Source organism: Amblyomma mixtum, chromosome 5 (assembly GCF_055824585.1).
Source record: "Amblyomma mixtum isolate Tamu chromosome 5, ASM5582458v1, whole genome shotgun sequence".
Lineage (NCBI taxonomy): Eukaryota > Metazoa > Arthropoda > Arachnida > Ixodida > Ixodidae > Amblyomma > Amblyomma mixtum.
The window spans coordinates 78,071,999-78,360,356 of record NC_143016.1 but is presented as its reverse complement, the minus strand read 5'-3'; the positions used below and the strand labels follow the sequence as shown (position 1 = coordinate 78,360,356).

General features: G+C 47.1%; 1 protein-coding gene across 2 annotated transcripts; it reads right to left on the bottom strand.

Moving 5' to 3' along the window:
- Nucleotides 1-60,610: 60,610 nt before the first annotated feature.
- On the bottom strand, nt 60,611-187,859 carry LOC149342737 (ADAMTS-like protein 5). Of its 2 annotated transcripts, none has more exons than XM_089545202.1 (14): nt 187,507-187,859; nt 105,532-105,603; nt 79,364-79,434; nt 78,580-78,716; nt 77,814-77,892; nt 74,705-74,822; nt 71,670-71,791; nt 70,587-70,698; nt 69,719-69,805; nt 69,380-69,582; nt 66,845-67,118; nt 65,378-65,416; nt 65,229-65,291; nt 60,611-62,192 (listed from the first exon to the last, which is right to left on the bottom strand). In XM_089545202.1, exons 3-14 carry the CDS (start codon nt 79,427-79,429, stop codon nt 61,870-61,872), a joined length of 1,623 nt encoding a protein of 540 aa, XP_089401328.1. In that variant the 5' UTR covers nt 79,430-79,434; nt 105,532-105,603; nt 187,507-187,859; the 3' UTR covers nt 60,611-61,869. The 2 variants fall into 2 exon arrangements, with proteins under 2 accessions (XP_089401328.1, XP_089401327.1); XM_089545201.1 differs by lacking the exon at nt 187,507-187,859 and adding an exon at nt 131,677-131,981.
- Nucleotides 187,860-288,358: the final 100,499 nt, after the last annotated feature.

The window sequence follows — 288,358 nt, the reverse complement described above, 5'->3', positions numbered from 1 at the left end:
TTCAACTCAACCGAGCATTACAGCAGTTCCGCATTCCGCGTATCGAGTATCGATGAGGACTTCGTGTCTGTAATTGAGCCCTACCTTGCGGTGCATCATTTAAACAATGCCATATATTGTTCTGTATGCTTGACTGCTTTGGTGATCTTGCGTGCCCTGTGTTCCACCACTGATGTTCTCAGGCAGCTATTAGCGTTTAGTTCTTTTTTTTATGGACCCTTTAATGTCGAGTAATATTTTAGAACACGTTAAATAGAGAAAGGTGATTTCAATTTGTCATGGGTGTTCGACCATGTGCCTTTTTATCCATCACACTGTTAGCTTCTCTACCTTACTCCGCGGTCATCAGAAAATATTCATATAATCAAAGGATCGATGGAATATCGTCTGGCGATGGGCGAGCATTTAACAAATGGTAAACGTACACTCGCCAAGACATGAGCAACTGAAAACAGAACGTTCCGAGGCCTGTTTTGGGCGCTCGTTCCCAATGAGCGCTGCACGGAACGACGGCGGCTTAGTATGCAGGCGAAATCGCACATTGAATGAGTGTAGATTTCTGGGAGGGTTTCCCGTGTTCTGTTAATAATGTTTATGGTTTATGGGGGTTTAATGCCCCCAAGCGACTCAGGCTATGAGGGACGCCGTAGTGAAGGGCTGCGGAAATTTCGACCACCTGGGGTTCTTTAAAGCGCACTGACATCGCACAGTATACACAGCCGTCTAGAAATTCGCCTCCATAGAAATTCGACCGCCACGGTCGGAATCGAACCCGCGTCTTTCGGGTCAGCAGCCGAGCGCCATAACAACTGAGCCACCATGGCTTTTTTTTCTTCTTTATTGCATGAATGAATACATCAGTAAAATATCGTAGTTGTCATGCCCCTTGGCAGCAAACCTTGTAATGAGCCACCGTGGCGGCTTTGTTAAGAATGTGCTTGGTGTTTTCTGTATGAAATGGTTGTAGGAGAAAGGTTGACGAAAAGTTTTCCTTAGGGGGGATGATAGATGCTTCGTCGCCATCAACCACCTCTCCTATTGAATCCATGTGCATAGACGAAGCGCTGTTTACCCGGAACACATTTGTTTATGCAGGTAACATTCTAGCCCTCGGTTTTCCTTTAGTACCTGGAATCTTACGCTCATTCAACTCTTTTTGTCCGCAACTTCCTCGTCTTCGCAGTTATCCGCAGTCGCATGTCTTTGGTATTCTCTCCCGAGAATGATCACCCTTCGGCGCCTAGCCGATCCACAGGGCGACTTTCGCCTCGTTCTGAACATTCCGCCGACAACACTGGCTGACAACACTGCCGCTATCGTCGGTGCGTCTACCCCACTAATCTCCCACTCCTGAATCTTCCCGCATTTGGCGCGCGCACCGTTTCATACTTTCAATTTACTTATCTCTGTAATTACATCGCCTCTCTCGCACTTAAACCAACCTACCCAAGCACACCGAAACCACCGAGGCCGGGCACAAGCCGAGGGCGCCCTCTATCATTTTTACATGCGCCCGCTACCGAGCGCGGTCAGGTAAGCGAACACGTCCTCCTCTCGCTATGCCTTTTTTTATACACCTTCTTTTCCTCGCACTTTCTTTCTCTGTTTTTCTTTTCATCCTACCGGGCCGCGCACGCACAGACTGGGTGCGGCGGTGGTGGACGCGCGCGGCCTGCAAAGCAAGCAGCCGGTGGGAGAAGCGAGAGAGATCGCGCGTGCTCGAGCTACAACAAAAGGAGGCAAAAAGAAACAAGGCGGCCGGGCGGTGGTTCGCTCCGTGCGCGAGGCAGGCCACGGTAGCAACGACATGGCGGCCCGTTTCCGATTTATTAAACATTTACTAGTTTACTGCGGCGCTGATGAGTAGTGGCTTCGGGCCGGCGGCTGTTACCCAGGCACGCTTGGCCACGCTCGAACGCCGGGGCCGACCCTAACTGCGCGGCCGCACACGCGGAAAAAGACGCGACACGACCGTGCCCTAGGAAGGCAGGGGAGAAAGGGGATAAAGAGGGAGCCAGTGGGGAGAGGAACATATGCACGGTGGGAATGAGTTAGGGAGGAGAGAGAAGCCGATAAGTGGTGCGCGTGCCTAGGGAGGAGGGAAGAAGGCGCGTGGCTAGGGAAGGTTGAGGAGCCTATGTAAAGCTATAGTCAGGGACAAAGGGAAGAAGGTAACAGGAAATAAAAGAACGCGAGATTTTGAAGACATCTACTACCAAAGGTAAACTGCGCCCTTAGCACCTTGGCGGGGGCTGGGCGGGCGGTCAAAGCCAGCTGTTGTTGTGATAGCGGAAGAAAGGTGGAATGAAAGTAGCTGTGCGGCCTGGAGTTCACCCCAATAACGGAAGCGCTGGCCCGTACGGGAGCATCTTATACATAGGAGCAACAAGCTGCCCCGCGGCCTGCGCTGAGCTGAATGCCCTTAGGCTGGAGATCGTTGCGTAGTTTGTGTTTTTTTTTTTCACCGCCTTTTGCATAGCTTTGCTCCTTTCTCGTTTTCTTTTTTCTTAATTTAGTGGAAGGGTGACTGGATGTGTCAGGGCTGCGTTAGTCTAGGGTTTAGGAAGGTTTGCCTTGATTGCGAGAATAACAACCCCTGAGTTAGTTTTCACTTCCTTGCCGTGATGTTAACTTAGGCTGGCTGTGCTTTTTGTGTGTTTAATGATCATTTCGCCTCCATCAAAATGCGACCTCAACGGCCGGAACCTACCTCGCGTCTTTCGGGTCAGTGGCCAACACTTTTAGCCCAGAACACAAGACAAATCTATTTTCAGTTGTTTTTTATGTGAACTGAGAGAGAACAGTTTCCTGGGGAGGGAAGGCAACCGAGTTCATTCATGTACTAGTGTGACGAGGTTGCTATGAATAAAAAAAAGAAGAGAAGTAAAAGTTGTTAATACACTGATTATTTGGGTTTTCATGAGGAGATAGTTGATGAAGTTTTGCATTGCTAGCATGCACATTTTCGCAGCCTTCACTATTCTATGCGAGGCAAATGTTTTCCTCGGACAAATTCTATTCTAATTGTCCCCTTTACTGTGTGCCGCGAGTGGAAGTTGCACGAAGTGAAGTCGATGCCGTAATAAAAAAAAATGAAGAAAAATAGAGTTCGAGCTTTTTCACCTTTTTCCTGAGTGAAAAATTGTAGAACTAAGCTTGCTGGCTTGGCGCATTAATCAACGAAAGCTGTTAGATAGATTTGGTTTATGCGTTTAGCCCTGCATTCTGCCGTGCAACCTACATCGTCAGCCGTAAGAAAAAGCCAAGCCGTGCTCATGCGGATCGGTGAGATCTGATGTCGCGCCCGTCGCCTTCCCCTCTCTCTTTCCTCTCGCACTTGCCCTCTTCCCCTCTCCTCTAACCTTGCAGAGGTGGATTTCTCTTTCTCCGCTTTGCCACCGGCCAACTGAATTTAATTGGTTGAAATTAAATTTCATTGATTATCTAAGTAAAATTGATTTGCTAAGTAATTAAGGTATTACGACTGACGCTATAGATTCCTCGGTAGAAGATGGGCTATATGGCCAGAACAAAGCTATAACAGTTTTCGCTGTAAAAAAAAAAAGAAGTGGCTGAACCTCCTCACCCCCCCCCCCCCCCCCCCACACACACACACACACATGCAATCAATACACATGCACTCTATAAAGAAACGAAGGAATACCCACCGGCCACTTGAACCGCTTTCGTACCTGTAACATATCGTGACCCCTTTATTCGGGTGAGAAAAAACGTCAGCTAATTCGGCAAAACCAAGCGTTGTGTGGACGCTGAGAAAAGTAAACTTAGGGCAATCTGAACAGTACCGTGTGACTGAACAGCTATCTATTAGAAACATGAACTAGCAGTTCGATCTTCACGTCTCGCAGAGAAGCCTAGGGTTACATTTTGTTGAATTTCTTCTCCCTCCCTTCCTGCTTGCCTCAGTGCTATCGGCCCTGGCCATCAACCCTGATGGTGACATGTGATTTGATTCAATTTGCGGCATCTGTAACTACGATTTGAATATGGTTGTAAGTCAGATTAAGCAGAGCATGCTCCGTTATCAGAATGCATAGTACAAGTAGCTATTCTTGTGTCACTTAGGTTGCAGTGAATTTTCGGAACGTTCCTACTTCTAATATTATTTCATTTTTTGCCTTTGTTCTCTGGTGGCCGTCTTTGGAAACACCAAAAAACCTTATGTGCCATTGCTTCTTGCTTCTTTCCAGACTTTCTTCTGCGCCGTCTGCGCCCATTCAGCAATCAATGTTTTCCTTCTGTGCGTTCGGACTATTCTTGACAGCGATCAATAAGGTTAGAGATTTTGGATCAAACGGTAAAACCGTTATATTTATTTTATGCCTTGCAGAGCATAGTATACTGTAAGGCCAGTTGATCAGACATTCTTAACAAAAACGCGGCGTAAAGATGGCACGAAGAAAGACGAGGACAGGATGATGGTGCTATAGTGCCTATTCTAGGCACTATAGTGGTGCTACACGGAGTATCACCGTCCTGTCTTCGTCTTTCTTCGTCCCTTCTTTACGCCGCGTTTTTGTTAAGAAGGCTTGCAGAATATCTTCGAGGTCGCGAAGGCAGTGTAGCCTGAAGAACGCGAGGTGCAAACATTCCTAAATTTTGCATAAAATGAGACGGATAACAAATCGTAATGTCGAAACCGTTACGTTATTCCAATAAGCTGGGTCAGTTGAGCTGCACGCTGCCGAAAAATGTGACTGCACAAATGCTCATATATGCTGATAAACGATTATGATAAGGTACGCAGTCAAAATGCATTCGCACCTAACTGAATCACCTTTTCTCTGAAGTGTCCCTTCGGTACAACGGAGTTTTTCTTTTCCTTCTTTTACTTTGTTTTTCGTCCCCAAAAGGAAGGAAGTGTTGGGAATCGGGGGCGGCAGGATTGGGGGCGGTGGCACGGGGACATCGCAGAGCATCAGATGTCGGAGTGAGAAATCAGGTAGCCCACAATGCGCCGACCACGCCCCGTCTGAGCAAAAAAAAAAAAAGGACGAAATTGGGTTATGGCGCGGCGGTCCAGCGCTCTCGGTTAGCCGCCACCCTCTTCCTTCCCCCTAGACCTTTCGGTACACCTACGCGGCCTTTCTCGCCACGGGAAATCGCGTTGATGCACCCACCGACGCGGTTTTTGCAAGCAGAGTAGCCTGGACGGGAATAGACGCAAATAAGGGTTCGACAGCATGACCTTACGTGTCGCTCTTGTTGGCCGTGGAATTCTCTGTCCATTCAACGATTGTTGAAGGCTTTGGTAGATTGCTAAACAAGACGCCCGAGTTTATGCTCAAATTGTTTAGTAACGTGCCTTTTGAAGAGGAAACATTATTTTCGTAACTACCCCGCTTCAACTCCCTGCTTGTCCTTTCGCTTCACACAAGAATAGGTTGAAGAGTCTACCAGCTACCAGCTTAAAGTACCCACATGTCACAGTATTGGTTCTGGCACTGTTAGCGCCCTTTGGTGGAACTTATTATGTTAAAACAGGACTATGTGGTAAATCGCCGGATAAGACATTTTGTGTCTGAATATGAGGTACCGTTTACGTACCCTCGGCTTAAATAAGAAGACTTTGTGCGTGACGAGATTTCCGGGTGCTTTGAGGAAATGGTAATCCGGGCCTCTACTGCTGCAATGCGCATTTCCCGTAGTGTTCATTTAGCCTACAAATGGGCGTGAATTGATCAGCCAACAAAAGCCAGAACGTGGTCGGTGTGTAAAGCCTATATTTTGACAAACGACCCCATAGCACGCATTACATGACGCGCACGGAAATTTCAGAGCGCCAATCCTCCTTCGTACTGCGGTAGCACCCAACTGTTAGCGCCAGTTTACGGTTAAGCATAATATTATTTAAGATATCTCATAACTAAATTTTCAGGCCTTCGTCTCCCGCCCTATGGGACTTCTAAACGAATAGGACCTTTTAAAAAAATCATTAATCTTGTTGTCTTTTGAGAAGACACAGCGCTCCATTTGATACTTCGAAGTCTACCATCACGGTGCAGCGATCAGCAAGTTCATGTGGATTCCTTCCGTGGGGAAGATTTGTGCCTAAATTAGGCGCAGTGAGTCAAATTCGAACTTAATATTTATCTGTTTACGAATTATGTGCGCCTCTCTATGCCGCGCTGATAGGGGCAAATCACGCCACGCTCGCTATCGACCAGCGAGCCGCTGCCTACGGACGCGTGGGGCCGGTAATGTGTTCAGTAGACTAGGACAAGTTACGCCCCGAAAGCCCCCGTGCCTCGGCGAATGCAAAATCTGGAACGGAAATTTGACCGTGCCAGGGCGTGTGCAGGGGACGGTACGTTGAGACTCGCTGCTAGGTGTTGTGCGCGGTGATTTTGACGTCACAGAAATGGATAGGCTTGGCTTAGTATGGCTGTTGCTAACATCAACAAGAAATAATATACATACGGTCTTGAACATTTTTTTAAATACGGACGAAAACGAGATATTGCGGATAGCAAAGGGGTGTAATGAACGCAAGACTAACTCTCCTACTCCACCTCCAAGAACCAGCGACGTGATTCGTAGGTCTCTCTCTGAAGGTTATCCTCGAAACTGTATGGAGGTCGTGGGTATGTCAATTAGGCAAAGAAGAACGATGGGTGCAAATTAAGTGATGACCCTAGCTTGACTCTTTCGTCTCATTGCAAGTGACTGAAAAAGCTCGTAGTTTCGTGGTACCAAAATTTCGCTACCTAAAAAGTTCTGTCAGTAAACGAACTGGTTGTAGGATAGGATTGGCCTTGTGGTAGATAAAAATCTCGGCTGCCACTGGCAGGACAGCAGTGGCCGGCTGACGCCGATGCATTAATTGTTCAACGACGTGGGCGCATTGTACCAACATACCAACACACATGGCCTAAAAACCGAAGTTCAGCATCAAGTACTGATGTAGCAAGGCTATAGGTGCCAAGCGAAATATAATTTTCAGCAAGTATTCTCCGAACACAAAAAAAAAAAAGAAAACGACTGTAGATTGAGCTTTGTTAATCAAAATGCTGACTATACTTCGTCTCACAAGATGTTTGCAGCACTATGGAAGGCAGAACCCTCTCGTCTAATCAGGGCTGCAGGAACACCAAAAATAGTCCCTCGAATATTTGAGCAGTGTAGTACTATTAATCAAGCAATAAGCACAGCAATTGAAAACATAGTTTGGACTGGTAGGTTTAGATGGTATAGAGTGCTTCAATCACTGGTGAAATTAACAGACAAAGCCCGTACGAAGACAGCTCTGCGGAGGCTGGCTGCGAAGTAGTGATGCGTCGCCATTTTCCGACATGGCGCCGGCTGAGTCGGTTGTGTCGCCAGTGTGCCCTACACCGACAGTGCGCTGTTTTTCCTAGCAGGCCATCGCAGTTGGTTTCTTGAAGTGCTTCGCGTCGAGAACGGGGGCAGTTCAAGTACGAATGCGCTCATCAAGAGGACGGCAAAACTCACTCAGGTGAGCGAGCGAACGCTTTACCAGTGGACAACGCAGACAGTGAAGGCGGGCCGAATGTTGTCCGCGAAGAAGCCGGCAGTGTTACAATGATGGACAACGCGCCATATCATTCTGTGAAGCAGGATAAAGTGCGGCGGATGACTAGCCTCAAAAAAGGACATACTGACTTGGCTGCCCGGAAAACGTGTCGCGTGGAGTAGCGACATGGTGAAGGCCGAGCTCGTGAAGCTTGTCAACAACGTGAACACAGGTGGGGACCGATACCGCGTGGACTGCATCGCCGAAGCTGCTGGCCGTCTCGTTGTGCGCTTGCCACCCTACCACTGCCAAATGAACCCGATAGAGCTTGTTCGGAGCGATGTCAAGGGCTTCGTCGCCAGTCAAAACAAGACGTTTAAGCTCTAAGGCGTGGAGCCTCTGGTTTGGCAAGGCATCATGCAAGTGACTGCTGATAAATGGAAGAATTAAGTGCAGCATGTTATTAGTGAGGAAGATTGTATGAGGAAACTGGACCATGTCATCGACGATGTTGTTGACCAAGGACCGCCTATTGTTGTCAACCTGGAGGACGATACAACCAGCAGAGCTGAATGGAGTTGTGATGAGGACGATGAGATGAGCCCCATTATTAATACCTGCTAACGTACGCGCGAAAATCGGAGTACTGTCGCAGCGTCTCTCATGAGATATCGCAGACGCCGTAGCGGACGGCTCCATATTAATTTTGACCGCTTGTACGTTGACTTCCGCGCTGCGCATGGGGTTGTTTTGCATTTCGCCAACATCGACATTCGGCTGCCCCGGCTTGCATTCGACCCAGCTTAAGAGTGTAGGGATCATGCTGGAATAAATAAATTCATATACACATGACAGGAACATCGAAAATAACTGTGACGTGACAACCGAGGAACTGATTGTCCCTTGTAGTTCGCGCTGTTTACATCATGAATATCTACCAACTCGCCCAACTGAACGTTTTGCTGATACAAACAGGTGGCGACAAAAAAGAAAAAGTGGGGCCAGTGCGTCTAGAACGGGCGTCTGCCTGTATAAAAACAAACAGATGAAAGAATAAAAAGACATCAAGCGCCACCTGCTAGAAGTAGAAAGAAGCTAACTACTAGTACGCCTTTCTTCATATGAATCGAGCCACCTGGACATCAGGTGGATCGAGCCACAGGCGAGTAGGAACACACTAATGTAGTGCGCGCCATCCTGATTGGACGAGAGAGCTCTACCTTTTGTAGTGCTGCAAACATCTTGTGAGACGGAGTATAGGTGCACTAGAACTCGGTTTTCGCTTTGGTTTTAGTTCGAAACCCGAGACGCGATGGCGTTAGTGCCCATATACATGATTTTAGTTTCGATACCTGGGCGCCGCCATGTTTGTTTTACTCGAGCGCCGCCTACCGCCGACGCCATCGTGGGCTGATAATTTGCAGCCCGCGGGCTGCAGCCGAAGCAGCGTGCGATCTCTGAAAGTGTCATTCGCCCGTTTTATTCCTGCCAAGCCTAGAAATTTTGGGTGGGCGTTCGCCTTGTGTCCATCCTCGTGTGTGCTATGCCATTAGCTCCTGCAATAACCAACTGGAAGCAAGCGACCATTCCTCGACGCAGCGAACGATCAACATCGGTGAGTGCCATGCTCGCAGTTCACACGTGTAGTTTTTGTCGCCGGTTGCCTGTAGGGCAAATGCGGCACGGTGTTGCGTGTAAGAAAAACGAAAGCAAAATGTGTTGAAACACAAGATCGCGGAGAGCAATGGATATCGAGTTTTTCGTGGAGCGCAGTTTTTCATGAACGCTTTCGCTGCCTGCTTGGACATGGCAAGTGTGACAGTTTAGATGCTGAGCTTGCGACAGAGTACCCCGTTTACAAACTGAAAATTTTGGAAACAGCGAGTACATGACCGAAATGAGTTCACTTCTGATGATTAGAATGTTTGCTTGCAGGAGATACGTGCGATGAAATTGAAATTCGGCCCCTCCTGCCGCTTGCGTACTACGAGCGATACAAGCCAGTTGACTGAAAGCAATTCGCATTCTCGCGTTCTCCGCTCCCGCCAGTACTCACTGGTGCACAAATACCAGAAAATGTGCAATTACACGATCTAATAGGTGGGTACGCTAATGGAACGCTATTACCACTTAGTGACAGGCAGAGTCGCCGCACCTGATTTGAGAATTCCAATCTCTATCGGGTAGGGGCACTGCTCAAGTCGCTGCGTTTGTTGTATCTCTGGCACGATTATGCATAGTGTGGCTTTTTTTTTTACAGTGCATTCGATGCGATTTCAGTCGAATAATTTATTCCAATGCATGGCAGAGTTTACCGTCCTGTGCATGCCGTGTATTTTTTCATCTTACGTTGCCATGGCTGCATTTTTCCTCACTTTGCAGTTGGGTAAAAGTTCACGTCGCCGCTTCTATTCATGTCATGCTGTGCAAATTAAATTAGTATTTTTGCACTAACGACATGTTTATTTTTTTTTCAGGTGGCGATCTCCACACCCTCCCGATATTGACGATCATGTGGGGCGGCGAAACGAAGTTGTGGCCAAATTTGTGAAGTCCTCACATAGTGTACTGCTGAATTAAAAGAGCTCTGCCAAGGCCGTTGAAATAATTGATCTCTTAAAATTATGCACAGAGTACAGTTTGGTAACCCAGGCGCTGCGCTTCGTTCCGCGCCCGATATTAGGCACAGGCAGTGGGTTTGTTTTTGTCTGCAATTCGTTCACAAAGTGCGCTAACGTTTAAGCTTTTTGTTGGCGCAAGTATTTTGTTCACCAACTACGTCCACTGCCCATGCAACTCGGGACTGGCGGAAAATCAGTGAAGAAATGGACACCGCAAACGTGCTGAGACCTTCGCATAACATGGTGCGCGTACATACTGGCGGCGTTTGTTTTTTTCTACTTTCGTCGACTATTTCCGCCACCGACAATAAAACAATGATGTCTAGAAGACTTTGGTGTTCCATACAACATTGCTGCTTTTGTTGTACAGACGCAAACACGCGCTTGACCGGTAGCTAAGCAGCCGCGGACGTTGCTCCGCGCGCCGGATTATCAGCCCAGGGGAGGACGGCAACAGTGGGGTGTCGCGCAGCGCACGTGTTTGAGAGTATTTCTCCCTCTCCTGCCCGCTCCTCGTAAAATGGTGTATATGCGGAATTTGTCATTCTCTACTTTACATACATAGATCGCAGTGGTTAATCGATACGCCACTGCCACTCCCCAACAACCTCTTGCGCGCAGTCATTAGATAAACTGCCTCCTGCTACGGTGGGTAGTTTGATCGCAATGCGGTGGGCAGGCTGTGATGACGTCACATGTTCGCGTGACCTAGGTGGCCCACGGGCACACAGGGGAACCTCACATAGAACGGCTAAACAGTAGTGGCACTAAAGAATTGCAATGCTTACAGTTCTTCAGTAAATCTTCCCCGAGAGATAGCGTAAACGTTGTCAGTTTTTTTAAATATGTGCACTCTTCACGCTCTCCTTAATCCTTTCGCACTACCGTCCAGGTGTTTACCCAGTGTAAGACTGCTCCACGCCTTGCATTATAACCATTTATAAACCCCGTGCTGACGTAGACATTCTGTGGTTTGGGCAGAGCTATTACGATTGCACATCGACCTAAGCTGTGAATCAAGTGAGGAGATTCAACAGCGCGGACAGGAGATGCGGCTGTTTCTGAATTTCCCTGCACTACGTGTCATGACGTGCACGTCGTCCTTTCTAATGCGTTAGCATTAGTACTGCCGTCTTCTCAAAAGTGACCTTGGTGGGATGTGTGGAGCCTCGGGATCAGTGCGGAGAGGAAGAAACAGTTAAAAAGCGGAATGGGGAGAAAAGGCTGTAGTAGGAAGCGCGCCGTGCAAAGGGGGAAACACGAAGGCCGATCGAGCCGGAGGGGAAGGAAGGGTCTGGGGAGGAGAAAACCGCAGCACCCAATCCGAGCCGGCGGGAGGGAGGAGAGTGGTAGAGGAGCAGTAGAGAGGAGGACAGTGACGATAAGGGAAGCGCAGGAGAGGGGGGGGGGGGGGTAACGTGAAAAGGCCTGAAGAGAGGACAATGACCTCGCCGCCAGGTGCATCGGTTCTGGGAAAGTCACCACCGACTCATAACTGGTTGCTTCACCGCAGGCATTACGCGTCGAGGCGACAAGTGTCGGATTCTGCCAGTCCAGCAGCAGCGTCGACTAGCAGCTTCCGCTGAGTTAACTGACAAATAGGTCGCACAATAGGATCCGTTAATGCTAGCGCAGAGCCCTGGGGAATAAATCGCATTTTCTCGCCCTTTTTTGTCCACACAATGTATGGCTTGAGTATGCTTTATAGCAGTGCATTGGGGGGCAGCATGCGTAGCGGCTGCTTCCCTTTGGGCTAATCAACCCATGATTTATGGCTCTCACCTCCCGGCTAAGTGGAGTGCCCAAGCGGCGTTTCGAAGCGTTTGGCGGCTTCTTACGACCACGCGTCTCACCCGATGACGGCGAAGGTTGCGTGAAGCTCGAAACACCGGGGTGCGTGGAATAGGTGGTCGCGTAATGACGGGTGAGCGCGCCCAACCGGAGACGTCGCAGAGAGCGCCTAGCCCATGCAGGAGGTGATCTCGTGATTGGTGTGAGCGGGCCGACGCGTAGTTTGTCTGGGGATTAGAAGTAGCAATTATCGCTGAAAAAGAGCATCGTACTGCACTGAAAATTAGACTGAATTTTCATTATGTTTTAATTATTATAAATTTTTTTTTTGCGCGGTATACATAATATTGCCTTCGAGAAAAAACAAAGCGTGCCGATTGGTATCGTGACTTCACTCAACCCGCGTAGGACGGCAAATAAGATGAAAGCTAAAAAAGGATGACGCTTAAATTTAATTCCTCACTTGCACTTCCTGAAGTTGTTCGCTGTTTCCTGGCTCTGTTCTTCCAGTGTATTAAATGCTCGGTGTGGTTTTCATAAACACCGGTGCGCAGGTAAACTCGCGGGACCACTTCTCCGCTGAAATTGTAGACCAAAAGCGTAAACGTAAGAATAATAATAAGAAAGAAAAAAGATGTTCACACTCCCTTTGATCTGGCCTCACGCCATGGAAGTCCGTACGTGCAGACGGCCCGTGTCGGCTGCGCGTTTTGCGGTCCGGCTCTCGCTTCGTTTCACTTTTTTTCCCCTTCGCTTCCTCGGGCTTGTCGCTGCTATCCGTGCGTGCTGAAAACCGCGCAGACCGCACGGGGCACCGGCGCCGAACGGAGCACTGCCAGCGGCAGGCGAGGAGGGGTGGGAGTGGGGAGGAGGGTCGTCGTCGTCGTCGGTCCCCCATTCGGAATTCCGTGACGGCTGCGTTCATAGCTGAGCGCCCCTGTAGGTGTTGCCCGGGCAACGTGCAATGTCCACTCGGACATGGCCGCCGTGCCTCTACCTGGCGCTACGGCAATGCAGCACTGCGCCAGCGGAAAACTTTGCAGTGTCTCAGCATCCTCCTTGCAATGTGCACCGAACTGCTGGAATGCATAGAGCGCATTAATGCGCTTTCTTTTAACGCGATAGAGTTAAAGGATCAGTTTGCAAGAAAATCCGGTGTCGGCATTGTCGTTGTCGGCGTAGTGAGCGTAAAATCTTGAGCCTGGCTCTGGCAGGTGGTCCCCATTGAGTATCCTAGGGGATGCAGGCGGTCCACCCTGGGTCACGTGACCATGCGGAGTCGTCACAGCCTGCTCAACCGGATAGTGAGCAAACTGCCCACCGTAGCAGATGGCAGTTAAATTAATGATTGGTTGCTCGGGAATAGCAACCTGGGTCGCACAAGTCCCACTGCTGGGAGCACCTGCCGTCGCTGGGCAGCGGCGCATCGTTTAACCGCTGCACCACTGCGTCAGGAGGGGTAAGAGGACTGGCAGGGATCTATGTAGGCAGAGTACAGAATGAGAATGACTTTCAAGGGTATGAACCTTAATGACATTAAGGGCATGAGACCTTAATGAAATGATGCTATCGCGTCATACCTTTAAAGGTACCCTGCGACGTACATAATGCATGGGTTTTTATTATTTGTATGCAGAGTAAGGGATATTGTGAGTCCTAAACGCGCAATGAGATCACCGAAATAATAATATTTGATATTTTAATCTTCGCTAGAAATGCTTGTTTCGAGCCGATGGTGTCGCAACGCGGCGGCCATTTGCGGCAGCGGAAATGAGGTGGCATCCAGATAGGGCGCTGCCTTCCTCATTGGTTGGGCGTCCAGTTTGCTTATTGTTCCTTTATACTTGCGAAATTGATCCAAAATATTATGTGTCTGAGTACTGAAAGCTTTTCGCATGCCACAAAAAACTGGAAAGAAGCAGGGAAAGCGAACGAAAACTAAGAAGAATTCAGCTAGGGGCGACACTTTCCATTCCGCTTCAAACCTTCGTGGCGGCCAGCGCTGTTCAAAAAACGTTGGCTCAGACCAGAAAGCGCGCGCGTCGAGACCGGCCGTGACCATACCAAGACGGCAGCGAAAAAAAGCCAGTCGACACACCTGGCCCGAAATTGTGAAGAGAAAGGCCGGACAGGAGACGGGAGTCGAGTTTGGGGGGGAGGGGGGCTACCGCTGACAGCCTTCCAGTCCGACTAAAAAAGAAACTTCGGGGAGCTTCCTTTGTCGTTAGTCGCCCCTGCGCTGACCACGGCGTCGCGTACACGGGGGGAAGACGCCGTCAAAATGCGCGGCTGTCTACAGCCCCGGCAAAACAACAACTGCATGCACGCTTCCGCTGCGTGTGCGCTAGGCGCGGTTCTGATTGGTAGCGCCCAATCTCGGTACTGGGTGAGTGAAATGGGTGAGTGAAATGCGTTTTCGTCTGAGCATTTCATTTCGAATTTTCAGAGTGGAATAACTTACGTTTGCATGCTCCGATTTCAATAATTCTTTTTGCTCTGGTCTCTGGAAAGCATGATGAATCTATTTAATGATATTAACAGGTACTGAAGAAATCATCGCGGTGCCCCTTTAAGGTGGAGGTTAAGTGTGCCGTCCAATTTATTGCTACGGTCTTAATAAGTATGTGCAATGGCTTGTAAGAGAGTAACAAGAAAAAAAAAGGGATCATAGTTGTCATTAGTCTGCAAGGAATGTGAAGCTATCTAAAGCAGCGATGCTCAGATAATAATGCACTGTCATTAGTTCCTTCGTGTTCTTGCAGTTGCCCTTTTACTCAGCATTAGAAACGCCCATCTTCAAAGGCAAACGACCTTGGCTGTCGCATACTTCGTATTTGCACCCTTTGCAGCACTGATTTGCGACCTACCTGCCATCTGTTACCTGCACAGTTACACTTTACCTTGACTTTGCTTCTATTCCCATCTTTTTGCACTCTGTTAATCTGCAGCGCTGCACAGGCTGTTAGAATAAAAAAGGCTCTGTGCAGTGTTGGGTTCCAGGAAACTTTCCTGCTTAGTACTCTGATAACTGAGAAGATAAACGGAATCTATGATAGTGAAGGCTAAAGTGGAGCGATTGTGATAATTTATCGGGATATGGTGCCTTTGCACTTGAGCAAGTGCATGTTTGAGTGAGAGATAGAAAACAGAACAGGGAAAAATAGAAGCAAAGAGACTTGAGCACAATAGGTGACCGTTTGGTGAATTTGTATTCCTGTTTTCTATTGTGTGTGTGCTTTGTCACGCAGCTGCAGTATCACTTCATAGGTAGACGGATGATAAAACTGCAAAACCGACAAGTATTCACTCTGCAGGTGATCTGCGGTACAAAAGGAACAGAATTTAAATAAATGTTGTACTTCCAGATTGTGTGCTTTTTCCCATGCGGACTGAGACTACTGCAATAGAAGCAGAAAATTAGCGCCTCCAGAGAGGGACGCTGGCTACTGCGAGCACGGTAGTAAGAGCTATTACAAAGGGGAATAGGTGAAGAGGGAGATAAACGTCTAGATTTTCCAGAAAAACAAATGTCTATTTACTCTGCTTTCGAAAATCCGCGCATGACGCACCGTGCGCATAGTGATAAAAACATTAGTTCAGTTTAGCCGCCGCGGTGGCTCAGTGGTTATGGTGCACGGCTGCTGACCCAAAAGACGCGGGTTCGATCCCGGCCGCGGCGGCTGGAATTTCTTTGGAGGAGAAATTCTAGAGGCCCGTGTACTGTGCGATGTCAGTGCACGTTAAAGAACCCCAGGTGGTCGAAATTTCCGGAGCCCTTCACTACGGCGTCTCTCATAGCCTGAGTCGCTTTGGGACGTTAAACCCCATAAACCAAACCAAGCCATTAGTTCAGTTTATGGAATCCAGGAGAAAGCTAGTGGATTTCAGCGAATGGAGCTTTACTTGTTTTTTCGCCATTGTACCGCATGCAAAGGTGGCGCATGGACACTACCTATGTTTTAACAATTCATCGTGAACCACAAAGTTATCTGCAAATTTCTGCTAACCTTACGGAACATGCTGGACTAAATCAAGCAGAAAACTGGATGAGCGTTTTACTCGATCTTTGACTACTTTATTCCTGGCTGCACTATTCCCTGCTTCGTTTCCTCGCTCTTCATGTGTCGGGTAGTGCAGTCACGCGTAAGTCCAGATAAATCTCTACGACTTTTACAATCTTTCGTCCGCACACGCGCACGAATGCATCCGCACAACTGCATGTTTCGCCTTGTTTTGAAGTTGAGAGCGTGGAGGAATCCCGTCTGGCCGGGGTGGTACATTTGAAAAGGAAAGAGACGCCGACCAGTAAAAAAGAACGTTGTTGCCGTTTCGGCATCCAGCACCGAAACCTTGTTCACAGTGTATACATCACCAAAAGTGGTTCGTTTAAATAGGTCTGAATAAGCACATCAGTGAGCGTTCATTGATCGGGTTTAGATTTCCGTCGTTTCGGTTCAGCGTTTGTGACCTGGTCTGTGTAATTAGGGATTCCAGATGTAGCCGTGGTGCTCTAAATTTTTCGGTAGCGATGATTCTTGCCTTGTCCCAGTCAATCTTGTTCGTTCACATTGTGTTCAGTCAGATTTACATATTCTCTTGTTCTTGGTGTGAAATTTATTAGAAGACTGTGCTGTCTCGCTTAGAAATGATACAGTATGCTGCTACCATATAGCCAGCACAAATATACAGAGAATAAATGTTGTTCTGTCGTTCGCTGTCTTGGCGACAATACTTCTTGTAGTCGCTGCAGCGCTATTACTTCTGTTAAAAGAGGGTATGCTATAATACTACCAAAAATACCTTGTCAGTACAATGGCGCGAACCTCGGTCGATGGGATATATTTCTGCCTCAAAATACTATAAAAAATTTAGTTGCTGAAAGAGTGCCTTTCATCTTTCACTGGTGTGTATTAGGGGACTCTGAGGTCAGTCTCTGAAGTGATGGCAAGTAACATCTGCAGTTAGCTGTTCTCATAGTGAGGTACCAGCGTCCGATATTGGCAAACAACTTCTATAGTTCAGTTTAGAAAGTGGGAACTGTTACGCTGAAGCAACGTGGTCAACCGACACGAATCTAGAAGTCTCTCAGCATCCGTGAATCTGGTGGCTCAGCATCCGTTGTAGCTTAGTTAAATGTCATGAAACCTAACTTTACTTTATTTAGGCTTAAATTTTGTGAACCTCCTTTTCAGCCATATCTGAAATGCCAGAGTAAGGAGAAAGCATTTCCAACGCCTTCAGCAAAGATTAAGGTACGACTCGCGTCTTTCACTCTTGCTTAAAAAGCAAATATGTGCACATCAAAACGCATGCAGTCTAAGTGTCAATTTCTTTTTGTTATGGTGCACACCATGCCGCACGCATTTCACTGCAAAGAAAACCAGCCTCTCTGTGTTTTATTCCACAAAATCCACTGTCATCATCCTTTATGCAGTCATTTCATTATCGCTCTGAGCTAGCATTCTTCATGCGTTGATTGCGCCCAAAAGGTTGGTTCTACCCCCTCTCGCACAAATACCTTCTATTTTTCCTTTATATACACAAAAAGAAAGAACATTTTTTGACATACTGTAAGACATATTTAAGACATTGTCATCGCCATCATCAGCATCATAATCAGCCTGACTGCATCTACTGTAAAACAAAGGCATCTCCCATCTCTACAATTTAGCTTGTCCTGTGCCAGCTCTAAATCAAGCTCTAGTATTCTTTACACCGCTCTGTGCTAAGGATTAAATACTATTAAAAATATACCCTATATCAATTTGTACAGGATATAACACTAAAGCCCAAATGACGCACAAACTATGGAAGTTAGAGGTTGCGCACGCAAATATCCAACTTACTGAATCAGTATGCTGTCATTTTTGAGTTACTATCGGCCAGCCCATCACAACACAGAATCCTGAAAACATTGAAACATATGTAAACATTATAGAGGAATAGATGGAGCACTTTCTTAAGTCATGTGGTCTTTTTTTTTACGTAAACAAATAATGCGTGAAATTCGCAATACTGTAATTAGAGATATTGCCCGTAATTTATAACTTTATGTATTTAATTTTTCTCTGCAATGTGCATAAGCATGCGTAGAATAATTATGGTTTTCTTGATTGATCGTGTTTTTGTGTGATATCTAACTCTGCTTTACATACACGTTTAGAATGCAATGAAATTGAAATTTGGTTGCTACGAAATTTTGTTTAATGTACTTTACTGGAAGTGTTCCGATTGAATTATATATGTACTTGCCACTGCTATAAAGAATCGGATCCCCTGTTGAGGTGAAAAACGTTTTTCGGCTTCTAATTCGTTGGAAATTTTGTAATTTCGTCCCCAATTAAGGGCAACTAGTACATATGCCTATTGACTGCAACCACCTTCCCCGCGGACATTGCTTCCACCTGTGACTGCGCACTTTTTCGCAAGCTTTTGTTCGGTTATTTTATTCTTGACAGCTGACTTCTAAGCTTTAAAAGTTGTTCTTTGCTCTTTTCATGTATAGTTCTAGTCGTTTTTATGCACTTTATTTCACATCATGTTCTTATTGTTTCGTAAGCACTTTTTTTCATGCACGGTCTTTGCCACGTCTATGTTTCTTCCACTCTCCTCTAAAGCCATGGTGCTTGAGGATACAATAAACAAATGAATAAATCAGTTCATCGTGTTCATTCGCTTCAAGTATGTTGTATATTTCATTATCGCTTGCCGCAATCACAAAGAAAATCTTAGGTGTAATAATTTGATTCAGCAGCCTCCGCATAAATGAATTTAGCTTTATTTTCAGGGCCAGAAGTAAGACTTACGGCACTACTCTGTGCATTATTATCTGAGGCGTTCTACCCACACACAAAACAAAAATAAAAACTTTCTTTTTGGTTTACAGGACAGATGCACTAAATTATGGCCAGGTTTTCTTTACACTTATTCGATTCATGTTTTATTCATTACAAGCGTCATCAAAGTACTCGTGTTTCTCTGCGTAGAAGCTCGTTTAGTCCCCCGTTTATATCTGCCAAACCAACTCGCCTTAACCTTCATGGTATAAAGGTTAAGTGCACGACGCCGCGAAAGCCCGGAAATAGCAATATGGCAATGACAAATTGATTAGACGCGACCAAGGAGAGGCCTTTCTTTTTGAATACGCAGCTTCGTCGTCAGTATAAGCTTCGAGCAAGGAAGCTGTGCGTACCATCAGTCCGCGAGGCAGCCCGTCCGTTGCTCCCAGCGATTCAAATTTTTAGACGAAACGTTTTCTAAAGACGCTTTCTAAGAGCCTGAGCAATGCGTTCCGCGAGTACCGGCTCAATGTTGACGGTTTCACTCCAGCTCCCCCGAATGGCTGGTACGCGTTCGTCGAGACAGAAAAGAGAAAAACAAAACAGAAAAAGGAGCGCCGGTTTTAAGGACGCTCTCTTCGTGTCGATGCGTCCCTTTCGTGGCGCGCTCCTCTCTTCTGGATTTCTCCTCCCTTTATCGCTCGCTTCCACGGCGTGCCAGCCCCGCCGGTGTGCAAATGGTAACTCGATTGTGGCGGCGAAGAGAGGAATACGTGATGGCGGGGTCCCCGCGCAAAACACCGTTGCCCGTGGGTCGTTACGTGTTTTCGTTCGCCTACACGTTTCGTTTATGACCGTCGGTTCTTTTCCGCGTTGTTCTTGCTTTTCGGCCCTCCCTCCCTCCATGCTTGCCTGAATGCCTCACCCCTTTCCCTCCTCCATTTCCACTTCGCCCATTTCGGGGCGCCCTCTCTTGCTTCCCCCTCGTTAGCTGGGCAGAGGCGATGAAGTTGTCGGGGCAACCCGCGCCCAGGTACGACAACACAGAGCGCTGCGCCGGGGTGTCGCCCGTCCGACTTCATCTCTCGGGGCCTCAAGAATGTCGATGCTGCCTCGCTAATGCCGATTGCTGTGTTCAATGGAAGGATGCCGCGCGTATTACCATGGGAAAAGAAATAGGGAAAGGTCCCTAGACGACAGCCCGCTGGAAGGACCAGTCTGGTTGTTGCTATTCTCTAGCTGACCTCGTTAAGCTTAGCTTGTTACTTCAAGGCCTGCAACTAAGACAACATGGGCCCATCTTCCGCAGTAGTTTGGTTGCGCAATTAGCTGCAAAATTTGGCGGACATTGAAGTTGTCGCACACAAACACAAAGACAAAAGGCTAAAACAATGAGGCGCTTCGAGCCTTGGTAATGGCAGTGAAATTATCGTGAAAAATCCGCGTGCACATACGAGCACGGACATTCCTTCGCTTGCAGTCGTGTTCCAACTGTGCATGCAAGAGGCAATTAGATTTTCATATCTTACCTTGATGCTTTCTAGCAGGGTCGCTTTTGTTTTGTCTTGACTGCCATGTTGCGAATATTCTTTATCGTGAGAGAACTTCCTATGGCTTTGAAAACCCGTTAATCAATGCGTGAGTCTGACTTGCGCTAGTAATTTCCTAGTAAAACTGGAGCAAAATTTCCTTCTAATGACAGTAGCGTTGCTTAATATGGCGTGATTCCCATAAAATTCGGCTGGGGCTGCGTAAACTAGCTAAAGAGACGTCCCTTAATTGCAGCTGCTTTTTATTGCGCTTCCCGGCATCAGTACGGTTGCCTTTTTAGTCCTGGCTGCATCCGTTGTATCCAGCTACATCATTAAAACCTGCAGAGCGGGCCTGCCTGCAGTTTCTTGCCGCAAGCAGAGGTGCTGAAGGCCATCGAAATCTAAGAAAGGCGCTCGAGATCCAAAAGCGCTAGGCAGGCGAAGCCAGATCAGAAATGCTCCCTCGCCTTGCGTTGATTCCATTTTAAGAAACCTTTTCGCCGGCAAGTATAGCGTTGATGTCTCAGTGGCGCGCCCAAATAGAATAATTCATGGCATGATATGAGCCCGTCTAACGCAATTCATCCTCCCTCCTCCTCGCCTTAAGCGTAGAACAAAGGTCGATGGATCATGTGTGGAGTAAGATATGCATGTCGTAGCGTAACAAAGAATGTTTATTTGGTACCCTTGCAAGTAGGCTTTTGTGCGTCGCATAATGAAATGGAAAGGCACGGAATAACTGCCTCTACCTGATCTTTTCATGACTGATCTGCTTGGTAACTTATAAATATTGAAAGGTAAGCGCTGATATTGGTGCTGGGTTAGATGGTGAAGTCTAGTTGTGTCGGCTAACCAGACTTGCTGATCAAGAAAGCGATAGCAGCGACATCAGTGATAACAAGACGAGGTATTTCACACCTACATACACTTTATACGCGACACTGCAGGTAAATAAAGGGATCGCGTACTCCTTCACGCCGTCCCTGCGTGACGCTGCAAAAAATAAAGTTTAAAAAGCTTGTACAAACGGCGCAATAAAATAAACATGCATGAATTTTGTAGCAACTGCAAACTGCTATTAGTGAAGTCATTTTAATGAATCCAGCAGTCACCGAATCCAAGCAAAACACAGGGGAATGTTTTTCTTCAATTTTTGATGTTAATCATTGGCAAATTAGTTGCGCAAGCGTTCTTTACACTCAAGATTATTGGTTACAAAGTAGAAGAAAAAACTATGTAGTGCTTAGGCGCTCATAGCCCGCACTACATGATCGATATGCTGATTTGGGCATGACGAGAAACTGGAGTCGCTTCATTAATATAAAAGAAATTCTGAGCTATAATGTGCACAAGAATATTAACATAACATGATCGTGACAAAGGCGGTACTCCTTAGATATGCCCTAGCGTACTTTCCAATGAACAGGACATAAATTTTGTTTGTTTTTCGTATTTATAAATTATGCTTGCTCGCTTGCTTTTTGCACGCTGCCAAGCCTTCTGTTACGCGCTTTCTGAATGTAGTTAGAGTTCCAGAAACTATTTAGCAAGGGCGCCTTAACTTTTCGTAGTGTTTATACGCGTATATCTTGTTTTTACAAACTTGTTGAACAATTCAATAAGATTCAGGAAAACTATTTCACTTATTATTTCTTGAAGCCAGCAATGTTTCCAACCGCGTACTCTTGTTTCTTATTATCTTTGCATCGTGGGCCTATATATGACAATAACATTAAAGCTACGTAAGTTCCAAGCAAAGGGAATATTGACCTAGCATGGTAATACGACTGCCATATGGTCGCGATTTTTTTCCTTCGAACTTGCTGTTTAAATACCATTCATTACCTAGTTGTATCGTCCTGCTAGCTGCTATGAAAGTGGGTTAATCGATCCCTTCGAGTTGCTCAAAACATCTTTTAACCGATCAACATGCTCGGGAAATCTCCCTTGTAAATCAAGAATTTAAGTTGAATAGTTGACTAACCGTCAGGAAGGGAGGCGACGTTGTTCTACAAAGTAGTCGCCTATCTCTTGTTTTCGATTTGAGCAGTGGTGTAAAAGGGAACTGGGCTGGAATGCACGATAAAGGAACTGCTGCAGTCGTATTTGGCAAGGTTAATGATGTAGAAGACATCAGATGCAAAACATAGATATGGTCGTTAAGTGAATGAACATCACCAACCTTTCCAGGCTGTAGGAGCTGAGGCTTGCGTTTATCATCTACCATAAGAGCTCGTTGTCGATGGCTACCAATGTCATGCTGCAGTCATGTAGAATCATTGCACTTCCACCATTCTTGTGTGCGGAACCAAGTAATCAGAATAATAATGATAAGTGTGGTATGCGATAGGTAAAACAAGTCCCTAAAAGCATGACCTTTGTAAATAACCGCCTCAATGCAATACAATCGGCACACTTAAGACAGTACATAAGAAGAAATACAAGCAGTCAAGGACACAGGAAAAAAAAAAGCAATTTCATTCTGGTCTTTCCGGAGAGATTTGCATTGGTGGAGCCCGCCATGACATAATGCTCAGTAATGGCAACTTCAGTACGCCAGTCTGGCTTTGTTGTGTGCTTAGCTTATGCGCTCAGCTGCAGTCGCCGCGTGGGTGCACAAAGGGACACAAAGGAGCTTTTCGCCCGTTTCTCCCGGTTCGCACCCCTTCGTGGAATATTCAGAGACTTGAGCAAGCCCCTTCTATTTCTGGAGGGAACGCAGAAGACAGCCCCACTTCACCTGCTTCTTGCCTTCTCAACCGTATGTGCAACGTCTTGTCATTGACAGTGAGTTGTATGTCGCAAGCCCATGAAGAAAAATAAGAGGATTAAAGCGTAGTCTACTCGACGCAGATGGATGCCGTTTATTGGCGTAGTCGTTTATTTGCTCGGATGCTTTGTGACATTCCACAAGAACCAAGGAACCATTCGGCGCGCTAAGGTGTTGAAATTATAGTAGCACAGACTTGACCATCTATATTTAAAGACAGAATAAGCACGTTTTTGATAATATTCAAATGCTCATTTTGTAAATGTTAGTTAAGTGCCGTTCATTCTGAGTGTAATTTAATTTCTTATTCCTGCTTCCTTGTTACTTTTTGCTCTTCTCATATATTGCACTTTAGTGCTTATATCCCAAACCTTGTATGTCCGGTTTACATTTTCATTCTTCTTGTTAGTCACATATGCATTCTGCGTTTAAACTCACGCAGTTGTTACCTTTTAAAGCAATAACTATGTAGACACTAATCGTTAACACTGCATTTAGTGCGCTTTTATTAACACTTTTCCTTTATGTTGTGTTTCTTTTGTCTTTTACTTACATTTTTGGGCAAAGTCTGCGTAGGCAGTCGCCTGAGGACGTCAGACCTTTGAAATCTCCTCCTTTATTAAAATGCAGATAAAGTGAAGTGATATGAACTCAACTGAAATCTTTGCGAAGAAAAAAAAAACTATAGTTCCTTGTCAGTTGCATGAAATGCTTTGGTCAGGAAGTGTTGTTTCCATATTAGACCATGTATGAGTAGTTTTCGTTGTTCCGCAGCTCTGGTACTGTGACAGGCACTAATTCGTCACCCTTTCAATTAAGAATTGCTTGCACACGTTCCGGAAACTCGGTGAAACAAACCTGCAGTTTTGTAGAGGAATAGGGAACGAGGGAGGAGGGGGCGTCGATACGACTTTAGGTTGTCGGTTGTCACGATGGCATACGAACTCAATTTCAGACTCACCGCTGTCTGTACTGCCGCTTTGCATTGCTCATCGGCCACTCTGCATATGTGCTAATCGAACTGCTGTGCACACAGTGTACTCGCGCAGGACCTAGAAAAAAAAAAGCGCGTTCTTGAATCCGATTTCAGCTTGGTTCCACCAGGGGACTGCTGCAGTAGTCCTTCCGGATACACGCCTTCATAGCTCCCGAAGCGCTGCACGCTTATGAAGACAAAACAGTGAATATAGACATACTCACTGTAAAGCTGTACACTCGCACAGAGTAAATTAGTAAGTTGTTCGTGCTTTTGTGTAAAATTAGGCCGAAATATACGTTTATTTCTCAATATTTGTCTTATTCAGTTGTTTTGAAGGGCTTCCGAGACAGGAGGCACATAACCGCTATCATGTCGACGTCATTCCGCTCGCCTAACCTTATTTCACAAACTGTATCACCATCCCACCCTCCACGACGACTTCTTTTTGCCACACCCTGCAGTCTTTCCTCGCCGCGACCACGATAACAAAATAAAACGCATCACATGCCGTTCATTGCTCAACGCGAAATCATTCATTCCTCGCACTATAATAGATTGGAATAACTTGCCATCACACATAGCTACTGAGGTTAACCTACAATCGTTTCAGCATTCCTTAAAGCAAACCATGGACTAACAGATTTGGTATTTTTGTTGTATTATGTGCATTTACTGAGTATTTTATTCTGCGTTGTTTGTTGTGTTATTTGTGTACATTACTAGCTTTAATTCATTACTACGTGTATTTTGTTTCAAGTGTCTGCCATATTTTTATGATTGTATCACCCCCCGCCCCCACTGTAATACCCTCGCACGAGGGCCCTTAGGGGTATTGTAAATAAATAGATAAATAAATTTATTCATTGCGGAGCGCTATCACTCGCCACTGTTCCGATGCCTTTCAACCTGGGAGAGCGCATTATGAAGAACGTCGCTCTGAGTCCGGTGAAGTTTTCTCACAGAAAGCGCTGTGTGGTATGTAAATAACATTCGATGCTTTTGGGAAGAAGCGAAAAAGGACATTCTTTCGTACCCCTCTTTTTCATTTTTGTTTCTGGCTTGCCCAGCCCTTGCATTCCAATTTTTTTTGTACCTGTAAAGCGTGCTTCACGGGCAGTGCACTTGTGTGTTAGGCGAAGCGTGTTGCTACAAACGAGAAAGGTTTCTTCTTTTTTTTTTTCATATTTCCACAAACAGGAAGACGACCGGCTCGTAAGTCGGTGGTTGCCCCTTTATGATGGAGAGCGGGGCTTGGGGTCATAGCATGGCTGGACATGAGGTATATGACAAGCATAAAATGTGTTCTGGTTGCCAGATCAGGACGCGGCTCACCGAAGGCAAAGCGCTTTATCGCCTTTGACCGCCCTTTACCGGCCATGGCCCCAGCAGGCAGCGTGAAAGGCTTCACGATGCGATGACCTTATGTCAGATAAACCACCCTTTTTGTGTAATGAATGTCCGGACAGGTGGGTAACAGGAACAAGGTAGTCACCCCTTTGTCCTAAGTTCATCGACACCTTCCTAAGCATTAACGAAGCAACGTTGTGCACTCACGCGTAACCGTAGCTTTGATATCTACTCTCCAGATGCATGGCACGCCTCGCAGATTTCAACAAGGAGATTTAGACGCTCAAAACAAGCTCCATTTAACTTAGGAAGCACCTGCATAACTTCGTTCTCCCTTTGCAGGAAAGCTCATTTGCTGTTTGAAACGTCATATATCCCCATCGCTTCCTTATAGTTAAAAAAAAAACACGTCATGGTAAAGACAAGATCAGTCTCTCCATGGAAGTTTTACGCATTCGTCTCATGTTCCAAAGTTCATCGATGCACATTTTTTAGGAGAAAGCTGCGTGTCCAGAGATACTATTGCTGTAATCCCATGTATACTTAATGCAGGAAGGGTGATGCTGAAGTAGATAAGGAACCTGCGTGAGTGCGGCCGGAACTAGATAACAGTATTAGGTGTCGCCTTTCTTTGTGCGTGTAAGTGCCCCTTGTGCGCCTCTATATGACATCGCCTTATTTGTAACCGGGCATTTGTAACAGCTCTGAATACAACGATCTGCGTTCCTATATTTAATTAACTAATTTTTCTTCTCGATAATTTTTGATCTCCTAAGTTTCATGTGATTCCCAGCTTTTAATTATGCAAATAAGCCTCTCGCTTAATTTGGAAACGGCTAGGTGCGCTCTTTCAGAATCATAGTGGCGTTGCTTTTTCTTCGTTTATCTTTAGCCCGCCTTCTCTCCACGTGTGATTCGCCACAGACATATTTCTTGAAGTGTTGCTATCTTAGACTAGTTTGGCTTACTGAAATGAGTGTTAGCTAAGCGTCACTAACGTAGCTATTAGCAGCGAATTTGTTAATTATCATTGTAGAGTACGTTATTAGGTGAACTGTAGGCGACAGGCATTACTGTCGGCGACAGGCATAAATATCTTTCACCAGTCTAGAACTCTGGCAGCTTAGCACTCATATTCCGCACAATGATGGCATCGACTGTGAGGATTGGGCTGAGGGAAGGGGGTGCTGTTCAGTGCCTCGTTTGGCCATGCCACCATCATGGTTGGCCTATAATAATGTGATTATGAGTGTCGTAGGGTGTGCCCTTCTGTGCAATTGGAACTGAGCTTATAAATGAGCCCATTATGCCCGAGGCATATCCACTACATGAAGCGGCAAGCGTGGAACCTTCGAGAGGTAAGAACGGGCGCGTAACAGAATGCTTTATCCCGAAGTGCGTTAGATGAGATAACACAGCCACAAACAACCACCTGACTCATATCGTTTGTTATTTAAGGGGCGCCCTTTTTTTTGGTGTCTTTTGTAGTCAACGTAGTAACAGAATGTTGGAGCAAAATGGCACAGACGCCGCTGGGAGAGTGAGACGCCGCTGGGATGAAGTTTCTGGTTTGGTACACTGTTGCGCTAGTTCTTACTTGAAAAAGCCATTTCAAACGCGGGGCTTGTATTTGGTCCGGACTTTTCAGAACAGCGAAAACCAGACGCTTTGTATCACTACCGTGCAATATTTAGCTGCAGACAAAACAGAGATTTCTTTTTTGAAAAGTCGTCGCCTTTCAAGAAGAGAACATTCGTGAGCTGAAAAGCAGTGGGGAGACAGCAACGATACGGAGGTTCATATTGTAAGACGACTCACTGGCGTTCTGAGACAAGTGATGCAGTGTAATGTTACTGTTACTTACGAAACGGTATATCGTCTGGAAAAGTGGGCCCGCTGAAAGGATATGAACCTGGTGCTATTTTTCTCGAAGATTCATTCGAGCTTTCGCCTATCCTGTACTTTTCACTCTTCTTTGATGGTTCTCCAATCTAAACAATTGCGTAGAAAAACTTGTCTGCCTTGAAAGTTGCCCTGGAAATCCAGTTGACCTGAATGTGGCCGCTGGAAAGCAAGCTCAGCAACGCCCTATGCTACGTCTCTTTCAATACGCAGACTAGATAAGTGGGTCAAGCGCCGGTTTTCTGTAAGCGAGCGCTAACGACTTTGGGCCGGCACAAGAGATCGCTTGCAAGGAAAGGCTCTGCTTCCAAGATTTCCTGCCTTTCCAGAGGAAAACTCTAGTTTCACGTTATTTCTTCCGTTTTCGTTGTGTCAGCAGTCGTTAGGCTTGCCATGAAAAATAAGGTTGCTGGTAGCCGGAAAATTTATAGGCAGAACGATGCTTCCTACGCCTTCTTCAATTAGAGCAAGAAGCAAAGAAACCGCGACGCCATGGTGTACTAGACCGCGGCCCCACGAGCATCGGTCGACGTTCGCGTTAGCGCACAGCTCGGGCTGAATGTGACCTTTCGAGTCATTTCGATCTGAGAGACGCCTCCACGCATTTCTTCGGATGAATGGCGTGCAATCGGAGCCTTCATAGCCTGCGATGACGTTTAGACACGCGGTTTTTCTTCCCGATTGTCGGAACGGCGCCTCTGTATCGTCGCCATTGCTGTATGTCCACACATTTCTGGGCGCCCATTGTCCATCATATACAGACACGCCGGCTGGTGTGCCTACCGGACACGCACAAAGGGGGAGGCCGCGTCTTGTCAACTTTGGAGCAGCGTTCGTTGGCGCCCGCCGCAGCAGCGGTTCTCGGAACAACGGTTATGCGTCGCGCGTCAGTTTCTCGCACTCTGCCTCTCGCTCTCTTCTCGACAGTGCAGGGGGTATGTGTGAGTGAGTGCGGTAGTGAAGCGAGGAGGGTAGGGAGGGGGAGAGAGACGGGTGCGTCCAGCCGGGGCGGGTTCCCAGCAGCGTGCATGCATGGGTAGGTCCGATCAATTACGGGAGTGCCATTAGGCGGACATGCGAAGAACCAAAGAGAAAAAAAAAACTGAAACTAAAACGAACGAGTGGACTGAGAATGAAAAAAAGAAAAAAACGAAAGAAGGAGAAAGAGATTTGCCCGTCCTCGTCGTCGTGTGTCTGTTTATTCTCATGCGCGCAGCCGCGGCAGCCACCACGCTCTTGGCTTTTATGTCCACGTTGTACTCGTCGCCGCTGCCACTGCCGCAGAGTCTGACTGCGGCTAGTCGCCGTGCTGCCGGCGAGGTGGCCTTGTTTCGGGAAACCAAGAGGGGGAGCGACGGACGGGCAGCCGGTGATAACGCAGGCAGATGCATGCAACCAAAGGGAGCGGCAGAAGAGGGGGTAGAAGCAAGATAAACAACAGAGTCCCCGCCGCAGAGAATATAGCGCGTCGAACGAAAAACTACAGGCAGAAAAAGTTGCCAATGGAGAAATAGAGAGGGGTAGAAAGAAAGATGAATAAGAAAAAGAGAAAGTGCATCTGTACGACACAACGTGTGCGCCATGAATAAGAGATGCGCACACGTTTTTGCGATTGCGATTAGCGGCATCTTTTGTCAGACGTGAGCTTTTATACGCGACGGTTTTCTTTCTCTGACCCGACTCGCGCTTCCCGCTGGGGTTCAAGCAGGCGAGAATGGAATGCTCGCGGGGAAAGCGGTGATACAAAATATGAAGAGGAGTAATCGGATAAAGGGGGTGTAGGGTCGTTATACACCGGTTACCTTTTTTTAACGCCGACGGCCAGCAGTAGCTTGATACCTTTGAGCCTGACGCCTCGCATTCGCGTCTTCGTGTTTATACGGGACGCATATTCAACGGCCGGTCGGAGTTGCCTTGTTTTCTTTGTTTTTTATGCTTTTGAGGCAGAACACACTTCAACCTCTCAGTTGTATGGGCTCTGAGAAGCGAAGGGATTTTGTTGGCACGCTGGATCACTTATTCTTTGATGGATCCTTTGTTGGCATATTCTAAGCCAAAACTTTATTTCTTTTAAAGTGCTGGGGCTGACAATGTTGAGAAGCTTCCAGGCGGTGAGGACACAAAATAAATTTGCAGAAACATATAAATGTAGAAATGTTCTCTAGACTGAGCTCTTTTTATTTTATTCATAATCTGGTGTCTGATGGGAAGTTAACTGTAACAAAAATGTTTTTATAGTGGGAAAAAGAGAGCGTTGTAGGGGGGACTTTCTTGACGCTGAAGTGCGTTGAATGAAATCAGTGGCGTTTTGACGGAGCGCATTTGCAGACGATGGAAAGTATATTTTCATCGATTCAGTAAAATAATTTTGAAGTTGTGGCGAAGAACGAAAAGGAATGGCGTACTCCTCTTAGACTCTAGAAGTCAGGGCGCGATGTTGGGCTCGTTTGTTGTTTAGAGAACATGACGTGCGCTGCACTAATAGGGAAGGCTGGCGAGACTGAAAAGGTGGATTGTCTGTATTTCTTTTTTTTCTGCGTCATCCTTGATTCATGAGCGCAGTTTGCGACCCCCTTTTTTTTTCACCAACATTTCCAGATTTCTTGAAAAATGGTCGCTATTTTTCACTATAATTGATATATGATGTGCTCCGGTGCGGTGCCGGGCCTGCTACATTCGCTTTTTTTCGTGCATTGTGCTTTTTTCTGATGCTTTTTGCCTTAGAATACGGGCTTCGCTCGACCGCGATACCTTTATTGCCGTGCCACTTCAGTACTCCGTTCTCCTCATTGTTTTGTTTCTGTGGTAGCGTTTCTACATTGCTTCGTGTATGGTGTACTAGTTCAAAGACACTAGGGTTGTTCCTGTTGACCAGAAACAGATTGATTGACAGGTCGATTGACTGGCGATTAAATAGGGCAAAGGAGGTTCATTCGACGACCTCCTTTTGTCTGTGCCGCGTCTACATCAATCGCGCTCTCTACGACTTCACAGTTCTTGCGCCGCACAGGTAAAAAGCCGCCTCGACGAGCGAGCGGTACTCAGAGCCGGCGCCAAATGGCCAGACGGCTGTCCCTTGACGGAAGAAATCGAAGCTGATCTCCGGCCCGAAGTCACGCACGTGGCGTGTTCGAAAGGCTGCCGCGGCCGTATGCCTTCTGTCACGAGATGCCGTCAGTCGATAATCAACGCTACAAAAAGGGGCTTGTGTCCAGAGGGGTCGGCTCAATGTGTGGGCATCCCAAACTTCGTACTTTCGCTGCTTCTTGTTCACTGCAGCTGCATGCTGCTTTTGTTCTGGTTGGAAGGTTACATTTCTTTTGTTTGCCCTACAATCGGCAAACGAGCGTTTGTGTCTCTTGCGGGTATGTGGCGCAGCCTAGGGAGGAGGTTTTTCACTATGCTTGGGCCGAGTAGAGATCGATGCCGAGAGATGGCAAAGAGCGAACCTTTGCTGCGTCTGTTGTGCTGGAGAAACGGTTACTGGCCACTAAAAGACATTAAACATCACTTCTGATCTGTAGCTGATATACTGATTCACTCCACTGATGTGCTAGGAAAAGAATCAGTCAGCAATTTTCTCTACTTGCTAATATTAAAAGTTGCAGCCAAGGCTCTTAATATATGCAAGGTAAGACGCTGTCGACACCTCGTGGAAACAGAGCAGCCAAGGCGCCATTAGACCGTGCGGTTCAGTCGGTAGATGGCGCCAAAGCACTGCACTTGTGCAGTGAAAGGCGGATGCCTCCAATTCAAAACGGTCAAGATGCTGCGAAGGCCCCGGCAGGGTCATTTACTTTACACCACACGTCTCCCTCACAGTCAGAGAGAAAGAGACGAACTGAATTCTCTAATTACACAGTCCTACAAAATTTCACTGAACCTCCTCCGTCGTTCGTACGGAGAATGAAAAGTTATTGCAGTTGGCGATTCATAATACCTAAGAGGAAATTATGGAAGCACACCTCACCGTACAATACGAAAGACTATCAGGCATTGAAAATGGCCCTTTCATCCCGAAAAAATCAGGAATGCAATATAAAGGAAACCGAACACACACCTTGCCATTCCTAATAAGGGAGTAATTACTCATTGACGTCACTAAGTAAATCAAGTCTGATGCAGCTCCAAACGGACACTTTCTTTAATCCGTACTATCAGCGTCAATTGAAACGCGAACAAGCCAATTGAAACGCGAACAACACAACTCGCAGATATTATACTAGGGAGGCAAAATACATGAGCAGTTGATTTTGCCATTGAAGCCGAAAAGACCGCTCTTCTGAAATGTTAATAGCCCATGACTGTATTTCACCTCCAGTCTCTAATATGCTTGATTTTTTGTGCTCGCGTTCCAGTTGTTTTGTTCGCATTTCATTTGACGCTGATAGTACATTTACTCCAAATGGTTCCCAGAGCGGTTCAGCCCGTCTTTCTTTCTGCGGACACCAAAGGCAGGCACACTACAGATCACTCATGTAATCAAGACAAGCCATCGAGGGTCTGCAGCTCTCTACCCAATCGCCGGGGAGGCTACGCTGCTCTGCTCGGACTCTGGGGTTCAACTTCGGGCCGAAGAGGTCGCCGAAAGACATTTTTGGTCGGCCACTTGGCGTCCCGCCTAGAAAAGGAACCCACCGCGCGGAGGGGAGCTCCACCAAAACCTGCGTCTAAAACCTCTTCTTCAATAAATTTTACCTCCTCCCCCTGCTCCTTGGGTGATAATAAAATCAAGATGGCGAACTAAAAGGCCTTGTCAACTGCGCATGTACTGAGTAGGCTAGAAACGTATATACCCATTGTTGAAAGAAAAAAAAAAACTTGCTGGAATTAAACTTCAGAACGCTCCTAAACTGTCCTTATGTTTTCGACAGGCCGTATTTCAATAAACGTACTATCCTTTATTTCAGGAAAATATGTAGGGATGCCCCGTTATTATACGCATTTCGGTCCCCGAGAAAAGTTGTTCATAAGATGAGTCGCCCGTACTAACAAGTTCTGAAGAGAAACAAATAACGTGGATATGAGATAGTCTTAGCAAATTACAGGGCATCATCGACGTCTTTGTTATCTGAAGAAAGTGCATTGTAGTTTGAGGCACCTCCCGGTCCATCAAATGAGTTATGGCGTCTCTTCTAGGACAGCTGTTGACACTTCATTAACCACTTCAGCATAGCAGTACCTAGTCGGCTGACAGCGGCTTAACGCAACAAATCAACGTAGCAGAAGCTGATGATAGAGTTTTCTTCACATCCGTTAGGGGAAAAGACCCTTGATCGAATACTTTGACAGTCTGGCACAAAACAGTAAAACAAAACAAGGCACTGGGATTTATGCACTTCCTTCGTCTGGCGTAGTGATTTCAAAGTATTGGAAAGGAAATATCTGGTTGATAGCCAAGGTTATATTATCATCGGCGTCCGAATTAGCGCGATAAAAAAATATTAACGGGCTCTGTAGCCTGTTCATTATCCTTGTTCATTGGTGGTTTATTGGTTCGTTATTGCTGTTCATAATCTGAGCCTCTAGTTTCCGTATTAAAGAGGCGTAAATACTTTGAGAAAGATCAGTGTGCAGCAAAACCACTCACAGTTCAAGTCCTTCATTTCACGAGGGTTGTACCAACGGTGCTTGATTTTCCGCAATAGCGAGAAAGATCAAGGCTTGGAGCCCCGAGTCTACACTATTGGCGAATCAGTGACGAGCCACTGTTTTATACTTATTCCAGCCGATCGGCCGCTTAATTCGGGGTGTGAGATTTCAATGATTGCAGAACACTGGAACACTACACTTAACATGTTACCGACTACATAGGCCTGCTGTTGCATTGCATACTAGGTTACAGTCGTGAGAAAAATAAGAAAGAGCAGAAAAAAAAACATGACGATAGATTTGCGTAGTTAGGCCGAATGCGAATTAGGTGCTCTAGCACTTCGGTTTTCACTTAATTTCCAGAGTTTGGATCCGTTGTTCACAGATGGAAGTTGTTCGGATAGGGATAGTGGACTAAAGGGAAGCTGAAATCGTTTTCAAACTGCATGAATTGCAGCCTTTGTTCCGTGGGCTGTGTGTGTGGCCTTTCTTCCGCGTGCTCGTCTTTTTGCACTTTAGTATTCATTATGAATCTGCACCAACATGCCAAACTTTCTGCCCTCCTTCATGAAATGCAGTGGTTGAAAAGAAGGGGCCCTGTAAACCGTGTGTTTAAATATTTTCTCGATTCTGTCGGTAAAAAGAGCCGAAATCGCTTGTTAAAAACCTGTCACCGACAGGCCCTCATCGCTTCCGGGAGCGCCGGGTCAGAGGACGTCAAAAGTGGAGAACTGCTGAAGTGACGTCATCCGCGGAGAGAGGGCCGGCATTCTTTGCTCGCTCGCTTCACTCCATCGAGTTGTTTAGTGAACTACAGATCAACGAAATCTTCTGCCGGTGCCATTTGTTTTCTTCAGTTAAGTCGTTTTGTGCGACAAACTGGGTGTATGCAGCAAACCTAAACTGCTTACACAGTATATGTTACAGCACCCATGTTTCTCTTTTGATTTATTTTCTGCATGCTCGCAAACGTTTTGCCTTCCCCAGTTGGTTCACATTCATGGCCAGTTAGAGCAACTTCCAGCACTGTTTTATAACCTAGTCACACGGACAGTTTAAGCACCATTATGCTCAATCGCGATTTGCCGTTGTCACACAGCGCACCAACGTTCTCGGTTACGGCAAAAAATGGCCCCTTGAGTGCAGTGAACGAAGTGACGCGGTGATCGGCAGAGCAGAGCTGTATGCGCAAATAACGTTATTTACAACGCAGTGGATGTACGGCGCCGTCCGGTGACAACATTGCCTCCAACGCCGTATAACGCCGCGACTCCCGCAAGCCGTCCGCGCCAAGCCTCCTCCTGTAAGGCGGATCTGAGGCACCAGCGTCAGAAAAGCACTCCAGAATTCGCTGTCATAAACAGTGGGCCCTGGGAGAAAGAAATGTCAAGAAATGATTCCTTTTCAAGGATTGCTGACCCGTACCGGGTTTCTGGTAGCAGTGACTGCAGCGGTAAAATTCTGTTCACAGCCGCATAGCAGCTGTCGCTGGCACGGCGGGCCCGGTCGCATGCACGCTGGTTTCTATGCTAACGCGTCGCTGAAATCGGTCTTATATCTTTCTTTTAGAGACAATGAGGTTATCTGTAAGGTGGTGCCATGAAAAGACCATTTAGTATAGTGGTTCACAACTCCAAAGCAACGTCCACTGTGGCTTTGATGCGAAACAAAGTAGGCCTAACGATGACCAGGGAGTTGTGCACTGCCAAAAGTCCCGTCGTCCGCCGCACTCGCAGGCAGCACTATTGCTGCCAGTTCGTGGAATTCGGCGCTGCGAGCGTTGCGAACTTGTCGCTTATAAATTCGTGATGCGTTAAGGTTCGGACCTTTTTCGACTTCACGACGCTAGAATGCGGAGCTTGAGCACCGTGGGATGGTGCTGCAGTACGCCGTTGCTGCGCCGTCCAACCGTGAACTCACTCCAGCTCACCAAGTTTAGCATTCTATTGCAGTTCTAAAAGGCTTTCGGGTGTAAGTAGGCACCTCAATGTAAATAAATAAACAAATAAATTTGTTTACCTCGCTCGATTCGTGTAAGCATCCGTGCCGGTGATTTGAATTAAATTGTGTATACATGCGTAACAAGAAGTTGGTGCTCCAGATTCTTTGCAGCAGGGAGTGCCCAATAGCGCCTTGATGCGATTTTCTTTTTGTTCTTCTGTCACATGCGCATGCATTTACGCAAAACATGCGTGCCAGTTGAGATCGCTTTCGCTGTCGACGCACTTCATAGCGTCGTTAGTTACACCATTATCTGTAGCGCTGATGGTTCGAACATGTATGGTATGAGTGTAAGCTGTTCGACACTGCTTGATTAATTGATATTTTTTTCTAAATTGAGTTGTCAAACCACCTGGAGCAATGCGCTACGCAGCAACACCGTCGGCGCCGGCCGTAGATCCCGCGGGAGACGTCACGAAGGTCCCGGCGAATCTACGAACGCACTACAGTGCGGGCAGTTGCCGCTAAAGGAGGGGTCGAAATGTTTTAGTGCTGCCGGGCACAGCAAGTCATTGGTGAAGAGGCGGAGAAGGAGCCGCTCATCCGCCTTCTTGAGGCCTTTACAGGGGCTAGGGTAAAGGCGATGACTATCATGATAACATTTTTTAATGCATAGACCGGATTAAAATTGGGTTCCTGATCGGGTGGGGAGGAGAAAACAGCCCCGTGAGAGAGCGCGCGAGAGGCTGCCTTTGTCGCCTCGTTTCCTGCCAAACCCTGATGAACAGGGACCCAAGCAAGGTAAAGGTGTGCGGGGTCCGTATCCCGTATGCAATTTTGATAGAGCCGATAGGCTAGGAAGGGAGTGCAGCCTTGTTCGACGTTCCAACAGGCCCCTCGCGAGTCGTTGATTATGTATTTTGAATCGGAATGTGAGGCCGCGAGGGCAATCGCGACTTCTTCTGCTTGTGTTGCACTGAGGGCTCTGAAGGCGAGGCCGTTAACTGTGTTGCTGTTGTGAACTACCGCGGCCGTGTACCATCCCAGCCACAAGGCATCCTTACTTCGTAGCCCCCCGCTTTTGTTGGAAACCCGGCGGACCATGCGGCCCACGTGGTCCCCAACCTTCCGGAGTTTGGTCAGGTTCGTGGATGTAGAGTACGAGTGCCCGTAGCTCATCACTTTCGCGTATGGGACCACTCTCAAGAGAAAGAGATATGTTGTGCACTTTTGTGAGCGGCGGAGGTGCACAAGTTCCGATTTTTGAGGGGAACATTAAAGACCGCAGCGGCGGGCGTAGCGGTCTACTATCGTCGCCGCTGTTTGCAGGCTGGTTTCAATGTCCCCTGTGCTGTCCTGCATGGCCCACAGAGTGATGTCATCGGCGTAGAAGGCGTGCTGCTCGCTGGCGACACCACTCAGCTGGGCAGGCAGGTGCATGACAGCTAGATTGAAGAGCAGCTAGGAAAGTACCGCGCCTTGGGGGGTTCCCCGTGTGCCGAGTAGGTTGGGACCGCGCTCTCTATCTTGGATGCGGATGTAAGATTGACGATCCATTAGAAATTGGCTTTGTATCGAAATGTCTTGAGGCCACAGTCGGTCTGGCTTAGGTTAGTGAGTATGATCTCCTGTGTTACATTGTCAAATGCCCCTTTAAGATTCAAGGCGAGTACTACCCGGTCGTTATGGGGGTATTCGAAGGGGTCAAGGACTTCTCGATTGAGTTGCAGGCGGACATCCTGTGCGGATCTGTGTGGGCGGAATCCGAACATGGTGCTCGCAAAGATGTGTTTGTGTTCAAGATATGCAGATAACCGATCCCGCACCATCGTCTTCATTAGTTTGTCCATACAAGAGGTGAGAGAGATGGGGCGGAGGTTATCTGTGTCAACTGGTTTGCCTGCTTTAGGAATAAAAGTGACCAGAGCCGTTTTTCAGTCGATTGGCAGGAATACATAGGAATTCATAGGAATACTCGAGCTGGAGGTCGAAATCCACTAAGTTGGCTGTGTAGTCCTTGTGAACAAGAAGCCAAGACGCGGGATTTTGTTGGAACGTCGGCAGCTCTGACCAGCTCGGATGAAACGAGTCAGAAGAACCTCATCGAAAGAGCCCGGACAGCAGCCTACGCCAATGGGGTTCCGGACTGAGAGCTCCAACTGGCGCTAAAATCTCCTAAACTATTTCATTAAAATATTTTCCCCACCACCACTGTCACTACCATCACATAGTTTAAAGCACGACTGAGGTGTCCACTGTTCCAAGAGGGCAGTTTATGTGCCTTTCCTTTGCTTTCCAAGCTCCCGCTCCATTGGTTTCGCAGCTTAAAGCGCGAGTAAGGTGTCCACTGCTGGTTACAATGGAGAACGGTGGTGGGGCTAATGAAAAACTTTTTTTAATACTCAAAGAGAGTTTGGAGCTGACGACGGCGATGGCAACGGCGATGGCGACACCGCAAAACGCAGAAATGGGCGCCAGAGAGCTGAACTATAAAACCAGTTTACCAATTTACCGCCACGTAGCTTAAAGCACGATTGGGGCGCCTTCCTTCTGCAAAGCAAGCTCCTGCTCCATTGGTTTCGCGGCTTAAAGCGCGACTAAGGTGTCCACTCTGGTCACAACGAACAACGGCAACGGCGACGCCGCTAAACGCAGAAACGGGCCCCAAAGAGCTGCGCTTTAAAATAAATGAAGCAGTAACTAACGATGTGCTCACACGTAGCGCAGATCGCCTACCTACTACTGCCTGCCGGCTCAGCTGGGTGGTGTCACCGGCATGCAGCACGCCGTGTACGCCGATTACATCACCCTGTGGGCAACGCAGGGGAGCACAGGGGACATTGAAACCGGCCTGCAAACAGCGGTGATGATAGTAGACACCTACGCCCGCCGCTGCGGTCTTCAATTTTACCCTCACAAATTGGAATTTGTGCACCTCCGCCGCTCCCTAAGAGCACAACTAAAATCTCTGTTCATCTAGAGAGTGGTCCGATACTCGTAATCTACATCCACAAACACAGCCGGCCAGACACTACATTGGCCCAACTCCGTAAGGTGGGGGATCAGGTGGGCCCCATGGTCCGCCAGTGTCCACCAAACACGGGGGGCTACGAAGTATGGATGCCCTGCGGCTGGCAAACGCCTTCATATTTTCTATTCAACTCCCTAACTTCACCTACGGAAACAAGAGGAGGATGCCCTTGAAGTAATCCTTCGCAAAATTATTAAGCGTGCCTTTGACCTCCTTATCACTACTTCAAACAGCCGCCTTATGACCCTTGGGGTGGTGAATACTTTCCGGGAGGTCTGAGAGACGCACCTTACAAACCAGTACAAGGACTTGTCGCAAAATGGAATCGAGTGGCCGCCTTCATGCTCGACTCCATATCCAACACACGACTCCCATGGAAGACAGGTTTCACATCCCAGAACTGTGGAGACGCGCCCTTGATGTGCGACGTCTTCCAGGCAACCTGCCACACAAAGACCAGAATGGTCAGCGCCTGGCACGAGCGGAAGCCCTAGCCCGACATTATGGCAACGAAACAGGTGTACACTGCGCGTGGACGCTTCCGGTCCTCACCACGGGGGATGATACACGGTCGCGGTGGATCACAACAGCAACACAGTTAACGGCCTCACCTTCAGAGCCAGCAGTGCAACACAAGCAGAAGAGGTCGCGATTGATATCGCGGCCTCACATTCCGACGTCCGGTCGCCGCCTCTTGGACCGGCTTCACATCAAACACGACTACCACATTGAGGAAAGGGAGAGAGTGCCAGAACCCTGGAGACGCGCCTTCCGGGTCCGACCCCTTCCCCGCAACATGTCCAGAGAAGACCATAGCGGTCGTCGCCAGGCGCGCGCGGAAGCGTTGGCGCGATACTATGGTAACCAAGAACATGTGTATTACGTAGACGTTGCCGGCCCACACCACGGGGGGTGGTACACGGCCGCAGTCGTACACAACACAAACACAGTTAACGGGCTCACTTTCAAAGCCTACAGCGCAACACACGCGGAGGAGATTGCCATTGTTCTGGCTCTCACGAAACCCAAGTCAAAACACATCATCACCGACTCGCGAGGGGCCTGTCGGAACTACGAGTTGGGCTGGGCTCCCCCGCTTGCCTGGCGCATACTGGAATATAGCTGTCGATCTGAAGATCCAACTCCACGCAACCTGATTTGGGCCCCCGGTCACCAGGGACTCCAGGGAAACGAACAGGCCGATCAGGCCGCCCGCGCACTCTCTCCCCGGGCTATCTCCCTGTCCTTGGAAGGGTACTCCCAATCAGACAATCTGGCCATTACATTCAAACAAATCACCGATTACTACAAGGAGGAGCACCGGCGCTACCCGGCCCCTTGTAAGGGTCTGGATCGCGCTGACGAGCGCCTCCTCATCAAAATTCTCACTAACACTGTACTGTGCCCGGCGGTGCTTAAACATTTCAATACATCCTTTGATGGCACGTGCCAGTTCTGTGGCGAGGTGTCTGACACCTTCCACATGGTTTGGGCGTGTCAATCTAACCCATCTATCCCCCCCCAACCCCAACCCCACCAGAGAGGACTGGGAGGCGGCCCTGCTCGGCTGTCAAGACCTGAAGAGCCAAAAGGCCTTGGTTCAACGGACGCGGGCGGCGTTGCTTGCCAATGGGGCCCCGGAATAGGGCTCCACCTAGTACTGTGAGGGGAAAGGGCCAATAGGGTCCTACCCCAATCACGTTTCTGTAAAAAATTTAATTGCTTATAAATGTTTTTCACCACCACCACCGATTCAAAATACATAATCACCGACTCTCGAGGGGCCTGTCGGAACGTCGAACAAGGCTGCACTCCTTTCCTAGCCTATCGAATATACCAAAATTGCATACGGGATACGGACCCTGCGCACCGTTACTTTATATGGGGCCCTGCTCATCAGGGGTTGGCAGGAAATGAGGCAGCAGACGCAGCCGCCCGCGTGCTGAGACGCTGGCCGCGAGAGAACGCGAAGGGACGCATGCCATATCGGCTCCGTCAAGTGTCGCTAATTCTTGGGGCGCATCAATTCGGCCTCTCAACATTTGAGCGAGCGGATTCCTAACATCACCAGGACTCTGGAGCCACCAAATTTCACCAGGTGGGCCCAATTTTCGCATTGCTAGGGGCGATTTCCACTTTGCCGCGAGGAGTGGACGCTGCGCCTAACGGCTGCGTCGCTCCCGCGGCGGTGACACCCTCGCTACATCTCAAGATGGCTTCTCAAGCCCCTCTAAGGGGCTACGACCCTTCCGAAATGGCCTGGACGACTGTTCCGGCTACCCAACCTGAAGCTCCTGCGGAACCTGCGCGCTTCGAGCACGAGGAGCTCTTCCAACTCGTCAACCGGCGCGGCAGAGCCGGCTCCAACAAGCAGGCTGCCACATCGCCGGACTCCCAAGCTACGCAGCAAGGCCTCACGCACGGGCCTGCCTCATCACTTAGAAAACAAGCTCAGTCGCGTCTGTGGAAGCCCCGTCCTATGCCACAGATGCATCCTGAAGATTACGTGGTCATCCTCAAGCCCAGGGTCACCGCCGACCTACGGAATACCTTCCGACGTGGTGAGTTGGGCAAAGCTCTAAACGCACACCTCGGCATCTCTGCTGCTGAGAACATTCTCAACATCGTCCCCGCCTGGGAGCAGAATCTTCTCGCTGTAGGAGTACGGAATCCGCACCTCGCCGATCGCCTGCTCGGCGAAATCGGCTTGACCACAAGCAAAGGCACCCTGCCCGTACACGGGCATTTGAAACAAACTGGAGACGTGTGCCGTGGCGTCATCGGAGGCATCGCCGACGACGAAACCAGCGCAACGCTCACCGCCCAAATTGTCTGGAGAGGCGGGCAGATTGCAAGCATTCGCCGCCTTGGAAAATCATCCATCGCGGTGATCACCTTTGTGGGAAAGGTGGTCCCGCGGTACGTCCACTACAACGGGGAACTTACCCCCGTCCGAGAATACAAGCGAACCGTGCCCGCCTGTGTAAAGTGTGGTACTGTGGGACACCGCACGGACACTTGCCCCACGCCGAATTCGTCTAAGTGTGGCCTTTTCGGCCAAAATGTGACTGTGACGCAGGATGGCCCTGCGCCACACGAGTGCAACCCGACATGTGCAATCTGTGGACTAGCCCACCCCACAGGCTCGAAAGATTGCACGGCAAAATTCCGTCGACTTCACCTTGCCGGTGTCAAGCCCTCTCGACATGGAGGATTCGAAAAGCCAGAGTCTGGAAACAGACAAGATCCCACCACCGGCGGAGCCAATGGCGGCGCGGTACATAGCAATAACGCCACTGGCTCGCGCGAGGAAAACGTCAACGCGGCTTCCTCATCTCCCGGACAGAAGACAACGGGAGAGAAGAAGAGAAAGAAGAAAAACAAGAAGAAAAAGCAGGCACCGCCACCGCCCCCTAGCAGAGACTACGCCAAGCACTTTCCCGGCCTCAAACCAAGTGGCGCTGCCGGAGCCCGGGCCCCGACGCAGCAACAACACACTCAGGTGAGCAGCTGGGCAGGGGTTGCTTCCTCTCCTCCCTCCCCTCCCTCCCCCTCGTCCACTTCCCCCTCCTCGGCTTACGGCGTAGATGTCGAAAGCCGCAGACAAAATGAGCAGCTTAGAGCACAGATCGCGCAACTGCTCGCCAAAATTCAAAATTTGGAAGAAAAGCTAGCTGCCGCGACGGGTATCCCGAGTCCCGACGCCATGGAGAGTGAGCCCGAACTGCCGCCCGCGTTCGCGTCGGCAATGGCCGCGATGGAGGCGCGTCTCACCTCCCAGCTTCAGAAAATGGTAGAAACGGCTATGAACTGCATGGAGTCCAAATGCTCGTCATCGGTCCCTGCAGCCATAAGCCGCTCCATGAAATCGAAAACCACCCGAACCAGTCGGCGGTTCGAGGGGATCCGAGCCTTCAATACGCACAAGAAAATTATCTGTAATCCCAGAGACGCGGCATCGCAGGACTCCAACCCCGCACCCCCACCCAGTGCTAGCTGTAGGCCAGAGTCCAATCAGCCCCCGTCTCTCACCTCCAATCCTAATGATGGCGGCACGGCCTAACAAGCGTTCCCCACCTCCGAAAACACACACGTTGGTAACCGTAACGCAATGGAATTGCAGAGGCTTCAAGTCTCGGCAGAAACGCGCGAACCTGCGCCTCTACCTAGAAACTTTCGAGGCTTTACCCGCCGTGGTCGCCCTCCAGGAGCCAGGAGCGGCGGCGAAATTGACAAACTACGTGACGTTCCAGCGAGACCCCTCGTCGTGTCTCCTCGTACACAAGTCGTACACAGCCACCGAAATCGACCTCGATCTCAACATACCGTACTCGTACGCCATGGTAAGGATCCTTCCCCTTCGCCGATCGGATCCTCCCCTGCACGTACTGTACTCAATGTATACTGCTCCCCGAAACTGAAGCGAGTGACCTTCGCAGACCTCTTTAGCCGTGCACTTAAAGAGGCGGGTCGCGACCCCCTGCTGATTGTGGGCGACTTCAACGCCCCTAGCCAGCTATGGGGCTATCGTAAGGAGGAAGTGCGCGGACTCATGCTAGCGGAGTTGGCGTCCACACTGGGCCTCACCCTCCACACCGACCCGGCATTTCCTACTCGCGTAGGCAACTCGGTGACCCGAGACACATGCCCGGACCTCACCTTCACTCGAAAGCACGAGCTGATGGGCGAGTTGGTTGTACATGATATGATTGAAACAGCGCAAGGCCGAAGGCCAAAAAAAAAGAGAGCAGAGGAAAGAAGGAAAAGGACAACACAGCGCTGAACTAGCAACTGACATTTATTTGGCACGCTGCGCGTATAAATACATTCAGGCACCAAAATAGAAAACCACGCATAGAGCAATTCATGCACCAGGATCCCTGCAAGCAAACACAAACTAAGAAGTGCGATTCAGGAAGCGAAGTTCTTTTTGTGATAAAGACACTGATGCAGCACTTACACATGTATCACCATACTTCTTGATATTCGAAGCCTCGATAATTTCCCGGCAAAGCTGGTCTTTGTTCCTAGCAACAACTCGGCAAAAATTAAACTGTGGGGTGCAATCACATTCACGGCAATGCGTGCTAAGGTTACGAGACTCTGTTATCTACATTGTTGCGGTGCTGCCTGAGCCTATCATTTAAGCACTGTCCAGTCTGGCCAATATAAAACCTATTACAAGTGAGAGGAATGGAATACACGACATTTTTTTGACACTTCACAAATTTGCATTCATGGTTTTTGGGGCAATCGGGGGAAGTTTTCCCTGGGTTGTTGACACGCGTACACAAGCTAGATAACTTAACGGGGGCCGAAAAAACAACATCCACTCCGACTCTTTTACCAACACTTTTCAAATTATGTGATATCTTGTGGATATAGGGAATGGCTGCTACTCGCTTACTTGTTTGACGTTCAGAACTGGCGGAGCATTTCAGTTTCTTCAACAAAACTTCGGCCACAGAAGAAAGCACGTGAAGCGGATAGCCACTAGCAGTAAGCCTCTCTACCTGGTTACTAAAGCTGCGTTCGGTTAGATGTAGACAGGATTTTGTAAGTGCACTCCTGAAGCTTGACATGACAATTCCTCTTTTAACAAGCTTCGAGTGCGCGGAACTGTAAGGTAGCAACGGTTTATTGGCCCTAGGCTCGAAGGACCAGCACACACTGCAAGGTGAAAACTTCAGGCTCAAGTCTAGAAATCTAACTGTGTCCTCTACAGGAACTTCATGAGTAACGTCCAAAGGGGCAAGAACAGCGGAAAATACACCACAAACTTTGGACACTTCCCTACTAAATTTAATTTTTGCCGAGTTGTTGCTAGGAACAAAGACCAGCTTTGCCGGGAAATTATCGAGGCTTCGAATATCAAGAAGTATGGTGATACATGTGTAAGTGCTGCATCAGTGTCTTTATCACAAAAAGAACTTCGCTTCCTGAATCGCACTTCTTAGTTTGTGTTTGCTTGCAGGGATCCTGGTGCATGAATTGCTCTATGCGTGGTTTTCTATTTTGGTGCCTGAATGTATTTATACGCGCAGCGTGCCAAATAAATGTCAGTTGCTAGTTCAGCGCTGTGTTGTCCTTTTCCTCCTTTCCTCTGCTCTCTTTTTTTTGGCCTTCGGCCTTGCGCTGTTTCAATCATATCACCTTCACTCGCAACATAAGACACGCAGACTGGATCAACACCGAGGATACCCTCGGCAGCGACCACTGCATCATCAACACCACTGTTTATACACGCCCCCTAAAGCGCCCTACCACACTAGCACGCATCCCCAATTGGACCACCTTTCGCCAAAATTTCCCGTCCGACAGCAACACGAACATCACAGAGCAGGGATACGCAAACTGGTCCCGGTCAGTCATATCGCACCTTCGCTCTCACGAGAAGCAGATACAGCTCACCGAGGTGGTCACGGACGTGGACAACCACCTCCTCCACCTCTGGGAAGCGCGCCGCGGCCTCACGCGCCGCTGGAAGCGCCAGAAACACAACAAGAAGCTCAAAGCGCGCATTGCGGACCTCACCCGGCAGGCAGCAGAGTACGCGGCCCAACTCGCTGACTCAAACTGGGTAGACCGCTGCAACACGGCGGCGAGGCAGATGTCGAGCCGCAACACGTGGCGGCTTCCGAGCCCTCATCAACCCAACACATACCCGTACAGAAACGCAGAAGCAACTACACAAAGCCATGCACTCATTCCAAGGAAATACAACGCAATTGGCACAGGCGCTCCGGGATCGCTACCTGTGCACAACTCAGGACGCCCGCAGATCGGCCTACTCCTACGCTGGCAGAGAAAACTCGGAGTTGGATAAGCCTTTCCAGCTCCACGATCTGCGGGCGGGCCTGGCCAAAATGAAGAGGGGCACCACGCCGGGCCGGGACAAGGTCACCGTCAAACTTTTGGCGAACCTTCCTGATTCAGCATACCAGTGCCTTCTAGAATACATCAATGCGATATGGACGGGGGAAACCCCGCTCCCCATTGACTGGAAAACGGCCCTTGTCACCTTCATCCCGAAGGCCGGAAAACCGATCGACACGGACAACCTACGCCCCATCTCTCTCATCTCGTGTGTGGGCAAATTGATGGAGACGATGGTGCGGGATCGGCTGTCCGAGTACCTCGAACAACACAACACCTTCGCGGACACTATGTTCGGATTTCGCACACATAGATCCGCAGAGGATGTCCTGCTCCAACTCGACCGCGAAATCTTGAACCCCATTACACACCCCCAAAACGACAAAATAGTCCTTGCGCTCGACCTGAAAGGAGCGTTCGATAACGTAACTCACGAGATCATACTCACACATTTGAGTCAAACTCACTGCGGCACCAATACCTTCAATTACGTTAAACAATTTCTCACGGGCAGACTATCCTACATCAGAATACAGGACGAAGAGCACGGACCTTTCCTGCTCGGCACGAGGGGGACTCCACAAGGCGCGGTGCTGTCCCCTCTGCTATTCAACATTGCCATGATGCGCCTACCCGCCCTACTGGGTGCGGTCGAAGGGGTCCAGCACGCGCTGTACGCCGACGACATCACCATCTGGGCTACGCAAGGGCGCCTGGGGGATATGGAGACCAGCCTGCAAACGGCCGCCAGCATAGTGGACCGCTATGCTCGAGACTGGTCTGCAATGCTCCCCGCAGAAATCGGAATTCGTGCATTTGCGTCCCTCGCGCACATGCTCGACCCACATCAGTCTCTCGTTGCAAAGCGGTCCCATTCGCGAATCCAAGGAAATCAGAGTCCTCGGACTTTTCATACACAACCAGCGACGCTGCGACACAACACTCGCCAAGCTCCGGCAGGTGGGGGACCAGGTGGGCCGCATGGTCCGCCGGGTTTCCAACAAGCGCGGTGGGTTACGATGCAAAGACGCCTTGCGGCTGGCGAACGCATTCGTGACCAGTCGAATCTTGTATTCGACTCCCTATCTCCACCTGAGGAAACAGGAGGAGGATGCCCTCGAGGTCATCCTCCGCAAAATCATGAAACGAGCGCTGGACCTCCCGGTCTCTACCTCTACCAGCCGCCTTTTGGCACTGGGGATGGTTAACACTTTTAGGGAGCTTCGGGAGGCCCACCTCAACAACCAATACACTCGTCTCAAAGACAGGATCGGGTCGCCGCCTTTTAGCCCGACTTCACATCCAGCACACTCAATTCACAGAGGAGAGATGCCGCCTTCCCGTACACTGGAGACGCGCCCTCCACGTGCGGCCTCTCCCCACCAATATGTCCAAAGAGGATCATAATGGCAGGCGCCTGGCGCTGGCGGAAGCCTTGGACCGCCATTTTCGGAGCAAACCAGGAGTCTTCTACGTGGACGCGTCCGGCCCGGACCCCAGGGGATGGTACACGGCCGCGGTTGTCCACGCGGGTAAAACAGTAGACGCCCTTACTTTCAACGCCCAGTCAGTAATGCACGCAGAAGAGGTTGCCATCGCTTTGGCAGCCTCTCACACCTCCTCCAAATACATAATCACCGACTCGCGAGGGGCTTGCCGTAACGTCACGCAAGGGTGGGTTACTCTCCTAGCTTATCGCATTTACCAAAATTGTAGCCGAGACTCGGATCCCGCGCACCGATCTCTCGTTTGGGCTCCAGGTCACCAAGGCGTCCACGGAAATGAGGCAGCCGACGCCGCCGCCCGCGCGCTCTCTCTCCGGGCATTTCCCACGGGACCCGACGCCGACCAGGACACTGATTTCAATCCGATTTATACTTTTAAAGAAATATGCGAGTATTACAAATCCATGCACCAAACTCTTCCCACCCCGTGCAAAGGGCTGGGGAAGGTCAACGAGCGGGTACTCCTGCGCCTGCTCACCAAAACGATGTTGTGCCCGGCAACTCTGCAACATTTCGATCCTCACTTCGACGGGCGGTGCTCACACTGTGGGGAGGTGTCTGACACTTACCACATGGTGTGGGCCTGCCAGCAGAACCCATCCCTACCCCCTATCCCAAACCCCACCCGAGAGGACTGGGAGGCGACCCTGTCCGGTTGCTGCACCCTCGAGGCCCAAAGGGCCTTAACGCAGCGCGCCCGGGCTGCGGCAAACGCCAATGGGGTACCTGTCTAGGCATCTCACCTAGTGGTTGTAAGGGTGTGACCCTTCAGGTCACGACCCCCAACACCTCTCCCTATGATTTAATAAATGTTTTCACCACCACCACAACCCCCCGTGTGCTTTCTCGCAGGGCTGTCTCTCCTGCCCACCCGGTCAGGAACCCGATTTTAATCCGGTCTATACCTTGAAAGATGTTACAACCTACTATCAAGATACCCATTTCCTTTATCCTCTCCCATGTAAGGACCTCAAGAAGGCGGACTAGCGGCTCCTTCTCCACCTTCTCACCAATACATTGCTCTGCCCGGCAGCACTAAAACATTTTGACCCTCTTTTAAGCTGCCCACACTTTACAGCGGTATCTTCGGACACACATGGTGTGTGCATGGTGTGTTCCGCGCATGGTGTGGGCCTGCCCTTCCAATCCGGATATCCCCCCCATCCCCAACCCAACGCGGGAGGACTTTGAGGCGACCCTGGTCGGCTGCTACGACTTACAGGCCCCAACAAGCCTTAGTAGGGTGTGCCCGGGCGGCGGCCACCGCTTCTAGGGTCCCTAACTAGGGACCTCCACCTAGTGCTTGCAAGGATCGGTGCCTTACGGGCTGATACAAGCGTATCTCCTGTCCCTTCGTAATAAATGTTTTCTCCACCACCACCACCAGATCGCCTTGAGGTCTACAACTAATGTGAGTGACACATGCTAGCTAAGGGCGACAACGCGATGACCACAAATTACATGATTCGGAGACCGCTAATTTTGTTCGCGAGTCTTCCGCGGGCTAGGAGCACAGGTAATTTGATGACGCGAAGTCTGGTGACGTGTGGTGATTCGCGGAGTTGACTGATTCGGACGGTCCAGTGGAACCACGTCATGCGGAGGAAAGACTGCGCTGCGCCTAGGGCACCAGAGAAGTTTTGCAACGGATTTAGCTCGTGGCTTTCGCATGTATGAGGCGCACTCAAAGTGATTTTGATGTTATAACGGAGCACAAGCTGCTTATAAATGTGAATGTTGTGGGCCTGCCCCTCCAACCCGGCTATTCCCCCCATCCCCAACCCAACCCGGGAGGACTGGGAGGCGACCCTGCTCGGCTGCCACGACTTACAGGCCCAACAAGCCTTAGTCGGGCGCGCCCGGGCGGCGGCCACCGCCACTGGGGTCCCATACTAGGGACCTCCACCTAGTGTTTGTAAGGATCGGTCCCTTACGGGCTGATCCAAGCATACCTCCTGTCCTTTCTTAATAAATGTTTTCACCACCACCACCACCACGCGGGTAGACCAACATATCTGCTGCAATGAATAGCTTCTGATTTCTCAGTGCAAGCGAAAAGGAGAACAAAGACGGAAAAGAGAAGATCACTTCGGTGACCCTGGGGCGTGCCCCGAATTCCTGTTGAAATGATATTTTTTTCTCTCTCTCTCTATTTCTCTCTCTCTCATTTTCAGCCAACAACAGCCGCTGAGCAGATCGATGGCATGTCGAACGAGGGCCAGCTGATCGTTCCAGCAGGCATGCCACGCGGATGCCGAATTGGGGAGAGTGGGGAGAGGGGAATTGCAGTCGTTCAGGAGCATAGGCAGTGCTCCGAATTAGCTCATACAGAAGGACCATTGAGGCGGAAGGGGTCTAAGCGGAGGTGATACATTGGTAGGGACGTGTAGGGGTGATGAGAGTTTGGATTTTACAAAGTTGTGTCGTCACCTATAATAGTAGGCCTGTGCGGCGCAAGACGGAAAATATCTTATAAACAATTGCTGAAGCCTGACCGAGCTTTTTGCTTCGTTGTGCTATCAAATATTGCAGCTTAATTGCTACTTTTTGTCGGTAGATTTTGCTTCATCTTTGACTGGGCACCTCGCATGGCTGAGTAGTCGGAAAATTATTAGAACGTATTTTCGGTCCGGAATAACAAATCGCTGTCGGTTTAACATTGCTAAGTTGTTGCAGGTAGCCACCCACGGACATTAAAGCGAAATTGAGGTGTCCACTAGCCCAGGGAGCCAGCTGTGCGCCTTTACTTTCGTCAAAATCAACGAACTGTACAACGTTGTATACTCCAATGAACGCCGGCGGCCGACTTGTTTTGTTTGGTTTTTGAGGAAAAGAAATGGCGCAGTATCGTCACGTCTTGGTGGACACCTGAACCGCGCCGTAAGGGGAGGGATAAAGGAGGGAATGAAAGACAAGAAGAAAGAGGAAATTGAATAATTTGAAAATTGGTTTTTGAGGAAAGGAAATGGCGCAATATCTTTCTCGCATCTCGGTAGACACCTGATCCGCGCTTTAAGAGAAGGGATAAAGGAGGGAATGAGAAAATATATATGTCACGTGGCTGCCACAGCACCACGCTCCTCCACTTGGTCAAATTGCGGTGCCGATGACCTTGGTTTGACTAGACGAGTAAAGCTTTCGCTTTAAAATTTCGCAATGTTTACGCTGCGCTGGCGAAATCGAGACCATCATCCGCAGCCAGCGCCTTAGGCTGTGCGTGATAAAAAAAAATTTGTCAGAGGCTTAGCTTGGTTAAGCCCGGTAAGTTGCGAAAGCAATAGCCCTGTCTGCGCCTGGTTTGGCTGGTGGTGTCTCTTGGTAGTGCTCTTAGTAAAGCTTATGTTTATGAAAGTTTTGCCCATTTGTTTTACATGGCATTATACTCACCACGCGAGGGCCCCCACGTGCTGGGAGATTTATGCGTGCCTCGGTCGCCAAAACGAGCGGCTGACGCTAACGGATGATTGTCTAGAAGCTGCCCTCTTCTTTCACTCCCACTTCCTCCCTTCCTGTACGGTGCTGTTCGGGGGTCCACCGAGATGACAGAGAATTTCCTTTCCTCACAAAGCGTTGCGTTCAAAGGGCAAGGCATCGCGCCGAACGGGTGGTGGCGTTCCTCCCTTCCTGTGGTTCGGGTGTCCACCGAGATGACAGAGAATTACTGCGCCATGCCTTGCCCTTTGAACGCACCGCTTTTTGAGGAAAAAAAATGGCGCAGTAATTATCTGTAATCTCGGTGGACACCCGAACCGACCGCTAAGCGCGCCGCGCGCGGCAGGAGCAGGAGTTAGGCCGCGCTTGGTAGCTGCGGCCTCGCTACGCGACGGAGCGAGTTGGGTCCCTGGTTTTTGCGGCAGATAGCATGACGTCACAGCAGGGGGTAGGGCCGGGAGGGGGCGCGACATGTAGGCTCCCTAGCAGGGGGTCATGCTAAAGGTCATTGGTAACTACCGGCCTCGCTACGCGACGGGCTGAAAGTGCAACTAGTATTGCTTTCACAATAATATTTTCGTGGCATATTTTACTACACAGTACTTGCACCACTGGCTGCCCACTGCGCAGTGAGCTCTCGCCGAGTTTCGTGACTTACGCCGCACAGCTTACTTTAACGAACGCACGTGGTATGTATAGTGTGATTGGGCCCCACAAGCAGCGCATGTAATAGGCCCAGTATTCCAAATGGATGGTTTCACTGTAGACCTTTGCGGTACCGGCTTTTGCCAATACGTTTCCGATATTGGGCTGATTACCTGTGCTGCTTGGCTACAGGTGTACAATTTTGCTAATTACACACTTTATTCAGAGTAACTCACTGCGTCGTTATGTCTACCGAGAATGAGTACCCGGGTTCGAACCCGACCGCGGTGGCCGCGTTTCGATGGAGGCGAAACGCAAGAGGCGCCCGTGTGCTGTGCGATGTCAGTGGACGTTAAAGATACCCAGGCGGTCGAAATTATTCCGGAGACCTCCACTACGGCACCTCTTTCTCCCTTTCTTCTTTCACTCCCACCTTCCTCCCTTCCCTTACGGCGCGGTTCAGGTGTCCGCCGTGATATGTGAGACAGATACTGTGCCATTTCCTTTCCTCAAAAACCAATTTACCAATTTATCGCTGCGAGTTTCTCTCCACATGCAGCGTCCGCGGCGCTTGAACATCAACTGCGACCGCTGTTGAATACGACGCGCCTCCGAAACAAAGACGCGTGTAATCCGCGCTCCGATACGCCCTGTCCTCTCGCCGTGAGCGACGCCAGCGCCACCCACAGGCTGCGTGTGAAGCGAATGGCCACTTTAAGGACGGGGAAGAAGCAGTTCGCGCTGTAAAATTTATTCTGAAAGACGGAAATTGTCATCACTGCTATCATCGCGAAAAAGGAAAGCCACAAAACACTAAACTAGGCCTCTTCCGGCCAGAGAGAGAGAGAGAAAACTTTATTTACAAAGGAATTCGGGGCACGCCCCAGGGTCCCCGCACGACCCCACTGCACTCAAGTGTTTATGTTCCTGAGGTCCATAACACTGGCAGCACGGCCGGTGGCGATGGTCTGCACGGCCGGGTCCTCCGAGTGCAGCAGGGTCTCCCAGTCCTCCCAGGTCTTGAGGTTCTCTAGGTCCCGCGGGGGAGGGTCCGCCGGGCAGAGGGAAAGGATGTGGAGGGAAGAAGCGAAGGGTTCTTGGCATAGGGCGCAAGCAGGAGTGGGGAAGGAGGGATGATAGTGGGTTAGGGTAAGGGGCGAGGGGAGAGTATGTGTTTGTAATCTGCGCCAGAGTGTTGCGTGTCTGTTATCTAGGGAGGGGTGGGGCGGGGGGTAGAGCTGGCGAGAGGCTCTGTATGCCTGGGTCAGCTCACTGAACGAGTGCATGCGATCCTTTGTGAATCCCCGATCCGAGGCCACCTGAGCCCGGTTTAAAGAACCTCGGGCTAAAAGGTTGGCGGCCTCGTTTCCGGGATTCCCGGAGTGCGCAGGCACCCATATCAGCTCCACTTGGCGGGGCGGGGGTGCATCGGGCGAGTCCAGTATGCCAAAAGCAGGGACATGAACTCGGCCTCGAGCAAAATTTAGAATCGCAGTTTTAGAGTCAGTTAAAATATACCGGGCTTCCGTGCGGGTTATATCAAGTGCAATGGCGGCTTCCTCTGCAGCCTCTGGGGACGTATCTGGAGGGAGAGGTAGTGTGAGGAGGGTGGATGAAGAGGAGTCCACCGCAGCTGCTGTCGCTTCATCACCCGTGCAGGCAGCGTCCACCCATACGGCGTCCGGCTGGGGGCCGTACGTTCGATGGAGTGCCTTCGCACGGGCTCTGCGGCGCTGCTCATGGTGGGACGGGTGCATATTCCTCGGGAGCGGCCTGATGAGAAGCTCTCGGTGAAGGGATCGTGGGATGGCGAGAAGGGTTGGGTCGTTGGCCGGTATTTTGATTCCCAGGGAGTCCAGGATATACCGACCTGTGGAAGTTTTTGTGAGCCTGATGTATTGGGCCGTTCGGTGGGCCTCCACCAGTTCCCCGATCGTGTTGTGGAGGCCCAGGCCTAGTAATCTGTCTGTGGGTGTGTTGAGGGGAAGATGAAGTGCTACCTTGAATGCCTTGCGAATCAAAGCATCCAAAGCGTTTATGTCATGTTTGGATAGTTGTAAGTATGGGGTAGTATACAGTACACGGCTGAGGACAAAGGCATGAATGAGGCGACATAGGTCGCGCTCCTTCATGCCTCTATGATGTCCCGAAACCCTGCGGATGAGGTGCGATATCGCGCCTGCAACCTGCTTGAGTTTCTTGAGGGTATGTTTTTGCCATCGTTCTGGATGTGCAAGCCCAATACACGGAGGGTGCCAACCTCAGGTACCGGGTAACCATTCAATTCAATGGCAATGGGGGAGCGGGGACAGCGGTGGTTCTTAGGCCGGATGAGGAGCAGTTCGGACTTCTCTGGGGAGCAAGACAGTCCGATGGTCCGTGCGTAATTTTGGGTGAGGGTGGCTGCTTCCTGTAAGGTGTTCTCTATGTCGCCGTCACTGCCGTGGGTGGTCCACAGGGTGATATCGTCGGCATAAAGGTGGGGAATGAGGTGGGGTATAGGTGGGGTGGGGAATAGTTGGGGAATAGTTGCCAATTTCCGGGCGAGGGGTATGAGGGTTATGTTAAAGAGAAAGGGGAAAGGACGGACCCTTGAGGGGTGCCGATACTCTGAAGTGTGTAGGAGGTGGAAGACAGAGGGCCGAAGTGTATCTCAGCCGTGCGGTCAGTCAGGAATGCTTGAATGTAGGCATACGTGCGCACACCCACATTCAATGGGGATAGAGCAGTCATGATCGCCTGATGTTCAATGCGATCAAAAGCTTTGGAGAGATCCAAAGCTAAGACTGCCTTGGTGTGACCTGGAAGAAGCGGGTCAAAAAGGTCGTGTGTGATTTGCAGCATGGCATCCTGTGCGGATAGATGAGGGCGGAATCCCACCATGCTATGCGGGTAGAGATTGTTGTCCGCCATGTGACTTGTGAGTCTCGCTAACACAACATGCTCGAGGAGCTTCCCGAGGCATGAGGTTAGCGAAATCGGGCGAAGGTTTTGAATAGTGAGTGGTTTGTTGGGTTTTGGTATAAATATTTCCTTCGCGTGGCGCCAGGACTGCGGGAGGTTACCCTCCCTCCAGCACTGGTTGAAGTATTTCGTAATGTGGGTGATCGATTGGTCATCCAGATTACGGAGCATGGAGTTTGTGATTTGGTCTGCACCAGGTGTGGAGTTGGCGCGGAGAGTCAGGAGGGCCGCTCTGACTTCCGTCTCCGTGATGTCGGTGTCGAGTGTTGGATTTGCTTGTCCTGTGTAGTGCGGTAGAGGTATGGGGCCGCCTGGAGATGTGTACATGGTTTGAAGTGTGTCTAGAAGGGTGTCGGGATCGTCAATGTGTTCATGTGTGAGGCGTGTCACGTGGTGCTGTGCTGCTGATTTGGTGCGTGTGGGGTCAATGAGGTGTCGGAGGAGTTGCCATGCACGTTTGCTGGACAGGTTTCCGGCGATGCCGTCACATATCTGTCCCCAGTTGGATCGACAGAGCTCCTCAGAGTGCTGTTGGATTTGTGTCTGCAGCGCGGCCAGCCGCTTTTTAAGCGTTCTGTTGTGTTTGTTGCCTTTCCAGCGTTCCAGGATGCTGTGATAAGCCTCCCAGAGGTGGGCTAGGCGTGTGTCAAGGGCCGGTGTTTCGGTTGTAGTTTCAATGTGTCGCGTGTTGTGGTGAACGTCATGCTTGAGTGATTGCACCCATGCATCGATGTCTGCGATGGGAGTGTCTGGGAGGGCGGTGCGTGCAGCGCGAAAGGCATCCCAGTTAATGAGTTCGTGTGTCATATTTGCGTGACGGGGTGGTTTGTATGGGACAGTGATTTGTATAATGTAATGATCACTGCCCAGTGTATGTTGTGTTCTGTTCCAGGTAACGCCGCGGATACAGCGGCTCAGCGTCAGGTCCGGACTGGTGTCCATGCTGACACTGTTGCCGATCCGCGTAGGCGTCTGAAACGTGTTGTGCACAGTGAGTTGGAGGTTCTGCAGGAGCAGCCAGAGCCTGCGACCTCGATGTGTCGTGGTTGTGTATCCCCAGTCAGTATGCTGACTGTTGAAGTCCCCACCGATGAGTAGGGGATGTTTCCCTGCTAGATGGTGTAGCTTTCGCAGAAGTGATTCTAGCGGGGCCATCGGCAGGGACGGGGGGTGGTATATGTTTGCTATAAATATAGAAGGAAGTGAATGTGTGTGATGTATACTTTCCGTGATCACGCAGGGCGTCTCAGACGTAATGTGATGAGTTTTGTAGGTGAGGCTGCGGTGGATGAGTGTGGACGCCCTGGGTGTGTTAGTGGTATCCGAGTGTGTAGATGTGTAGCTGGGGAGGGTTGCTCGGTGTGCAGTCTCCTGGAGAAGAAGTATGTGGGGCGTGGGTGTGATGGTGGGAAGGAGAAGTTGCAGAGGTGCGCGCTTTGCCCGGAAGCCGCGGCAGTTCCAAGTTATAATGGGGAGATAATTAGTGTTCCCCCCCGCCATATTGGATGGTGGGGGGATTGAGGAGGGTATTAAGACGGGTGTCAATTGGTATGTGTGGCTCAGGGAAGGTGTTTTGTGCTTGTGGAGGTAGGATGGGGGGAGTGGAGGGGGTTTGAAGTTGGGTGAAGCGATGGGTAAGATTATGCTCCAAGAGCTCCATCATCTTGGTAAGCATAGCGTCCATGCGCTGCTCAAGTTTTTCGGTGAGGGCGGCGGCAAGGTGATTGAATCTGGCCTCGAGGCGGGCGTCTAGCTCCTTTAGTTTATGGTCAAATTTTGCTCCGAGTGCTGCTAATTTAGCGTCTATTTCTGGGGGCACGGGAGGCGGTGTGGCGTCTGTGGTGCGCTGTTTCTTTGCAGGAGGGGTGCTCGAAGTGTCTGTGGATGATGAGCTCGAATTAATGACAGGGGGTGCGGGTTGAGGGGGCATGGAGGGGGCGGGGGTGCTTAGGAGAGAGGAAAGGCGGCTTACCTCGTCACTCAAGGCCTTGAGTTCCTGGTCTCTCGGGTCTGCCTGGGAGGACTGGGGTGGTGGGGGTTGACGGGTGGTTTTGCCGGAAACGCGGTCTGCCCAGGTGAGACGCGTGGCGTTCTTCCTGCCATTCTGCCGGCTTGTAGAAGGCGACCGGGAAGCCGTCGAGCTGCGTCTGCTGGCTGTACCTGGTTGATCGCAGCGGGAAAGCCGCGATGTACCCGGAGGAGAGAGAGCGTTCTTCGGGGACGCTAGTTTGCGGCCCCGTCCCTTGCAGTTCCCGGTGCCGGTCATATGAGGGCCTCCGCAGAGAATGCAGCTGGGGGTGCATGAGGGCACATCTTCCTTTGGGTGGGACTGCCCACAGCGGGGGCACTTATGGGATCTTGGGTGGACACACACGTCTGCCCGGTGACCAGGGATGCGGCAGTTAGTGCAGGCGTCTATATGCCCTCGATAGGGTGTGCACCTGTGGAGGGCTCCTCCATAAAGGATGGCGCGTGGGACAGGTCCAGCTCGGAAAGTGATTAAGATGGAACGCGTGGAGCCCATTCGGCGGACGTCCACGATGAGGGCGTCTGGGTTGCCGGTGATCAGGTCTTGCAGGAGCTCTGTCGGGGTCTCATTCCAATAAGCATTGGAGATGACTCCGCGTACCGCTCCATCCGGCGGGGCTATGTAAGCTGCGACGGCGAAGTCCTTGCCTTGGTTTTTGATGCTGGTTACGCTAACCAGGGCAAGCGCGTCAGCTTTTATGGGCGTGCTTACGGTGCACGTATTGTTTACGGGGTGTACCCTGATTTGGGTACGCGTTGGTTCGTGTAGCTGGGACGCCGCTTGAAGGATGGCTTCCCGTAGTTGTCGGGGTGGAAGCAGGTCCAGCTGCAGCCCGCCTCGTGATCTGAACACGACCTTGTAGTCTGCAGCAGGAAGCGGCGGCTGCTGCCGCGAACGCTGCGCAGCTGTGCGCGTTGCTTGTAGGTGCGCTGACTTAAGGCGCGCCGACTTGGGGGCACCGGTAGCAGAGGCTGCGGCCTCCTGGCTTCGGGATGGTGAAAGGACGTCCTTGGAGCGGGCAGGCACACTAAGAATGTGCGTCCAGTCCCTTGGGTCGTAGTCGTGGGGGTTAAGAACCTCTCCCTGCACCTGCACCTCCATGATGGTGTTGGTGGCGGAAGCGTCCGACGCAGTAGGCCTAGCTCCCAGCGGAGCGAGGCCTAGATCAGGCGAAGAGGTCACAAAGAAAGGGCCGTGGGTGCCCGAAAAATGGCTTAGGCGGGCCAAAAATTGATGGCGTGCGGCACTCACATTCGTAGATCAGTGGATGGTGAAATTTGGGCCGATGATGCTGGCGATTGGCGAATTCCGCTGTCTTTGTGCGGAGCCGATGTGGGGTGCGACTCCTTCCGGACAACCATCAGTTGTATACGCCAACTGTGCTCGTTATGAATACAACGTGATGAGAGCATCCGAACAAGTTAGTTTTATGTCTCGTGCAGGCTAATCAGGTCAGACCATGTTTTATTAGTTTTATCTTTGTTGTGCTGTGTATACAGCTATATAAGTACGTTGTTTTATTTCCTGGCTTACAGGACGCACTTTCAAGGAGAGAACACAGCGGCTGATTTACCAGAAGTTAGCAGAAGGGTTATGTTTGGAAAAACAGCGCGTACCCCGGACGAAAGCAGAGCCCGATTGTATCGAAGTGCAGTGCCGCGAAATTGAAATCGCAATCGGCATTTGGCAAAAAGCCTATGGTCCATAGAGTGCCGCATTACTCCGTTATCCAATCGCAGAACTAAACGAAACCAGGATTGCAATATTTCACTCTGATAAAAAGGGTCTGAGGCATCAAAATCATTGCTCATACAATTTCGTCTTATGGTTAGCGTTTATCTAGGTAGCAAAAAAAGAAAAAGCTTTAACCCTGTATTGTCCGGCTTTGCATACCTGATACATAGCGTAAAAATGTGAATAATTTTAGTTTCTGCCCGCGTATCTACTTGAACTGCTAACATATTTCAAGTAACGCACTAGCTAAAAACTACTATTGAAATAATTATTTCTTAATGAATCTGATTTTTTTTACATTTTTACCATCAAGAAGCCATTAACGATAAAGTCCTGGAAATTCATAACTTTTGTCTCACGTTTTCAATGCGTGAGAATTAATGGGTTAACAATGAGCTATTCCGTTGTCTCGGAGGAACCGCGTGTAGTGACCGTGAATGCGGTTGGATCCAAAGTGCAGAATTTTTCTCACCCGGCTGTAATCCTTGTTCCAAATGTAGACTAGGGTCGAAGATAAGGACCAATAACAGCTGCATCGCTTGTGCATAGTCATTTAGATATGTGATTGTAATTTACAGCCTTCGCTCGACAGACCTCATAATCACATCGTGGGCTTCGTAAAGGAAATGTGGGATTTGTAAATCAAGATAAGTTACCGCCTTTCTACTTTCTCCTCTGGAAGCCGGCATCGTCCGACTTAAGCCTATGACCGGCCTTTTTCCTTTTCGTTAGTACATCCAGTGCAGTGAGAAAGTGCTTAATTTAGAAGCGAGAAGATGGTGTACAGAGGCAGTTTATAAAACTGCCACGTGGTGGTTTTCATGTTCAGCAGCCTAAAGGCCCACTGTGCATGGAAAACTGCCCGCCTTGTGGCTTCTACTCGCCGTAAATCTACTCCCTGATGGCTAAGAGTAGTATTTTCATAATTCGGGTAACAATATGAGGTTGGCGGTCCAGGCTCGACGTCCAGTGACGTAATACTTACCAACAACGTTCACCAGTCCAGCCATTTTGCGCATGAACTTTCTGCGGCTGAAGTATGATCTCATAGTGAAATGCAGTCTCGCGTTAAACTTCTGCCTAATCACTGTGGCACACCATGTGACGTTTTGAAGAATCTGTGCAGCTTCAATAAAGCGCTCTCAATGGACAGCACGAGATTAGAGATTCGCTGGCGGGTGCTGATTCAGCGAACCAACAGGTGAAGGGCAGTGGGTGACCGAAAGTGGCTGCGTGATACAAGGCGTTCTGTGTTCCCTAGCGATGCCTGGACGAAGCGATGCCTGGACGAAGCGCGTGAGCTGCCGCAGAGTGAAGGCTTTAATGCCACCGCAGGCTTAGCCGTAGCACATCGGCTTACCTTTCGTGGACGCATAGGTCGTTAACTGCGTCCTAAGCTTAGCGGCCGCGGTTCGGGTTTCCCGTAGAGCTTTCCGTATTTTCTCGCACATTAGACGCGCCAGATAGGGAAAAATGTAATCTAAAGGTCTGCATGTGAGCCTTATGAGAATTTCGGGTAAAGGGTCGGATTCACAATAATGCGAGCAGTTTCTTTCGGATTGGCCGCAGTCTCCACTGCCTCCGACGCACATTTATGCCGATGGATCATAGAAGCGCGCATAGGTCAGTCCCTCTGGTCACGGTGCTGATATGCGACAGCGTAGATGACTCTTCAAAGTCCCGGTGACAGCAATGACTGAATGCGGTCCTGGATTGAGAATTGCAGCGATGAAATATATACTTTACCTGTGAATAAATAGTTTGCAAATTTACGTAGGAGATGTGCAGTTGCGTGCAAAAAATATTAGCACAGATCACTGGCTATCAGAAATGGTATATCTCACCACGCGGCGCTGCGGTTCGCAGACCTGCCTATCGGGCCGTTTCCATGTGTGCAGCCTAGGGGGGGGGGGGGGGGGGGGGGGGGGAGGGGACGGCATCAAGTAAGCTTTATCAAGCGTGCGCCGCCCGAGCGCCGAAGTGCCGACCCTACGTGACTGCGCATGTGGCATTTATTTTGGCTCAGTTATCATGGTAAACATGACTTCTTTTTACAACTTTTATTTCTGCGATGGTTTCTCAAAAGAAACTCGCGGGAACAAGAGATGATAGCGCTGCTTTTAGCCAGTAATTTTGCTGGTCCGTGACAGTGCGCTGAACCCCCATAATACTGTAGAATGGAAGCGGCCCGACACTCTCGTTATCAGCCTCTTCGCCACCCGCAGCGCCACGCGTTGCCATTCCGGCGCTCCGCTGTTCCGTCATGTGTGCTAATATTTTTTACTCGCGACTGTACAACTATGCAGTCAGCATACACTCCCTTTCATCGGGCAATTGTGCGGGTAATAAGAGGATTTCTTCCTTCTTGCAAGGATTCATATAAGGGTACGTACAGAAGTTATATGCGTGAATGTACAGTACGTCACGAACGGCGCTCGCGGCGAGTTGCACGTGGCGGCCCTCTTTCTCGCATCTCGCTGTCCGCCTCAGTTCACTCAGTGAACGGTGACTTTTGGGATCCGGCCCATGGTTACCCCACTGTTGTAAGTGTTGTTTACTTTTGCTGAACTTGGCGCATTTAGTCGCCGAAACCAAAACTCTGTGATAGTGGTTGCTGTCATCAGAACGCGGCAATCTATCAATACAGGCCAACTTCAGTTTGTTCTGTCTTGCTTTAAGGTCGGCAGAAACAGAATTTGCTACCTTCCATGTTGATAAGTTGAAAGTGGCAGTTCCTGCGGTACGTTGTGCACAGTACACCTTTTCTTCGGCCTTCTGTGCTTAGTTTCAAGTGCATATTGTGCATTTGGACCTCGTTATAAAAGTAAAATGGGCCCCGACGATTACTTCGCTATAGCCGTACATCCCTTACAGCCCGTGTCTAGTGAGCTTCAAAGGGAGTCCCCAGTCCTTAGTTATAACCATTATTTCGTCGCAAACAGTTTCGTTACAGCGACATTCTTCTGTGCATTTTTTTTAATGTGCCTTTGTTGTTCCTCGCAAGGTGAAGAATGTGGCTACTCGTGCGATTAGCATGCTTTAGCGCCTGCGCTAGCGGTACTGTCTGCCTCAGTCTTGCTCGCGCAGACGAGGACGTACGTCAGGGGATCAGAGTTTGGGTTTGCCGAACTCCGTCAAGTTGGTTGAAATTTACCTCAGTACCGATGCTTATTTACTCGCCCGGAATCGCCGGCGTCCCTATGACGTCACGCCAGAACGTCTATCCATCACTTTCTGCGGGTGTTCCCTGCGCTAGGACCAACCGTATTCCCGCATCTGGCAGTCCCGGGTCGTGTAGGAAAGTGCAGCGCGCTATGGTGCGTTCATAGAGGGACCCAATAATCGGCCCCTTCTGAACTTAATTCTGCTAACATTTCCCTGTTTGTATAGTTCATCCCTTCTACAGCTTGAAGCAAATAATTAGCCTAACCTCGTTAGACTTTATGAAGAAATTATGGATATGCAACGAAGAAATGACGATTCCCCTTGGAAGCTCTGTCAACACTGCCTATAACGAAACTACGGCTATAACGAAATCGCCAGGCTCCAACTTCGTTATAACGAAATTCAACTGTAGAATTTAAAAAAAAAAAAACAGCCGACCAACGTCCACATGCAGTGTGCTACCAAAAGAAGAAAATTGAGACCAACAACGAACGGAGTTTTTTTTTTCTGAAAAAGGAAGGCGCATTTTTTTTTTCACAAACGCGTGTACTCTTTGTACAAGGAGTGGCGAACAACAAACACCATCACGCGTACAATTTTCAATAAGGAGGATGTAGAAGAATAGAAAGGTATCAAAACATTTCGTCGAAAAGGGACATTATATAATGCTAAGCAACGAGATCAATAAATAATGAGAAATGTTGAAGGAAGAACTAGCGTTCGCTCCCTGATAGACCAGGTACACAAAAAGACTACAAACATCCGTAATGCAGGCACAAAAGTGTGCGTGAAAATTTTTTTTGGACACATCACGAACGGTGCTAGGTAGGTCAACACAACAGTACACAAAAGGAGGAATGGAAGAATAGCACTACGAAATTTTCATCATCGTAAACGCCTCTTCTGCGTGAGGAGAAACTTCTCAACACTAGATAGCCTTGTGAACTTTCTTCTGAGAAAAATATATCTTTGGTGTAATGACAAAGATCTGAAGAAAAACACCCCAGTATAAGGTTTCTATCCATACGGAACACCATTATCGGGGAAGGCGTGACACATAACAAAAGCGCCGAGGGGGGGACAAAACCACCTGGAGTCACATTTGCAACGACTGACTGAAGATGAAAGTATTAGTACTCCCCGCGAGCCTTACCCACGGGTGGCGTCAAGAGAAACATTTTGCTGGAGGCTCTTTCGCCAACGATTGTCAGCCAGCAAAAAAATATGTGACGAAGCATTCACACGTCAAGCGAACGTCACAAAGCGTAACGAGAGAGAGGTGCAGTATTAGGCCATGAAAGAACGCATGTTCCCGCTCTCGCTTCCTTGTCATAAGTCGATGTTCGGTTGAGTTGTCGATGCTGTAATAACGTGCAATAGCAGTTCCTTTTAACGTCTCGTACAACGCATCGCACTTCTTGCACCCAGCTTGGTCAACCGAGCTCACCAGCCGGTCTTCAGATCTCCAATTTACGCTGTGCTGACACACTTGGAGGCTTTAGTCGAAGCCCTTCCCCGTTCACTCGTGTTTTGAAACAACTCGCAGACACACCGTCTAGTCACTTCGTGCTTCCAGTATGTACAGAGTTTCGGCAGTTCCTTCGTCGCTTCTTCATTCAAAGTCCACACATCCTCGGTCGTCGTTAACCCATCGACGAGTTTTCGATTCTCAACACTTTCACGCACGCACATACACATCGCGCAAATCGCGTTTCGACGAGAGAGTGGTCCCGCCGTGCTCATGTGGTCGAGTTGCATTTGCGGCCCTGTAGCTTGCGCAGCCTGGACAGCTGGCGACGCCGGCGGTCCGTGAAGCGGCGCACGAACGACTTGGAGTCGACGACCAGCTTGGACTCCTTGTTGGCGAAGTCGCGCTGCTCGCGCGCCATGACCACGTACTCGCGTCCCACACGCAGCCTCGGGCACGCGCAGCGGCGGTCGGGCGCCCACAGGTACTCGCGCTGCTGCAGGTCCAGCAGGTTGCGGTAGGACTCGGAGATGGCCACGTCGTAACGCAGCGACCCGTCCACGACCTCCACCGACAGCACGGTGGCCTGGATCACTGCGTGAGCGTAGCCAGAGGAAGGGGAATTGCCATTAATGAAGCGCCGGACACGTCGGCAGGAAGCAGGCAGAATTGTGTTAGGACAGTGTGGCGGCGGAGGGTCTAGTTACGGGTGATGCCATGAGGGGGCGCTAGTGGATCGCCAAGTCATCATCATCAGGAGGCGGAGCGGCGGCGGAGGGAAGAAGAGAGAAGTGCAACTAAAGGTTGTTGGCGTGGAGCCCGTGTGTTTGGGAGTTGTGCGAGTGTGTCACCGCCGAAGCGTGACAGTTGTAACAAAAGGAATTAAACCTATGTGTCCTGGTACATGCGGAGAAGCAGTGTTGGTGGAGCCCCGACAGTTCACCTGCGTCTCGGGCGTGATTGAAAGTTAATATGGCTCAGGGGCAGCTCGGAAAAGCAGAGCAATAACAATCGTGTTTTGGCCTATACGATGTTGTTCAAGAGAATCTTTTTGAGTGTCACCCCAGAGAAGCAGTGCACGAGGCTAGGAACAACTGTGCCCACTGGGAAACCAGCGGGTGCCTGGCGGCACTGAGGATCGAATCCCACGCCTTTCGCATATCAAGCGGATGCTCAAGCCAAAAGGCGGCCGTTGTGGCCTTCTGAATGATTTGGGATGAGGGTGGTTTAATTTAGTTTAGTTTTATGGGGCTTAACGCCCCAAAGCGACTCAGGCTATGAGGGACACTTTAGTGAAGGGCTTCAGAAAATTTCAACCCCACGGGGTTCTTTAAAGTGCGCTGACATCGCACAGTACACGGGCCTCTAGAATTTCGCCTCCGTCGAAATGTAACCGCCGCGGCCGGGATCGAACCCGCGTCTTTCGGGTCAGCAGCCGAGCACCATAACCACTGAGCCACCGAGGCGGCTTGAGATGAGGGTGGTTTGGACGTCGGCGCAGTCTCAGAAATATGAACGCTAGAGTTGAATCTCGTTATAACGAAGTCGAAGGGAGCAGTAATTCGTTCGTTATGGCCCGTTGCTACGTGGCAACTGTAGGTGACCTTGGCAGCGCCTGCCGCATTGTCATCGGGCGGCCTGTCACTTTATAGATAGAGGACAACGTTGGTGGCATTTAGCGTGTCGCCGATCTGTGTTAATGGAGCTTTCAACAAGCGTCCCGAGCGCCCCCGACGTGTCCGATTGTAGGTACACGAACAGAAGTTGTCCGCCTTGTCAAAGAGCGTTTTTTTCCTGGGGCGCCGAAGAAATGAGTAAAGGACAGGGTACAGGCCAACGTATATTATTCAGTCCCATTTTTTCGGAGCGAGACTGGTACGGGTTGTAGTAAAGAAGAGCTCGTTGTGGAGATCCTGTCTGCGCGCCATTCTGGCTTGATTCCGCACCTGACGCGTGACCACGTTAGTCATAACACTTCACCGCATGGCGGGATTGTTTAGTGGAGAATGAGTACGCCAGGCCGAAGGCAACTGAAAAACCATTTGATAATTTTATAAAGGCACCCTTGGCCGTTTCGAAGGCAAATAATTCCATCTGCTTCCTTGTTTCTTTTACACCATGGAATGGCGCTAGCGACTGCTTAATTTTTGATTATATAGAATATAAGAATTTATAGAGTATACATTTAAAGCTTATAGACAGCGCACCTGGAGCAGCACCAAAGTTATTCATTACCCGACATTTCTTTGTGCCCGATAAAACCTATTTGATTATGGTCGCGTTCTTGTCAACAGAAATCATCTTGTACTTCCATGTTAAATGAGCAGCGCATTGATAGCATCACGCATACCTAGCAGACTACCAAACTGCCAAACCGCGTGACCACACGATGGAAACCGAAGCTGAAATGCACGCGGCACCTGAGAAACCTATCTAGAGGCGGTACATGCGCAACGAAGAGGTTGGAGCATGGGGTAGTCGAAGGTAGGTCTTGGCGACTTGGCTGAGGTGCAGCAAGCCGCGCGCACCGTGCTGCGTGACATCGTTCAGTGGGCCGCACACTCAGGTTTTAGGGAAGATGCGCACGGCGGCGTCAGAGGGTGCTCCATGCAGGTCTCCATTAGGAGGCGCTCCCTTAAGAAAAGCGCAAAATGTGGAACCAGCGAAAACGGATGCAGAGGGAGAGGTTCCACCTTCTGTGAATTGTGAACCAACTAACCTAGCAATTTAAGCTTTTGAACCATTAAGAGAAGAGGCGCTCCATTGAGAGAAGAGGCGCTCCATTGAGAGAAGAGGCGCTCCATTGAGAGAAGAGGCGCTCCATTGAGAGAAGAGGCGCTCCATTGAGAGAAGAGGCGCTCCATTAAGAGAAGAGGCGCTCCATTAAGAGAAGAGGCGCTCCATTAAGAGAAGAGGCGCTCCATTAAGAGGCCATTCATGCAGACCTTATTTGATGCTGAAGTGTTTTGCGGATGTTCAGTGTACTCGGTGCAAAATGGCCGCTGAAGTTCAGTTCGGGGCTCGGTATAACCCGTACATCAAATATCATAACGAAATATCAAATACATTGCCTTTTAGGGAGCTTCAAAGAGGATTAACTATTCTTTTGTTATATCCATTAGTTTGCTATAGACCATTCTGTTGTAGCAAGGGTTGTGTGCACCACGGCAGCCCCTGGATCATACGCAATGTGTGTGACCGGGATCTTCATCTTGTGCACTAAGTGGTCATTGAGCAAGTGCTCAGTTTGTGAAGGCGAGTAACATTCTGGGTGAGCTGGACGCCTCTTCACGCAATGTCCATTGCGGGCTATGGTGGATGCCAGTGAAGGATGAAGATTAAAGGACTATCGGTGTTAATGAAAATCACGCATTAATAATAGTTTTAGATGCCTCCCTAATTTCAAAAAAGGCACGAGTTTTATCGTCGCATGTGCTGCTACGCCAACGAACGTTTTCGGCAGAGCATCTGTATACATGTGTCTGTGAAATCAAAAGTCTAGTTAAAACTTGACAGTGGTACAGGTATGGTCTGGCTTCATCCGTGATCTTAGCTGTGTTCGTATTATTATCGCTCTAGTTGTTCCTCACATAATGAAACGCTAGCAGGAATGTTTATAACAGTCCTTACCAACGTCACTCTTGCAGAAGTGGTGGAGCTGGTTCCTTGGGCGATGGCAGACGGGACACTTCCCTGCAACAAGTCATTTTCAGTTGCGTTGCACAAATCTACAAAAAAAATTGAGGCAAAAACCATGCCATTGAAAAAGAAAGACTTACCTTTCTTTGCCTTTTCCTTGTTTGTTTTGTGCTTAGTTTCTGAAAACAAACAATAATATCATCACACACTGTTTCTATGTGGATGAACCGCCAAGAAATCTGCGCAATGGGGCTTATTAAAGATATTTCTAGGTGGGTTTTAGGGTGTGTATGCCTTCTAATCAGTAACTTGTAGATGAGAGTAGAGTAATGCAATTTATAATGACCACATGTGACAAGAAAAAGACCGAGCTGACCACCCAGCAAGGGTTCGCTATTGTATTGCAGCCTCTTTGTTGAAATAATAAATTATCGAGGAAAGAATAAATGCAAAAACTGCACTCGCAAGTTTAAAAAAATTTTCCAGACACGCTATCCAATATCACCAAATAACTGTGGCTTTTTACGTTTATGTGTTTTGAACTTGCAGAAATTTCGCAACCCGAGAATAAGCTGCAGCTCTGACACACAGTTCTTTGCGTCCAGAAAAGTTAAACTTCGATCCTTTTAGTTTCAAGTTATGATCTTGCTGTTTAAAGCTTCAAATGAAAGTCAGAATATATAAAGAAGCGATTATATGTTAAAACTGCGGAAGAATAGAAATGTTATCTCAGGCAGTAATGTATTTTGTGGGTAAGCATTCTTTATACCAAAGAGGCTGGTTTGTGGCATGCGACGATGTCTTTCCTTAGAAGCACGGTATTAGCATATTTATGCTTCCATGAAGTACTAGTAATATCAACGGGCCATTATCGTGCCTTAGCAATTGCCATAGAGGGAGGCAATTTCTGTGCCTCTCAAAACCTTGACTCATCAGAGGCCGTCTTCACCCTGCGTTGAATACGTTTGGAGGTACAGCTTCAACGGAAAAATAATGGCACAAGTGAATAATGACCGGAGCGAAAAAATCGCGACACGCGGCGCTATTGTCGCCGAGTACGCCGATAGCGAGAGTGCCAGGAACATTCCATTTCCTAAAGCGGGGGTTGGCCGGCAGAAAGCAGCCCACCTAGAAATTCCCCCATCAGAAATGCAACATCTTAAACGAACGCCTGTAGATGTCTTATCAGCCAAACCTTGTGCTAAGGCGGCTAAGCACATAATCTCGTTTTATTTATTTTTTTGCGCTAGCGTGGCGAGCAACGTTATCTTTATCCCGTTTTCCTTTAAAAATGTTCTAGCGATGCACTGTCAAAAGTAACGTGCGGCACTGCCTGCTTTCGGATGGGCTGCTTTCTTTCGGCCACCCCCACTTTGGGCAGTGGAATGTGCCAGGCACTCTCGCTATCTGCGCATACGGCTACAATAGCGCCGCGTCTCGCAATTTTTCCGCTCCGGCCATGAGTAACTTGTGCTAATCTTTTTCCGTTGCAGCTGTAAGCACACGCATTTTCTAGACCCAAATGTATAATCTCTTCCTAAATACATCTAGCAGTTTACACATAATCAGGCAGTTACTGCAGGCCTATGCGCATGTGACAAACTTACTGCCTATTTTATTCCTGGCTGCTGGGTTGGATGCCAGGCCGCCGCTTTCGTCCACATGATTGGAGAGAAACGGGATTGCGTTGTCCAGCAGAGGCCCAGGGTGAACCCGAGCCCTCCGGTAGTGGTGCTCCGCAGTGGGTGGCTGCCAGGTAGCCGTGGGCCGATGCACCAGCTCAGCCGGCGAGTTCCTTAACGCGTTTTGCAGGCCGTTGTCTTCCTTGGGGACCCAATACTGGTAGCGTATGCTGGAGTTGAGCTTCTTGACGATGTATACCTGCCGGGTGAAACAAGAAAACATGTGTAGGCAAAGGGCAAAAGGCTTGAGAGACATGAAAAGGGCAATTTTTAATTGATATTAATTGATAATAATTGATGGCAAGGATGCACATTGCGGCAAGCACTCATTAGATGCTCTTAGCATAGCGCGTACCGCAATCGCTACCACTTACCGCGTACCGTGCCTCACCACAGCGCACGCGCCGATTGGTCCCGACGCGACAGGCGGGCGAGCTGTTGACTAGAGGCACCCTACTGTTGATTGGAACGTGGCGCCATCTGGCGCTATCAGGGCAATCTGCGCATGCGCAGTGGCGGGGCGCGGTACGCGGTAAGCGGTAGAGGTACGCGTTATGCTAATAATATCTATTATATGGAACCCAAGCTGAAGTCTGCTCGCATGGCAGCAGCATCGTGTCGCTCCCCTAGCGGCGAGGAGCGAAATTGTAGGGATCTTGCAGAGACTTGTTTAGCCGTGTTGAACGCTCTTCGTGCGTAGTCTTCCAGGTCTCGTAATGGCATCGACTTTACATCTTCGCAGAAAGCTTAAAGTCAATACTGTGGCGTTGTGGAGTGCCACAGGAGTCTGCACAGTTGGCGAAGAGCTAGAAACTGCCCGTGAAAGTTTACCGTTTTCGAGGCAAGAGGTACGAAAAGCACGAACACAAAGCGTGGATTGCAGCACTACGCAATATCTAGTGTTTGTTTTAGAAAAGTATCGGCTTAATTCGGATCAGGTAGCAGTATTAGTAATCGTATACGGATACCTCTGAGACTAACACGATTGCTCCCATTGCCTACGACTGCCTCGGGGGCAAGCGCCGATGAGCTTTAATGTTTTACGCGCGAGATAATGCAAAGCACATAATTAATAAAGGTTTACATGAATGTGTTGGTATTGCAGAGATTAGCAGGATGAAAAGTCTCGCTCTTTTAGTTTGTTCTATTTAGAATTAGCACCGCAAAAAAAAAAAAAAAAGAGGCCGGCGGAAGAAGAGTCACGCAGACTCTTTTAGCGCTGTGCAGGGTTGGTTCTCATGTGTGTGCTCTGTGTTTTTCGCGGTACTTTTCTACTCGAAATGGAACTGAAAGTCAACTTGACGGCATTTTTCGTTTAGGTTGCAGTTAGTGCGCGATGACGATAGCACCGATAGCGATTCGTGCAGCTTGTCAAGTACTGTGCAATCAGCTAAGCGGTGTCATCCGATTTTTGAACGCCTATGCATGGGTGGCGGCTTTTTAAGTACAGGTTAATAAAAAAAGTTATGTAAACCAACAATCCGCTATATTATTGTTAAGCATCGCTTTTGGCGAGGCTAGCTTGGTTTGTTTTTTAGTGCTGCTGTAGTGCGCTGGTTCTATGTTTCATTAATTCTCGTATTATGCGTGGCAGTCAGCATGTGTGAGGCCCTTTCTTTGATCAGTAGCATTTAAAATGTACACTGAATGACCTTGGGCAATTAGCGCGGCGTGTTTTTTTTAGCACTGAATAAATGTTTTTTTATGCACTGCACTTCGATTTTTTTTGCTGTCATTAACGTTGATAAGCATCACTTCTAATTTCGACAATGCAGTAAAGAAGTACACCTCTCGAAACCGCACAATATACGTTACATATAGAAGCAAGAGCGTCGATATCTCGAAACAAACGCTTACTTTTGTGCGAACACCGCCTGGGAAGAAAAACTCTGCCAACTCCGCTCCCACTTTGATATTCTAGCCAAAGAGGGCGCTGATTGCTCACTTTCCAAGTGCCGCGTGGCCGAGCTTGTGATCCTTATAATAAAATGCAGCCATAACGTTGAAAAGGCAAGAACCTCTGATGAGATGAAAGCGACGTAAAGAACAGCACGTTTGTTAGCCCAAGATTTTTGAATCTCGCGAGCATTCTTTGCTCGTAAAAAGCACCGCCGTCTTTTATGTCAGTTCTCCCCGCAGAAACGCATCACTGTCTGGAGTAACAAAAATGCGTGAGAGCGTAAATACAAAAAAAAAAGAAAGCCACACACGCAGCAGGAATAAAACTGGCGTGATGCTTTATGCACTGATACAGGAAGGCAGGATCGGTTGTGTCTACAAGAAAATCCGAAAACTGAGCTGATGTGCTTCAACGGTTTGCTTTCCATCGACGGCACCTTTCGCGAACGAGCAAGGGCATGCAACAGAAGAAACTACAGAAGCGTGAAAAAAAGAGTGTCGGCCGACGCCTTAAGAGGAGTCACGCCATACGCAAAGAAAGGCTCGCCCCTGTTTGCTTACCGCAAGCGTGACCGGCTTCATTGTGGGCCCGACAGCTGTGAGGGCCTCGCTGCCGTTCTCGGCCATCTCGTGAGTGAAGCTCGTACCTCCGGCAAGAATGGTCGAAGTGCCGCCGCTCAGCTTCCGCGATTCCCAGCGAATCGTCTTATTGCTGATCCCTTTGTTTGGGGCGATCGAACGGCTGGGCCAGTGGTCCCACAGGGCTGCGAGGTAGAGAGCACGCCGCCAGTCAGCATCGATTCATGCGCTGTTGCTTGAGCGCCAACGCAAGGCCGTTGTGGAAACACACGTTCAGTGAAGGCCGATGGCGTGTTTCCACAACGCGGATCGTATACGTACTGAGAACGTTGTGGCTGTCGTCCTCTACGCGGATGTTAGTGGCCCCGCGCGGAATGATGGTCACAGCCATGTATTTGTACAGCTCACCTGAAGGAAAAAGAAAAAAGGAAGCGAGCGAACAGCTGTTACGACTTTGAGCACTTACTTGCCTCTGGCGAATGCATCGCGAGAAAAGGAGTAACTGTAGGTAATGACATTTACTTCAGGTGACGTTTATAATTTGCATTGCGGCGATTGTTCTCTGGAAGGCCAAACTGCGAAGACATCGTGGCAGTTCCCTGGCGGTGTGTCATTTGTGTGTGACAACCTCTGATTACAGAAATTTGTTCACATTAAGCCTTTTCGCTGCTGGGAAAGGCATATTTCAAAAGGAAGCTTACATGTCCCGTCAAAAAGTGTAGGTGTGGAGTACGGAGGACTAGTAACCTTTAGGGAAACACGTAGTAAAACATAACTGCCAAGGCATGTTCGGTATTCCTGGTCAGCGCACTGAGGAGTAATTACTATTCCTTGAATGTGGAGTTTACAAATCAGGCACACAAAATGAGGGAAGTGGTTTAAATGCACAATTTTTCTGCAGGCGAAAAGTGACACGGTATACATAAACAACAACTAAGTGTGATGCCAAGACTAATTGTGGTGAAGAAAACAAAACGCTGTTTTGCTTGCAATTTGCATTCCCAATGTAACTCGATGCGTGCCTGTTAAAGGAGAGGTAAAGGGGACAAGGGAGATAGAGAACACTTTTACGATACTCCACATGCATGATGTAATGTAATGCAGTTGTGCAGAACCCATTTTTGCTCAAAGGAAAAACGCACATGAACTCGTACGAGTTCGTCGTGCCGTGCCGTTGGGTCAAACTCACCCTGCGTTGAGGACATCTGTTGCACTTGAATGCAGGACAGGTTCCGGCCTCCGCAAACACCGCATTCGTCAAAGCGAACACCCGATTCCACGATGCGGTCGCAGCCAACATCCTGCGAATTATTAACAGTAAGGGACGTGCCGGTCTGTATGTGGTGCAGTGTATAGAAACTAACACTCGATGATGGGCAGGCTGATGTCGTGACAAAAATGACAAAAAAAAAATGAGCACATGATACCATGAAGAACAACACGACAGTTTATGAAGAAAGGATGACAGCAGTTAAATATAAAAGGCACTTTAAAAAAGAGGGCTGATTATCTTGGGAGATCCTTGAAAAAATAAAACATAAGGAAACTAACAAGATCAAGCAACAATACTCGGGTTGTGCATTTATTAGACTAATTTCTCTTACAGGTGATGGGAGAAGGTTTCATAAGAAGAGCTATTGCTGTTTAAGCCATCGTTAGGCTATAGCGAAAAGTGAATGCATATGCAGGGAGTCTAGAAAGAATGAAAAACGACCGCAAAATAGCGAAACAAAATTCCCACTGCTGCGCTTGCTGTGTAAGTGATCTGGTTAGTCGTATTGATGAGCTGTAGTGTAATCAGTTGTAGTTAGCGTTACAGCGGTTCTCGACAACCAGAAAATGCTCACGTCGCTCTCCTGCTCTTGCAGTTCCCAGTTCCACATATATAGGCTACACAGGATTTCAGAAAAAAATCTCAGGTTTACCTCTAAATGCAGCGCACTGCAATAAACACACAAATGCCTAGAGTCAATTCATGCCAGACTTATACGCGGTTACGTAAGCTGAACTTTTGAATGCGCTAGCACTATTTTCAAATTAATAACGTTGGCCGACGGAATTTTCTACATTAAGGTCAGGCATATCACAAAAAAAACAGGCTCACAAAGCGTATCACTCGGGACAACTGATGAATGACCTGCGAGAAATCTGCAAGGCGCGCTGTAAACTCCTGATTGTGTTGGTATTCATCGTGCGAAACGGTACTTTCGTTGAGCGAAAGAGTAAGAAGTGAAAGAATTTATAGAAATTTCCGCGTTCTTTTCGTACTCACCTTGCACCGCCCGTCGATGCATATTTTGGACCGGCCGCACGGCGTGCCGTCCGCCATTTTGCCAAAACTGAAGATCATCGTGGAGTCTTGTGACCTACATCGAAGTTCGCAGGGATTTCGTTCTGGGAAAGTGAAAAACAGCAGAAAACTGTCTGCACAAATTGCGGTTGATATCTCGCAGGCCATACTAGCTTTCATTTTAAAAACAGGCTGGTCTGAAGGAACTATGAGGAGAATTCCTGCGAAGTTCTGTTTCCCGGACAAACATCAATGAAGCCGGAAAGGCAGAGAATCTACTTTTAGAACTGAAAAACAGTTTGCTGTCGAGAAAACTGAATTTAAAATTTTCCTGCCACTTGTGACAAACTCATGACTAAGCGCTGTGTCCCTCTGTGTCGCTGTTTGTTAGCGCCCGGATTTTTCATAATGAATGTATACCGACTAGCTCAGCTTTCCGCCCTGTTGACTTAAAGACCGAAAATGACTCGGTGATCACTACTTGGAAGAGAATGGCGGTACAGCATAGCCTCCTGGATCCGCGACAAAAGCTCTCGAGACATCGTGGTTTACTTGCGAAAATGGCCGGTGATGTCGCCACGTGTAATATATTTACCTTTTCTAACATGATTTCCCCTAGGACTGGCGACCCCCGTTAGGACTGGCGACCCCCGTTAGGACTGGCGACCCCCGTTAGGACTGGCGACCCCCGTTAGGACTGGCGACCCCCGTTAGGACTGGCGACCCCCGTTAGGACTGGCGACCCCCGTTAGGACTGGCGACCCCCGTTAGGACTGGCGACCCCCGTTAGGACTGGCGACCCCCGTTAGGACTGGCGACCCCCGTTAGGACTGGCGACCCCCGTTAGGACTGGCGACCCCCGTTAGGACTGGCGACCCCCGTTAGCGCCACAACCACCAAATGCCGGCGCTTCGGTGCTTAGCGGTTGTGGTGCACGTACAGGTGCCGTCAAAAGTAAATAGAAGGCAATATTGCCACCGTACGAACCAGCACTCCCAGCACTCCCAGCTCGTCTACTTAGAACCTGGTCTGTTTCTTCAACCGTTTGTCGGTGACAATATTAACGAGAGAATTTAATCACTGCCCCCCAATTCATGCATCCTTGAATACATGTGTGCAGCCTAATTGTGATTTTGCGAATTGCACCGTGAACTAACAAACATGGACAATTACGCTTTAGATTTAAAGAAATTAAATTTTTTTGACAAAGTCGCCTTCCATTTACTTTTGACGGCGAGTGTACATCTTCCCTCATTTCCTTAAGCTCTTTGAGTTTTTTTCTGTTTGCAGGTGGCAGTCATAGTGGCGCTAAAGATGACAGTCAACAGGCTCGTGCAGTTGCCTCTTCATTTTCCATTCAACCCCTCACACAAACATTATTTCAGCTACGTCAGATGTACCAGATGGCACACTGACAAAGCGCAGAAGGAAAGCTGCCTTTCTCTCACTGTTCGTTCGCGTTACGGTGACGAGTCACGGTGATGTAATACTGTTTCCGACGTTGAAAGGGGAGGCTACGCGCAAGTATTCCGCGCTACCCCCGAGGGCGCCTGTGGCTTCGAGAGAGCCGTTTAGCAGGTACGTACTAGCGTATACGCGTACCGGTTTATCGGACGAATAGGCAAAACCTCAAATGCTGTGCTTTTAAAACAACAGCTGCTATACGGAACCATCCGTGGCGGATTGAATTTCAAAGCGACAACTTTCGCGGATTTTGGCGCTGTGCGCAGAAGAGCGTGAACACAGTGTAAACACAGAAGCAGTTTCTTACTTCTCCCTTCTTGTTGCCCGTTTAAGAAAAAAAAAGTATTTCGGGATTTCGGGACGACGTCGTTTTTGAGGCGCCCTTTTTTGCAGTCTCTAAGGCGTTTGTCGTCTTTTACAAAAATGATTTGTTGGTTTCAATGTCCCCAGGCAACACATGAGCTTTGAGAGACGCTGTAGTGGAGGGCTTCGGAATGATTTCGATAACAGGACGCTCTACAACATGAACTGACATCACACATTACGCGGATTGCCTTGCATTTCTACGGTTGCCGCGGTAGGGATTGACACCGCGTCCTCGGGATTAGTCCCAACCACTGCAAGGCGGGTTGTTTGAGAAGGGTATGGACCCTTGCCCCCTTTAGGTCAATCGAAAAAAACACCCTGTCTTAAGCAAATATTTGCAACGTTTCGTTGCATCGGAATAGGGCGCACAACATCCCAGTAATTTCGTGTGCAGGTGCTCATGAGCTCTAGGCCCGATACTGCGCCAAGAATACAGTCATAAAAAATTAAACAAACTTGGAAAAAGAAGCATCTGCGCCCCCTTTTTGAAACGTCGTCACATACGAAACAAGCGAAAGTATGTAATGGTGGTCACACAGCCATAACACACAGCCCACTTCCATAACAGAAATGCAGCACTTAGGCAGGAGAACCAGTTCAGGGGCTCGCGTGAGGTGGCGTTCTTTCACACGGTGATAACCTCGAGGTCAGAGAAAAAAGTTTATACCGCGTCTCGTTTATGACCCCCGTTTTGCTGTTCGCGACGCATACAATACGTTAGCCACGCGACGCTTGCTTTGGACGAGCAGGGGTTTTTCTGTGCGTAGTCCACAAATTAAAAAAAATAGACACCTAATTACACGGTGTTATCAAGGCGATAGAATAAGAAGTTGTATTTGCGAACTCCAGACGAGTCTTAATGCACACAACGAGAGATCTCTCTGGGTTATAACTGATGGTTAGATGTTCCCCGAAGGTATTGGACGTGACGACGCGGACGCACTTAAGATAAATCGAAAAGTATTGTTACTTCCGGTATAGTGGCGCAATTTTCTTGGAGCCTATAGATATTCTCCCGGGGAACTTTTTGTTGAGGTGACGTCACTTCTCTGCTGACAGTGACAAATTTATGACCGACGACGCATTTATGCAGCATTAGAATAACGCTTTCCTTCCTCTGGCACAGAGAGGAAAAAAAAGGGTGCAATTGTTAAGCCTAGCTGTGTGCACGAGCGTCAAGGTCTTACTTTGCGTGTGGCGCTCCACGGAGAACCACTTGGACACTCGCCGCCCGTTTCCCATGAATCGGTTGTTGTATGCAGAGCACTGGACGTCGGTGAAGTCCGCGCTGCCTGGAGGGCAGCTCTGAAAAGGAGAAGCAGGTTAAAATAGTGATTAGGGTTCACTATAATGACGAATGTAAGGAACACGCAGCGAAAGTAACCAGTGTGCAGTTAAAAACGAAAAAGTACACAAATTTTGATTGGGAAGCCAGGCATGAGAAATTGATCAGAGTTCACAACTGAAAATAAGGAAGCATTAAACGGGGATCAATAAGCTGGAAAATGCCTGCTTTCTACGAAGGGAAGACAGAAGAGTCGGCAGTTTCTTAAAAGATGATCGGGGTGGTTCCCGCTACTAGATCTCAGCGGATCACACTTTTCAATCAAATCAGCTTGATTTCGGCTCACTAAACATGGACATTGAAATTCACGATTCTAACAGGAATACCCCTTCACGCTGTAGATATGGGCAGTTTGGCAGTTTCACTTTCAATATTCTGACAACAGAAGCTACGCTCCTTAATCCACATTAAAGAAGCACTCCCCGTTTCTGGTGATAAGGTCATTGATTAATGGTAGAAAGTGAGAGCATAGCGATTTAATGTGCAAAAAAACAATTTTTTCGTAGTCTCGGGCCAATAAAATTTAGGCCTATGATAGCAGGAAAGCATACACACTGCATATACCACATGTTTCAGGGAAGACATTCAGTAATTTTCAGAAATAGGTTTGTTGAGGTAAAAGCTATGCCTTTTTGAGCATAGTATTACCAGTGTTGGCGTACACCAGCAACCCAGTGAATCGTTTTAAGTAGTAAGCTGGTGAACTCATTTTTACTAATTAACTTTTTAACTATTAGAGTTATGCGCCTAGTTGCAATTAGAGATGGATAGCCGGTCGTTGGTGTAGCAATATCAGTTTCTGGAATTTCGAAAACGCGATTATCCTCGGCTCTGTGGCTCGACAGAATATGGCTACATCGTGCCAGAATACATGCGCTTTCGAAAAGCATCAGACAAAGCAACCTTTCGAGTGCACGTAACTAGTAAAAAAAAGCCAAATTTGTCGAGCCGCAGTGCGAAGGGTAATCGCGTTTTCGAAATTCTAAACACTGTCATGGCTATTACTAACGACCACCTACAAATCTAATTGCAATTAGGCACACAATTGGTTTATTGGGATTTAACGTTCCAAAGCCACTCAAGCTATGAAGGACGCCGTAGTGAAGGGCTCCGGAAATTTCGACCACCTGTGGTTCTTTAATGGCTGCTGACATCGCACTGTACACGGGCCACAAGGATTTAGCCTCCATCATCTCTTCAGACCGCGTTGTGAGAGCAGCAGTCAGCTCTGTAAACGCAAGTTTCCACTCTATCGTGGGCAGATTTGCGTTAAGTATTTGACAAATTCACCGGTCCTGCCCCGTGAAAATTGCATTTCCATAATGAATGGAGATAAACCACCGGAGTCCTGAACGAAACGCGGTTCTGGTTAAATTTTTCTCGTCATATCCCACCGGTGTAGATTAATAGCTTTCCAGGATAATTTCGTTTCGCGATTCCATAGATTACGGCGATTACTGAATAAAGTGCATAACGCTCGCATGTTTTTTTAGATTAACATGAGCACGGTGCGACGAAAGTGGAGAAAATAGGGGTAGTATTTTTTCTACGCGAGTGATCGACTGCCGCAGCGGTACCGGCTGACGCTGCGCCTGATCGCTGCCCGCTCCATTAATGCGCTGATACGGGAAAGCAGGTTCAATACGAAAGACGGTGGTTGAGGTAAAAGAAATGAAGATTCAGAAGTGCCTCTGTGCTCCCGCATGCTGAAGATTGGTTTATGGTTTGGTTTATTGGGGTTTAACGTCCCAAAGCAACTCAGGCTATGAGAGACGCCGTAGTGAAGGGCTTGGGAAGTTTCGACCACCTGGGGTTCTTTAACGTGCATTGACATGGCACAGTACACGAGCCTCTAACATTTCGCCTTCATCGAAATTCGGCCGCCGTGGCCGGGACCGAACCCGCGTCTTTCGGGTCAATAGCCGAGCGCCGTAACCACTGAGCCACCCCGGCGGCCTGCATGCTGAAGAGGTGAAAGGGCTAGCACTAAGTACATTCACAGCATTGCTAGACCAAATCATCGTGTAGGCATGAACGGCCGTTCCGAGGATGAAGGATAAGTTCTACACCTGGGCGGCCACTAAAACACTGTCGAAAAACGGATGTGTTCCTCACAAGCTGCAAAGGGTAGTGCATGAACCGACAGTGCACGGGAAGAAGTTAGAGCTGAGAAAAAAAAAGAAATAGGCTGAAAAACGAAGCGCAGTGTCAGGTGCTGAAGCGTAAACCACTGCAGTCTAGACCGGCACTATGGTCTGTGTGCGGGAACAGCGTGTGTCACTTTTCTAGGCTGCAGCAAAAGACGCTAACTAATGCGCGGGGAGGAAACTTAACGCCTCGTTCAACCACTTTGGCGCCAGGTCGACATCCGGGGTTACAGTGCAGTTTAAAGCGCAGAGCTGTAAAAAAATCTGCAATAACTCGTTCTCGCCTCACGTATTCGCGTTCACGCAGTGATTTAAGTAGCGGCGCGCACTGGAGGCGGCACCCAGCCGCAGGTTTTACATAAATCAACTTGAAGTAACCTCGGAGCCAGTTTTATGCGTTGCATTATAAGCTCTACACTGATGTTTTCAAGATTTTTTTTTTACAGAGATGACAGAACGGTCTGCCTCAGCAGGTTGCTTTATTGTTTTATTTGGGTTTAACGTCCCGAAGCAACTCAGGCTGTGAGGAACGCCTTAGTCAAGGGCTCTGGATAATTTCGACCACCTGGGGTTCTTTAACGTGCACTGACATCGCACAGCACACAAGCCTCTAGAATTTCGCCTTCATCGAAATTCGGCCGCCGCGGCCGGGATTGAACCCGCGTCTTTCGGGTCAGCAGCCGAGCGCCGTAACCACTGAGCCACCGCGGCGGGGAGCCTCAACAGGTGATATCGGCGCTTTTGGAGCTCGACTATAAAGAATGCCCCGAAATCGCAAATGCAACCGGTAACGGGAAATCTTACCTCCGTGTTGCAAAGCTTGTGCTCCAGCAAGGTTCCCGAGCAGTTCGACCACGTGGAATCAGTCACTGCGAATGGGCTCCTGAAGTGGAACATGTGAAAGAAAGAAGCCTACTTCAAAGAGCATTCTTCTACCGTATCTATCAAAAGAATACCCTGAAAAATCTGTCACTAGACTGCCTTGGAATCATATCTTACGAGCAGCGTTGTCCTGTTCGTGCTCGCCTCGCCCACACCCTCCACCCGTTTCTCTTGGGAGACCACTCTTCTGCCCACACAGCCCGCCGACCATCTAAGACTCATCGAGCGGACCATGCTGGAAGGAACTGCCAGAGGGCTCCTATACTAAGGGTCCTCCCGGAAGTGGCCAATTGCTTTTATATCAAATAAAGTTTTCCCTCTTCCGCCGGAAATATGTTTTACAGCTGCAATAATGAGAAATGGAAGTATCCGTACTAGCTCTTCAGTTTCCCTAACCTCGTCCTGCGGCGTACCCTCGACTTCCACAACCCAGGGCCTATATTACGCTAGCATCCGCTGTGCTAGCATAAATGAAATAGAAACTCAAACAATGCTGTAAAATTCGGGAGAGAAGCCAGCCTCGTTGCCCGTCGTTCATGACTGATGCGCTCTGCTGGAACAGTGTCACTTTGCCCTGATGCTCTCTACTGTGTAATCGACCCTCTGAATGCGTTCAACAGTCGCTCTAAAATGTTAGGTTGAGGGCGCTTGTTACAAACGAACTGCGAAGATGTAACCTCCGGCATACCTAGCCACGCAGGACCGAGCCCTTGTCGTGACTCCACCGCCGCAGGTCCGACTGCAGGGTGACCAGTAGCTCCAGTCAGACCAGGCTTCGTGCGAGGAGGATGAGAGCGTAGATGAAGACGACCCAGCTCTGCACATCTGCGTTTAAGTAAAAAAAAAAAGGCGCCATGAAGATGAGGGGTGGGAGGGGGGAAATAAGCGGAATAGAGATTGGGAAAAAGTGCTTAATGCGAACTCTTTCCAGTTCATAACTTCGTGACCTACTCAAACGGGCGCATTGTACGCAAGTAACGTAAGGTGAGCTGGTTATTGAACACTTGTCAGCCATCATGCACGTCGACTCTATTAGCGACACTGAGACTATAACGGCTGTGTTTTCTACTCGGGCTGACGCTCCACGTAGAGAACGAGCGGGTCCAGTCGGTACTCAAGCTGTTGTTAGTGTTACCTACAAAAGCCTTCAGAAGTGTATAGACCTAACATGAAAACTGAGCGGGAACAAAACGTGGTTCAGATTTTCTGATACTTGCGTGTAAATTATTAATTTTAATTCAGTGTTCTGCTTCCCTTTGAGCAATAAGAAATAACGAATATTTGTTTATTAGTGAAATTATACCGCTACTTCACTTAAGTCACAGTAAAACTAGGTAGTTTGCCTATGCACCACAGTCCCTATATTTGATTATTAGAAAAACAATAACAGGTAAAGGCTTCCTCTTCAGATTTAACGAAAAAAAAAAACATTTTGTTAAAACCAGAGCAATGGTGCTACTACTTCAACCTACCGAGAAATCCAGCTGGCCGATCGTTAACCAGGCTAGCAGCAGCGATGGCGACCACGAGGTCCTCATTGCGTCTGGAGGGGAAAGAATGCCACAATGAGCTTGTTCTGAGAAATCAATGCTTTGCTGCACAGAAGCGTGACGTTAGGCTTAGCGAAATGCCTGCTCCTGTATAACAACTTGTTGCTTGAATGTTCAGTGTCACACCGAAGTACCCACGATATCCAAACCACCGACGCTTACTTTCAGCTCTCAGTTAAATGAAAAGATGCTTTCCATACACCATTTCCGAAGGAAAACTTGCAGCCTCTAAGGTAACTGTCGCATAAGTGGTCCCCAGGAATTTCAAGAAAGAAATGTAACACGGCGCACATCCTTGGGGTGCATGATTATGCCAGTTTTTACGACGTGAAAGTTACCGCATCATGAAAAAAAAAAGTGGTTGAAAGCACTGAAAGCACGGTACAGAAAGCAGAAACAGCAAAGCTGTATTAAAAACAAGTTTGAAAAGTAATGCGCGCTCACGTAATATGACACCAGTTCCACAATAAACTGTTAATGTGGTAGTGTCCAAGGTGATCATCGACGTCATAAGCGAGTGTGGGTATCATGGTCATGACGAAACAGCTTACATGGGCGGCAGCGTCGCAAAGCTGACATTCTATTATGTAAAACCCCCATCTTTCAGTAATTCGTTCCCCAGACGTCCAAATAATGAAAAGATCTTTCGAGTGAAATTGTAGCCATTTCCAATAACATATTTCGCAAAGATTAACTACCATTGTACCAGCATGATCAGTTTTGTAGGCAGTGATTTTTGAGCTGCCATGGATCTTCCAAAACTTCGCTAACATTGTATGAACAGGAACACTCGTATTTGTACTGTTACTCTTCACGTGCAGTAAGGGAGTAATTACTCATTAGCATCCACCCATAAGCAGCCATACGGCTACGAAAGCTAGAAAATATCAAACTGGGCCTACCGACCTGTCCAGGCCTGTCTGAATGTCAGATACAAGGCAAGAAGAAAGGGACTAAACGCCCCTCACACTGCCCACTAGCCAATGGCGTCGACCAATTCCCAGGACATTGAAGTTAATCCCCTTTTACCTGCTTGCGTGACACCGCAGGAGGTGGCAGATGAAAGAATTAACCACGGATTAATCGGATTTACCGCGCCGTGAGATTCATGACGCCATTGGCTGAACGGACTCCTTTGAGAGGTATCTGCAGTTTGTTCTTGAGTTGTATCCGACCATGCCAACTGATTTAACCAGCGCTCGCCAGCCTGGTTATATCAGGGTGACAGGACGAGACCAAATTGATCCTTTCGAAGCGGAGGATTTCCGTCACCTTATTGGATTAACACCGTTCCCGCTTCAAGTTGATCAACTCAGCCTCGCCCTTCCATTTGCTGCTGCCCTGGTTAGCTCGCTTGGCAGAGAGACTGTCCCGGACAGGCGGCGGTTGTGCCGGGTTGGGCCGCCGGACCAGGACGAATTTTCTCCAACCGCGAAGTTCCAGAGAAAGCTGTATAACTTTCCTTTGTAGCCGTGTGGTTGCGCTTGCGTGGATGCTAATGAGTAATTACTGCCCTTTTGCGAATTTACTGCTTCAAGAATTGCCCTGAACTCACTGACCTAACAATTCACGCGGTTCTCTTTCCCACTCATCGGCAGTACTTGTATATCCTTGAAGGTCAAACAGAAAAAAAAATAGCAGACCACATGAAAATGCTACCATCGTAAAGACAACAACAACAACAACAACAAATACCGGCATTGCGGGTAGTGTAGCTATCTAAACGAATTACGCCGTAGCTATGTGATGCAGCCATTTCATGCGGACGACGCTGACGATGACGACAAGGTCAGGGGGACTTGCAAGGTATTGGAGAGAATATTGGTGACAGCAGAGAAAACCACGGTGAAAGATTGCTTCGCAGTTTGAATGATCGAGCCTTGTACGCGTCATCGTTTTCCGAGCCATTCTTGGAAATTAACGCAGGTCGAACCTGCTCGAGAAAAGTGCTCTGCTGCACTTCCTTTTTTTGTAGAAGGGCGAAAAAAATACGTGAGGATAACTGGCTTTTTCGTTCATATTCTTGCAACCTGAATATTAATGTCAGACTCCTCCCCTGGCATGTTCCATTTGCTGCGCTCAAGCTACGGAGTCAACGCTGAATCACTTTTCGGGAACTTGACCCGGACTTCGGGCTGCACGTGACGGACATTTATGCAGCCAGGCCTAGCATCAAAACTGCCCGACAGACACGCAGTAGACTCGTGGGCTTCAGCATCACGCCCTGTTTGCATTCAACAAAGAAACCAGCCCGTCAATTTTCCTTTAAGTTATGCCAAAGGGGGAAAAATTGCGCAATAAAAGAAGTTCTTGTATTGCTCAGTGCCAGTCACCTTTTCTAATCAGGGATTGTGAAAGCGCAAAAGTATTCGTTTTCTTCGGCCTGAACGGAGGTGACTATCTTAAACCTGACGCTGACTGTACAATAAGTACTGTACGAAAATTTTGAAGCTGGTTTTATTGTGCTGTATATTCGAAAGGTATCGCTAGCGACATGACCATGAGAGAAAATTTACGGAAGCCTTCTCTGATAAGCGCTGCACGACATGGAGGCAATTACGTAATTTGCTTTCGCGTCAGAATTACGAATATCGCGACCAAACACTTCAAACCTATCTTAGGACGCATCTTAATGCCAGCGTTGGTGCCTTGATTGCCATGGCTAAGTCTTACCCTTACTTTGCTTAGCTGGAGGCTGCAACTACTTGCAATCAATTTCATCAGTGGAACACATAAGCATAAGCCAACAGGCGACAACAACAAAGCTAGAGGACGTGCAGTGCGTATATGCGCTTTGTGTGGGAATGGTGGTCACTGCTGCATTCGGGAGCAATAGGTAGCTTAGAATGCAAATAATAGTGGTGTCTGCTGACCGAGAAAGCCCGATTCTCACAATCGCAAAGACTTTAAAATTGGGCAGAGAGCTGTGTTCATTAATATGCATACATTGCTGGTCGATAAAAGCGGCCGGCCGTTCGCTCCTTTGTAAGGTTGAGTGAGCAGTCTGGCACGATTCTTTCATTGTATTCATGGATTAGAGAAAAAAAATCTGAAGGAAAAAGTGCTGCAATGTTAATATCCTGCATATTGAGTAAAATCTAGAGCAAAACATGGGCGGCTCATTGATTTTAGAGCGCAGCTCTTTGGCGTCCGTTCCTGGGTTTCGCGTCGTCGTCGGCCTCGTAACCAGCTCCGCCCCCAATGTCACGCTTTTCAATTGGTCGAAATGCTCGTGACGTCATCGTACGCGAATTTCAAATGGGGCCAATTGTACTTTGGCTAGTAACCATGCGACCAATCAAAGGGATCGTATAGTGATGCTGCAACTAAGTTGGACTGAGTTTAGTTAATTGCTTAATTAATCAATTAGCCTAATTAATATAGAGGAGAATGAAGAGGTCAGAAGAAAAGAAAAGAAAGACGCGCGCCGCAGCGACAACAGCGTCCGCGGAAGGAGACGCTGCTGAAAAAAAACAGATAAGTACGAAGCCGCGTTCCCTCTACCACCACGCACTTCCCCACTCAGTAAGACGTTGCTCGTTTCTTATACGTTGTGTCGAACATCCTAGACAGTTCCAACAATTGACAGGTTAATGACAGAACACGATGGATAGAAATACAATAATATAAATATGAAATAGCCTAATTAACCTTTCTAGTTAGACCGCATAAATCAATAAAACCGAGAACGAAATTGGTCGAGTTGGGGAATCGAACCAGGGTCTCCGGAGTGCGATACGAGCACGCTAGCCACTCCGTAATGCCAGCTGAATGGTTTGGAATGAACAAAGGCGCGTCTAGCTAATACGGCGTCTTCGTTCACTCCCATCTTCCCCCTTTCCCTTACGGCGAGGTGCAGGTGTCCACCCAGATATGCGAGAGAGATACATTTCCTTTCCTCAAAAAATAAATTTACCGTCCAGCAAGGCGTACAGCCGAATTGGCGATGGCGTTCTGTGGACTCCCTGGCAGCGTTGCAAGACGCTGTCGCGTTCCACTCTTACAGGCGAAGCTTAACATGTTAACCACACATCAGTAACACACGCAGACAGCCAATGGACGCGTCATTCGCTGGCAGCACTTGATTCATCATTCACAACCACATTCGTGACAGAATGCTGTACTAAGGCTTTCGCCTTGCACCACTTTAGTCGCCAAAGTGACTCCTAAATTTAGAGCGCAGCTCTTTGGCGTCCGTTCCTGGGTTTCGCGTCGTCGTCGGCGTCGGCCTCGTAACCAGCTCCGCCCCCCTTTCATCCCCCCAGCGCTAGCAGCGACCGACTGATAACGACCGACTGATACCGCTGGATGCCGCTGACGCCGCTAGAGAGTCAAGATAACGTGACTGCATAGAACACCGTCGCCGCCATGCAGAAAGAGGAGGAAAGGGTCCCCCCCCCCCCCCCCACCTGTTCTTGTGTGGCGGATAGGGTGCTCTTCAGTTGCCGACGCGCCGGTTATTTCACGTAGGCCCCGGCACGTCGACGAATACGTGACCACCTTCCCACGGCTAGACCTGGTTCTTAGCGCTGTGGAAGCGAGGGTATCATATTGTTTGTGTCGGCATCGGCGGCGTTGTCCCTGAAACCAACTCCGCAGCTGGGGTTGACTCACTATCGAAAAGGTCAAACAGCTTATTTGCTGCGCTCAAATTTCGCATTAGGAAGTAACGTAATCGTCGGTAATTTTTTGGAACCTCTTTGCTTGCAAGAAAGCTCTAGATTACGAACTCGACAGCAAAATTACCTTTGTGCTAGGTTAGCATTGGAAATATCATTGTATGAAACAGTGTAGACGCCGCCCGGCACCGGAAGCGTGTAGTCACATGATGAGCAGTTTCCCGAGGCAATATACAATTCGGCCACTAAATAGGCTCCTTCCAAAATCAAGGCTTAAACGTATTCCGAATAGTCCAGAATTATCGTGAATGTTTCAGCTTTACGAAAATAACAGCACAGAAGAAAATGCTGGATCTGGTGCTGTTTCGAATGCTTCCCACTCATCGCAGCTTGCATTTATTTTGAGGTCGCTTAAATATTAACGGTAATCTCTCCTAAGATGTGTTAAAAAAAATACTGCATTCATAAATCTTAGCACGGCCTGAACGTACAGGCGCGTTAAGCAGGAAGAAAAGGGCGCCGCCCGGCTCCTTGGTTTCTGATAACCAGCCTTCAGAAGCACCTGCTCATGCATGTTAGTATGTTGGCAACCGCACTCACTTTCAGCAACCGTTGTCATAGCAACCCTATACCATTACCTTCGCCACAGGAGGTACAGCGTCTTGCGTCCTTTATGGTACTGCGCGTTTGAGCGCCTCGGGGCTTAACGTGTCGTTACAGGTTTCAGATCGGTGGGAAGACGTCTACTGCGTCATGTCGTAACTCCTAAACTAAATATACGGTGTGGGCGCTCGCTATGCCAAGACATGACCTTCAAAATTTATGACGGCGCTTATTCGAGCATCGTCGCTTGTACGCTATCTCACGGTATTTCTCAGCTCATTCAGTGCCGTCGCTGTTAATTTTAGATTTGGTTTATTTCTGTGAAGGACATTCATAGAGCCTCTTCATATGTGGAGAAATGATATTAAACTTTTGAACACCACGAAACGTACCAATTGCAACAGTGCTTACAGAATACTTAGTATGATGCGTTCATCGGCTACAGGTGGCCTCTGCTGACCCAATCAGATTTTAGTACTGAGGTGTTCAAAAGAACTACTGAGAACTGCTTCACTCATCAAAACATCGTCACTTGAACAAAAATGATCTAAATAGTTACTCAAAAGATTTCGCAAAAGTTGGTTTTGGTTTTGAGGAAAGGAAATGGCGCAGTATCTGTCACATATATCGGCGGGCACCTGAACCGCGCCGTAAGGAAAGGGAGGAAGGTGAGAGCGAAAGAAGAGAGAAAGAGGTGCCGTAGTGGAGGTCTCCGGGAGTCGGATCACTGCAATAGTGCCACACCTCGCACTAGATGAGAATGTTGAACCGCGCAGCATCTAATTAGATTTCAGAGAAAAGAGTTGCACTACCGTACAGCATAGTACCTACATATAAACTTACACTTCGCCATCTCTTAGTCTTCGTAAACAGAACTTCCTGGCTCCCTCCAAAGAGAACCAAGAAACGACGAAAAGCTGTTAAAAGCTGAGTACACACGGCAGGAAGCAATTGGCAGCGACGAGGAAGCTCACGGCCACTTGACTTTTCGATTTCGGGACAGTCCAACTATCCGTCTCGGCTATTTGCCGACGGCAAACACGGACAACGCGGAAGATGTCAGCCGAGGGCCTGAGAACGGGGCACCGGCTGAAGTGGACGGAGGAAGCTGGGTGGGCTACGACGGTGAGTGCCCGGAAGGGTGGGAGCACACACTGATGCTCAATCCCCGACGGGGAAACAATAATCCGCTCACATCGAGAGAGAAGAGCACTCGAGTTCGTAATGCTATCACGCGACGATACGCTGGGATAAGCACAGTACACGGGCGCAACAAAATTACTAGCTCGAGCGAAGAAAAATTATATCGGCGCTGGGCATTCCATTCGAGGGATCACGACGTCGGTTTATTTTGCCATGAGCGTCTTCACTTCCACGTCCGGTGAAGCGGAGCGAGAGCCTTAAGTTCCTGATGGGCTGTGGCGGTGGAGCAATGCGAAAATGTGCTTTGGAGTCTGCGATAGTGTGATACTACAAAGTTCACTGCTTTGTTTTGATTTTAAAGATCAACAAAATGGTCTTAAAATATTATATGACTAGCTATAAGGTTTTTTTTTTATCCACGCGGGCTAGCAACACCCGTAGGAACGGCTACACAGAGGCATAATTATAACAAGGGGGAAGCAAACAGTTCAGTTTTTAAGAGCGTTAAACGCACATTCAACATCTACGGAACAAAGGTGAAGTAGCGTTTGTGTACTAGAATAGAGCAATACATAAAAGGTATAGCAATAGTTCAACGTATTTAGGCTTGGTTTATTGGGGTTTGACCACCCGGTTAAACCACCCGGTTTATTCACTGGGGCGTTATTGCAACGAATATCCGTGATTGCAACTATTGCAACTATTGATCATGTATTGGTAAATAATACTAGAACTGTTGATTATGATAAATGAATTCGCTTACATGAAAACAACGCTCAGCACTTTTATAACTTAAGACAGCGCTCTTGAAGATTGAACTGAAGAATTGCAACAATCAGTCGAAATTTTACGCACTCGGAAATATTAGTGCCTTTTCAACCGCCAATAAACGGACTACCAAACACAGAACCTGATGATATGCACTATCGTTTAAGCTGCGAAAAAAAAAATGAATACTCGGAATTTAGACCAGAGGTAACTGATTAGGTTTTGTGGGCACTTTCATGTGCTCAGAACTTTGAATCGAACAACGCAATGCATGCCTTGCCTGGTGTACTGAGATGCAACTCCAAAGCGGAGGCTACAGACCGTAAGGTTATAAAAATCAACATAATAGCTCAAAAAGAAAGGTGGCCACTTAAAGTGGCATGCTTTCAACAACTTAGCTGTACTAAAGTTTTTAGTACTACTGAGGACGCAGACATTGAATGGAATAAAACGTGCTACAAAAGCATATAACTGCTTTCAGGCGTAGGAATGACTCACTTTGTCAAAGTCACTGGTGAAAAAGTCAAGAAGAGGCGCTGATGATTTGTTTTGAAATAATTTTTTTTTTTTACAAAACTCTTATTGCAGTCCTCAAGGCCGCTGATTGCTCTTTTACACACACCAGAAGTGGTTATTCGGGAAGTAATCAAGGCGGTCCACTGATACTTCGTCAGTAAGCAATTAGAAAAAGTTATCATACCAAAACGCCCTTTCTCTTGATTAGTGACGTCAGCCTTAATGCCCAAGCGAAACCTAATTGCTCCGCCTGTCCAAACAAAGGTTCATAAAGAGAAAAGCCAGAGGTGAGAGTAGAACCACGAAAGAGATTTAGTTGCCAGCATGCACGGGAATTAAGCTAAGCTGCTCGGGAAGAAATGCAGCGAACTAATCCCAACACGTGACGTAAGAGAATGGAACGCAGGAAGAAAAGACGCGCCTACTACAGCACGCTCAACTAAAACCTCACAATGACCTTTTAATGAGCACGGCTTATAAACTTAGTCAAGAGAGGACGGGTACTATTGACTCAAGCGCTTAGAAAAAAAAAAGCTCAGTCCTGGCTGCCTCAGTATTTTGCTCCCTCCCTTCCACGAAATGCCGCACCGCATTATTCCCTGCACAAAACACTCAAGTTGAATAAAGATAAAACGTGGGCAGGCAGGGACCTCATTAAGGGAGCTCTGCGTTGGGAGAACAGGATTAAAGAATCATGGCTAGCAAATTAACGCAGCGACAAACACTGGCAGATTGCCAGCGAGGCTTTCGGGGAAACGCTCAAGAAACAAACAATGTGACTTGGCGCGATCGGAGTTCGATAGATTGCTTCCAAGGGGCACCCCGTCACTTCGTGCTTCCTTGGGCGTGTTCGCTGGAAGAGCGTGTCGTTTTCGGAACCCAAGCGTGACATGGACCGCGGCAGATTCTTATCCGGGCAGCTCGGAACGCCCGCCGGTCCGTGACGAAGCGTGCTGTGTGGGGATCGTCCGGGGCGCGCCGAATTTCACCTCACCTCGTCGAGACTTAAGTAAGCACGCGGACGCGCGGCGGCGTCCATAATTAAGCGGGCCACCGCCCAAAACACCGCACGCTCGATAGCTGGAGAACACACACAATACAAAGTGGGAGAAATCGCGCTTGCCTTTTCCACCTCTCGATACAAGGGAAGTGTATGGAAGGCACAGAGTTTGGCGAGACATCGTGCGTTATAAACTTACGACTTATAAACTCAGTCAAGTGTACCCATGTGTAACATGTGTAAACATGTCGCTTTTACACGTTTTAACCATCTTTACTATTTCCAAGTATTCGTGGTCAGCGTATCGGTTAAGGAAGATAGGTACTTGTGAACCTGCGGCCACACGTATGTGAGAACCGGCGTATGTGAAAGCTGCTTAACCTGCGGACACAAGATTTCATTTCTCCATTGACACACTTCAATTAGGTCACAATGCTTCGGGCTTTAGAGTGCGAGCAACAAACATGTAAACACATAATATAGAGAGCGCTGTAAGATGACGACAGGCTTTGAAGGCAGATTTGATACATGTTGCCCAAGCTTAACATTAACACTTCCACATCACTGCGGCTATTCTCTTTGGTAATAGCGCAAAACGTGCCAAATTTCAGGAACTACAGTGGCAGCGTAAGTTGAATGTTCTGACAAAATTGTGTTCAAGCGCTTCTAGCTGAGTTGTTACTTAAGCCTACTTGGGTTACTTGCATCGCCAGTTGTTTTGTTACTTGTTCTCGCTATGAAAAACGATGTGCAGTTGCAGCAAGATAGCTGAAAGAAAAAAAAGCAGGAACACAGGGGGCAGACACCACTAAATTTTGTTAATCCAGTTCCATCGAAATACAGCTCCCTCACGTAAAGGTGCGGTTGGGGATTTTCAAGGTTTTCCTCAACACGTACTGTTTCCGCATCTTTGACGCAGTGGTTCCGGCATTTCCTGCGAAAACACTGCAGTTGGACAAAGTACACCGTGGGGAAATTGACCTAATTGTGAAAGTAATTTTCCGCGAAATCAAACGCTACTGCTTTAAACTAATCGCATTAGTTTGGATTTATTACCGCGCACCTCATTACAGTCTAACAAATGATATGCGTTGCAAGTAAAGTTTCCGCAGAGAACGCGAGGAGCACAAGCACATAACGGCCCACGTTTTACTATGAACACATTCAATAAGATGTGCTCTATTTTATGACGCGTAAACTGCCAGTGCTATCATACTCCGAGCAGGTTTGAATAAGGCTTTCTTGACCTGAAAGAAGAATGTTTTAAAGCATAATTAGTTTAAATTTTCTTGCATCCTTTAGGAACCAAAACACTAGCGAAAAACTAACGTGAGTGCATTTTCTCCAGATTGTAAGCCGGGGTCAAGAGGTATGCTGTTTAGATTTTCGACCTGCAGAAGACATACGCGGCTTCAGCAGGCCTAACTTGGTATAGGGCGCCAGCCTGCATGAAATGAAGCAATATTGCTATTGCTAAGTAGACGCGCTGCAATTAGGAGAACACAGCGAGCTTGGCCACATATAGCACACTGAATGTCGGAAATTTGTCTCAGACAGACTTTAAACCGACGCTCTGACTTCCTCTATCCTGATTTGGCTTCAACTATTTAAGCTTACCAAGAAAGTTTGCTAGCTGTAAACTTCCACCCGAAGAAGTTTTGTAGCAAACTGCAAAACCTTCTCTGCCGTGAGGCTCCCGTGCCTGCTAGTGTTACCTACTTCCACGCAGGTTTCCTCAATTAACTCCTCCTTCAAACAAATTTTTCAACGCGAAAGACGCTCTGTCAAGACGAAAGTGAGTGAACTGAACGCATTCATACTCTTCGCTGTTGGGGGCTCCAAACAGGAGTTCGCGCACACAGTTGGAAAGCACGAGCAAGTTCAGAGGCAGGAAATTTAAACGAGCTGACGTTCGCCCCTCGAAATAGCGCACGGGTAAGGCGCGAAGAGAAATCTAATTAGGAAACGAATGCAAAAAAAAAAAAAGAAGACAAAGCGCGCAGGCAGGCCGGTATGAAACTGATTTGCATTCCTCCAGAGACCGCCGGCATCGCGTGGGAGAAGGAGCGCGTTCAGGGGAAAACCAAACTTTTCGGGAAGGTGTGGATATTGACGGCCGCCAAAGATTTTCCTTTTTCTCCGCAGGAACTTTTAATTCTCCCGCACCGCGTCGACGGCATGGAGGGAAAGCCAATATTCGGTACTCAATATTCGCTTTTTGCTGCCACTCTAAGCAAGTTGACAGAACGCGCGCAGAATGGGGGGAAAACGAAAAAAAAAAAACTTGAGAACAAAAACGAGAAAAAGAAGGGAGGAGAAGTCTGTTCAGAGCGCTATTGAAAAGCACCTTGCGGGAAGCGAGCCCGTATACTAGTGTAAATATTTCGCTCCGCTGGGTGGCGCTTTCGCTTTCTCCAACTTGCGGCGGCGCCATACATCACGACGGCTGTGTGCGCATTGAGTTGGGCGCCCTGTTCAATATAAATGCAAAACGGCCCGGCGTATTTTTCCGATTGGCTGGCGCCTAACCAAGCGAAGTGTAAATCTCTGGATTCCGGACTCCGGGCGCCGGTGTTCGCCTGCAATAGCAGCGAGCGAGAGCGCGCCGCGCGTTCGCTGCCAAGTGCACAAGACCGTGTCACGAGTCTCTTTCGATGCTTCGTTGCTTTTGAGGTATACACTGCACGGCGCATTTTGCCGGGATTACGTATACTAAGTACAGTTCCCTGGCAGCAGTGACGCGGCGGTTTAATAAAGTTTAGGGAGGGAGCAGTATATAATGCAAGAGAGGAGGACGGGGAGGCGGAGGCTTTAAAGACAGAAAAGGATTTAATACCGCTAACACTCGCTGTTTTTCGTGGCGTAAGGTGACACCCATTTTTTTTGTGTATATGTGTGCGTGAGAGTGTTTGGGTGGAGGGGGGGGCATCGAATAAATTCACTCCAGCTGGAGCAAACACCGAGTAACCACATTTTTCCTAGGATTTGCACCGCCCTCCCACCGAGGCCCCCGTTTCCCCGTAGAAAGGGATCAAAATCGAGCCTAAAACCTTTTTCTCGACGTAAAAACTGCAAAAAAGAGGCTCGGAGGTTTTGGTTTTGCCTCAAGATGTCACGAACTCGGAGCATATGACGAAGAGACGTGAATCTACGGTTAAGCGCAGCGAAAAAATTGCAGGAAAATGATGAAGGTAGGTTAAGGAAGGAGCCAACACTAACCAAAGCTGCTAGCCACCGGTCGCTTCTTTGTTCGTATATAGCATTTGAAGACTGCCCTGATTCTGTTAGATATTTGATGCTCGACGTGGCTATATTTCTGGATTTTCCTGCACAATGTTTCTCGAAAAGATATTGCGATCCACTTCCATTTCGCCACAATAACCGGTGAGCAAAGATACGGCAGTTTATAAAGTTAGGTCCGACTAGGTGAGTATAATGCTTCAAGACGAGAGAATTTTCTTATCACTGACACTTACATTTGTTTGCACAGCAGAGGCTCATCAATCCCCGTAAGCGCAGGAGTTAGATTTCTGCCTTTGCATCATAAGCAGCCAGAGATTATAAAGAGTGCTTTACAGTGCAATCGCAGTGCATCTCATGCTTTTCGGTTTCGACCCCTCGAAACATGCAGCAAAGCACACACGCGAAACTGCTCCCGTTTCGTTTCCCATTGCTCATGCAACACTAGTTGTCTTTTGCCATTATACTTACACATGTGTGATATGTTCTTAGGTCCTCTCAGCCCTTCCTCCCCCCCCTTCCCCCCCTCCACCCCCCCCCCCCCCCCCCGGCCCAACCCCGCTCCCGCCATTTTTTTTTCTTCTAATCGCAACGTACGCATCAGAAAATCTCGTTTTACACACCCGCTTTCTTTTGTGGTTGGAGGCCGTCTTATCAGATTTACGCGCACAGAGGTTGCGAGCAAAGCGTGGTAGAATTTATTTTTTATGCTTTTATGTAAACACGCCTCCCTTCTACCGCCGCGAGCACAAGAACGCGTCTTGTACACGGGGGGCGTATCTGGTTTCTCTCTGTGCCGGAGACGGAGCTCGAGATGAGATTACAGAGCGAGCGTAACCCAATAAAACAAGGAGGCCCGGAATATGACAAGATATGAGGCGTATAATCACGTACCCTCGCCATATGACCGCACTTGCCCGGCTGTGCTATCCCACAGCGTGAGCTAAACGCGCGAAAATGTTAGAGACCGCGGGAACTTCACAGCCGCCTTGCTCAACATAACAAGCATCTACTTGCCCGCAGTGTGCGCACGCTCCCTGCCTTCCGCTTTATGCTTAATAATAAAAAAAGAGGCCGTTGTTTTCAGCACTCGCAATAACTCGCGCGTATGGACTAGGGCGATCCTGCTTTCTGCCAAGACTCTCTCGATGCAATAAGGCTGGACACTTCATCCCGCCTTTATAAAGAAAGAAAAACATTCAGGATGCGAATGCGGGAATAAGGAGTTTTTTTTTTTTGCGCACAGGGTTGCTGTTGCACCAGATCTCTGCAGTGTTGTGAATTGGGGTTGGCAGAGCCATCTGCAGAGTACGACCATATGGTCTGTTGCAACATTATGGTTCCGAGCCAAAGTATGTAGGGGTGAGCCACGCCCGCTTTATACCTACTTTATAAGTGGCGCGCATTGTAAGCGGCGCGCATTGTAAGCGGCACGCATTGTAAGCGGCACGCATTGTAAGCGGCACGCATTGTAAGCGGCACGCATTGTAAGCGGCACGCATTGTAGGCGGCACGCATTGTAGGCGGCACGCATTGTAGGCGGCACGTTTCATAAGTGGCACGTTTCATAAGTGGCACTTTTTATAAGTGGCACGCATATTGTAAGCGGCACGCATATTGTAAGCGGCATGTATTACTTAATGCGATAGCACAAGGAGATCGTCGGGTCATTTGGAGAGCCGCCGTCACGTGGCACACCTGGTGATGCGCCAAATAAAAGAGAATTGGCCGCGATCGGGATTCGAACCCGCGGTGACGTTAACAGATCGGCTTCACTGAACGCAGGCATTAGTCCACCACGCCATCGGCACTTTTTTTTTACTTTACTGCCTTTATTTCGGTGCTGCCTACCATCCAGCGTGTTAAACTAAGTCCCTCGCGCTGTGCTTTGAATGTCGTTTTCATCGCTTCAAGTGCAAGTAATTTCAAAAAGAGCACGTTGATACTTTCAAGTGCAAGCCGAAATTTGATCGCGTGGCCACTTTACCGACAAAAAAAAAAAGGGCTCTCGATAGCGCCATCTCGCCAGCATGCAGCAAATCACACGAACCAGCGGGAGATTTGAAAGGGTTCTTGGAAGCGCTAGCTTGCAAGCTTGCTGCAAATTGCACGAAAAGGCGAGAGAATTTAACCAACAAATTAAAATAACATTGGTGAGCTTTACTTATGCTATCGCTGTGATATTTTATCAGTGATTAAGTGTCACCCTGAATATTTTTTCCCCCATTTTAATTCCCTTTATTCCTCTCACGGCGTTGTTCATGTGCCCGCCCAGGGTGAAACACTGCCTTTCCTCTTCTCACGACCTAGCATAGACTTCCTCTTTCGTCGGCAAAAACTCGGCTAAACTTGCAAAGATGATCATGCGTAAAGAGTGGGTCCTGATAGTCTAGAGCATTGCCTGTCGCACGGCTGCCCAAGGCTAACGGGCGCACAGGGGTCGACTAATTGCAAGCCGCTCTTACCCGCGAAAAGGTTTTAAGTTTCGCCTCGTTACTTCATACCAGCTATAGCTTCCGCAGCTCTGCGCAATTTGGTCGAAGATTATCGTGGCGAGATTACGTCGGATTATCGCTCAAGTTGGGTACTGAGCGCGTTTGAAATCGCACACAGTGCTGTCAGGAAAGAGTACCGCTTCTGAGAACTTTAGAAAGATCAAATGTCCACAGAAGATGAAAGAGCAAGAATTTTGTTTTATTTTTACCTCTTCCGTCCATGGCCTAGGGGTGTGCTATGGAGGCAGTGAAAATAAAACACATTTTAGTATGATTTTTTTTCGGCAAATTCAGGGCGTACGCACAGAGAACCACCAAAGAGTGTCCAGACATACCAATATAACCCAATTCAAGTTAGCCTACCGCCAGCGGTATCAATAATATCATAGAGAGGTTTTGGAGGGAAATCCCGCCAAGCCATACATACTTTTAGAAGATGAGGCGGCTAGGGTCGAGGTTCGGTAAGCTTATTCTAGGCTAGCCGGTGATAAAATCATTGATTCGCCATCGCTCTTGTCCTTTGGCTTGCTGTCGATTAACGACAGCTTTGAAATGGTGTTATCTATACCTCTACCGTATATCTTTATGCAACGAAAAACTCAATCGTGTCAAAAGTATAATCTGCGCCATGGCTGACTTCTGTAGCATGGAACATTGCTATGTTCACCACACTTCTCACCACACTTTCCACCGCATCATTGCCCCCTCGCGTAAAAGTCTGGCTTACAACATTTTTTCCCTTCGTACAGCACAGGTAAATATCCAAACATGTTTGTTTTGCATTGCTCATGCTCGTTCTGAGCCGACCGCTTACGAACATGCTGTACTAAATGGATCTGCACAGGTACCACTGGAACTGAAAGAAACTTTGTAGTCAGCTTCAGTGCCCCAGCAGAGATATTTGCGTTACCATGGGAAGTTAGGATTCTATTCACTTGATTTCATAACAAACTACTGGCTCCGCATGCTAGCATTCAGCACAGCGCAGGAGAATAGATGCGGACGAAGAGTAAGATAGCACAACAGCGTTGACTAACTGGCTGATGTGCTCAGTGCTTGCATTTATACATAACCGTCCGCGCGCCAGCAAACTCAAGGAAAAAATAATGCAATAAGTTTGTCCTTCCTAGATAGCGAAGTAGTGCGCGTGTAAAAATCCAGGTAGCAGTATGCACGGGACGAGAATGGTTGTCAGTTGAGGAATCAACCAAGTGCTGCGGTTTGTGTGGCGGTCTGGAATGTAATCGCCTGTAATAAATTGGCCTCCAAAGACCAAAAGGTTCACGCTTTACTGCAGAAGCGTGCATACTTTGGCCTGCCACTTTCCCCAAGTGAGTATGGGTCGAAATAGGTGCAGAATGCTCGACTGCCCGAGCAACCACCCCTTTTCCAGGCTTCCAAGTATCCAAACGTACCTGCAAAAACCCACTAGCGTGGAAATTAATAGAGTATTTTTCTATTACTGAACCAAAGAAGAAAAGATTTCTGTTCGATCAATACAAACTCTTTGTCCGGACACACTGTTCCGGCCTTGAAGTTGATAGAAGTTTCGAAATCTTAAACTAGAAATTTGTTAGTTTGTAGGTAGGCTCGTTTACTTCACCATGGACTGTTCGCTTTACCGCCGCCCAGTTTTATTCTACGCCGAAAGACAACCAGCTTTACTAAAGCCACTGTAGTCTACCGGACTCGCATTCAAGCGCAATATTGTTGGTAGTTTAAATTTCTGCGGCAATCGCGAAACGCACGGTCCGTCACGTTTCTCTCTCTCTCTCTCAACACAGGCCAACTCTTTGTCCTCGACCAACACTGCGTCGCACATTACAATAGCTGCGTCGTTTTAGAAACGAAAAGAATAGTTGAACTACTCGGTTCAAAACTCTCTGCAGGTACCGTGCATTCAAAGAGCGCCCGGCGGGCGTACAGCATAACGATCAAACAATTATACCTCCAGGCCGGCGCACACGTTTTTTGGTAGCCGGGTTGCGAAACGGGCAGCGGCCAGTGACAAATCTCCGCCAGAAGGCGTGCGTGCGTGCACGTCAGATCGTGGGAATGCGGCATCCGACTTTCTGCCTCTCCTTTCCCTCTCTCCGCCACACACCCTCCCTTTCTCGGGACTAAAGCTCAGGGCCAGGGCCGCGTGGAGGGGGGGTTGGGGTGCAGAAGCAGCGGCCGCAGTCGAGGTTCCGGAGGATGTGCTCCCATTAGCGACCGGCTGCCAAGCGAACCGCGCGGCACACGGTGGACCGCGGCGCGCTAAGCGTCGCTCGCTCCCTGCTGCTAGCCGTACACACACACGGAACGGGCGCGCCGATCTGCGCTCGGCCGTCCGTTGCAGTCGGAATCATTATAAGCCCCGCGCGAAACTGCAGCGCGCCGAGCACTTAGGTGAGCGCGAGAGCTCCGCCGACCCCGCGTGGAAAGGAAGAGGAGGAGGAGGAGGGATAGCAGGCAGGAAGGAAGAGGTCGAATTCAATCTGGTAACATAGTTGCGACACGGCTGGGTCGCGACGATATGCAGTCGGTCCAAGGAATGTTTCGCGAACTTTTGCGTTTTCTCTTTTTCCTTCAGAAATGCGAGAGGAGGGACTTGGGGATGGCGTTGTTTTGAGGCACGGCGCAAGGTGAACTGGAAGAAGCGCTCTAAGGCAAATAGAAGGGAAACGGTGCGATTAAGGAAGTCGACGAGCCGAGCCGAGCAAGCCGTGGCAGGGCGTTGGGGAGATTGCCCTTGTGAAGGTTGCGCAAGATGTTTAACGAAGCGGAGCGGTGGTGTGAGCGTCGGCGGTATAATTCCGTTAAGCAAGTCTGTTTCACTAGAAGCGTACGTTCTTGATGTTGCATCACTAGCTGCTGCTTGCGTGGCACTTTTTTTGCACATTTGCAGAACGGAGTGAGTGCAGGTGATGTGAAGAAAACGACTAAGTCTCATTTTGGCATTAAGTTTACGTGAAGTCAACAAAAAATGGCATTATATAAAACTCAGCATTGTCCGTCCGCGACGAGCCATTTTAGTGCCCCCTATACATTTCTGTGATCGAGTTGTTAAGCTAGCCGGAGCACAGTCGCCCGGAGACTTGGCACAAACGCCCCAGCGCGTGGCTTGGGCTGACATAATAGGCGCTGAGCGTTGGCCGGCTAGTTCTAGGTCCTTTTAGGGTGGCTGCATTCAACCAGTTATCGACAACCGCTGCCAACACATCATGCAGCACTGTCTTGGACCCAGTGGCCAGCGCTCAGCGGCGATAATGTCAATCCAAGCCTGTCGCTAGAGCGTACGGGTCAAACCTACGGGCGCGGCGAGACTTCAGGCTCTGCTGTAAGACAAGTACGCACAACTCAACCCGTAGGTGACAATACTAAACAAGAGAGGCTGACTCGTTTTCCACCTGAAGTGCTGCAGAAAACTCTAGATCTTGTTCGGCAAGCGAACTTATTAACATTTTGAAGCTTTGGTCAGCAGAAGTGTGTTGTAATGAAGCAGCAACAAAACGCACGACAAATCGAACTGACCAGCTACCAGTCACTGAAAAGTCCTTGTGAAATTTTTTCAAGCGAAAATCAGTAATGCTACCACCAACGTTTGCTAGTCGCTACTTTTCTTTCCGACTTATGTGGCGTTATTTGCCGCCGCGTCTGACTGCTATGACTCGCCACGCCGCAGTGCAGCCGTAAAATGAAAAAAAAAAAAAGTAGTTTGTTTCCCAACTAAGCGCGCACCACGTACACCTGCGCTGGGCAAGGTCCGACCATAATCGACAGTGGGCTTATCCAACAGTGAACGCCGCAGAGTAAGCAATGACACCGCCACACGCATGATTCCGAATGCACCGATTACAGATATTGTTACCGTAGGTACTCCAATAACAGCAAAATTCTGCGATTAAAGGATAGAAATGTTTAGGTTATACTAAACTTAATTGTCCTTGCTCTCTTATTAAAGTTCAGCGCCCTCTTTTCTTTTCCTCTTCAAATGGCAGACCGCGAGACATGGCGAGGGTGCTTAGAATCCAATCAAGTTGGAACTCGGAGTTCGCTTCCCCCCCCCCCCCCCCCCCTCCCGCTCCAATTTTTTTTCAAATAGATCGCCAAATTGCAGGGCGTGCCCAGAATCAATGAATGCTTAATTTTACCTTAACACGGGGCACTGAACTTGAAAGAGCGAACTTTCCTGCAAGCTCTCTTTTTCTCATCACTACTAGGCGCGAGGAGAAGCGCCCTTCTTATGGCGCTTAGCTTATACTATGCGCATGCGACTGCGATTCGCCCAAAATGTGCAGTTTTGAAATAGGCAGAAAGCAGGCGACAGTTACTACGTAAAGATTCTAGTTGTCCCAGAAGTATGTTAGAAACAGTCACGGCCCCATTTTTGAATAAATGAATATCACTGCCACTCTGGCTTCAGCCACTATCACTATCCACTCTCTACTCACTCTATCCACTGTCCTCTGCGGCAGCGGTAATGCGAGTCTGAATATTGCCTGCCAGTATATTCTCTTCGTACCCGTGAAGAGGGCCCCACAGGGGACGCAGATTACGTCAGCGTCGCTGTATTTCTTTCATTCCAGTCCCGCACACCTTTTTAAGTGCGCAGGAAAGGCGATGACACCCCGCTGCAGTGCAGCCCGAAGTAGCAGCTGACATGTCCTCGCTAATCTTGTGACAAGCACTAGGTAACCTGGTACATCATAAGAATGATTAAAAAAAAAATGAACAGTTCGCTTATCGTTTCGTGTACTAGAGCACTGCGGCAGAACGACCAGGAACGTAGTAGCAAACTACGTACAGAAGAATTTCCTTTCACTCGTAAGTTGAGATACTCGGGGCGAATCAAGATATTGCAACAGAACCCAATGCACGCTCACGCGAACAAAGTTGGAGTAGTGAAAATGTTGCATGAGTAAAGTGCAAAAAGCCACGAAAAAGCGACGACGCAACCCCGTCATTGTCCGGAAACGATTCCCGCATCGCTTCGACCAAGCGACGTAGCACAAAAGTTGCGGGCGGGCAATCTTCGCCCGCTGGGAATTATGATTGCACCCCGCCCCATCCTTAACCCCGAGAAAAAAAATGAGAATACTGATCGAAAGCGGCCTCTACATGCACTTTGCTTCTCGGCAATTTAGTGCCTTAGTGCACCTTGGTAGATAACAGCACCACACACTTTTTACGTAATTGTCACGCGAATTTCAACGCAACGCTGCACTGAGACTTAATTGAGGATCAGCCAGTTTTCGACGCAGAGAATACAGGCGTTTAAGGACGCACTTGAGGTCTGCACGCTTTCGTTCATTGCGCCCTATGCTTCGCCCATGCGCGTCGAGCCCTTTATCTTCGTGTGACTACGCATGCCAGCGACGGTGTTAGTTGGACAAAGTGCAACACGAGGAAAAAAAATAGATGAAAAAAGTTTATTCCGGTCGAATTCTTCAAGCTGCAAAAATTTAGTGTGGTTCAGCTTTAGTTGCCACTGGACAGCAAAAAAAATACATAAACAACAAAATTAGGGCAAAGCCGGCGAGTAGAGCAGCTTCCAAAACGCATAATCAGATTGCCGTGCTACACTTAGAGTTACACGGCACTAATATGCCATTAAACCCACCTTCAAAGATATATTGTGACGCCATAGCTGAAATCACTGCTTCGCAAACAGGGGCGTCGTGGGACCTCAATCTCTTTTCATTTCAACTTCCGTTCCATGGAATTTAATGGCAGCTGGTATCAACAAGATGCTGCCGTTCACAACCTCAATTGAGCTAGCTACTTATGACTGTAGTTGTAGATTTGGACAGACGACAGTTCTGTTTTCATGGCGTAACTGACGTTACTGTTCGCGCCCTAGCACCGGGCATGTTTTGCACTTTACGTATTTAGCATACATCCTAAATTAGCATTGCATATGACTGGAAGCTCCAAGGGATCGGACATGGCGTTATCCGTTCATAGCGGCTTTGAGTGAAAATGTGGTGGAAGAAAACACAGGCAACAGGAAAGGCTATCCTCGTGAAAGGTAAGAAATTTGTTCTCGTTATCAAGTTCTCGTTATCCGAGTTAAAAGTAAAGCTTTTTGCACAGGATGATTACAAAACGGTATAGAATGGTGGCTGGCTTGTTACAAGACAATAAAATAGTAATAGACACGCATTTATACCACACCAAACAAGAAAGTGTCGCAAAATACTTTGTCCTTAGGAAACCGCGAAAAGGAACTATATAGCGGTTACACAATACAGATTGGTCTTCTATCTTTGAAGAATGGGAAGCTCAGAACATTAATCCATAAAGCTGCAATAACAGATTTGCAGCAGCCAAAATAAAACAAAAACGCTGATTGAGAACGGATATTTTTACGAGATTGTAGCTTCACGCCTCCTAGAGCAGTGAAGCCAGATCATCTCCAACTTAATAGACTGACAAGCACAGGTGCCACAGATTTATTTTTCCTGCCGTATTTTAAGAGATTTTGAACTCTTTCTCCTAGTTCGAACAGAAGATCCTCTCGCCGACGAAATCAGCAAAAAAAAAACTTCACACTAAATCGCGTCAGCGACAAGCTCACGACAAGACCTGAGGTTAACGCCCCCCTTTTTCACGAGCACCGCCGACAGAAAAAACGACGCGAACGATGAAGGATGAACTCACTTTGCGGATGGAGCCGTCTCATTTTGTTCCACCGCCTGGGACGTGGGGTGTTCCTCGGGCGGCCTCTTCGCCGCCTGTCTCGGGGAGCAGCAGCACACGGAGGCGCATTCGACGCGAGCCGGCGTGCCAGCGAAGTGGGGGAAAGCAGCACCGGGCCGAGCGCGCGCAACGCCGACAGCTGGCCACGCGGTGGCGAGCAGCGGCGGTGTAGTGTGTACGCCCTCGCAATCTCAATCGCGGTACGCAGCACGCGGAGCGGCGGAAGCCGATGTTGCTTGCTCTTTGCTGCAGCGCCACCGGCGAGAAAGCGCGCGCGCGCGCCTAGCCGGGAATCCTAAGCCTATAGTGGCGCCGCTGCCGTGGCTTCCGATGCCGGCGCTCGCCGATTGTTTCGGGAAGCAATACCGATCGCTGCTGCTTCTCTCGAGCGCAGTCGAAAAAAGTAGTGCGAGAGAGAGAGGGAGGGAAGCGAACGGAACACGGTATATTTTTCTTCGTGAACCGCGAGGCTGCGCTGGTTGTTGCTGAATTTATTTGCGCCAGAGGGAGTTTTTCACCTTCTTGAGACTGCTTCCGAGAAGACGGAATCATTCTGGCGGGGATTTCTTCTCGGGAATTGTCGGACGCAGTGAAAAAGTGGGACGCGAAAGTAAGAATGTCACCGATGTGGTGATCGGCTGAGGCGACTGAAATGGAAGGAACTCGAACTGTTCGAAGGATAAATTAATAAGCACAGCCGACTAGACCCAGAAAAATAAAAGCTGTGTAGTTTTAACGTGGCCAAACCGAGTAGACGTGCGAAAGCATTTGTTGTGCCTGGTTGGCTCATGGTCTTGCTTTGCTAGGTCGTCGGCACGTCTGGCGGCGATATTAATTCGATAGCAGTATTAGTTGACGACGAAGATGTGCAGACGAGAGTGGGTTGCAGTTTAACACGAGCCGTGATCGGTTGCGGCGATAGCGTCTGGCTGAAAGAAGAGGTTCAGCCAGACGCTATCGCCGCAGCCGATCACGCCTCGTGTCGAATGATGCTCCAACTCAGGGGCTTTCTATCGGACTGGTTTCGGCTGTTGGTGCGGTGTCTGTCTTTGTCGCCCTTTTAGCTGCGTTGTTTTCTGTCAGGCTACTGCAGTGCTGGCACTGGCTGCGTGCTTTGTAAATAATCTGTATACATCCCCTTTCTGTACATGCATAGCCTCGTGTAGTAAATATCATGTTGAAAAAAAAATGCGACAGTAGCGTAGTGCTTTCATGCAGTGGGCAGCGAAGCTGATAGTTCGCGCAGCCGCGGTTTTGAATCCCAATGGCAGGCATATTTATTTTATTTATTCATTTATGGTTTGGTCAGGGTCACCCAGAAGGTCAAGCTTCACGTACTCTCGATGAGCAGGTTACACCTCGTGAAGTAGTACTTCGCACACACACCCAAAAAATGGCAGGTTAGATTTCGCGCTTCTTTCTTTCTTGAATTCAGACGCTGACCATAAAGCATCGCGCATGCACCAGACATGGCTATAATTTGCCTGATTTGATGAGACTGAGGCCGCCGCGGTGGCTCAGTGGTTACGGCGCTCGGCTGCTGACCCGAGAGACGCGGGTTCGATCCCGGCCGCGGCGGTTGAATGTCTTTGGAGGAGAAATTCTAGAGGTCCGTGTGCTGTGCGATGTCAGTGCACGTTAAAGAACCCCTGGTGGTCGAAATATCCGGAGCCCTTCGCTACGGCGTCTTTCATAGCCTTAGTCGCTTTGGGACGTTAAACCCCATAAACCAAACCAAACCAAACCAAACCAAACCAAACCGATTTGATCAGACTTTAAGCTACCTTGCTGTTTGAAATGGCGTCTTGAGGTGCGCCGGAGCGCTGCGGGCGAAATACGATGACTTACACAAGTCTGTGGGATAAGGAAGCCAGTTGAAAAAAAAAAAAGTCTTTTTTTTTTGACGATGAAAAACTGTTCGAACTCATGGAACTCTGTGATGCGGAGCGTGCGTCCGTCCTTGACTGCACACCCAGCTTCGCTCATGAGCCGTGTGCAAATGAAGCCTTCAACTGGGCAACGCCCACTTGAGGGTCTCCAAGGCCGCACATGCTTATGCCAAAACCTACGGTAAAGAGCAACGGTGTCGGAGGTGAGATCTGCAACATAGCTGCCTCTGAAATGTTTATACAGGATTTCTACATCAATAGGAAATGCGAGCCAGTGCGGAAGAGTGTTGGACACGAATAGTAGACATTTTGTCGGAATATCAGGCAATATTAGACAAGAATATTTGACATCATTGCCTTGCAGTACACTTTTTTTTTTGTGGTTTCATACACGCACTCCCAGCTGACGTCTGACGGCAACACTCCTTGCTTACATAAGAAGTAAACGCTGGGAAAATCTGGCGTGCAAAGGCTGCTACAGAACTAGCAGACAAGATCCTATGTCGCCCTACAAGTGATAGTGACATGAGTAAACTGTCCCAACAGCACAGATTAGTGAAAGCAGGGCCTTCAGACCAGCTCCAGCGCTTTTATCAGTGAACTTGTTTCAGTTGTCGTTTGCTTAGTTCTGTAAATGACACCCTTTTTTTGGCCTGCATTCTCCTTCCTCCTATCTCGGTACTTCATCAAGGTTGAAGCTGGAAGTAAAGATGAATGAAAGAAAAAGCTGGAAATGTGTACGACAGATGAAGCCTGCAAGCCAATCTTCCCGGGCCAAGGGGCGTGCCTACGAGTTGTAGAAAAGGACCCAAAGCCATAGGTTTCTCCCGCTGCAAGTGACAGGCAACACATCACAGTAAGGTAGGCGGAGGCAGGGAAGCGTGCACATAATGTTTCCTTTGGTTTAGCGGGACTTCAGCAACGAGAATAAACTACACACAGTTAGCGTTGTCTACCCCAGTTGCGTTCCTAGAAACGGCAGCCATTTAGACGCACACAGCAAAGCGCTAGGGAGGGATATTAATCGGCAAAAACGCTATTTTGTAGGGATTTTCTTGAGGAGATCGCAGTATTTCGTGGAGGTCAGAAAGAGAGAGAAGTTGAGAACGCCGTCTGAGCATGATGCGTTCGTAGTCGGCTCGTAAACCATTTTAGATTAATAGAAGAAGTAAGTTGTAACGAAGAAGGAAATGCAGAAAGACACTGATAAAGTAGTACAGCCACCTAATTTTGGTGGCATGTTTTCTGCTTTATAATGATGCGGAATACTCTACTAAGCATGAATCACCATGTGGTATTCGCCTACGACCGCTAAATACTTTATAATCGAATTATTCTGTCAACAGCCGAACGGTGGCTGTGACGTCAAAGAGTGGTTACAGGACACGGGAAGTATGAAAAAACTGCAATATAATCGCAGCTTCATAGTTTTAATTCACTACAGTGCTGAAGCCAGCCTTCCTCAAAAGCTGGAATGACAATGTATGTAGAAGCATCGATTATATTGCAGTTTTCGTGCATCACGTGACCCATAACCTCTCTTTGACGTTACAGCCATCGTTCGGCTGTTTAGCGGTCGTAGGAGGGTACCACGTGGTAATAAGTGTATTTATAATGTCTTACATCTCATTAAAAAGAAGAAAACACGCACCCAAATGTTAGGTGTCGATACCCCTTTAACGACAAACACGTTTAACGTCTTTGTGGGGGCGTCTCACACGTGTGCGCTTACACATTGTACCGCCACCACCTCCTTCGTTTCGGATGACACAAGGAAACGAAAGACAGTGATGGAGTACGCCAGAAAGTCACATATCCGCGAACACAGAAACAAGCTGCAGCTTAGCTACGCAAGCCGACAAACATAGTCCGGCATGGCGCATGATACCTCACGCGGCGTATCCCCAGTGCCGTTTCTCTTGATAGAATCAACGAAGAAGAGATGCTGTTTCGTGTCGGCTTGAGTTTCGACGACCCAGCAAGGTTATTTGTATGACGTAATTGAAGCTCAGTAGAAAAAATTACTAGACGCTGAGGCAGCGTATGATCGAGTGTTAGCTGTAAGTTTTGTTTTTTGTTTTGCATGAACCGTTTTGATGCCAGCGTATATAGCATAAGAAGACAAATTGTTTGACACCACTTCGAATGTCCTGCGTCAAGTGGTTTGGTCGTAATAGATGTCTGAAGATCCAAGAAATTATGGTTTTGGAGGACAAAGGTTGTCGGTACGAAGCTGTATAGTATGCTAAGCTTTGTTTCGACTAGCAGTTTTATACTGCATAACACGCTAAATCGTTTGATACCACTTCGAATATTCTACGCCAATTACGTGGTTCACAATCTGCGTACTAGTGGTACCACTCAGTTGTCGAGTTCGGCTATTAGCACACCGGGGTATTTATAGGGAAACGAAGGTACACTGGCATATGCTTGAAAGCATATACCAGTATATTCCAGTATATACCAGCATATATGCTTGGTATATGCTGCACTTGGGTGCTGCTTATAAGCATACGTTGTAGCTTTGCGACCGGTTAGGTCACATGATATGGTACCATTGAATGGTGTCACTTGCTTTCGATGTGGGGTACCACATGGCACTTGGTGGGATGCCACCTGTTTACATATCATGGTGGCCATGTGGTCACGTGCTATGTATACACTTGCTATGCGACAAACGCCATTGCAGCCGCCTTTTTGAAACAGTGGCTTGGATTTCAGAATAACTCGACCTCGAGTAACGCGAGTAGTAGAGCCATCGTTCTAAAAAAAAGAAAAAAGCAGCAGGACGCACTGCCCTCCGTGCGCGTATCCACGTGCATTGCGAAACGTTTTTACACCTGCCGTCGTTCAATCAGCGCCAGACGTCCAACTGTGGCCCTACGTCGCTCGTCCCGATAACAGCATGTCACAGCTGACAATCAATTGTATAGCTTGGCCGACCAACTGCTTCATCGCCGTGATCCAGCTGCTAGGGACAGCTATGACGTCACGAGGTTTATTTCAAGGCTTTACTGGCTCTTTAGCTTGTCCAGCTTCTTTGCAACTGATCATATTTTCAAGCGAAATGGTCGTTAAAAACATTTCATTCCTTCTTTGTGATCGTATGCCGGCGCCGCCTGCGTGTTCTTACCTCAGGACGGGACGGGCCAATCACAAACCGAGAGGTGAGGGCGAACCATGGATCCGTCATGTTGCTCGCACCCTGCACAAAAGAAAAAAAAGAAGCGCATTTCGTATGCAGTCGTTACAGCTGAATTCGGCAGGCTTGCAAGGTAAGCGGTGAAAGTTTGCTAACCGAAGAATTCATAACAAGAGCATGAGCAGCGGGTGTGCATAAAACAATAAGGCAACAATCGCACTGTACTGATGAGAAGCGATTCAGCTCCCGTCCTGGGCGTATTTTTGATAAATATTTTGGTGGGCAGCGAACAACGCGGCGCAGTCAACGGTGGCTAACTTGAAATCGATACGTATCTTCACCGGCGAGCGTTGCAAAACGCAGAGGCAAGCGAGCCACGTGTTTCGGAAATAGCATACGCTATAGAGCATGGCTATGCAAATATGTTCAGACGCGGCGCCCACTGTCGTTTGGGGCTACCCCGCGCATCGAAAAGCGCAGTCTTGCCGTGTCCTACTTTTGACCCATCGTTCCTTTCGTTTCCTATTCATGTTCCTTTCTTCTCTGTCTCTTGCTTTTTCTTTCTTGCAATTCAGCCGCAGCAGTTTCGGTACTGTTAGCAATTCACGACCGAAACGCGCTTGCTTCTTCAGCTTTCAACAAATGTCTTGAGCTCAGATGCATTTTCATCAGCGTCTGAGCCGCGCTAAGCTGATTCGTGAGAAACAAGTAGATGATGCTCGAATAATTTAAAGAAGCGTTTTAGTTTCTACAGTTTAAAGCAGAGCCTGTTTATAAACTTTTCTTTTGTCTATTTACGTAGGTATATATTTCATATTCGTGTTTCGGCTCGCAACAGTGCGCCTAAAACATACTAATTACGGTAGATTAATACAAGCTGTCGTCTGCTAAAAAAGCAAAATCTCCTCTTTTCGCTGTATTGCTAGAATGCACGCAGGCCACCCTTTTAATTTTTCTCAGTGTCCTGCCACATAGACCGTCTTGCGCCGGAACAGTATGAGGAAAGGATGTCCACAAAGAATGGCTTTCAACGACAAGCCTCTGTCTATACTCTTCCAAAAGGCGATCCGTTCTTTTGCCGTCCGGCATACTTGTATCATTTAGGGATTCAGCACTCATTCTTAACAGCGCACTAAAATGTGCTACCGACTTAATTTTGTCGGTCGGCACGCTAGCACTGGTATTGTACAATCTTACAGGATATTTTCCTGATGTAATTACAGAATTGTTGTCATGGCTTTTCGAGATGCTAAAACCATAGAATTGCGGTAGCTCTTTATTCGCCGGCCTTGTAAATCGACTCGGGACTACAGTCCCTGCTTAATACTTTTGCGGTCCTTTGTGGGTACTTTACAGAAGCCTCATAATTGAGCCATGTAGACAGGAAACAGGTAGGCACTTAGACGTTAACGCTGCTGAAACGTTCGCGAAACAAGGGACGAAGCGTTACTGCATCTGTTGGAAAGAAGAGCAAAGAGCTACTCCGTCTGCTTTGCTGACTACATCCAATGATTTCTGTTTTTGAAGTATGTGTTTCTCAGAAAGCTGCGCCCGTGATTTCTTGTCCGTTCCAACGAATCTGTTCGCAAGTTCTCGGCCTATATCTGTGACCAAACTCAGAATTAATTTACGTAATTCAAAAACACATGAATAGCTCAGAAAGTGGTTCCAGCTAATTTAATATTAATTGGACGAAGTGGGAGCACACACGAACAGTTTAAAATGACTAGTGCAGAACATTTCATTCCTGCAGGCGATCGGGGGGAGCGGGCGGAAGCCGCGAACTTATTCTTTAAGGAGTGACGTCAGTAGCCGGCTTCATCCACATCAGCTGCGCGAAGGTGTGAAGCTCGATGGGTGGGGCTCCCGGTTCCCGCAAGTGATAAAATGAGTTTTATACGAAGCATAAGCATGGGAAGCAATTGCTATCGCTATCAGGTCATAACGATGACTACGGCCTGCGACAACCGGCGCTAAAACGAGCGACTATATATTTTTTTTATGTCGTCTCCGCTCGCCGTCTTCATGAATTTCGTGAAAGCGCCACTATACTGTCTTAACATTGAGCTATTCATGGTCAGTAACCCAGCCAAATTGGCGCCCGCAGCGAGTTACCTTGGGGCAAGCCCGCATTTCATTATCATCGTCATTTTAGTTCAACAAATGCACAAAGCATGCAGCTAATTGTTGAGCTAATAGCCAAAAGCAGTCTATAGGCCCACGCTTACAAATATAATCGGCAGTTTAAAAATGAGCGCGCGAAATATACGAAACAAACCTGCAGAACTTTGCGCAGAGTTTCGGAAACCGAACAAATGCCCGCTTCCTTCCAGGGATTGCCGCAACGCTTCTTGCTGGCTACGGAGGAGGATATCTGCTCTGTGCTCGCGTCTCTTTCTTTCCGAAAGCTCACGTTTGTACACTGGTGCGATGCGGGAAAACAAGCAGTCATTGCTATTTGGCGCTTAATCTCTTTCTTCCGCTTCCTCTGCTTAGTGCTTTCGGAGTTAATGACGAATGAGTCAGCTCATGAATCTCTCTATTGACCGCACATTTGTCGTATGCTATTCATGTACTTGCTAATTATTTAATGCGGCATTCTTAATCGCCTCTCACTGCATGGTGACTGCGCTGTTTGCATCTAATCAGGCATAGCTCAGGCGCTAATTTGCGTGGTCCTGCTCGCTGAGAAAATTTAACCTTTTTTGTTACGTGCGTTTCTTCCTCAAACAGCACCCAGTTTTTCCTATCAAGCTTGTGTGATGAAACGGCGATTGCGTGGCGCCTACAGGCGGGGCGAAATGTTAGTCCCGAGTGCGCTGGACGCTTTTCTTTGTTGCGATACGGCCGTAAGCCATAGGAAGGTGATTAATGCTGTCACTGCATCCCTGTGTGGCGTTCTGCTGCTTAAGAATGAAATTTTGCGAGCTTAAATGACAGTGACTGCTAGAAATAAAACGAAGCGTTTCTTATCGCTACGTGAAAAACCTGCGTCTACGCGGCTCCGCAGGAGGCAAGAGTCAATGTGCATCTCTACCTTGTATGGCGCATTGACCTGGGCTGCGTGCAATATTTTCTTTCGTTTGCGTATTAGATGCGCCCGCAGACGACATTAGAAGCATCTGTCCCGAAGTAACGAAAACTGAGGCTGCAGACTGAGCATTGAATGCACACTCTAAACAAAAATACGCATGTAAAGGGAGTAACCTGTCCTCTATCGCACTGCATTTTTTCCCCAGAAGGCAGCTTACACTACTTTTACTCATTTCTGCTTAGAGTGTACTTCTACCTGTCCGCTGCCTACTTCGGCGTACGAAGCTAGGGTCTAATAAGAGCTTATTAAAAGGGGAGATCGACAAATTCAATGAGAAGGCGCCCGCCGAGCCCCATTAAGACTGAAGCCATATGTTTTTGTCATGCTAAAGAAGCTTTGCCTGAGGGTGTCGCGTCCGTTAAGAATGAAATCGTGCTCATAAATGAGCGATTAAGAGACGTACGAAGGCACGAGGAAGTCATTAGAAGGGCCTGAGAACGCGCAAAATATCCAGAACTGAATGAAAGAAAGCTACCAGGCGACTGAGGAAGACGCAAGGAAAGGTAGGGGTGGCGAGCGACTACACTAACACTGTCCCTTTGGTCTTGAATGTTTCATCACAATGATTCAAGATAACAAAAACATCCGGCAATTAATTACACTCTTACAACATTGCAGCCCTGTACCTGTGTTGCCAAACAACTTTTGAATTACATGTTTTAAAGCTTCTGTTTTTTCTTGCTCCAGGTTATCAGGGGACACAAATTGATTTGACAAACCACAGTGTGCTGAACTTATTGCGTCAGTATCTATCTTTCTGCAAGAACCAAATTTCTGAAAGAACGGTCTGACATGGGCGTTTCTCGGTAGCAAAGGAAGCCATCACCGAAAAGAAATGTTTTTTTCCTCCCAAGACGTTAACTACACGCTTACGAGTGGTAACGAGAAGCTATAATGCGCTCTCTCCGCTCTCGCGGTTTTGCCTAATATTTTCCTCCTGAAACTCGTTTTCCTGCAGACGTTTTAGGAAAGCGCAGAGAGATTTGCCGGGATTCTCGTTGAAATACATGTCTGGTGTCCGACCGGTATTGTGACGTTCTCTTATGGCCGCTAAGCGCACCAATGTCGCCAGACCAGGAAATAAATCAAAAGTAAAATACCCGCCATGGTGGCGTAGTGTTTATGGCGTTTGGCTGCTGACTGCAAGGTCACGAAACCCTGTCTGAGTCGCAGCGACTGAATTTTGATGGAGCCAGAATAAAAATGTCGCCGGGTGCTGTGTGATGTCGGGAGTCCATTAAAGAACCTAGGGTATTCGATAACCCCGAGCTTCTTACATCGGCGATTCTTTTTCTCGGCCTTATTTCACACCCTCGTTCTTATCTGTTCTTCCCACGCGACTCCGCTCAGGTGTATGCATCGAGAGTGCGACAGTTACGGTGACTTTGTTTTCCTCAGGAAATAACACTGCAGCATTTGAATTTGCAAAGAGATAGTCCGATGCAGACGAATTCCCATTTTCAAACGGGGAGCGAAAAACGTACGCAGAGGGAAAGCAGACACCAGGAAGCAACGCTGCAATATATACGCGTACCTCTTTGTGTGCACATATATTGTAACTTGTCTCGTGGAATGAGCATATATACGGGACCCGCCGCAGTTGGTGAGTGGTTAGAGTGCTCGGCTACTGAGCCGGAGCATCCGGGTTCGAACCAGACCGCGGCGGCCGCGTTTCGATGGAGGCGAAACGCAAAGGCTCCCGTGTGCTGTGCGATGCGAGTGCATGGTAAAGGTCCCCAGGTAGTCTAAATTTTCTTTATTTCTTCTTTCAATCTCACCTTCCTCACATCCCTCACGGGGCAGTTAGGGTGTCCTCGGGGAAATGAGAGAGTTACCTGCGCCATTACGTGTCCTCAAGAACAACTATTACATATACGAGCGCACGCACGCACGCACGCACGCACGCACGCACGCACGCACGCACGCACGCACGCACGCACGCACGCACGCACGCACGCGCTACAAGTATGAAATAGCATGCAAGAGCTATTTGTCCAAGCCCACGCTTCTGCCTTACTTTCCATCAGTTTCATGTAGCCATTGTCGAAATATAAGCTGTTATTCATTATTCAAGCCTGGAAGACTAATGAAAGTGAAATGTCCTGAACCACTGCGCGGATCCTCGCTTGCAACAGCCAATATCGCACGAATGCAGTAGTGCTTTGGCCGCCCATTTCAGTAAACTTATTTGTAATGCAGTTCATGGGGACATTACAATAATAAGTAAAGTCATAAATAAGGCCGTGGTCATGTCTTGCTCTGCACAGAGCACTTAAAAGGCATAACCAGTGTGGCGATCCACTAGATATGAATGCGTCAGTGAATTATTAATGTCTGCATGCAGCCAACTAAATCTACCGATCAAGCAGGCAAACCGGAAAAGCCGACTCTTCTGTTTGTTGCGGCGGCACTTTCAATTATAGTTTCTTCTCTTTTTTGTTTCTCGCAGTAGCAGGAACGAGTCTGCTCACGGCTAAAAAAGAATACAAAAGAGGTACCAATGTAGAAATGACAGACAAAAGAAGAGAGAGAGAGTAAACGAGGGGTAGGTCGAACGCAAACCTCAGCGCCTTGCACCAGACGAACCCGATGTGTCGCGCTCGCTTTCCCAGAGTGTGACACGTGTCACCGTTATTGATTTCTGCCGGGTGCGTGAGATGGACTTGGGTGTGCCAAAAACGGCGGGCGTAAATGCGCTCGCGGACAGAAGGGGACAGAGAGCGCACGGTGGCGGGGCACGTATAAAGGCACGGACAAAAGAACGGGGTAGCGGCAAATGCTTAGGAGCGAGGCGAAAAGGGAAATAGAAGAAAGGCGAAAGTGAGAGCGAACTAGCTGCGTCGACGACGACGACACAGGAGGCTCCAAAAAGCTAATAACAACAACAACAACAACAGAAGCAGCAGCAGCAGCAGCAACAACAACAGCAACAACCACAAAGACAAAGACAACAGCAACTACAGCAACAACAACAAAGACAACAACGACAACAACAACAAAAACAACGACAACAACGGCAACAGTGACAACAACAACAACAATACAACGACGATGAACGCTGCAGTGAAGGAAAAAGTTAGCCGGATCGACACCTAGAGCGAAATAAAGCGGAAACTTCGCGGAAGGCGAAAGAAGTGGAAAGACGCGTGTGAATGCTATGCCCGAGGACTGAGTTTTAGTGCCACATCGGAAATGCGTTTTGAGAAACACATCGAGCGCCCCTGGACGTCCGTAAAGTGAAGGGGTGCAGTGGAGAGTGGCAGAGGGGGTAGTAGGGATGCGGGGGAGAGACGTGCGGCATTTGCGCGCCTCGTGGGAGCAGCGCATCGGAGCTAGCAAATTACATTTGTCACTCGGATGCCGTCGTCCTGCCTGTATATATACAGGACGGGAGTTTGAGAGTGCCAAAGCTTCCGTTCCTGCAAATGTATAGGCATTTCTGGCGCCGTTTTGGCTCTTTCACAGCTGTCGGAGCTCGCAACGCCGTGAAGTCGCGGCTGCGTGCTTGTAGACGTGGCGAAAATGCTTGTCGCGCCATTGTTGTCATTCAGCATCCTCGGCTACATAGCCCGCTTGCAAGTCCGTTCGTGTCATGCGTTCGGTGGAATCACTGAAAAATGCCTGTGGCGATCGAATCGTTGCAAAATTCTCGTCGCGACCGCCATAAACGACATTCGCAATACCAAAAGCTTTCTGACCCTTCAACTCGCGAACATCCCGAATACGCCGGTTTTTAAGTCTTATTAATTTAATTTTCTCCAGCATTTCACGAAGATTGTGCTGCAGTAAATAAGTTTTTGTTTACTTCCTTCTTTCTCTTCGAGAGCTGTTCAAGTGCCATCGTTGCCGACGGGACCCACAGGTCGACCCAGCGAGGAATAAAATGACAACAAAAACAACTGCTGTAATATACAGGACGCGGTCCGTAAGTGCGAGCTGCTTCCGAAGGAGCCGACTTGGGCAACATGAATTCGATTGCGTCACTACAGAACCGTTCTTTTGAGAGGGTGCCGAGTGCACTGTGTCGGCGTGCACGAAACGCCTGTAGGAGTCGCGGGCACTCGAGACTGGACAGAACAAGTGCCATTCTTCTTCCAGCTCAGGAGTCTGGGCGAATGGAAAAAAGAAGCAAGTAATTAATGACACGAGAGCTGGATCTCGACTGCACGGAGTAAGAAGAGGATCAGGCGAAAAAGGATATAACAAATGGAAATGAAACGTCCGACTAAAGAGGAGACCAAGGGAGGAAGGAAGCTTGAGAGATGTTCCGCAGTGGTAATGAAAGAAGACAGCATTGGGAGTGCCGGCCACGAACCCCTCTCCCGCGTTGCGGCGCATGGCCCGGACTGTCTGAATTCATTAGTCTTACCGAAAGCGGCCTCTGCAGGCCATTGGGCCAACGTGGAGGAGCACCGGGCAGAGAAAGAGCGCCCCGTAGACGCAGAGTATGCACGGCCATGCTTGCCGCCAATGATTTGCGGCCTCTTGTACACCTTCTGACATGGCATGATGGTTCTTGCGTACGCGTGTAGGCGGGGCAAGTGTTCAAGTTGCGCCATCTTTCTTGCGCCATTACGACCACCGCAGCTTTGATAATCACGCGGCGAATAAGCTGCCAAGAGCTGCAGGAGCCGCAGGGGACGGGGGTGATCGCGTTAATGGAAGCAGCTAGCAGTTATGCTTGTACACCAGCGTCTGCAGCCTTCATTGGTATGCTAGAGTCATCTGGGAGAGTTCTTGAAGCCTTCAGGTCGCATGGATGTTCCTGGTTAGCAAGCGCTTCTGAGAAGAGGTTTGCGCTGCGGTTTGAGTAGTGAACCTCTGGTGACAAGTGAAAGAGAACTCTTATTGTAAAAATATGCTAAGAAAGAAATAAGGCCTTCGGGACGAGTGATTGAATGCAGCATTAAGTAGCCCTATGTGGCCGCCTAGAATACAAAAGTATAAGGAAGCTGTCGCGAGCTGACGGTGCTCAAACCAGACTTGGAATAAAAAAAATTTGGCCGAACTCACGAAACAGGAGGCACCCCACCTACCGAATACTCGCAAAGGTGAAACGTAAGGTAAGTTTGTTTTTCGATCATCTTAGTTCCAGCCCGTAATAGATAACGCACAAGCCGCGTACGAAGACGGTCTATCGTCCGAGATCGGTGTAGTAGATCGCTCCTCAAAGATTAGATAGTTACCGTAAAAACTGGGTAAGATGAATTCTGTGTAAACTTTTGATTGTAAAGTTAATTAGATTGCAGTCCGAGAATTAGTTTCAGCTTTCCTAACCTTTTCGTATAGACGAAGGAGCTCTTCGGCATAGAGGTCTACTTCAGATATAAACGATAAATGCCAAAAAAATCAGGTTTGCAGCGCAGGAACGAATATAAATTGGGTAGTTACAGCGTTCTGCAGATATCAGGTGGGAGTCCGAAATTTAAAAGATAAACTCCAAGCTGACAACTACTGCACTTATGCGAAATAATGTGATCATCTCTGATTTAAAGGGCACAGTGGGAGGCAGAAATGACCACTACACTGAATCTTTCCCCCATACGAACAATCATTGCATAATTTTTGTGAAGCTCAAAGAACTTTACTTATACACGCTTCATAAGCGTCATATTGCGGCATCGCCTCCCTCCCCTTCGAACGTACAAGCCACTCTCATTGAAAAGTCACGGGCTGGTTGACTGTAGAAGAATCGCGCAAGTAGCTTGAAGCAACTAGCGAAGATTTTGTAAGACTGCTTTTCCAAAAATTTCTAGCGTGCAATTTAATGTGATAAAACAATTATGAGTGTGTTTTTTAGGGTTCAGTTACGACACATATATAAACGAAATCACTTGCTTTCGCCTTTAGTAGCCTGGAGAAGTCTATGCGGGCGTGGGAAATAATTATGCGCTAAGCCGGTGCGGCTATAACTATAGCCGAAGGTTCAAACCGCCATCGATAACGCCGGATGGCGCTGGTTTCTAACGCTTCGTATACAATGACATGTCATTCGCATCGGTTTGGTTTGGTTTATGGGGTTTAACGTCCCAAAGCAACTCAGGCTATGAGGAACGCCGTAGTGGAGGGTTCCTGTAATTTCGACCACCTGGGGTTCTTTAACGTGCACTGACATCGCACAGCACACGGGCCTCTAGAATTTCGTCTTCATCGAGATTCAGCTGCCGCGGCCGGTATCGAACCAGCGTCTTTCGGGCAAGTAAACGAGCGCCGTAACCACTGAGCCACCGCGGCGGGTAATGTGAAAATGCTGGTACATTATAACGACCGCAAGCAAATTGTGCATGTGTCTTGCCTCGAGGTCATTCTCTGACCTAATTTATCTCGGTCGTTTTCCGTCCCGTGGTTTTAAGTATACACCGTTAAATGCCTTCCTTCGTTTTTGGTCTGGTTTATTGTTTAAGGGGGTTTAACGTCCCAAATCGACTCAGGCTATGGGGGGCGCCTTAGTGAAGCGCTCCGGAAATTTCGACCGCCTGGGTTCTTTAACGTGCACTGATATCGCACAGTACACGGGCCTCAAAATACACAGTTGATGACGGTTCACTTCGCACAGAGCGATAAACAGACACGGACACAGCGCCCGTCCTGTTTGTCTCCCTGTGTCCGTGTCTGTTTAGCGCTATGTGGCAACTGCACAACCACTTTGTTTTCTCGATGATTTTATTCCCCCTGTTCTGCCTTGCGCTACCATAAATCAAACAGCCCGTGTTCAGACCCGTACATTGTCCGCCTTTCCTTAGTCTCTTTTTTTTTCGAAACGAACCGATTCTCTTGACAGATTAAAATACATTCCTTAAATATGCATAGAGCATGCTTTTTGAAAAGCCAGGCAAAGATACGCATGAATAAAATAGGAGGCAACTTGTCGAAGCCATGAGCGTTTTCGGCGGAGATTTTACCCCCCCCCCCCCCCCCCCCCCCCCCCCCCCCCCCCTCGGCCTTCCTCCATCTGTGCAAACTGTCTTGTGCAACATGAACCGACCTTCAATAATAGAACGGGAATAGGTACTGCGTCTGCGTGCATTTGGCTGCTCCATGGCAACGGTCAAGACACACGTGCCTACATCGGGGCGCGACATGGGAACCAGGTGCTCGCGCTGCTGAACGCTCGAAGCTCTCATGGCATTCACGAAGGCCTTCCACGTGGAATTCGTGGAAAGAAGGAGAACTTTAATGTAGACAAATACAATCTTCAGCTGCCTTCTCCGGTTTTCTGTCGCCCCATCACACCCTTTAAAAGGGAGAGCCAAATCTGCTATGTTTATCCTATGTTACTACGTTCACCGTGTGTTCAGGGACAAAAAAAAGAGACCTAGAAACGAAAGAAGTGTCAACGCAGTGAGGTGGGGGTTCCAGATAAGGGGGGAACATGTTATGAATGTTCTCACGTAACTGTCATTATGAGAATGTAAACACGAGCAAGACACAGGTAAGTAAACAAAAAATAAGAATCTTTGGTGATGGTGGCCTAATAACAGCTCGGTTTATGTTAAATTGCGACAAACGTGGATTAATGTGTACATGACAATTGACTGCTTGATTATTTGGCTTACATGCAACCCTCATCAATGACCGCACTCTTTGGTACCAGCCTTTTTCCATTTTTACTCTCCTATTCCCTCCCCAAGGCAGAGTAGCATGCCAGCGAATAAACACGCCGGCTAAAATCTCTGTTTTCATTAAAAAGCTCTCTATCTCTCTGGCTTACATGGATAAAAATTTTCCTATTTTCGCAATCTTAACTCCGCAGTTCCTTTGACGCTTCACTTTCGAACTACAGGAAATTCATGTATCGAATATTTTGCCTCAGAGGCGTACTGGAAGAAGAAAAGTAGTGAAGTTAATAACCCTAACGGTTTTCATTATAAACGTATACCCAAGCGTTCCCAGGTGTCCTGGAATGTCATCTAGATATAGAACAGATAATTTTGTATTTCACTCATGTTTTACTATTTTTTCGTTCGAAACATAAACACTTGCAGTCCGTTGAAGCTCACCAAAACGTGGTGAGCTGCGCACTGAAGACCATGGACATCAACGAAGCGATTGGCAACCCTAACGACTTGTCATTTATTTGACGAGATGTGCACAGGCTCTGCTGCGAGTCGTTTTTGTTAAGCGCTTTGTCCGCCGCGCCTCCTTCGTCTCTTTGCACCTCCCGTTCGTTTATTCCTTCCCTCAACTTCTTCGTCTCGAACCACTCCCCTTTTACTATTGGCGACTTTATCTGGCGCCGAAGGCAAACCCTTTCCGTGGCACCTCCACCGGGGGCTGACTTTTATGAAGTCTCGCGGGAGTCGTAAAAATTTCGCGGGCAATTTACAGCGGCGGAAGAGCGGACCTACCGTTTGTTCGGCGCCTCCGAAAAGGCCGCTATGCTTCGGAACGACCAGGAACGAAAGACGCGGGTACTCGCTGAGTATTTGCGGGGGCGCCTTAAAGTAGTGGGAGTAGGTGGAGATTTTCCTTCTTCATTATCGTTTTATTTTATTGCTTACAGAAAGTGTGGCGGTAATGTTTGGCACGACTTTGATATCGTTCTGTCGGTATTTGTGTGGTGCATGTATTGTGCCCACCATTGCAGATATGAACCGTACGTGCCAAAAACGAAGTATTGTGGACAGGTACGGTGTTCTGTTGGAGGCCACCCTATTCCGGCATTCGTTCATTATTGGGGCACCCATGGCCTCAGGACGTGCTCCCGTTGTATCTACCGTCGGCTTCCGGGAAGGTATATTATCTTCGTGACGTCTTTCTCCGAATAAAACAAAAAACAGCAAAATAGCAATCGGTTCTTTCAACCAGCGTTATATACGAGGAATGAAACTGCTTTAGAACTGAAAGGAAATATCGATGTACCATGCTTCACTTGCCGAAAGGTTTTGGTTTGAGCGTTTCTCCACGGATACCTTTCATAGATATTGCCATCCTTGCTTATATATATATATTTGCGGTTAATCAGAAACGAAGCTTACGTATTATAATCTTTTCAACGCTCGGTTCTTCCCATGGTCGGAAAGAAAATAATTAATCAAACATAAAAAGAATAAAAAACAAGAATATAAGGCCAAAAATGATGTGAACGAAAACAAAAAGGCGATATTTCTGCGTCTATCGTTTAATATACCGGCGGCTGTAGCCTCCCCAGTCATGAAACAGCGTGAAACGATCTTTGTGGTGCACCATGACAAAGTGCCTAGAAGACTGGTGCACTTTTATGGCCTCTTATGCTGGCCACTATAGCCACCAAGCTCGGTCCTGCAGCCGTGAGTACCGGCTTATATCTGTTCTCTTTTGAATTTTTTTCCCGCTTTTTTTTTGTAGCATCAGGGTTTCCCGTTAAACGAAGGAACAAAGCCGGCAAATCAAAGCGCCGGGGAAGAAAGCCTGACGTAAGGTTTCGTCACTGCGCCGCGGCCAGTATAACGACGAAGCTGACATATTTAGATTCTTTATACGCTCTCCTTGCATAAATGCCACCGACGAGACGTGATTCCACGGTTTACGATTGATATGCTTCAGTGAAGAAGCAGTTGCCTGGTAGGCGTTCCTGTCTTATGGTTACGCCATCGAGTTGGGTGTTCCAGACAAATTAACGGACACGAAATGCATTTTCTCTGTAACAGATTGCGACAGGCTGTTATTTCTCGCTCATTCGTACATGTATAACTCCCTTGCAAAATATAGCACGGATTTTGTTCTAAAAGCCTCTTTTGAAGCTCTAATACGCTCCTTTGAACATCTTTTTCTTATTTCTGTAGTGGAGTAGCACGCCTTACCGTGTTGCAAATCTATAAAAAGTTGAAAGGAGCGCAGAAAGCGGTTATGAAACAACAATGAGCACTCACTGAGGCAATGAAATAAAGGGCAGAGCTGAATCACGCGCGATATGACATTTCAAGAAGGAATAAGGGTCAGTCCCTGTGTTTGTAATAAGGAGTTTACCAAAGCTCACTTAATGAACGTATGGGGCAAGCTGAATACTCGAACCAATACACCAGAATTTTGACAAGAAAAAAAATAAAAAGGTTAAAATTGCATCCACCGACCACCTTATTAATGGTTCAAAGCGCACGCGTATACAGGCGGATGGAGTTAATGTGTGTTGAAGGGGTTGTTTTGAATGCCCGCGCCGAAGTCTTCGAAGCAGTTCAGAAAGATGGAGTACAATCGTCTTTATCCTGGTGCCAATTCCTGCAGCATGTGGGCTTATTCGAAAATTTAGCGTTGTTTTTAATCTTACCTGAATAGCAAAATCAGGGAAAAATAATCCAAAAGCAGAATCGGAGATTTTAACAAGTTGTTGGTGCTATACCAACATTAGCGACTTAAGGTCCAGAATAAGAGCGGGAAGGAAGCGGAACTTGCGAATAATGAACGTCTTTCGGATATTCACGTCTCATGTTTGCCACCCGTTCTTTTGAAAATGCATTGATTTTTGATGTTCCGGGCAGGCAATATTCAATTTTTTTTTACCTTTTCAGTAGGAATGCTTTTTTTTGTTTTGTTTGACGATACGTTCGTCCAGCACACAGCACAGTTAATGCATGTAAACGGGCGCAAAAGTCACGCAGACACTCTATCTACGAACTATTTTTCATCTGCCATATAAAACAGCGCTAGGACTAATAATGCTGCTTCATCATTATTTACCGGTCGCTCCGTCGATGCATTCAGCAAGGAACGTCTGCTTAATGAGCGAAATGAATGGAGATAGCAGAGAACGCGACCAATACTTTATTTTTATTTGCAGTGTTACTTAATTAACAGCGGATATTTATATAAAGGCTGCACACGTGCTTTGCGCTCACGGTGTACAGACATAGCGGGCGCAGAGAGAGAGAGCTCGAAGTGCGTAAAATGTACGCAGTGCGTGTGGTGTGTGCACCCGACTCCCATTTTTCTTTCGTCCTTTTTTTTGCCTTTGATTCTACTTTCTACGCCTTCTAGGATGGAAAGTCGCTTCCTCTCAATAACAGCAGAAGGGTGCGCGTATCACTAACCGAACCCCAAACGTAACGTCAACCCGAACATTTTAAGTCTAGTGTTCGTTTCGCTTCTGCCAGAGACAACGACTCATTTCAGTTCTCTTTGCCAGAAACGAAACGTGACGTGACGCGATATGAGGAAAAATGGTCACTGTGCTGCTAGTGGGAAACACATATGCGTGTATGCACTTAGCAGCTGAATGCGATTTCGGCTTCTTTACGTTTGGAAGGCGAAAAAGAAAGCAAAGTGGGAGAGAAGTAAAACCAATAAAGACCCTGCGTGAGAATACAATAAAAAAACCTTTAAGAAAAAAGTTCGAGAGACAGCAGACTAAAACATGACTCCTCTCCTAACCTTTCTATTTTCACTATGCAGGTAATCTCACGTAGAACTCGGCATACCGAGAGGTTTCGCGATTTTAGGCCCGGTGTCACGAAGTGCATTAAAACGTGTATTCGCGCCGTTTTGAAACCATTTTCCGCGTGCGGAGACCATTTGCATGCAAGTCACGAACACTCTGTCGTGCAGGGGACTCGTTTCCGCGTTTCCGGAACCACGCCGTTGCTGAGGCCCCTAGTGTTCTCTGGCGCAAAACAGAATCGTAATCAACAAAATTTCTATCGCAAACATAGCTGCTGGAAGGCAAACTGCGATAAGCGACAAACGTGGCGTTAATCAATGTGTCAGTTCTGTTCCAATTTTCCTCCATGAACGTATCAAGCTTTGCTTCGGCTGTAGTGAACAAAGACAGCACCGACGAGGCAATAATAATAACAAAAAAAACTGCAGCCGAACGTAAGACGATTTACGTTTGATCAGCCCATGTTTTATAACTTCCGCTGACTAAGCCTCCTATTTTTTATTCTTATTTTATTAAACTCTTCTTCTGCACCTGCTCACTAAGCTCTTCGGAACATGGCGTCAGAACTTGAAACTACAAAGCGCTTTATTGCTCTCGCTCCAAGGCAGAATCCTTTAATTCTCTCTTGTCAGCCATCCAAGGCAGCGACCAGTGACCGGAGCCAACAGTGTGTTCAGACGACCATCTGTACCTGCAAGCACTGATGGGCGCACAAGTAAATGAAGCGTGTAGCAGGCGGAAATTAAGTGCTTAATTGGACAATATCTCAGGACATGGGTTCCGTCTGTTCTTTTTTTTCCCCTTAAAGGTACGATGCGAATTCACAGAGTGGTGGTCAGTAACCCCGTTTTCTTGGATTAGTTCTTGCGAGGAAAAAGAAATCTAACCTCGCTTAGCGTAGAAAGAGAGAGAATGATTTTATTCGAAGGATCGTGACCTCTACCGCCCAAGAGCAAAAAAATGTCACACGCGACATGCCCAATTTCTAGCATGTGTCTATACCAGAACGACTACATATAGCACGTGCATGCATCTGGGCCAAATGCATCGCTTTTCATAACGTACAGAGGGCAAAACGCATGTCTAGAACAAGCTCTGAGCATGTTCCGGGCGTAACACGCGATAACTAGCGATAAGACTTGGTTAAAAATGGTCTCGATATAAACATGTGCAGCTAAACTCATAGAATTTCATCGTCATTTTTTGCCTTCTTGGTCGCAGTGGCTTTGGGAGCTCCGGAACACACAGTTTGGTTGTTCTAGGCATGTGTTTTGACCTCTGTACGTAGACGCCTGCAATGCGGGATATTTCTATAGCGGAAATTTCTAGCGGCGCATCTAATTGTTCCAAATGAAGTTACTCATTTATGAATTTTTGTTGCCATCAACGAATTGTGCGCCATGGTTGCGTGCGCATGCACCACCATCTACCAGCGCATAAAGGGTTGGAATACTAAACTAACGGAAAACAACGTAATGCTGCATGCGGCAAAATCGGCGAAACTCTGGCGACGAATAACGGCTCGGAACCCATACAGAGCGGATATTTCCGCGAACTGCGGACATGGACTATCCGAGCGGCGCTCAACGCCCATACTGATGGTTGTCATTTGTGGTGCTTCCCCAGCCGCCGCCCCCGCCGCATTCCAGCAGTGCATATACTATAAGTCATAACCAAGAGCAAGAGTGACCGTACAGTACACCATGAGAAGGCGAAGGGGACGGCAAACAAAAAAACTTCGCCATTGCAGGCCATAAATTGACCCCCTTCCCTTTTTTCCCCGTCACTTCGCACACACCAGTAGCGGGGCGCTTTTTGGTTCACGCCTAATTACAGGCTCTGTGGGAGGAGGAGGGGAGGGGGGGAGTGTCCTTCCACCGCCGTCTCCGGCGCGTAATGTATTCTGCGCGCGCGCAAACGCGAGCGCGCGCCCACTGTGCAAGACAGTGCGCGCGCGGGGTCTCGGCCTAACGACGCGTCTCACCATCCCTGTAATGAACCGGGCACCGCGCTAGCACGCCGTTATCGCCTCGACAGACCCGTCGTCGTCCTGGACTTCGACGCCGTCCTCTTCCTTCCTCCTCCTTCTTTCTCAGCAGCGGTGGTGGCGGTGGCTTTTTGATTTGTGGGCGACAGAAGCGAAACAGAAAGATAAAGGACGGAACTCGAAGGAAGAAAAGGCTTGTTTGTGCAAATGTGCGCGTACGCTGATTATTCCTCCCTTCGCCGTATTTCCTGGCCGTCGCCCGCGCTTAAGCTCGTAATTAATTGAGAAAAAAGGAAAACTGCAGCCGCCCGGCTGGTCGTGTGTCGATAATTTCTATTCTTGGGGAAGTCCGCGGAGCATGTTTTCTCGCTTTCTTTATCTTTGCTTTTTGTGCTTTGTTTCATCGCGATGCCTGTGTGTGGGGGATTCACAACGGGAGAATCCATAAGAACACGCGCTGGAGTACAATCAATCGCAGACTACCCGTTTTTCACAAAGCTCCGGTTAATACGACTCGCCGCGAGTCGGGTTTTTAAGCCTGCTTTGTCCCCGTGTTCTCTTGGTTTCAAATAACTTGGTCAAGCCAGTTGTTTAATGCGCTGCGTTTTCAAAATTAACCGCCGCCTGCGGGCTGGAAATAAGCGAAGCTAGAAGTTCTTTTTTTTTTCCCTTCTTTTGTAATGTACAATTTTTTCCTCCCGAGATATGTTGTCGTGTGTCACGCTTAGGGGATAAAGACGCATCCTAAGTTGAGTATTTAACCGTATCTTATTCGCAAACGTTTTCACGCAGTACAGCATCCCACGAGAGAGACAGAGGGTGAAAGAGGAAAGAAGATTAGGGAGTGGAAAAGGGAAGAAAGGACGTACACAGCACCCAAGAAAATCGGTGCGCAAATAAGCTCGGCATGTTGCGAGAAATTCGAGACACAGCAGGTTTCGCTGGAACAAAGCATCCCATTGCCAGGTTTGCGTACCCCACGCGTGTTGCTGCATTGTTTCCTCGTAAACTGCGACTAAGCCCTGGAGCAAGACGACACCGGCAGCGTCTAGCTTAGGCTGAAAGTAAAGGCTTTGCGGTGGTCTCGCATGTGGTGTATAGAAACAACCGTGAACAAGGATTTCGTCATCGGTTGTACCGAGACGAATTGCCAGAGGAAAGATACCCGGAATCAAAAAAGAAAAAAATGAGAGAAGACAAGAACGCAGGTCTCCCGAACGCAGAAAGAACGAACGGACGAAAGAAAGAACAAGAACGCAGAAAGGAATTAAAAGGTTGTCAGCGTGGATGGCGACAGTTCTGTTTACCGTTGAGGTCAGCAAGTAAGCTTTGTGGCGCAACTATTCTGCATTGTCGGTAGTAGGCAGATTCTCCCGAAAAGTAGACGCTGACGCGGACGCTTCTCTCGTGCTGAACCGGTTTGAGTAACGGCCGGTACTAGTGAGGCCAGGATGGACCTCGCAAAAAAATGGACGTATAAAAGGTTGGTTGGTTGGTTTATGGGGTTTAACGTCCCAAAGCGACTAAGGCTATGAGAGACGCCGTAGTGGAGGGCTCCGGACATTTCGACCACCTGGGGTTCTTTAACGTGCACTGACATCGCACAGTACACGGGCCTCTAGAATTTCTCCCCCAAAGAAATTCTAGCTGCCGCGGCCGGGATCGAACCCGCGTCTTTTGGGTCAGCAGCCGAGCACCATAACCGCTGAGCCACCGCGGCGGCGGTATACAAACAAAATGAAAAGTCGCTTTACCGTGAGGAAATTATAAATAAAACTAAGCTAAAATTAGTTGCAGCAAAAGCGCGCACAGGCGCTACAATTTTAACAGCTCGCTATGATGCGGTATACACCTTCCAACCCATGATTAAAGCCAATAATTTTTTTCTCAATAAAAAAAATAATAATAAAAATCAAGATGGCTATTTTACGGCGTGCGTTTGATTCCGGAGCTCATTCAGTCTGGCAGTTCAAAACGTCGCCATCTGACACGGAGCCAGAAATAAAACGTTCTCGCTGCGCTCTGAACGCATTGTGTCTACTGCGGCTCTACATTTCTGCGTGCGTAAGCTGCAGGAGGGACGCTCACGAAACATATCTTTCTTAAAGAGTAATCGGTGATTTGAAGAACATTCCTGGCGCAAAGCGTACGCAAAATTATAGCCAGGTAGTGCATTCAGTACAGTTGTTAATGGCTTCTATACGGCTTTGGCTAATAAACAATGTTCCGCTTTATTTGTTTTTCATATTTCTTTCACTTGCTTCTGTTTGAAGCACGCAACGTAAGAAAATTCGTCAAAATTTCCTTTCCCTTACTAGACTCGTAAATGATCAATAGCGTCCCATGCGGAACATCAGAGGTCAGCGCTATCTGTGAACTTGATAAAGCAAACGGCATAACGAACACACTTCAGCGGATGTTCAAGTATACTGTAGGGACTTTAACCTATATAACACCTTCGGGGTAAACTTACCTCTGGGTAAACTTAGCTTATAACGGGGTTGCGAATTTTTGCCTTCTGCTGCAGAACGGAAACGACCAAACATGAGGTTCTGATGACAGAAAATAAAGCACTTGAAGTGGAATTACATTACGGAATTACTTATGCTGCATGCAGGGTGTTGATAGCATTATGTATTTCGCGGTTCTTTGACTATTCCTTATTTGATTCTTTAGATTTAGTTTATTCGGTCACCCTGTAACGTCAGGGTGGTTTACCTTATACTAGAATTGTTGTGACTTCTTTATTAATAAATTCCCATCTACAAAAACTAGCTTCGGTTAATAGGTCACATGACACCTTGCGAAACCAGTTGCTCTTACAACAGCACGATATATATATATATATATATATATATATATATATATATATATATATATATATATATATATATATATATATATATATATATATATATATATATATATATATATATATATACATACACACATTATTTTACTATTCTTTTCAATCTTATCGAAGACAAAACATTAGGAAATTCGTGCATGCAAAGAGCTGATCGATTAATGTAGCCAGATCTCCTGCCACCGCTAATTTTGATAGCGGCACAAAAAGAAAAAAAGTAAAGAAGGCGCGATTGAAGAGATGGTTTTAGGTTTATGGGGTTTAACGTCCCAAAGCGACTAAGGCTATGAGAGACGCCGTAGTGAAGGGCTCCGGGAATTTCGACCCTGGGGTTCTTTAACGTGCACTGACATCGCACAGTACACGGGCCTCTAGAATTTCTCCTCCAAAGAAATTCAACCGCCGCGGCCGGGATCGAACCCGCGTCTTTCGGGTCAGCAGCCGAGCACCATAACCACTGAGCCACCGCGGCGGCACGCGCGATTGAAAAGAATAGTAAAATAACGATTGAAAATCATGCTATTCTTCGTGTATGAGATACGGAAAAAAATAGAAAATTAAAAATCATGAGGTTTAGTTGTGCGATTACGGCATGGTTTAAGTTTCCTCTTTATGACATCGACTGAGAGGGGGGGGGGGGGGGTGAGGGAAGGGCTGGCGACAAAGTGGATCAATGACTGCGCAGTAAATGCTTCCGTTGAACTAGCCGTCCGCATTCCTCGCCACAAGCGTGCTCTTTGATCCAGTAAGGGAAACTCAGGAAACGTGCTGGAGACGGTTTGTTTCCCCATTGTTTCACAATTTATTCACAGTGTTGTCCTGAAGTATTTTTGGAAGTAAGACTAGAACAAAACGAGGCTAACTATACATCTTCGAGATAGACTCGTGGATAGATTTTACCGCGAATTCATGGGAAATAAATACGTCCATCACAAATTTCAGTAATTTTTAATGCGCTACCTAATGATATACTTGAACAGGGTGAGCTCACGGGCTAGTTGGTTATTCATAAAAATTTTTTCAACAGCGCATGCTACACAAGGACACAAGACGAGGAAAGTTCAGCGCTCGTGTGTGTCTTTCCTCGTCTTGTGTCCTTGTGCAGCATGCGCTGTTGAAAAAATTACTAATGATATAATTTCCTAGAATTGAAAAATTTAACTTAGAGCCTCCATTCTGCACCTTGCCTACTGTTGTATAATAGAACGTCATGTATGCTAACTTTCCTAGGAAATTTTGATTATATTAATGTCCTGTCCATGTTTTAACACTGTCGTAATTAATTTGCTGTTGTTATGTTTGCCCCGGGCAAATACTGCCGCAGCCGCCGGGCGGTGCCACACAAACCAAAAAAATGGCGTAGGCATGCACAAATCTGTATATTGAGACTGAATTGAATAAAACTTATTATTGTTATCGCAGTCACCGTTCAGGATACACTACGATAAAGAAACGACATAAACAGCAAAAAAACTATTGCTGATTGCTTTATTCTGTGGAATTCAGCCCATCAACAAAGAATTTCCTTTTCTTCAGCTCTAAGCCTTGAGCAACTAATTGACGTTGAGATACGCGCATTACGTTCACAGTGAAGTTTCAGGGACCTGTGCTTCCTGTCTCTGGAGTGCTCCTGCGTGCTGTTTTGTTGCTCGCAAGAATAGGTACCTCTTGACGAAGCCAGCGCGATACAAACGAGGTTTAGACACCGCATTCGTATCTAGTTATTATGCAAGCTTTTAAAAATCTCCGCCCGCCTTCAGTGCGCCAGAGTTCGGTGTGCTGAAAAACAGAGCAGCAGCTCTCTAGATACCTTTCTCTTCTGGGAGAACGCACGATGCGTATGAAGATCTACTCTGCACCCGATTGACGGTTCGTCCACTAGCGTTAAGAAGCTGAAGATTTGAATAAATACGTCCTCGAGAGACTCTTCTTCGCGAGTCAAAGATTGTTCTCAAAAGCACATGCGCATCTCCAACGTACGCATCAAAGAGGAAGCCCAGAAAAAATTAAGAAAAAGAATAAAACGACAATGATAGACCAGACGACATTTTTGAAAAAAAGGATCGCGCTCGAGCGGGTGCGAGGATGATAAGGGTGCTTAAAAAAAAAATAAGCACGTCTGCAGACACCTTTCGACAGAGCCCAAGAAGGTGGAAATAACAAACCACTATACTTCGGCGACTCTCGGAGTTATCTAAAGTCGAACCGCACACGCATTTTTTCTTTTCGAATGCCTTTGGTTAGTTTTACATTCCGCTCCAGGAACTGAAGAAACTGACGCGACGTGCGTAAAGGAGCACGTTTTTCTGTCTCTTTCGTTTCTGCCTTCAAAAAGGGGAAAACGTTTTGCGCGGAAGGACGAAAATTTTCTCTCTCGAGATAAAGGGGGAAAAAAAAAGTAATTGATACTGAGGAAGCCTTGCGCTGAAATATACTTCTTACGGCGAACGTTCGAGCTGATACTGGCACGTAGAGTGCATTGAAAAAGTAAGAAAGTGAAAGAAAGCGCACAGAAAGCGCACGAAAAAAGCTCCACACTCTCTTCTCGGGCAAGGACGAATTGTAGCGTTGCAAGGCTAGTTTACAACCACAAATCGCGCACGGCGAAAGAGAGAGAGAGCGAACAAGGAGAAGAAAGAAAGAAGAGAAGAATGGATGCTTCCAGCTGCCAGGAGCATGAGTTGCGTCGCATCCCGGGAATACCGCGAGCGCTTCAAATCGCCGGCCATTCAACGAAACGCAGGAAAAGCTCGAAAGGCGTCGGTTGCGGAGCGGGCAGGCAGGGAGGTGTGAAGTTGGTTTTTCCCAACAGTTGGCATTTCGAAGATCCCCCCCGCCGCTGCTGCAGCCGTCCCTGTTGTTCGTCTGGCAGACTTTGGGGAGACTTGCAAACGGAGACGAAGCAGCCAAAACTCGGCTTTGCGGTGGAGAGCATAGGGAAACGGAGCTTTCCTCTTCTTTGCTTTTTGTAGGGAGGAAATTGGAACCCTCTGGGGACATATTCTTAGTGCGCGCACGTTCGTGGATGCGTGGGTATGCGACGTACGCCGTTTCTTCTCCGAGGGTTTGCCTGGTATATACAGTGACTGTTCTGTAGTTTGCGTCTCGCGGAAAAACGCAAAAAAAGTGAGTGGGAATGCGGAAGTGTGGAAATTGTTACAGAAAGGGCTCGTATAAGTACTGCAGCTATATAACAATTACACGAGAGGCATCTCATAAGTGCGGCGATGTATACTCTGCTACGTGTTTTACGTAACGGGGGAAAAAAAAAAAACGAGTGTTTCTGGACATAGCATGCACTTAACACCACAAACACAACTGAGCCAGTTATTTGCTTGTTTGTAGCGAAAAAGTGCATTTTCGCAATGAATTATACACCTACGTCAGCATCCTTATTTCAAAGTGGATTTCTTGCGAAAGCGATTTACCCTAAAATTTCTGGATTGTAATGCGCCGTGTGGAGCAAATTCTGCAGGTTATGTCGCATGCGGCGAGAATTCGGCGCCTAATTTAAGCAGTTTCGAGGCTACGATAGTCGATTATCGCATAAAACGTATCTTCTTTTCTTTTCAACTTCTATGTCTATGCTATACTAACGGTTTGGCGGAGAAATGTCCCCTACGCAAGGAAAACGCATCTTTGTGCTGCAACCTTTATGTCTTTGAACAAACGAAAGCAGTGAGCAGTGATTCTACTGCAGTATTCATCAGAGATTTTTTTGAAACTGACCAAACTTGAGAAATTATTGATGACTTGAATTCTTCGCCGAATACAGTTCAATCTCCTACGTACACCAGCCAAACTTTATCTGTACCGGCACACTTCCACACCTCAGTGCCCAAACTGTCCTCACACATATGCAGACATAGAACACTGCCTTACACAATGCCCCGTAGCCTTCCAGTCCCCCGCCTATCCTTTCCCGCCACCCCCACCGGGGCCCATCTGGCTTGCCTCCTGGGACCTGAATCTGCAACGCGCCCTCGTCACCTTGGCCCAGGACCTATTGAACGCCTAAAATAAAGGCTGTTAATAAAAAGTGTCACACCACCACACCACCACCACCACCACTACCAAAACAATAGGTAACAAGTTGTTCGCATGCACTACAGACCGGCTTCTATGTATGCATCAAAAGAGAGAGTTTTTGCTTCCAGATTTCGGAAGTGGCAAGCCGTTAAATCACTTAGCTGCTTTACTATCCCATACCAAGAGGCGCAAAAGGCAGCAAGGCAAAATTACTCGCCTTGTGCAACGTTTGAAAAAGTGGACGCTTCTAAGAAGTTTCTCAGTTAGACGTCATTTATATATTCCCAGTGGTATCACGTGTATGAAGCTCTCGTTATGAGCTTTTTCTTTGGAGCCACGAACAACTTTCTACGCCTTGTGCCTGACTCTGGGAAGGTCGTTAATTTTCATAACTGGACGGTGCTCCGTGCCTGAGTACCGCCTTTTTACCAACGCTCTCTTCGGACTTACCCAGCACAGAACATTAGAAATTCAGTATCGTTATACTGCCGCTTAATCGCACACCGCTGATAAAAAAATGATCTGAGGTATTAATACCGTTGAAAAATATGCATGTCTTCGACTTGCACCGCGTGTATAGGACGCTTTAAACATGAAAGACAAGATCTTATCTAAATAAACAAAATATAAGGCAATAATTTCTTACACCCGCGAACAAAATTTGCCTATCTGCCATGACGAAAATTACATGGTACATGGTAGTGCCTAAAAAACTGGCTGGAGATCAGCATGCGTCGTTTTTGTGCTATAATGTAGACTCTTTATGGCTTATCTCGTACGCTGAATATGCGCGAACTTTGAAAAAGAAAAATACAAACGCGATGCAAAAGCAGTAATTATCGGAACAGCGCAAATACGTGGACGTCAAAAAAGGACACACGCAGGGCATTGACGGTGTTCTCTTTTCACGTCCACGTCTTAGCACTCTTCCGATAATATTCAGCCAACTTGCCCACGTTTCCATTTTGTACAAAAAAGTAATAATGTCGCGAAAAGGATAAGGCAGTTTGTCAGTGTGCGCACTTTCAAGCAAAAATACAGAAAAAAAACTTAGAAGTGGACAATCGCAGGATCTTTTCGTCCTTCCTTAATTGGCTTTATTCGGTGCGCAGTATTACATATTAGTCGGTTGTTTCTAAAGCTGCAAAGATGAGCTGCATGTTCGGTAACGATACTGTCTATGTAAAAAGCTACAGGTGCCGTGTGATGTTCACCGACTAATTTACTTTCGCTTGCGTCGAACATTCCGTTTTCACTTAGCGAACGGCCTGGGCTCTTTTACTAATTAGACACGTGCGCTCCACTTACGCCACGTGTAATAGGCGCACATGAGGACTACAGCTAGAGAAAGAAAATTTAGTACCGCATGCGTTCTTTTGTCTTGCAAGCTTTTCTTTCTGAATAATTATACCTAGTCGAAAGCTTTACCTGTACAAGGTTTGAGAATACTTGGGGTACTTGCGCCGACCGTATTTTATTCATTAGTTTTAGAAGTGCAAAAAGTACCTTGAAAACGCAGTGACACCGCTAACAAATCGTTGTTCTTGAACGTTCGCACTTCACGGCGGGCTCTTCAAGGGAATCGAAGCGACTGGCTGCTTTGGCACAGTGGGGAATATATTGAACGGTATAGAATAAAGACGCTGGTAACCACCGTTGGGGCCGCTGGGGCAGCGTACTAGTGCTGGATTTTTCTTTGTTAAAAACAGCAGATATCTTAGTGTGCTTAAATTGCAGGAGGTTGTTCAACGTGCACAAGTATCAATGAGCAGAATTTTCAAAGACATGATCATTGAAAGAAAAAAAAAAGAAACTTTAAGTATGCCATGCAACTTGGCTGAAAATTATATTGTATTGAGTTTTCTTTGCAAGCCTACACTTGGGCGCAGTGGGGCACAACCTGCCAGGGTGAATCTAGGTTAACATTTCCCGTCCTCGAAGCTGTTAAGCCCGGACAGCACTAAGAGAACAGACCACATGCCATTTTTCCGAGTCCACCCTTTCAAAAATGCAAAGGCGTTCTGGTCAAAGCTCATTTAATGCGATTTGTTTGGCGATTCAGTTTTTGCCGAAAACGAACAGGTTCGAAAGCTCAAACTGCCAACACGATCGCTGTTTTAAAGAGGTACGAAAAGGAATAGCCATATTTCTGACGTGTCTCGTTCTACCATGCGGGATGAAACATCATTCCAACATGTCACTGTCATATTTCCATTACTGGCGGTCGGCTGAACTTGTGGAGTTATCGTTGTTGCAATGCACGTGGCAGCCGGTTTTATTGGACGGATACGCTCATGAAGGATATATGCCCAAATTTCACGTTGTCCACGAGGTTTTATCTCGTAGCCTACTAAAGTAGCTTGCAGTTATTACTGTATTCAGTGCATTCTGCACAAGACGTACCATCAGGATTCTGCCGTGCATTAGATCGATTATAATAGCAACTGAGTTCTAATGGCAGCTGACTGCTTTTGTCGGTGCTTGGTTTGGTCACAGAACTTTGCCAAAACAGGTATTTAATTATTATTTACTGCGTCGTTACGGTGGAGCAATCACCGGCACAATTAACGCAGGGCGTGTTGCCAGCGACCACCACTTCAAAGACGCCGTGGGCTAGATATGAATATACCCCGCAGCTTCTTGAGACAGTGAAGTAGATTCTTCAATTCTTGCCTCTCACTATCGAGAATTCGCATTAGGTGCTACAACCTTTTTGTGAATGCAACGTGAATATGAAGATCAGAGTACCGCAAATCAGCACCTCGGAAACAGCAACTCAAGGGGCTCTGTTGCACAGCACAACTTACAGTGCCACGACTGTCGTCCACCTTGCTCTTACGAGACTCGGCGACTGCGGATGATGCACGTGATCCCGGTCGTCGACATATCCATCACTGCTGTCGAGTGCAGAGGATGAAGAGAAGCCGGCTCCTTCCCGCTTGCCCGCGGGAGCAAGGAGGGGGGAGTCATCCACAAGCACGCAGAAGAAACACTACCAGCTCCTCCGAACAGCGAGCGGGCAGCGCGTCGAATCCGACGCGGGTTCGAACCGCGGAGGAGGAGGCGGGGCGGACGCACTCGGCGGAACCGAACGGCCGACTGCGCGCACGGCTCCTCGCGGTCCACTATGACGGCCAGGAGGTGGCGACTCTGGCTCCGGCTGCTGCCCGAGGCCGGCGGGCAGAGCGCTCTCTGACGGTGTCATCGGTCGCGGTCACCACGCGCCGCCACTTGCCCGCGCGCGCACTCTCCGTCAACGGCATGCGCGCGTGACTTCCTCGGGTGGATGGCTGCTTACGGATGGTCGACCTTTTAATAACTGGTTGTCCGCTTTGGACCTGATATGCACGAATGCGTTTAGAGGTGCCACAGGGTCAGTTAAACTTAGTGAAGACTTTAATTAGGTAAGAATATTGAAAGGAATGATTAGAGCAGATCAAAGAGAGGATTCGATTTGAGGAAAGAAAGGAGAGGCGCAGTAACTGTCTCAAATCGCGGATAAAACATCAACCGCGCTGAGGGAAAGGGTGAGGAGAGGAGTGAAAGCAGGAAGAGAGAAGCAGGGCCCGTAATGGAAATCACCGGATAAATTTCTATCACCTGGCGTTCTTTTAGTTGCACGGACAACGCATAGTAGACGGGCGTCTCGCATTTTGTCTCCATCGAAAGACAGAAAGAAGGTAGGAAAGGCGGGGAGGTTAATGAGGAATGCAGGTTGGCTATCCTACACGTGGGGAAGGGTTAAATGGAGTGAAAGAGGGGAAAGAAGGAAAGTTCAGTCGTGGTGCGAAAGGCGTCCATGTCTTTCACACTAGTGAATATTCACTGTCACTCTAGAGCAAAACAATATGGCATTGGCAACATAGCTGCGCAATCGTTTCTTTCTGAACTACAGCCATCACTTACTAGAGCTGGCCATCGCAATGGGAAAATAAGAACGTCATATACCCCGGATTTTCTTTGTGATGAGTAAAGCCGCAGTGCTGAGACAAGCACTCTCTCCCTACTCACCAGAATATAGCCCCGGTCGCAGTGAATAGTACTTTTGCTTATCTTTTGTCTCCGTTTTCGTGGTTTTTGTACATTTCAAGGCTTAGACTCGCAATATACTTTATTCAGAATAAACCGCTTCCAGCCTCGAGTTAGGTGGTTTTACCTGTGAAGTTCGGAAAATATTTCGTTAGCGGATGCAAAGCGCTATTATCTAATTTCTGGTACCAAAGTCATCACCAACTGCAGCTCCGACTATTGTATGGTGAGTCAACAGGGGTACCGTATGTTTAAGCAGTTCCTTTCAAATTAGATATTTAGTGGTTTTTGAGGAAAGGTTTCCACTTCGCGGTGGAGACCTAAACCGCGCCGTAGGCGAAGGGAGAAGGAGGGAGTGAAAGAACAGACTGAGAAAGAAGTGCCGCAGTGGAGGGCTGCGGAATAATTTAAACCAGCTGGGCATCTGTGCGTTGAAAATCAACCAGATTGACATTCCTAAATGGTGATTCACTGGGATAGATTCTGTTCGTTATTATGTTTATAATTACTCTTAAACCGCGACAAATTTTGGGCTGGTTAGCTATTCTGTTTCGCAAAATAGAAATATGTTCAAGTGCGACCAAGGAAGTCAGCGAAATTCAAGCACATTAGTGAAAAGCAAAAAAAAAACATACAAACTCAAATATGCTTGGTTGATTGTATTTTCTTGCTATTATTGCTGTGAAAAATGATGCTCAACTTTAATAAAATATTCGTCACATTTGTTCGCGTACAGAGCGGGTTTTAAAAAAAGGTCGTCTTTATTTGGCTGGCCAACGTACATCGTTTAACGAATTACTTATGCTTTTGTTTAAGGCCCAACGGAATATTCATTTATTTTGTTTAGCATACAAAATACTGTGCAGCAGTTACCCATTATCTAAAGTCAATAATTATTTTTCCGTGTTTAAATACCTATAAGCAAGTAAGAGACTGTAGCTGTAATATTGCAAATTGTTGTAATGTTTACTGCGTGCGATTATAATAGTTCTTCGTGCGAGAACTTGGAATGCTATGTATTTTCAAAATAAGTTTCGCCAGAAATTTCGCGCCCACATACTTCTCCACTTCTGCGAGTCAATTAACTGTTTGTATTTTTGAAAAATTTCGAGTGACTGACCCAGTAGTGATTTTGGGATCTGCTACTACCCACATTGACTACTGGCCCAAATATTTTCTGCACACTTCCTGAAGTCTATAGCTTAATTCATTTGATTGATTGAATAATTAGTTTACTGATTGGCTGGCTGATGCATTCATTTACTAATTCATTGATTTACAGAACTCAGAAATTTAAAGGAATCAGAACGAGACTTACAGCCTCCGCCCTGCTTAGGCAAGGGTTAAGTGTGCGGATTCTAGCAATAGCACTTAATAGCTATGTGACGAAATGTATAAGCTTCCCATCGCAAAAGAAGCAGCGTCCACCGGGCAGGTAACCTTATGGATGTACTACCTGTAAAACGTAAATCAGTCTAGTGTGGAACACTATGCCTTGAAACTCTACACGGTGCTATGCAAGCTACAGCTCTCGCAAAAAAAACAAAACAAAAAATTCGCTGTGGCTTAGCTTGGTTAAGCCCGGTAACTGCGAGAGCAATATCCGTACCTACGCCATGGTTCAGCTGGTAGTGTAGCTGGTGGTGGTGCTTGTGGTTAGACTTGTGGTGATGCATCGGTTATACAATCTAATCTAATCTAATCTAATCTAATCTAATCTAATCTAATCTAATCTAATCTAATCTAATCCAATCGAATCCAATCTAATGTAGTCTAATCCAATCCACTCTAATCCAATCTAATCCAATCCAATCCAATCTTCATGTGCACCGCCGTCGCACACGGGCGGCGCGAGATGGTCGCCCAGCTCTTCGGCGTGACGTCACACAGAGGTCATGCGAAAGGTCAATGGTGGCACCGCCGCGTCACGGCAAAGGCTTGAAAGTGCAAGTAGTATTGCTTTCGCAATAAAAACGTTTGTTCAGATGGAAAACAAAGAAAAGCTATTGAGCTATTATAGAAAGGAAGCGGTTGCCGAGCTATTACATTAAACCCCTTGCCTCATATGTGGCATCGTCAAACTACTGTAAGGTTCAGCGAGGTGCCGAGAAATGGCCCGGGTCAGCGCAAGCGCCTAGTTCAACGGGGTTAAAAAATAAGTTAAACCTTGCGTGACTTCAGTGAGTGATGAAGCTGCCCGCGTAAAATCTGTATAGAAAGGCAGTAAGACCAAGGCGCCCACGAAACGGCCGTCTTCCCGGAAGAGCAAAGTGGCCGCTGCAGTGCTTCGCGGTGACAAAAACCTTGCGCGGCCAAGCAACAGGAAGACGGAACCTACGCACAATCGAAGGCCGCGCCGAGCTCTTCGCGGTGTTTGCGCTGCTCCCAGAGGATTGTAATTGGATTTTGCGCTGTTATTGAATAACGTCTACGCGGTGGACGCTGTGGCATCCCCACGACTGTGTCCTGTAGTAAGGGCGAGCTCTGAAAGCAAAGGGGAGGTTCATCCCGTTCCTAACGTGACGGGCTGGAATGAGTGGCTTATTAGATGAGCCTCGGCAGCCTGGTTCCCCTCGACTACGAGTCCATTGGCCTCTTCTTTGTCGAGGCAAAACGAATATGATGACAGTAACGCCCCCTGGAGATGTAAGGAGTGGTGTGTATAGTGTGGTATGATCTTGAAATGACTAGTGCTTCACTCAGCATCCATTCGCCGGTTATATATGTTCGATACTAGCCAGCGTTTTCACTTCCATCACATATACACAGGAGCACTTTGCGAAAATCGGTGCAGTGCTTATGAGTCAGGGGCAGTGGATTAGAACAAACTACAGCTTTAATCATGATAACTTTGTACTAGTGTCCGAAGATTAAGTGCTCCATTAATCAAGCTTCTCCGCTACATGAGCGCGTTGCGTGATAAGCCGGCGGTGAACAATCACGACTGTTAAAGACACGACAGCCCAATTACGACAGCCAACATTGCTGAGGTCGACCGATCCCACCTACGGAAGGAAGATTTTCAGAACGCGAGTCCGCGGCCTTGACGGAAAGGAAGACAAGACTTACACTCAACTGCTGCTTTCTTGGACATCACTTTTAATTTGAGGCAAGTCTAGAGTGTTGTAAGATACTGTTAGAACATATTGATAATGGTCTAACCTTCGGTTACGTAGCAAAATATTTCTTTTAAAGTTCGCCCAAAAAGACGGGTTGTGCCAGGCCTCAGTATAGGGGCTGTTTTAATTATCGTGCATCGCCACCTATCCTACCCCATTCCGGCAGTGCATGCGGGCACGCAGATGGAGTGCAAACAAAGCCCGTAATTGGAAACTGAGCGCGCAAGTTCCGGCACCCTTGCGGGTAGGCTTCACACGTGCTGCTGTGCCAGACGTATGTAAATGTTATACGAAGAACAGACCAACACAATCAACAGGGTGGCCGATCGTGGACCATTATGCGGGGTGGGGAGGAATTACATGCACTCAGTCACCTTCGTCTTATCGGCCCAAGCAACTAATAAGAATTCCAAGGGTGCGCGGCCGTTACACGTTACTATCCTGTCGTAGCGAAGATGAGGAAACGAATGCAGTCAGGGACGTCGACCTGCACGAAACTTCTGGTCCCTCAGGGGCACATGCAGCGGCAAAAGTAGAGAGTGGTTGATTTTTTTTATTAAGGCTTACTATTAGCACTTTATGTTGCATGGTTTACGCAGGTGGAAGAATCTTCCGTTCTTAGGAACAGGAACGGCTACAGTGAGCTCGAAGTACGAGGTCGTGAAAAGAGCTGCGGCACCCGCACGAGATGTGTTGTGTAGAAACTCATCAGATGGCGGGCGTGGTCAGTTCCCTAGGTCTGGCTGAAGGTGCTGAAAGGCTCAGCGAGCAAGGCGCACGTCAGTATAGTATTTTACAATGCGGCGCTCTTATTCTGGAGTCGTTATACCCGTGATTATGATTTTACTGTATAGAACACTAAATGGTGAAGCGCAGGGAAAGAGTGCGTTGCATTTGTTTATTTATTTTTTTTTAATATTCCCGCGGATCACGCGTTTTTGAGATGCTTCCTCCCAAGGAGATCACGTTTGGTTTTAATGAATATAACATTTTCTACCTAGCTACAATGCTCATAAGTCATGTTCCAATAAAGAAAGGTAAAGGACTTTTTACTGCGCATACCATCACTGCAGGCTACATCTGGAAATATATGTGAACCTTTCGGGCCAGAAGTTTGTTTTAACACCTGCCACGTAAAAAAAAAAAAAAATTGACAATCGAAAGAACATATACTGTTTATTCCAAAAGATACTGTATAACAAAAGAGTGGTAGGCCAAACAGCATATACTGCTTTTTAACGTACAGCCAGCGGCTGAACATAAGGTAACCTGGGATGATATTTCTGGTACACTTCTGGCATTTCCAAATGGTGCAGGTTCTGTAACGTCGACGATTTCGTTTACTAACTTTTCCACTCGTCTATAGACTAAACTAAAAAAAAATACTTAATGCAATCGCTTTCGTACTTTAACGGTTTAATGTGTTTCGCGTGCTTTATTCGTGACTGAGAAATACCATCGAGTTTGATGTGTCTCATAATATTAACGTGATAGTAACCACACAAGATTTGAAAAAAGAAAATCAGGCTAGTCTATTTCATTCTTTGATTCAATGTAACGAGCCCGTTACATTATTCTTATTAACAGGTGAGCAGACAAAGGAAGGGAAAAGAGGGTCTCGTTCTACCATTTATTTGGTGGGTCGTGGCCTCTTTTGCCACTGCGCCACTAACGGTCAAATACTAATGCTACTGCTCTGCTTGCACTATTTTTACTACTACTACTACTACTACTACTACTACTACTACTACTACTACTACTACTACTACTACTACTACTACTACTACTACTACTACTACTACTACTACTACTACAACTAGCAGCAGTACTAGTATTAGTAGTAAAACAACAACAATAACAACAGGAAAAAATGACATGCATGCATTGACTCCGCGCAAACCACCGCGTCCTTTCTTGCGTTTCGGTTCGGAGCAGTACAATTTTTTTTTTTCCATTCTACGATCGAGAGATAACATGAAAGCGTCGAGAAATGAAACGCTGGAACAGGGCTGTTCTGATAACCTCTATGGTAAAAATATACTCGCGAGAAACGCACTGCGGTGTCCGGCGCAATCTCCTCGAGTAGAGCGTAGGAGCGCCCCTAAGGGAGTCTTCGTTTTCGGCTTCACGTCTCCAGTGCGGCCCGGCTGTAGGAACGGCGTATACATTAACTTGCGCCACTTGAGAGAGATTGAAACCCATGCCCAGGGATCTGGGACGCCGACAATTTTCCCCATCTTTCGGTCGCCTGTTCAGGACGGCACTACATATTGTTACAATGTCAAAACTGTTTCCTCCCGAGCAGGGAATTGAACTAGCTCAACACAAACGAAATGTAAGAAAGAATATCGCATTATGGTTCCAGGTGCCATATTTACAAAAAACATTGTGTTCTTTTAGAACTGAGTTAAGAGGAATTTGATCACATTTTGCTATGCGGTGGAGAACTCTTGTGGATTCAGAAGAAGGGATTTAGTTGCTGTTCTCTAAAAAGCTGTCTGATACAGTGTACGCAGCGTCTCCAGGGGAGGTCGAAGGAATTTAAATCCTTAGACATAAATTCTTTGGCGAAATTATTCGAAAGCGTTGTTCCATGACACGCATCAGTGAGATTTAGGACAAAGGTGTTCGACACGGGTACCACGTTTTTATTTACAAACATTGCTGTAAGCGTTTATACATAAATAATAATATTTCTCCGTCGCCTTCGACCAAAAAGAGCCTCTAAAGTAACTTGGAGATCCAGTATCATAAGCAACCTAGTAGACCCAGGTAAAGAGGCCTGAACGGCTGCTGGTTGGCTGTTCATTGTGCAGTGAACTGCTCTCCAGTATTAATCACAAGACCAAAACATGCACGAAGGCTCGATTAGACGACTTAAGCGCGTACTACCAGCTGATTTCATTGCTTGAGTCGCTTTCGGACGTCAAAACCCGATAAACCATAAAGCATTAAAGAGCTGCTGTTTTATACACAGACTTAGCCATGATAGCGAGATAAGAGTTAAAACACGAATCAAATACCCTACAAGCGAAATAACAAAACTGGACCCTTCTCTTGTGATCAGCAGAATATCCCCAGCCATTGCAATTAACTATCCAAAATATGAACGGATTCTGGGCTGACACAATTTTTTTCTGGCAGTCCTAATCCCGTATCCGTCGAAAAATTCGCGTTCAGTTTTCACTTTTACATGAGCTAGAGCAGTGCTGTCATCATTCTAGCTCGTGCAACGACGAAAACTGAGATTATTGCGTTTGTATTGATTTTCCTAGAATAAGAGATCAGAACACTCCATGCCTAAAATCATCTTGGGCGGAAAAGGAGGGCAGTTGTTGAACGCATGTTCAGTTTTCTTGATTTGAGGACAGACTCGGCTATCCAGAAATAGAAGATAGAAGGCGCCTCCCGTCTCCACCCACATGCATACTAAAATGCGAATCGTAGTTCACGGTGCTGCTCTGACACGTAAAAGCTGCATGATGTAATCAGCTTAACTTACACTTACTTCACTCACTAGTACCAAAAGCATTCACTTATTTGCCGTTCACAGCTGAAAAATAAGATATTATGACATAATCTTGATATTTTGCAGGAAAACACATTACGCTCAATGTTTTTTCGTTATATTTGGAATAGTGTAAAGACTTCCAAGCTTACGCTATTCAGGCTCAGTTTGTGCAAAATCAGGAGACGCTGCAAAGCGCGCCTTCTATCCCTATGGAAGTGCGGGAGGATAAAAACAAAACAAGCCAAGCGAGCTCCACTCTCCTAGCAAACTGAGATGGCAAGCAATAAAGAATGAGAATATAATGAGTTCGTGTGTCATCTGAAAACATACAATGCAAATCGCTTACAATGCAGAGCTTATTTTCATACCCAGAGGGGAGAAAAAGAAAGAGAAAGGAAAATGACGACCACCGTTGCAGCATGAAAGCGCCACACTCTGGGCGAACATTCGTCAAGATGAGGCTGAAAGTGCAAGCAAAAAAAAAAAAAAATCGAGGCATTTGCCGCAAAACGGCGCACAAAGTCAATCAAAACATGCGAGCACCAAGCGTGTGGAGAAGAAAGTCTACCGAAACGCGCCCTCATGAAGACAAATTGGCTTCAGAACGAGCATAGGATGCTTCAAGGCGGCCGAAATGAATGCACCACCTCTACAGACCGGTTCGCTAGGCTTGCTCGAAAGGCATTCATAGAGGAGCGGTTAAAAATGAACTCGTTTTAAGTTTACCGCCGCGTTCTTCGCTTCCTGCGAATTGTTTTGACGGAGAGAAGTCTGCATTGCCAGTTTATGCAGCGAACGCTGCCGGCAGCTCATCTTCCTGGTTGCTGTTCTTCTTCCCGAGTCCGTAACAAGAGCTGAAGGGAATCAGGAGTATGCATGCAGAGCGAAAATTACCCGCCGAGGCTCCTCACGCAAACAACATTTTTGTTTAAAGCTGCTTGTCAAGTGCACTGAATTCTGCGGTATGCGGCCCGTGTTTATTTATTTAACAGATTTCTTTCGCCCGGCCGCACATACGGTGCCTTAAACACACTGTGTCTGACTCATCCTTTCAAGCCACTCTCTTTCCGCGCACTCCGTCTTGTAAACAAACGTCTTGCAGAGCGCTGGGAATGTGTTTCGGGAGCGTCCGATGAAATCTCCTGCGGCCAAAGAGCGAAGGGCGCGACGACAGCGGGGGAGAGAAGTGAAAACGCATTGATCTTCGATTGAAAAATGGTGCGCCGAATTGATTCTTTTCTCTTTTTCGATCTCTCTTTTTCAAACTGCGTTCAGCGCCGGCCAGCTCTCGGCGATGTTTCGTCTTCCAGGCATCCCCCCCCCACCCCCATCCTTCTGAGCTTACGTTTGCCTCGTCGGTGGTGTTCCTGATCCTTTCCTTCTTCTTTTAGGCGGCCAACGCAAGCAAATCCGCACACTTCGCTTCCCATCGGCGTCAGTCAGGCTCCCTCAAAATAGCCCCCCCCCCCCCCCCCCACCCCCCCTCTTCGGCTGCGAGAGGGAACGAACGTGCACGATTTGTCTTGCGCTAGAAAGACACGTCGTACATTTCATCCAGTGACTTCGCAGCGCGAGTCGTTCGCCAACGAAATCAATGTGTGCCGGAGATGGTGGTAGTGAAAACTTTATTTGCAACTGGGGAGTTTGGGACACACAGGTCCGTGGGCCCCCGCACGGCCCCACTGCACTCAAACGTTCACGTCCCGGAGGCTCATGATGCTGGCAGCCCGGACGGTGGCGATGGCTTGCTTGGCCGGGTCCTCAGAACGCAGTAGGGTCTCCCAAGTCTCCCAAGTGGTAAGGTGCTCCAGGCCCCGCGGGGGAGGATCCGCCGGGCAGAGGAAAAGAATATGGTCTAGAGGGGCTTTGGGGTGGTGGCAGAGGGTACAGGAGGGGTTTGTGTGGACTTGGTGATAGCGCGAGCGTATATAAGGGCAGGGTAAGGTACGTGTTTGAAGCCGCCTCCAAAGTGTCTGATGATAATGGTCAAGGGAGGGATGGGGTGGAGGGTAGAGCCGACGCTCGGCTTTGCAGGCCTGCGTCATTTCACTGAATGAGTGCATGCGCTCCCGCGAGAACCCCAGGTCGTAGGCCGCGGAGAAATTAAATAGGTCCGTTACGACAATAGAAGTCAGATTTTTATTTACATGTAGCCGAGGTGAAACACCGTCGCTTTACCCATGGAGCTCCGATGATATCATGATGAGTGCTTATCTACCTCTCGTTATCGATAACATATGATTAAGGAGAGCACATCGTGTAGGTTGCATTATTCCTGAAACTATTCATGTTCGTTGCTACTCGCTGCTTAGTAGATTAGTTAAGTAGTTTTCAGCACAACACGGGAGCGTAGAGACCTTGACAAGACACGCAGTACTTTGAACTTCCGCTCTGTTTCTAGTTCGAAGTAGTGCTTGGCCTGTAGCGGTCTCTATTTGTGCCTTCGTATTGCTTTGGGAACTACTTAACAGCGATAACCTGTTCTTGACGAGACTAGATCTTAGGCCGCTTAAGTTTGGTCATGTGTGACTAAGGCTAACGGTAATGATAACGCATCGATAATTATTAACTGCAGTGTCATGCCTTCGATAGTAAATGATGTAATGAGAACGCATAGATAGTTATTAACTGCAGTGTCATGCCTTCGACAGTAAATTAACGTTTATATAGGTCTAAAAAGTAATCAGGGAGCAATTACTCTTTGGCATCCACCAGAGCGCAGCCATACGGCTACAAAAGAAAGCGTTCTCTTGTAGCCGTATGGCTGCACTCGGGTGAATGTCAGTGAGTAATTACTCCCTTATTACAAATCTACTCCACCTTGGGGGATTCCTCTAGACATTTGACCAGGTCTAAAAAGTATTAGTATTCGAGGCCGCACGTCGAAAGTTGTTGCTCAGTGCAGACACTTTCTTCCCGTCGGTCTGCAACAAACACCAGAATATCTCTGACTGTATCCCTGAGCCTTTATCTTCTGCGTCATTTTTGTGGATTTCATTAATGCAGGGAAAAAAGAAATAACCGTCCGAAGTCACGAAATTCAAAACAGCTAAAAAGCATAGCGCTAAAACAAAAGCGAGCACAACAAAACCAGAAGCATGAAGTGGCAGCGCGAAGCGTTTAAGCGGTGGGGAGCCACAGAAGCCAGCACTGGGAAGATAATGCGATAATTAGGCAGTCAGTGGCGCGGTAAATTGCGTTACTTCGTCGCGCGGACCAATCGATCTTTCTATCGAAGAGCCCCACTTTCCGTTCCCCTTCGAACGGGAAAGTTTGATTTTTAGCGGGCTCAGTAATGCTTCCGGGCCGAACTGATTCCGACAGGGAGTGAGTGAGTGCGCTGGATCAAGAACGTGGAGAACAACTCTTTTTTGAGGGCGCAACAGAAATACAAAGAGAGACTGAAAACAGGCGCTGCGCTACATCAGATTGTTCCAGGGACAGAATGAACAAGAAATGAAAGAAGGGGCAGCCGAAACCCGGCGTTTTAAAACCATGCTACCCGCCCCTCTTCCTCCCCATCCTCTCAGGTTCGACGAGCAGGACAACGATGTACCACTAATTACAGGGGAAGAGCTGGGAGAGGCCGTACGCATGTCCCTCCATGAGCGACGCAAATTGCTTAATTGGCTGTGACAGTGATAAATCTACCCGGCTCATTCCGTCAAAGGGGGCAACCACCGCGTATCTGCATTCGAGTGTGTCTAATTGAGACAATTAGCTATAGGGGCTGACGGCTGTCCCTTCCGGAAGGAATGACAAAAAGTGAGATGTCATTTAATTCAATGCACGCGTGTACGATATGTCCAGTCTTTGAACGGAGGGAATTCGCTTTAGTTCCAACTGACTAGCATTGGTTAGGCGTCATCATTTGTAATTCAACGCCACGTAAGTTTGCGCAGAATCGTTTCTTAGTACGTATATGAGCCCCTTTAACAGTGACCATTAGCAGTTTGTTCTAAACACGCCAGTTGCCTTGCTGATTCGACTGGAAGAAGGGCTCAAATATCGAAGCAAGGCAGTCTGCATCGCTGGCGACAAAAAGCGCTCCTGTTTAGCTTAATTTTCACGTGTTGCGATAACAAAAAACGGAGCCGGAGGGACACATTTTGTGACAATTGTACCGCAGCCAAGTTTTTGGCGTTTTTTTCGTTTGAAGGCTGCGTGCTACTGCCTTCTCGTCGCCCGTGTCTGCGTTCCTGTACGTCGTCAGAGCCACGCGACATCAGTAATGTCAGCTGGATAATCCAACGCTGCCGCAGCATTGCAGAACGTAAAGTGCTTCTGTTTTATCGAAACAATGATAGCATTTCAGTAAAGTTCATGTGTGCACAATATTTTGTATCCGATATTGGTTTATCCGTCGCTTCAGATCGCGTAAAATATAGGCGGCTTGAATACACAAGTGAAAATACGCGTTAACGGAAACAAAGCATCACGGCGAAACAACGCTTATAATGTAGATAATTATTAAAAGATGCCGCATGAAAATATCAAATCGTGGATGTTTATGTGACCGAGTATAGCGTAGATTTAGTGACTCGGCATGCATGGCGATATATTTGACGAAAATGACGAAATAGAGCAAGTGCAAAAATAAAGCGCTTATCAATACGGTTGAGTATGCGCATCATTGCGACAGTTTCTTGTTCGACGCTGCGCTACATTTTCTTCAGAGAATGGCCACTTAGAATGCTCAGAAGAAACAGGTGCACTCGATTTTTTTTTTTCACATATACCGAGCAACGCCTCATTTACCAGACATACGGCCTCTTTTGCGCTAAAATGCACGGCACGCGTTTATCCGCCCCTGTCGGCACTGGTGGCAAAGGAGTGTGCGGAATGCAAGGTTGAAATAGCTCCGGCAAACATTTTCGCTGCACAAATGCAAAAGGAGAAACGCGCTTAAGGGCTTCAAGAAAACTATTTTCGTGAAGTGCTTTATTTTCGACTGTGTTCTTTATGTTTCCTTTTACGTTTAGCCCATTTCCCTACTTTTGGAAGCTCTGCCTCACATTGTGTTTTAAACTTCGCTGAAATATTTTGCGCACTAACGATCTCGCAGCATACATTGTCCAGTATACGACCCGAACAATCAGCGCATCAAATATGCGCGGTTAGCACGACAACAAACCAAATACACTCATACACAGAGCCCACAGCAGCGCTACAGCGTGCACTCAGTATCTGCGTTGAACAATTATCGCATCAAAGATGAAAAGAGCACGCACGCAGTAATTTCATTAAAATGGAGCTGCTGCAAGAATCAATCAATCAATCAATCAATCAATCAATCAATCAATCAATCAATCAATCAATCAATCAATCAATCAATCAATCAATCAATCAATCAATCAATTAATTAATCAATCAATCAATCAATCAATCAATCAATCAATGATAACTGCTGCCGAAGTAAATTAAGATAAACGATTATTTTCGACAGCGCCGGCCTGCGGTGCTATCTAGCCAGAAATGTAGTCATTGTCATAATTCTCAGCATCCTTACAATATTATTCAGCACTCGGCAACATTTTCTCTCCCCCATTCTACTCGGTGTCTCAGGCAACAAACACCCTCTGATCTGCGTTCGCCTCCTCGCAGTAGCATGGATATATAACGGCGTGCTTTGGAGCGTGCTTTATTTCCTTCCTCAGCTCCATCTGTCCTTTTGAGTGGCCAGCTGAGACGCAATCCGGGCGCTCGACCTGCGTGCGTGCTTGCACTGCACTGTTGCCCACGTCTCTTCCCTCCCCCAATTTTCTCTTTCTTTCTGCGCGCTGTCCCGACAGCAGGCGACAGCCGCGGCAGACGGGCCAATATAGGCGCCGCAGCGCTGTCCAGACCGGAGAGCGGCACCCTTTTCGCGTGTCTGGCCGCGTCAGCTGGGCTCTCAGCTGGACGTGGCCGCCTCGCCAGCCTCTCGTATATTAATGCGAGCGATGAAAAGCCGTCCACTGGTGGTGGTGGGTCGAGGCATGCGCTGAGAATCCTTTCAATGCGCCTCCGCGCTCGAGGAGAGGAGAGGGCCTTTATGTGGACAGCTCTCGCTTATATCATTTATTCCTTGTCCGTCATAAGAAGGAGGCCGAGCCGCTGTCTTGGTGCGTTCGGCCGCCCGTACAACGCGTGGGGTGGGCTGACAGATTCCGTTAGGACCCTGTTATTGCTGAAATGGTAATGAGGTACACCTACACTTCTGTGGCAGTTTCTTGCGCGGTTTGTAACTGGATCGAAAGACGTAGGAGTAGCGCCTAGTGGTTTTGTCATTTGAAGAAAGCAGCGGGACGGAATACCGGGACACATCCACGACGAGACACGAGTAGAGTTTTGATTGTGTTTTTTCTCCTGTAATACGGCTGAGACCCTGTCAAAATTTACAGGTGATATAACGCCCTCGCTGCACTAATACACGGACGCCACGTAATGGTGGCCATACGCCTACAGCAACAGTAGTTTGAAGTACTTTGCATAGCAGTGCTGCGAGGTGAGGAAACTTTCCATCTAGCCATGTAACCAACCTAAAACACGCACTCGGGGAAAAGAACCGCAGTATCGTGAGTGTCGTGTGAGAGAGAAATAAGTACGGCGCACTGGGAGGCCACAGAAGCCCTTACAGGGAGGCCCCGTAATTACGGACATGTTGTAAATAACACTAGCTGTGCTTTCCCTCGGCATTCATCGACGGCGGTGGTCTCCTCCCCTCCGCACGCACTCTGCTCCAGAAGTGGCGTCCAAGAGAGGACCATACGAGCGGCCGCCGTTAATCAAGGGCGAGACGCGCAGAAGAGAGGATGGAGAAGTGTAGGAAGGGAGCGAGGGGGGGGGGGTAGTAAAATATGACACAAGCGGGAGTGTCTTCCAACAGGAAACCATCGAGCGAAGACGAGGCACTAGCACAAGCGTTGCACACAGATATGGGCCTCCGGCACTCCTCCAAGAAGTCGCATGTCAGCGGCGCAAAAGAGGCAGCGTAGCCGCATCCGCGCTGGCGACGACGACTACGGCGGCGGTAGGAAGAAGATGCCCCCCATTAGCGAGGCGGACCCCGGAACGCGTGGCGGTGTGTCCTTTCCGGCACGGCGGTACTGAGCGGGATGCCCATTAGCCAGGGCTGGTCGCTCGGGGAACGATCCTCATCGCGCCGGGATGCCGGACAAGCAAGCCTGGGCCACTGCTGGTCGCTGAGACTGGCCGTTGAACGGGGTGCCGGTGGTAAGGAGGCGCTGCCCGTTGGATCCCTCGAGACGGAGGCGACGAAGGGGAGGGTGGCCAAGAAGACGCTGTTTAGTTAAAGACCCATACTATGCACGTATCGCCTGAACGGGCTGATGTCTCCCCTGAGGCGCATTTAATGAGTAGCGTAGGAAATTACCGGGGGCCGATATCGTTGCAGGAAAACATTGATTATTTTAAAAAGTTCTGTTTATTGAATAAATTCCTCACCTTACTGCAAACCCAAGCACATGTGTGGGCTATCAGCATGCTGAAGAAGTCAAAGAAGAGTATTTGAAAGGCCTCCTTCTTTGAGCGCCCGTTGTCTGTTTGAAAGTATGCTAAGAGTTTCTAATACCCGCTATTCATATCAGCTTATTATTTTTCATAAGCAGCGCTTTATTGGACGGATGCATATGGTTTTACGACCACGCTAACTTGAAACTGAACCATTATCAGAGTGCATCGCTAAAAACACGACGTAAAAAGAAAAGAGACACGAAATAGAGGCGCATTTGGTGTTTTTCTCTCTTCTTTGTTCGTCGTGTTTTTTTTTTTTGCGATAGACTGTTTTGCGATGGATCACAGATGCCGACCTTGCCCAAGTTTCCGCCCTTGAAGTCAATAGGTACCTCCCTGAAGGAGCACCAAATATTAGAATGCGCGCTTTTGGGTCCACTCATTGGATCAACGCCCAGCGTCAGTGCTTTGTTATGACAAGTTATGTTTCATGCAGGCTGGGCGACCAAACAAGGTTCAGAACGAAATAATCCTTGCTCTTGCTCCTACGGCGCGCCGAAAGGCAGAATTTTCCTTTATCGAAACATTCGCTGCATTGTAAAACAAACACCGAAGAGGCGGTGCTTCTCTCTTCATTTCTATTCCTAGGATTCCAGTACCGAATTCCAGCTCTGAGCATGCTATTCGGCGTTTCAAAGCTCACTGCAGTGAGCACTCGAATCATGGCTCATTCCAATACCACTCCCGTTGATATAACAAGACAAAATGAAAATATGCACCCGAGCGCACTTAAACGACACCTCGTTTATTGCCTCCACCTCCCGCTCACTGAGTGCACCGCTCTGTGAGGGGCTCCTTGAGCGCGCCGTTGCTTCCCCGCTTAGACTGCGGCTGCCGCGAGGAGCGCAACCAAGAGGAGGTGGTGCCTCATTAACCCGCCTGAGACTCAACAGAGCGCGCGGCACGCACGCGCGCCAAGTCAAAACATCTCCGAGGGAGGCGACGCAAACAGTGCGCGGCTGGTGAAGGAGACGATGAGAGGAGCGGGAAAGGGGGACAAGAGAGAGTAGTGACGGAGAACGGAACGAAAGGCGCCTAGGCAGCCCGAGACAAAAGCTTACGACTTTTTCTGCCCTCCTGCCGCCTTTCTTTTCCTCCTCCATGTTGGCTTTCTCCTTTTCGTGAACTTGTTGCTTTGACGCTCTATGCGACCGCGCCCTTATTTTCTCCCTCTCTAACTTCCCTTCCTCTCCCTTTTCGTCCTTTCTCTGTTTTGTCCGGCCTTCTCCTCTTCCTACTCCTTTTCTCCCAAAGATGCCGGGCTGCCACAAACAGGCAAAAGGGCGTCCTCAGGCCCTTGGCTGGAATTCCTCTCGCCAGTGATGAAAGGAGAGAAGCGGAGAAGTTAACGGCTCTTCCGTTGCAGCGGCCTTCTGAAGGCACTCGCCGCCGCACGCTGCGCCTTATAAATCGCTTCCGGTCGTGCCGAGCCACCCAACAGCGAACTCGGCCGAGGTGCCGCTTCCAGCGTGGAACAGCGCAGGAGGAACAAACTTGAGCATTAGCGAAGAGAGTAAACACGCCAAGAGAAGAAGGCGCGCTCGCTGCTATAGAGACTCGTGCTCTGCTGGTGGTTGTGGCTGTGACGGTGAAAAGTTTGCTACGTGCGCGGTGTGCGCACAGCCGCTAATTACGACGTCATCCCGATGAACTGGGGTCGTCGACACTCGTCAGAGAAGGAGAGAGGAATCCTAGACCCCCGACCGCGCGCTTTGTTCGCGTTCCTTCTCTTTGGTTTGCTCCCATTTCGGTGCTCTGTGAATGGCCATTACAAGAGCGGTAGCAGTGAGAACCGTGTGGAACGACTGTAGTTCCCGTCGCCACCACTATGCGGTGCGCGCTTCCACGCTGTATCAGTGGTAGGCCGTTGCAAAGCCTTTGTTCTGTTCGTGCACAGGTTCTCTATAGCTGCGCGGTGTGCAATGAAAGCTGGAACAGCTGTTTGTGCTGTCAGCAGAGTAAGGGTAAGTGAATATGCTGCACTTGATGCTTTAGTGCGTTAGCATCAGAACCCAGACGTGAGGAAAAGCTATCTGTCGGCGTCGATCTCTGAAGCTTCGCTTAGTGCTGCTTCAAACCACTCGGTCAACGCCACCTTTTTTCTTTATTTCCTGTTCAGCGTAAAGACAAATAAAGATAGCAAAAACTCACAACGACACTACAACAATAAAAGCGGCAGCTGAAATTGAGGCTACGCTGTGTTTCAAAACACGTTTTAGGTTAGCCAGTTCACTCAACACTGGCATTCATTCAGGTTTCTTGCTCTGAGCATTCTTTCTGGCGAGTGCCACTTTCGATGGAATACTCACTCGCTGATCGAGCATCCTTATCAGCGTGTCGTACAGCCATCCACGTTTATTACCTGTTAAGCCATCGTTCAGAGAAAAATGCCTCTTTGTTCCTTGGTCGGTGGACCGCTACATGTGCCGTAAAAAGGAAGCCACAAGCTACATTCTCCTTGACTGCTGTGACTTAGTATTTCTCTGGGGCATCTTGCAGCGGACTTTTAAAAAATACCTTCCCGTTACATGGTATTGTATACGGTTTTTACCTGTCGATTATGAAAGCGGTGTGCCATAGGACTTATTCATATAGCTCGGCGTCCACAGTGTGTAGAAAACTCGGCCATCACCGCAGCCTTTCGCCCGGCGTGTTAAACTGCCAGACTCTCTCGCTGTGCTTTGGATATCGTTGTTTTATCAACTTGCATCCGCTTCCGAACGCAAACGCACAGGGGTAATTGAACACCCCCCCCCCCCCCCCCCCCTACACCCACCGCCACCACCAAAGAAAGAAAAAGAAGGCACAAGGCAGCGTCGTCTGATTTGCAGGGATCAAGTCACACGGAACGCCGTGAAATTTGAACAACGCCGTTAGGTAAATGATGAAGAGGGCAGTGAAAGGAGGCAAGGAAAAAGATGTGCCCTTGTAGATGGCTGCAGCTTAATTTTACTACCTGCCGCCGTGGTAGCTGAGTGGTTATGGTGCTCGGCTTCTGACCCGAAAGACGCGGGTTCGATCCCGGCCGTGGCGGTTGAGTTTCTTTGGAGGAGAAATTCTAGAGGCCCGTGTACTGTGCGATGTCAGTGCACGTTAAAGAACCCCAGGTGGTCGAAATTTCCGGAGCCCTCCACTACGGCGTCTCTCATAGCCTTGGTCGCTTTGGGACGTTAAACCCCATAAACCAAACCAAACCAAACCTAATTTTACTACCTAGGGTTCTTCTAAGTGCTCTGGCATCGCGCATCACATGAGCGGTTGTTTTTGTTTTCATTTCGGGCACGCCCCAGCGGATCCGAAGGCCGTCTAGTTTCAGAAAGAGTGGTTTAGAAAATCTTGGAGGCTAATAAGACAAAGACGTTTGTCAGTAAATTCAGCGATACGTCAGGCAATGCAGCTGTCCGACTTCCTACGGTTCAATGCACGATCAGTAAGTGGGAAAATTATTTCGTGAATTTTGAAGATAACGCACTCGTGACAGGAAGGCGCTAAAAAAAATTCTAGTGGAAGAAATTAACATTGCTTAATAAGCTATCTTAACTTTCTGCCTCTGAGCAATGCGAGAAGACATGCACGTTTTCAGCAATACTCGTCTGATTTTTTAGTAAATTGTTCTTATGTGCACGGACAAAAACAGCTTTTAAAATTAATTTCCTCAAAAACTGCAGTTGTGGAGTTTTTGGGGCGTATACAAGACCCATTATGTCAGCAACTGTACAACCTAGCTCATTCATTTTTTTATTTCCCATTCTCTCTTCTTTTAACTGAATTAGAACGTTGATTTTGCAGCTAGTCTTTACGGTTTTGTGATTTTTTTTCCCAAGCCCTTTTTCTGCATTCATAAAATAAAACTCACCGAGTAGAAGACCTGCTGCTTAGATGGCTACAATTCCATTTCAAAACTTCGTATATGAATGCTCGTGCTGATGAAAAAGAATGCAGCTTTACATCTTTTCTTGTTTTCCTAATAACGGGTGAAACGCAACAAAAATTGACATTTTGGTATGTTCAAGGTCAAAGAGAAAAAACACATTTGCTTCAATTCTGTGGCCGAAAAAACATGCATTGTAATTTGTTTTGAGTAGCCAATAGCTGTGTTGTCAGTGCCAATAACAGTTTCACAATTATTTGCTTATCACTTCGCTTGTGTATCCAACCTGTGTGCTCTGTTCTGCACCTCTCTCAGTAAGCTACTTTCGAAGACGGTACACCGCACGCAATCTTATCACAATACAGCACCCAGGTGATATTCCAAATGCCTTGAGTTGTCACCGGGGGTATCAAAGGACGTAAACTCGAGTCATGTGTTCATCACCGAATGTGAGCGCCTTCGTCTTTCGGAGATGTGCCCTCGAAAGAAGGCATTCTTTGATGTGCAGTACCCGACTGTGTGGTTAAATGACCCGTAAGCATTTTGTGTTCGCCCGCGGCGACACCCTTTCAGAAGCTGGGGTAGTGCAGTTGCTGGAAAGCACTTTGTGGCGCGAATAACTGATTTCAGCGAGTGTTTAATGCACAAAACCTCAGTCGTGATCTCCCGCTTCTGTGAGCACACCAAGTGTCAAGATTATTCAAACACATACGCGACGGGCGTTGCTGTTGGTAGCAAGCGTTGTAGAAATTCGTGGCCCACACGGACTTACGCATGTTTTACAAGTCTCGAACATGAAATAAAACACAAATTTTAAAGTAACCACAAAGGAATTTTTTCTTTTAACCTTTCAATTTCATGAACACACCTCAGTAACGCTAGAAGATTTCTCAGCTTCAAAAATCGCATTCCAAGAGCCACACGGAGCAGATTCTAAACAGGCTTCTCATATAAACGACGGAACGCAGATACGACAGCAGGTGCGATATGAGCGCCAACATCGTAGAGCTCAATGACGACACTAACGGATCATTTAATATGACACATGTCCGTAGGCGCTTAAAGACACTAGTTGGCTTTAATTATTCACGTGCCTCGCTAAAATACGCAATGCTTCGTGACCTGTTGAAGATACCAACCTAAAAACCAATTTCAGCGATGTAATTGCCTTGCATGAAGCAAATGTACGTTTTTTTCAAAACCTTGCAGTCTCCTGTTTATTATTATTTTTTCGTTGCTGCAATCCTCGTCACTGGGACGCCATGCATATATCGACGCGGGTAACGATCAGAGCCCTTGGAAAACGTGCTTAGAGCACTTATAGAACACATTGGGTATAAGCTGCCGTCCTCCCCTCGAAGCATCGTTGAGAGAAAAACGTAGTAACGAGCCACTGATAGCACAGCTTCTGCGCAAGAAGCTGTTTGTTTATATATATATACATACTTACATAAACAAAGTGCTCTCCTCTATACTCAACCGCTCCTTTCTCCCCAGCTTCGTTAAACTTGTTACACTAGAGCCCATAGCAAATTATGGAGCATTAGAACACGCCTGCCTAGTTTCGAGGCAACTGCACCGTGAACACTCGGCTTCACCCCCCCCCCCCCCTCCCCCCTCCTCAGGTCTTCCCCCTCAAGCCTTTTTCTGCGCGCATGTACCGCCGGCATGTAGCCGAACCGCAACAAGCTCTGCGCTGGGTTTGACATGCAATTAGTGGGTAAGTGGTTGTTCGGGCTTCGTTCTTCCCTGCCTTCTAACTGCCTTTTTCATTTCTTTGTTGCTGGATAGCAGCGCTGCGTCCCCCTTTATATATATATATATATATATATATATATATATATATATATATATATATATATATATATATATATATATATATATATATATATATATATATATATATATATATATATATATATATATATATATACAGGTTGTGTGAAAGTGAAGGGCAGCGTGACCGGTGATGCGGTGAGAGATCGTTCCATATTTCCAGCCCGCGGCCGTATACAGGACGCTGACAGCGCAACCTGCTGTCCGCTCTTTCCCCTCCCCGTGGCGAGGTCCAAGCGTAGTGGTATAGACCAGATTTTTGAGCCTCTCCTGGGCGCGGCCATTTTGCACCGACTGGCGCGCCGCGGTGCGGGCGTTTCTTTGGGGACTGCGGGGCTGCGGCAGTTCCGCGGCCGCGCCTGCATATAGCCGCGCTTCGGGCGCTAAAAAAACATTGTCGAGCATACTTCCGCTGCGTGGCTGTGTTGCAGGAAGTATTTACGTTATCAAAGCGATAACATTGACGCGTTTTAATGACATTTAGTTTGACATTCAGGTTAATTGTGCCGGCGCGCTTAGAACGCGCTCGTGCTTATATCGAATTCCGTCTTGGTGCTCCACCGCAAAGAAACTTTTTATTCAATATCAAGAATTAGGTGTGCGGCTAGTATGCAGTTCCAATTCCCATGCACTCTTATTCCTTCCTGCCGGCCATAAAGCCCCCCCCCCCCCCCCCTTCCAAAAACGGCTTTCTTGTCGCCGCGCCAGTTTATCAACAAATTACCGCTGTGAGCTCAACTGAGTCGCAGCGCCAACAGAAAACAAATTTTGTCATGGTTTATGCAACCTTGTGCATAAAAACGTACTTTCGCTTAATTTATAAAAGCTTGAATAGATATGAGCAGCTAATCCAGCTTTCACTAATTCTGAGGTCCGAAGTCGCGTTATGTTATTCAGGAGCTCTCGCCGCGTGTGAGAGCGTTACGTAGGCGTTTGGCTAAGTGTGGAAAATGTAATGAAATCGCGCATATTTTCCTATGAATAATGTAGATACCGCACCGCTGCGGTGGCTCAGTGGTTACGGCTCTCTGCTCTGGCCCAAAAGACGCGGGTTCGATCCCGGCCGCGGCGGCCGAATTTCGAAGGAGGCGAAATTCTAGAGGCCCGTGTACTGTGCGATGTCAGTGCACGTTAAAGAACCCCAGGTGGTCGAAATTTCCGGAGCCCTTCACTACGGCGTCCCTCATAGCCTGAGTCGCTTTGGAACGTAAAACCTTAATAAACCAAACCAAGCTAAGGTAGATACCAACAGCAGAAAGATAATATAGATAAACCTTTACCCCCCAGATACCTCTGACATGTGTGCGGAAAAAGCAGCTGGATTCGGTAGCGGTCGTGCTTACAATCCTGTGCATGAAATGTGTTTAATGGGAACAAGAGCAAGCTCAGCGCAAGGATGCCGAACACGTACTAGTGATCGAAAACACGCGCTCCGTCGGGACAACCTTCAGTCTGCAGCTCGCCTATCCAGTTACTATTCCACTGAGTCAAATCAATAGATCTATATTCTGATGCATAAAATTATCATAGATGATATCGCACATAAAAGGCGACAACAAACGACACGACAGCGCAGAAATCTGCTTCGAAGTGCCGGTTTCCAGTCGGTACACTACCTGGTCGACTACCCTCGGATGTCACGTTAACGAGTAACTGCGCACAAGATAACCGCAGCACTGTCTGGAAGAGGGCAAATGTGAGTAGTGACGCACAGCACACACCCTCATACGTTAGCTGATGGAGCACAAAACGGCAGAAGCGAACCGTAAACATGCGTTCTATGCGCGGCGCCGGCGCGACCCGCAGTCCCTCGGGCCGCGCGCGCCGACAGATGGCGACTGGCGTAGAGAGTAGGCGCGCGTCCGCAGCCTGCGTGCGAGGGTAAAAAAATCTGGTCTATACACAGGGGGAACGGTACGCATTGCTGAGTGATTTTCAAAGCAGCAGCTGCAAAACCGTGTGTGAAGGAAGCAATGAAAAAAAAATAGAACGAAGGAAGCAGATACACTTGCTAGGACAGCTAGAAATCAATCGGGCAGCAAATCACGGAGGAAGAAGACGGGAGAGAACGAAGGGAGGGGTGAAAGAGAAGGAGAGGCTTGTCGAGTATCAAAATAGCTCATAAGAACAAGCGCCGTTATTCTTGCCCAAGAAAAGAAAACGACAGCATTATTACGTGCAGAAGAAAGGCAGGCGAAAAGAGTGATAGAAGAGAGAAGAAAGAGAGGAAAAAAAGCCAGGCCTTCAGGCGGCTAAGAGCTTGCCAAATCAAATAGAGCGGCGAACCGTGCGCCGGTGTGCTGGCGCTGGCCAAGTGTCTTTGCTCTCTTGGCTCCTGTTTTTAGTTTTCTTTTTTTTTTTACCTCACATGCGCGCGTAAGTGGGGCTAAACGCATCATTGCGGTACATTTCTTTCTCAAAAAAAAAAAAAGATAAGTTCATCTTCTATTGTGCAGCTTCATCTTCTTAAAAGCTCTAAAACGCACTTTGTGAGTGTATCCAGCCACCGACCTCCAGGAACGTAATAACCCTAATTCGTCCCAGCGAGCCTGCTCTGACCCGGTTTACTTAGCGGCTCTGGGCGCAATTTTTCTGCTCGCCACCATTTCATGCTGTAAAAAACTAAGGATACTTCCGCTGTTAAAAGAAAGAACGAAGAGAAAGAAAAAGAAACGGACTACAGTGGCAGAGTAAAAGCATCAGGCAGGAAAAAGAAAAACGAAAGTATGATTGAGAACTTTTTTTTTCCATGAGCTGCATGGTAGGAGAGGAAAAGCTGTCCATTTACATCAGAGTTATTTCCCTTTCTTTAAGGTAATAAAGAAGAGTACATATAATGGTTAGAAGCACTGTTGTGGTTCGAAATAAAATCATTGCTTAAATTTCGGCCTCACTTCACAAAAAAGAAAAGCGCGTCAACTACTTTTACATTCTATTTGAATGGTGACGTGCAAATTACGAGACTATAGACGTAAACAGCTACCTATGAGATTGTTATTTATTAGAACGGACACTTCATTTCAAGCGAACTAGATTGTTCCGTTTTTTCAGGCGTACCTCGTATAATCATATCCCACGTGGAGCTTTCTAAGATTAATAATTTATTATTTAATTGAATATTAATTTATGTGTTAATTGATCGATCTACCTATAAAAAAAAACACTTCACGCCCGTAAGCGCGAAATGCTAATAAGACATTTCGAACGTAATTCCAGCTTTAATCTAAACAGAAATGAGTAAAAAGGGAGGAAAATGTCCTTTCGTGCATTTCCTTTTATAAAAGGGAGTTTTATAGAGGATAGCTCTTTTTACTGCCATATAGCCTTATTCGAGTGTATACTCCCACACAGCTCAGCGGAGAGCGCTCAAGCCTGGTCCTTCGCGGATAATGGTTTCTGGGTTGGTTTCTTGGTGTTTAACGTCCCAAAGGAACTCAGGCTATGATGGACGCCGTAGTGGAGGGCTCCAGTAATTTCGACCACCTGGGGTTCTTTAACGTGCACTGACATCGCACAGCACACGGGCCTCTAGAATTTCGCCTTCATCGAAATTCAGCCGCCGCGGCCGGGATCGAACCCGCGTCTTTCGGGTCAGCAGCCGAGCGCCGTAACCACTGAGCCATCGCGGCGGGGGCCTTCGCGGATAATTAAAATTCAGTCATTTACAGTGAAGCATCAACGGTAAATACAGGCGTCCACCGCGTATCGACGTTGCACCTCTCAACTCCAAGAACGGGGCTTCCGTCAGCTCTGCGCGCTCGGAGGAGTGCAGGCTTTCGACGGCACGAGTGGAATATGCCGAAGGATAAGAGAAATTCCTAGCCTTTGTGATGAGAAGGATGCCATTGATGTCTACCAGCAGGCAGCGGATCTTTGTGGCAGGGGAGGCGTTTTTAGCTGTGACATGCTTATTCCATCCTTCCCATACTAACACCCTTTCCAGTTCACGCCCTCCTCCTTCTCACTGGGCTTTCCTCCTGAACAAAGAAGCAAGGATACGGCCCTGTCTTCAAATCCGACTCAGTGCATGAGAGTACCTTAGTATTGGGCGTATCACTTCTCTACAACTGCACGACTACAACTACAACTGCCATTGAACTACGCACGTGACAGTGCTGGGCCCACCCTTTGCGGCAGACAGGTATACAATTCAATAGGGAGAAAATAAGCATGAAACTGTGCTAGCTCGAGTTAAGTGATCAGGGGAGGGCACAGACAGTTTGAGTGGCAATCACACAATCGCGAAAGCAAGAAAGAACGTGATAAAGAAAAAAGAAAACTTGAAATGACCTCACTTGTCACGACTGCGAAAATATTCGTGCGAACGGTGCTTCGCAAAAGTGCGATCGAAAAAAAATATAACAGAAAAAAATTGAAATCCGACCATAGAAGTAGCAGTGGAAACGTCATCTGGGTGTAAAAAATGGCGAGTCATAAAGGCTCTCAAATCTCTGGCCATTACGAAGCGGCCTCCGAGAAAGCCTGCCCCCTTTCCTTTGGCCTTTTCAGGAGACGTTGTGGGGAGCCTGGGCCAGCACTGGCCACACAGCTGGGCTTCCCTTGGCCTCTCATTCAATGAGATAACACTGAGGCCACCGAGCAAAAGAATAAAATGAAAAGAAAGAAATAAACGAGCCAAAGCAGGAATGAATAAGTAATGGAATACGAAACTGAAGCAAAAACTGATCTATAAGTGACGAAAGCGCGGTAGAAGAATTCTGTATGGTGAAACCTTGGCCGATACCGAGGCCGTGTCTCCTCGGCGTTCCTCACAGACGTCTGCCGATGCGAGAGGTGAATTATTCTCGTGTAGACTAGGAGAAGTGGTAAGAGACTGTGGCGATCGATTCTTGTGCATATTTCGAAACGCACGAATACCTTATGAGCCTGCATTTCGAAAAGAGATTTGCACGACGTCTTGCAACATTCCGGGCCGCATATATCTGCGATTGCGCATGCAGTGATGAAATGGCTTGGAGGAAAAAATAGAAGCATTGCGACCCGAAAAGTAGAAAACGAGAAGCGATATCAGCGTATCAGAACGAATCTGTAATAAAAATAAATGTACTTCTTAGCAAAGAAGAAAGAACTCGAGGAAAAGCGATATTGATCAGTTCTTCCTCCCGCGAAGACAGCGCGTTTCAAATCTCTCGTCCATTTTTATGATATCGAACTTTTGCGTAATAGCGCTGCGGAAACCAGTAGAGATAATGGGCACCGTTGTTTCGGCTACCAAATATGCCACTTCATAAAGGTCCGAACACAATCATAAAAGGATGACTTAGTGTGGGAAGCACCTTATTTCTTCTTTTGGATCCTTTGTTTTTACTTTGTTGCTGGCTTCGCAGCCAGAAACAACAAATAATCTGCAGAAGCACTCCATGCGGGCCGCGTCTTCAGGTGAGTTATGCGCGGTAATTTAAATTTATCGCCTGAAATGTCAAGATAGCTACTGCGCACCGTTGGGCAGGATATACTCAACTAAAAATTCAAGTCAGGCTGATTTGGGGTTTGTTACATCTATTGGTAGGGAAATTACTGCTTCTTATGAATAACTATCAAATACAAAGTTTTCTATGGGCGGTTTGAAGAGGAATAGTCATCCTTTTCTAATATTCATTGTTTCGATATCAGCCGTTTTGCTATTGCAGTGTTCGAAATTGTCTAGAAACTTGACAAGAGAAAGAGGTTCTGTGGATGCGTTTGGTTTATTGGGGCATAAGCATCTAGGGATATCATGCGCTCTGGATGTCTTCTTACAGCTGGAGTCGCTTGAAATTCCACGTAACGAAAAAATACTATTTGGAGCACGAAAGAAAACCGATGGCAACAAATAAGGCAGTAGTTTCGCTGATGACAGCCATCAATAGATGAGATCAGCAGGAGTACCGTAACACCGACGAGGGAGTCACACCTCAAAAATATTTGCTAGAAATTATGCTGGTTTTAAAGAAAAAGAACGCACGTAAGCTTCTTTCCTTTCTTCCCCGAGTTTTCTATAGTTTCTAGTTTGGTCGGCATCATCTAACCTGCCATCAGATAAAGAAAACTCTCAGTGGAGATGCGAAGCTATTTGGAGACCCGCTAAGGCACTTTTCTGAGGATCTGAAATGGAGGAGTTTCTTTGCAAAGTAAGGAGAGTAAGGAGGCATCATGGGCTGGCCATTTCAAGTGCCGTACAGCCGGATCCACAAGCCTGCATAAAGGGCGCTTTGCTCTATACGTTTTTTTGAGAGCTTTCTGTTTTGTTTCTACCGAGCGTTTTAGCGGCAAACTGGATTTCGCGGTTATTCTGCTTACTGGACTGGCGAAGTGGTGTCCAAGGCAGTGAGGATCGCAAGAATCTCACCCAGAGGTGAAGTAACATAGGGCTCGTAATACACACGTGACATAATTGACTACGCGTCGTTTAGAGAAAACATTTTAGTCTTCTAGCTCCACCCGGTAGTTATAGCGCCCATTGGCAGTACTCAACTAAGGTGGAAACCAAGCGTCAGGAAAGGCATCTGGATATAGAACCTTTGCAAATAATGATGGGTCCTTTTTGCGATTCCGATAATCGTACGGCGTGTCCTGTAAGCGACGTGCATTCCCATGAGCTCCTGTGCGATGTGATGAATACGCCAGGGTTATCGCATCATGAGCGGAGTGCGATTAATGAAGCTAGATCGTATTTGTTTTAGGTCAGGGTACAACCCCGAAATGTAAGTGCCATGACAGGACGAAAATTAAACAAAGCAAGAGAACTGACGGAAGGGCAGAAAACCTACTCCACCAGTGGCAACCTAGAAGGAGAGAATGGACTGCAAATTATCCTGTCCAGAGAAATTGGGAAAAAAAGAAGAAGCTCGTTGAAGCAAAGTGCAAGGCTGTAAAAGAAAGCTAACACATGAGGTCAGCTCCTATACCCTAAAGAGTGGAAGAAGCAACGACGAAAAATAACTGTTCTGGAACACTGTGGATGAAGAATGAAGTACTAAGAACTGCTGGATGGATATTTAAGAGTTGTTGTCAGAGGCGTTCTCAATGCACATAACGCTTCCGAGCAAAAAAGGTATCTAGCGAGTGCACGGATAATGTGGCTACATGGAAAAGAACGCGGATGGAGAACGGATAATAGACTTCACATTTTCTTTTGACTTGGCCATCGCAAACTAAATCTTCAGCTCCACAAGAGAGCAGTTCATCTTTTACAAGAGTGGCGGCGGTTTGAAGCAAACGACTACCTTATATATCGCCACATGGACCTCAGAGAAGAGAAGCATAGCAAATCCATCCCCTGTGTGACCATGTGGCAGCACAGCGTAAGCTATTGCTTACGAAATTTCAAATCAAGAAGATTGGCACTAAATAGAAGGGAAAGAAGAAAATAATAAAAAAGGCAGTAAGGAAGATCAAGTAGTGCAAGCCGGAGGAGAAGAACCAGTTTGAATAACATTTGCTGCGAACACTATCTACAGAACCGCAAGACGCGCAGGAGTGGGAAAGAAAGGCAGGAGCTATCATGTGTGCCGAAAGGATACTTGCGGAGAAACTTTAGGGAAGCTTCGGGCAGGCAAGGAAAGTTGGTGGTCAGATGATCAGGCTTAATCAGCAGTTACAGCAAACAGACAGGCGAAGAAGAGGCAGGTTATAGCCTATCTGCAGCTCTATAACAAGGAGAAGAAGCAGCAAATAAGTTAACGCATGGCAATGAATGATGCATGAAGATATATAATCAAGTGAAGAAAAGAAGAGAAATCGTGGCAGCATAGGACGTCAACCACATCAAGCAGTTGAACCCGGTAAATGAAATAGTATTGAGAATCCCGGAAGAAAATTCATTGACGCGTAAGAAACACTTTAGAGAGCTGCTCGATGCGCAGAATTCACGGAGCTACTGTGAAGATGGATCACCGAAATTGGGACTAACTCAGGTGATCACGACAGGAACAAGCGTTGAAAATAATGGAAAACGGAAAGGCTGCTGGAAGCCTGGAATGCTTTGAGAACCGAGCGTGTTTGCCTGTTGTTTGACATCATGACTATTGATAACAAACAGGATGATGTGCCAGATGTAGGTGCGGAAAGGTTTTCAGCGCATTAAGTGGGGCTAGTTAGTTTTCCAAACTCTCATGTTGTCTCCTGCCTTCTGTACATCCAGTTTTTTGCGCTAGTTTTGATGTCAGATTGAAAGCTTAATTATTATAATAAATAGGGACAATGGAGATATCCAGACTTTCATTAATTACAGTTGTATAATGCAGATGCCACGCGAAATGAAGATACAGAAAGTAAAGGGTAATGAGAAAAGGCGGATAGGTCGGCGCTGGTACCCTGAAGATCTCCGAATTTCGGACACAAGACTGAGAGCATAGGTGAGCATCGGACGCCAACAATTCAGATTCATACCTGGGAAGTCGACAACAGATGCAATATTCTGCGGGATACAGTTAACAGAACCGCCCCGCAAGAGGGAGCAGGCACTTTAGATCGTGTTTGTAGATTTGGACGGGCTTTCATACAGCCCCAAGGAAAGATATATCGAGAAGTCTAAAAGGGCAGCACCGGGGTTCTTCGAAGTTACCATGTTCAAAATTAACCTATACGCCACTGAACTTTTCACAAAAATGCCGAACTGCGAACTTAAGGCCACCTTCTACCACATACTATGGGAGTGTCCTCATGCCCCCCTCCGGTAGGAACGAAAGACCAATGGGAGGCCTTACTACTGAGCTCTGATCCGGAGACAACTACAACTCGTCCGACTGGCCGAAGCCGCCGCCGAGAACCGGGTCTTTTCGGCCGTCGTCTAGGCGGGTAATCCTCTAGATATCCTCTTTCTGTTGGACATTAAAAATTTTCCTATCCTATTATACTCTACACAGCTCTATCGTTCCTGCTTATTCCCCTACCTTTGTCAGCCATGGGGTATTTTATTGCGGAGCAGATTGATTCTAAGGTTTGCTTTTTCTGTCACCACAGTTGATACGATTTCTACGAGGAACTCTGCATTTTCAACGTCAAAGAACGCCTCCCGCTCGTTAATTCCCTCTCCCGGCTTGCCTAAGAAATTTTTGGAGCTCGTATTAGTGCGTCCTATGCCTTTTACGAAATGGGTAATCGTTTTCAGTCGCTACTTCAGCCATTCAAAGTGCGTACGAGTGTTTCTGTGGTAATGTTTGTGGGATCATTGCAGCCTAACGTGAATATCATCCTTGGCCGCGGACTGAGCTTCAATTTCGGTTTGTTGTTTTCGCTGTTTTAAAATGGTGGCATGCGGTATTTTGAAAAATGGTTTGTTGTGGCGGAGAGGGGGGGGGGGGGGGGGAGGAAAGGTCGTGATGTGACTGTCAACTCAAAATCTTCGAAAAACGACCCGTGTAGGCCTTTACAGAAAATAATCTCATAGTGAAGTAAGTGAAGCTTATTCAGAAATGTATCGACAAGTAAGGACAAAAGTTAGCAGCTGCTTCAGCGAAACCGGAAGCTTTGAGATGACATTAGGACTGCGCCAGTGTTCTTCTTCAAACCCTTTCTTTTTCAGTGTAGTAATAGATGTGCTCGCGCGTCTGGTTAGAGAAGAAGTAACTTGCGTTATAGTGGACGCTGATGATATAGACCTGTGTATGAACCACCGCATCGCTACAACCACACAGATTAGAAAACAACGTATTTCGTTTTCGGCAGAGACTTAACGCGTACACTGTTATCCTCCTCTCTCCGTCAAACACACATACACTACCTACCAGCCTTGCTTTTCCCACCACTTTATGGCACTGCAAGCGGCAAGAGTTCACCCCTGCGTTGACAGCCTGAAATATACGCCGGCGCAGCGACCGACAGCTCGCCGCTCCTCTCCTCCGCGCGTATGCATCGATACCAGGGCGCGCAACCCCACGAAGGGACGAAAGAGCAGCAGGAGCAGCCATTCCGCAATCTAGCCACTCTCGGCGGCCAAGCGTGGCGCATTTAAAGCGCTTCTCTCGCTGCGTGTTTCACCTTTGGGGCCTACCAGGCCAGAGCCCCGTCGCCGCCGCACATACTCGCACGCTGGTTTCACCTTTCCCCCTCCTCATCAGCGCGCGTTCATTAGCTGCGGAACGTGAGCCCGCATCGGCGCGTTGGGCTCAGTGGCTACACGGTTACTGCGGCGGCGCTACAACACAGCGATTTCCCGTTCGCCTTATCAACCTTCGCCTCCTTTCATTTTGTTTGCCCCACAAGCGTCTCTCCCACCATCCCCTCCACTTTGCTACTGCGCGACGCGTCCCCAAGCGCCTCCTGGAATGCTCGACTCGGCGCTCGAGCGCGCATGCATGAAGTGTGCAACGAACGCGATGCTCAACTCACCAAGATGCACAAACGCATAGACACCCATGAGCACACGCACGAACGCGACCGCTATGTTTACGGGGACGCCCGGAAGCAGCGTTAATTTTTTCGGACGATGTGACGCCGTCGACACCTAGCGGCGAGGAAGGGGAGACCTGCCACGCGAAGTTTCGTCACGCTGTGCACTTGTAAATCAACCATTGCTTCGAGTTCAAAGGAGGTGAGCGCAGCGGGATGGTGGGGGGAGGGGGGGGGGGGGGGTAGTGCGTGAAACAGGGCTATCCGCTGCTCTTTGCACGAGTGCTTCTGTGCGTGCTCTGAGGCATCTCGTGTCGTTGTCCCGTTCCTTGCCTCTGCGCTCACTGGTGGGGAGGCCTAAACGTGACCTCGGAAATACGGCGCACTTCAGTCTTTAGTTTAGCGAGTTTTGTCTTTCTCTGGCTGCTCGCTGAGCTTGGCAGAAGTTCTTAGAACTCTTTTTCAAGTTCCCTCGGAAAAAATCTTCCCTTTCTTTGAGCTTAAGTGGATGTGGTTGCGTTTGAGGTTGCTATACTGGCTGAGCTACTGGCGCGACTATAGGCTTGCGTTTATTGGTCGGCAACTGCTGCGTCGTAGCAACCCTGAAGACAGTGAATTAAGATCCGTAATTCGTGGCATAGACCGCAGATGAAAATCGCTACACAGCGCTGTCTCCTTTTCTGCGTATCCTGTATGCGTTTTTACCTTCAGATTATGCATCAACGAGACACATTTTTCACATTTGCATGGGAGTTCTTACGCCTTAGTTGCCCTCTCTCATTTTTCGTATAGATGCCCAGAATAGTCTGACCAGCGTGCACCGTCCCCACAAAAATCGCAATTCATTATCATGAAAGTATTTCGTTTTATTGAATTTCTAGCAGTTGCAGACTGTACGTTTTCTTGGAAACTACCGCTGGCTCGCAGAAACGACGTAAATGTGATAATCTCTGGCAGCTTCGATTTATTGAAAAGCGATATAAACGTCGTAATCTTTGGCAGCTCAGATTTATTGAAATATATACGAACAACATTTTCATATTAAACTATAATGTCCTATGCTCTGAGATTAAAATCAGATGAAACGACGCCCTCCCTTTTATACGTAAGCGCCCTCAGATTATTTCATGAGACCGCTTTTGCGAATAAAGCTCGGTGCCGTCGTGATATCGCAGTAAACAGTGAGCGCGAAATTTATGACTGTGACCTAGCCTTGGACTGTGCTAATGATGAGTTGTCGCTTCGTGCTAAAAGACGAGATATTTAACTTATTTTGTGAATGCAAATTATATCAAAAGTGGCTTGCGTTTTCACGAAAAGAAAAGAAACCTTCACTCTCTCCAAGAGATCATGGTCCAAAGGAAAACAACCAGAAAAAATGTTTCGTGCAGCTGCGAAACTGAAAAAGAAAAAGGAAGGATTTATTTTTGTGTCAGTGCAAGGGCAGCATTTATGAGAAAAGCAAGCCAACGTCAGACGGTTAAGAAAATTAAGGGCGAAGTCACATGCTTCAAAGGAACCCGTGACGTGCAAGCGCCCTGGAATCATTAGGAAGAAGTCCTTCAAATTGATACATGTACGAGGAACTTCCTCACCGGTGTGTACTATATATATTTCATTGCTCTGGTGTCTGCTCTGCTCTTTTTGAACCAGTCGCATTCCTCCAGTATCGTAAGCAGCTGTTTCGGCACGTACGCAGCAGCGCAACTAAAAAGCAATGATCTTGCTTCAGATTCACTTGCGGTTAACTGCTCGCAGCTGCCAGTTGCAGGCGCTCAGAGGCCCGATTCCGAATTGCGTGTTCAAGAACCTCATGGTCATTTGTTATCACCTTGTTACTTTATTATGTTTTTCACAGTTGAAGAATCAACCCGTTCATCACCTTAGTTACATTTCAAAGGTTAGCAGCTAACGAAAAAAAAGTTTTCTTCAGCCTGTCATTTTTATGGTAGAACACAAGGCTTTGCTTCGCTTTACAGAGGGAACCATGGTGGTGCTTTGTACAATATTACCAGCTTGCTATGCCTCGCTGTCAACAAAGTGATTAAAACATGATATATATATATATATATATATATATATGTGGTGGTGGTTTATGGGGTTTAACGTCCCAAAGCGACTAAGGCTATGAGAGACACCGTAGTGGAGGGCTCCGGAAATTTCGACCACCTGGGGTTCTTTAACGTGCACTGACATCGCACAGTACACGGGCCTCTAGAATTTCTCCTCCGAAGAAATACTAGCCGCCGCGGCCGGGATCGAACCCGCGTCTTTTGGGTCAGCAGCCGAGCACCATAACCGCTGAGCCACCGCGGCGGCATATATATATATATGTATGTATGTATGTATGTATGTATGTATGTATGTATGTATGTATGTATGTATGTATGTATGTATGTATGTATGTATGTATGTATGTATGTATGTATGTATGTATGTATGTATGTATGTATGTATGTATGTATGTATGTATGTATGTATGTATGTATGTATGTATGTATGTATGTATGTATGTATGTATGTATGTATGTATGTATGTATGTATGTATGTATGTATGTATGTATGTATGTATGTATGTATAGCAATTAGTTGGAAACAGACCCCATAAACCTTGGTCCGAGTCAGACACGCTATCCGTAGTCCACGCGGGCACTTTTCTTTTATTGCATAGAAGTACAACAACACTCGACAGGTTTCTAGCCTTACTTAAAGGGGCCCAGAAACACAATCTTAGTTAACTGTTTTGCCTGTTGATTGCATACAGTGAGTTATAATGGTGCTAATAGCGTCGGTAATACCGCGTACATTCCGTTTTTTAATATTTTAATGTCCTCCCAAAAACAACTTCATGGCTCTGATGGTGTCGCCACACAGTGGCGGGTTTTTAGCAGCGGATATGACATCACCTGGCGCGAGCTTGATGACCGGACAAACAGTAAAAATATACTGTGAATAAATAGACACATTTTGTCACCTGTCTGCGTTTTATATTACATCAACAAACACAATTTGTTTGTCTTAGATAAAAGCCCTGCAATGCAAGTAAAATAAAAATACACCACCAGGGGCGCTCTGGCATGAAAACAACGCTGCCAGTCTCAGCAAGAACGAGTTAGAGAGCAGGCAACCATGGAGTACAAACTTCCGCGACGTGCTCTGGCTGGCTGTTTTGATTGGTTGCGCCAGGTGTCGTCATTGGGAGAGCGAAATAGGAGTGGGAAGCCCCGCCAAAATCGAGTTGAGGGCAGCGTTTTGTTTGCTTGTATTTTGAAATTTCTTCACTGAATAACTCCCGTTCCTGTGCATCGATTCCTGTAATTCTTTTTAAGTCAGCATGTGTGTGACATAAAGAACCCACCTGAAGTATAGCCGGTATTCCCCCAGGCAGTGTTTCGCAGCCCCTTTAACCAAACCGCGCAGGGAAGTGGTTAAAGTGTAGCTTTATATGTATGTCGGGTGGACATTCAAGGGATACGGAAGCAGTGTCCGTCTCTGCAAGAGGAGCCGCTGCTGCGACCCATTAACGCTATCGCACCATACCCTTAGAGGCGGGGCTTAAGTGTTCCTCAGATTTTTTTCCTTTACGCATCCACAAAGTTCATCCTAGCGTTCAGTCGTGATCGCGTTACATTCGGGTTTTTCTTTTAGCTACAACTGCACATTTCAAAGCATGCAGCAAGGTTGTTGGTATAGCGGGTATTTCAAAGAGAGTATATTTTATTTTTCAGCGCAGATCTTACTAAGCCGAGTGCTGTGCCGAGAAAATGGCTTGGAGAAGGTCGTTGCAACAAAACGAAGTGCGCATTTTTCATTTTAAGCAATTTACAACGGTAGCAGCTGTAAACCACGCCATTTCTGTTGAGTCGTTCGGTGCGACGCAGCGCTTACCAAGTGGCATGCCAGATACTGACGCATTTGAGACGCTGTAGAATCCCTATCGTTCACTGGAATTTCAGTATACAAAATTATCTGAATTTCACCAAATATGAGCTCTAAATTTTCAAACCGCCCTTGCGGTCACCAGAGCAATAAGTGATACATCCTGTTCTAGCAAAGGTGCGTTTCACGAAATCAAACCATGAGAAAAATAGATAAAAAAGTTCGTGAATCAAACGTGCCCCTTCTTACTAGCGGCTCACAAGTGTATCTTCCGGTACTGGTATCTCCACGAACATGGACTCACGACGTGACAGCTGTATAAGACAACCCATTAGCTTTTGGGGCAGTTAGAAAAAAAAAACAAAACATGGAAATGAACTGTGGTCCTAGAGGCTCGCGGGTGGACGCAATCAGGCGAACAATAGCGGCTGTCTGCTCTCCCACCGTGACCGGAGCAAATCCTATTACCATGCCTGCGCAAGCTAAGCCCTGACAACAGAGCCCTGAGGGTTTGAGCTCGGCGCATAGGTCGCCCTAAGATGGGATGCCCTCGACATTCAGGCTTCCTGGGTACAAAACAATCTAGACTGGGAAAATGAAAACTCCAAAAGAACGCGATGCTGAGGCGTCAGCTGGGCACTGTCGATCGGCCACCCGCATCCATCCATACAGTGTCCATCTATATTCAACAGTAGAGATCTTAATTTGAACTGCGATAACAAGTTCTCTTCCCTCATCTATACATGAAAGTATGGTAGTGTTTATGTTGTTCCTCTACCCCGGCTTGTTAAATTTGCAAAAAAAAGTAAGCACTTTTTTTATGAAACTCTAGCACCCTATATTGGAGTTTAAAAATAGTTGCTAACAGTGTTTAAAAAGTGTTTGATAAATTCAGAGGGGTGAAGCGATGAGTGAAAATAATTTCAGCTGTTTAAATACGCTGATATCTGTATTGCTACTACTTGACTTCCTCAACGAAGTGAAAACGATAACAATGTGCCCCCCCACCTCCCCCTCTCCCCCATGTAAGCCTCGTTGATACATTGCACGGAGCACCATCTTTATTGGCCTTGCCAACCATGATTACGTTCGTATCGTCTAGTAGGTGGATGCGGTATTTCAGGTTAGGGCGTACTACATCAACAATGGAAAGCAAAGAATGCATAAACATCTAAGGAAGGCCTTCGCTGAGCCACAGGCTGGACCTTTGCATTATACACCTCGTTCCATTCACACAACTGACTAAATCCAACTCTCCATTTCTCTTCTTTTTTACTCTGTTTATTGCCTTCCCCATAAGCAAAACAGCCAAGCAGGCATTGATTGATCAACCTCCTCAACTTTTACTTCCATTGTCTTTCTCTCTTCGTCTTTCTTTCGTTGAGCTATTTTGTAAAAAAAAAGTATTTTGTAACCTCTGTGAATTACGCATCCGGACAAGTTGGCGGATTTAGAGTCAATGAAAATAGATAACTAAAAGCTGGAAAACGCTTTGATTAGAAAAGATAACATAAGTCTGTATATTTCACCTTCAAGGCAGATCTGCCAGCGATACCAAAAAAAAAAGAGACGTTGCTTTTTATTTCGAGCGCAAAATTTTAGAGTGAGTCTGGTAATTCTTCGTCGCGTTCATTACCCCATTGAAAAGAGTCATTATAATGGAACAAAGTAGCAGCACACAGTGCGCCTCGTCAGTCGCCTAAGTGTCCCGAGAGACCTACAGCCGGCCGTTGAAGGGTATGCGCGTGTGGCGTTCCTCGGGAGGTCGGCCCGTGAAAACTCCAGCGTTGAAAAGGCAAACCGGCTATAATTGGCTGCTGCGCGCCGTTGATTTATGCTTCCCGTCGTCTCTTCGTCCACTCGTGCCAGATATTCCTCGGCCCTGGTCACCCGGGGTTCCTCGTCGTAGTTGCCTGCGGGGGCTCGTAAAAGCGTATTGCCAGCAATTTACACAGCGCCTGCGAAGACTCCGCGATGGCAGAGGCGTTCGCGCATGGGTCGGAAAGACAAGAGGGTGCTTTAGAGCGCTTCGCCCCATCGCCCGTCCAACCCGCTGTCTCTGCATCGCGTCACAGCGTACGCTGGAGGGAGAGGCAATGAATGGACTCGGTGGGGACTAACGGGTTATCGACCCGCAGACGGGCTGAGCTGAAGCTCATTGGGTCTGGCATGCGCTTCTCATAGCTGTGAAACGTAAACCTCTGCACGTAAAGATAGCACCATCACATGCGTAAAAAAATGTTTGCTCCGGGACTCGTTAAACAACTACCCGATATCATCGGCGTTCAGTACAACTCGATTACCTTCTTGTTATCTTTAACGGCTGTCTGTTCCTGGTGTGTATAGTATCTGCTCATCGGCCCTTCGCTGGTATTTTTCGGGGTTTTCCCGGAACAAATGAATTTGTAAGTTCTTGACCCTTTTTTGAGCTGAACGAAGCAATTCATTACTCTTTAATAACCTACCTTTGCAATTTGAACATCAGTAATGACAAACTGGAACACGGTAATGGAGCAAACTTTGCCATTCATGAATCAATTCCAGTTCCACGACTGCGACACATTTATAACTACTTGGCCTTAAAGTTCAACTCCATAGGGGATAGCATAATTCAACACAGACACTTGAAGACACACACAGTAAAAATAAATTTTATGCGTTAAATTCATTACGCCGTCACATATGCCTAGCTGAAGAAAAAAAGAATTTCATCGTACCCGCCATGTCACGCATGTTCAGTGTTTGTCTTTGTTAGCGCTCCATCTCATTGCTTTAAAGCAATTCATTTTTAGTCACGAAGTTGTTTTCTAATCTTTCTAAAAGGCAAAATATTAGAATTGGACCAAACAGCTCATATCTGAAATTTCGTAGTACTATGTTCATAAACTAACTGGGAACTTGTTTTCCAGGTTTCTTCATGGTCTACCGAGTAGAAATGTTAAAAATGAAGTATTCTCACGTGACGGTGGCGCGCGACGTGTCGCCGACAGTGCCCAAAAACGTAGTTTCCAAATCGGATAAAAATGACAGACAGGTATATCGGAGTTTATTTTTGGTATTCCTGCAGCCTGATGGCTGCACAGAAATTCACCAAACTCGCGAGAACAAAAACCGTATCACGCAATAGGAAAAAGCCCTGTGTCCCAGAAAAGCCGATGTCGGCGTTGCCGTCAGCGAGGACAAAAAAGCAGGATGTTAGTATTTCTAAAATGGCAGTTTTCCTATAATGATAGACTGACTAGGCAATTCTTTTTGAGCCAACCTTCTTGTCGCTCATGATCGAATAGTTAAGTTTTGGTTAGGCTTTGTAACGCTATAATAATAAGAATGTGTCATCTCTGAAAATTTTATCCCAGCCGGCGTAGCGTTTAAGAATATGACCCTTCAGTTCCGCATCCGTCCTAAAAAACAGTGTGCTATTGACGTCATTTGGTGACACATGCACACCACAAAATAACGCGGTTGACTGGCATTCGTGGTCTGTTTCATTGACATTGAGCGCTGAGGTAACGCTTAGATAAATTCCCTGCAGAGAGCTTATCTATAGTCTGAAGTGCGCTTCAGCTTTTTCGATATACAGGGCGCTTACAAGATTTAAGGAATGCTAGGCCGCACTCCGCAGATATACGTAGGAAAGGCTACAGTTTGTGCAGAGGTATACTTTAGTGTACTCTGAACTGGTCGCACGTACGGCTAGCCCAATTTGCACCTGTAATAGAAGACGCGCTCACGAATTCTGCTTGTGTCCTAACAGAATACAGCGGTCACCTTTATATTTATTGCGAACACTATGTAACGCCTTCAGCGCTCAATATTGCCTTCTCGCTTTAAATCTGCACGCTTCTATTGAATTTGGTTACGCCTTAAACTCCTCGCTTGTAGCCACAAAATACCAAAAGAAAATTCTTACTTGGAATAACAATATTTCTACTAGCCCCGTGCGTGGCACGATTGCAATGTAGATTGTGTGGATTTGTTTTTAAAAATTCTTTCAATGCTTTTCAGCGCTTCAACGTTTGCTCTTATTTTTAAAGCCTTTTTCTGGGCTCGCTGAGTGGCTTAACTTTGGAGAAAGAAAAATTGCGGGGAAAGCCCTTTATCCCTTGTAACATTCGGTGTTCGTGCAATGCTCAAGAACCTGGTGCTTTTAGTGTGGACTGAGAGCTCAGTGGTGCTGTCTTGGGTAGAGAACACTTCATATGCAGGTAAAGAGGAAGAAGGGAAAATTCAGTCAGTTTTCTGCAGGAGAAAATGCTAGAGCTCAATGTTTGCGAGATATTTCGCTAGGATAGGACATTTGTAGCCGGAAGAGAGAACTCTTTACTTTGTCGTCTAAATATTTAATTCGTGGAATGCGAGGGAAATACTGGCAGTCTAGAGTGTGCCGAAATTGTGCTAGTGGATGCAGAAAAATGCGCTCCCGCTAAGTGCGCTAGGTGATGCGTGAGTGGAATGGGATTCAACTCGCCATTTTTGCAGGTTGTTTGCATAGCACACAGCCACTGGACCGTACGTTAGCTTTTTGAAGTATCAAGCGGATTTCTCCTTGGACACAGTTACTAAGGGAGAAAATTGAAATTTTCCTTATTCATAGTACCTCGGAAGGGGGTTATGAAACTATTTTTTTTTTCTTTTTCAACTGGGGCTTAGAAGCTTCCTCGACTTACAAAACCACGGTATCGCGGTAAGGTTTTGAAACTAGAAATCCAATAGAGTTGCCTGGGTCAGAACGTGGACCGTAAACTGGCGAAATGTAGCGTCGGATTACACGCGGACAGAAAAAGAGAAAAAAAAAAAAAACTGGCCGGTAGAGAGCGAATACATTTCTGCATACTGAAATTAAAGCGAAACACTGTAAGTCATAACTTAAAAGTGAGCTCGATAGAGAGCTACTGCACGCGAAAAAAAGAGACCCCAAACTCGGTACAGGCGTGTAATAAATGATGGACAATGCGTGGATGAAGCGACACTCTTTTGAGTACGCCCCAAAGCCAGGAGGATGTCAGGGACTGCGCAGAACGCCATTAAAATCAGGGTCTCCTTTGCACCTTTTTTTTTTTGCGCGCGGAACTACATTAGTAGAGTGCGTAACAACCATGCGTGATCTTGTACCACCAAGTGCCTTTGTTGTGGAATAAAAAGGGGTAGGAAGAGCACTTTTCTCCCTCACCTTTTCGCCCACCTTGTTCTGCGCACTTCAACCACGTTGTTAAATTGACTTGGTTTCTGAGGTTGCTCCGGAAAATCTTTGACCAACTGTGGTGCGTTAACGTGCTGTAGCTTCACACAGCACATGGACATTGTTGCATTTTGCCTCCATCGAAATGTGGAATCATCGATCGCATTTGGAACAGCCGAATGCAAAAGTCAAGGGGCCACTGCAGCGGGTACATTGGGAAATTAGTGGACGAATGGGCAACGTGAACTTTGTCCGGGGCCACATACCTTAATCCTCCTCATCATCATCATTTATTAGACCCTTAAAGGCCCCTGGGAGGGGGTATTACATAAGGGGGGGGGGGGGGGGGGGGAGTAGTACATTCATCATGACTCACATTGGTGGGGAAAAAAAGAATTAAAAAAAAGAACAAACAAGAAAACACACACACAACAAAAGCGTAAAGAGAAATAAAGTCACGAAAGGAAATGAAACCATTTATACAGCAAGATAACACATCAGACGTTCTTTAAACCTTTCTGGATCGCTTTCAATGACAACCGATTCTGGAAGCCCATTCCAGTCTTGAATAGCGGCTGGCAAAAAAGATTTGTTAAAGGCATTAGTTGATCCGTGTAAACGTCGGATGCTCATGGAGTTGAATAAACGGGATGACGTGCGCACAGGAGGGACTAGAAGGGACTCGCGTAGGTTAGGAAAATTGTGATATAATTTGTGCAATAAACATAAGCGAGAAACTTTGCGTCTAAGGGCTAGTGGGCTGATAGCGATGGATGACTTGATAGCGGTAATGCTGTGGTGAAAATCGTAATCTGAAGTAATGAAGCGTGCCGCACGATTCTGAATGGATTCAATGGTGTTAATTAAGTAAGCCTGGTGAGGAGACCAAATTGCTGATGCGTACTCAAGTTTAGTGCGAATGAAAGTCTCGTATGCTAGTTTACGGATTGATTGCGGAGACAGTGAAAGTGACCTTCTAAAAAAACCCAATGTTTTTGATGTATCAGCAACGAGTTGAGTGATGTGTTTTTCCCACGTCAGTTTGCTGCTGATTGTGACACCTAAGTACTTATATGATTCAACCTGCGAGAGGATAGTTGATTGAAGAGAATAAGGATACGTAATATTGGAATGCTTGCGTGAAATTTGCATAAATTTGCATTTAGTGATGTTCAGCTCCATCAACCATTCGGAACACCAATTATCTATTTTTTGTAGGTCATTTTGTAGGATAATCTGGTCGTCGTGAGAGGAAATGCGACGATATAACACACAGTCGTCAGCGAATAGACGAATGGACGAAGATATGCCGGATGGGAGATCATTGATAAATATGAGAAAGAGCAGGGGCCCAAGCACAGAACCCTGCGGCACGCCTGAAATCACTTCATGAGTTGCTGAATGATAACCGCCGATGACGGTATATTGAAACCGGTTAGTGAGGAAACAGTTAATCCATGACAGTGTGAGGGGATCAATATTGAGGCAAGAAAGTTTTGACATAAGACGTCGGTGCGGGACGCGATCGAACGCTTTTGAAAAGTCTAAAAATATGACATCGGTTTGAAATAATGATTCCAAATGCAAATGAAGGTCAGTAGTGAATTCAAAAAGTTGTGTCTCGCATGAAAGACCGGGGCGGAGTATCCTCAGTGATCCTCAGTGATATTCTTGCCTGTTTGTCCATTCGCAGGCACGAACTTTGGCGCAGAAGGTGACTTATATTGACGTCATAGTTACTAGTGACTAATGAGAGTGGACGAAAGACTGAAGCTGGAAAGTAATATTTTGAGAATTCAACTCTCGTCTGATATTCTTTACACGCCCTGCATACCTACCACTTTTGTGTCGAAATTCGAAAAACTAGTTCCAGCCGTCTGGTAAAGCAATGCCGACATCTCGTTGACAAACATTTTTCATGACACCGGTGGACGAAGCGGTGGCCTAGACTTCACATAGTACTCCATAGAAAAATTAACTCTTTGGTAACGTAGAGTGTACTAGAAATCAATGTTTTTTTAGACACAAATAGAAATTCGTCGTAATAGTTCGGTTACAGAGAAACTTTGGGGCACACGCGTTCCACAGAAGTGGTGTCTGACTCCGCACTGCAGTATTGCAGCTTCTACACATACAATGTGCAAGGATACCTTATTCGAAGGCGCTTACTACGCCAGCGAAATTTTCTCACGAGTGAAGCTACAAAAATATATAACTGAGAGCGCAAATTTGCCGGAAAGCAATTTTTTTTTCCTTCGAGAAGTTTGAAACCTTTTCAGTCTAACGAGATCTAATCTCTTTGGTCTTCTTGAACTCCGAAACTTCGTTAAAAAACTTGCCGTACAAGACACACTTCCAATTTAGGCTACCATTGAACAAAGGTACCCAGTAACCTGTTTCAGCAAAACGTGACTCGCCTTTGGCTTTAAGTGCGATGTATCTAGCTGCGTAAGAACAAGCCTCCGGGCTCTCAGTGTGAGCCTTTGTGCGTTTTAGGTACATTTTGCGAAGACTTGTGCATGGAACATGGTTTTTCTAAGAACATACTTTCTAGAGTTACTGATTTAAGGCCAAAAATAAAAGGAGCGTCAGTAAGCTTTATTGCAGTTTTTCTAAGAACATACTTTCTAGAGTTACTGATTTAAGGCCAAAAATAAAAGGAGCGTCAGTAAGCTTTACTGCACACAACAAAGTCTGATAGCACGCACTTTGTTAACTCGGTGAAAGAGAGAGAAATTTAATTATCGAAACACAACAAATCTTACAGTAGTTATTTTAAAAGACGTTAACTCAGGTGTGCTTATGATAACAAATCTTAATTTTCTTCACGGCGCAGCACTTTTAGATACTTGCCCGGCGGCACCGGGAGTCGAACCCCGCAATTCCCGCGTGAAAGGCGGATGCTCAAATCACCGCTGCAGTAGAACGCCTGAAATGTATTGGTTCAACAGTGAATCAAACACATTGTCCATCTCTTAACGAGTAGATCACCTTGTTGTCTTTGTCACTGGAAGAAAAATACTCTATAAAAAAAGTGAAAACAAAACGTTTCTTCCAACAAAAACTTGGTTGGAAACGTGAAGGTAAACACCACAAGGTTTGGTCTTGCTCTCCAGTGTGAGTTCTAGAGTTTCGCGGTGCATCATGTCCGGTGTCTCAGATTAGGGCGGGCTGCTAGTAAATGGTTACGTGGCTGAAAGAAGCGACAGTATTTCCAGCGCCTTCGTCCTCAGAGCAGAAAGGATGGCTGCAGTGAAAACATGCTTCCTATGCCAAGGTAACGCTCCTCACTTGGCAGCCCACAGATGCACGTTTTGGGGAGCTCAGAACAGGCCGCTTAGATTAAACGGAGCACAAGGAAGAAAATACCCTTTCTTCGTAGCATTATTGGGGTGAATGACATTTCCGGATAGCTTAAATGCCGAGAGAGCGTTTGTTTTGTTCCGGCGATGTTTTCCAGTAGTCGAGAACCGTCGTAATCACACTTCTATCTGCCCAAGTAAACTGGTTTCTCGGAATAAGCATATACTCTTCCCTCCCCCTATGCCTATACCGTCTTCCCACTCTTCCCCCACAAAGTCCACAGGAAATAGACGCAGCGAAGCGAAGAAAAAGTCATTACAATGTAGCGTAGTTCTCCCTCACTGCGCTCAAAGAACAACTTCTGAAAGACTACGCCTTTACCGAGAACTGAGTGAGGCCATTCCGTTCGATGAAAGGTAATTTTAGGCATCGGTTTCGTAAACAAGAAACAGTCAGATGATAAGAAAATACGCCCACGAATTGGGCCATCGCAAGTGTTTGCGCAGCTCGCCATGTGCCGATGCGTATTACCTGAGTTTACCGAAGAAGATTGTTATGCTCCTCGTTTCAGCGCTGCGGAGTTTATAGTGACCGTGTTATTGACCAGACAGCGGCAGTGAAGCGTGTCGGAGAAGGGAACAAGAAAAAAAAGGAAAGACACTAAAATACGGGACGGCGTATGGCGCTATCGTTTCACGCTAACCACGGAAAGTAGGTCAGTTCAAGTGTGACGAGAATGACCGTGCGCTCCAGTTTTGGTGTTTTCCATTTCGCCGCGCGCGAACCACTGTGACATACTGTAACCTGTAATAACCGCGAGCTCTCGGCTAGGCGCTCGAAATGGCTGCGCTGTGTCGCTATATGGAGAGTCTTCACGTTACCGACCTTTTCAGTGGAGCCGCCTGCATCCGCTGATAGGCAGAACTACGTTATTTGTTCGGTGGTCGCCGAGGCCTTACATTCGCATTGTATTAAATGTACTGCTTGCTCGCACTTTTGCATTTTGTGAAAGAAGGCATGACTCGCCATGGGTTTGAAAACGCCTTTTGTACAGGCGACGTAGGCTACTTCATATGTGTCATGTATGTTGCTGTGGTTTCAGAGAACACGTCTCGCGAGTCAGAAAATTGGATGCAAAGCATTTCTCAGTAAAGGGAACAGTCACCTAAGCTTATTTTATTACCTTAAAGACCCCTAACAACCCCGAACAGGGTTTTAACGTAATAAATTGAGATGATTGGAATGAAATAGGTTTTGCATCAACTTGACTCGTTTTACGCAGGCACCCGGTGGCATGAGGAAGAGGATTGAATGGTAGTACTATGGCCTGCACGCCTGCACCCAAATCTCCCCGCGTGTCGCTGCTTCTAGAACGGATCAGGGCAGTAGTCACAAGGCTGGTTTTGATCATTGTGTTCATGTTCTTGTATCTCGCATGACTGGTGCACGCTCGGTGACGCCTTACTGTTTCCTCCCAGGCTAAGGCAGGTATGGTGGCTCATCACGGCTGGAGAGGACCAAGCTAAATTCGCCCGTAACTATCTATGCGACCACTGCTATCACGGTCAGTGTTAAATTGCTTTTAAATACAGGTCTCACTCAGCAATAAGTCCTTGACACAGGTTGAGGACTGGTTCGTGAAGTGTTGTGGTTGTTGGCTTCTATTTACGAAAATTGCAGGGCACACATATAAAAAGTTTTTTAGACAGTGTATAAACTGTCTATAGACTCCTGTCCATAAAGTCTATAGACTCTCTAAGGACAAATCCTAGAGAATACTCAATAGGTAATACAAATACTTTAGACAGTCTATAGACAATCGATAGATTTATGGCCATCCTCTTTTAGTAGACTTTTGTCTATAGACTAGGAAAAAACAGGAAGAGTATCTACAGGAAGGCAGTAGAGTCTATAGGAAGTCTGCGGACTGTCTATAGACCATATTTACAAGAGGTACTCCGCAAAAACAGGGGACGAACCACAGGGCAGTTGGCACTTGTCTCTGTTATGAAAAAGCGAGGAACCCCCACGCTTCGCTGCTTTTTGTGAGTCACCCGTCGGGCGTGCACTGAATGTCGAAAGGCTCCGAGGTAAAACATACGAAGCACTTGACGCATGTGCACTCTGCGAGCGCACACGGCTACAACGACGAGAGGGAAGCGGTCGTAAAAGACTGACATGGTCGGCAGAGAAGTTTTCGAACCAAGCCACGTCCCACCACAGCGGTCGCTTCGCAGCAGAGCAGGGTCCGAATTTATGCCACCAGCACGTTTCACTTGTAGGGACGTGGAAGGCGTCAAGGGTCGCGAAGGGCGGTGTCGCGCTGAAACGGCGTGATAGCAGCATAGGACGCAATCGGTGGAAAGGTGTGTCCGCTCTCTTCTCTCTTGCTCCCTCTCTGCGTTCTTCTGTTTGTTTGTTTTGATTCATAGGGAGAATGACGCGCAGCTTCGCAATCAAGCACCAAAATGGCATCGACTTCAATTCCGCTGGTTGCGTTTTTTCAGCACATGCCTAAATTTTTGTTTACTGGTCAGGAGCATCTATTGATTCCTAACAAAATATTCTCACCTTTCCAAATGGTTAGTTAAGTAATTTCTGTCAGGCCTTCAAAGGTTGACATAGTGACTTCACACGTGGTTTTAGTAGTGCTTCTGTTTGACTCTGGCCGCTAAAGCAGTTACTGAGCTGTTAATAAATGAAGCAAGCAGGAAAGCATAAATCCAACGATATTACATTGAATAATACTAAAAAATTATAAAATAACAATAAATCGTTTCTATGAGCCGGAAAGACTTGCTCTATTTGACCTTGTTGACATCGACTCCTCTCTGCCAGTTGCCGCATGACATTGGTAAAGTCCTGCCCTCAGTGTAACGTTTGAGCGTTATCGTGCCTCCATCGTCCTCGAAGGATAAAGAGCCGAAGTGTCTTAGGCACATTACAAGACATTCGCTTTCCAGCTGTACTCTCGTTAAAGACGGCAGTGACCCTCGGTGCTTCCGTCAAAGACCTTTGGTAAACCTTCTCGGCAGCTCGCTGGTTGCCGTGCTATAGCAGGGGTGCGCGATTAAACGCCGCGCACTCATTAATCACCGCAGAGAGCACGGTGACGGTTTGACAGCCATTAATTACGACCGAAGAGCGAGGGAAAGCGCAAATTCACGCGTGCGTATTGTGCGCGCTTGAGGCAACGGGATTCGATACAAGTTCATTCGCGCGACTGCGCGGTGCAAAGCGCTTACGGCTGTGTCACTCCTTTCTCCGTCCGTGTGGCGAAGCTATTCGCGCTCTTTGAATGTAACAGAGTGTTTCTGGAATGCTTTGCAATTCAGAGCGTGTGTAAAAAATGTAGAACACGAAAATGTGAGCTAAATTAAGCCCCTGGGATCCATAGGGTGTTTCACTCAAGGAGTTGTATTACTTTTAGTCTCCTCACTTACTGAGAGTGTGTAGCCGACTGTAAGGAAAACCTGTATTGTTTTTTTTTTTAGTATTCCTAAAACGTGGCTACCCTCGGCGCTCTGACCCAACAAATACTGGCTATTTCGACGACTTAAATGCACTCGTGAATTTGCTTTGCCTGCAAGCATCTTGAAAGCGCATGTATTTTGGCACGATGTAGCCATAATTTGTTGAGCCACAGCGCCGAGGGAAACCGCGTTTTCGAAACTTTAGTAATTGATATAGACACTACTTGCGGTGGGCTACACACCCCTCAATAATTCAGGAGCCTAACAGGACCAGTTAAAAACATCATTTATTCAAAATTATTTACACAGCCTACTGTTCTCACGTCTTAGCTGTATTCTGGTGCACTTAACGGCTAACAATGCGGTGCCAAAAAAGTGCACTTTTAATTTAAAAGCAAATTTGATAATTTGCAGAGCATCTTAGGTGAAACACCTGGTATAAAGCGATTAAAATGTGACTGCGGCTTACACTTTTCTGAGAATGTTCATAAAGTCGCTTACAACTATGAACATCTATTATTTTGTGAGCATTCTCGCGAACAGGTAAAGCTGGTGAACATACAGCGGCGTTAAGTCGACGGCATTCTTATATGCAAAGCAGCAAGGTTGTATGGCACAACGGTAAAACATCCCTGTCTGCCCCAGGTACTACACTAGACGAGAATTCACGCTTCGTCACGAAGCCTCGTCTCGGAAAAACGCCGCTGCGGCAGCTCTTCCCAGGATCATCGTCTTGCCAGTTTCCGCTCCGGACGGCTGCGTTTCAGATAACCACGACAGCTCAGCCGTGTCCGATCGTACCATGGGAAAGCAGCGACAGCGGTTGCTTGATGCGCCTACTCCGCTCAAGGCTGGGAAGCGTATGATCTAAATGCACAGTGGAGCCTATGTTCAATTCATTCATTCATTCATTCATTCATTCATTCATTCATTCATTCATTCATTCATTCATTCATTCATTCATTCATTCATTCATTCATTCAGTTTTTGTCACTTCGCACTGAGAAAAATGCCGACCTGCCAACGCCGGCAGGTGGCGTTTCACTCTGCTACCACCTGCCATGATTGTTAGTACCGTGTTACGCCGACAACGCCTACGCCGCCGCCAACGATGACGACGATTACGACGTAGAATCTACGAACAATCGTCTAAGAGCTGCGCTCTAAAGGAAGAATGTTTTTCACTCAAGCTGTACATTGGGGCGCAGAACATCAGAGATCATGCACATTTCCTAGTACGCCTGCGAAGCAGATACCAATTGGTAAAGCATTCTCCAGAGACTTAATTTTTAGTAGTTTTCATAGGCAAAGAAAAGTTGCTGCAGTGCGAATCCACGGATGCCTGATTGCTATTAACCTCCGTGCGACTTGGGAGTTTGCGGACCGAAGATACAATCTCTGCGTTGAAGGGAAAGGCAGAAGTGAAGCGGCGAGTTTGGATTTTGGCTGTGAATACCGGCTGCTACTGAAATGAGCAGTTTTTCTTCTTCTGAAGAGCTCCTACAAACCAATTATATGTCTGCGTTTTTATTTCTGTGTTTCATGGCTGACTATTGGAGGTAAGGACATAAAGAAAGGCGACCCTATCTGCGTGCTTCCCGCTTGCATTTCTTGGCAGGCTCGTAGCGTTATGCGCTGCTGTTTAAAGATAGCAAAAAAACCTGTTCTTTAAACCGCCATTTATTTTTCGGAGTTAAATGATATAGCAGGGAAGAAAATCTTTTGGAAGAAGCACGTCAAAGGCGTCTATCGCAGTAGTTGTCACTTTCCAGTAATCCGCGGAGTACTCCTGCCTAATTGCGAAAATATTCCTAATTGTCCGTTCTGGATCGTTTCACTTCGTTGCGTGCATTGAAAGAGAAGATCATGCACTTCGCTGAACTCTACTCTGTCTTGCGAAGCAGTCTAACATTTCCCCCACTCACACACCTGCATTATATTTACCGTTATTTCTACCGATGTGTAACCGCACGGTTTGGTCCTGTAACCTAGCGAGCTGAATACGCATCATCCCTCCTGAAATATTCGTAACGCAATAACCAAAATCAGTTTCATCACAACCCTCGCATACCGGCTGCGCAGATTTCGGAGGCCGATTTTTCGCAGCAACAAGAATACCTTCGCACATTTGAAAGAGTGTTTTTTTTTAAATCCGGTTGTTGTTGGCACAGTGCGTCATATTTCACCCTTGCCTAGAGTATCCTAGTTGTTCGCAAAGGTAATTCTATATACAGCCAGGGTTACGCACTGCATTCGCGCTAAGCCTATTCCATAGGCGAGCACCCGCACGCAATGTATCCATAACAAAATTGCATGACGACTTGGGCGCATGCGCCGTACGGTTGTGTAAAGAAGTGTAGCTTAAAGCCTGGAGGCCAACTTTAAGCATCCAACCGAGTTCGTCCTCCGGCCAACTGCACAGCAAGAAAGTTTGATGCATGCCGGGTGCTTTGCCGTTGTTTGGGTGCTTTGCGCTGTCTGAACTGAAATGAGCCAATTTAAATTCGGAACAAACCAGCCCCTTACGCGCGGTGCCCGCTGACCTCTTTGAATATGCCTGCGCTTCCCCTTCAGGCGTCGGGTTCGCAAAGAAGCCGCCGAATCGGACAAGACCGGACGTGCCCAGACGAAGCTTTCCGGGATCCGTATACTTATATATATTCGGAATGATAGAAGTTTTTTTTTTCACTTGTTCCTATGTTTTAGTCGTCATACCTGCATTGCTAAAAGCAGCACCAAAGGAGAGAAGCTCCTTAACATCTCAACCAGGGCTCCGAGCAGTGAGTGATCTCAAGGCAATGAGGAAATCAACGAGTGCGCATACGACCTGCCACATCGATAACGCAGCTCCAAGTTGGAGGGTCTAATACACCAGACAAACGCAAACTGTGCAGTGTGGCACACCGAAACACCTGTTACGGTGCTTGACTAAGAATTGCTGATTGGAATTTCAACATTAAAAAAAAATAATGAAATGGTTGAGGAAATACGAGACAACTTAAATATCTATAGCGGAAAACTGAAATCGCAAGCGCCTGAGGAACAAGTACAAGAACAAATCAACTCAACCATTTCGGTTAAAACAAGGCTTGTTGAACCGTTGTTATCGACTATGTAAAGCAAGCTACATCTCTTTAGAATGATGAGAACTACATAGAAAAGTAAGGGGCTAATAGGAGACGTGGGCATCAACATTCGGCTTGTGTTAAAAAAGCGTGCAACAGTGTAGAGTAGCTCATAAAGGGAAAATCACGCTTTTTTAATAAGTGGCATTTGGCGCTTTGTGCCTATTCAAATCCACAAATAAGGTAATTAATATAAGGCCAAGCAGTATTGCTCTGTGCCCAAAGCAAAGTGCTCAAGGTGAGCATGTCACATGAACAAATGATTGACGTATGACATGCTGGCAGTCCTTCATGACCCATCTGAAACACTGTTTTCGGATTGCGTCCGTGCATATCATACCCGTTTCGGGGGCAACCGAAGTAAATATGACCAGTACAGCACACAACTTCTCGCTTAGGAAAGTTCACATCTTGCCTCCAAATGCGGTCTAGCGTTGAGCAGTGACTTTCTGGCCTAAGATTTTCTTGTGCTTGAAAAGAAATATAGTTCAAAAGTATCTTCTGGCGGGCTAGTTGGTCTGAATCGTTCATAATTTAAAACTGCGCGAACAAAAACAAGGATCGAGCAAGAACACAGTAACACACAAAAGTGCACTTTACACTTGGTTCATGTTTTAGATCGCTTTTGTTCATTGAGAAATGAGATTATTATTTATTTTTTAGCTCCAGTGTAGTGGCCTCATAGGTGTTTTTCCGCGTTCCTGTTGGTTTCGCATTTTTTTGCTCAGGTTTTAGTGATCTCTCCATTGCCTTTTACCATGTTCATGTTGGGTGTCATGCTTTCATATGTCTTCTTTTCGTTGTTATTATCTATGCTTCTTGGCGTGTTCGACATGGCGTGGACAAGGCACGTGGCTCGCGATCTTCGTTTTATTGAGGTAAAAATTTGCGCGTGTTTCTTAGTCACTTGTGTGCTGCTAAGGCGCCTGCCCATTATCGTGGAATGTTTGAGACATTCAGATGAGATAAGCGCACGTGTTTCAAATGTTACGCATGGGTTGGGGTGTGGTGATGGTATCCACAGAGGGTATAAAAAGACTGCGGCAATCTTTTCGAATAAAAGTTGGAAGTCTGCAAAAAAAAAAAAAAACTGCGCTTGTGTGTGTTACTGTGTTCTTGCTCGGTCCTTGTTTTTGTTCGCGCAGTTTTAAAAAATAAAAACTTGAAAAGAAGAAAGTTACCTAACTGTTCGCCCTCCATTAAGCCGCATATATGAATGACGCTGATATACGTTTCGAAGTCCCCATCCTTTGGGAACCCGCACTCTATGGTCAGCATGGACAAAGGCCACCTGGACCATATATGACCTTTCAAGCTGCAGTGGCGTCAACAGTCGACAGAATTGTTAACAACCGACAAAAACTATTCAGCCTATCTGTATAGAATTCCCATATCCCAAGAGATGAAAGCGGCAGTTTTCAGGCGCGGCATATTACGACACTCAAGCTAAAGTCGATGCTGATGCCAAAAAACTACCTGATTTTCTGTCTCCAAAGTCCTTGCTTACCAGCATCTGCTCCAGCTTCTGCGTTCAATTCTTCTGGCCCATCGTGCCTCTGTGCCCGTCTCTGGCATTTGCCCTGAGGCGCACAGCGCCGGAACCTCTCAGCCACACGGACCTACCGTGGCCACGAAGGCGCGGCAAAGAAGGGGCTTTCTCGAGATGCCGTCGTACATCTCCCCAAGCGATAATCCCGCACTGTTCTTGCAACGACCCATTAAACAGGACACGATAGCCGGCTGTCTGCCGCAAAAGGAGAGAAAGAGGGAGATTTTCCACGCCAATGGAAGGTCAGAGGGCCAAATATCTACTACATTTTTCGAAAACAGTGAACGGGGAGACGTCCTGGACGCAGACAGAAAAGCAAAGAGGAAAAGTCCGAGGCAAGACGATCTGGTGAGCAGCAAGGCCACTTTTTCAGAAGATTAGAAGTATCTATGGTCCCGATGGCGTTGTCGGGCGTCTGTCCCTGAAGATAAAACGACATGTCTCAGGGCTTGGGAACTTTAGGCCGCGAGGCAATAAATAAGTCAGCAAAAGGGTCAAAATGATGTGGAGAAAAAGTTTCCAGCCGCTTGTTGTTTAACGCGTTTTCAAGGCCGATCTCTGACCCGTTTCACCCTCTAGATCGAAACTACTAATAGCGTATCTTGACTTCACCTAGCTTTAAATGTTACGGGCGAGGCTTCCTGTAGTTCACCCATGATATGCGACAACGTCGGGATTAGTACACGCTAGCGCGTATTAACGCGACAACGTTAGAGTGGGCGTTTGCAGGAAAAGCCGCACGCGTTACCGTACTAATTCAGGATTGATTCTGAGGAAGAAATTGTTAAAACTCGAGTTAAATTGTGACTATGTGGTCGTAAGATGACTGAAATGTCATTATGACATATAAGAATGTGGAGTAGATTAAATTAGTTGAAAAGAGAATTAGGGCAATTAGTTGGGAATCGAACTCATGACCCTTGGGTTTAGAGTCAGACGCATTACCGTTCGGCCATTGAGACAAGTTCGTTCTACTAAATTGAAGAAATAACTTTTGTGCCTTGTGGTTTATGACGTAGTCTAGCAAGCTTACTGATATATGTTAATTAGTGCATGTAATTAAAAGAGGTACGAATCAAAAACGAAGGTAGCAAATAAGCATTAACTCGTTCGGATCATGCTCGTAAGGTGGAGCTTAACTGGCCCTCTTATTTTTGTTACAGTGGTGCATACCTACGAACGTTTCAGTTACTAACCACTAGGCCTACAGTCTACTATTTACGGCCTGCTTAGGGCTACTTGAACCAGCCTAAATAAATAATTTTATGAATGTAGGTCCCCATGGTTTATCACATGTTTTGGGCTCTTACGTCATTCAAAAAGCAGCCTTTTTTGTTCTGCGTTTAGAGAGTCAAACAAATGAAGCAGAAGCAAAATTAAAACACCGCGTGAACTTTATTTAAGCCAGAAAACAGCTGCTCGCCTTTAAATTTCTAACTATGCCGCTGTTTTGCTCATTCACACTTCGTGGCTGAACCTACCTGCCACAGTTCTTTCCGGCACTACCCTCATCTTCCTGATGGGCATACTCAAGCCTGCTATCTCCCTGAGCACCACAGCGAGCAGTTTCGCTCTGTTCCGCTCGCGTATATTGCCTCGGCCGCCCTACAGTGAAAAAAAAAAAAAAAAATACATGGTGGACGCGTAAATGTTAAATGCGACTGCACAAACTTTGCAGACAATCTTCGCAGGCGCAACCAGCACACTCCTTACTTCGTTATGCACATTCTGCGCGCTTTAAAATTAGTGTCCAGGCATTCAAAAGGTCCTATACAGAAATGAATTCCGAGGATTTTATCACTGATGGTCCCACCATTGGAGAGAAAAGGGGGAAAAGGGGGATAAAAAATATGACTACAGCATACTTCTATCGGGCTAATTTTGACGATTTCAGATTGTCTAAGGATGATAAAGCTACGCTCAAATACGCAGGCGCATTCCGCAAATCAGGAGCCCAGTTCAAAAATGCTTCATAACTTGCCGATTCAGCGTTACGACCATAGATTTTAGGGCGTTTCACTGTTAGGATTCCATTTTGCATGAACTTGTCTTCAAGGAGGCCTCCGTCATCACCCACAGCTCACGCTGTGTCTCTGCTTTGACTAATGCGCTAGAAAATGGCGTTGCTGCAGTTATGGCAACTGTTCAATTTTAAGCTTGTTAGATATAAAACTAGCATTGTAGTTACAAGCGGTTAGGAAGCTCTGTATTAGACAATGCGTACAGATGGCGACATGTCGCACAATTAGGGAACTAAGCGGATATTATGTATACGCATGGGAAAACGAGAGCCCTAATCAATCCCGGTCCATTTACGGACTATGAGTAAAAGTCTAGGGGTTAAATTGCGGCTATGCAGTCCTAGGTTTGGTAGTGTGCTAAAGTTCTTCGAAATTTCCAGTGTTGTTACCCCACCGAAACCGTGCAGGCGTCGTGGTCACGAACGAGCATCCTGTACACGAATACGCACACCACACACGACCGCGCACACCGCATGCGGTTCTCGAGTACGGCAAACAGCGAACGTTGAGCAGCATACGGTGATCTGTTTGCTTTCACGTGGCGTTATGGTGGGGTCCGTGCTTGGTTTGGTGATAATGAATCAGAAGTACGAAACGTCTCAGGCGATTCCAACAGAAAAACCCAGTTTTCGAAAAGCTGAGTACTTGAAGCTCCATCTCTGGTCTGTGACGGAAGGACGAAAGCATACGTCGCGCAATAAAAGGTGGTCCCTGTTCGCAAACGTTCACTCCCGGCGCTGTAAATTCATGCGATCGGCGTTCGCGGCGCATGCAGCACACGCTTACAGTGAGTGCCCGCTTACTACGCGTTCTATGGGCAGCAGCGAGCCTCTGAAATGCGGCTCGCTGCTCGCGGCTCGCTAACGTCATATCCGGTACTTGGCAATGGCCACCCTTTTTCGAGTGGCGGTTTGAAAAACGATGATTTTCGCAAGCGAGCCTTTACGAAGTCATTTAAATAACGAGTGCAATCCCCCTTTTCTTTTGGGCTCTCTCTTGACACACTACGAATGGATAAAACTCAAGAACAAAGTGGCACAAGCAGCTCAATGTAGGCCCTCCAGCCAATGCCGTCGGCCGGTAGTATTGCCGTCGGTGTTAATCCGGTTAATCTGTGGTTAACCCACTTGCACCTGATAACCCCCCGTGATATCATGCAAGCAAATGCAAGGGGATTAACCATGACGTGATGACAATCGGTCTACGCCCTAGCCTGGAAGTCCTCCTTTGAGTGATATCAGTAGCTTCGTTGTTGTGCCCCAATAAAAAAAAGTATTTTACAGGGTGAAAAGTTGGCCTTTAATGACAGCATGAAAAAAAGAAAGGGCGCGAAAAACTTCGAGTGCCTGTCCGGTGCAGGTGTCGTTGTCTCTCTACTACTTCAAACCTAAATCCGGGCGCCCACTGAGAATCGAAGTTTGGACCAATGGGCGCATGCGAATTGACAAGCGCGTGCATGAGAGCTGCCGCCATCTGGTGCTTGCAGCTGTCACCAGAATAAACTGCGCATGCGCAATAGAAGCTGGCGGTTTGTTTTCAACCAATGGCGCTCCGGAGAGCGCCACGGAGGAGAGGAGTGCACGCGCGAAGAGGCCTTGTGAAAAAGGCGGATTTCCATTGCACTGTTAATTGAGAATGCATTCAGCGCCGTGTATGCCGAATCTAATCCATTTCCTACGCACTGAATTTTACGGGATATGAGAGTCATCATTTTTTTTTACCTGCCATTTGCGATGTCTTCTCTATTTCAGCAAGATACACTCTTGCTGAAAGTGATACGCGCGATCACTCTTCGCTTGGCTAACCCGGGCAAACGGAAACATGAATTGATCAGCCATCGCCACCCCTTGAGATGCATGTAAGAACAGATTAGGATGAGTCCAGCCGCACTTACACCAGGAAGAGCAGTGTCCGGCACGCTCGGGTCATCTGCTAGAAGCCTCGTTGACAGCAGGGGAGCAACCGGCGGTGAAGCGCCAAGAAGAAGTCACCAAATCACCGAAGCAGGAGCGACAACAAAACAGTACTTCGCCACAATAGTTTACATAATCAAACTAGCGCCACACTAGTAACGCCGACCTGGTGGGCTCGGCGCACAGAGAAGCACGTGCGCGCTCCGAGATCACGCGGAGTTGCGTGCTCTCCCTCAGCGACGGGGCGCAGCGGGCCGCTCTCCTCCGCAGCGACGGCAGCGACGCGAGTCAAGAATCTGAATGCGGTGGAGGCGGCGGCCGACCGCTCGACGGCAGGATCTCGCGCCGAGCTGCAGCTCCAACAGCAGCGAGCGCGCAACGTGACGCGCCACTTGCGGCGGGCCAGCGCGGAGACTCGCACTTGCAGGAGTGACGCGCTCTCGCTGCCCGCGCGAGTGGAGGAGTGGGACTCCGGAGGGAATGTGGTGCGCGTGCCGCGGCGGCTGCGGTGGGTTCACCGTTCGTGCCTCTTGCCTGCCTGCCTCGCCGGTGTTTACGCCGAGCACGTGGACGCTCGCCGCAGCGTGCCGCCGGCTGCGGCGAGGAGCTGGTTTCCCGCTCGCTCGCGTGTAGTGCGTTGTTCTCTCGCTCGGCTCAGAAGCGGAGGGCTGTTGTGGGAGGCCCCCCTCGTTCCCGACGCGAGCCGCTCTCTCCCTGTCATTTCTTCCCTTTCTTGCTCTTAAGTTGCAAAAAAAAAGAGGGAAATAAAGGCGATCCAGATTTAAGAAAGGAATAGAATAAAGGACGAGTATTATATCTCCTCCGAGCCGCGTGCTGGTGTTGGAGGGTGGATGGCGATGGAATGTGAGACTGGGTTTCGGCAAGAACGCTTTGCTCTCGAGTGTTTTCTTTTTGATAAAGAAACGCATAGCAGGAATTTGACGGCTGATTTTTCATCCACATTTCCGCCCATGCTGTAGGGCCAACCTTGATAACAGTCCAGGTACAATCTCACTCGGGTAACATTGCGACTATTCTTATCTTCGAACGCATTCTCTGCGTGCATAAACACGTAAATAGGAGCGTAATTTATCTATGTAATCCAGGTCAGCTTCGAAGAAGAGGAGGGTCAGGGAGAAGAAGTAGTCGACAAAGAAGCAGCTATGTGCCATTAAGCCTGAGGACATCATCATCATCTATCCCCCACGCAACTTCAGAGCATACGGTGGAGAGCATTTCTTCAGCACATATAGCGAATAGTTGGCGGGTTATCCTCAATACTGTTTGACGCCACAGTGCCCCGTTCAGATAAGAGTAGAGATCTGGGCCAGTTGGTACATAGTTAGGCGAAAACATGTCAAAAAGACGAGGGACGAGGAGGGGGAAAGCGCTTGGGCGATAGTTGCGCCGCTTATCTGTCTTATGCCAATGTCCTGTGATAGGCTTGGTTTTGCTGCGCATGTCTTGTGAGCCTTACTGGGAAGCTGCCTTGTCCAATAAAGCACAGTTGCTAGTCCAGTCGCCGTTGTGTGTATGCCTCCTTCTTTCCCCTCGTCTTTTTTACTTGTGTTTTCGCCTAACCCCTACACATGTCACATTATCCCCTGCAAGAAACAATACCCGAAAAATCTTGGTGATAGAAGCCGCTTTAGACGTGGCCTTCGTGCTGACAGAATCTACAGTAATATTTCTGTTTAGAGACGCATTACTCAAAATAGGTTTGCTTTCAATAGTATTTGCTCAAGACTTTTCAGTAGTAGGAATAGAGCTGACCGCCGGCGAATGGTTGTGAGCTGTCGCAATGAAAAATTCACCTCAAACATCTTTCTTTTTCTATTTAATACACGCAAGACCTTCGTAGCTGCCGCAGGAAGATATGTGGGAGATTTGAAAGTTTTGAAAAGTTTTGAAAAGGGAGATAGATAAAGCGGTGATGTTGGGCTGTTTGGTGCATATTCATAATGTGCGATTACCTAGAATAACTCACCCTTAAGGAACCAGTCGATGACAGCGCTAGCTTAGAGCTTATTTACTGACGCCAAGATCAGCGTTTACAAGTAAAGCAGTAAAGCCAAAAACAAAAATCTGTCGGGTCACTTAAGTCACCTAAGAGTGGAATGTCATACGGAATATTATATTTTTACATTTACTGCAGCTTGTGCAGCAAGTTCTGTGGGCGCTTGCGTCTGCTTGTTTGCAATTTTCTGTCCATCAAGCGCCATATATTCGGACTGCCAGCTGCAATATCAGATGTCGGCTATGCTGTGACGGTGCAGACATTTGCATATATCACGCTTTTTTCTGATTTCGATTTCGATTCTCTATCTAGGTTGCCGTCCGAAACTAGGTTGCTCGCAACACGATGGGCAGGTTGTGATGGCGCCGCATGGTCACGGGACATCTCTCGATCAATCATTAATGTAATTGTCATCTGCCACAGTGACCAGGTTGTGATGATGTCACATGGTCACGTGACTTCTCTCCACCAATTAAGGTGGCCCATCAGGGGAGTTTATGATGACGTGAGGGAGTGTGGCGCGTAGTGCGAACGCACAGGCGCTTGTATCGTTATCACGTGCACCAATAATAGCTAATGAGATGCGTGATTTGCGCGAGAGTCACTACATCATGATCGTTATAAGCGGAACGGCACGGGAAAACTCCGTCATATATTTGTCAGATGAAACCGAATAAAGATGCAGCATCTCTACACAGCTGCCGAGCGTCGCATTAGCGATCGGGCGAGCGTCGCACAAGCAAGCACGGGGCTTGTGTGAAACCGAACGTGAGGGCTATAGGACATGCGCGCAAGGGCACATGCAACTCCACTGTCGTTTAATATTGCTGCATAATCAGCATAGCGCAAATGCCAGTTTTTTTTTTCTGGTCCACTGCAGGCCTTTGCCCTGCAGTGGGCGTAGTCAGGCTGATGATGATGATGATGACTTGTAAAAGTTAGGGCCGACATGAACTAAAGTGGCAGCATTCGCAGTGGCCTTGATTGAATCGGAATAAACATCAGTAATGCTGTCGAGGTGCAAGTGGCAAAAAAAAAGAAATGAAAGAAGATGTGAACTGTTTTTAATGGTTGGTTTCGGGCATTATCTACGGTTGTTAACAAAAAATCTTTTTGACGCAAGCGAAAGAGGTCATTTTGAGTTCTGCAGTTTCGCCGGATTCACAAGAAATAAGTGACACCAAATTTCAAACATGCTTAACGCAAACACATCTGGACTGCTTTTCGAATTAGGTGCGACTTAAGTGATTAAAAGAAAGAAACTTAACTTCACTTGATTAAGTTGCAGCGACCGTGGTGGCCGTGCTTCCTCAAACGAATGGCTTTGTGCTCATATATTCATGTTAAAAATATTGCATCACCTATGCTAATTTCCCAGAATTCAAACTCCAGCTTCCTGAAGTAATTTTGAGCAAAGAACGAAAGGTATTTATAAACGAACAACCGGGAAAAGTACTTGGCTGACGTGAACTCTAAGGAATAAACTTATAGTTTCGACTTTTGGCGTCTGCATTTATTTTTCTTTTTTTTTTGCAGCGTTAATTACAATCTCAAAAACATGTCTTCAGCGCAACATAGCTTAAAGGATGCTCGAAAATCTGCCGCGAGCAAAAATCCCCCCGGGCGTTTTCCCTTTGAGATGCAAGCCGGCAATAAATGCTGAGACGAAAAGTAAGCTCTTAATTTAGTGACATTCGCGGGCGAAACAAGAACCAAGTCCCCTCCCCTCTCCGGCGCTGTTTCCACGTTTATTGCGTTTATAGGTACCCTTCTGAAAATCTGGGACCTGTCAAAAACAGCGACCTTATCGCGAGTTCTTTTTTCCGCCCTGTATTCCGCTGTCGCCGTTGTCGCCTTGCTTGGATGATGCTCCGCAAGCGTGGCCTGTCAACCGGAAATTACCGCACAAACAAATGGCCGAGGCGAGCAGTTTCCTGTCTGCCTTCTGACCCCCTTTTTTTTCCCCTCCCCATGTGTGTTAGTGAGTGCCTGCTGCCCTTTCGCTTTTATTTACATTCGCGGCATGTCTTACTCCAGGGTAAGCTTTCTAAGTCAGCTTGCGCCTGTCCCTTTCTAAGAGATAAGTGGTGCGTTTATCAGCGGGCCTATTTCTTCCGACGCCATGGGTACCCCTTTCCGTATAAGAACGTTGAAAGGGTGCCCCTAGGCAGAGTGGAGCGCTTGGGGGCCGGCTTCATCAAAGCGCAGAGCAGAATTTTTCAAGCATTGCTTCTCTTCATGTCGCCTTTACGCTCATACATTTCGGGTGACAAGGCCGGAAACTGCGAAGAGCCTGCACGTATACGGTGTCGATTAAAGCTGGGCTGGTGGTAGGAATGGTATGTAGTCGGCTGGCATTGTCACCATCAGTGGGGCTGCCATCGTTAATGGGCACAGCTTTTTAATAGGTGCAAAGCGGACACGTTTTATAGCACATGTGGTATATATATTCCGAAAAGAATGTAATAATGCCTAACGTTCCAACTCCTTGCGGTAAATATATTGATACGAGGTGGCAAGCCAAGGAACAGAACGACATGATGACCGATGAAATATGATTTTAATGGCTGCGGGCCTAGCGCGGGTGCTCCGTCCCGCGCCACTGCCCGCTTCTTCGTCTTCTAAATCGTGACAATATGCGTCGAGATGATTTGATTTAAAGAACTTTTTCCGGCCCACCATCATACTTCGAAGGCTGAACTTCAGTCCTCTTGGAAGCATATCACCGTTCATTCGCTGCCGACAGTAGAGGTGCAAGCAATATGAAAGGATAAACGCGAGCCCAGAGCAGCGCGTCGTATTTGTGAGTCTAGGAATTTTCTAAATAATGGAGGCGCACCCTGCCATGTGTGTGGGCCGCTTGGTTTAGAAACCGGTATGACAGTTGTGTAGGCCAAAATACTCCTTTCTTGAGTATAGAAACTTTAAAACTTGGGGCACTGCCCTTTAAATCGTTGCTGTTCTAAATACTGTCGACATGCCCCTCGCGCTTAGCACAGGGCGCATCTCCGATTTTTACAGCACCCATATGCACGCGATCGCCCCGCATCACTGCGGACTCACGTTTTTCCTTCCACTTTCGTTCTCTCTGCACATTATGAAAGTTTTACAGAATATATTAGCGAAGATGTTCGAATTTATATTGCAACTCATAGGAAAAAGAAAAGAAGTTATAATTCCGGAGGACAATGGCATAATTCACACTAAAGCACTGCACGGGCCTCAATTAGAGGCCCAAGCCCGGCCCGGGCCCGAGACCTGAAGCCCGAGCCCGGCCCAGGCCCGCGGCTTCAAGCCCGGGCCCGGCCCAGGCCCGCTAAATTATCGCTCTAGCGAGCCCGGCCCGGCCCGTGAATCCCGGAGTGAAGCCCAGCCCGGGCCCGGCCCGGCCCGTTTCACAGTAATGCTTGAGGTATACTGCTCACTCTGAGCAAGTAGACTGCTACTATACCGATAAGAAACTGGCCGGCAAAGGATCTGAAAGCACAGTTTGGCTTGCAGAAAGTTGGTTCTTTTTAACCCAGAAGAAACTGATTAAGAGTAGTGCTCGCCAGGCCCGTCTTTTGGACAGTGATCTCGTGTAGGTGCGCAAAAATAAACTCGGAAGTTCCGAGAGCCAAATAAAAAGGCTGAATACGAGCGTAATGCACTACTTTGCATTTCCCCATGATTTTAATCAGTTATATTTTGGCGCCCGCGAAGCATAAACATTAAAGCTGCCTATCAAGTAGTAGGATGACATTTTTTTTAGTGAACGCGATCTCTCAGGTTGAACTTATAGCCGAAATGGTCGCCTTTCAGTAGAAACGAAAAGCTAAAAGGCTTGAGTATTTCACGGTGTGTGTTTGAAGACAGTGAAAACTCTCTTCCTATGCTGTTAATGCCGATGTAGCTGTGGCTGGTTCGTTCTTCTTACGGAGACTGGTGCAATTGCCCAGAAGGTGGGCCCCGGGTCAGAGACGGTGTTGAGAGAATTTAGACAGCGACATTTGATCAACAGACAAGAGGTTAACTGAAGTTTATGTACATACAGTATTTACAGCAAGGTGGCATGAAATCAAACATGGAACTGGCTAGCTCGGCATACTTAGCCGAGACTTGGTATTAGCTTAAACCCTAGCCAAGAACGACCTTTCGGGCCACCGTGCCCGGGTTTTAAACACTGCGAGGCGTAGCCCGCAATCAACACTGACCAATCCCGACAAAACGAGCACTAACCAATCGCGGCTAACTCTTTACATCATTGGCTACCATACTTGTAGCTCGCTCTCTCTAGCTTTGAGAATGTCTGTAACCCTCTCCCTAAAACATATACTGAAAAAGGAGCATCAAGAGTTACTAAAATCAAACCACATTCCCGGAAGCGAGCACAACCCGATTGGTACACGGGATTACATGCCCCGCCCTCAACTTCTGCAGTGTTGTCCAAACTCTCTCCCCTCCTGAAATCAAGCGAAAACAAATGCAAGTGCGCCAAGTCGTTCCCACGGCATCGCCTGTTTCTGCAAGCACGTGCGGTCATCGTTTCCAAGTATTGGCAACCCCGGGTTCTCAGCTGCCGCTAAGCTGCTGGCATTCCGTCCCGCGGTTGTCCGTGACATCCTTAAATTTACGACTTGTTTACGTCTTCGAGACCCCTCGGCTCCCAGAAGTGTCGCGGTGTCCCTTCTCCCGTTGCGGGAGCGTCCACCAGGACCCCATTAAGTGTGCGCCCTTTTGTTCCCGGCCCCCGCGACCATGCCGCACGCGACCATCACAGACATCACTCCGACAGGCGGGCGCCTCGTCCGGCCGTTCATCAGTTGTTCTTACCAGGCGGCACGGCGGCTCCTACGGGGTAGCTTACATATGGCGCGTCCCTGCCGCCGAATCGCGGGACCGCCCCCTTCCCGTCTCCCTTCGTGGAAGCCCCCCGTTGCGTTAGCCGCGCCCTTGACCGCCAGATGTCTCAGTCGTCCCGTGCCGCATTCCTTCCTTTGTTCCCTTTCCGCTGAACTCTGCTGGTAATCGCGGCGAGGTGTTGACACACTAATGGGCTGTTTTCTACACCCCTCCTGTGCGTAGCCTCGAGCTTTACACGCCCTTCCTAAGATTCACGAAAGGGTTCCGTACCCCTGCGTGAATCAGACCCAAACTAAGGGAGATGCTACGCTAAGGAGATGCTACGCGCTATGAAATAAAAGCGTCTTGACCGTAGTCAGGTGCTGGCGACCACTTTACCGAGCGTAAAACAGCATGCACAACAACACACGTTACGACCATTCGCGTACAGAACATTCAGAGAAACACACACACAACAAAATAAAAGCTGGTGTCAAAACAAGCACTGACGCAACAGGCATACAGCACGTCCATGCACACAGTTTCAGTCTCTTGGCTGTAAACGGTTCATGTTTCCCCACTCTCACCCACTGCCCCATCGTGTGCTCCAGCCGCAAGGCATTTTTGCGCGTACCGCCACCTGGCAGTGACAGAGTGGGTTAAGGCTGTGCACATAGGCATTCGTCGCTAGCCACCAGGATCGAAAATTTTATCTGGTCTCAGAAAAGTCACGTGCTGCAGTGTGCACCATTCTCTCATTCGTGCTGCTCCCCGGTTGTATCGCTCAGCTCCTACCGCAGCGGAGCTGCCGACCGTGTGCGCATACGGTGCACAAGCCTCCGCACAAGGCCCTAAGTGCCTGTGCCTAGAGGGCCCTCTTGAATGTGCCATGGCCAGCTCAACCAATTCAGCGTAACTGCCCTCTAGGTTTGCGATCCACCTGCTGCGGTGACCCGCCAGGAGATTGCAGGATGGGTCGCGTTTCGACCCTATCAGCGGCGGTGTATCTTCGCCTCCTTCAGGGAGTGAGATGAATTCGTCGTCGTCGTCACTGCTCAGACTCCTTTCATCGACCGCCAAACTCATTGCGGCGTTACCTGAATCCGAGTTTCTCGGATCGGAACAGTCTGGCTTACCCAGCTGTTCTTCCTGCTTCTCGGAAGCTACAGCCTGTGCTAAGGATCCTTTCTGAGCCATGCCACTCTCGCCACACCCTGCTTTACATACTGCCGCTTCAGCTGGAAACAAAATGTCGCGCTGGGCAACCCGGCCGGCCGAGCCCTTCATACCATTCTGCTCATCAGTGCCATTAGCACCACTACTAACATGTTCGGCTGCCTCGTCAAAGTTGGCCTGCGCAGTTTCATCACGAGACGAATTTTTGCCTGGAATGTCCGTGGAGCTCGCCTCCACCTCGGGAACCAAGGCCTGCTTTTCTGTGTCAACACTCGTGGCTGACAGCTCAATGGGCGGCTCCTCGGCGCTAGTGATCGCTTCACTGTCTGCAGGAACCAGAGGTTCCTCCTTGCGGTTCTCAAAAGGAACCGACCGAATGCCGCTGCCGATATCCTCTTTCTTCGCTACCTCGATCAGCGTTCGATCATCGCACCATACAATACGGCACGACGGCGACTGTGCCGTCTCAGTCAGTACTCTAGCCGCTCTCCGTGAGCGCTCCTCCTCCTCAATTCTCTTCCTCTCCTGCCGGAGATTCTCTTCGGCTATAGCTAATTGACGCTCCAGGTCTCGTATATAAGCGTCGCTCCTCTCCTTTGCTCTGGCTCGCTCAGCCTCTGACATTTCGGCTCGCTCATGGCCATCCCAATACCCACAGCCATAACCACTTCGCCAACCTAATGTTGCCATTTTGCCTTGGTTAATAATAACCCTGCGGCTCAAGCACTCCCGAGGCAATTAGAATGAGACTGGGGAAACTCACTCCGTTGTAGGGTTGTCCATCACGGCACTTGCAGTGCCGCAGCGGCAGGTTGCGTCAGTAGGCGCAGATGTGTGGCCGGCTTCCAGAGCTCCCAGACTTCCTCCTGGCAGAAGAAATCGGCAACCGTAGGTGCCGCCGAAGTCGCGGCGCTTCGCTCCGTCGGTCTCGCTTCGCTCGCTCCTTTGTAGCTGATCAGGATCTTGGTTTCCGCAGCCGGTCCTTGTGACGCGCCGCTGCTCCCCCGAATCGAAATCTTCTGCAGCCGGTCCTTGTGACGCGCTGCTGCTCACCCCGAATCGGAATCTTCTGCAGCCGGTCCTTGTGACGCGCTGCTGCTCACCCCGAATCGGAATCTTCTGCAGCCGGTCCTTGTGACGCGCTGCTGCTCCCCCGAATCGGAATCTTCTGCAGCCGGTCCTTGTGACGCGCTGCTGCTCCCCCGAATCGGAATCTTCTGCAGCCGGTCCTTGTGACGCGCTGCTGCTCACCCCGAATCGGAATCTTCTGCAGCCGGTCCTTGTGACGCGCTGCTGCTCACCCCGAATCGGAATCTTCTGCAGCCGGTCCTTGTGACGCGCCGCTGCTCCCCCGAATCGGAATCTTCTGCAGCCGGTCCTTGTGACGCGCTGCTGCTCACCCCCAATCGGAATCTTCTGCAGCCGGTCCTTGTGACGCGCTGCTGCTCACCCCGAATCAGGATCTTGATTTCTGCAGCCGGTCCTGATGACGCGCCGCTGCTTGCCCTTGCTGCTCCCCTCTTGTTCTGATCTCGACTGCCGCTTCCCTCCTGCGTTCGTGTTGCAGGAACGTCGTCTCTCCCTGCTTCCAGTCTCGATCCTGTGCTATCACCGGATCCTGTCGACTGCGCCAGTGAAAACTCTCTTCCTATGCTGTTAATGCCGATGTAGCTGTGGCTGGTTCGTTCTTCTTACGGAGACTGGTGCAATTGCCCAGAAGGTGGGCCCCGGGTCAGAGACGGTGTTGAGAGAATTTAGACAGCGACATTTGATCAACAGACAAGAGGTTAACTGAAGTTTATGTACATACAGTATTTACAGCAAGGTGGCATGAAATCAAACATGGAACTGGCTAGCTCGGCATACTTAGCCGAGACTTGGTATTAGCTTAAACCCTAGCCAAGAACGACCTTTCGGGCCACCGTGCCCGGGTTTTAAACACTGCGAGGCGTAGCCCGCAATCAACACTGACCAATCCCGACAAAACGAGCACTAACCAATCGCGGCTAACTCTTTACATCATTGGCTACCATACTTGTAGCTCGCTCTCTCTAGCTTTGAGAATGTCTGTAACCCTCTCCCTAAAACATATACTGAAAAAGGAGCATCAAGAGTTACTAAAATCAAACCACATTCCCGGAAGCGAGCACAACCCGATTGGTACACGGGATTACATGCCCCGCCCTCAACTTCTGCAGTGTTGTCCAAACTCTCTCCCCTCCTGAAATCAAGCGAAAACAAATGCAAGTGCGCCAAGTCGTTCCCACGGCATCGCCTGTTTCTGCAAGCACGTGCGGTCATCGTTTCCAAGTATTGGCAACCCCGGGTTCTCAGCTGCCGCTAAGCTGCTGGCATTCCGTCCCGCGGTTGTCCGTGACATCCTTAAATTTACGACTTGTTTACGTCTTCGAGACCCCTCGGCTCCCAGAAGTGTCGCGGTGTCCCTTCTCCCGTTGCGGGAGCGTCCACCAGGACCCCATTAAGTGTGCGCCCTTTTGTTCCCGGCCCCCGCGACCATGCCGCACGCGACCATCACAGACATCACTCCGACAGGCGGGCGCCTCGTCCGGCCGTTCATCAGTTGTTCTTACCAGGCGGCACGGCGGCTCCTACGGGGTAGCTTACATATGGCGCGTCCCTGCCGCCGAATCGCGGGACCGCCCCCTTCCCGTCTCCCTTCGTGGAAGCCCCCCGTTGCGTTAGCCGCGCCCTTGACCGCCAGATGTCTCAGTCGTCCCGTGCCGCATTCCTTCCTTTGTTCCCTTTCCGCTGAACTCTGCTGGTAATCGCGGCGAGGTGTTGACACACTAATGGGCTGTTTTCTACACCCCTCCTGTGCGTAGCCTCGAGCTTTACAAAGACTATAAGCGTCCTAAACTTATATGTTCTCCCCGAATGCATTTCTAATAGTGTATAGGCATGTTTTGGTATGAGGAACGATCAATGGCCAATTAAGGCCGGTTGAATTTTACTCTTACTGGTGGAGCAGAAGATAACGCGCGCGAACCATGTGATAACTTACTGGGTAAAACACTTTTCATGACAACCAGGCTGAAGAAGGGAGGAGGGATAGATGTGGTTATGAGACGAGATTTACAAACTTTCGCGAGCTTTTGCGGCTATTTCATTTACGAGATGTTCCGGTCAGCTGATCAAAAAGAAAACCAAACGCGCTTTAGTTTGTGAATTTTCTCTCATGAGAAAAATATAGCTATTAAATAAAAACTATGTTTTTGGGGCTTAAGGGCCCCAGGGGAGTCAGGCTGTGAGAGACACCGAAGCAAAGGATCATTTCGACCGCCTGGGTTTCTTCAATGAGCAATGATACTACAAAGTACATGGCTGTCATGCTTGCCGCCTAAACAGAAATGCGGCCGCCGAGGCTAGGAGCAAACCCTGGTTCCCCGGCTCAGTAGTCAAGAAACTTTACCACTAAGCCACCGCGGCATGGAAATAGGGCAAATAAATAAGTCAATGAATGAAGCTTAGTTTTTTTCTCAGCGCGTACTATAACCCATAGCTCATCCGCGTTGCTGCTCCAATGACGCAGTTGTGTACTTCACTCTGCAATAGTGAATGAGTAGTCGGACACCAGCCGTTTCTGTACGGACCCAAGGCCGGCTCGGGTCCGCAGCTTTAAGCCCGAGCCCGGCCCTGGCCCGCCACTTCAGGCCCGGGCCTGGCCCAGGCCCGGCAGAACAAATCATGTCCCGGCCCGGCCCGGCCCGCGGGCCGGGCCGGGCCCGGGCTTTCGGGCCGGCCCGAGCCCGTGCAGTGCACTAATTCACACCATCTCTTGTCTGCGTTGTCTCGTCTACATGCGCGCAGCGGCCGAACATTATTTTTTACCACAGCTGACATCGCTTTCGTGATGAACTATGAGACGCAGATCCTCAGGTCGGCATTGAATAAAGGAGTGCTGTCGTCGGAAGCAACTCAAGAACGCAGCGGCTTTTCTTTCCCATTCAAAGGACCCTTTTCCAGCCGACGGCGTCGGCCGATTCCCGTGACCTCGCTAGCGTGGCAATGCAGGGAGAGGCGCAACAATGGAGAGAGGGGTCTATCCTTGACCATAGAGGGAATGGATTATCCTCTTTCATCTACCACTCACACTATACAGGGTCTGTTCTGAAAGTAGTAGGACTGGTTTTTTCCTGGGCGAACGGGCGGAAGAGAGCTAGTCTGCGCGAGCAGGATCGTTGAAGGGGGATATTGGGAATGCTGGGGAAAATCGGCAGTAGGCTCTCGGCCGCTGAAGAGAGGAGGTCGCTTGTACTGTGAACCTCTGTCGAAACGTCTCGTCACGCAGAATAGTCGAGCGTTTGCTCGATCAACGATACACGATCAAATTTTGAGTAAATCTTAGTAAAACGGGCAAAGAGACTCACAACATGATTAAGGAGGCCTACGGTGACGCTTCCATGGGTAGATCAGGTGTTTTTTGAGTGGCACAAGCTGTTCCGAGAAGGTAAGGAAAGAGTGGAGGAAGACAATCGCTCCAGACGCCCTTCGACCAGCAAGACCAACGAAAATGTGTAGCGAGTGAAACATTTACTTAACAGTGATCGTAAAATGAGTATCAGAGAATTGCTGATGACTTCAGCATTCCTCAAACCCAAGTTTTTGAGATCTTGACAGAAAAATTATCCATGAGGAAAGCGTGCGCGAAGTTGGTGCCGGGAGTGTTGTCAGAGGAGGAAAAGGCCAACCGGTAGGATCTTCTTCATCATGTGAATGAGGACCCCGATTTTTTGGCCAGCACAAGGCGGCAACGCTGTCTCAGCCCCCCTACAGTCTCGACTTGGCCCCGCCAGACTTTTTTCTATTCCCGAGAATAAAATCGACGCTCGAGGGGAAACATCACGGATCGGTAGAGGTGGTTCAACAGGCCGTGACGAGGGAGCTAAACAGCATTCCGGTCCAGGCGTTCCTGGAGGCGTACAAAAAAAGTAAAACTCATAGGCAGCAGCGTGTAGGTGCGGAAGGGTGCTACCTTGAAAAATGGTAATCGTTTGTAGTATTCTCGTTAATAAATTTTGTTTAAAAAAATGAGTCCTGCTACTTTCAGAACAGACCATGTATTTATAAAAGGTTTGGTTTGATTTATGGGGTTTAACGTCCCAAAGCGACCAAGGCTATGAGAGACGCCGTAGTGGAGGGCTCCGGAAATTTCGACCACCTGGGGTTCTTTAACGTGCACTGACATCGCACAGTACACGGGCCTCTAGAATTTCTCCTCCAAAGAAATTCAACCGCCGCGGCCGGGATCGAACCCGCGTAGTACAATTATTTCTGGATACATCCTGAGCACAGTGCAAGTCGAAAACAAAATAACTGAATAGGAAAGTACTGTTTGAGAGATCACGAGTCGTGAGAATTTTGCGAATTTCTTGAATTCGCTTTCCACAAGAACGAAATAATAGCCTTTCCGTGAAGCCGCCCCGCTGCACTTACGAATATTAGAGGTCTTCACTGATCCAGTGGTGTCGCATTCTTAATGAGAACACGAATTGCGAACAAAGCTGATTCAGGTTGTGTCGACCCACGAAAAGAACGATGTGGTTTGTATGAATTCTGGATATCTTTAAGTAAGTTGTTGGGTTTCATTGTTACGAGTAAGGCAACTTGCGAGAGAATGAAGGTGGTACTTTCAGTCAGCAGTGTTAACTGACGCGTACGCTATTGCTCTTAGTGCCGTGCCCATTTATCATAGGGTCGAAGAAGAAAATAGCTCGCCTAATTCATGAGCTGTGCCTTCGTACCCGTGGCCTATGACAAGTGTAACTGACATTTTCTATCCTTGACACGTTTGCACAGCACGAATGTCTCATGATGACGACAGAGAACAAGCGGTAAGGCTAACTCTCACGTTTAAGTGTTGTTCTATTGCACAGAGCGTAAGAATAGCTGACACGCACAAAAGAAGCAGAGGTCCTCGGCTGAAGATTTATTGAGAAATGCAGCTCCCACGAAAGCGCATCGATCTTTGCACTCTGGTTACGAGCCCATCTGAATAAGAGAACTCACCAAAATTTGTTCGACTGCATTAACGAGTAAGAAGCTTGTACGCCCTAAACAGAAAAAAGTAAGAAGGGAGTAAAGTTGTCCTCTTGCGCACTCCCTTTTGTAAAAGAGAGTGTGCTGGATGACAGCTTATTCCTTTTTTGCACCCATGTAAGGCTTATTCATGTTTGTAGTGTAGGTTACGACGTTTAGGAAAATCTCAAGTTTAAAGAGAATGCATCAGGTAAGATAAAGAAAAGCCACCCTTTGAGACTGATACAGTTACGGCTTACATTTTATGGTGTTATGATGCGAGGAACTAACTAGGTCATTTATGCGTAGTTAAGTGCTATAGACTACAAATGAACCATTCGGAAAGACCGGTTGAACTTTTCTCAATTGGGAAAAGGCTTGAACTTATTTTAAATGAAGTTACATTCAGCGAATGCTGGCCTAATGCTACCCTTCAGAGTACAGAGCTAGTTCTTTTTCGGCTTATGATCTCGATTAACTATTTTGTTCTGCCTAACTGCGTAACGTTAGCGGCTGGCAGAGCACTCACGAAGTGGACTCGCAATCCAGCTGTAGTCAAAAGGCTCTGAACTTCTTTATCTTAATGCGAGCAGGCAGCAAAAATCATTCTTGTACAAAAAGCAATAAAAGAATGAATCGTGCAAGGGGGAGTATTATATCGACGAAGACCAGCTGCATTTATCGCTGCCCGCTCCAACCACCAATCTGCCGGGTATCGCTGTTGAGATCTCCCAGCCGGCGTCCTTCGGTATTGATCGACATTGTATTTTCGTGTGTTCTATCTACTCCAAATGGCGTGGCTTCCAGGTTCGCGTATCGCCTTCGAATGAAAAATGATCGCTGAGAGACTTATCCTCTCAAAAGCACTACTGCCGACACTATGCCAGCTGAGTGGCTTTCGGGCACCTGGCTAGCATTTCTAAGTCGCATGCCGTTCGCTGGAAAAATCTGATGGATGTTGATTATCTTGATTGAGCTTTGTTTTTAAATGGCGGAGTCACTTGTGATCTGGGATAAAACCTGCGAAACTTGTAAAACCAGTTGGTTTCCATTGCCTCGAAGCGTTGATTTTATGCCCCGTTGCTCAGAACTAACAACTAACAGGCGGTTGGTTAAAATGTCGTTTAACACATTCCAAGAAAAAAAATCTGTACAGCTGGAGCCTTCTCTCAGACAAGTGTGAAATTTGTTGGAAACGCGAGAGAAATTCACCCTCAAGTATGATGTCGTCTCCACTAAAAACAAAGCATTCTTTTTTCCCTATTCCCGCATCTAGAATTCAAGTCTTAGTTTAACGCTGAAGAATATTATCCTGAGTTTACTGCTCTTTGCAGTTCCTGCGCATTTTACATCTTACTGTAGCGCACCATACAACAGGCCCAGCATGCCTCCCGCATCTTATCCAGCTGCAGCGCGTGAACATGGTGGCGCGCGATTCGGTATAGAGGTACGCGCTTAGCTCAAATATCTGTTACGCTTGTGCCAAAGCTAGCATCGTCGTTGCTTTCACTGCCTTACTGCACCCATTTCCTCACGGCAGTGTTAAATGGCCACTGCACCCCCCCGCTCCTCCCCTGCTGTTTCTCGGCACGTGTTCTGCACCAGTGCTGCAGGCTTTCCGCACGGGTTACGCTCTTTGCAAACATGCGCTCGTTGCCGACACTCCCGCCAGTCGCAGTTGCACTTTCACTCGCATTAGTAATTACTCCCTTACTGAAATTTTCATAATTTCTCACATACTTATTGCCCTGACGAGATAGTCCCCGCGCCGCCGTTTTGTTATTTGAAGGAATCTTTATTATCTGCTACGTCAATGAGAGGTGATTGATTCAATTTGCACCCTTTAATCAGTGCTAAGAAGGTATTGCCAAATCAGTGACTATCGCCTGTGCACAGCAACATGTTGCGTATGGCGCAATAAACCTTTATTGGCCACCTGCGTCGAAACAGCTGTAACTTCTTTGGAGACCATTTTCTTAATAAAGCACCAGTGTCATTTAATTGCTTTATCATAAATTATAGCCAGTGTATGAAGATGACAAGTGAAAACAGTATTATTATAATTACAAATAGGGGAACAACAGGACCAGTAAAAAAGTATCGTGCTAAGACCGGCCTTTTACAGTTTGGCCTTCAATTTCTGTACAGTGACTGCGCTATATGACAACATTGCAGAAAAAAAGCAGCGTCCAAATAGTAGGCAACCCGTTCTTTTAGGCAAAGAGCTGGAATAAAAATTGCTGGTAAGTTTGCTGTATCATTGTCTTTTCTTAATGCTATCGGAATGAAAGTAAAAGAATCGAAACGATAGGTGACGACTAAATGGCATGTAACTCTGCAAAGCTGGTGGAGGATCACGCAAGTGTCAAAACGAACATAATAACATTTCTTCCCTCCAGAATCTGTTGATTATTATTATTTTTTTTTGTGCACGGGCGTGATCACTGACTAGGTGTCACGTACAGCAGCGGTTTGTTGCCACGGTAGTAGCTTGGCCAACCATATAGTCGAGGCCGTTAAGACATCTGCCTATCCATTGCCCTTCACTTTGTTATCAATGTCCTCATTCGCCTTTCCGTTCACCAATCCCGTTAGCTCACCGATACACGAGTACAGTCAGCGCGTTCGGCTAAATGGTTCAGTTTGCATGCAAGTATCTGGCTGTTCTCTCTATCAGCCGCCTTCTCCAACTAGTTCGCACAACTTCCTTCGGTGACACGGATGCGGTTCGCTGCGCATCGATGGCTGCCGCCGCACAAAAACACGTCGAGCGGATGCCCACGCAGCCAGCTTCCCACGCCTCGCGAGTCGACAGAGGATGCCCCCCGCTCTTTTCTCTTTTTGCCCGAGGCGTCAGCTGGGCCTCAGCTCGACACGGCGTCCCCAGATAACCGGCTGAGAGCGGAGCCTGAAAGGAAGCAGAAAGAAGGGCGGACCATAAAGCGACGCCTGCCGGAGAGAAGAGAGAGAGTGAGCGGACGCCATCCGAGAGGTGCGGGAGCTGGAAAGGCGCCGCCGCCGTTGCTGTCGTAGTCGTGTTCCGAGCGGTGGGCGCTTGGAGAGAGAAGGAGACGGCCGTTGCAGGCATCGGACGCGTATTCTCGCCGCGGGCGCCGTCCGGACCTCTGCGGCGATGAAAGGAAGAGCGTCGTGCCATAGCTCGCCATCATTTTGAGACTCCTGGCGCTCGTCTGGAGCCAGTTTTCTGCTTTTGCATGCGTGGAGTGCGTGGGCGCCGAAGCAGAGTATTTGAAAACAGTAAAGGACTCAGCTAGGAACAATAATAGACGGGCAACCGCCGGCAGATCTTCAGCCGATCTAGAAGAACAGAGAGGAAGCTAAAACCAAATAATATGGTGGTTGTGATGTAATTGGAAGATGATGTCTAACACCCCTGCCTCACGGGCAACCTTAACGCCCATTGAGTCAATGACCATCAGAGCTTTCGATGTCATTCAGGTGCACACTGCTGCCACACTGCCAATATCAATGATCATTGAGTAGTAAGCATGTGATCCGATAGATGGCGCAAGGGCAGCAACACTGAGCAAAAACCCAAAGTCATCATCATCATCAGCCTGACTACACCCACTGCAGGGCAAAGGCCTCTCCCATGTCTCTCTAATTAATCCTGTCATTTGCCAGCTGCGGCCACCGTATCCCCGCAAGCTTATTAATCTCAACCGCCCACCTGGCTTTCTGCAGCCCACTGAAGAAGTGAAGCAGTGAAGTTAACGAAGTGAAGCAGTAATAAAACGAGGCGAGTATTAAAGTAAGATCTACGTTATTTTAAAGCTTGTTCGGTAAAAGCTATTCAGATGCAAAACAGTTCGGCACAATCTACAGACAGCGTTGGCGGCCCGACAATGGGAAACGATGCACACTCCCTTTCAGAAGCACTTCCCTTTCGCCGGCATAGGTGCCCCAGATGATCAACCGTCTTTGTCGCACTCATAGCTACTATCATAGCAGCACTTGTGGGGCCATTCTTGGTCTCGTTTGTCGTAAAGCGCTCTATTAAGCGAAAACGGGCGAGAAGCAGCGCCACGCCGCACAGAAACAGTGTCGGTTGGTTTACATTTTGCCACTGGATAGTCTGCGAAGCTGTCATTATCACTACGGAATATAACTTTCTTAATTAACTGGGTAATGTCGTTTAGATTGTGCATTTAAATAAAAAAATGTTTTCTGAATTTGTCTTGAGTCTGTGCACAAATTTTTCTCAGCGTTTAGTACGTTGGAGGCTACACTGAATGGCCCTAGAAATTTTCAGTGGTCATTCGCGGACCTCCATTCAGCCGATCCCCATCGAGTTCAATGGTCATTGAAAACCACTATGCGGCTCCAGCCGATCCCCATTGAGTTCCATCTCCGTTGACTCAATAGCCATTCAAATTGCACGTGTGAGAGGGGTATAATACGTCGAAGGAGCTCAAGAAGTGAATGCCTTTAGCCAAACCGGCTTAACAAGCCAATATTGTGATAGCGGGGTGGAGAACAGCGACTCATTCGCCTATTATGGGGTTGCAAACATCTCATTTATTCAGAGAGATAGCGCCTTACAATCGAATTATGCACGTGACTTGAACGACACAAAAGAACACACTGTGAGATCAGTAGCAGCGCCAAAGTGGACGATTTAATGCCCGCGTGGCCCGCATTTGTGACATCAGCAACTAGTGCCACCTGTCGGCCACTCGCAGTGAACATCGTGTAATTCCATGGCACTATTGTCATTGGTAATTCAGATGAAACTAAAGAGGGCGGTGCGATGGCGCGCGAAGATGCTGACACTTATGCCGTACCGTTCCTGCACCGTCCAGGATTTCAGTTATAGAATGCTTCTTGTGCCCGTACCGGCTAATCCTGATGGCAGTAGAAAATCAATCTGGTGTACCTAAGAGTATAAATTCCTACGCTAATTCTTCACGTTCGGCGCCATGCAGCACGTGATTGCAGCCGCCCTAACCAGAAGCCTTTGTCCGCATTTTCTGGGCTCGTAATCATGAATAGGGCACAGTTGAAAGCCACATCGTACAATCTTGTGCAGAGTGTCATTGGAAGCTGTCTTTAAACTAAAATAATCACGACTCATTACGTGCACATTAAAGTTCTCGCACGTACCCTCGTCGCGGTGGCTAGGTGTCATTGTACAATTTGCTTCGCAGGAACGGCGTGGCATATATCAGGAGGGGTGACACTAGTCGCACTTTATGAATTACTCATGGGAAGGTCAGAGAGTGTTTAGAGCAGCGTTCACTTGCGATGGCTTTAGTGACGTGTTCGACTGCCTTAATCGACCACCCTCCAGTGTGCGCATGAGACCGCATAAAGCTGCAGTTGCCGATCACCTGAACGCTTCTCTACTGTCACCAAGCACGTGAACGCGCAGGGCGACCGTGCCAGATATAAAGGATGGCATGTGAGGAATTTGGTAATAATTACACCCTTTTCTTTCGTCTAAGCTCGTCAGTCCTCGCCAGCAGTGTTTTCATGGAGTGACTAGTAATACGCTTAATTATGCCGATTATCCCCGAAGTGTGATATTCCCAGTGCGGCCCAAACAGTAACTAGTGATTCACACTTTCTATGCCAGTGCACTTGACTACGTTTCGAGTGCAGTTGTAGGGATGATAGAATGGTCTCATGCGCTTGACGCCAGTCACTCACTGCGCACCGGCGTTGGCTGCTATCCAGCTTGAAGCTGATATATTTTTTTCCTGTTCACGAGTACATTCCTGAAAGAAATTTCGGAATTTCGGGGAGATGTTCAACTTGCATTATCGAGAACGGGACCTTAAGTTAATGCCTAAAAGTATGCACGTCGAATGGCGCAAGCCGACATGAACTATAAGAAAAAGCAGCAAGTTCAGCTAGAAAGAACCGGACTGTTCTTTTCGTGATGTCTTCGTCGTTTTAGCGCAGTAACGTTCTTCTAGTAACGACGAACAATGAGGTCCTATAGCCTGGTTTAATTACTCGCAGGCGATGACTGTGGTGTTTCACAAGCAATGTCAACAGCGCAAAGTTGTTCGGTGAAATAACGATATGTAAAATGCGCGCGAAAAGAAATTCACTGCTATCTGACACAGCACGAGGCATAAAGTTTGGAACAAATGCGAGAAAACGTGCAGAAACAACAGTAATAACAAACAGCAACACTGTAAATGAAGACAGGGAAACCGTGAAACAAACGATTTCTTTCATGCAGTAACTATGCGCGGAAATAGAGAGAAATATATACCAGAGAGAGAAAGAACTCAAGGACTATAAGCTACAGCGTGTTAACATTGAGAACGATAAATTAAGTGCAAAGCATCCCGGTACAGCTTCTAGAAATAGAATGATTCTGTGCATTGTTGCACGCTTGCTAGCAGGCAAGTTGGTATAAATTTATGGTGAAAAAACGGTGCACTACAAGGGGAAAGCAAACGGAAGACAGAAGAAGGAACACAGAGGAGCAGATAGAATAGGTGTGGCTGTCAGTTCATTTTTAAGGCGGAAGCCTTTAATGCCTCATTGTTGTATGCAGAAGTTGTCCACAGAAATGTCACGCTTTTCAATTGGTCGAAACGGTCGTGACGTCACAGTGCGCGAATTTCAAACGGGGCCAATTGTGCTTTGGCTAGTAACCATGCAAACAATTAAAGGGATGGTATAGTGATGCTTCCAGTAATTGCGACTGAGTTTAGTTAATTGCTTACTTAATCAATTAGCCTAATTAACCTTTATAGTCAGACCAGATAAATAAATAAATCCGAGTAGGCAATTGGTCGAGTTGGGAAATCGAGCCAGGGTCTCCGGAGTGCGAGACGAGCACGCTAACGACTCCGCCATGCCAGCTCACTGGTTTGGATTGAACAAAGGCACGTCTAGTGAATACGGTGTCTTCCTTCACTCCCATCTTCCTCTCTTCCCTTACGGCGAGGTTCAGGTGTCCACCGAGATATGCGAGACAGATACATTTCCTTTCCTCAAAAACCAAATTACCGACGAGCAAGGCGTAGAGTGAACGGGCCATGGCGGTCTGTGGACTCCCTGGCAGCGTTGCAAGACGCTGCCGCGTTCCATTCGAACCTTAACATCTTCACCGCGCATCAGTCACACAAGCAGCAACACCGCGCTTAAGGCTTTCGCCTCACCGCACTTTAGGTCAACGAAGTGCCCCCCTGAATGTTTGGGTTCTCTGAGTGCCATATCGCGTTTACCGCAGTTTTTTTTTCAGCATGGATCAAAGCATTTTGCTCTATATTTTTTTTGCGGGTCAGTGCTTATATGTGCGCTGCATAGAGGGAAATTAGGCCCGGGTGCACTGAATTAATTATAAATGTGCCCAGCACCATTACAGCCTGAAGACTGAAAGATTATGATTTTATAAAGCTACATCCAGGGTGCACAGCGGCTCAGTAGCGTAGGAGTTTAGATTATTTAAACTACTTGTTATTCCGTACCTTGTAGTGATAGTCCAGTACCCAGGGCACTTGACTTTTCCCCCACCGAAACACGGCCAATGTGGCTGAGAATTAAAACCATGGATTGATAACCTCTACAGCTTCGTAATTATTGCTGCCCACACCCTAAAACTGAAAGCCTTGTCTCGTTGCTTAGTTAAAATAATCTGACTTTCATTATCTGTTGACATTCCGCAATAAAAGATGATGCAAAAATTAACACGAAAGAATGCAGGCGTAACAAAAATTGCGTTTCTGATGCTTAAGTTCCTCAGCGCTAAGGAAGGAAGGGAAAACTTTATTTTCACTAATGGTTTTTCCTGCGGTTTGGGGGCATCTACAGAGACGTCTTGGTTCTACCCCCAGGAGCCTTCTCTGTCGAAGTCGTCCGCCTGTAATCAATGGTCGGCTGCCCTCATTCCAGGGCTCCGCTGGCCACTACCGCCCGTTGAGCTGTTGGTCTTCACAGCGGTCGCTGGACAGCAGAGTCTCCCACTGCTCCGCATTCGGGTTTTGTATTTTGGGGACCACGTCTATGTTTTGGCAGGCCCATGTGATGTGGTATAGAGTAAGTTTTTCGTCCCACCAGGGACATTTGTCCGCGTATATCGTAGTGTGCATTTTGTTTAGCATATATAGGTTTGGGAAAGAGCCTGTTTGTAATTGTCTCCAAGTGACAGCTTCCTCTCTGCTGAGAGATTTGTGCGGTGGAGGATATCGCATTCTTCTGCCTCTATAGTTAAGAAAACAAATGATCAAGCAAGTTGGGGTACAAAACGAAACACGCAGAAAACAAAAAACAAACACGACAAAAGAATTGCAGAAACTCACGCAGGTAGTGTAGTAATTTGGTGTTTCACTGGTTCCTAAGCAGGTTTTTAACTGCACTTAACTTTCTGCAGGGTCATCTCAAAGAACACGTAAAGCAGTGAGTAAGGTTAATGCCTCTGTCACTTACAAAAACGTTCTGCAAATCCGTGCTGGTAACAAAACTGGCACAACGCCTAGGTTTAGTCAAAGCATGCATCAAGACAACCACGCGCATGTCGGTGAAACGAAAGCCTAATTAGCCATGACAGCAGTGCAGGAACACAATGAAAAAAGGAAGCTCGCGTTCACATGCAGGCACTGCATCAGCGGAAAAGGCAGACAGAACACGCGCCACGATTAGCCGGCAGATTACCATAGATTGCGCATAATGTTGACGTCACGACCTGAGTGAGTACGCAGAGGGAAATAGCGGTCGCAACGAAGCCGAAGAAAAAACCTCCTCGTGCTGAGGGTGTGGTCGTGCCAGGGGGCGACTACGGGTTCACATCTAGCGCACGATCTCCAGCGACGCTGGTGGTCGCGATTAAAGAGCCGCGCTCATTACGGACACCGCCACACGGTTTCCATGCTCTCTCTCTATGTGGCGGGAGAAGAGAGATCATTCGGAGCAGGACTCGAGCACTGCCGGGTTGCATGCAGTGTGGTTTCGAATGTACGCTGTAATCGTATATTAATGTTTAACAATCATCATCGTCCAATCGCATTGCGGCGGAGCTAATAGTGCCTTACGTAGCCCCCCTCTCCGCCATTTGAAGGAAATATCCTCGTTGAGCTATCTTTAGATGCTATATCACGAACACTAACACAGAGTTACATAGATGTAAACAGCATCGCTAACAGTCAAGCACCAACCAACTAGCCCAGCAGCAAGTGCACTTAGACTAATATCACCGTTGGTGTATCGTTTTCAACATCCTTGTCTCGGAATCCTGCGAGCTTGAGAAGTTTAGTAGTTATTCTGAAGTAACGATTAACAGTGCTCGAAGGAACCTCTGAAGAAAAGGTTTTTGTAGCTTGTATGGCGCCGCCCTCAGAAATAAGAAAAAAAAAATATATCGAGGAACGGAAAATGAGCACCTCTCGTAGGGCGTTTGCTCAAATTACAAGAAAATGCAATGATTATAAAGGGAGGAAAAGAGAAATTTACGCATAACTCATGCGATGTTCTCACAAAAAAAGTTACACTCACTCCCTGTCACACCTTGATTTGTCCCAGCCAGACTTATGTCCCTGTATCTCAATCGTCATCGTTCTCTTCTTGAAACCATTAAAGGAAATAAAAGGAGATGAAGAAGATTATGAAGAGCCATGCACATAGGTCAGCGGTCGCTCAATGGTCAGGACATTCTGGCGCTAGCGCAATGCCAAAGGCACATCCCAGCCGCGGCAGTCATATTTGGATGTAGAAGAAATTAAAAAGAAGCCAAGGCTATGCGCCGTCTCTCGAAGTGCATATGCAGCTTCGGTGCGTTAAACCTCACATACCATACCATACCATACCAACCGTACCATACCGTACCATACCGTACCATACCATACCATACCATACCATACCATACCATACCATACCATACCATACCATACCATACCATACCATACCATACCATACCATACCGTACCATACCGTACCATACCATACCATACCATACCATACCATACCATACCATACCATACCATACCATACCATACCATACCATACCAAGCCACCGCGGAGGCTCCGTGGTTGTGGCCCTCGGCGGCTGACCCGAAATATGTGGGTTCAATCCCGGCCGCGGCGATGACATCTCGATGGAGGCGAAATTCTAAAGGTCTGTGTACTGCGCAATGTCAGTGCACGTTGAGGAACCCCTGGTAGTCGAAATTATCTGGAGCCCTCCATTAGAGCGATCCTCATAGCTTGAGTCACTTTGGAACGTTAGACCCCCATAAACAAAATCAAACAAAACCAAACTATGCCATACCATATACCAGCTAACATGTTGAATACAGCTTAATTAAAACTTACCAAATTATTTAAACGAATTTACAATTTTTCGTCACAATTGCGAAGTTATGAGCTCCGTATAAATTACGGTTTTCAAAAGCTCACGTACAAGATACCGAATATATGAAACACCACGGATTTCTAGATTCAGTGCTTGAAAATAACGCACAAAATAAGTTTAATAATGAAGTTCACGCTATACTGGCTTTCCATGTCAACTAAATAGTTCCCCCTTTATGCCTTCTTCCATTTGTTGTCTTCTCTCTTGCTATGTTACTTGCATTGTGTGTATCTGTTTCGAGTGGCTTTCCATGTTTGTTTTTTATTGAGTGCTGAGCATTCTCATATAGAATTGTACAAATATTGCTGCTTTCTGCTGAACGTCTTCGTCCTGGACTACAGGCCCTTGTCAGGTGTTTTTTTCAACACCTTTAGCCTTTATGTCTTCACTTTTTGCATTGCATAAACTGAAATAAACAATTTTTTTATTGTTCTTTCCGTTTGTTCACGCCACACAGCTGCCATTTTGTGCACTTGCGCATTTCTCGGACAATTCTTCCCATAAACGACGCGTTTGCGGCAAGGGCACTGAATAACGGATCCGTGCCACTCGTTTTGTCCCCTACATGTCTCCTTTCCAGCACAAGGCGACAATCTGAAAAGACGAGTGTCACTCCACCACTGTCTCAAATAGGCGCGTCCTCGCCTAAACGACAGCTCTTCGTCGGTCGACCAGCGACCGAGTCGAAAGAGCACAGACCCTGGCGGCAGCGGCAAAGCCTGAGCGCTAGCGACCCCTGGCGTGAACGAAGGCCTTAGCGTGCACTTCCGGCATCGCATCTGTCAGCGTGCGACTCTCGCGAAACGGTCTGCTTGTTTCTTCGCGCCGGTCAGGGAGGCACAGTAGTCAAGGAGGAGAGAAAGGCCTTCTCCATCTTCGCGTCGCTGGAGACACAGAACAGGTGCCCGCTGATCCGTTCCTCGGTCTCTCGGTCGAAAGTGAGGCAGGCACCGGGAGTGTACTGTCCTGATTTATGGAAATTGTATATTCCCGGTGTCGCTGTGCCCGAAGCGGCCATAAGCCTTCCTGCGTAGGTTCGAGAAAAGTGGCCCCTGGCTCCTACAGTTTGGCTGAATTTGCAGCGGTTTTCTTTTTTTTCTTTTAGAATGCCAAAGAAGAACCATTTAGCTTACGAATGCAGTGCAGCAGTTTCGTGGTGGGCGCAGAGCCTTAACTTACGTTTCGTGATGCCGACTGAACACCTATTTTCGATGCAGTCACATTTTCTTTTCTTTCTTCGATACCTTCCTCCGACGCCATAATGAGTTGAAAAGTATCTCCGTAAGATGGTGTGGGGTGTAGTGAACGGCAAATATTTACTTCGCTGGCACCAACATTGGGAAATAGAAGGGAGGTAGGACGACAATAAACACAGCTAATGGGTGGGAGGTTGCGAGTTTGTCTATTGGGAATGGGATAATGAAAAGTTGCGAGATCAGGCTACGTTATTTTTTTTTGTCGTACAGAGACTGAATGAGGACAGTGGCAAAAACTTATGTTTGCTTTATGAAAGAAATATATTTTCTTAGTGAATCAGTGAGTGGAACCGATTACCTCGAAACGTGGCCGCCATTACTTCAAATGATAACTTCTTCTCAATGCTGCTGTAGTTTTTTTTTGTTCTTTTTTTTCTGGCGTGTTGCTTTATGTTCCTGACACTTTGTTGTATGAGTGTCTTTTTTTTGTGATTATCAGCGACTGAGTTTACGTGGCAGATAACCTGTATCTTTTTCTTTGGTCCCTTTTGACTGTAACCCCCCCCCCCCCCCCCCCACACCCCCACCCCCCTTTCTACTGTACTACAATCTGGCGGCGCTGTGGGTAGTATGATAAATAAATAAATAAATAAATAAATAAATAAATAAATAAATGAGTGGAATAGCATTCTTTTGTTACTTATGAGTAAAAACTTCAACATGCTTGAAAGGGTTCACTGCGTTAAAGTGCCAACTTAAGACAGCACTAAATGGTTCAAGTGTTTACGCCAAACAAGTGTTTACGCCAAACAAGGTCCCAGGCGTCTCTAAACTACGGCCCCGGGCGATATCCCGTCCGCAGAGTCGTCCTGGTCGGCCTCCGCAGGGACCCAACTATCTCGGTGGCGTCCTGCTCGCGTCCCGTCGGGGCCGCGAGGCCTGGTGTCGCTCACGCATCGTGTCGAGGCTATATCCGATTCGTGCGCTGCCAAGAGAGCAAAGCTAATCCCGATTTTGGTTCGCTCATTCTCATGGATCGTACCTGCAGCCGTATCCTGAGCACCGTTACACTCCGCACACCACTACGCCTATCATGAGAGTTAAAAGGGAGTAATACGTCTGTGATGCCACAAGCGCCCTGCATCACTAGCGGCGGCTTGACGCTCGCTTGGAGAAAGAAGAAGAGAAAAAAAGGAGAGACACAAGGCGTGGCGCAAGCGGCGCGAGGAGACGAGCTCGGGGAACGGAGGCAAAATGAGGTATCAGCTCTGGTTACTTTAGATATTGCAAAGGCTTACGACAGCGTTGAACACAGCATTTTGCTTCATAAACTGGCTAATGTACAACCTCCTTTGTACCTATTTGCGTGGATAGGAGAGTTCTTAAAGAATAGAGCGTTATTTTGTTCTAAGGGTACGTTAACTTCTACAACATACGCCCAGTCTAGAGGTGTCCCACAAGGCTCCGTTCTTTCACCGTTATTGTTTAACATACTAATGCGTGATATCCCTATTCACCCAGCCGTCAAAGTTTATGTGTATGCGGATGATATTGCTTTTTTCGCTTCTGCCAAAGACATTCATATCCTGTACCAATTACTGCAAGAGTATTTAAATGCTCTGGAAGTTTGGCTAGACAGCATAAAGTTAACTTTAAATGTGAACAAGTGTGCCGTCCTTGTTTTTCCACAAGCAACCCCTCTTTACATCTCTCTGTCGTATCACTCTATCCTCATCCCGCAAGTTGATTCAACAAAATACTTGGGTATAATATATGACCCGCATTTAGACTGGCGGCCACACATTAGAAGCATTGCGCTTAAGGGTGAGCGTGCCCTCGGCCGGTTGGTGAGGATCAGCAACAAAAAATTCGGTATGCGACGAGACACTCTACTACTTCTTTATAAGTCCTATGTACGGCCAATCCTTGAATTCGGCTCCGTTCTCTTTTCTGGGTGCCCAAAGTACAAGCGTGAACCCCTGTTTGTTATGGAGCGACGCGCTCTGCGCCTTTGCTTAGGTCTCCCTAAATCAGTAGCTAATGCGGTGTTGTACTTGGAGGCGCGAATACCTGATCTCAATTCCCGGTTTGAGCTTATCACTGTGCGGACATTTTTAAGGTCTTTGGAGCCTGTTCCTGGATTGGCTAACCCTATATTTACAACGAACTCAACTCTCTTCTTTGGTACTTCCTGGCCTCGGTATAAGCTCCCTCAGGTGGTGTTCTCTAACTCCCTGCTGTCAAATATTTCTGTATCAATGAGATCTTTGGTACTAGTCAACCACAGGCGGGCTGACACGGCAGTCTTCTTTGACAACACCCTCCCAAGGAATGCTAAGAACCTGCCCGCCAATATGTTAAATGGGCTCATAGAGGAGTACCTAGACAATTTTCCTAACCATATTGCCGTCTATACAGATGCCTCCCAGCAAAATGAAAAGGCCGCTATTGGTATTTACTCAAGGGCTCTTGATTGGAGCTACTCATTTCGGGCCCCTGACTATACCCCTATTTTTGTAGCTGAGTTTCTGGCCATTGAGTTGGCCTTAATAAGGATTCCCTGCAGTATCACTCGGGTTATTATACTCTCAGACAACCTTTCTGTTTTGGCAGCGCTCGAAACCTCGAGTGATACTCCTGTGAGCCGTTCCCTTCAATTTTTTATTCCTCCACATGTTTCAGAAGTTCGTTTTCACTGGGTCCCTGGGCACTGTGGCATTGTTTCTAATGAGAGGGCTGATTTTTTAGCAAAGTCTGCCCTTGATGGTCCTATTGTCCCTTTCGTCCCAAATACTGTTTACTTGACTCTAGCACGCTTTCAGCGATTCCAGCGTTTCCACACCTTGAGCCATGAGCCTCTCCTCGCTGCAGCGGATTTTCAACCACCTGGCATTTCCTTGGAGTGCGCGGATGTGCAGTTCGAGGCAATGTGAGGTGTCCATGACCCTTTTGCGCTGCAGGATACCACGGCTAAATCTTTATTTATGCCGATCGGGGCTTTCGATATCCAACCTTTGTGAGTCTTGTGGCGAAATTGAGTCTATAGAACATTTTTTCCTCTCCTGCCGGCGGCTCGCTGCTCTCCGTAGAATTTTCTTGGAGATCCCCCTCGCTCGGCTTGGGCTTCCTCTATCTATTCTGATTCTCTTATCCTTCGGGGCAAGCGCCAAGGGATATGCCCTGAAACCAGTGTTCGATTCTATTCACGATTATATAATTTCATCTGGTAGATTCCTCTGCTAGAATGTGAATTCACAACTTTTCTTTCTCCGTAATTTTTGTATTGTACAAATTCTAGCTCTGCGTCCCAAATTTTTAGATTTAATTATACTCCATTCTCTGTACATGAGTGCGTTTGTATCCGCTATGCACCCTGGCCAATCCCCCGCCGTGGGTATGTGCCATTCAGCCCGAGGACATCATCATCATCATCATCATCGGAGCAGACGAGGTCACGGCTGAACGGCTTCTTGAACCCGGGTGACCAGGCCTGGGGAAGCTGTCCTCGCCCAGTTTAGGGCAACCAGGAGTCTGCTGTCTCCTGTCTCCTGCCTGCTTCTCACTGCCTCGAAGAACGGGCGCCGTGCCGGGCACAGGCAGGTGCTGCCTGCCCGGGGATCCTAACGGCCTTGCTGTCGGGTCGCGCCTGCCGTCCCGTGGCTGGGACCCCCCTGCGGTGAAAGGGTGCCTTCCTGGCCGTGCCCGGGTGTCCAGACCTGGGCGGCTGTGTTCCGTGCCCGACTTCCAGCCGCAGGGAGAAGAGCCCCGCGGAGGTACTTGGCCGCGGCGCCTTTCTGGCGACGGGCAGCGCAATCTCACACCGGAGCCACTCCTCGACCCTCGGCCGCACAGCTCCATACCCATCAGTGACTGCTCTCCCGTACTAAGTAAAACCATTTTTGTTACATCTACGGACGTGCTCGGTCTGGGACGATTTTCTGGATCCTCCGGGGCCCCACCTCGGAGGACGCTCGAACTTGCTGGGGCCTTTTCCCCTCACAACGTCTTCTAAGGCGTTTCTTTTTAGAAAGTGGAGTGCGCTAGAGGACAGATATTACTTCATTTTTACTCCTTTATATTTAGAGTGTATACCTTCCAACGGCCGACGCCTGCATTTAGGGGCCCAGTTGAGTACGAGGCAGAACATGAATTCTTTAGAGAGATGTGAGTTTCTGATACAACTCGGGGGATAAATCACATATCGTCCGTGAGCACGATGTAAGCTCGAAATCCTGACAGCAAGAGCTCGTCTTTTCCTCTGCTCATCAGACACGATGAGCAAAACCGCCGAAATTGAAGATAACGGTAGCAGAGGCGGGACGTGCTTGCATGCCCAGTTTCGCTGAGAAACCTGTGTCTGCTCAATAAGAAAAAAAAAATAGAGATGACTGCTGCGACCCGCATAGGGAGAATGTGAAAGCATTGACGCCTTCTCGACATTTGTCGACTCTCTTTGCCTCTCTTTATAATTTTCTTTTTTTGTTAATTTGACTACTGAATTAGCGTAGTTATCTGATGCTTTAATTAAGGATCAATTTATTTACTCTGAATATACCTTCTGTTATCTCAGTCAACCAATTTGGTTTTTCAAATTCGGCGCCGCGGTTGTTTTCCCGTTCGCTTACTCTATCTTCGTCCAGCCTATTCATTTCAGTTCAACTCAATTGAATGTTTATTTTCCAACTCTAGGTTGGAGGGCACCTCAGCGAAAAAGCAGTTTCTCACTGCTTGAGAGTGCCGACGGCCCTCGCATACATCAGGAGGCGACAGTTTTAGCAGGAAGCTGTTTTACATGGAACATATTACAGGCATAAACACAGGCATAAACACAGGGATAAACACAGGTATAAACGCAATATAAACGCAGTATAAACGCAGTATAAACGCAGGTATAAACACAGGTATAAAGAATAGATATGTGGTTACCGAAATAACAGTGCAATCTCATGGTATTGCCAGAGGGATACAATCAAAGCGTCAAAAGGATAGTTTCAACGTTTCACGAAATATTCGCGAACTTGTCTCCGAGTAAAAGTAGTGAAATCAGCACGCAGTTTTTCATGTTTATTCAGCACAAAGGGAACCTGGTATGTAAGTGATTGCAGTAAGTATCCCGTGCGACGATGCGGTAGAAACCACATGTCTGAAGCACGGGTTCGGGGATCACTTCTTTGACTAGTTAAGCAAGAAGAAGCGGTTAAAAATGCTTTAAAATCTTCACTTGAAAAGAACAACGAGTAGACTAAGCGGAATTCAAACCATCAAATGGTTTTTGCTGATAATTAATTAATTAATCTATGTCAGTGAAATCTTTTGTTCGATTAATTATCATTCTGTGAATAGATTTGAATTCATTTAAAACTTTCTTTTCGCTTCTTTGCCTATTTTTGCACTATTTTGCCTTCCACGGCTGTTTTCCCATCCACTCACTATACCACGCCCGCGCTATTTTGACGTTTTTTCGAAATTTTTTGGCTCTTTTTAATTAACTAATCATCCTATCGGCATATTTTTTTTTCGCGCAGCATCCTCACATCATCCTCTTTCGATTGCAACCAGTCGTTTGATGCGACCGCTTCTGAGAACGTCACAACTGCTGCGGGAACGTTTTGGTGACACCACCCCGCCGACATAACCTAGAAATGCTTTCTCACTAAAAACGCCCATTACGCGGGCCAATTAAAGCCGGGTGAGCTGTCAGGCGATTTTTTGTGCTTCCGCGTTTATAGAGCGATCGTGCGAAGTAGGTGTTGGTGTGGATACTTCCGGGCCTCCGTCCGTATGCTTTTCGAACGGTAAGGCGTAACCGAAGCTCAACGATGGCCTGCCAAACTGACAAAAAAAAATTTTTTCCTAGTCCAGCACAGGATCAATCGAACTGTCGGAAGCGTGAAACGCGGGAGGGTGGGCACGTTAGTCACCTGGTGAAGGTGTTGCCGACGTACAGTTGACAGTGGAGAGCTGTGTTCCAATTTTACGACCTCGGCAGACGCGAACAAGCGATGATGTAAGCAAGCGCTAAGGATAATAATATAGAACATCCCGGAAGGTGTTGATTCCTGTACAAGACTGATTCATTTTAGCGCTGATGTAGGAGATTCCTGTTTCGCAAGTAAGAAGAAATCTCTGTCGGGGTCTGTCCGCCTGGAGGGGCGCTTCTTTAAGGTGCACAGAAGATAGATAGATAGATAGATAGATAGATCTTTATTTAGACAACAAGGTCTCGGATGCAGGGGCAAAAGGCAGATGCACTCTGCCTGACGGGGCCCAAGCACCCGACACAATGCTCACGACAAGCGGCAAAAGAAGCAAGAGCTTCATACACTCTCATTAGAAAAAACAACACATAATTATACAAGGTAAAAGTAGAGGAATCGGAACTCGTCTTTTTGCCGCGGGAACTCGATCTACACGTTCCCAGCATTCTTAGAAACCTCGAATTATTGCCCTGTGCGGCGAATTTGCCTAATTAAATCGGATTAACGTCCGGCTGCAGTCTTCTTTATGTTTAATTCTCCGCACACGGTGGGAGCAGTCGACCAACGCATGGAGTGCCTTTCAGGCAGTCGCGTGGCGACTTTGCTTTTGCTTTTATTTTGTTTCTTTTAGGTGAATAAATAGGTCTAGTCAGAGACTACATAGCTGCAAATTAGGCCCACGGAAATAAAAATACGCGTAGAGTCTTTGCTTTCGCCGATCACTACTTATCACTCCGCCCATGGCAGATCGACGAGCCGCCTGGGTGAAAGGTTGGTCGACTCCTCCCACCATTTGCGAGGAATTCAAAACAAAAAATGCGGGAGCCCGACGTTAATGCGATTTAAATGAGGGAAATCGGCCGCACAGGGCAATAATCCGAAGTTTCCATGAACGCTCGGAACGTGTACATCGAGATCCAGCGGTAAAAATACGATTAAAGGAAAAAACTTGCTAGCTGATTGGGCTTGCATCGCTTCGTAGGCAATTCTCCGAAATTTGTTAGAATTTGTACATTTGGGCTCCTATGTAATTATTCATAATTGTTCTGAGCGTTTCGTTCCGTAATTGTTGCATATTGCCATCACAGGATGAATGCAAAATTACGAAAATAAAGCAAAAATAGTCATTTATAGTTGAGCCCGGCCATTATTTAGTATTTTCTGTATTTTTATTCATATCTATTTACTCATTTCCCTGGCTTCATTGGCTTGGCAGATGTACAATCCGGCCACATGGATGAATAGTTTGGGGACCCCTGCTGTAGCCAAAAGCACTCGATGCGTGCACTACTGCGGGAACGGGAAACGTGGTTGTACTAAACATAGCGACCCCGAACTTATTCGGCGGCTGTAGCAAAAGCAAAACCAAGCGCGGCAGAATAACGACCGGCAGAGTACGCGAGATGTCTTCACTCCTCGATACCCGCAAACATCCGAGGCTTGCCCTCCCGTCCACAGCCTATTCCGGGTATCTGTCCTCGCTTATTTTGAGCAAAGGCAACAACGTCACGCTCTCGCGCGGTCGTTTTTCTTCGAAAAGCTTATTTTTGTTGTCTACCCCGAAAGCAGAGTTTACGGGCGCATTGTTTAGACGACGACGAGTGAGCCAGTCGAAAGCCTACTGACAAACGTTTGTCTAATACGTCACGCCCTGTGCATTCTTTGAATAGTGATGAATGTAAACCCAACATAGTTTTTTGCCAATGGCTGATCTCGTTGTTACAAACATATTTTTACGGTGGAAAGAAACTGAAGAAGAGAGAAAAGAGTTCTCCACAACTTATGGCACTCTATAGTCGGAGAGCGTGTGAAGAAGCTCAAGGGGGGAGTCTGTAGTGCTTGATTAATTTGAATTTATTGTGACTGATCATAGCTGCAGCTTGTCTGCCTTTTTTGGCCGCCGCGGTGGCTCAGTAGTAAGGCGCTCGTCTATCGAGTCGGACTGCCCGCGTTAGAACCCGTCCGCGGCGGCCGCGTTTCGATGGAGGGGAAACCTAAGAGGCACCCGTGTGCTGTGCGATGTCAGTGCACATTAAAGATCCCAAGGTGGTCGAAATTATTCCGGAGACTTCAACTACGGCACCTCTTTCTCTCTTTCTTATTTCACTCCTACCTCCTCCCTTCCCTCACGGCGCGGTTCAGATGTCCGCCTAGACATGTGAGACAGATACTGCGCCATATCCTTTCCTCAAAAATCAATTTACCAATTTTACCGTAGCATTGCCATTCAGTGCAGGCTAATGTTTAACAATTTAATATTGTTGGCAGAACTGTACCGCGTGCAGCATCCTGTCAAGGTTTTCGTGATGTTCTCTTCTGGAGCACGAAATATTAGTTATTTAATAAAATACAATCTGGGCCTCCTGTACGAACTGAGTGCGTGGCAACCTCTTCTTTCAAAACAGTTCATAAAGCTTAAATGCTGCGATTCTAAGGTGACGTTACCTAATGGGAAATTTGCTAAATATGAAAACGGTCGTGTCACACGAAAAATATATTCTTCGCTCGGTGTACGATACGGCCATAGGTTTTCGAAGACCTTGCCTAACCTTGGACCTTCTTCTGATCAGCCTTCTCGCGTTAGTCTTTCCCTCTTTATCTCTACCCTCGAAATCAAAGTAATGTGTTCAACAGCAGAATGTGAAATATCGATAATATTAACTGCCTCGAACCGTGCAACACCTCAGCTGCATCCCAAATTCGCGTGGCTGAATTTCGCCAGTGAGAAGGCCAGAAGGAAAACAACGCAATCTCACTTATATTTTTCTGACCTCCACGACGCGCATTTGAATACTACTTTACTCAACTACTCGATTCTTGCGATCGACCAGTTTCTTTCAGCAAACGCAGCAACTCACATGCACGGCTACCTTCCCGTCACCGGAGCTCTGGCCGTATCTTAAAAAGTCGACCGTTAGCGGCTCTTGGGCCGTCTCACAGATCCCCACTATAATCGCGACTGCCTATTCCCTTCATCGGTGACGTCGTCAGTTGTCCTAATTACGATTGTCAGACTCGAGAGGTCCTATCCTTTAATAATTGAATGACGTGCCGACGCTCAGGCCTCGAATCCTCGCTGCTTGACACTAACTGAGGCTTCGCCGCGTCACAGGTCAATGTAGTTCAAGCATACTGAGACAGTGGCTGTAATTGAGCAGTCCATTCTAATCGACGCGGTGACTCGCGAAAGATTTAATTTCTCTCCGCTCTGTCCGACGTCGACTCTCGGTCGGCGGCACTCTACAGGATGCTTTTTCAGTTCGTGCTATCCAGCTCTCACCAAGGAAACGTCTGCGTCGTCATGGAACGTACCGCCACCTATATAACGGAATCCAGCCAGGAAGTTTCGCAAATTTTCATTGCTCCAATTTCGGGTGTGGCTGGAAAATACGATATTCATTTCACTGTAAAGCTCGGTCTTTAAGCAGAAACAACCGCCTTGCGTGTATGGGCGTCTCATTTACTCACCTTATCTTTCACAGTAGCATGGGTACATTTCAGCCCCAATTTTACACTGCGTAAATGAAGATCACTGGGCAGTCAGTGTGACTTGCATATGTGTATGTGAATTGTAATGCCCTAAACTGATTTTGACGTGTGTTTCGGTGTGTGAGTCTGCATGCTTGCTGAAGACTCAATGCAGCAATAGGCTGACACCTTTCTGTGAGTCTGTTTTTCTTAAACATGATGGTGATGATGCATTTTGCTCGCGCAATGGTAACCTTGGCCAATGAGCAGCACGGCACAGCGCGCTGTCATCTACACAAGGTGATGTCAGAGACCCATTTTCCGAGCATTTCACCCCATAGAATCCGAGCACCAGGCCAGGAAACGTGATAGTTTTTATACTTACGGGCTCAGTGCGATTGGCGCAGCTGCATATGTAATCATCGCAAGTGTCCTCTAGGGTCTGTGTAATGTGAGCGGAGACTTCATTCGTGTGGATAGACGTATAGCAGAGGCTGCCGCATTTTAATTGTGGTAAGCGTTTACAGCAGGAGTATATGACTAGGATGAAGGGTGCCAGCATATCCTAAGCTCATATGAGGCAATAAAAAATAAAACATAAAAGGAACAAGCGTTGTGTAAAACCTAACATACGCTGTGCTCTGAAGTTCTCGTCGCGCCCAGTCTTATGTTGGACTCTTTTGCAAATAGCTAGAGATTTTCAGAGACCACATAAGCGTGCCCAGGAGGCAAGGGGAGGAGACTTTTTCAGGCTCCGAAGAAGCAGCGATGCAGTGACACAGCCTGGCTCGCGGATGTGCACAATACGTGCAGAGGGCAGGCAGGCCGGGATGCAGCGAGGGTGGGAGGGGGAAGAGAAGGAGGTATCGCAGTCGTTCTGCGTAGCCAGCAGCCTGTTCGGGTGCACAGCGGTTACCCGGCCGGGAAGACGCCGGCATCTTAGGCCTAGGCGAACAATTTACGAGCCATATCTTCAGGGTTGAGTGAGTTACGGCAGGCGCCAACCTTTATCTCTGGCGGAAGCGGACCAGTAGCCGCAGATATCGGGCCCGTGTGTTATACTCCCTTCTCCCGGCTTCGACAATGAGCGCTTGAACTTCAGCATGCGGTCTATGCGGGTGCCTGGGAGACAAAGGAAGATAGTCAGAAAAAAAAAGAAGGTTGCCATTGAAGTGACAGCAGGGCTTTACTCTTAGCGTTCAAGAACTCAGAGCTGTGAGGTTGTGTTTTTATCGTCACCTCATGTTCAAGTGCAAATGGCTTGAATTTGTTTACATTTTACAAGGCATGGTTTCTCAACTTATTTAACTTATTAAAACTTCAATAATAATTTTATTTTTATCTTTATTACTGTGCTTCAAAGTAGCCTGCATAATGGAAGCGTCATCTGCGTAGGTTGCGTCTTTTGGGGGAGACAGGTCTCAATATAAATACAGAATTTTTGTATAGTTTCTCTGTTTGCGGCTTCGAGCGCCGATTCAAACGTAAAGAAGAATACAACTGCAGATGGATGTGCGACTTTTGGTGCCATGATTTTAACTTCACTTCAGCATAAAAGCGACGAACGCGCAACATGACGCACAATTGTTTCCAAAATGTAAAGTAGAACCAATTTTGTTGGGGTGGGTAAAGGGACCAGGCCTGGCATGAAGTATCATTTGTGGAGGGTCCAAATGAAGTCAGCTTCCATTTCTGTCAGGCTATTTTCGCTCAAAGCTTTATTACCGGACATATATTTGATACGTCTGGTTATTCGGTGAATGAGCAGCCTTCCGTTGGTCACAACGTGATTGAACGCCGGTTCCAATGCGCATGTACTAGTGGTGGACAACCTAGAAATTCTGTGGTGAAAATTAAGTGTATTATTAATAGCCTAAGCATACACGGGCTAAACAAGCCTGAAAAGAGCGGCATATTTATTCAACGGTTACAGCGCTCGCATCCTTTTAATCTAATACAGCCTTACATGCACTCCAATTTAAGAGAAGTGGTGGCCCTTCCATGTATCACGTGAAAACACAAACGTATAATTGGGAGCAATCCAAGTCCAATGCTGAATTACTGGCTGACTAATGGATTCCCCACACTTACCAGTGATTAGCTGGCTAGCGCATCCAAGCAGCAATGCGCACGCGCTCAGTAGATTTGGCTTATCTTGGTTTGTTGGCAAGTAGTAAACTCTTCAAGTGCTTTCAAAGTTTGCACATCGACCACAATATATTGCAGGTTACCTGGCTAAGCAAATCCTACTTGCATTCCGCTTGTTTGCTTGAAGAAGAATACATGGTAAAGCGAGATCACGATGAGCTCCTGCAGCGGTGACAGATGACGACATTTATGGATGACCGAATTCACATACGAGCGCACGTGTTGCGCGTGCCGTACGTGACTTGTTCAAGTTTTATTAAAACACAAAAATGAAAATAAAAGTTACAAAAAACGCTAAAGAAGAGCTGACATCTGTCACATAGGCACACGGTCGTGCTTTCAGAGCCAGAGAGGCCGTCATGAGCAAGAAGTGATTGTTCCTTCTGCCATCTTTCATATGGTTGGCACCACAAGTCTTCTCTCGCTTTCGCACTCGGGAAGACCATCCTGCAAGGAAAGCGATTGTTTCGTGTGGGCTACGTTTCGAACACACCTGATTCCGACGTACGTGACACTCTTGATTTTAAATTCACCTCAGCGGGCACTGAAGGTTGTTGGTAGTTATATTTTGATATGACGTGAAACGCAGATTCTAATCTTTAATGCTTAGAGAAGCGAAACACCCCTGCCTGTCCTGTGTCCCGGGTAACTATATATAAGCGTCTGTTAGAGGCACCTAGGAAACTATAAGGATCCTCGCGCGAACAAAACCAGCGAAAATGCAAATATATATAACTATTCAGAGTCGATCCTCGAGATCGAATTGTCATGATGCCCTTCGGTACGTCTTTGAAATGAAGAGAAGGTAAGACAGAGGCACAAAGGGAGTGACAATCTCCCAAGAGTGGCTGGCAAACGCGATTCAGCCGGGTTCAAAAAACATGCGCTCCGTATGCGGCGAGAGAAACTGAACCTACAATTTCCTCCTGGACTTTCCGCATGGTTTGTGAGCCTGGACGTCCGGATCAATAGTAGGCCTCCTTTTGTCTTCTGCGTCGTTTTGTTTGCTGTCGCCGTTGTCGCAGAGAGCTCGTTTCTCTCCTCAAACGCGTAGCCACGCTTACAAGCGAATAGTCGACAACAAAGACCTGTCTTACGCAGTTCACAGCAACGGCAGTAAGGAAAATGGCCACAATAAAGGCGAAGGCGACCGAAAGAAGTTGCTGGCGGAGAACAACGACTCGCGAAAGGGCGAATTTATAGCCGAGGAAGCTTTTTTGGGGCTGGTCGGATGTTTCTCAGAACGGGAATATACGCGCACTTGGCTTCGAGGAGCCGACGGAATAGAGAAAAGGAAAAGAAACGCACCTTGTGACCTAAATTTATTGCAGCTCAAAAACTTCTCAAGTGGTCAACAACAATGAGAGACATCTTTTCACTCGTTGCCTTTGAAGCAAGGAGTTGCCTGCCACCGTCGAGTGGCTGTGACAAATCTACGGGAATGAAATTGGGAAACATATAAAAATGAAATAGACGTATACGAGGTGGAAAGTGTTGATACGATTAGCTGGTCTCTGAAGAATTGACTAGGTGTAAAAGAGAGGTGGTGTTATACGGCGAACAGGTGTCATGCCACGGGTGGTTGCAGACTGGTGAACTAGCCGGCTCCGCGGAATGTGATTGTGGGGCGGGTTAACACGAGAATATATTGTCCGTGAAACCAACAGATAGTAGGTTTATATAAAGAGGGAAGGGAAACCCGTCCGCACCACTATAGAGATTTGGTTTATTGGGGTTTTAACGTCCCAAAGCGACTCAGACTATGAGGGACGCCGTAGTGAAGGGCTCCGGAAATTTCGACCACCCGGGGTTCTTTAACGTGCACTGATATCCCACAGCACGAACCAATAGAGAAAAAGCAGAAACAATAAGAAACAAAATCTCCATTGTGAGACCGCGGACGAATGTGCAACAATGTTATTTCATTCCACTTGTTCTGCATCGTTTACCGTGTCTTCCAAAAACAAAAAAAGCAGCTGTAGCGCAACCTATATTTCTATTATGAATTGTAAGCGTTCGCTGATGCTGCCTTTCTGTGACGTTCACATTTTTTTTCTTCCAGAACTGAGATTGTTCCGACGACGACGTGACACACTTTCCTAACTATGGAAGAGTAACAGGTGGTTGACTTGGTGATGGATTACGACGTTGTATACGCAGCGGTAGCACGTGTTAACGCCATGCATGCGGTGCAAAATCCTCACATAGCCTTGGCAGCAAAAAGAACAAAGAAAAACCGCCGGCAGGAAAACGAGGGCGCCGTCCGGAAGAGAGTGCTACATCTTTCGCTAGACACTTCTTAGACGTAGCATCGTATACAGAGAAGCCAGCGCTCAGGAGGCCGCAAGGGATTGGGAGTACAGACACAGACCTCGAGTAGACAGCGCGGGCTTTGTTAAAGGCTTGTCTTGCAACTACTCGCTAGCTGCTACACGCATTCAATAGCTCGCGACAATCGTCCCTGCGGAGACGTGTCCCGGCGTCTCGTACAGCGCGGACTCAAAGGGTTGACACGAGGTATGTTCGAGCCACCTGTTCGACGCGTCGACGTCGCTGGGAGAGGGGCCTCGGCGGCGTGACAGCGGCAGCTGGTTTCGTTCTGTGCGCGGAGGTTCGAGGAGGCTTCATCCTAACATCCTCGCACGACCGCTTGGAGGACTAGTAGGATTAGTATTTAGAGTTGGGGTTGGGCGGGGCTTAGTTATTGTTAGTTAGTATTTTGGGCTTAGTGGCAGCGTATTGGCGTACAAGGCGCGGTGAAAGGGGCTTAGTACGGTAATCCTGGAAGCTGTATTCAAGAATTAAACAACTGGTTTGGTGCAGTGTGGTGTGTGATCGGGAAAATAGCAAACAATGAGAGACAGGGCATCGTCGAAAATTTTTGTGCAAAATTCGTTTTTTTGCAGATGCATTTGTAAAGGGCTAGATGCAATGGTGGTTTGGGACGTGTGAGACAAAGGTTTCGCCGTTACGTCGACTCGCGGAGGAGCTACAGGAGTGGGAGTTTTGTGAATATTTATTCGAATTTCTTCTAGGTTTCAGGGTGGGAGGGAACATTGCATGATGTAACATGTAGAGTTTTTGTAATTATCAGGCAGGAAATTAAACAACTTCTCATTTCGGCGCCTCTGTTAGGCGCCTATTCCTAGCCTGAGTGGTGTCCTGCGTCCCATGCAAGAGGATGAGAAGAAAATGGAGGGAAGAATGGTAGTAGAGAGGAGCGTAAAGAGAGTAAAAGTAGTTTTGATCGGGGAGGGGGGGGGGAGGGGGGGGAGCAAGTGGTAGGTATTAGATTTTTGATAATTCAGTTGACTTCATAATTAAGCACCCTCAGCTAAGCGCCTATTCAATACACGAGCAGTGCACAGCACGTGCGCACTATACCGTGCATAGGGTGCACCTTCTATGTACCCTAACGGAAGGTATCCCTCCAAGCTGCGATGAATTTCTCGTTACGGAGTACCGTAATCTATCATGTGAGATTCTTATGCAAAGTTTTAGCTCTCTGTTCATTTTCTTCTCTTCTGGGTGTCCGCAGCGCTAGAGACGCATTACTGCGTATTTTCTACTATTTCATATAAATTATTGGTTTGCTGAGACATTTAGGCCTGAGTGTTATACGGGTTTTCCTTTTATTATAGAATCTCTCTTTTGGGCCGCTAGCGACCAGATAAGTGAAAAGGTGTAGCAAAGAGCACAGATTCCGCAACACAGTCACATCTAAAGGCACCAATACATGGTCATTTTAGCATGCAATTGTGCCCGCCCCACAACAACAAAACTAAAGAGTCGCTGAACTGAGGGCTCTTCCTTAGCCCAAGATGGAGCCCAATGCGTTATACCTTCCGGAGACGGGAGGAAGGGGGGGGGAGCTCTTTGGAGCTCAAGCGTTGCGTTGTTATTGTTTAACGCTTCACGAAAGACTGCGTGCACAGCGGCTGTTATGAACTGAGGTAATACCGCGAAGTCTTATATGTAATGCAGAAAAGTGCAAATAAAAAATAAGATATTAAGAAATTTAATAAATATTTGGTTTTCTATTTTACGTAAAGCATGGCAATATAGACCCTTGCTGAACAGCTGAACAGCCACATATACGACTTTATATGAACACGACAGCAAACAACCGACTTTATTATTAAAAACTCTCAGTTCAGGGCCTCTTCAGGACTCATGCGATGCGAAAGAGTGTTCTTGTACTCTTGTTTAGTTTTTCTTTTGCGCATTAAAACAAATGGGCACTGTCGTAGTGAACGCCTAAGTGTTCTTTTTGAATATGCCCACGCTCAGTAAACCCCACTGTAACTGTAATCATTTGCACTTGTAGGCGTTGAAGCTTTCTATATGCCCTTAAATGACGAAGAGGTTAATAACGATATGGAGACTCCGGTAGGAATTTCCAAAAGTTGGAATTTACGGCAAGGTTAGATGTGTTTTCAAAGTTTCTTTCAGAATATGCTCACCTCGCGTGTCACCAGACTGAGAGAACAGCTATTCGCATGCATGAGACTTCGTTTCAGTTTGGAGTATATTATTTCACAGAGTATGCGCAAATTAATTCCAGCCAAAAATAAATTGAAGTCATCACTGTTACATTCAGAATTTTTAGAATTGTCTGTTTCTCCGTTTTCTGTTTCCGCACACCTAGAATTTCATATTTAAGTCTGTTCAAAGCTTGCCATGGCAGTGCTATTGAGAAACACGTCACCGTACGTCTCGCTAAGCTTTTCACTCAAGCATGACACAACCGGGCCAGAGACGATGCATTATTAAACAAATGTTTCCGAAGCCAGAAGAGCAGCGACGAACTGCGCTCGTCACAGCTGACCTGGTTTTCTGACGGCGAGTTGTTCACTAATGCACTTTTGATGTGAGCACCGCTGCGCTCTTGCAGCGTTCGGGCGAGTATCACGAACTTTTGAAAGCACGTCGCGCACTTTGTCCGGGCAATGCTCCTCGCGTACGCGGCTTTAATTAATGAACAAAGACATCGCATCCCTCTGTCGCGCGTTTTTTTCTTTTTTGAGAATGCATCGTAAACGGGAACACCAGCGTAATTACATTGCTTGAAGGCAGAGCGTCGAAGCAAAATCAAACCAAAAAAAAAAAAAAAAAGTTCTTTTTAGCTCGAACCGGAGCTCAAGTGAAGGTATAAATTTTTGTTTCGGTCCTAAACTAACCCAAAAAGTTAACCATGAAACAAAACTAGCAATTTTGCTTTCAAGGTGTCTGCCTTCGACGACAGTCTGTTTCTTGCTCTGGTTTGACTCAACGTTCGAACTGTGCTGTTGTAGATTTAAGAGCAGCCCGACGAAAGTCATTTCTTCTACCAAGGAATCTGCCTTGTGGCCCGCCAATCAATCTGCAGCGAAAGTTCAAATAAAACGCCTCTTTGCTATACGGTCATCTGTGACCTATCTTGTCACAGACGGGCTGTCCTAGCCAACGGACGGCCCCACCCTAATGGGAGTATAGCAGTCAAGCGTGCTAGGTGATCGATGTTAAGGAATATGAATATCTTGCATCAGTCGGATAGCACAATAAAGGACCTTCTAAGCTGCTACAATGCAAGCTTTCACAAATCGCTACTTGAGACGTTCCTCCCGCACAGGTTATCGTGGAGGCAGATTTAACAGCTTATTAATTTAAGTTAAGTGCTTTTAATAAAGCGATGGACCAAGGGCTGCTTCTCTGCTATTTTGCTACATTCTTATTATTATGCGTCAACCTACGCGATTAACCATACTGAATTTGGCTGTTTTTCTGCGCAACCGAAGGGAGATATCAACTACAGTATTCATTGGCATCCTTCAGCAAAATTTTCTTCACTTCTGCAGCCTTCGCTACGCTGTATGCAAGCATGCGGTAGTAAATTGTTTCCAGTCGTCAAAAAGAGTTTTCGTTTAAATTCTGAACGAACCCTGTTGAAACAACCTTTGGAAAAAAAGCCAGAACAAAAATAATGTGTTTCTGCACCTCGATTAGAGCCGAACTGACCAGAACTTTCGCACAAAGGGAATACTCGAAGCAACAAAGTCGGCTTGGTGCGTAAGTCAGGTACACCCTAAAGAACCACCTAATATAAGCAACAGAGAGGGACAAAAGCTTTAAGCAGAACGAGGTGTTCCCTTTTTATAGCAAGTTTTACTTGTATACAATGCCTCTTTTAATGCTTGTTCATCCTATTATATTTTGAACGCTCCCAGAAACAAAACAGACTTGCGCAATGTTTACGTTATGCTGCATAAATTCTGGAACTCAGCGCAAACTTTTGCACCGCGGTATTCGTGCGGTTTATTTTCTGATGTTGCGCACCTTTAGGCCGATATGACTACTTTGCTTCCTAGTAGCTTTCGGCTTATCCGGTGCGAAATCCTGCAATCCAAACAGTTGCATGTCCTCAGTGAATCGTGCTTGAGATGCATTGATGTTGAAATCGCCAACTAACATCAGTGACACTTGCATGTACGATTCCAGACGTTCGCGGACTGTTTGCACCCCTTCCTGCTATGACGCATTGGGTACAAATATACAGAAGTGGCGATCACGCCACTACCCAGTATTACGGCGGACAGATCACCGATACCATTCGCGACGAGAAAACTTTCTCGTGCGCCGATTCCTTGATGACTCTGTATTGAGCGACAGTGGCGTCATCTCTCGGCGGCATTACGAACCTGTATTGCATACGCACACGCCCCCCTCGAGACCGGCCGCGGCACACGGTGCTACTTACTAGGAGCGCCGCGACCCGGCGTCATAGATCACGCGTGTGTCCTCCATGGTGTCCGCTGTTGCTCGTCTTCAATAAAGTTACCGCTGTAAAAAGAAAAAAAAATGTAGCATTTGCTCAGCATGGCGACAATATAAACATGTCTGAGAACAATCTTTCAGCGAGAACGTTCATACGCGCATGTCTCAACAACATGCCCCGGCGCATGCTAACAGATTTAAAAGATAGTTTACGCCATCCTTCGCACTTAGAAGCACGAATGTCCTTGCTCTGCTGAAAAGCACTCCCGTGGCGCTCCGGCCGGGTCGCATCCCGGGCCCGGTTTCGGGTAGACCACGGTCTACAGGTAGGCCAGGCAGCACAGTTTTCTCCTCAGCCCGGGTTTAGTCTCGTCGCTTCAAAGCGCTAGTGGGGGCTACAGCCCTTCTTAAACACCCCTAAACCTCCGTTTGAACCTTCGTTTAAACACCCCGAGGTATAATGTCTAGCAGCGCTGATATATTAAAATCACAGATATTATTTACTTGCATTGCATCTGTAACTTTTGAATCTGTAAATTTTTCAAAGTTCTTTTAGCGAGTGCTAATAAGCTCGCCTCCTAGCTTTACACTTATTTCTAGGTACACATTGCGGGTGACGCAGCATTCTATTTCCAAAACTGATTCTCGTCGTTTTCGCAAACACTCTTCCGTTTAGCTTGCCTATAATCCCAGCTTCTGAACTCTATACAGCTCGTTTAGCTGCTTCGGTTTCTCGTCGTTTCCGCAGTCGTTCTTCTCGTTGTTCTTCCGTTTCTTGGGCACGTTGTAACCTCTTTCTTGAATTTTTCCCAGCTTGCTTGGCGGTCGCCTTAGAGTTGAACTGTTCAGAAGCAGTAGAACAACCAGATTCAGATATAGACTCTTCGTCGGTGACTTCCATGGTGAGAGCTCCTCGAGGAGCGGCGCGCGACCGGCTCCTCCTGGCTGCAGTGGAGAGAGCAAGCTGACGTTCACGTCGCCATAGCAACGGAGAGGCTGACGTCACACCATCTGTCAGGCGCGGCGGCGGCTCCTCAAGGAGCAGGGGGTTCACGGACCACGCGACGAGCGGTTAGACTCGGCGTAGTATTGCTTTCGCCATAAAACTCTTTAAGCAAAAACTGATAGAAATGAGATGTAGAGAAAGAGAGAACAGGACCACGGGGAATGGCACACACATGTTCCATTTGACACAAGGCCTTCCTTGTCTCGTGGTCAGTTTCGTCGGCGATTAAGTTTTGCTCACTGCCATTTGACATCGAATGGTTAGTCCTCTAGCCGAAAAGAAATAAAACAAGAAAATTCCCAGCGGACCTAGTGAGCGATACATTTCGATGCAGGGGCAAATATGTTTTATGCGATATATTGTTGTTTAATAAGCGCAAATATATCATAGTATACGTCACCTACGTCACTTGCCGGCGTAAGTTTTATGTTGTGAGCGCATAATGTTAATTTGAGTGTTAAACTCCAGACTTGGTGACATTTCTATAATGGCGAATAGAAGCTATACTTGCTTACATTTGGTTAGTTCCTCTACTCCTATATGCTTGGTTTGAATAAGTGTTCTTCTAATAATGTGAGCCAAATCATCATTTAAAACAACCGAACACTAAAACTCTGAATCGCTTGCAACCTCTTACGATTGCTGCCATCCGATATAACGGTCTGTTGCGTACGCGAAGATAAAATGCAGTGTTGGCGGCTCTCTAGCGGGAGAGATAAAAAAATGGCATAGTCATATGGTTCGTCTGAAACAAGGTAAGCAAGCACTTTTACGCATGACGGCCGGCAGCTCAGTAATCTACGCTACGTAATCTTCAGAGGGCGTATGTGGTGCAAGTTTGAGCCCGCTAGCGGTTTTCAGTGGTGGTTTTTGAAGTTACATATCCTTGTTTACTTCGCCGCTTTCACAGGCTGTTAAATAAAGCAAGGTGGGCGGAAACAGGACTAGCCCGGCAACATGCGTTACTAAAGGAAGCTGCAATACAGTGAAAGACGCTTCATGGCTACATTAAAAAAATCACATGCTCATTCACAAGAGGCATATTTTGAGGCAAACAGTACATCAGTGCCTCTAGAGAGGTACCGAGCAGCTTACACAACGCCCTGCCGGGCTATGGCAATGTGCATCTATTCTTTTTAAACAGTAGCACCTCTTGTAATGCCAGGAGCAGCATATCTCGTAATATATTCCACACGATAAACTGAAGAAACCGCATTTTAGATGTTTTGACAAGATAGTTTTGCAAGATCAGGGTGCAGGCAGAGTTTCGACTAGATAGTTTTGCAAGATCAAGGTACAGGCAGAGTTTCGACTATTCTTTTGCACTCGTGTTACGCGCACACCGAAAGGTTTCGCCATAACAGTGGAGCCAAGAAATCTGGCTCCGATAGGGCTTTTCTATTTCCGCTTTCCAAGCTGATATCTGCACCAGCGATCTTTTTATAGCTTGTTGATGCCTGGTCTAAATAATATTTCCTTTCGTGGAACTGAACGTAAGGTATAAAAGCTGGGCCGCGGCACCAACACAAATGGCAAGGGCGCAGAAGACTGCAGAGAAAAAAGAAAAAACGGTTAAACCTAAGACGGTGCCTATGCACCTGGCTCTCTGCATCACAGGCGGTATATCGCGTGAGCACTCGATGCACTATACTCATGCATTCCCTTTTAGGCCCAGCGTTGAGAGGCTGCCTCGGCACTGAACACTGGGGGTATTTTTTTCGAAGCAGTATTCACGAACGAACGCCTCGTGAATGTCGCTCCTCATCAATGGAGCTAAGACGCGCTCGAGAGAATGAAAGACCTACAGGCTGCCCCACGGCTGTCGACTCGCGGTTTAAATAGGCGTGTCGCCGCTTCCATAATTAACGCGCTACTCCTACCTGTTCACCTAAGGCTGCATAATCGGATGCAGATTGCGTATTGGTGAATGCATGATTCGGAAGAAGAAGCGAATTATGTCTCTAGATGCACTTTACATCCGATTATGCACGTCTCAGGAGAACCGGTAGGAGCAGCGCGTTAATTATTGCAGAGGTACGGCAGCCTCTGAGGTGTTTCGAACAAAAGAGACTTATTGACACATTTTTTGTTTGATGTCACAGCATCAAAGCAACCCATTAATTTCGCCATTGTAGGAACGATATGAAAGCGATACAGATAGCGTGTTTCAGCACCAGCGCCAACTCCATCCAAATTATGTATTTTGGAAAGGAGACAAAGCAGATTACCCATGCCATCTATTTACTCCTGCAATAAAGTTAGGAAGCGTGGCATATTGATATTCACTGCTCAACTGTTAACTGTTAAGCACATATACCAACATGCGGTAACCTGGATAGACTCATGTGTATAGAGATGGTTCCGACTTCAAAATTCATCGACATCTGCATTTGGGATTGCACAACTGAATGAATGACGAGCATTTAAACTGATACGCGAAAGGGCGTCAATTACTGTTGAGATTTTCGCTACTTATTTGGCCGTTGAATTCATCACATCGGTGCGATATCCGCGCATGTGGCTAGTCTTTAGTGACTCCCAGTCCGCACTGAAATCCTTAGACAAGGTTAAGTCAATACCTTAGAGAGTAAGGCTGATACGAGAACTACGTAAAGAATTTGATAAGGCTACTAAAACACAGTTTCGGAAGCGAACATGAGTTTACGATTGGTAGCGAGGGGCTGGAAGTGGTAATGGAATACGAATACTTAGGACAGATACTGACCGCAGACATGGATCATGGGGGTGAAATAACTATAAAAATAACAACGGTTTTGAACGCATTCGGCAGATACTTTCAGATCATGAATGGCAGTTTACCAGCATCCCTTCACAGAAAAGTATATAACTGCTATACCTCGCCGGTATAGCTGTTATACAGGTGTAATGTTAAGGGACGGAAGGAATTTAGAGTGGGTCAGGGAACAGATGCGTTGTAATGGCATCCTAGTTGAAATCAAGAAGGAGAAATGGGCGTGGGCGGCACATATAATGCGAAGCAAGGTATCCGGTGGTCGTTAAGGCTAACGGTCTGGATTTATACAGAAGGCAGTTGTAACAGGGACCGGCAAAGTTCTGTGGGCGGGCAGGAAGGCAGGCTAAATGCGAGGAATGGTTGCTATAAATGCCATTTCGCTAAAACAAGAAGAAAAAAGGCTCTGAGACTAAGCTCGACGTCCTGATGACAAGAATGTACACGCAAATCGGCGCAATACATTGTACGCATGAAAACTTGCTTTTCAGTAATGTTTATTGCATTGACATTTGTTATGTTCAGCAAATGCATGTGTGTTCTATTTTCCAGCTAATGAGCTCAAGAAATGCTCTAATGCATTTGCTGGGGGTAATAAATATAACTTAATTTGCGCAAGTCGCGGACTGTCGAAACTTGAGAGAATGAACAATTGTTTTCATTGAAGGAATTGAAGGAATAGCTGAAAAATATACCTTCCTGAATTTAAAACTGGCTTTATGTGTCGCGGCAGTGAATTCCAGAGTAGTGCCCAGTAAGTTCAGATGCTTTTTCTGCATAGATTATGAGATGGAAGCACATTCAATTTCTGGTTAGCTGCACCTCTTTTATTTAGGCACAGATTTTTAAACAAAAGGACAGACCCGGTGCCGAGCGCTCATCTGGGAAAGAAGAACCTAGCCAGAATTTGTGTAATTCTCATTCTGGATCCAGCCTCTTCAATTTAAATGCGATGTGGCACTGACCAACAAGCCATGCTCTAATCGCCTGCTGTTAACTTTACGGTGTAGTTAAGAATTTGATGTTCGGGTTACTTTTGTTGTATTTTTTGTCTTCAGTAGCATAATGATAACATGAATAACACCTCATTGGCACCGTAGCGCTACATTTACGCAGGCTGTACACATTAAATTTTCCAGCCTGTATTGCTGGTTTTCTAGGTCGGCTCTGTACTATGTCTGAGGAGAGGATTACGTAACTTCAAGAAAGTGTTAGTACCATGTTGTAAGAAAAAAAAGAATGAATTCGATTGGATTTGAAGAGAGCTGTACAAGTGGAAATATTCATGTTCTCTTGAGGAGAGTGTTAACCGGGACGTATAAGCACACAAATTGTCTCACTGACGTCAAGCCCAAAGTGTTAGCGGAACAACAGACTTGAGATGTGGCCACTAAAAAATGACCGTTATTTGTGACCACACAAGAGGCAGCATCCGGAGGGTCAGGCAACGCTCAGAGTGATTTGCGTCTCCGCTTCCATTGGAACAAGCCTGCAAAGACGATGGCACGCAACCACCCACTAGCGTCATGTACGCCCACGCCAAGGGGTTCAGTGGGCGGTGTTGTGGTTTGCGTGTGTGAATGTAGTGTGGAAATTCTCTCGCGGAAGGAGCTCGATCGCGTGTACGGCCACGCACGGCGGTTCGCATATCCTCGTCCGTGGGGCCCGGACAGCGCTCGATCGGCCCGAGCCGCGCCAGATTTGCACCGCGGTGATGAATGTTGAGGGGCGTCCGCTGCGTGCAGCAGACGCGCTCCCGCCTCCGTCGTGAGGAATGTGAGCTTCACAGGCGCCTCTGCCTTTCCCGGAATGCTGAGAAATGGAGCCCACTCTCGGGTGTGGATGACTGCGTGGGCGCGGAAAGCCGGCAAAAACGAAGAAACCCCAGAGGAAGGAGGGAGAGAGTATAGAGGGAGATGCTTTCACAACGCAAGAAGCCGCAGGAAGCGCTGTGGGGCGGAGGGGGGGAGGGTGCCCGTACACGGAGTACGACAGGAAGGAGACATTGCTTCTGAGAACCCTCGTTCCCCGTCTCATCATTTTAGACGCAGATGATTACCGTAAGCATATGGCGCGTGATGCGTGACTGAAAAGGTCGAGGTGAAAGAATACAACACTGGTAAGAGAAGCATCATTTAGGAAAAGGATCGGGCACGGATTCATGAAGGTCCTCTTGCCATGCTCTACTGTGCCGTCTTTATTCTATGCTCTTTGTCGTAATTTTCTTCCTTGGCAAAACAGGTTGGTCGCCTTCATTGTTACAGCGTACCTACTAGCATTTATTTATCTTAGGTGTTCGAAAGATTGTCTGTTGTCGGTTCGAGACCAGTTTGGGTCCATAAAGGAGCGATGGGCTTCATTGTCACGTGATTTTTGGTTGCTTTTGTCAGCCGCATGAGAGAAAGCAGTACGGAGAGTTGAGCTAGTCGGGCCATGGCAGGATTGAACAGGGCACACAGGACGAGGACACAGAGAAGAAGCGACCTGACACGAGCGCTGAAGAGAAAGCAGCGGTCATTACCTGGGAAGTTTAGGGTTAATACTCATGGCGACCAGTTCACAGCAGTTGGCATAGTGTAAGTTCACCTCTTTATCCCATAACATCTGAAATTATGGCTATAGAAGGCCTAGAAAGGCTAGAAACTGGTCTTGTTTCCAGCAGTGCTCGTCGAAAGCGATCTGTTTTGCTTTAGATCTTTTCATGTCACTACACAGCTGGCACACATTCAAAATATCTCGGTCTCACTGGTGTAACTGCCTGTTCATAATACTGTATTCCTGTCGCAAAGGTACGTGGAAAAATATTCCTGAATTCTCTCGCAGGCAGACTTTCAAAAAAAAAAAAATGTTCCATTGCGAATATTGACACGCCGTTGTGCGGAGCCCATGCGAGCATTTGTTCTGGTTCTAAAACGATGGCCTCTACAGCGGCTCGGAAGAGATGCGAAAAAATTGGAGGGGAAATTTATGCTCCACCTTAGGGTTATGACGTGATAGCATTGACAGGTTAATGCCCTTATATGTGGAATTGGTCATTCTCGACTTTACATTCATAGATCCCTCGGAATCCTGATACCACTCCTGGATCAGTGGTGCAGCGGTTAAGCGATGCGCCACTGTCCTGCGATGGCAGGTGCTCCCAGCGGTGGGGCCTGTGCGGCCCAGATGGCCCTTCCCGAGCAACCTCTCGCGTCCAATGATTAATTTCACTGCCACTCTCCGCGATGGTCGATTTTCTGCTCACAACCCGGTGGCAAGTTGTTATGATGCTACAACATCACGTGACCTAAGTGGCACACCTTGGTTGCTTCTCCAGGGATTTTTCGCTCACATCGGTGACAATTACGCCTACGACAACACCGGATTTTCTGCGGAATGGTAGCCTTAACGCTATCGCGTGATAAGGGATTATAGATTATGTTTATCGCAATTATCGTTTTTTTTTTCGCAGTATCACATGCATGTTAACCGTAGCCTTTTTATAACATCTCGATATATTTTGGTTTAATTTACTTCACCTCTTATTTTTGTAAATTTGTGATAAAATGTGACTGTTAAATTGTGAACGCAACTGATGCCTTGTAAACATTTTTTTTCTACTGCTGTCACTGTTGCCTGCCGCCGGCTTCCAGGCCTCGTCAAGCTGTTGCTACAGCTTTTTGCCTGGGAGACCGTCAACATCGTGAAATGTGGAAAATAAAGGTGAATTGAATAACGTACACTTCGACTAGCAGATGAACGCCGCAGTTTCCGCTCGCGATGTAAATATAAAAACAGTACGCTGTCACTTACGACGACGAAAAGTTCTTCTACGAAGACCACCGAGGAATCACAAATAGTGCAGACAATAGCGAGAAGCTCCCGCGATAGCGTTCGTTAGTATAGCATACACCAACTTTGCTTGAGTGAAAAACTGTTGGCCATCACGCAATTTTAACGCCATGAAAAACGGGCTGCACGAACCCCCCGCATGCGCGATGTGTGTCAACACTCATTCCCGTAAAAGTGAAGAACGAAAGAAAGTTACTAGCACTCTTATCACGTGCCGCAACGTTGTTGGCAGGAAGAGTTCTGCAGTCAGGGTGGCAATATCCTTACTGCAGCCCTGTTCGCGTCAAACGACCCAGCGAGAAAGGCCAACAAACCCGAAAATTGGCCACGCCGTTCTTGCGAGCGCTCGTTTTCAGGGCTCTCTTTAAGGGAGGCGGCCGCCGTTAATCACGCCGCGGCGACACTTGCCGCAGACGCCTTTATGGATGCCTTCCTGTGTGGCTCGTGTTACGCGCCCTTTCGTGACCCCTCGCAGGGCTGGCGCGTCGCGGTTCATTCAGGATGGATCCTATAAAGCGCCCGTCGTCCCTTAGGGGTTCGCTTTAACTTAACGGAAGCAGCTTTGCTGAAGTTAGTTAAGCACGAGCGAAAGTAGGACGGGTTGGGCCGTGAAGAGCGAAAGGGCGGGACACCAGCCGAGCCTTCTTCTGTCTCGGTTGAAAACAGAGGCAGCACTTCATTACTTAAGCTGCTTGTTTTCATTTTATAAGGTGCTTTTCTCAAACTTTTCGAGGTTAGCGCGCTTGCCAACTTTGTTCTTTGTCAGTTAAAACAGCGATGTTCTTTTCACTTTATTGAACACTTCAGAGTGGCTTCCAAATGCACTCCACCCCATTCTTATTGTAAAGGCTATTTCTCTTTCGCGTCACGATTGAGTGGACAACAATATCTTCGACAGCAGGTGAATGGTAGAGTTCTTTTTTGTGGCATATGCCAAGGACGGAGACGCTGTTCTGCCCCCGACGAAGCCCCCTGTACAGTGGTGAGCAGCCTTGTCTAGAGCGCTTGAGCAGTGCGCACTTGGTAACAAAAACCGAAATTAGAGAGCGGCCCCTCATTACAGGGCAAAGTTTTCGTGCCTGCTTTGTTTACGAGGCTATCTGGCGCTACTTCCGTGCAAGCGTTGCAGCTGGACCCTAGAGGCTGCCAGAAAATCTGGATTTGTTTGCAAGGAAGTGCACCGCCCGAGCGCTCTAGACAAGGCTGCTCACCACTGTACGTCTGTGCCTGTGAAAAGAACAAATAAACTAGAGCTCCCCATTATGGCGAGCCACTCTTCGCAACAAAACTGCGGATTGAAACACTGCCAAATGTCTCCGCATCTCTCCTTACATTTCAACACTGTCTTTATAATAGCTGGCTTTGCCAGCAACAATGAAACACTGCAGCAGCTCAATTCCCACAAGCCTCGCAGCTCCTTGGCGAAGGAGAGCGCCATGACGATGTTGCGCGATGCCCCTTTTAAGAGTTCCAGCCCTGAAACGAAGCTTAAGCCAAATGCTCCTCGAAGTCGGCTAACGCCACATGCTTGCCGCGTCATCATTGGTGATTTCGAGGATCGACGCTGAGTTCAAGGATGTCTCTGGGCCGCAGCTTAGTGAACGGACACTTATTCTTTACGACGCAGGGCGATAAGAGAAAGCTGCGGGCCATTGCAACACAATGCCCGTCTCCTCGGGTATCTCCAATCGAATTGTGAGTGCGCTCTAAATCTTGTTACTGCGAAGAGAAATGGCATCCTTCTACACGCCTTACTGTGGCTTTGATGGGTCAACAAAAGATACGACGAACACCGACGCAACTTCTTGGTATCTTTGGTCGAAAGAAAACAAAATAAGACGACTCTGAAAAGAAAAGTTTCTGAGTTTAATTTAGAAAAATGTGATTTTGAAGTCACTGACGAAGCAAGAACTTGGTTACAATAACTATATCCTGCTCACGAAGTTGCTGGGCTGTGTGCTTTTATATTGCATCACCCTCTTTCCGGGCTTGACAAAAAAGAAAACAGAGGCTAACAGTAAATAGAAAAATGAAACGAGCAAATAAGGCGTTTTAGTGAGACATCGAGTTTACCGCCAGATGAAAAGGATGGAGTGTAGCGGAATGATACGCTTTGTTAAATAGAATTTGGGAAATGAACATCGTTTGAAGCTGCGTTCGCACTCGCGAATCGGGACGCTGGCGCTGGGCGATAATTCAAAGGTTATTGCACAGAAATGAAGTTTCATTTTTGTGTTTGTTGCGGAATACTCGAATGAACTCTGGTGAGCTCAGACACCACGATAAAGTGGCAATGCTAATCGTTTTCTGGTCACCCGATTGATGTCTAACCGTCATCAAAGCTCGAAGAAACAAAAACGAAGCGGTTCATCACTGTGGTTGTGTTCTCAGAATGTTACATCTTTAAGGCCCCTTCAATGTCAGTGGAGGCTAATAACATGTTATGCCCAACTTCGCCGAATGAGCATTGTGGTGGTGGTGGTAGCCTAACATGGACAATGTATGGAAATGCTCCGCCTGTGTTGCAAGGTGTAAGCAAGAAAGATAATTCCTACCATTGGCGCCGGAGGACAGCGTTCACTAGGAATTTCAAAATTAGCTTTCCTCACGGGCATCTTAGTTCGTGGACATTCATAGGTTAGCAGCACTTCTCAGAGCCACATCCAAACTGCGAATAAATGAATCGTGGTCATGAAAAAAGCGCAGGAACGCCAGTAGAAAATGCTGTACGCCACGCATAACAGCACAGCTGGAGCAGATAGGTGACGGCGCTCGAAGACGTTTGTGCAGTGATGACGATGTGTAGACGGAGTCAGTGCACAGGCGGATCAGGGAAATGGCTTCTTCTTTTGACAGATACCGTGTCCGTAAAGAGAAGTGGAGAGGAGGTCAAAGAGATGAAAAGTGCTTTGTTACAAGCTGCTTTGCGAAAATGTCCTCCTTTAGTACTCTCTCTGAGGGTGTTCGTTGCAGAGCTTGTTGGCGACAGAATCCGCTGTCGTGTTACCAGCGACTACGATGACAGAGGGTGGCCACTAAAAGCACACCGTGAATCTTTTATGATTGAGTTCAACAACTGACAGATGAATTTGTTGAAGGGAGGCCAGTCTTGGCGGCGCTGTTTAGATTATTTTGAACTGCAGTTAGCACTACACTTCCAGGTTCACACTGAGGAAGCACTTTGCAACGGTCGCATGTTACGACACTGTACACAATACCATTCTGTGAAGTCGACGCACCTAGGAAGCAAATGCACTGAGCATGATTGCTTAGGCTTGCTCACTGAGCCATTGGTGTACACTTGCAGGTTACTTCGTGCGTGATTGTTGAGATGCTCTAACACCAGGGTTCTTTTCTCAGTCGAGGTAAAATTGGTTTTTGAGGAAAGGAAATGGCGCAGTATCTGTCTCACATATCTCGGCGGACACCTGAACCGCGCCGTAAGGGAAGGGAGGAAGGTGGGAGAGAAAGAGGGAAGAGAGAGTGAGAGGTGCCGTAGTGAATGGCTCCGGAATAATTCCGACCCCCTGGGGATCTTTAGCGTGCACTGACATCGCACAGCATACGGGCGCCTCTTACGTTTCGCCTCCATTGAAACACGGTTCAGTCGGGGGCATGAACCGTTTTTAGTGTAGACGTGGGATAACTTCACAGGCGCTTCAAATATCAATTGCTAAGTAAGCGGTTGCATATTAACCCCCAATATTTCAAATATTTAAATAAAGTTATGAGTGCCGTGGAGATGTTCCATTTATCGAACAGTTATTGAGATATTAACGCTGAAGAGGGACGGGGTACAGGAAAGTCAAAGTAAGATATACGGATATGTATTGAGTGCGAAGTTGCAGCTAAGGGCTTTATTTTATAAGGATACATTTCGTTGCCCTTTGCTTTCATCCCCTGCCATTGGTCACTGCTGCCCGTCACGCAGGCCATGGGAGAAGACGTCACTCTGGTGTGGCAGGAACACGTTCATGCATAAACGCGTCCCACGCCGATGCCTATGTCTCATTGTGGGAACAGCGCCAACGCAGGTGAATAACAAAGAACGGCGAGGCGTTTGATGCGCAGCACGAGCTTTCCTGTCTCTAATACTGTCTCTCCAAAGAAAATGTGTAGTGATTGTGCGACGAATTGTGGAGCATGATCCGTGTGACTCAATCGTACTGGATGTGGCAGCGTCACGACGAGACCGGCCGTGTCTCTATGTGGAGGCTTGATGCTGCACCCCGTGCCGCTTCCGTCATGGTTACCGTCAAAGACAAATTAAATGAAAACGAAATGCATAGTCAAAGTACTGCTTCCGAAGATGGCGAAGGCAATGCAACAAGAGGCGCAGCACACGAAAGTTGCAGCTATGAACCTTTTCGTGATTTACTGTGACGTGAAACGGGCAACAGCGAGTAGATAAAACAAGGTAAAGAGGTTCGTGACATAACCAGAGTGCATAAAGTTTCCAAAATATTAAGCTGAGCAAGGCCGTCATCATCATTTTAGAGCTGGGCGAAGCTGGCACGAAGGAAGCAAAGATAACAAGCTAAAGAGAGAGGCAAAGGCAAGAGGGCGTCATTGGTCATTAGACTAAAAACTCTCCGGCGTCGAAACACGAAACCTTATGTTCGTCAAGCGAGCGTAAAGCGACATAACAATGATTGTTATAGAAATATTAAGCCGTATATCTGACAGAAAAATGAAAAGTCATTTGTTCTTTCCGTGTCAACGTCTAGTACCTCATGTTTTGACCGACACTCGAAGAATTCTTATTTTCATGACACTGTCATTGAAAGAACGCTGCCATTACTCCTCCTTATTACCGTTACCCTACCCCTCGTACCCGGAGTGCTTGGCTTCTCTCGGGCTCGGCTAAGGAGCAAAGAGCCCTTGCGTAGCACCGCGTTCTTTTCTGTGGTGCCTTGAATAAAGTTGTCCTGCTCGTCCTCTTCGAGAGCTTTCGGAATGGGTCTCGGTCTGTGGTACAATGTTCTAGGCCACCAATGACTATTCTGTTAGGCTGTGGCTAGAGTTCCGTCCAGACGGAACTACAATTTGCGTTAGAGTTCCGTCCGGACGGAACTACAATTTGCGCTAGAGTTCCGTCTAGACGGAACTGCATGTAGCGATGGTGTTCCGTCCAGACGGAACTGTATCTGACACCATACTGTTCCGTCCAGCATTATCTGCCACAAGAGTTATGTCAAGACGGAATTAAAGCTGGCGTTAGGGATTGGGAAATCAGTTTGCTTGGATACTTTTGCATGTTTATTTAAAAAAGTGTCAATCCTGTTCCGCCTAATGTGTGACAGGATTTTCTGCTGCATCATTTTATTTTCCAAGCAGTCAGTGTGAAATGGCAATAGAAAAAGTTTTGGCTTGGGTTTGTTGGTGCGTTTGCATAACGCTTGTTGACCGTTTGTGTACGTCTTTGTCTGTTTTGCGATACATCATCTTGCAGCACAAACAGCGACAGGGCTTCACATCACTTCGAGAAGAGTTTCTGCACTCTGCTTCTAACAGTGTCGTTTTACCGATCCTGAATGCGTGCACGGAAGTTATACCTTCGAGGATGAAACTAAACGCCGTACGCGGACATATATTTTGGTGCCGTATACATGCGTAGAGAGAACATCTGGATACAGCTTTGTCAACTGGTTATTACAGAGGCAAAGAAATGCTTTATGTGGGTAGAAATCACCCATTTTGTATAGTATGGACAGTACGGACATTAGACAGCTTTAGTTTTACGTACGTAGAACCTTCACGCACGTAAACGTGAGCAGTCTGCGTAGCGAACGCTCGTGTCGCTTTGTACAGTTTTAGCTACACGTAACGGACGCAAATTATGTAAATCTGTCATAGAACCTAAAAAAGTACAGATAAAGAAAATTAATTTTGTTTAGTCGAGCTGCTTGGAGCGGAGCCAGGCCATGCCACAGTGCCGGCGCTAAATACTTTCCCCCTTTTTTCTGACAAAAGTTGAGCGATTTCATTCCACCGAACTGTATGTTGTGTAAGAAAGAGTTGTTGTTTGCTGCCTCAGCGGCTAGCGCTGCCGAAGGAGAGGAAGAAGACAGAAGACGAAGCTGACGAAGCTGACGAAGCTCGGGTACGCGCTTGCGAACGCCGGCCTGCTGAGCAGCGCTGCTGGGACAAGGACTGTGGCCGTCCACACTAACTGTGCGAGTTTCCACATTACAGTTGCATGTTATCTTCAAAGGGATTACATTCCTTTACGTCCCGCAGCATATTTAAATCATTGCTTTTCGAGAAGCGAAGGCGCGCTGGTATCCCACACAGGCTGGCGACGTGTGCGTACGGAGTCAAAACGTGCACCGTTTTGCTTTTCCCGCTGACTGTGCGGAGGGTCTCGCGATATCCCGCGAGGTTTTGAGCTTCGCGTGGTCTCGCGAGACCGTCGGCACACTCGTTGCTATGACGACCACAAACGCTTCTCCGTCAGGCTTAGGAGCTGCTGAAACGGCTTTCTATGTGGAAAACAAAAACTAGTTCTCACCTAAAACTTCATGCGAGAGCAAGAATGGACCAACTGAAGGCAAATACAGCAGTTTAAAGCACGATACCACGTCGAGGGATTAGCGACGAAGCTGTTATCGTTGTGAAGCGGGCGGGCAGGGCGCCGCCATCTTGCCCACGCCACGTACGCAAGCAACGTGAAGACCGCAACGCAAAGATCCGAATCTCACGTACGTCCGTGCGACCCACGCAGACACTTCACATTCTGCGCATGCGCACTGGTGACCCGTAAGCGCTCTACTTACGTGAAGCTTCTACGTAAGTGAAACTAAAACTGTCTATTGTATGGACGGAACTCTGGCTGCAGTAAATATTCCGTCTGGACGGAACTGCAGCAGCGGCAAATGTTCCGTCTGGACGGAACGCTAGACACTCCGTTCAGATAATGCAAGATAGCACCGCATCCTTTCCGACTGCGTTTCTGATCACTCGCTCGCTTCTCCACTTCTTTTGCTTTCGTCAGGATTGACTGTCGACCGAATGAAACTAAAATGGACTAAAACGTCACCAAATTCAGCTCTGAAATTCCTTTTTTTCCGCGGAAAGCAACGCACCAAAAGCATTTGTTTTTGCAAGAGGACAATTCTGGTTCGGTTGGTTTATTGTGGTTTAACATCCCAAAGCGACTCAGGCTATGAGGGACGCCGTAGTGGAGGGCTCCGGAAATTTCGACCACCTAGGGTTCTTTAATGTGCACTGACATCGCACAGCACACGGGCCTAAAGGATTTCGCCTCCACCGAAATTCAGCCGCCGCGGCCTAATTTCGATGGAGGCGAAATATCGAACCCGCTTCTTTCGGGTCAGCAGCCGAGCGCCGTAGCCACCGTGGCGGGGCAAGAGGACAATTTAGAATTCTGTTCGAAAAAAATACGCCCTGGAATGCTCACATAGATGCAGTTGCAACTAAAATTTCTCGCATTACGGTGATCCTGTGCAAATTGCTATATTTTGCTCCGGTTTGCATTAAACGCCTTATTTTCAGTGCCCTGTTTTCTTCACATATTAACTACTGTCACCTGGTGTGGGGCACAACTACTTTGTCAAATGTTACTAAACTTCACATTGTAAACAAAAAGGGCAATTCGTATAGTTGCAAACGCTGCATATGATAGCCACACTGCACGTCTCTTCAAGGAACTAAACATTATCACACTTCCTCATTTTATTAAATTTTATTACTCTCATGGCCGGTCACGCGTTATAGAGGGGATAAGGGAAAAAATAAATAAACAAACAAATAAACAGTTACAATTCATAAGCATTAACAGTTCTTTGAATTTCTCAGAATCCTTGATGACGACGACGATGGAGGGCAGGTGATTCCAGTACGAGGCAGTTCTAGCGACGAAGGAATTAAGATATTGGGCAGTCCTGCACTGTGGAATGTGCACCTTTAGGTGGTGATCTCTGCGGGACGATATGTGCACCGGAGGAGTAAATAGGGACTGCTTTAAGTTTTCGTTGCCGTAATATATTTTATGAAATGTGCAGAGGCGCGAAATGCGGCGCCGTAGGGCAAGATCCGGAAGATTAAGCGTTCTTTTCATTTATGAAACACTGGCATGGCGGGAGTAATTTGACATTATGAATCTTGCAGAGCGATTTTGGATGGATTCAAGCAACACAATGAGAGAGTTAGTGTATGGGTCCCACACTGGAGCAGCGCACTCAATTTTTGAACGGACGAGTGTTTTGTAGAGCAGTAGTTTCACAGGGATAGGGACAAGGAAAAAGTTGTAACGGATGAAGCCGAGCATGCGGTTGGCATTGTTAGTAATAAACTTAATGTGAGCATTCCAGGACGGATCATCTGGGTCAGTGGGGTGTCATCGAGAGAGTATGAGCACGGAATGTTGTATTAGTCGTGCGCGTAATTCTAATTAATATACATTTTTTAATATTTAGTTTCATAAGCCAGGTATTAAAACCAGTTCCAGTTATGTTTAGATCATTTTGAAGAGCGCATGCATCATCTTGGTTAGTAACTTCTCTGTATAAAACACAGCCAACAGCGAAAAGTCTTATTTTGGAAGTAACTGAGCAAGGAAGGTCATTAACATAGATAAGAAAAAGAAGAGGTCCTAGAACTGATCCTTGCGGAACGCCAGAGGTTACAGGGGAAATGGGGGAGTCGTGATCGTTAGCATTTACGTACTGACTTCGATTACTTAAAAAACACTCAATCCACTTTAAAATACCATTATCAATATTTAATTTACTTAACTTATAAAGTAACAGTTGGCGTGACACGGTGTGAAAAGCCTTTGCAAAGTCGATATATATATATATATATATACAATCAATGAGAGAATAGTGGTCTAGTGCGAAAATTGAGTCATTAGTGAATGAAATTAATTTAGTTTCACAAGAATGATGCTTACGAAAACCATGCTGTGAATCTGTAAAAAAACGAATTAGATTCAAGATTCCAGATTCCAGACCTCGCCATACACCGTATTTCTTTAACCTGGCGTCACTTCATTTTATTCCCTTCACAATCAGGTGCCTGCATTTCTACGCAAAAAAATTTTCTCCATATTGATGACAGGCTGATTAATGAGGTGAAGTCGCGCCATGAGGGCGAACCTCAGAAGATGTACAAAACTTGAACGCGCTGGAGAAAAAAAAAGTGGAAACTGCAACACGCAAATCATGACAGAAATGCATGGCTGCCATTGTGAGGTTCCAAGACAAGGACTGAGATGTCGGGAAAACTTTCATATCTTGCAGCGTAATAGTGGCGGCCTGGGAAGGCCTATCCCGAACTACCTCGGTAGACATAGGGAGAAACACGCATCATTGCAGTTATTTTTACACGTCCTGCAGGTTCGCCAAAAAGCACGTGGTGTCGTATGGAGTACCAAAGAGAAGATCCGAGGAGGCTTGCCCCTTTGCAAAGGGTGGGTGAGCAACAAGAATTATCTTTCACCACATCTTTGCCAGAAGTGCGTGAAGAAATGCCGGCGGGGGGCAAGTCCTCTGAGGTGTCCTGGACCTAAAAACCGACTTCTGCGAAAGGAAGCAGTGAGCAACGGTTCACACCTGGCGACTCGAGTGACATAGCACTGGGAGGACCAGGCTGTAGCAGGCCGGAGCAAAAAGAAACGCCGAGCTCGACTGCCCGGAAAAGGGACGAGGGAAAATACGAGACAAGAAAAGGAAGTTCAGTCACCAACGTGAAACGTCGTTAGACGGCGCTGTAACGCACGGAGGAGCACAGTTTGCCACACCCTGGCCTGTCCGTATGGTCCGTGCTAGAAGTGCGCGCAGGAAGCTGAAGAAAGCTTAATGTGCCATGACAGCGAGAAAATAAATATTTAGGCAGTGTCTTGCACTCATAGCCATAGAACTTATCGCCGAGTTCTGTCTCCCGTACAGGGCGCCATGGCGTGACATTATTTATAGCACGCATTCTGGCGACTGCAGACGGCCTCCGCCTTACGAGACGCCGTAAAAGAGAGAGGAACAGGCACAAAATGCGATGCTCATAGTATCCTGACAGGAAGCTACGCCTAGCGCCTTTACATGTGAGACCCGGCAGGCTTGCATATTTTTCATGCTAAAGGATTATATGGCTCATGCGAAACTAAAGCCGTCACTAGAAGATGTCCACAGAGCATGTCTGCAGACCACGTCCGCAGGAACTGGTAGCTCTCACGTAGCCTCATCCGTCGGAGTCAGACTTAATTGACTCAATGAGGCCCAAAGTTGATGAAATTCCAGCGATAGCATTACTGGATGACTTCAGTGTGTTTGCTATTAACGTTTTTGGTATCGTCAAAAGCGTATTCCTTTGGTTTTCAATGGCAGCCTTAACTGCTCGATGCGAGCGATTGAAGCACTGTAAATGGAAGATTTTTCTGCGTATCGGAAGAATGAACCATTACCTTCGATTTTTATATTCCAGTGTCTTAGTTTTCTAATTTTCAAAATTTTTTCCAAGAATGTTGGACATGCGTGTTGTCTTCATAAACTCCCATCTGTACGCATACGTCGCGAAAGGAAAGGAAACGCGCATAACTGGCTCCCTGGGTCAGTGGACGCGGCAGTAGTGACAGAGAAATGTGCGCTGCTTGCGTTTGCATTCCCTTGAAGTACAAAAATGAAAACCTGTGATTGTTTTTCATATTATTTTTTTCCCGAGCACAATTACACACACTAGAATAACTTTTATAGCGGGATTATTACCCGGAATTATTTGCTGATGTTTTAAAAATGCCTCGAAATGTTGTTTTTCAGTGTCTTTATTGCTTGTAACTTTTTAATGGATGGCCACCCTGTATGATCTTGAACTAGACAGCGGTATCTGTAAATAAATTAATAAGCTAATCAAAAAACAACAGAGTTTGCCGGAGTAATTTTCTATTGGAGGCCATGAGATTCCAGTCACTTTGAGCTTTTGAATAAAGCCAACATTGCTCTCGTGTGCCATATTTCAACGTAGAAATTAGGTCATATCAGTTGATTTTCCTTTCATACCACAATGAAAGTTTGGAAAGGAAACAAATTTGCAACTCGCTTCAGCGACAATGTGCAGAACCTTACACGACTCTTGGAATAACCACAGTTTTATGGGCTGTGAGGACAGCGCAGCGGAGCTTAATCCACAACTTTCTTTTCTTCTACGAGCACAGTCCAGTGCTCATTATGGCGGTGGCTTTGGACCTCTTTCTCGAAAATATCTAAACATGTTTATCACTTTAGTTTGAAAAAACTGCTGTAACCAGGTGCTTCAGCTTTCGTTCCGGAGGAAGGCTCGCCAAGCTAAAACTTAAAAGTGACTCTGGCTGAACGCAGCTGAGCCAGGATATACACAGAGCGAAAGCTCTATTAAGCATGGTTAGACACGGTGGTTAGACGCGAAACTTCGGTCAGGAACAGGTTAGGTTGTGTTCATCTTTATTGTTTCATAATTGTTGTAACGAAACAAAAAAAGAGCGTCGCTAAGCCATATGTCGAGACAACATACTCAGCAGTTTTCATATATTTTGGACTTGACTGTTTTTTCTCAATTAACCTTTAACTCGAGCTTCACCATAATGTAGCTGGAATTCCAAGCCCGAGGAACTTCACCAGAAGGATGAAGGAAATGAAAAATATGAGCTTAGCGAACTTTGAACGGCACTTAGAGCAGAATCGTATTTGATGTGAATCGAAAAGCTACGAGAACAATCGACCTCCGCTTCCGGTAGCTACGGTATTGACGGAGATTTCGATTACTCGTCATGACTTCTCGTCAGAGGAGCAGGCTTTGCGTAACCTCAAGAAAAACAAAGTATGATTGTGGAAAAGCAACATGTCTTAAGTAATGATTTGGTACCGCGAGAGGGAATTTGCAAAAACTACATAGCAAGCACTAAGGTTTCGCGTCTAGGCAGAGGTTCTAGACCGGAAACCATGCATGGCGGAGAAGTCAAAATGTATTACAAGGCGATGAGCCAAATTGGTGCATTTCTCGAGGATATCAGACACTAAAATCGAGAAACGAAAGAACGGCCGGATTTTCGGTGAGACAAAAGAGGCAATGCGGTTTTTTTTTTTGTGTGTCCAGCCAAGGCAGCAACGACTGGCATTTCTTGTGGCTGATCGTCTTTGTCTCCTGCATGATAGGGCACAAGATGCTGCCGGTGGTATGGGTGATGGCAAAGTTTCTTGTGTTGCTTGTTTTATCACTTCGCAAGGTAGTGTCACTGCCAGCTAGATTTCACAGCTCTTTCTACGCCGAGAAAACACAACCCACACTTCATGCGTAGACGTAGGCACCTAGAAGACATAGCACGCTTCACGCTAGACGTTTGTAGGCTGAACATTACAAGAATACAACCAACACGTCACTTCAATTTAAAAATCCCAGTGAATTATTACGTAGTCGGTAATGTATTACAGCACAGAAGTTGTCGGAAATTTCCGTTGTTTAATGAATTTGTTTTTGTTTTTAGTGATAATAGAATAATTAAATAAATTTTGATTACAATTCCACGTGGTTTCTCTTTAATTTTGCTTAGTTTTTTAATGCATTTAAAGCATATTTCCTTTTGCGGAATGTTCAGAGTGGCAAATGCCGCCTTATGGGCTTTGAAATAAAAGCTTACGTATTCTTACAATCGTACAACGTCCGATCCCAACTCTCCAAATCTTAGCTACGTTCGCAATGCATGACTTTCGGTGTCATACTGTAGCGTCTCAGGGGATCCATTATGCCATTAAATCAGCCATCAACCGCGTCCACATTCAAGTTAAGCCGTGTAAGGTTTTTCTGGGCAGAAAATTATCCGCGCCGCGCGCGGCCTGACCTGCGAGCCGCAAAAGATGATGCTGCTGCCACGGGCGCCTGAGGGGGGCTCGGTCAAGTCACATGATCTGGTGACAACATTACCTCCTCTACCACCAATATTGACGCTAATTTTCTGTACAATTGCCCTAAGCTCGAATACAAAGCAGTCCTTCGGCATGAAATGAAAAAACCGTTCCAAACACCTCTAATGCATAATTTCGTCCGCCATGCAGCAACAGCATCTGGCGGATGGTCACGCGAAGAGATTGGTGAGCCAGTTAAGCATAGTTCCGCGAGCCACTAACGCCACTGTTTCCCATTCAGGGACAAGTCGATTTCATGCAGATTTAATGAAGGATGGACACAACTCTTCGTTGTTTTCCAGCAGTCGGGGGTCTAAACTTCGACGCGAATCTTTTATTAGCCTCCGCGTTGGCGGAACTTCCAGCGACGCTCGACCGCACTTGCGCCACCGGGGGTAGAGGCATCCCGAGTCGATAACGCGCTCATCCGTGAGTCCCTGTGTTGAGAGCCGGGCACTTCGTTGTTGTCCTCGAACTACCGCGCGTAGTAGAGGCTGCACGCTGCTTTCGAGTGCACGCTGCATAAATTACGATCTATTCGAACAAACGGTCGCAAAAGAGATGCAAACATTCGTACAAGGACAGAGTCTCAGTTGCTTCGTGAAGCAGAAAATGCATCGCGTGCAAGTCGAGCATACAGAGCGGAGAGCGCTAGGGTGAAAAGCCTCACTGTGTACATTTTCTATCACATTTTTGCATGGCAGATATTTATCACAGCATTTATTTTTCCGAAACGGCTTCGAAATATACAGTTCTTTCATTGAAGTGTGCGAAATGCCCAACTATGTCACTCTAAATGTGAACGAGCTGGGTTCTCTTAAATAGGCACGTTTAATAAAAAGAGCTTATTTATCGAGGGACAGGGCCTCTATTCCAAACTGCATGTATATTCAGGGCCCTTTGTTTTCAGGAAAAACATGCTTTTGCGCAGTTTTGGCTTCCGAAGCATATCCTTAAAATTGATTCAACGCTTTTTATAACCGAAAATGCACCGTAACGAAAGAAGGTTTAACTGTTCACAAAGCTGAAGGCACCGCACGGGTCATATTAGGTCTGTCGAATTCGTTTGCACATAGACGTTTTCGCTTGAGTGGAAGTAATTTTAAGCATCTTTTTACTTTTAGGTTAACCTGTGGGCTACTTCTGTAAAGTATGTTTTGAAAGGCAGCGGGGAGAACAGCGTTACTGACAGCATGTTTCATTGCCATCATTGTACTGAGGGATTTCGATTTTAAAGATGTCCTGCTCCAACACGGTTGAGCGTTTAAAGCGACCCCTAGTGCTCACGGGGAGGGTAGTGCACGGGATAAAATAATTTTAAGGAATGCGAAAAAATGTGTCTATATTCAGGCTACCATTTACTCGTTGTTTGTTTAAGTATTGAGAAAAAAACAGAGCATTTAGTCCCACGCAAATGCATGCAGTAATTGCGCTCTATTTTAGCTGAAAAGAAAAATCCGAGAAAAGCCAGTTATAAAAACTCCTCTAGAATAGCACGATTTCTACCCGAATTTCGTCTTAAGAAACAGCGCCCGCGCTTTACCCCAGAATTTTGAAAAAAAAATAAAGCTCTAAAATGGAGGATCCTTAGTACGTGTTACTGACATATCGCGGTCCCTCACCCAGTACTCTGAATCGCCATTCATCACCAATCCGCAATAGATCAAGCGTCACTGGAATCGGTCAGCACGTTAGATGCTCTTTGCAATACAGTTCGTCTTTTTTTTGTATATATCTTACTGCTGTTGTCATGAACTGTGCTTTTCATGAAGCAGGCAGCATCTACTGAAAATTTACGTAAACTGTGTGCTACGTCGAAGGATTCGTGATAACTGTGTAGATATCCCAAATATGCTGGAAGTGAGCCTGCGCGTCGAAGAGCAATTGCCACTTTGACGACACACGCCTCAGATCATACTTGGAATCCAGTACAAGCGGTAGCTTTCCAAATCTATAGTTTCAAGGTATGTATTTATCTGCGAGTCGACGTATGCTGGATGTGTCACAGGAGACATCAAGGATAAATTATGTTTATCGTAAGAGCGAATTTTCGGACTTCGGCATGAAGATTTTTCGAGCGGCATGCATACTGAAGACACTAACGCACAGTTGTTGAAATGGGAAATGGGACAGAAAATGAAGGCTTTAGCACTCTAGGTTTTTGCGAGTGTTCTCATATGAACAGCTAGGTCTACACAGCTACCAATTGTATCTAAATAGTGTTCTGCAGGAGCACCAAGCACAGGATACGCAAAGTGTTAATTAATAATGTAACAAAGGGTCAATTTAACGGGCGCAATAGAAGCGGAAAAAAGATGGTGGCTCCATTCGCTGCCATACAACCCACGCTCTCATTCTCGACTCCTCCCTAGTTGGTTGGTTTGACCCGCCGCGGTGGCTCCGTAACCAAACCAAACCTAGTTGTTGCCTGCCAGGGACACTGGTGATACGCAGCGCTATTTTCGCCACTGCAATACATCATCTAGTTTTCCTTCTTGCTTCACTGTTGTTAAGAAAAACTAAAGGGTAAAACTACCGCAGTTTTAATGTCTGATAGCTACATGGGAATATCAGTGGAATGGCGTTGTCTATACATACAGGGCGCTTCACCTAAGACTTTACACAATTTTTAAAAATAGGATTTTTAAGTTAGAAGAGGACTGTTTTTCTGCACAGCATTGTCAGCGGTGTAGTACATCAGAACACAGCTAAAACATGCTAGCTAGCAGGCTGCTTAACTAATACTGAATAGTCAACTTTTTAACTATTACTGCTAATCTGCTTAATTACTTAAAGGCGTGTAGACCACCGTAGGTAATATCCATATCAGTTTTTACAATTTCGAAAACATAGTTACCGTCGGCTCTGTGGCTCAGCAAATTCTGGCTATATAGCGCCAAATTAAATGCGCTTTCCAGAAGCTTGCAGTCAAAGCAACTTCTCCCGTGCACGTAACTCGTCTAAATAGCCAAAATTTGCTGGAAACAGCGCCGACGATAATCACGTTTTCGAAATTCTAAAACCTCACATGTAGATTACTTACTGTGGGCAACGCATTTCAATAATTAAGGAGCCTAACAGCAATAGTTAAAGAGATAACTCTGCAGTATTAGTTTACCAGCATGCTAGTTAGCACGTCTGAGCTGCGTACTGATGTACTACACCGCTGAAAATGATATGCCGAAAAAAGCGCTGTTCTAACTCGGCCTATTTTAAAAAATCGTGTAAACTTTTAGGTGAAACAACATGTATATAACGAACGGCTTAGTGAATATGATTCCTAAACTAAAAGCGCCAGTAGATAGTGTTAGCGAAAGTGAAGGATGCTCTAGCCATCCCATTTGGCTGTTCTCTCTTTTTATTCTGTCCGTATAATCTGATGCCAGTGACGACTGATTAAACAGAGGAAGTGGACCTCTGCCGACAGAGAGAAAGATACTTTCATTTCCATCTCTTATTCCCCAGTCTTTATGCCGGCTGTCGTTGGGCGGATGCTGTTCAGTTCGCTGCTCGTTTGAAGTCAGCTGAAGTATAATGCTGCCGCTCTCTCATGGCAACAAGGCTGTGGGTCGACGCATTCGATATAACCTCCGGCACTCTGGGCTATCGTCGTGAGACAGGGCGTAAATGAAATGGGCCCGGAATCACCCGGCGATGTCCCGACAAACGAATTGCGAAATCGAAAGCGCGGCGCTCTTAAACAGATATTGAAGAGCGGGATTCCGGGAAAGTGCTTGACATTTAAGGAGAAGCGAGAAAGCCAGCTATTGGAAGTCTTTCGCGAATGTGATAAGTGTTTGCACGCATAGGGCAGGGATTTCACGAGATCCCGCCGTTGTCAGAGGCCGATCACGCTGGAATGTCAAGTGGCCACTATGCGTGTTTTACTAGGGCTAAAGCATCAGAAAAATATACTGTCTGCCTTTCGAAATCAAAGAAATGAAGTGCGAGATAATTAAATGAATCGCAACAAAGATTGCGGCCGTTGAATAAATCTTTGTAGAAAACAGCTGTGGTTGGTTTCTCGGAACTCTTTCTCGAAAAACAAACGAAGCGAGAGGTATCCTGCCTAATCTCTCGCCATAGGCGCTTACAACATTCAAATAACTAAAAGATGAGTGAGTGTAAATGCGGTTGCGGGTGATCGCTGAAGTTGAACGCGTGTAGAGTAACTAGTAGTGTGGACCTGCGGTCGACTTCTTTTTTCCTTGTCATACAGGGAAACAGGAAACAGCAGAATGACGACAAATAGTGCTCGATCAGACAGGACAAACAAAGGGGTCACCACATGCTCTAACGTTCAAGAAATTTTTTATTCAATGCAGTACGGTTTTTTTTTTTTACTGCCGGTTTTTGTGAAATCAGTTGAAGGTTATCGTATGTGGTGTCCTCTTCGTTTTGTCTTGTCTGATTAAGCGCTACTTGTCGTCATGATACACCAACTCGCCAAACAGCCACCCTCATCAGGAAACAGCAGTGCCTGTAACTCACTCACCCACAGCTTTGGAGGCCATTTCTGGTTGATCACACGATAATATTCAGGGGGCTGTCGGCGGGACCGGTGAGTTGATTGATCAGATGATGCATTTCAATGGAGCGCCATCGACAACAGGCGCGCTATAATGAAGAGTTCCCAATAGAATGAAAAGCAGAGCGTCCAATGCCTATTCTGCCTGTTCCACAATACGATGCAAGGCAGCGAGACACTCTGAGTATTGGATCAGTGCTGTGACAGCCCATGCGCCTCTTGTGCCTTCTATCAAGTACCTTCCTGGAGGGAGTGGCTGGACCCGATGGGTCTTATGAACGATGCAGTTTGAGAGATGACGCTCTGTGGCCTGGACAAGGAAATCCAACCATAAACATCTCGCAATGAAATATTTGCTTTTCGATCTTTAATTTATTATTACTTATCCAAACTATCGCAACTGCGCCTCATCAAACTTTTATTGCTTTTGCCTTCACAAAACAAGCTTCTGCCTTTGCTCAAACTAAAGACTAAGGCAGGTTACCAGTGCAGCCCTGGTTCAAGCAAGCCTGCGCACCCTAATAAAGCTTTTGGCAAACTAATCGCGTAATACTAGTTATTTTAACAGACCGAAAAACTTGTTGGGATATTTGATTAGCTTCTCAATAGTGGGCACGTAAGAGGAATGTTTGGGGTTCTTTCCATGGACCAAGAAACATAGAGGCTAACAAATGACTGAAAAATATTGCTTGTGAAGATATTTGTGGAGGGTCAATGCAGCTACACCTGGGCGAGGCAAGTTATCGTGGCGTTAAGATATTTGAAGCTGATACAAATAGTTGCTATTTCTTCCAAGCTTTGCATTCTTGCACAGTGGAGCAGGTTGCCGTCAACACATCGACAAAAGGGAACAACTCATCGTACCCTTACGCTAATTGGTCACATACAAAATAATAAACTAGGTAAGAACATATCTCCGGGATGTACGAAACTCTCTTTATTAACAAGCACACTCAAAGGAACTTCAGTTTTTTTTTCGCACCCAGATTGACTAAAATACATCAACTCTAGTCAGCTAAGTGTGCGTACGGAAGTATGAAGAAATATTAACTCTGCTACAAGTATAGGTTAGACACGTTGCAGTAAAAAAAAAAAAAAAAAAGAGAGAGAGCGGGAACTCGCTACGATGAATAGGCGGAGAATTAATTCACAAGCACTTCAAGAGAGGGCGCTCACAGATTACTTGCGGGTGGCGTATCTTGCCTGAAGAACAATTTCAAGGCAATCATATTAGACAACCCGTCGACCCCTAGCCGCTGGCTAAACAAAACATGTATATTTTATCTTGTAGATAAGGCGCCTGCAGCGAAAGACGACGACCGTGGAACGACGAGCCAATCTTGGCTGATGAAATGGCCTAAGCGGAGTGGGCGGGAACTCCGGCCGCTTCACCGCCCTCGTCGCTTTTAGATAGTCGAGCGAGGCGGAAGTTCAAGAGGCAATAAGGGACTACAATTTTATGCACCCCACTGAACATATGTGCCGCACAAAGGGAATAAGTTATAGAACAAAAAGACCGCCGGAAGAGAAAAGCAGGGTGAATTGGAGTAAGAAAACGCTGAAGATACAAAATAAATCTCGTGTCTGGCTAACGCGTGCTCCTCCAGATAAGAACGACAATAGAGCACCGGAGCTCCACCCCGCTGTCTCTCGAGGCCACTTTTTTTTCTTTTACTTTAAGTTCGAACCGCTTCTCTGCTCGACTATCCTACGTAGACAATTGTATAAGAAAAAGGTATTGCGTGTGTTTAAACAGTTTCGCTATCATACGACGAGTAACTTAAAATGAAGAAAACATTGTTACTTTCAAATGCATTTATTTGCACGGCTATTGAATTGTTCGTCTTATGTGCGTGTTTATTAGGCGAACTCTCTCGAACCCTTGTCGCCTGTCTCGTTCTGCTAACCGACAGGGTGACGCTGAAGAGCCTGACAAGCATGATCGAAGAGCTTGAAGAAAAGGCTTTTAAAGACGAAGTATAAAAGAGGCATCACATTTGTAAGGCAATTATTCACATGCTTTTATTATGTCAATTTTTTTTTACAGACAATGTCAGCAAACGTCTAATGCGCGAAAGGGACGTTGTAACTGTAGTGCACTTTTGTACGCCTCCGCGGGATCAACATGCGATCGACAGTCAACTGCAAGCAGCGCCAATTAATATAATGCAGAATGGTCAGTTAAACGTGAGGACAATTTTGAGTATTGCATGCGTGTAATCTCTCCTTGGTGCCCTTAATTCTTTCAGTCTATGCTTTTTCAGGATTTATAGCAGACGTTATCGCATTCTCAGAGCGTAATGTAGTTAACTGTCCCCTATATTAAAATATAGAGCTTTTAGTGTTAAAAGCGCTGTTTCTTCTGTACAAAGGTGGCCATAGGAATTGTCTTAGATGCATTAATGACCTAGTTAACTGAAATATAATAACTAAAAGGCTAAGGTTGTTGTTAGCTACTGGTGGGATTAACCTTACATAAGTGCTGCTGGCAATTTCTCCACTGTAGCAACACTTATACGCTAATTAAAATCAGCGTTCTTATGCACAGATCTGTGACCTTGCAGACCTTCTTCGCCATGCGCATAAACCCAGCAATAGTCATCAGATGCTGCTGTAACTATCTAGAGTACAGGTTATAGTCCCGAGGAACTTTTAGAACTATGAGGTATAGTTCAATCCAAGAAGCCCAACTTTGCGTTATTCTAAATTTTAGAAGAAAGCGGGAAGCTCCTTTCTGTATGAGTGGTGTCGGCTCGGGTAAACAAGGTATTGAACTGAAGCGTGTGGCGCTCCTGCCCTCCTGAGGGAAGCAAATAGAACAGATCTTTTCGCGTTGAAATCTGGGCAGCACTTGAGGCAATGTTCTAAACAACATAATCTGTTTCAAAATCCTGGAGTGAGAGCGAACACGTTTCTGCCAAAGGACTACTCCGCTTAGCGCGAACTAGAAGAGTGTTTGACGCAAAGCCGAAACGCTCTAACGACCGAGGTAGGTTTCACCACCGGCTTCGTCTCTGGATGTTGAGACATAGGGCACTTAAAGGGTTGAGCACCAAATAAGCCCGTCTTCAGATCTCTCCCGGAGACGCTATAGAAGAGCGCGCTCAGCTACCGTCTCTGTGAGACGACCAACCTGCATTCATAACCTTTGTGAAGCCACAAAGCCATTAGGTCTAGATATTGACTCGTAAAGAACTTGATTGTTCACGGCCGCCTGCGGAACTTCTAGTGCTATCCTAGGGTCTTTAGTGTAAAATTTGAAGACGTTCAAACTGTGAAACAGATTCGGATATATTAAATGCAGTTAGTACATTACGCGGCTCACCACGAGGGCTTCATGTGGTCGAACAATTGAGGTGGGATGATTTCCCCGTTCTTCACCTCCGATTTTGCGGTATACATTGAGGCGCGAAGACAGAGATGAGATAATCGAGTCCACAGCTCGTTTTCACTGAGACGGGAGTCAAGAACGCAATGACTGCATTGACGAATGGACGAGCTGCCAAGGTCTATTTTCAACCGTGCATAACGTCTTCTAACATCTCATAACAGGACAAAGGTGGACTTCATCAGATATAGACAATCCCACACAATGAAGGTAATCCTGTACCGAAACTAGAGTATGTCGAGCTATCCAGGGAAATCGCTTGCGTTGGTAGCCGGTGAAGCAAACGCAAAAGTCGTCTGCCTATATAGACACAAGGATCTGCCTGTGATTTTCATCAAAGTGAAGGCCAGCCATTGCAACAATGAAGAGCGTGGGGATAAGAACACTGTCCCGAGGCACACCTCGCTATACAACCCTTTCTATGCTTGTAGTGGTCCATAATATCATAGTATCATAATATCATTTAGGCCGCCGCGGTGGCTCAGTGGTCATGGTGCTCGGCTGCTGACGCGAAAGACGCGGGTTCGATCCCGGCCGCGGTGGTTGAATTTCTTTGGAGGAGAAATTCTAGAGACCCATGTACTGTGCGATGTCAGTGCACGTTAAAGAACCCCAGGTGGTCGAAATTTCCGGAGCCCTCCACAACGGCGTCTCTCATAGCTTTAGTCGCTTTGGGACGTTAAGCCCCATAAACCAACCAAACCAACCATTAGAATTGAACGATCACAGATGAAGGAACCAATGAATCGCACATGGCCCTATACACCCATGGCTTGTCGAAGGACGCTGTCATAAACTTTTGCTACGTCAAGGAAAATGTCTAGTGTCGAAAATCCAAAAGCTTTCCTAGGTTCAGTGCGGCTTATCAGGTCCAAGACACTATCTTGGGCACTAAAAACTGGGCAGGATCCTGTCATGCACCATGGAAGTGCCTTGCTTTCCTCTAGCCGCCACGTTAAGAGAGCACTTACCAGCTTCTCCATCATCTTAGACACACAGGACGATACGAGGTCAGGTTCGCCATCTCTTTGCCAGGCTGCAGCACCGTAACACAAGCCGCCTTTTATGGCAGCAGAAGTTCACCGGTCTTCCAAACTGGATTAAAGTAGTTCATTAACGCCTTCATGTGGTAAAGAGAGAGGTTCTGCAGCGTTTGATTGGCGATGCTGTGGGTACCAGCTGCGCACCGACGCCGCAGGCCGCTCACGGCTGTCTGCAGTTCCCTGAAAGTGAACAAGGCATCCACGGCAGACGTGCAAAATGCAGAAGGAGGACAGGGGTAAATTCTAGAATTTTCGCGTACAAATGCATCTGCGAATTCCTGAACGAAACATACAAGAGGGGTATGTTTGCACAATGCGATATCTTCAAAAGGCTTGGAACAAGGAGATTCACCAGCATGACTCCCAATGACTCGCCGTATTCTCGTCAACAGAGTGAATACCGTCAAGCTAATAAAAAAAGCCTGCTGAGCTTGCAGAGTTCGTTTGTGTGCCACTGAACGGCCTATTGAAGGCCGTCTTCAGGGCTGTGTCATCCTTCTTCTTGATGAGTTGGCCTTCCGCACTCCTGCGCGCTGCGTAAAGGTTCCTGATTTTTAAATGAAGGGCATGAAAATGATCGGCTAACTTGACCGCCTTGGTTGCTGATATCTAACCATAGAGATTTTTCGTAATAATGTCCCCCGACACCCATGCTAGGTGCTCCCAGTTGACAACATGGCTTATTTTATAACTACGCAGGCGGAAGTCGGCAGCAAACGTCAAAACTGGGTAATGGTCACTTAACATGAGGCCATATGCCAATGACCATTTCCCTCAGACGTCAGGTGAATGCAGTCAGGTATATAGACAGCTGTGGCTGGTGGCCGAAAGAACGCGGGGCTTCAATAATTGGAAACACAAAGGCAATTTTTCCATACCTTGTTCTTGGCGCATGATAGCCTTAGCCGCTTATGCGCCATTAAACACAACACAACACAACACAAGGAAACACAAAGATAAAAAAATGTCAATGATGTCTTCAAGTAGCCGCGTGCCTGTCATTCCAGATAGAGTGATCACCGTTGAAATCAACGCAGATAATGCCACGAGCTGGACAGCGGTCACTAAGGGGCTGCAGAAACAAATCCAACGCTGCCTTCTCCCGTGAAGACACATCCACGGATGCCGCAGAAAGAGTTCGTGAGCCGAGCAGTATCTTCGCAGCCGCTGATTCAATGACGTCGGAGCAAATGTCGGTGACGTTCAAAGGCACATGTGGAATTCCCCGCGTACTTATAGCGCGGCACTTCCTTCGGGAAAATACTTTATGCAGCTTACGAGAGATGAAATGTAGGATCATGAGTTTCTTTCAAAAAAAATTTCAACTCTGGCAATCGTCTAATAATCGCAACAAAGTTCCGTTGCATAACTTTACACGCGAATACGACCTTTTAAGAAATTAAACCTATTTTTAAAAACGGCTAACACTCCTGAGTAAAACACCTTGCATTTTTGTCACACAACAGTGACAAGCTTTCAAGAGTACACATTTATAATGCTTCCCTTTGTCTAGTCCCTACTACACAGAGACCAAAATGTCAACGAATTCTTGCCTTTATCGAAAATTAGCGGTGTCCACACTGCGAAGTTCTATCCAACAGCTCAGTGCTGCAAATCCTCTAGCGACCTGTAGTTAGTCGACATTTTGATTTATCGCGGTAAACATTCCCTAAACAAGCGACGTGTGCTCTCCCAGGAGATCTGCGCCTTGTGCTCTGAGCGAGAGACGTGATAGTTTCGTGTCATAGGCTGTATCTTTCGTTTGTATTGCTGTTGTTTAGTGCTATGCATCCTACTCGAGTCCCAGCATTCGTCCTCGTTGTCCAGCGTGCGCTCCCCTGAGAATGTGGGAAAGAAACACAGAAGAATGGTGAAAACTTTCGCTCGTTGGTCGTTCTCTGTGCGTTGCTGTCCACTTCGCTCTCGGCTACAATTTAGCCTTGTCCGCCGCCTGTTCCCCGGAGGGTGGCCTCGCCACACCGGCACTCAGCCTCCCCGCCCTTCCACCATTCCCTTTTTTTTCTCGTCCAACTCTCTACACCCTTCGAAGCTTTTGTTTAAGTGTGACCGTAAAAGTTTTACGATCGTTTCTGTAGGGGAAGCTTTGGTATATATGTGTTTCCTCCGCTCCACATGTTAACTCTTCTCCCGCATTCCGCCGAAAGAAAACGTTATAATACATTAAACATTCCAGACACACGTAACTCGCACACGGGGATGGCTGAGGCGGGAATGGTCTTGAGAGCCATCCGCGGTTTATATTTTCATGCGTCCAAGAACGTAGCTATCGAATGTGAAAAGTAGCAATACAATTAATTCAGGTGTACATAGTGTTCACACCCAGAGCTCATTTTCTAGTTGTAGAGCAAGAAATTCTGAGCATTGATATGTAAAACTGTGTTGAGGTATTGCAAACTTTTGAGGCGCCCTTAAACCAAAATAATCCCACAATTTTGGCAGTCGCTGGCAGTATCTTGATTTTCTCTGCCGTGAAGGTGTAGTTTTGCAAACGCGTAAGATATAAGCACAGTTAAGGCGAATGTTGCCATAATTTTAACGGAACGCTTTTTCTGCAATGCGTTACAAGCTTACACCCTGCTCTTGGCGATGAGATAGACTACAATGATGTTTAGGGTTATCGGGTACTGTGAGCGTAAAATGGAATGTGAAGAGCATAAGAGAAACTCAAAAACCAAAAATGCTGCTGGAGAGGAAATACAAGTGGACTACGTTAAAACCTCGACGTACTGGTCTTCAGGCCAACGAAGCCTAAATCAATTGCGCTAGTGACCAGTCTCTACCAGCTAAAATCTTATTGTCCTTGTTTTCCCATTGCTGTTCTCTTGTTCACGTTTCATTTTACACGTATGTGTGGCTTCCCAGCTTTCGAGCGGGAAAGCCTTGTCTTTTCGAGAATATGGTGAGAAAATAGCACGTGCACTCAAAATACAATAAAAGATGCCGCCGAGTTCAAAAGCATTCCGGGCATATGGCTTGCTTTTCAATCATACATTGAAGCATTCACGGAACTCTTGAATAACAAAAGACATTGGAAGGTGAGGACGGGGGCTGTCCTCGCTCTACGGATTTTCTGAGCTTCAGGGACGCCGCAAGTGCCCCACTGCACAGCTGAAATGCAAACCATGTGAGGACTGAAGAATTCTGAACGCTGGTATGTAGTTTGTTGTGTTCTCAGTCCACTCGCCCTTTCGCATCTTGTTCTTGAATTAGCACCGACCACAGCACCGATGGTCATTGTGTTTCAAACGGACGCTTTCTGATAATCACGTGATCTCTGCCACGGTGCTTCCTTCTTGAGTACCACACATTAAAGAAAAAATACTTCGGGTCGCTTCCCGCCTATACCTCAGTGACAGTTGCGTGCTTTTATAAGTTGCCATTCATTTACCAGAAGCGTGAGCTAAGCTTTATGAGAGAAACAGCCGTGAGCTGGTATACAGGCACTCAATCCTGTCATGTCGAATTTTCGTTTTTGTCCTGACCCTATTAAGCTCACGCGGCTACTTCATTTCGGTGTAACCAGGTTCGTTATAGCTTTTTAGAAACAAATCGTTGGTTCTTCTTGCAAGCTTTTACGTCTCGTGAGAGCAAGCCCACTAAACTTGATCGACCATTCAACTGCACCACAGATGTAGCGCACAGGAAGGGAAATTATATTTGAAATGTAAGCTAGCACTGCGGCAGCGTCGTCTCTGCTTTTGTGCTATTATTTTGTGCTGCATGTATCATCCGGATGATGTTGGCTGTCATAATCAACAGCTTTTTAGAGTTATACATGCTGATATCTGCGGGTTCTAGTGAAGTAATTGTGAACTTAGAGCACTGTAATAAAAAAGGAGCCCCCATGGCAACTCAAATTGGAGACATCAAAAATTAAAAAAAAAAATACCTGATACCTCGGAAGCCTAGACTAACTAGCCTTACTTTCAATCTCATTCCATTTATTTTACCATTCAGGGCCAAAGGCAATCCTGTCCCAGGTGCGTTCGTTTTGTTTAAAGTTCCCAATCCTGGCTCAGTATAACAGCACGTTTCTTTGGTATCTGTGTTGCATGTGTATGCAGTACGAACGGCATGCCTCATATCCTACGCATTCGAAGAAGAGCAGGTGGTGCCAGAATCCGCTACAGATTACAGTCGTGGTGGACTGCGCAACTGTGACCGCATTTATTGTAGTTGCGTGGACGCTGCGAGCGACAGAGAGGTGGCGGCGGCCACCGGCCGGGGTGACGGTCGTTGGTATTCTTCTACCATTAAAAAATGGCGCGTATCCACGAAAGGGATTGGCCACGCTTAGAAAAAGTTGTACCCTGACATCGCGGAGCGAAATTTCAGTGTAGGAAAAAAAAGCAGAACAAAGATGCATCAGTTACCGCACGGAAGGCAGAACAGACGTATTAAGAACTCAAAGCTTGTTGGAAGACCGCAGTGTTCTCTGTAACGTGGGTCAGCGCCACCGCTTATTCTTCGGCATGTGGCGGGTGTTGGTAGTAAAGGTCGCTACGCTCAAACAGGCGCTAAGGAAACCGAGTGTGCTGTGCAGGTAAGAAAATTTCCCGATAACGGAGGCACCTGGAGACTCGAGCACACCACCATCTACGAGTGGTTCTAAATATGCCTAATTTTTCCTGCAATGCCTTTAATGCTTTTATGCACTCTCGACTACGAGATGTGCTGCCAGTTTTTTTAAAGGGCCCACGGAGAAATCCGAACTAGCTAAACTTTGAAATGCTCTATATTTTTTGGCCTTTTGGACATCATATGCTTCCCCCTCTTTATGTTGTTTCCCAAGAAGAGGACGCGCCGAAAAGCTGGCCGCAATACAAAGCGCTCTCTGCACCGATCTTATGTCTTCAGCAGCTCACTTTTCAGTTTTGAATTTCCATAGAAACAGGATGAAGGAAAACAAAATGAAACTCAAAGTTTGAGCACCGTATTATAAACACTTGAAAGGGAGACGCAAATGTACGTTGAAAGTTATCTGTGTGGTGACACTTGAAGCATCCGGCAGAAACCTGAACGAGTGAGGACGTTCCTGAGATACGTGAATACACGCAGTATAGGCGACTGATACGTGATAGCTGAACTCCAGCAATCTTGAGCGCGCTTTATCCTGAGTGTCAGTGACGAAGAATATGTAAATTTAGCCAGCATCGCTGTACCGTGCAAAGTATTCCGGAATGCAGTGGTAGGGCCTATTTTAGTCTTCTTTTTGTGTGCGGGAATTCATATCATTTTCTGGACTCCTCTTTACTGGATCAGATTCCCACTGCGACAATGTGTTGGGAGTTTTGGCGTCATCTGACGATCACTTTGAAAATACCAGCTTCACTACCTACGTATTTCTGGCTCCTGTATGTTTTCGCATTCGCTTTCCTTTGCTTGGCGCATCTCCTCATCCGGGTCTGTGATAGAAAACATTTGGCGGGAGCTATGGCAGGAAAAGGAATACTACTCAAAGGGCGAAGACTCAGTAAGAGAAGCATGAGAGAGGCAGTTGATATTTTGCATAACGTAAAACTGGGGACGAATATCGAAAGTTCAAAGGGCCGCATATTGACATGCATGTAAAGCAGAAAAGCGCGAGCTCAAACTTTCAAAGAGGAGAAACAGTGAGTGTTTAGTGTTGGGCTTGCTATTTTTTTTTTCTGTGGTGTCTTTGTGCATGTGCCGCCGCAGAAAGTAGCAAGTGGCGGCGTACAAAAAGGCTGGGAATCCTTGAAACTGCTTCACGTCAACTTTTGACCAATTTTAAGCATGAAATGCTTTTAGCTCCCGTTGTCGGCAGTGTGGTGACGTCACGCCGAGACCGAGAGCCATCATCCGGGCACTGAAATCCACTCATCCGGGCACTGAATTGCAGTCATCCGGGCACTGAAATCCACTCATCCGGGCACTGAATTCCACTCATCCGGGCACTGAATTCCACTCATCCGGGCACTGAAATCCACTCATCCGGGCACTGAATTCCAGTCATCCGGGCTCTGAAACGAGAACATCCGGGCACCGTACGAGACTTAACGAGACTTAACGAGACTCTCTAAGCCCTCCTACGCGACCGGCATGCAAGCGCCGGTTGGTCTCCAAACGAGACAAAAAATAACTGCTGCCAGTGCCTTCTCAATGTTTATCAAGATATCAGTGGAGCTGTGGGTTTGATAATGCACGGAATTATCCGATTTCTAATAACGCGTGCAAAAAGCACATAAATGCCACGTTACACTTCGTTGTCATACGTGATCTCTTAGGGGCTTCGCGCATCGAAGCAAAGGCGCACAGGGGCCCGGGGGAGAAGCGCTGCGTTCAAAGGGCAAGGCATCGCGCCGAACGGGTGGTGGCGTTCCTCCCTTCCTGTATGGTGCGGTTCGGGTGTCCACCGAGATGACATTAGGCCCGTAAACATTTCATGCTTACTCTACTCTCGTTTACGGGAGAGGCAGAGTTTCTTACTGACGCACTGCCAACGCGGCAGCGCGTTGCCTTTGCTATCGTTGCCGTGTTCCATAGCAGTATTTCCGTTTGGCCTTAGTGGCCGTACATCACTTATTAAGCATGAAATGCTTTTAGCCCCCGTTGTCCGCAGTGTGGTGACGTCACGCCGAGACCGAGATCCACTCATCCGGGCATTGAAATCCACTCATCCGGGCATTGAAATCCACTCATCCGGGCACTGAAATCGAGTCATCCGGGCACTGAAATCGAGTCATCCGGGCACTGAAATGGAGTCATCCGGGCACTGAAATCGAGTCATCCGGGCACTGAATTCCAGTCATCCGGGCTCTGAAACGAGAACATCCGGGCACCGTACGAGACTTAACGAGATTTAACGAGACTCTCTAAGCCCTCCTACGCGACCGGCATGCAAGCAACGGTTGGTCTCCAGACGAGTCACAAAAAATAACTGCTGCCAGTGCCTTCTCAATGTTTATCAAGATATCAGTCGCGCTGTGCGTTTGATAATGCACGGAATTATAATTTCCGATTTCTAATAACGCCTGCAAAAAGCACATAAATGCCACGTACACTTCGTTGTCGTACGTGATCTCTTATAGGGGCTTGGCGCATCGAAGCAAAGCTGCGCAGGTGCACAGGGGCCCGGGGGAGAAGCGCTGCGTTCAAAGGGCAAGGCATCGCGCCGAACGGGTGGTGGCGTTCCTCCCTTGCTTTACGGTGCGGTTCGGGTGTCCACCGAGATGGCAGAGAATTACTGCGCCATTTCCTTTCCTCAAAAAACCAAATGGCAAGGCATCGCGCTGAACGGGTGGTGGCGTTCCTCCCTTCCTGTACGGTGCGGTTCGGGTGTCCACCGAGATGACATTAGGCCCGTAAACATTTCATGCTTACTCTACTCTCGGTTACGGGAGAGGCAGAGATTTTTTTAAGCATGAAATGCTTTTAGCTCCCGTTGTCGGCAGTGTGGTGACGTCACGCCGAGACCAAGAGCCATCATCCGGGCACTGAAATCCAGTCATCCGGGCACTGAATTCCAGTCATCCGGGCACTGAAATCCACTCATCCGGGCACTGAATTCCAGTCCTCCGGGAACTGAAATCCACTCATCCGGGCACTGAAATCCACTCATCCGGGCACTGAATTCCAGTCATCCGGGCTCTGAAACGAGAACATCCGGGCACCGTACGAGACTTAACGAGATTTAACGAGACTCTCTAAGCCCTCCTACGCGACCGGCATGCAAGCGCCGGTTGGTCTCCAAACGAGACAAAAAATAACTGCTGCCAGTGCCTTCTCAATGTTTATCAAGATATCAGTGGAGCTGTGGTTTTGATAATGCACACAAGAACACTTAGATATTTGGCAATGGAACTGCAGAGGCTACCGCAAAAAGCAGGCCCTTTTAAAACAATATATAAACACACAACTGACACCTCCTGATGTAATTGCGCTCCAAGAGACTGGAATCAAGCCGACCTTACAAGGGTACGAGGTTTACGAGAGTCAAAACGAAGGTAAAGCGGCCGTCCTAGTCAGCAAAACCATTACCGCCATCAGGCACGATACCATCGCCGACACCGACATCGAGCACGCGCTTGTTGAAATTATTCCGAAAAAGCGACAGGGAAGCAGCACGTTCTTACTTAACGTGTACAGCCCGCCGAGACAAAGAAAAGCCAAACTCTTCGAACTGTTCTATGGAGCGCACAAGCTGGCCAAAAAAAATGCACTCATCATCGTAGGAGATTTCAACGCCATGGACAGGAGTTGGGGATACCAGAAACAAGACATCAAGGGAAGAACATTAGTGGAAGTAGCGGAGTACTTTGGCTGCAGTCTAATCACAGATCCTGCGACCCCCACGAGAATCGGAAATAGCGTGAGCAGGGACACATGCCCGGACCTCACCTTCGTAAGGAAGAGCAGGGAGTCACAGTGGGAAAACATGATGGAAAATCTAGGCAGCGATCACTTTATCCTCCGGACACGAATAGCATCCGACACCATAAGACGCCAGATTGGACAGGCGAAAATCACTGACTGGAACGCGTTTCGCGGGGCTTGCAACAAATCTGAAGGCGGTATCCAATCACTGGAGGAATGGAGCGGCATGCTGAGAGAAACGCGACAACGATGCACAAAAAGCCTAAGGAGAACGACAGCAACGCCTGAAGTAGACGCCCACCTCCTCAGACTATGGGAAGCGAGACGCAGTCTCACCAAAAGATGGCGGAAGCAAAAACACAACAGGAAACTAAAACTAAAGATAGCAGAAATTACGGCAAAGGCGGAAGAATATGCGATGCAACTCGCGAAACAAAATTGGGACCAACTCAGCGACTCGCTTAGGGGAACTCTAGGCACGGCCAGAACCTGGAATCTCTTAAGAGCACTAATCGATCCGACCAAAATAAAATCAGAAAACAATAAAGCCATCCACAGGTTCATCCACTCCTTCGAGGGATCAGACATCACCCTACTGGAGAAGGCACGAGAAAAATGTTTCGGCGATCACAACCCCCCGCGATACCAAGGAACGTATCGAGGAGCCGAAAACGAGAAACTTGACCGCCCCATAACTGTGGAAGAGGTTTACGCGGCCATAAGAAACACCACCAGAAACACGGCAGCCGGAGCGGACAGAATCGACAACGCCCTAATCCGCAACCTGAGCGACGACCTCATACAAGAGCTCGTCAGCTTTCTTAACAAACATTGGGAGGCGGAGACGGTTCCCGAAGATTGGAAACACGCCGAAGTAATAATGATACCTAAACCTGGTAAAAAGCTACAAATTGAAAACCTCAGGCCCATATCACTCACGTCGTGCCTTGGCAAACTTTACGAACGGGTGGTAACTTTAAGACTGCAAAATTACATGGAAGACAACGACTGTGTACCACATACCATGTTCGGCTTCAGAGCGAAGCTCTCGACGCAGGACGTTCTCCTCCAAATACAAGAAGATGTCCTGCGAAACGTACCTCGGACGGGAGAAAATGTCATAATGGCCCTGGACATCAAAGGGGCATTCGATACCGTCAGCCACGAAGCGATCCTTACGGGCCTAGACAAGCTGGATTGCGGGCGCAGAATCCACGGCTTCGTCAAAGCCTTCCTGTCCGACAGAACTGCCACCATCGGCATAGGAGACCTTCGATCGGACAAAATTCGCACTCCAAATAAGGGAACACCCCAAGGGTCAGTTATCTCCCCCTTACTTTTCAACATAGCTATGATAGGCCTAGCTCGAAAACTAGAGAACATCGAAGGCATCAGGCATGCAATGTATGCTGACGATATAACAGTCTGGACAAACACGGGTTGTCTCGGAGAGAAGGAAGAAAGGCTACAGCAAGCGGCCTCTTGTGTAGAGCAATACCTCGCAGAAAGAGGACTCGCATGCTCGACCGAGAAATCGGAACTGCTGAGAGTCTGGAGAGGCAAGCAAAACCGGACCGTCCCAACCAACGAGGACCTAAAACTCAACGTCTACCTTGACGGGACACCCATCCCCGAAAAGACAACAATAAGAATTTTAGGCATGTGGGTTCAATCCAACCAGCGCAGTACTCACACTTTTACCCTGCTCAAAGCAACAACACTACAAGTCTCACGCATGATCACCCGCATCACCAACAGGCGACATGGCATGCGTGAAGAGGACACACTCAAACTAGTCAGAAGCCTTGTAGTTAGTAGAATCACGTACAGCCTACCCTACCAGTGCCTCAACAAAAACGAAATACAACAAGCGGATGCCCTGCTACGCAAAGCGTATAAGACAGCGCTCCGACTTCCGCGCAACACGTCAACCGAAAAACTCATGGCCCTGGGATTACATAACACCTTTGAGGAGCTACGAGAGGCGCAGCTTGAGTCGCAAAAACTCAGGCTGTTGCAGACAACGACTGGAAGAGCGCTCCTGCAGAGGCTCGGATACCGCGAGCAGATGCGAGAAATGACGAGGACGGCAACGATCCCCGACGAGCTTCGCAAGACCCTCAAGGTAGCGCCAATACCAAAAAACATGGATCCCAACCTCCATCGAGGCAGAAGAGAAGCGAGGGCCGACTTCATCGAAAGAACATACGCTCCTCAAGCCACGACCGTGTATGCAGACGCGTCTTGGAGAGGAGGAGACACCAAAATCGCTGTGGCGGCGGTGGTCGATTCGTCTTTACGCGAAATGACCAGCGCGTCTCTCCGAGGCTGCACAGCTGCAGAGTCCGAGGAAGTAGCCGTTGCTCTAGCGGTGGCGGAGGGCTATAGAACCGGGCGGTCGCTAACAATACTCACCGACTCTCAAACAGCCTGCCGAAATTACATGAATGGCAGGATAGGTCGTCACGCGCTCCGTATACTCCTCGCAGCGAGCGACAGAATTAAAAACCAGGAAGAACAAAGCGACAAGATCCCACACAAAATTGTGTGGGTACCGGGGCACACGGGGGTGGCAGGGAACCAAGAGGCCGACAGGATAGCTCGAGGATACATTACTTTCCGAGCATCCGATGAGCCCGCGGAACTCGCGCCAGCACCCAGGGATTACTCGGCCATACTACAAAACTACAGAGGCAGAAGATTGCGGTATCCCCCACCGCACAAATCTCTCAGCAGAGAGGAAGCTGTCACTTGGAGACAATTACAAACAGGCTCTTTCCCAAACCTACATATACTAAACAAAATGCACCCTACCATATACGCGGAGAAATGTCCCTGGTGCGACGGAAAACCTACTCTCTATCACATCACATGGGCCTGCCAAAAGATAGACGTGGTCCCCAAAATACAAAACCCGAGTGCGGAGCAGTGGGAGACTCTGCTGTCCAGCGACCGCTGTGAAGACCAAGAAGGTCTGGTACAGCGAGCTCAACGGGCGGCAGTGGCCAGCGGAGCCCTGGACTGAGGGCAACCGACCACTGATTAGAGGCGGACGACTTCGACAGAGAAGACTCCTGGGGGTAAACTCAAGGAGAAAACGTCTCTGAAGATGCTCCCAAACCGCAGGAAAAAGGACTAGAGTAAAATAAAGTTTTTCCTTCCTTCCTTCCTTGATAATGCACGGAATTATAATTTCCGATTTCTAATAACGCGTGCAAAAAGCACATAAATGCCACGTTACACTTCGTTGTCATACGTGATCCGGGGGAGAAGCGCTGCGTTCAAAGGGCAAGGCATCGCGCCGAACGGGTGGTGGCGTTCCTCCCTTCCTTTACGGTGCGGTTCGGGTGTCCACCGAGATGACATTAGGCCCGTAAACATTTCATGCTTACTCTACTCTCGTTTACGGGAGAGGCAGAGATTTTTATCATCTCATCTTTAGACAAATCTGGAAATCATAAAGATAAATCTGGAAATCAGAAACTAAATAAGAAAAATAAAGATACTTTTCTATGAAATTATGTATGGCATTTGCGAATTAAATTTCGTAACAGGACATATTATTTGAAACCGATTTTGCTCGAACTTCGGCGCGTATGTGGCTCCCCGAAAGGCTTGTCTTAAAGTAAATTCATACTCTCCAGAAAATGAGGGCGGACAAAAACGGCGCCGAGGAAAAGCTGTGTATCAGCGTGCAAACAGCAGCCATGCCAGTTCGCCCAATCACTCTTTCCCAGGAGCAACCAATTTCCGCACCCCATCTTTGGAGGCGGCCTTTCTATGGGCAAGTGAGCGGATCGGTTTCTCGAACAGGCTCAGGAAACGTGGTCTGGCGTCCAGGATTACTTACCCATGAGAATGTAACAAAGAAGCTGGCGTCGGCTACAAAAGGGACTCGGGCGTACCATCAATTCTAATCAAAACACACGTACCATCTGTGCTAATCACAAAAGGCAGGGCTTAGGTCTCATATTATTTCTCCTCACCAAACGACGTCTTCTAACAAGGTGCAGGTGCTTAACCGAAAATGACAACGAATGTCACTCACTGCCCACTTATGCCGTCGTTGTGGCAACCATTCTCCCTTAACATGATGCTGAGTTTATCATCCGTCTTGCGACAGTGTGGACATCAGATAAAGCTCGTTGACCTTTGATGCTTCTTGGTTAGTTTGGCTGACTTCTGTAACACAGTCTACCATTCACTTCCAATGCCCTTTACTTTCAGACCCCCATCAAAGATATAAAATTTCGCCGTCGGTAATCTGAGAGCTGCATGAAGCAGTAGATGGCCAGGTGTTGTAGATAACCCTTTGATAATGCGCAGACAGCCATAGGCCAATAATAATCAGCGTGTCGACTGTTTAATAATTGACACTACCATGCGCTTGGTTGCGCCGAGAATATGAAGGCAATTTCCTTACTTCCCGCCTTTAGCGATCAAGTGTAAGTCGGATAAAGTAAATCAGTCATAACCATGAACAGTGCAGTTATTAAGGTGTCAGCCTTACTTACTCAGTTCAGTAAAACCCCGTGTGTGTCTGCTGACACTCGATGGTACCCATAAAAGATGGCGTCCTCTTGCAACCTGGCAAGTGGTGGTTAAATGAATGATTGGTCGCGGAAGGTCACGCAGAGAGCGGCGATTGCGTTCACAAAGTGAGCGGGTGGGCTTACGCCTTCCCGCACGTAAGCAGTCTTAAGTGTCTCTGCCGATCTTTTTAGGGTATTTTAAGCGTATGACTGACTTAGCTTCAGATTGTTTCGTTTATGGACTTTTTAGCTTAGTGGGTCACAGATTCACTGTAAGGCTGGCAGATTGATTACGTAGTTTGACTACATATTCGGGCCTGAACTCTTCAAAATTTTATGAGCAGACAGTACTGGAGTCTGATGAGTTTTCAATGCCTGTTTTTTTTCCCCCACAAATGTACGCATGCATTTTTTTGTTAATAATTCACGTGCTTTGCTTATGTTTAAACAGCTCGCTATAAAAAGTGTGTTTCTGTCATTTTTTTTCAGTATTTTGGGAAATGTTTCTTTGCGAAAATTAATTAGCGAGTCCCTCTGCGCCGGCTACATTTATTTTTGTGTATGGTGCGAGAGTATCTGGCCACCTCTCTTGTGGTAGGAATCTCACGATTCATTTCGTAAGCGTGCAGACCACGTAATTAGGCACATCTTGCGTACATGGGCATGCATGCTGTTTTTTTTTGCGTTGGCACTCACCATAGTTGTGATAATCATACAAATGATTTATGCCCGAAAGTTGGGAGCAGCATGGTTGCGTGTTGCACCAAGACAGGTAATTAAAGAAGTGCCCAGTTAATTAGAGCAACACAAATTACCGCCTAACGAGATTCTATATTCGGTGCCCGGCGAACTGAGCAGCACTGGCCCGGGCATTCATTACCACATGAAGAATTAATCTTTGTCAATTAATGAGCCACTTGCCATTTCAAGCCTCTTTTTTTGGCAATTTCCGCGGCTGGCTAGGCAATCCTGACACCAGTAGGATAGTTGTTGGCGTTGTTGTTGCTGTTGTGCTGTTTTTGTTACACAATATTACAATGTATCTTCAACGAAAACTGCGATGGTTTTCATCTTTCTTGTTACATGCTGCAAAAAATAGCCGATGTTTTCAAGCTTACAGGCGCCTGTTTTCTGCTCTTCTGAAAACGTTTTGCTCTTTTTTGATCTTTATAATAACATTAATTTGAATTCGCAGCGGGAAAAAAACTGAATAAAAAACAAGACACATACTTGGTTGCCGTGTTCAAGGCCCCACTGTAAGATCATCTGTCAAGGTTGCTTGCAGGCAAACGCTCCTTTTTTCAACAGCGCTAACTATGCTTTGCCCGTGGGCGTATTGCGAACATTTTTGCGAGACGTGCTTAAAAAGTCTGAGCGAGCGGAATGTACTCTTAATTACGAAACCTTCAGAGCTGCCTTACAAAGGTTTTGACTTACAAAGGTGCTGAAGAGAGCCCACATTCGATCGAAAAAGTTTTGTTTATGGACGTCCGTCTTACCTCGAGACAGACTTCTGAGAAAGCTTCTGCAGTCGAGTGTTAGCGGATCCGCTCCAGGCGCTAACGCTCTTCGACATACTTGACAAAAGGTATCCGTTCTTAGTCTAGGCAACTACTTTTAGCAGTGAAGGCGCCGAAGTTGTTTCGCTTGCCGAGTGAAAGCAGCCGTAGGCAGCGCCAGCGCTCTTAGTTTCGATTTGCCTCTACATCCGAGCCTTTGTTATGCAATCCACTCGCACAATAGGAAGCTTTTGGAACAATTTAGAAAGTACAAAGTAAAAGAAAAAACTCGTTTAATCTAGACTATTCGTATGACACGTTGGAAACTTGTCTGAAGTTAGCACCGTGCAATGTGGCTTTCTCTTCGCAGTCAAGTAGTGATGAACTTCATCTGCACATAACAATTTAATTCCCTTTCTTCGTCCCTAAACATAAATCCTTTTTTTTTCTCTCTCGCTGTCACGCCTGAATTCGTTCAGTTTATCTCATAAGTTAGCTCAGCACACTCTCAACTGAAGTAGCTTACGTTACTTAAAAAAAAAGGGATTGCACACAGTTTGCTTCAAGGAAGTTAACTTTGCTTAATTTCATGACTGTATTTACTAGTACCTGGTTTTTGCTTTCCCCCGGATGATGACAATAGTGGTAGCGAAAATTATTCCCCTCCGTTCTCTCTGCCCACTCACTTTTCTCAGAAACTATGCACTTGTGGATGGGTGTTTCCTTAGACCATCTGGGTCTCGGGAGATACCGCCTCTTTGTAGTTCCTCATTTTCGCTCGTCAGACTACAGATTTGAGTCACATGGGCAGTGATGAGACCGCTATGCTTCTGGTTTCTTAGTGCACTAACAGATGACACTTAGTCTTAAAGCTGAGAAAAAGTGCTCTGGAACCTCTGTAAGATATCGTTTTGTAATTCTAGTTGTAATGAAAAAAAAAAAATGATGACCCAACTGTGATATCGGACTGCTAGTAAAGGTCGCTCTAATGCCCATACCAGCCCCCCCCCCCCCCCCCCCCCCCAAATCAACAAGCTCACTCAGAATTCTTTTGTTTCATCTTGTATCTTTCTGGAGAAAATTCAGGCATTAAAACAGGCAAGAGCACAAAGGTCAGCAAGGCGTGGTTTCTGACAAAGGGGTCTCGAGCTACGACTTTCATTTCAATCCTGTTGTTCTTGATCTGTTTTATAGATGGCCTTGTTGCAGCAACCAATTTCGGTTTACCAAGCCTTCGTTTAGTGCAGCGCAGCTTTGTTGTGGACGTGGACCTTGAAGATAGTACGACGATTCATTGCGCCGCACCTGCTCTTATTTCTATTCTCGCCCTGCTGCAGTTCATTTTTATTTTCTTTTGCCGTCCCTCTCCGATGAAATCGCGGTCGTTGGCCCTCCGCACCGCTCTCAGAAGATGAGCAAATCCTCTTTTTTCCCCTCCTGGCCGCCGTGATGTAACGAAAGATGATATATTGCGACAGGTTCTTTCATTGCAATTCCGACTTTCGCTCTCTCTCTAAAGCTTGGTGCAATATCTTACGTCATAAGTCAAGGTGGACGCATTTGTCGCGCCTAGCTACGTATACAAGGGTGATGACTACTGCACCTGGAGCTGGTTCATTTAGTGTTTGTTATTTGTTCCGCAGTACCTGTAATGGATTCTTATAGTTTCGTTGCTAGATACATTCTCAAATGGCCTACTAACATTCTTATTTGTGCCTTTGTTATTGTTTATGTTATTATTGTTATGTTATTATTTGCTTCGGTTACGAACACCCTCGCTGTTTTCGGGGCCGAACGTAGACTGATAAGCTCTTTGCGGTGAAATATGGGGAGATATTTATTGCATGGATGAGTACAAGTCAGCTTTCGCATTACAGAACATCTGTTACATCTACAGCCAACAAACCTAGCGACGTAGGTGGTAGCAAAAGTATGCTTCCTTTTCGTCTTCCTGCCTAAATATTCCTGAACGTATATTTTTGTCAAGAAACTATACACTAGCGAATAAGACACCGGGTGTGGCCTTTACATGGGAGGGGGGGGGGGGGGGGTCGCAGTATTTGCATTAGAGTGAAGGCAGAAATGGAACTACCGAAGAATTCAGAATTTTCCCCACAACATAGTATATTTTTTGTCCTTATGAAATGCTGTCTTTGTCATTTGCTCATTTTTATACCATTATTTTCTTTGCACTGTAATTTCACTATTCCTCTCCATATGACATCTGTAGGAAGCATCTACATTCTTCCGCCATTATAATGGTAAGATTTCAGAAAAGGCACTCTAGTTCAGTAAATGAAGCTAATCATTTAAGGTATCAAACAAATCGGTAGTTGAAGGGTGTTAGGTTATCCAATTTTTTATTATTCTTCATTTTTTATATCTCAGATCTTTCACAGACTTCCTTTCAAGCAGGTCACAAGGAGGGCCCATCAGAGAATGGAAGCTTTTGAGAGAGACAGTGCCCCGTTCCTTGGAATTTTGATGCTCCCGGATGTCCTGGTTGAACCCAGCTTTTGCTTAAGAAGTAGTACATCGGTCCAGTAGCTGTAACTTCAGGGAGCTGTAACGAAATGAAAACAATTCAGAAGTTTTACTGTTAGAGAGAAACTTTTACTATATATACATACACTTTGTAAGGCTGCCATGTGTTTAACTCCTCAACGTCTTATTAGACCTTAGCGGAAGCTACATGTCACATATATTGAGCAGAAAAGGGAAGGAAAAACAGGTACTATTTATGACATACATGCCTGAAGCCATATATGTCATAACGGTGACTGTTGGCTTCCGTCATGTGTGCCACAATCATGTTAGATAAAGCTTAAAGCTCAATGTCTGTTTGTGGAGAGTGCTAATGGTTGCGGCAACACTGTTCGCGTTCTGAGAACGTTGAAAAGGAATCTAGAATCTGCAAAAAAAATTATTTTTTTCATTTAAAGATAATGACCGACCGCGGTGGCTCAGTGGCTTTAGCTTTCGGCTGCTGATCCCAAAGTCTCTGGTTCGATCCCAGTCGCGGCGGCCGTCTTTCGATGGAGGCGAAAGGCTCCTGTGGGCTGTGCGATGCCGTCGCGGTTAAAGAACTTAAGGTAGACTAAAGTAATCCGAAGTCCTCCACTTCGGCGTCCTTGGCAGCCCATGGGTCGCTTCGAGACGTAAAACCCTACTGTTGACAATTTTTTTTAGATTTAAGAATTATTAATTCAACAGCGTGGGGACACACACGAGGAAGATAGCATAGGCTTGTGCTTCTTGTTTATGTCCGCACCTTTTACGCTGTTACATTAATTATGCTGTTTTTCGTTTTCCTTTCGTCCACGTCTTTCGCGATATCACCAACTCGCCGGTCTAGCTATGGTGCTAACCTTGTTTTGGAAGAAAAACATAAAGACCCATAGCTCTCTATTGCATTTTTCCAATCGGTGTAACCAAAAAGAGCATGCTCGCTGTTGGTACATGTCGGGTGAGAGCGGTACTGTGATTTATGAGGCTGTCTGGACGATTAATTTGTACCGTGCGTTCCCGCTTGTTCGTACTGCTTTAAGATTTCTCAACATGTGCAATTTTAGGAAGTCTACACTAGTCTACACTCCAGCTTCAACTGCTGCGGTGCGCAACAGCCTTTCACGCAGACTACGGCTGGTCGTCGTGTGTATGCCACGTTACGTGCACATCCACAATGAGGACTCTCCTGACTGATTTGCATCAATTTCCCGAGCCAATGAGCTTAGTTTATACCAGATATGGGTATAAACCGGAACGGCTGGTGCCCTGGTCTGCCCGGCCAACCGGCCGTCGGCCCAGGCGCTCTGTTAAAGCTGAGAACGCACTCTAAATCTACTTACACCGAACGGTCCAGGCCTTAATCATCTCTTCACGCATGACAGCACTGTATTACCATGTTTGGATACGCGTACTGGTGAACTTAACTGTATGTGTGCTTCTGAGTGTGCGTGTGGGTGCGTGTGTGCGGGTGGGTGCGTGTTCGTGTGTGCGCGTGCGTGCTTGTGTGCGTGCGTTTGTGTAGGATGCAACGATGGCTTACAGGAAGAGAGAAATGAACAGCGCAGACGCAAGACGACGAAGGTGAACGGCACTTGCGGTAACTATAATGTCGAACCAACTAGCCATGGACAATATCCTCTTGAACTTCATCACAGGTGCGGGAAGGCCGAGGATATCAAAGGAAATTCTTTCATCACCAGCGTCATCATCATAAGCCTAACTACGTCCCGTGCAGTAGAAAGGCTTCTGTCGTATCTGTCCAATTAACTGTGTATTCCATCGAGTAAAAAAAAAAAAAGAAATATAACCCCATTTCGATGGTATTGGATAACACGAATTGAGGTGTGACCTTACCACGGTGATCGTAGTCGAAAAACTCACCCTTAAATAAGAACAGGAGTTGGTCATCCTTAAGGTTAAGTGAACTTGACGTTCACGTTATCTTCAGTGGCTGCATTCTCTTTTCACTGAACGTACGCAGTATGTAATACCTAATAACGCAGACCCTTTCCCTTCTTGAGTAGGTTCGGGCGTGCCCCTGGGATCTGTGCTGGGGCCCTGCTATTTCTCATTCTATTAACTTTACTACTGCCCTATGTTGATGCAGATGACTGAGTTACATATCGAAAAATTATCAGTGTCTGGGATGTTGTTCTTCAGTGCGATATTAACCGCGCTCTTGACTGGACTAAACTGCGAAACCCAAAATTAACGTTTAGAAAAGTAAATGCATGCGTGTTTCTCGTTTTAATACTGCACTGCCAACATACAATCTTAATAACAATAGCTCTGAATCTGTGTCTACAGAGAAATGAAGCAGTATTTATTTTTTAAAATCTTTCTTGGCAAACAAACAAAGATAATGCAAACAACAACGCTAGTGGGATGTTAGGCTACAATCAGCGCATTTTTCTCTTTTTGCTAGACCTTCAAAATTGCTTCTCTACAAATGTTTACTTTGTGCTAAATTAAAATATGAACCATTTGTTTGGGACCCCGGTCAGGAAACGCTCACACACCAATTCGTATCTGTACAGAAATTCGCAGCTCTATTCCTTGTATCTAATTATCATCGTAATTCTGGTACCACCACCATGAAACCAAATTTATCTCCGCTACTGCTGTCGCGACGTATAAGAATATTGTTTTCCTTGTTTCACAAAATATATTACCAGTCTCTCTTCCTAAGACCAGACTATTAACGCCGCCATACAACGCTTCAGCTCACATTCGACCATTAACATAACTTTGGCATTCCCGCATGCCAAATGAAACATTTGTAGAATTCAATCTCTCCCAGGGCGTCGGCAAGTTGGAATCGATTTCCTCGATCTGGAGTCGAAATATGGTTCATTCTCAATTTAAATGCGCTTTAAGGATGCAATTTAAGGATCTTTACAATCTGCCGTTCTTTGTTATTTAAGTTCAGGTTTTGGATCAACTGGCCCTTTTGGAATTCAGATACGTATTTTCCTGCCGCCGCGCGTGATAACCTGCTATTTTTCGGTGTGGCAGTTTTTTGTCCTATAGGTTTTAACTGTTTCCTTATTTAACTTTATGCTTTGCAACTTGTCATATTTAGCAGGTTTCATCCCTTGCACTTTGTATTAATTTTCGTTGACTTCATCCCTGCCTTTCCCTTCTCTGTATTTATCTATCTATCTTCGTTGACTTCTATTAATTGTTGTAACCTGCTCTAATCCCCGTGAGCTTCATTCACATCAGTATTTGTTTTGTTTTTTTTACTGTATTGTTCTCCTTCCTCTAATCTTACTCTGTCCTTTCTGTAATGCCCTCGGGCCCTGACCGGGGGAGCTATATCGAATACGAATAGGTCAGATAAAAACTGAAATGAATACGAATAAAATAGTGACAGAACCTAATCGAATATCAACCAAATATTTCTGTGCATAATCGCTGCTGCTACGATTATTCAACCAGCAATCGTGCGAAAGAGCGAAGGGTAAGCGGGGGTGCTGCGATACCCGCTATTCCTTATGTATTCGCAGCTATAGTGGTTGAAAGACGGAACGCTGATTTCCATTAAGAGGTCGCAACACGAATCAGAAAATTAACTCTATAATCATCATCTTAAATGCTCAGCAAAAATATATTTGCTGTTGATGATGAAATAGAATTACAATGCATTGATTATCGATAGTTACGCAAGAACCATGGCCTCCGAGGTGGGGCATCTAGACCGTTTTTTCTGAACCTGCCTGGGCCTTGCCGCGCCGTCCAATCTTTGAAGGAATGCATGAGAATTATGAACGCCATGCGAATAGACGATCTCGGGGCTGCCTAAACTGCGCATACCGATCGCCGAAATAGGTTACGAGACATCGGCGTGGTCCGTATTTTTGGAATAGTCGTGGAAGAAGTATATAGCACGCCTAAGCGCTTAGATCCCGTCATGGTGACCAGATAGTCGAAATGTTCTATGAAGCCAAGGTATCGGGAATGATTAGAGCAAATACAGTACAGTCTACTGATCGGCGAGTTCAGTGCCAATGTAGGCAAGTAGCAGGCCACTGACCATGCAGTAGGCCACTGTACAGTATGTTCTAGGAATAGGAGAAGGAATGGTAATTGTGAGGCTTTGCGCCTATAAGCGACCCTTGGGGTATTAGGGAAACCATAGTGGAGGACTCCTGCCTTATTTAGAGCACCTTTGGTTCTGTAATGTGCACTGACCTAGCGCAGTGCATGGGTGTTTTTGTATTCCGTCTCAATCGAAAGAAGAAACAATCAGGACGCTAATGGCGGATGCAATATCGGGGAGGAGTTGGACATCCCGCCGGTAAGAAAATAGGACGTAAAGAAAGCTTTACAAACAATGCAGAGGGTGAAAGCTGCAGTGTGGATCACCCAGCTTGGAATATGATTAAGGTCTGGCAGGGAGGGGGGCATTGAGCTAGAAACACTTGTTATCCTGTATACGAAATGACTTACGACTTCCTATGTACCAGAATATCCTAACATCGCTAATATTTTATTAAACCGTAAGAAAGGGGACGTTGAATACTTGAAAAAGACCTTAGAGTCCATTGTATACAAGGTATTTACCAAGATAATCAATGATCGAATCATAACAACCTTATATATCAGTCAATCAAAGGACCAGGCTTGCTTTCGTAGACGCTACTCGGCAGTAGATCATGTTCACATCATCAATAACGGGCTAGAAGATGGCTCATAATATAAGAAACCGCTGAAATAGTCTTAATAGATTATAAGAAAGCCTTGGCTCTGTCCAAACCTCAGCAGCCATGCAAGCATTGCAAAACATCGCAAGAAACTAAAAAAAAAAATGCAAACCGACTGCACCATAGCCCTGCATAGGGAAAGGGGTGTGTAGGAGAGAGAGACACGATCTCTCCTGTACTACTCGCTGCGTGCTTACAGGAGGTACAGGACAGGGTGTCCGGAGCTGGCACTGGATAGGGCTAATTCGAGGGATATGAGAGTGGCCTTCTTAAAGCAAGGGATGTAATTAGGCTGATGATGATAGACCTGGGGATAGTTTGTGTTCCAGGCTCGTACAAATGATCTATCTTAATTGACGCCCGTTATGAAACATTACTTCCGCCATCCCTGATCCCCGCCGTAGCGTAAGAGGAGGCAGAAATTTGTGGCCTTCCTGTATATAGGCTCTTGCGTTTTTTATCTGATGATCTGATGACACAGGAAGCGCGCGTGTGCATTTGCTCTCATACACACACCGCCCGAGAATACACAATTATACTTGCAGAGTCACAGCACACAAACGCACCGGGACATGGAGGCTGGAGGCTCGCACACGCTTTCACAGAAGGAGTACAGAGAAAAAGACATGAAGTGGCTGTGACGAAACGTGTTATAGTTTGTTCGAACGAAAACTGCGTGCCTCGAAATTGCCTCCCCACGCCGGAGGCGGCGCGCGAAGCCTGACTGAATGGCCTTTGTCTAAAAACCATTCGAAATCCATTTACCAGTTTGCCCGATGTTTGTGCTTGCGACGAAGTGAAGTGGTTCCTTTTCAAAAGGCGAATGAAAAGGGAGGAATGGTGGCCGTGGCCTTCTGACCTTTTCTCTACAAAGAAGTACAGTTTTGGTGCCAAAGGGAAAGCGAAAACGCAAGAGTCGGAACACATCATGGGCTTTAAGAAAGCTGTGAAGCGTTATAGTAAAATACAATTATCTTCATCCGTAACCCGCAGCGCTCTCTGGGGGAGTTTGAAGCGGGACTTTGTTCACTGTTTTGCTCTCGTTGCTAATTGCAGTGACCAGAAACTACACATCACAAAGAACAAACCATTTTTTATTGATATATGCAACGCCCTAAATCAACCTGATCCTATGTTTATGGCGAAATTCATGATCCAAAGGATTAAAATTTATATCTGCTGTGGTTGTCCCACCATGAAAGGAGCGACGGAAATCGATAAATCATAGTTGAGCCCAAGCATCGACTAAAAGTTTGTTCTGATGTACTCAATACATAAGAAAATGGTGACAGCCAGTGGATATTATTTTGTAACAGTGCATAAAAACTCCGAAACTGAACTCTTTCGATGCTTTGTTCCAAATCATACGGGATTCTGTTGATGCTCGCGTTACCACTTGAGCACAGCTCACTTTAATATAACATTTGTCTTTTACCTTGTTTTGGGCTTATGTTTTGTTTATACCACTTGAGCATGGAAATTTGATAACCGGAAGACCATGTATCCAGCGTTGTCCTCTGTTCTTCTTTTCCTGGTGTCTCGTACTTTCGCTGGTGAAGTTATGTCTTATGTACACCAACTAGCCTACATGGGTACCTTGCTAGCAGTGCTCATACATGCGACGGCTGTCATCGCGGAACGCTTGGCCGGTTGGCTTTCTTTGCGCGTGGAATGCATTTTGGTTTGAGTTAAAGTTTACACTCTGATCGTGTTTTTTTTATAACTTGACTACACTGTTCCCTGCGGCAGGTTTTCTTGGCAGTGGAGCGGAGGTTACACATACGAAACACATCGTTTCTCTCTACACAGCAGAACATATTCCTCTTCAGACATAGTGCCCTGAGAACACTCGTTATTTAGTGCTTATTTCTTACAGAATTACGCATTTTAAACAATACAAATTCACAGAAAAACCCTTTTTTTTACAACAAATATTGTGAAAACGTCCAGTTTAAGAAGCTTCCTGAGATGGCGCCAGCTAAGTCATCGATGGAGCGGAGCAACCTAGTTTCTTGCAAGAAGCCGCAAAGCGAGGTACTTACGTGCCTGGCGGTCATTCTTCGGCTGAAAATCTATTGGAGTGACGCATCTAAAGAGCTCCATTCTTTTTACCTTTTATTCATTACCTTTTATTCATTAGCGTATTTTTACCGTGCATAGCATCTAGGCGACATGCAGGGAGTCTCAGAAAAATGGAACTGAAGGGTGGAAATATTGCAAATATCTGCAGAAATTAAACTATCGCAATATTCTCTACGCTATCCTAGTGCTCACCACAGAGTGTTTATTCCGCATTAAATTGATTTACTATTCGGTGATTTATCGCGTTTCTAACCACCATTCGTAATTCCCGATTTGCAAACTTGGTTTCAGGTACAAACTGAGACGCTTTCGAGCCATAAGTCAGATAATATGGCATGCCCTAATTGCAAAGAAGCCACTGCTGGCCGTTAGTTAGTTTCTTAAATTCATTTTTTTTTCTATGGCTAGAGAAACTAGACAGCCATTGGGAGGAAGCACAGAGGTACCACTGGCGATAAGAGCCTTACCTACGGTACTGCAGTCTGAGTTAAAACACGTTTGCATAGCTACATGATTGAAAATGAGATAAAAAGCGAGCGAAGAGAAAAGGAAACATCAAATTATAGTAGCAAATTAGGAAGTGTGGTGAAGTTTTTGCATTATTCGTTTACGCCACTTCTTCAGAGTCACTCGTGTCTGTCAGAAGTTGAATTTGAGCACAAGAACTGATGCCGTCGCCTTCAGGTATCGTAATGTCCGTGACGGCTGAGAGGACGGCACAGGCCCTTTAGTGCTGCCTCTAGTATTAATAGATATTTCAATTGAATATTGCACGCTTAAATCTTCTCCGCTAGGCTAATTTCTTCTTCTTTAATCAGCTCGCTGCTCACTCAAAGAGATCTTGATTGCCATGTAATTGCAAAAAAAACTTTTTTAGCTGGTGCATGTGTTGTGAAGAGTCTTCGCTGCACTAATGTTTGTCATTTCTTGTAGGTTTTCCTCGGAATCTTGCACTATGACTGCAACCTGCGACACGGAAAGCTGTACAACCAGTCGCGAGAAAATAACGGCAAAGGGACTAACAAGCAATGAAGTACGCAGACAAGAACTGGCATTCTGTCCTTCTCATTTGTTCCCCGTTCTTCGTGCAGGTGGCAATTTTTAACAGATTCCTTTCGTTGTCCTTGGTTAAGAACCAGATCATTGTAAATACCTAATACTTTCCATTTTTTTTGTAAACAATTTTCGGGCTCGGATTACCTGGCGCGCGATACAAGCTTTCATAGCTGTTGCACTCGACAGCGGTAAAGAGTTACTTCCTAAAGCATGCCCCATTTATCCTGTAGGCCTTGTCTGTATCCATGCCGTTTACAACAGGCTATGCTAAAGGTCACCAGCACTAACAACAGGGTGAAGTTGCTAAACACTAAGGTAGATTATCAGTTTGTCGGTAGGCTTTTCTCGCAAAAAAATACATAAGTATCCTTGATTAGCACCAAGTGTTTTGGTACGTGCCTTCGTACGTGCCATTAGTATGTGGCTTTTAAACTATGAATATAAATGATGGCTTTCTGGACGTTATTTTTCTTAATTGATCTAATTATTTATTTCTCTATTTAATCTGCCTTCTTCGCAGGCGGGTACTTCCAGTGCACGCTGCGGTATTGCCCTAATCTAATTGTCACCGTGTGTAACTCACATTCAAGCAAAAGTGTATCTGTGTAATTCAAATTTCAATAGATTGACACCACCTGACGCAGATGAACGTGAAGCGAAACGCGGCGCAGAATAGTAATTATATAAGAATATTTCTTTACATACGAGGTTACCTTGCTCCTGCCCTTCACAATACCGTAATTTCAGAAATATCGCACTGGGTAAACATTTTTCAGCTTTTTTGCAAGCCGATGTTCTTTGCTTAAGACAGATTTGATGGCTTCTCCGCATCGGTGTAACGATCGAAGCAGCCGGTAGACAGGGCAGACCAGCATGGCGAAAGCCGGGTGCCGGAGCACTAAAGCATAATTTGTTATTCTGTTGTAAGCCCAGAGATCGAACTGAGTTCACTATTTCCCCTTGAGTTCGTTGCTAGGCGCCCTTCACGTGGCAGCAGCCGAAAGTCTTGCGTCACGAGGATCTATGTATTTGCCTTGCTTCATTCTTCAGTATCTCCTCGTTCGACCCGCTTTAGTTCAGCTGACCTATAGAACCCGCCAAACTCGACGCTATAAATACCTGCTTAAGGTAGTACTGTGTGCGGTGCAGTAACGAACAATACCGTACTTGCCTACGAGGACCGAACGATGGCTCGCAATGTTTCTACTTTGTTTACTTTCATGCAGACACTCTTGCAACCTTTTCGGGTGAGCGGTGCCGCTGGCGTGGTACGTTTTGCGCAAGAATTCGGATAGGCTTTGGTGAATGATGGTTCCTCCAGCCTCTGTCTGTTGCGACACAGGGTAGGAGGGCACTGGCGGCTTCCGAGTATCGGTTATCCCGTTTTGAGGCAACACATAGGGGTTTCACCTTGGTCGTATTTAATGAAACTTTGGTGCCCAGTACGTACTACACGGGCTGGAGTGGTCGTATATTTCATTTCGTGCAGCATCCTGAAGAGAGCACATTTTCCTTAATGCTTCCTCTGCCAGTGTACAAGCAATTAGACCTTGTTTCTACTCTGGTACAGCACTTAGGAGCCTCGGCATGATACGCGCAACATTTTTCTTTCGGCTCCACTCGAGGTCGTAGGTCGAAGTAATGCAGGGACAGGAGATGAAAAGCAAAGATGAGGAACGGAATGAAAAGAGGCTCATCAGTTTTCTTAGTAATTTACTCTTTCAGGGCAGTGTTTCAAGAATCATTCGTTCCCTTCTTTACTTTTTCTACTTAACGCAAGTGATACGGGTGCTGATGGCGAGAACATGTCCTTCGCCCGCTTCGGTTTCAAATTTACTGCTTACCAATGGGAAAATGTAAAAGGAAAGAATCGGAGAAACAGTCATGTTAATACTCTTGCCGTAGAGTCGTGGTTCCTTACAGGCTGTGAGAAAAAAGAAAAAGAAAGGTTTTATCTTAAAAAGATATCAATTATTTCGCTAAAATTCTACTTGTGTTTAAAATGAAAGCTTTCTCCTGAATGAGACGCGGTGAGAGCATGCAGCGCTCTTAAAAGAGTGAACAACATTCACTGTTTCTGCTTCCGAACTGTCCCATGGATAAACATTTTTGATAAAGACACCATCAATACAAGAAAGCATACCGGACCAAAACAATGCACCAACATTCTGTACCGAAAACGGCAGATAAAGTTTTCAGAATTGACTTATCCAATCTTGCAGCGCGTGCGAGATGCTAAAAATTAACTACAAAAAAGAAACATCTCCCTATACACGTTTTTTGATTAGCAGGTAAAAGGAGACACCATTTTTCGGGCAGCTTTAGTCAGCCAGCTTCGGCAGAGAACCTGGTGGTTTTGTCGTTACTCTGTAGAGCACAATTTCGCGCGTTCAATCCTGGCCATGCTGGTGACACTTCGATGGAGCCAGAATGAAAAACAGATCCGTTACTCAAATTTTAGGATATAATAAAGAGCCAACTGCACGAAATTAATCCGAGACCGTCGACGGCAGCGTTCCTCTAAATCCAACATGGTATATAGGCAGTGCCACTTTTTTTTTTTTGGTACTACAGGATCAAAAGTACAAAACCTTTTGCCTCAAAACGTTGATACATTTCTGACTCATTTTTTAATCAAAATTAAAATAAAACCTTATATATTTCTCAATTTGTTGACAGAGTTCTGGTGCTATGTCCGGATATTTTGTGGATATCGTCTTTAATCCTTTTTCTA

Bases quoted from the DNA above. Each gene is read 5' to 3' on its own strand.
- LOC149342737 (XM_089545202.1), bottom strand. From the start codon at position 79,429: ATGAGGACCTCGTGGTCGCCATCGCTGCTGCTAGCCTGGTTAACGATC. The intron at 78,717-79,363 runs GTAGGTTGAAGT...ACTTAAACGCAG, and splicing joins TCGGCCAGCTGGATTTCTCG to ATGTGCAGAGCTGGGTCGTC. The intron at 67,119-69,379 runs GTAAGCAAACAG...TTCACCCGGCAG, and splicing joins TGAAGCCGGTCACGCTTGCG to GTATACATCGTCAAGAAGCT.